At 37.5% G+C, this 288,358-nt stretch overlaps 2 protein-coding genes across 6 annotated transcripts; one reads left to right on the top strand and one right to left on the bottom strand.

Annotated features, from left to right (window-relative positions):
* Positions 1-52,778: 52,778 nt before the first annotated feature.
* Positions 52,779-56,582, top strand: LOC307057532 (importin-7-like; the record flags this gene model as incomplete). The annotated part of the gene is given in 8 exon segments (XM_079710709.1): positions 52,779-53,051; positions 53,055-53,132; positions 53,136-53,240; positions 53,322-53,656; positions 54,069-54,321; positions 54,323-54,569; positions 54,778-54,836; positions 54,840-56,582. Coding segments are annotated over 8 exon segments (3,093 nt in total).
* A 52,817-nt stretch (positions 56,583-109,399) lies between these two features.
* UBE2E3 (ubiquitin conjugating enzyme E2 E3) lies at positions 109,400-210,035 on the bottom strand. 5 transcript variants are annotated; one of them, XR_013811037.1, is made up of 7 exons: positions 209,972-210,035; positions 208,713-208,931; positions 206,884-206,934; positions 127,840-127,972; positions 123,789-123,936; positions 121,889-122,141; positions 121,507-121,559 (listed from the first exon to the last, which is right to left on the bottom strand). XR_013811037.1 is itself a non-coding variant. In XM_079709959.1 (6 exons), exons 2-5 carry the CDS (start codon positions 208,904-208,906, stop codon positions 110,005-110,007), a joined length of 396 nt encoding a protein of 131 aa, XP_079566085.1. In that variant the 5' UTR covers positions 208,907-208,931; positions 209,972-210,035; the 3' UTR covers positions 109,400-109,526; positions 109,987-110,004. The 5 variants fall into 5 exon arrangements, 3 of the variants coding, with proteins under 3 accessions (XP_079566085.1, XP_079566083.1, XP_079566084.1); XM_079709959.1 differs by lacking the exons at positions 121,507-121,559; positions 121,889-122,141; positions 123,789-123,936 and adding exons at positions 109,400-109,526; positions 109,987-110,022; XR_013811036.1 differs by lacking the exons at positions 121,507-121,559; positions 121,889-122,141; positions 123,789-123,936 and adding exons at positions 109,429-109,526; positions 117,493-117,616.
* Between the last annotated feature and the right edge of the window lie 78,323 nt (positions 210,036-288,358).

The following is a 288,358-nucleotide window of genomic DNA, read 5'->3' as shown; positions in this document are numbered from 1 at the left end:
AAACAATACCAAGTCTCCAAAAAATAACTGCTAGTCATATTGAATTATTTTGCCAGATATCTTCCAAAAGTTACTTGGAAGAAATTATAGTGCACTCTATGTACCATGTAATGAATAAAAATAGATTTCCCCAGACCAAACATATTACATTCATGAATTATCTTGTTGGCTATAATACTTTAAGAGATTTCTGAGTTTACTGCTCATGGGTTAGTGGCAAAGGTAAAAATGAGATAAAACAGAAGCTTAGGGCTTCCCTGGTGGCGCAGTTGTTGAGAGTCGGCCTGGCGATACAGGGGACACAGGTTCGTGCCCCGGTCTGGGAAGATCCCACATGCCGCGGAGCGGCTGGGCCCGTGAGCCATGGCCGCTGAGCCTGCGCGTCTGGAGCCTGTGCTCCGCAACGGGAGAGGCCACAACAGTGAGAGGCCCGCGTACCGCACAAAAAAACCCAGAACAAACAAACAAAAAAACCCAGAAGCTTAATTTTCTAGAAAATGTTTCTCAGCAAGCTGTGTAAACTCCTTTAGTTAAGCTAACATGTAATACGCAAAAACAGAGCATTTTTCCCTCCCTGAGGCTAAGACTGTTTTTCTCCTTCTGCTGAGAGCCTTAAACCTTTCACAGGTTCATGCTGCTCTTGCCATGTTCTACTTGGAAGTTCAAACGCACACACACACACACACACACAGAAAAAGAAATCTACCTGGGAAAAGAGACGCTGCGGTAAAGGCACTTTAAGCCGCCTTCCAGTTCTAACACTCCATGGCCACCTTTTTAACCTGTATCAAAACACTGCTCAGCTGACCAGATGGATGCGGCACCGCAAAGGATTTGCTCAACCTAGCGTCCTTTCTCTGACTGCTCTTGCATTGCCAAACCACTCTCTAAATAATAATAATATCAAAAACTTGGTGAATGAACCCTCAAAAAGAAATCGCTAATATCAAAGGAACAAACCACGCCCTAGAATTAGCCACGGATACTGAAAATGGGGAAAGAAAAGCGAAAGCAAAATGGAAGGATTCTTCACTCGTGATTCTGGCAAGATTAGCTGTCCCTTCCAGAATTTCTCTCCTAATCTTTTTATACTTTGAAGGCCCAGAGCTTCCTTCCTAATCCCTTTGTTTATCAGAACAAACAAAGTTAAACCAGTTACCAGACGCTTTGCTAGACGTTTCCTATACCTTATCTCACCTAATCTCTTCAGCAACCTAATGCACATCTTGACACACTCAATGGGCTAAATAATTTTCAGGGCCCAGTGCAAAATGAAAATATGGGGCCCCTGGTTCCAAACGCTGGTAAAACATGTCATTACAGATACTAAAATATAAAACCTTTACCTTTCTTTCGCCGTCTCTCTCTCAGGGCGTTCTTCCCCCTTAAGCTCCCTGGAGCGCAGGAGTAAATGCGCAGCCGCTCGCCAAGCTCCTGCCTTGGCTAGCACGCGTCACGTGGCCCATGCGCACCTGCACGCGGAAGCCCGTAGCTACCAGGTGTGCCCTCTTGCCAGCCTCCCAACCCACACGCCGGGCCTCAGATGGGGGCAGGGGTGTTGGGCCAGGCATCTTACCCTCCTACAAGCCGAACACCCCAACCCAAGTCAGCAGGGATGCACTAGTTACCTGGATACCGAGTGGGTAAAAGGCTTGCCCCACCTCCACCCGTGCACTGCCCTATGGCCCCGCTCTTAGATACCTGGGGCAGGAGAGACTCCTCCCGCGCCTGCGCCCAGGCCCCTGCTGACAGAAGAGGTCCCAGCTGTCACTGATGGATCAGAATGGGAAGGCCAGTCAGGGCCCAGGAAGCCAGGGGCAGGGGAGGCCGGCAAACAAGAAACCATCTCAGAGAGGCAGGGCGGCAGAGGAGAGGCCCCAAGCATTTCTCCGTCGTCATATCCGATTTCACTTACAGATCACCAAAGCAAAGATAACGTTATTAAGAAGTTTAGAATGGTGGCCATAGTAACTTAAACCAAGCATAGGACCCTACCAAACGCGAAGCCCTGTACGACTGCACTGGTCACATGTCCATGAAGCCCAGCACTACTGCCACCGAGAAGACATCCAATAAATATCAGTTCCTTTCTCTCCCTCAACCATTCCCTCACTCTAAGAACCCTGACCGCACCCTCCCACCCACCCAATAGAAGGTTTCTTAGACAAAAATATAGCAGATATATTTCCACCAAGGGAAGAGAAGGACCTTTTTTTCTCTTATGTCTTCCTTTTTTTTTTTTTTTTTTTGCAAATGAGGAAACTGACACAGAGCTTAAGTGACATGCTAAGAGATAATCCACCTGGTATGTGTGTCTGTGAACCTGGGTCTAAAGCCAGGACCCTTGACCTTTCCATTATGTGCAGCTGTCAGGTAGCTACAGTGGAAAATGCATGATAAACACTTCTTAATAAAATATGTTGATATCTGACAATGTTACAACCTTATTTTACCATTGACTTAGGGGAAAAAAATAACCAAAACACCTTGGCTCTTTTAGCAGATGTTTGGGAAATGTCCTTTTGTGTGTTATGGATTTGATGTGAATGTGGTGCTTACTTAGAATAAGAGTCTCCTCAAAGCTGGTCATCATTAACTTGTTAGTTACCCATGTATGGTAAAATGTATAAATGTGATTTATGTTTTAGAAGGAAGACATACTTAATTGTAAGCTTATTCTTGTAATAGTCTTGAAATGCATTGTAAACCTAATCCTGTAATAGTCTTGAAATGTATGAGCATGTCATTATATAAGCAGTGTATTTTAGATAACTTTTTGTTTTATTCTTTTTTTTTTTTTTTTTTGCGGTACATGGACCTCTCACTGTTGTGGCCTCTCCCGTTGCAGAGCACAGGCTCCGGATGCGCAGGCTCAGCGGCCATGGCTCACGGGCCCAGCCGCTCCGCGGCATGTGGGATCTTCCCGGACCGGGGCACGAACCCCTGTTCCCTGCATCAGCAGGCGGACTCTCAACCACTGCGCCACCAGGGAAGCCCCTGTTTTATTCTTTAAATGAATTAATATTTATCAAAACATTAAAAAATCACATTATAGATAATTTCGACTCTGAGGAAAAGAAAATAGATTACCCATAATCTCTCCAGTCTCACACAACCACACTATTAATTTTGGTGTATTTTCCTTCAAGTATTGTTATATAAGAAACAATATGCAAACATACTATAGTGTTTGTTTAAATAAAAGGCAAATCTAAAACCAAAGACAAGAAAAGTCTCTACACATGATTTATTATTTTGTCTAAAGACAGAAACATGGACTAGATACTTTTTAAAGATCCTTTCTGTATTGGAACTGAAATCATAACTCTTTAATTTGTAAAATACTAAAAAGAAAACTAAAAATCTTCCAATGCTGACCCAAGAAGTAAAATTTTCCCCCCATTTCATCTGTCTAATTCCCTCCCCTAGACTTAATTACTCTTATAGTTTGGTGTATATCTTGCTTAAAATTTCCCAAATCTACATTGGCATATATAGAAATACATGAATATACACATGAATTATTATAAAATCGGAAGCATACTGTACATACAGGTCTGTAACTTTATTTGTATACTCAATAGTTTATAACCTACAGCTGGTACTAAAATGTTAAATTGCAGTGTTGACCAGCTTATGTTTATTACTGTCTATCTAAATAAGTAAAGCCTAAAGGGTAAGATGTGTTCAGGTCAGAAAATTAACATTTCTCAATATCTTGTGATAACCTATAATGGAAAAGAATCTGAAAAAGAATAGATATAGATATATGTACAACTGAATGACTTTGCTCTACACCTGAAACATTGTAAACAAACTATACTTCAACAAATAAATAAATAAAAGCTGTTGTTATATCAAATAGTAAAAAAAAAAAAAAAAGGAAAAGAAAGAAAATAACATTTCTCACACTGACATATCTAGAAGTCTTTTAAACATGAAGATACTCTTATTGGCCCATCATCAGCGGGGCATCCTTCCAAGGCAAAAGTACTTTTGCCCACCTTCTGTTCTTCGTTTATAACTTCCTGGTGGGACAGGCAGTCCCTGTGTTAGTTAAATACTTAAGTGAAATCTTCTTAACTAAACTACAAGATATTAAAGAAAGAACAAATCTAATGTATCTTGCTTTTCCTGTAGTTCTTAGAATAGCGTCTTGTATAAAATATGCCCTTAATGTTTGTTGCTTAAACAAGGGCATGAATGACTGAGCCATTGTTTCACTAACAAAAGTATTAGATTTGCACTAATCAATCCAGGCCCTCATGTAGTCTTTCTTGGTGACTAATATGTCAGATGACAGATCAGATTCAGTATGTGAGCAGTGCCAGAACAACTGATGGGTCCATATAATGGCTAAACCCAAAGCTTTGTTTTCTATCCTGATAATTAGCAGGGAAATTTCGTTAAGCATTGTAGCCTTTTAAAATATCCCCTCACATTTATTTAACCATTTTAAACCTATTTGAATAGATCAGGACAGTGATAAATGTCTAAAAACTTGACCCTTTTTAGTCTCTAGGAATAAGAATTTTTCAAGTAAATACTTTTGTAAGATTCTAAACTTCTATCAAATTACACACATCGGGCTTCCCTGGTGGCGCAGTGGTTGAGAGTCTGCCTGCCGATGCAGGGGACACGGGTTCGTGCCCCGGTCCGGGAGGATCCCACATGCCGCGGAGCGGCTAGGCCCGTGAGCCATGGCGGCTGAGCCTGCGTGTCTGGAGACTGTGCTCCGCAACGGGAGAGGCCACAACAGTGAGAGGCCCGTGTACCACAAAAAAAAAAAAAAAAAAAAAAAATTACACACATATGCCTTAATTTATTAATAGCTACATGCATGCATATGTGTGTCCATTTCCATTTCTCTGTTCTTATACACACTTAACCTTGTAAATAGTATTTTCTCTTGTTTTGATTCCCCATTTCTTTTAGACTGATTATGCAAAATTTCAAATGTACACAAAAAGAGAATAGTATAATAAACTCATCCCCAAACTTCAACAAATTATTTAGCAAATGTTTACAATCCTAAAAGTGACATAATTTGTTTCTAGAGCATTGTACAACAGTTCTTGTCAGGCTCCTTTTCAAACACTAGACAAGGGTCTATGCAAAGATAAACAGGACACCTGTTGCCTCAAAACAAACGATTCTCAGGAAGTGAAAACCAGAACCACATGTGCACCCTTAACTGCAGCTTTCCATGCAGGACAGGCCTTATACATAAGCATCTTGTTTGCAAAACTAAAGCAGAGGAATGCAGAGTTAAAAGCAGAAAATGTTGCACAACATGTCCAGAGTTCTACCGTGTGCCCAGAAATTGCTGGACCCTGTAGAATGCACAGGGTAAGTATGAGGCACAATCCTTGCCATCAAGGAACACACAGATATGTAGGGGATGATAAGCTACATAATTACCAGAAAAAAATGTATACATTTAATTGGATAAGCCAGAAATAAATCATTACAGTGGTGTTGAATCATTTATTTATATCCTACATACTTTTTTCCCAATCCAAGTAATAATTTCCTTTGTTTCCAAGCTACTAAGAGACATATTAATGATCATAAACTTGCAGGTTGGTGGAAAATTCCAACTTTCCTACCTTTATCAACAAAAGCACATGAAGCTTAAAAAAAAAAAAAATCTCACCTAGTACATATGTTACCAATGATCTTGTTATTTCTGTTGTAGCCCATGAGCTGTCTTGGCAAATCAGTGTGTGAAAGAGCGTGTAACTTCTTTTCAGTTGATTTAGAGGCAGCAAAGTTTTCTAGAAACTATCCTTAAGCTTATCCTCTTAGCATCACAATTCACTCTGACCTGCCTCTGTTAAAAGGTAGGTCAACTGCTGGAGAGAAGGGGGATAAAGAAAAATGAAGTGGAATCATGAACTGTACTCCTCATCCACATTTCAAAGTGTGGCGCAAGGACCTGGAGCATAGGCTTTCCCTGAAAACTTGTTAGAAATGCAGAATCAAAGGCCTCACCCAGCTCTACTGAAGCAGAATTTGTATTTTACTAAGATCTTCAACTGCTTCCTTTGCCTATTAAAGTTTGAGACACACTGTCTTAAGCTTTCTTCCATCTCTACACAGACCCTACACAATTGTATTATTTTGCCACATCTCTGACAACATGGTCTCTTTTGATTAGAGAATCAGATTTCACTTAACGATTTTTTAATGATATATATGTTCATTGATACATTTGACTTAGTAATCTTTTGTATATACATCTTGGGTTTAAAGACTAGTCATATTAGCTGCTCTCCTTTAAAATTAAAGTTAGTTTATTTGGAGGTCTTAACTAAAGAGTTGAAGTTGGAGTTAGAACATTTGATTTCTGGAAATCAAATTAGAAATCTCAGCTAGAAAAGAAAGTCATTTCACATTTTCATGATAATCATCCAATTCATCCATGTCTCTATGTCTCAGCAAGAAAGAGTAAAGAAAGAATAAATATTAAAACAAAAGATTAGATAGAATAAATGGAAATACTGCCATTAGCGTACTCCAACCCAGGGAGTATGTGCTTAAAAACACTTAAGCACACAATTTCATAGCATCTTCCATAGCCATTTGTACAGAGGAAATATGGATTTAATCTTTCAAAACTTTTGTGTTTTGAATACCTGAAAAATAATTTTAATCGAAGAAATATGAGAAGGCTAAAGTGCTTTTCATTTTATTACAGTGGCCCCTCTGCATTTTAGTGGACTATACTATGGCTTTTAAAATTATTTAAAATGTTAATAATTTTTGGTTAACTATTTGTTTTTACATACATTTTGAATTTAGCAATGATGAATATACATATGGTCTCTTGTATCTGGGTTTGAATACATGTCATGAATGTCTTTATGAATCCAGAAAATATTCAACAAATCTGCCCAAATTTACCACTTTTATTAAAAGGACACATCTGAACTCAAAAAACTAAGTTCCTTCTGAAAACTGCAATTTGATGGGGTAGAAAGGAAATGACCTGATGAACCAGAGGAGAGTTGGGCTTTGGTCGTGGGTAGAGGGACAGATCCAGATATTGGACATGGTGAGTTCTAGGGTGGGGCATAGAGATAAAGAAAGTGAGACAACTCTTCCTCCTCTTCCTTCTTTCCTCTTCCTCCTCCTCCTCTCCCTCCACCAACACCATCATCTCCTACACTTTTTTTTTCACAGATCGAAGAACTGTCCTCACCAGCTACAGAAGGTCAAGAAATATCTTCAGAAAACTGTTCGCATAATTTGCCACAGACAGCCCATTAGGGGCTGTCACTAAAGACAGAAACATCTGGTAGTCTCGATTTTAAATTAATCATATTCATGTTTTTAACACAGAACATAAAATCACAGGTATGATCTTAGTAGTTAAGGACCTCCCCTGAAGTTTTTACTAGGATACATGTCTGTCCAATATGTTGAAACTGTAAACATAAGAGTGATTTGGCATCAGGCTTGCCAAGACCTAAGTTGCCTGAGAAAGGGAAGATGCTGGAATAAGGCAGACCTAGGGCTAAGAAATGAACTTAACTTCATTGGGGTTCAAGAGGATGTGGGCAGAAGTCTAAATTAGGCCCTCCAAAAAGGACACAGAGAGGCCAGTTCATCCCTGGCCCATTTTCAGCCTCTATAAGCAATGGAATCCAAACCTGTGTGGGCAGCATCAGGAGTCGTAATCAGGGAAAATCCTTGAGGCCAGCCAGGTAGTAACATTCTTCTGAAATGTCTCTCTTCCTTTAATAAATGATTGTATTTTGGAAATTGGAACATAGATATCTGAAGCTTCGATAATAGCTTCCGATCACTTTTCCTCCTAAAAATACTTGGCACCATTCCTCCTTTTGCTTTTCTTATGCCAAAACTCTCCAATTTTAGTTTAAGTTATCTTCTCAAATCTGAGATTATCTTGACAGACTCATGCTATGTTTCCTCTTCTTGTCAGACCCATGTGTTTTTCATCATAAGCAATGGTATAAAAAAATTTTGTTCTTCAACATTCTTTGTGAAGTTAATGTTTCACTTCCCTTATTCTTCTTTCTATTCCAAACTCTTGACTTTCAAATACAGGAAGAGTTTTGTTTTGTTTTGTTTCAATTCTAGCTGTTAATCCAAACCATTCATTTTCTACATTAGAATTAAAATTTACAAGAAATACATTCTAGATATTTCTCTCATTGATATATTTTTCTTCTTGGTGTATTAGCAGAAGTGTGTCGAAATTGGTGGGTTATGAGAATCTTAATACACATTGAGATTTGCCATGGAAACTACACCACAGCAAGTAGCCTCCCAACATCACCATGATTTTTCCTCTAAGGCTGATGCCAAAGATCACTATTGTTCCACAGAACGTGGGAAGGTTCTGCTTCAAAGGTCAGAATTTTGAAAGATGAGCCTTATACTTTACTAGATGAGCCTTATCTAACTCCAGGAGCAGTTTCTTGAACTTTTTCCCTGTGATATAACATGTGTATTCACTCACCACAATTTTAACCGTAATATTTGTTTTTCTACACCTCCTCAAGCTATTTTATTTTGTTTCTGTTTTACGTGTCTTAACATTTCATCTAGAAGCTCTTCATCCTCCTAAACAAATTGGAACAAAACCAGAAACTCCTCAAGAGTTTTTCAAAGTTTTGTTTTGTTTTCCTCTACCATGTAACAGTAACATTTTTTACATACTTCTATTGTGTTATATTTTTAAGCTTTCCATATATCATTAAACTTCCCATCTCTCCCAAAAGATTATATTCTCCTCAGAAGATATCATTGATTTTTAACTAACACCACAACCGCCATCACCACCACTGAGCCTAACACATCTGTGACATCAAATAGGGATCCAGTAAGTCTTTGTTGAATTACCAAATGAACGAAAACCATTCCTTTTGTGGCTCTAATTCTTTTAGCTCCATATGGATTATAATGCAGTGTAGTAGAACGCTACTGAAAATTCTTGAGTAATAGGAGATCTCTTTGAACTCTGAATGTCTACCTCTTAGGTCCAAAATCTACTAATCTTCTGAGCATTAGAAATTAGCTCTGATGTGCACCATCCGATGAGCCCAAACCGCTTCATTAACCACAATAGCACCCTCACATTCTCACCAGCAATGTAACAAAATATTTCATTCACCTCTTCCTGCCATTATCTCTATCTCCTATTGCTTCTTGCTTTGGGGATATAAGATTTTTAGGGACCCTGTTTTAAAGACTTACTTGGCTACTTCACAATCCCTTGATCCTTCCTATTAGAAATTTTCCATTTCTTATTTAAGAATAAATTAGTTTCCAAAGAATAAGTATATTTATGCTTTATATTTATGTTTTTATCCTTTCATAATCAGAGTGAAACAGAAAGTAAAATTTTAATCCCTGTGTAATATTTTGGTAATTTTACCTTTGTTTTCAAATATCTTTAAAAAGTCTTTCTATAGTTGCATAATAACAACAGGGGAAAAAAGATTAACAGATTCTTAAATGGAAACAGAGAACTAGAGAGTAAACTGTTGCAGTAAAATTGGAAATCAAACTCCAAGGAACTCATAATTCAATAAATGCTAAATATCAGCATCATACTGTTCATTGAAAGCTACTTGTTATTCTATAAATCTTTACATAAATCATTCATCTTTGAACCTTAAGGACCTCAATGGTTCATAGTGTCTTCCATATAATAAGTTTAGCTAAACTATACACAGTAACCAACGAGGTACCAAGGAGAGTTAAAACAGAAATAGAGAACATTTATTCTTTAAAAATTGCAGTTTAACAAAGCTGCAATATATTGCAAATGTAACGTAACTATTTGAGCATATATATTAATAATACTGGATACAAAATTAAATTAGCTTCTTTATTGAAAAACTTCCTGGAGCCCTTAAAATATTTAGGGGCACCAAAAAAGATGGATATAGTGAGCAGAATTACCCAAATTTAGTTGACCACAAATTTCTTTTCCTACCCCTTCAGAAGAATACTTATTAATATATTTCAAGAAAGCAGTGCTCCGTTTAAAAAAAAAAAAAACTTTCAGAAAGTGAGAACTAATATGGCAGCTAAAACAAGACATGATTAATCAAGAAAAGCTTCAATGACAGGAGTCCTGAATTGAGTTTTGAAGGAGGGTGACATGTTTGGAGAAGATGGGAAAAGGCATAACAAGGCAAGACTAACAAATGTTTTTTAACTCTCATTTAGAAGAAATGTAAAGAACTGAATACACATTAGCTTAACTGTAGTGGTATCAATAAACTAAAGATGACAAAAAAAGGAGCATTTAGGTAAAATTTACTAGAATAGACGAAGAACAGTTCCAACTTTTAAAACAATGGTTTCATGGAGATTGTGCTTGTAGGTATATTTATATTGATATGATTATGGGTATACCTTCAAACTATAAAAATAAATGCAGTTTGTTACCTACACTGAGTAATATGAATCTAACAACATATCCTGCTAGTCCAAAAGTGGGCTCCCTTGTCCATTTGAGAACCTGAAGGTCATCTTCCAAATTGAGTTCCCATTTGGATGAGATGATCAAGCAGCCATTTCTCTCTTAGAAGTTCAGCATGTTTTCAACTACTGCCTCCAATTGTACCTTTCAGTCATTGGTTTGCTGATGCTCCTTGATATTCATAAATATGCTCTTTTAATAAATATTAAAAAAAAAGAGATGAGATACATTTGAGCTTTTGTACTTTTTTACTGAAAGAAGGAAATAGGAGGTATATGGGAGATGGAGATTGGAAGAACCTAGGGAAAATAAGAGAAAAATGGTAAATAATAGGATGTCCTGATGTCATTCTGCTAAACAGTTCTAAGGATGGGTTTAGTAACACATAAAGAAGAAAAATTAGATTCAGAGCTAAAGATGCTATTTTCCAGTAAAACTCTGAGATGATAGGCTCTGGCACCTAAAGAGAAGTTTGAAGCTAATATGGAAATAGGAACATCTCCACCTCAGGACCAGAAGAGGGTTGTAACTTCTGGTGGGGTCTGCAGAGCAGTGGCCAAGCAGTGGTAGCCACCTTTGAGGCCAGTTGAGTGGCAGGGAAGATGCTTTCTCCAAGAAGGCATCAACTACAGTGGTTGTGGTGTGACAGCTCCCTCAAAAGTCTTGTTGGCAGCATGGTGAAAAACATGAGTGATTTTTTTTTTCTCTTGCATGTGAGACATCACTGGAGATTTGCAGAAATAGCTGGTGCTGAAGTCCAATAGTCATATATATAAATAACCATAATCATTTGGCATTAATGTTAATGAGACTACATGAACTGATAGGTTGGTCAGACCTAGTGATATTTATGTAATGTAGAGATATAGTGTTTCTATATGGTGCTTGAAGACATACTTCTAGGTCAAGAATTGCAAACAGTAATGTCTATGGGGGGTGGGGGGTACAATACATATAAATACATGTAGAGCACCAGGTATAACACAGTAGATACAGTTTGTACCCCAACCCAGCATCACTCTTGCCATGAGGTAATACAGTTTAAAACACTATCTAGGCGTAACCAAAAGGCAGTAAGAAGCTCTACTATTTTCCCTTTGCTCTCAGTGCTTCTCTTGATCCTCACTTATTGCCCATTGTCTTACAAATAAAACCCTATCTCATTGCCATGTCACTTGAGGGTCCATTGTAATTTAGATTATCACTCTGTCTTCATCTCTTATTGTCCCTCATTGATACTCTAGAATCCAGCTGAAAATTCATGATGTAGGAATAAATAATAAGTATATTTCTTTTCCAAAACACAGCTGAAAGCAAGGCTGTGACAAATATTAAAATTGCATAAATTTTCATCAAGAATTTGATTCCATATTTCTCCATGAAATGGGCATAGACTATAGAACAAGAATATAACCTAATTAATGCTACAAGGAAAAGTAAGAATGGTTCTAATTTATTGATATTTGCAGTGTGCCACCATTTGGCTAAGCGACTTCTGTATACCAAACCTCCTTCTTCTAACTGCTCACAAGGCTGCAAAATCTTCCAGGTACTAAAATGGCTCTGCATTCCTCTTTAGTCCCCAGAGCTGGAGAGGCTGACTCATCCATAGACTAGGTTTGTGAATACACCCAATAATGTCTTTACCATTTCAGCGTCATTCAGATCCAGTGCACAAAACGTCTCTCTGTAGGCTCTCTCCATTCTCCAAATAGATGGATACTGAGGGCAGTCACCATCCCCAAATGGCCAATTTCAGTGCAGGGTTTAGTGAGATCACACTGCTACACATCTACAGAGATAAGGGCTGTCAATTTTTCTCTAGTTTGCCTAAATTAATAATGTTAATAATTTCTATCCCATGTGCCTCTGACTACTCTCTAATTGTCACTGAAATACAATCCATGAACTGTAAAGAAAAAGACATAGCTTTGAACACATCTGTCTTCATGAGTGATACTCACCACTACAGTTAAATGGACTAGTAGCCTCCACACTTTCTCTCATCAAGATGCTGTAAATAAACTACTCCACTGAAATCTAGCAAATTTATTGGGTCTAGATCACCAAGACTCACATATTTCCACAGTAGAAATAGCTTTTCTGGTTCCCAGACTAAGACAAGTTCAAAGCAGGATTTTGAAACATCATTTTTGATCACTCTGATTTCTCTCATAATAATACAGACTGAAATATAGTATTTTCCTTAAAAAACACTTGTTCTTAAAATTACTTTGAGTCCATGTTTATGCTCCAAGAAAACCAACACTGACAAAAGCATAGCTATTTACCACCTGAGCCAGAAAACTAAAATGATGTTAAATGTAACTTCTTTAGTTTATTTACAAAGTAGCCTTCAACAAGAAACCGTTGGGACAACAACTTGGTCAGACTCGACGTCTGTCTGTCTGTCTGGTGCTGATGAAATTCAGCTCTAGTGCCCTCCTAGTTCTCTGGTGCAGATGTGCCTCTTGATAAAGCAATCTTCCTTCTCTGTAACTGCCTTGGCAGACATGCCGGCTCCACATGGATAGTGCATGGATGAGGTTTCAGATTCTTGAGTCTTTAGAAGCACTAGAGTCTACAGGATCTGGAAAGGTTATACCACAGTAACCCCTCTGATATGGACTAGTTGATTCACCTCCCATTTAAAAGGTCATTTCAAATCCTTCATATTTTTATGTTCCATATCCAACATCCATTTTCCAAGCCAAGTGCACTAAATCTAAGAACTTCAAAGAATCACAGACTCCAGAAGGACTTTGAAAATTCATTGAATACAACTTCTTGCTTACAAGCAATGTTACACTTAAGCCGTCACAGAAAACTATCCTGGTTTTAAAGCCATCACAGATTTTCCCAGTCTGCCTAAATATCCTATTACAAACCCCTAGCAGACTTCCTTCACAAAAAAATCCTTCCTCACACACTATCTAAATCCTTCACAGACTAGTTTAAGTGTGTTGTTTTCTACTCCAATCCTTTGCTAACTCACCATCTTTCCTACCAACTTCCATTGCTTATTTCAGTTGATGGCAATATTCTCTTAATTATCAGTGGTTTCAGTTATAGATATCTGTCTTTTAGGACTTCCAAGCCATCACTTGACTGCTCACTGATCAAATCTTCCTCCACAAACTTTCATGAATCCATTTGTTTTCTCTGCATTCCCAGAGTCTCCAACTGAGTTCACTGTGCTGCCTAGTAAGTAGGGTATAGTGGAAAGAATGCTGAATAGAATTCTGGAAACTTATCTCCAGCATCTGCCCAAAATAGATTAATGATTAACAGCTTTGGATAAGTCACTGCATCTTCCTGAACATCAAATTCCTCCTCAGTAAATTGAAAGAATTAAAATAAAGTTCTCAGACTAGTTTACCCTTTATTTTTCTATAAGTTTATGATTTTTTAAAACTTGTTAATTGGTTCCCGGTTTTTATATTCCACTCACCCTGTACACTGTCATTAAATTAAAATTCTCAAGTTGCCATGACCTCTTTATGAGGAAACTGAGGCTTTGAGGGAGTAACTTACACTTCCAAGGTCACACGCTTCATAATTGATAGAACCAGCTGGAAAGTTGGGAAGGATTGAGAGGGGAAGCCCAAATCTTTGGCCCCTTAATTATGCTTGTGTGGGGCAGCTACAAGTAGCCTAGCTAAAACTAAAATAACTGAAGTTAAATTTGAGCTGCTGCCCACTGAATGAGAGAAAGAATTTATAACTTAAGTACTACCAAGCTGTCTGCTGAAAAATTTTACAAAACTCAGTATTCTTTAGATAAATAACATAAACCAGAGTCTCTACATTATATCACTCACAATGATGATAAAATGTAAAATTATTTGACATACAAAGAAACAGGGAAATATGAACCATTCTCAAGAGAAAAGACATTCATTTGAGACCAACCCTGAGGTGACACAGAAGTTGAAATTAGCAAATAAGGATTTTTAATCAGCCATTAAAGTTATTCTTAAGGACATAAAAGAAAATATGTGTTCAATGAATAAAAAGATATAAAATCTCACCAGAGAAATAGACGCTAAAAAAGAATCAAATGGAAATTCTAGACCTGAAAATGCAATACTTGAAATTTTAAAAATTTATTGGATGAACTTAAGAGCAGAACTTAAATGACAGAAAAGTCAGTGAACTTGAAGATAGATCAATATAAATAATCCAATCTGAACAACAGAGAGAAAATGATTGAAAAAAATAGAGTCTCAGGGATTTGAGGGATATTTTCAAAAGTTATAAATTGGTGTCACTGGGGTCCCAGGAAGACAGAAGAGAGAATACAACAGAAAAAAATATTAGAAGAAATAATGGCCAAATTTTCCCCAAATTTAGTTTAAATAGGGTCATAAATGTATAGATTCAAGCTCAGCAAACCACAAACAGAATAAATATCTTCCAAAATCCACATACACATAGATCCATCATAATAAACTACTAAAAACAGGATAGAAAGAGACAAATGTTGACAGAAGTCAAATAAAAATGATTATTTCATATAGGGGCACAACAATTCAAATGACTGCTGATATCTCCTCAGAAATGATGGGGGCTAGAACACTGAGAAACATCCTTAATGGGGTGAAAGGAAAAAAAAACCTGTCAACCCAAAATTCTATATGTTGTGAAAATATCTTTCAAGAATGGAGGCAAAATATATACTGGTAGACATGTGCCAGTAAATTTAGAATTATTTGCTGTTTTACTCCTGCTTCTTTTACTTCCTCAGAAAATTTGTTTCCTAAGCTGCCTCAAAAACGCAAGATTGGGCTTCCCTGGTGGCTCAGTGGTTGAGAGTCTGCCTGCCGATGCAGGGGATACGGGTTTGTGCCCCTGTCCGGGAAGATCCCACATGCCGCAGAGCTGCTAGGCCCGTGAGCCATGGCCGCTGAGCCTGGGCGTCCAGAGCCTGTGCTCCGCAATGGGAGAGGCCACAACAGTGAGACTCCCACGTACCAAAAAAAAAAAAAAACCGCACGATTTACCATTCATATAAAGCATCTTCCACCTTCCACTCAGTACAGCAAGGTTTACCTTCTGATTTACCCATTATATCAACATGTTTTTAAACTTCATAGGGATTAGGGATTTACCCTCTGTGTCTTTATATCTCCTATGGTTATGTCACTGTGTTTACAAATGTGAGACATGCCATTAGAGCTTCAGCTGTGTTCTAATTTCCCATCAACAAGAAAACTGATAATACTTCCCTTATAGGATAAGGCAAGTAAGGGCTTGGGTTACTTCAATATTTTGAGAGCCTTACACAAAAAGATATCAGAATGTTGTTTATAGTAATGTTAAAAAATCAAACTGGCACTCAGATGTAAACATAGAGGTTTAAATTTATATAAAGTGTTTTGAATTCCGTGGACAAAATAATCATGTAAATACAGCATATTAAGATCGTATGATATCCTAGAGAACTTTAATATGATGATAAAATTAATAAATATGAACATTTGCTATACCCATTTTTTCTTTCTCTTTTCTAAATCTACCAAAATAAAATCTTATTTTGAGAAATTTAACAGAGAAATTTTTCTATTTGTTTTCTCTTTGCATGATTATTAATCCTTAATGAAAGTAGAATACTAAGTGCTGCTTGTTGGGTTTTTTTTTTTTGTGGTATGCAGGCCTCTCACTGTTGTGGCCTCTCCCGTTGCGGAGCACAGGCTCCGGACGCGCAGGCTCAGCGGCCATGGCTCGCGGGCCCAGCCGCTCTGCGGCATGTGGGATCTTCCCGGACCGGGGCACGAACCCGTGTCCCCTGAATTGGCAGGCAGACTCTCAACCACTGCCCCTAAGTGCTGTTTATGCTTGGAGTATTCGCTAAGATTCCTGAAGACTGTTTTCCTTCCTTAAACACCTGGTTGTGAAACCAGAAATGCTAAATGACTTCCAAGAAGAAAAGTAAGCAGAAAAATTTTCACAGTGATTCTTGTTTCAGAGATTCTCCATTAGCATTTCTGGTGGGAGTACTGACTGCAGAACTGAGGTAAGCCACATTGAGAATTCTATTGTTAACTGAGAGGGTCTCAGCCAAACAATGTTTGGGAGCTTTGACTTTGTGGCTTGGTTTTATACGTTAACCTTCTCATGTTACATACACTAGTTTTAACCCTGATACGAACTCTTTAAAATTGAAGAGTAATTTTAAATAAGTATTTTCCCACCACACAAAGTATTCTGTAAGAATTCTGTAATCACAAACCACATACTAAAAGTGATGTGTTCGCAAATCTTCCCTCAGATTGGTCATTTTCATTCTCATAAGTCTCACCACCCTGAGTCATTCAAGAAATAAACAACCCACTACTCATTTGAGAACATCAAATTATTTTTCCTTGTTTTAGAAGTTTTAAATCCATCCTTTGTTTTTGAAATTCACATTATATATTATAAAGTAGTTCAATACTACCACTAGAATTGGGACAATGTAAGCGAATACATTAACACTTATAAAACTTCTTGCTACTGTGAACTGCCCCCCCACCTTGTTTTCTCCCCTACCTACCATTTATTTTATGTTTTCCAGTTGTCAGCTACCACAGTATGTATTTTGTATACATTCTCTTATTTCATTCTCACAAAAATTCTTAGAGGATGTTATTTTTTCCCACTTAAAGTCGAAAAAACTAAAACTTATAGAACTTAAGTACCCTAAGTTGTGTAGTTAATAAGGGGCAGACATAAGGTCTAAAACATGTGGAGTTGAGTCCATTATCAACTGCTTCCCTATTGTATATCTTTTAATAGAGTGAGGTAATATATAATATTCAATCAAATTATATATATGTTATAAAATGATATAACTATATGTTTATATAATTATAATATTATAATGTACTTATATATGTATATACTATAATGCTGTATATTTATATATAAATCATATATAGTGTAAATTATATAAATTTATATTTATTAGAAAATTATACAAATATATTCAAATATTACATACATTATATATCTAATAAATATGTAACTATAGTATCTGAGTTCGAAACAATTTGTATATTTGTAATAATCTGAAAATAGAAAGTCTTGAGAATCAAAATGTTCTGTGGTATAGTTATAACTGAACATTATGAGCCAGTATATTTTAGTCATATTTTACACTTTGAAAACATCCTTGTACCAGATCTACGTAGCACCTCAAATTATGATTGCTTCTCCCCACAAGTCAGTCTGACTAATAATGGCTTTGTTAATTATGCCACTCTAGAAGAATTACAACTAATTATTTTAGCAATAGTAGATGTATCAATAATTTTTGTGAAAGCAACTTGTATTGATTACAATGAAAAATTAGAATAAAATTTTATTTATAAAATTAGTTTGTTTTACTGAACATAATGTTAAGCCATGGTTTGATAACATGGAACTACAATAAACTGCTAGAAAATGTATTGCTACTTCTTGATGTTGACAGTGGTCTAACTGTATGCACCCAAACAGTATACAGCAAAATAATACGTGTCTGTTATGATTAGTAGCTTTCTGTCCTATGTTGCTTGTTAAGTATTTTAATTGTAACCCTAGTTGCAAAAATACATGAAGCTTGAACTTTCCTGTGCTTGTGTGGTAAAGATAAAGCTTTAATAAATAGTCCTAACGGTCATATTTTAGGCATTTGGTTCAGAAGTAGCAACATATATTTTCTTCGCCGTTCCTTTGCCTCATCTTCAATATACATAAATTTAATTGAATATTTTGGCTGGATAAACTTGTTTCTGCCAGATAAAAGTACACAGTCTAAAGAAACAGAGTATTAAAGTAAAGGAGACTGAAGGAACCAACTTTTTAAATTCAAGAACAAAATTTCAAAGGACTAAGATCAGCTTGAAAAAATTATTTGATTTTTAATAGGCATGTACCAACTTGGACATGAACATATAGGGGTTTGATAAGGAGGCCTCCATGTTCTATGATAGACAACAAAGATTTAAAATGTAGATTTGACAATCTGAAATTTTATTGGATAAAGTGATACTTAGATTTTTTTTTAAGCTAAGAACTTAACTTGCCAGAAATTAGCTCCTTTTTCTTATCTTTACCATTCCTTAAAAGTGTGGTATTTTTTTAAATAGATCTTTATTGGAGTATAATTGCTTCACAATACTGTGTTAGTTTCTGTTGCACAACAAAGCGAATCAGCCATATGCATACACTGTCCGCATATCCCCTCCCTCCCATCCTCCCTATCCCACCCCTCTAGGTCATCGCAAAGCACTGAGCCGATCTCCCTGTGCTATGCTGCTGCTTCCCACCAGCCAACTATTTTACATTCAGTAGTGTATACATGTCAATGCTACTCTCACTTCGTCCCAGCTTCAACCTCCCACCCCGTGCCCTCAAGTCCATTCTCTATGTCTACCTCTTTATTCCTGCCCTGCAACTAGGTTCATCAGTACCATTTTTTTTTTTAAGATTCCATATATAAGCATTAGCATACAGTATTTGTTTTTCTCTTTCTGACTTACTTCACTCTGAATGACAATCTCTAGGTCATCCATGTCACTACAAATAACTCAATTTTGTTTCTTTTTATGGCTGAGTAATATTCCATTATATATATGTGCCACATCTTCTTTATCCATTCATCTGTCGATGGACATTTTGGTTGGTTCCAGGTCCTAGCCAGGGAACAGTGCTGCAATAAGCATTGTGGTGCATGTCTCTTTTTGAATTATGGTTTTCTCAGGGTATATGCCCAGTAGTGGGATTGCTGGGTCATATGGTAGTTCTATTCCTAGTTTTTGAAGGAACCTCCATACTGTTTTCCATAGTGGTTGTATCAATTTATATTCCCACCAACAGTGTAGGAGGGTTCCCTTTTCCACATCCTTCCCAGCATTTATTGTTTCTAGCTTTTTTGACGATGGCCATTCTGACCAGCGTGAGGTGATATCTCATTGTAGTTTTGATTTGCATTTCTCTATTAGTGAGGTTGAGCATCTTTTCATGTGTCTCTTGGCCATCTGTATTTCTTCCTTGGTGAAATGTCTATTTAGGCCTTCCGCCCATTTTTTAACTGGATTGTTTGTTTTTTTGATATTGAACTCCATGAGCTGTTTGTATATTTTGGAGATTAATCCTTTGTCTGTTGTTTCATTTGCAAATATTTTCTCCCATTCTGAGGGTTGTCTTTTCATCTTGTTTATGGTTTCCTTTGCTGTGCAAAAGCTTTTAAGTTTAATTAAGTCCCATTTGTTTATTTTTGTTTTTATTTCTGTTACTCTAGGAGGTGGGTCAAAAAAGATCTTGCTGGGCTTCCCTGGTGGTGCAGTGGTTGAGAGTCTGTCTGACGATGCAGGGGATGTGGGTTCGTGCCCCAGTCCGGGAGGATCCCACATGCCGCAGAGCAGCTGGGCCCGTGAGCCATGGCCGCTGAGCCTGCGCGTCCAGAGCCTGTGCTCCACGAGGGGAGAGGCCACAGCAGTGAGAGGCCCGCATACTGCAAAAAAAAAAAAAAAGATCTTGCTGTGGTTTATGTCAAAGAGTGTTTTTCCTATGTTTTCCTCTAAAAGTTTTATAGTGTGTGGTCTTACATTTAAGTCTTTAATCCATCTAGAGTTTATTTTTGTGTATGGTGTTAAGGAGTATTCTAATTTCATTCTTTTACATGTAGCTGTCCAGTTTTCCCAGCACCACTTATTGAAGAGACTGTCTTTTCTCCATTGTATGTTCTTGCCTCCTCTGTCATAAGTTAGGTGCCCATATGCACATGGGTTTATCTCTGGACATTCTGTCCTGTACCATTAATCTATATTTCTGTTTTTGTGCCAATACCATACTGTCTTGATTACTGTAGCTTTGTGGTATAGTTTGAAGTCGGGGAACCTGATTCCTCCAACTCCGTTTTTCTTTCTCAAGATTGTTTAAGATATTCAGGGTCTTTTGTGTTTCCATACGAATTGTAAGATTTTTTGTTCTAATTCTGTGAAGAATGCTATTGGTAGTTTGATAGGGATTGCACTGAATCTGTAGATTGCTTTGGGTAGTATAGTTGTTTTCACAATATTGATTCTTCCAATCCAAGAACATGTTATATTTCTCCATCTGTTTATGGCAACTTTGATTTCTTTCATCAGTGTTTTAGAGTTTTCTGAGTACAAGTCTTTTGCCTCCTTAGGCAGGTTTATTCCTAGGTATTTTATTCTTTTTGTTGCAATGGTAAATGGGAGTGTTTCCTTAATTTCTCTTTCAGATTTTTCATCATTAGTGTACAGGAATGCAAGACATTTCTGTGCATTAATTTTGTATCCTGCAACCTTACCAAATTCATTGATTAGCTCTAGTAGTTTTCTGTGGCATCTTTAGGATTCTCTATGTATAGTATCATGTCATCTGCAAACAGTGACAGTTTTACTTCTTCTTTTCCAAATTGTATTCCTTTTATTTCTTTTTCTTCTCTGATTACCGAGGCTAGGACTTCCAAAACTATGTTGAATAATAGCAGTGAGAGTGGACATCCTTGTCTTGTTCCTGATCCTAGTGGAAATGCTTTCAGTTTTTCACCATTGAGTATGATGTTGTTGTAGTTTTTGGTATATGGCCTTTATTACGTTGAGGTAGGTTCCCTCTATGCCCATTTTCTGGAGAGTTTTTATCATAAATGGGTGTTGAATTTTGTCAAAAGCTCTTTCTGCATCTATTGAGATGATCATATTGTTTTTATTCCTTAATTTGTTAATAGTATGGTATTTTTAGCAACGATTTCAAATAGAAATATTGTTTTCTGCATCGCTTTTTGGCAAAGCAGGCTATTTCACCAAGCATAAGCAGAGAGTGATACAGTCCAAGTAGAAAGGAAGTAAAACTAATGAGCTCTAGTATAAAAGTGTGAAGCCAAGTTAGAAGTGGGTGAGAAAAATGTACACAAAAAAATACAAGGGCAAGCATGAAAAGATATGCAGTCATTAGCTTACTAATAGGTGTGAATATAACTTAAAATGCTTGTGGGGAAAAAAGTGAAAAACAGGGTGTAAAATTAATTAAGTCTATGTTTACAACTGTGATTCCTAAAAGAACTCTCACCAACCAGACTAAGTAAGGGTCCTGGGGCCTTAAAGATACTGTCTACCCAGAAACAAAGTAATTTCCATAGTGGTACAGAATAACAGTAACCCTTAAAAGGTTATACAATACATGTCTATACTGAGTTACTTGTTAAGGGCAGTTTAAAGTATCCACCTAGGCAATTTTGGTATCTTAGAACTCTACTGTTTATTTGACTTACAGTTGAACCACAAAGAATAACACAAAGAGTAACACTACACACTTTACTCCCGAGAGATAGAAATTATGTCTAAGTGGGAAGACAAAATTTATAATCTGGAAGCAGTGTGGGGCACAGAATTTAAGATGATAGATAAATATTTGAAATTTTTGAGGATTTTATTTCTTTAGTATGGATTTACCTTGTAATCTTTTAAGTAAGCCACAATTAGATATATTTCCATATATATTTTAGGTGCTTGCCTTTGAAGTTCTTTTGTGCTATGCTAATTGAAACATTTCTGATGTATTTTATTGGGAAAATAATGATCATGGGATTTGGAATTAGAAAAAGTATGTTTATTTCTAGCTGAACTTGAACAAATTGTTTATCTGAGTCTTAGTTTTCTGGAGCTAATAATACCTCCAAAGTGTTGAATAAGTCAGTCAAATGATAATCACTATCAGAAAAGAAAAAAGAGTAGCTACTAAGACAGATGCTTTGCTCATTGTAATTATTTAATCCTCATAATTCTCAAGGAAAGGATTCTTTATTTCACTTTTCAGTTGAAAAATGAAGGCATAAAGAGGTAACTAACTAGCCTCAGCTGACGTACGTAGCAAGTGTGGGAGCCTCGGGTTAAATCCAAGCCTGTCTTATCGCAAAGACCATGCTCTTTTCACTATTCCGCCCTACCTACTTAAGGGATATGACTGTATTTTGTAAACTGAAAATTTTATTAAATGTTATTATTGAAAGCAAGGATTAATAATTAGAATGATTGATTATCTAATATAGTTGATTAACCCTTTGTCTCATATTCTGAGTATGGGGTGATACACTAGGAATTTCTTATTTCCACTTTCTATTCTGGTTGACATGTAGATGAAAGCTCAGGAAGAGATCTGTGACAGTTATTTCCTTTTCTTTCTGGTCCCACAGCTAGACAACAATTCCAGGCCTCCAGTGCAGTTAGAGTGGGCCATGTATTTAAGTTCCAGATGATGAACTGTAGGCAGATTAATATACAGAGCTTGCAGGGCTAGCCCATATACCCTTCCAATTTTCTTTCTTCCCTCATCAGCTGTCCAATGCCAAGGATCGAGGGAGGGACTCAAATCCCTTGGGCATAGTGGAGCCACTAGACAAAGGGAATCATGTCCTTAAGTAACTACACGAACTAGAGCTCCCGCTCCCACCCAGACCCTGCCAATCCACAGGGGACTGTAACTTGAGCAGTAAACGTTTTGCTGTGTTAAGCCACTGAGATTTCAGAGTAAGTCATAACAGCAGTTAGTCTACCCTGACTCATACAAAATTGTACCTAAGAAATGGTTTGTAAAATCAGACCTGTGGCCCCTTTAGCTCAGACACCTGTCACAATCAATTGCACAGGGGTACATTACATAAGAATAACATAATAATAATAATGGCATAATAACCATCCTATAAAGTGCTTCCTATGTGCTAAGGACTGGGTTAAATTCAAGTCACCAACTTCAGCTTGACACGTATTACTTTATTAAATCTTCACTCTTTGAGGTAGGTGCTATTTATTATTTTCATTTACAAAAAGGAGTTTCTAACTCAAGTAACTTGCCCAGACAATTCATTCTGACTCCCAAGCTTATGCCTACGTCCATTGTACAGGAGGGTTTTGTTGTCCTGAACTCCTTGAAGAATCTAACCAGAATCTATCATTATAAGTTTATCTAAACATTTTGACAACATGTATAGTTTCCATTTGGACCACCTCAGCCTCAAATATTTACTAACTTTTTATATGTTTTCACGCTGCCTGCTTGGAGCTATAAGTGACCCCTCATTCTCTGCAATTCATTGGCTTTCTTGATGCAAAACATCCAAAGTAATAGCTAATAATATAGGTTTTAAAATTCTGTTTTTAAAACAGCTTTATTATAATACTTTGGTTGGTTTCAAAGGGCATTTCTGATAATTTCCATGATTTGGCCATGAAAGAATATCAAGCTGACACTGACAAAAAAAATCATCTACAAGATATCCATTAGTTCATAAAGTTCTAATTATTTTCCATAAAGACTGTCTTACACTTGTCTGTATCAAAGTTACTGTCTATTTTCTGCTCACTTGCAGAGCCTGCAGTCTCTTCTTCTCTCTGAGATTTCACTGGCCAGAAAAGGCTGTTTCATAAGGAAATTTGACATCTCACTCTGGCTTCTTTACTCCAATACTAATTAAAACAGTCAATAAAACAATGTCACCACTAACCCACAATGGACACTAGTGTAAAGCTTTATGTGGTAAATAATTGTTTATCCCTAATTGTTCCCTTCTTTTCTAAAGCCAATCCCAGCCACTTGTAAACCCCTTCTCCAACATACGTGGAGGCTTTTTGTGCCAGCATAAAACCAGAGGAGTGTGGGGAGAGAATGAGACTTAGAGAATATTTTGAGACTGCCACTGAAATGGGTAATGAGAAAGCTGCAGTATTGTAAAAGATGTTTCATCTGATTTAGGGCTCTCTATATATTGGTTTGTTCATAATGAGAAACATTGTACGTTATTAACAAAATTCATACTTGCTCTTATGCAATTACCTAATTTGGGGGGCTATTATCTTTTTTTAAGCTTATAATCCTTTATGGTCAGTCAAAAAATTGTTGATTATCTTAGACTCTTCTATCTTAATTTTACCACTCCATACATTTATCCTTTCTAGTTCTTCAATATGAATATTGGAAATATAAATGAAATCTGATAAAAAGTAAAAACTGGATTGCCAAATTGATTAAACTAGAGACTTCTAAATAAGTTCCCCAAATTAAAATTTTGCTTCTAAGAAAGCCATTCTCTAGTGATAATTGTTAAGCAGTTTTCACCTAGATGGTCTCCAAGGAGCACAGCTTCCATTTTCCCCTGATTGCAGTGGAGGCTGGTAGGAAAATCTCATTGTTTTTCTTCCCCAGTAATCCATCTATGCCCTGTGCTTTCCCTCCATAGGCTTCTCTGTCCATAGAGAAGAGCAAAATTGTCACACAAAAACCACAGAGTTATTTTTAGTCTTTTTTGTTAATTTTCTGAAGATCTTCTATGAAGCAGTTCTAAAATGTCATAGAACATAAATGTTCTCTCTGCTTTATGCATCTGTCATTTCCCTCAACTCATCCTCCACAGAGAAAGCAGGATAACCTATCTAAAGTGTAAGCTGAAGGTTAAAAAATCTCAAATGATTCCCCCTTCCACTTCAGAGTAAAGCCCAAGCGTCTTCATATAGCCACCATGCTCTTTCAAGATCTAGCCCTTGCCTAACTATCCAGTCTCCCAGCCTCACTGATTATGCACCGACAACACAGAACTAGCACACCAGGCACTTTGTCACTTCCAGGGCTTGGTTTATATGTCTTCTACCCTCCACCATGCGTAACTCCTCATAGCCATACAATTCAATGTCACCTTCCCCGGGAATCCTTCCCTGAAACTGTACTCTCCTACCTGATCAGGAGAGGTTACATGTTCTTTCTCCTGGATGTTATAATAATGGGGGCCTAACACCATCACTGCTTTTGCCATGTGGCATTTTAAGTTATCTGTGTATATATATTTGTCTTCACCATTACACTGGGATCTGGAGGACAGAGACTTTATCAATTCTTTTAATCTTAAATCCCAGTGTCTTAGCAGATGGTCTAGCACATAGTAGACACTCAGTGAATATTTCCTGGATGGGAACAATTAAACATATGTATTGAAAGTAAGCTCAGCTGAACCATCCAAGTTTAGGGTCTGATTCAACTTTGCCAACGTGCATGTGCATGGATGCTCTTTGCCTCAACTCTAGTCTCATAGCTGTCCTTTTACCTGAGCATCTCTTTTAATCTGTGTGTTTTTTTTAATTATTTTTTTTGCACCTTTACTCATTGTCTGTTTTCTATTTTTCCTTTTCTCTTTCTAAGTTCTCCAATCATATTATATGGTTAGTTAATAATGAGTAAAGTGGTTGGCAAAAATTACACAACTTATGTTTAAAAAAATTGTCCTTAAATAACTGTAAATGCTATGATGTTTTAATAAACTATGATTTAACTAACTTAAGATTATTTCAGTGTATGTATATTTACACCTATTTTGATCATCTGCAGATTGAAAATCACTATCAATCTATAACTTAGCTTTACTGACTATTGGGTTCAGATTATGTTAGTCCATGGAGGGGGGATTCAAATTTCTGATTCTTAAAGCTGAGAGTTTTGTCAAGTTCCTGCCCTCAACTTTAAATTTTCATAACTTTTTTTTCCTTCCAATTTTGCTACAATTAAGGTATAAAGACAAATATACCTAAGAGTAGAACATTTTGATTGTCTATAATGCAGCTGAGTAAAAGGTACCTGATTTGGAGACAGAATTAAAGATAAAGATGGCTGTTCTTATGATAATTTTTAGCATCTAAGAGTAAAACTCTACAACATATCCAAAAGTGCAAAATAAAGGCTATGCATATATCACACTGCAAGGCAAACAAAACACACAAATCAAGAAGAAGGAAAAAAACTGTATTGTACATATATATGTATGTGTATATAATATATAAAGAAAGAGAAGTTGACAATAGTGACTTAAAGAATAATGGCTTCGAATTACATTTCAATGTTGGTATGCTATCAATATACAAAAATTATCATACTAAGTGAAGTAAGTCAGACAGAGAAAGACAAATATCATATGATATCACAGACATAGAAAACAAACTTACAGTTACCAAAGGGGAAAGGTTGGCGGGAAGGGATAAATTAGGAATTTGGGAGTAACATATACCCACTACTACATATAAAACAAATAAACAACAATGACTTACTCTATAGCACAGGGAACCATAATCATATACTCAATATTTTATAGTAAACTATATGGGAAAAGAATCTGAAAAATAATATATATATATATATATATATATGAATCACTTAAACTAACACGATTGTAATCAACTACACTTCAATAAAAAAAATTTTTTAATTAAAGTAAGACATGATCAATACCAAATTATATTTCTATAGTATAACTTAAATAATATAATGTATGGAAAATAAACAGAACTATATCAAAATGTTAACAATATTTGAGTGGAAGAAATATAAATTTTTTTCTTCTTTCTGCTTTTCTGTATTTTCCAGTTTTCCAAACTAAAGATCTATTCAAATAGAAAAAAATAACTTCTGTTCAAAAAAAGATAGAAATAAGGACACAATCTTTGCCTTTCTATAGCTCACACTTCAAGTTATACTCTCTAATAATTTGAAGCTTTTAAAGTATTTTCACATTTAACATGTCATTTGAGCCTCACAAGAAAACAGATTCCTACAAATGAGAAAAATTAGGCTCGGAAATTAAAGAACCTTCTCAAGACTGCTCAGCTATTAAGTGGCAGAGACACTTTTTAAACATGGTGTTTAAAAAGTTATGTTTTAAATACCAAATATTTTTATGAAAGGGGATATCATAGACTCGTGAAGGTGTAGGAGGAAGAGGGAAAGCCACAGATAGAGGGAACAGGAGGGATTACTGGGACATAAGCCAAGAACCAACATTTAAAGAGTGTGGACCACATGCCCCACTGACTTCTAAGCACTTTGCACAAAAAAATGGCCTTTAATCTTCTATGAAGTACTTAATTTCTCCATCTCCATTTTACAGATAGGGAAATTGAAGTACAGAGAAGCTAAGTAAGTTGATCAAAGTCACAGAGAGGTAAGTGGCAGAGCCAGAATTTGAAGCCACACATTGTGACCCATTAGCCCAGACTCTGAAGCCTACTCCACGCTACTCCCAGTCTGAGTCATAGAAGTCACCAACCAACAGACCTCCCTCAAGTTCCAGGTTTTCTTGACAGACCTGAATAATCAGAAATGCATCAATTTTCACTTATTTCAGCAAACTTGTAGCAGGGAAGAACCTTTGTATTCTATTAAAAGGTAATCACTAAAGGGATGTTGCCTTTAAGCTTAAATTATACATAATGCCCATCTCTGGGAACCCTGCCTCCCAGGTAATGAGCATTAAGGTAAAATACCTTTGTTTAGCTCACAGGAAATATCCTGACTAGGTCCACCTGTGTGGAAGAGGAAGGAAGAAATTAACACATCCCCTCTGGAGGCTGACTGGAACTAGGAAATGTTTGACTTTACTCCTTCCCCTTTTCGTAGAAAAGATACCTGAATTCTAACTTGGGCAAGATGGTTCTTTCGGACAAAAGTCCACCATCTTCTTGGTCTGCAGACTTTCCAAATAAAGTCATCATTCCTTGCCCCAACAGCTGGTCTCTTGATTTATTGGCCTGTCGTGTGATGAGCTTGGACTCAGTAACAAAGTAACATCTTGAAAAACTCACCATTTTCTTAGAATGTTGGTTTTAGTTTCTTTTTAATAGGTGGAAGTAAATCAAATGATTAAATAGCAAAGTTTAGCAGTGATTTAACAACCTAACTATTATTTTTAAAATCACTACTTTATTGGAGGAAAAAAAAATGTTTTTATTGCATGAAAATACAAATTATCTGGATATATTAATCATGAGCTAGGTTCAATAGCAGATTAAACAATAACTGAGTAAACAATTACTTAATCTTGAGGCCACAAGATAGGAACAACTTCAACCCTTCCCAGTTATCTATAAATCTACATCCTGATTTTGGTTTTCCTCCTGCTCAGAGCTGTGGGTATAACCATTTAAATGGGGGAGGGGAGAAATATGTATATAACAAATATATATTGACAGAAAGAGAGAGGATTTTAGGAGTCTTGTCTCTCACACTAAACCCAGAGATGGAGCAGTTTTACCTTGGACTTTACTAGACTTTGTTGAAAATAAATAGATTTTCTGACTTATGATACCCACTGAGTCAAAATTCTTTTTAATCTTTGAAAACTATAAAACTAGATTTGAATGTACCACTTAATCATTCCAGATAATATGCCCGTTGCCTACTGGCTCTAGACCAAGTGAATTTAAACTATTATCTCTTGCAATCACATTTGAACTTGGAATACTCAATAATAACAAGCACAAGAACTGTGAAACTAGACTCTAGGGCAAATAGAGTCTCAAGTTTATTTCCTTTCAGCTTTCTACATGGAATTTAGTGAATCAGTTATTAAATATTAGTGCCACTCATTGAGTTGGATAATCTACCAGCTTTACTGTTCTACTCTTACCTATTCACTTCCTTTGTCTGGAATGATTTTCAGAGATAGAGACACAAGATAAATTGCCTGGCTAGATTTTAAACATTTTACCTTTAGGCATTTTCTTTGCTGTTCCTTTTTTTTTTTTTTTTTTAATCCTTGCAAATTTAGACACCATTGAAAACTGTTATTTGCCTCATAATGGCCTCTTCAGTGTGTTTCACAGTCTTTTGTGGAGAATAATGACATAATGATAGTGTTCTCAGACCCATATTTTCTACTTGATAAGCTAGCAATTATATGATTAAAGCATTTTTTAGAAACTCACATTAAGTATATGATACTCTAGAAACCAGTCCATCATGTAATTACACAGTCAGGAGACAAATAATTTACATAACTAAAAACCATCTGAAACAGTATTCATGATCAGTATGTGATTTTTTTTAATGGATAAATATTTAAGAAATATTAAATAATTCTATAAATAATATACTTTTACTTAGGATTATAAATTCTGAATTTTATCAATTGTGTTTAAACTTTTATTTTTTGCCTCTACTGAAAGAACACTATGCTGAACTTTGCTGAAAACATGTGCTGGATATGTTAGGACCAACAAAGAAAAACCTTATGACCTTTCTCCAAAAAACATATAAATACAGAGAACAGAGAAAGGCAGGCGATGCCTAGGTATTTAAGCTCTATGACGAACACCAATTTGCCCAGGATTTTTCTTAGATATCTCTGAAAGGCAAATCTAACCAGATCTTTGTGATATTCTTTAAATGTCAGGTCATTACACCAACATCTTGATGAGTTGGAGGAGATAAAAATATATTCATACACATTATTTTCTTTAGAAAACAAGAAGGACATTTAACAGGATGCCCACAAGCTTCAAACAGCATGTACTGTAAGGACCCATCCTCAAAACATAAACATAAAAACATCTCTTTTCACTTTTTTGCTCAACTTCTGGAAGAACTGGTTACCTTGCTTTTTCCCTAGTTCACTGAGAAAAACTACAAACAGCTAGAGAAGTATATCCTGAGAATCAACTTCTCAAAGGGATAATTTTATACATACAATTACATGGGTGAGTACTGCCTAAAAAGAATGCTTAAGTTATTAAGTAAAAATAATCAAGGTGTAAAACCATGCATGTTACTCTAAGACACTCGCTTGTTTTTTAAGAAAGACAAATAATATATATTTATATTGGGTTACAGCTATTACAAAATATCTCTGTAAATAAACACAAGAAATCTATAGCAGGGTTACTTTGTTTATGGTTGTGGTAGAGAAGGATGTATGCGAATTAGACATGTGGGCAGGGAAGCAAGGAAGACTTTTCATATATATTTGTACACTTTCTGTTTTTTTGAGTCATTTGAATGTATTATCTACTCAATAATTATGTCAAGTTATAAAAAGAAAGGAGTCTTGATCCCTGTGTGGAGCAGATAAGGGAGTGTGAGCTAGACCAAGTGTATTCTTAGCCGTGAAGCCAAGTGACCTTTAAGAGAAAAAGGGCACAAAAATTAGATGCCTCTTGTTACTGGTTTATTCCACCACCGTTACCACGCACAATGACACTGGCTTCTAATTTAAAAGAAGTTGAAAAACACACCTTATTTTATGTTATAATGATAGCAACATGGCAGAATCAAACCACCACAGGGCATTTGGGTATCTGTGCCATTATCAGCACAATTATAAACACTCTTGACAGTTCCTGAAGGAGATAATGAGGAAACTAGCTGTGGCCAAAAACCAATTGCCACCATCCTATATAAAGCTTAACCTTGACCCTCGGTAATATAATTGGGATACCCATTCTCAAAAGCCCTGCCATTTAAAGCACTATGAGGGGCTGAGAATAAAAACAAAGACAGCTAATGAAGTACACAAATACCATCACAACATTGCTGATCTGACCTGCTTCTCTGCAGTTATCTGGTTCTTCCAGACCTACACTTCCTGAGCCATTCACTTTGTGACCGGGATACCATTGACCCTGGTATTAGGAAAGAAGATAAAAGAACTGTTAATTCATCAGTCCTTGTGTAAAGGATTAAAATGATGGAGATACCACTTGGCATAAAGCTTCACAGAATCATCACTTGCAGAACCTTGGGGGCCCATCATGACTCTGGGAAGTAGGTAGGGCAGTGGTCATTAGCTATACATTCCTGTCACTTGGTGAGTGAGGAGCCTGCTTCAAGGCTAGTAGGTGGCAGGACCAGGACTCTATCCAAGGTCTTTCTGAGTTCATGTTCACTGCTATTACATACCCTGTGTCTTCTCAGTGTCTGGGTTTTCTCCTTCCCCAAAGAGCAAAGTTTTACACAATTGTGGAAAGTGAGATGTATAAATACTTAATAAAGTTTACTGCTATGCTGAGGGAGAAATCCAGCAACATGCTGTTTTCTAGGTCTCTGCTGAAATTCTCTATAAAGGTCCAAACCTTTAAAAAGGAACTGCTGTATTTTGCAAAATGAAGCGAACACTGATTGCAACATTTGAGCTTTCCACTCAGAACTTCAGAACACTGTGTTCTGTAATTTTGACTTTAGATAACCAAATGTAACTATGGATACAGCCCCTGGCTGACCTTATTGGTTTATATCTAGGAATGCTTTAATGAAAAAATCGTGAGTTGTTTCTTTATCCTACTTCTGCCCACCCATATGATTCCCATCTTCCTAGCCACAGTGGGAGGCAATGTGGTAGCATGTCGATATAACCCACTACAGAAAAGAGTCAAAACTTGATGGGGAATCTAAATCATACTCTACTTTGGGCTATTCAAATAAGAAAAAAAAAAATCTTGAAGAGACATTTTCTGTTTTTATTCCCACTGTGCTCTGGTAAATGCTGGTAGAATTTCAATGCACACTAGCTCTCAGGCCTTCAAAGTAAAAACAGTGGCAGTCTGGAGGTCAGGCAGGCTACCGTGTTGTCACTCATTTCCTGTGCTAATTTTACACTGAAGAAAGTTTTAATGGTTTGGTGTAAACAGAGCAAGATTGAAAAGAAAGCTTTTAGAAAATAGATCTTCAGAAAATAAAAAAAGGCAAAAATTTTTGCATTAAAAACTCCATCATTTGTGCCTTAATATTATAACCTATCATAAAAATGCCACTTTAATTGTTTTAACATCTCTTTAAGTGTTTTGTACTTATTGTTATTCCCAGCAGCTAACAATAAGAAAATAGCAGCATTAAGCTCAGTTTGAGACCATTTTTACTAGAAATCAGGATACTAATGAGCTGTGAAGAAAATGTTGTTAATCATACTTCTTTTGCAGTCTTATAAAATATTACTAACACATATATAAAGTATACATGAAGTAAATATAGATGCGTGTATATAGCTCAACAGGTATATTTCTTTAATCAGAAAAAGAAAACCAAAGCTTTAGATTCTCTCTTTTCCATACAACAAACCACATTTAATGAATTTCACTTAAAATTCACAGTAGAGATTAAACAAAAGAGAACACATGGTGACAAAATATTTCAGCATACGTTGAATAGTGCTCAGACCCTGTCTATGGAGATATGTACCCCAGAAGATTATCCTGTGATGTTGGGGTAATTGAGAGGCCCTCTGATAACAAAGCCCATGTAGCTGGTCTTGGGGACAGAAGCTCTGGAGTCTAGCCCTGGTCTAGCCATCCACTGTACGTTTGAGAGCTCTACCTCCCACCTTCCTATCTTTAAAATGGAGATCTTAATTCCTGCCTTATGGGATATTTGAGAGACTTAAATTCAGCATGTAAACAAAAGTACCTAATAAACTGTAAAATGATATACAAATGGAAGGTATCATGTTATCATAACTAACACCTGAACCTGGTCATAAACAGCATTAAAATTCCAGTGTACAGATTCAACCAATCCCTCGAATTTTTTGAGCAGAAAGAGGAAAATAGGTTATCATTTTAATTTATTTATGTTTTGAAAATATAATACAGATGATACTTATATTGGAGGGAAAGCAGAAAATCTGCACTTATTCTTAAAGATAAGTGTTCATCTACCCCTACTTATTTGGCAAAACACAGAATGTTCATCTCCTACTTGATAGACAAAACACAAAGATTTAATAACGTTATTTTAAATAAGGCAGTAGAAGAGCTGGGTTCTAGAATCCTACAAACTTCTCAGATCCACCTACTAATTCTGCGACCTCGGGTCAGTTACTTAATGTATTTCAGCTTCTTCACTTACAAAAGCAAGATAGTGGAAGTACCAATGCCTCAGAAGTCTTGTGGATAGAAATGAGTTATCACAGGTTTAGAGCTTAGCACACTGTCTGACACATAGTAAGAACTCAATACGTGTTTGTTGTTACAGTATGATTATATATTTCCTCACATGGGCATTTCAGACATGTGAAATCTAAGTGATCCTTGCTTTCAAATGCAGCTGATTAACTTGATAACCAAAATCATCTCACCAAAAAAAAAACTCTAATACACTTTAACAGCATAAAGGACATATTTTCTAGTCTTAAACAATCACAACAAACGTAGTAAAGGTTTATTCCAAATTCTTGTTGTGTGGCTTCATTTCTTCATTCATTCATTAAAAAAGAAAGAAAGAAAAAAGTATTTATGGAAACCCTATCATATACCAGGCACTGTATTTGGTGGTGGGATACAAGGTCAAGCAAAAAAGGGCTACAATTTCTGCCTTCATGTTTTAAGGAAGATAACTATTAATCAAAATTATTACACACAAGGAATGTAAAATTGCAATGTAAAAAGTGCAAAAAAGGAGGAAAAGCCAGTGCTTATGGGAGTATGATATTAAAAAGAAATGAACAAATTGTGTTGGTGAGGGAAAGCTTCCCTGAGGAAGTGATAATTGAGTTGATATCAGAAGACCGAGTGGAGTTAACAGGATAAAAAGCATGAGCTACTGTGTCCTAGTACAAGGATCTATGTGTGGGTGGTAGGGAACTTGGCCCCTTTGAGGGCCTGAAGGAAGGCAAATGAGATGGGAGCTCAGAGAAGGAGAAGCAGGGAGTGAATGAGGTGAGGCTGGAGAGTCAGCCAAGCTCTGTATGCCATGATAAGAGTTTTTCTTATTCTAAGAACAAAGGAAAACCATTGAAGAATTTTAAGCCTGGGTATGCCGTTGGTTTTGAGGAGAGGAAGGGGTTGATATGATCCAATGTGAATTCCATGTGTAAAGAAGAGTTTAGAGGGGGTCAGAGTACTTGTGGAGGAAACTAGTTAGGAGACTGTTGCCAGGGTTCCAGAAAGATAAGGTGGAAGCATAGATTAGGGCAGTTGAGCTAGAAATGTTTGCAAGTGATAGAGGAAGAGCTTGGTTTTCCATAAAACATACATTCTTTTCTTTCACTGCCCAGGCACATTTTTCATGTAAAAATGTTTTTCTTTTGGAATGTTCTAGAGAATCCAAGTAACGGTTAATGGTAAGTAAAGTGTTTCCACACACGTTTGAATTCAATGAGGGATCAAAATGCCAATTTCTAAATAATCAGTATTGTCTTCCTCTAGGTGAAAGCCTTTGTCTAGTTTTACTATAAAACATGCAACACCAAAAATGAACCAAAGGAAATAATTTCCATTGAAGCACATTTTTATTATGAAAATGTCATAAGTAAACAATCATTTATTAAGAATTAGGTCAAAGAGCAGCAACACTTTCCAATTCAAGTTGCAAAAAGGCAAACACATCCAAGAAAGGAAGAAAGTCATAGGCAACAGATCCGATAGTAATTCTAAAATAACCAATGGCATTATCTTTGGAATCTGCCAGAAGAATAGCTGCTACCTTAGGAAGAGTACTTCTCATATTTTGGCCACTAAGCAACCATGCTTTGTATGTAAAAGTGATATGTACAATAGCCAAGGCACCTTCCTAGTACCTCACAGCAACTGAATGAATGCAGAAACACACGCACATACGACCACTTACAAACACACTGAAATGTATTAGGCTCGCACATCTTGAAGGATTAAGCAGGAAAACAAAAAGGACAGCACGACACACATCTTCATTTTGCAAAAAAGACATGCAGAGACATCCATTACAATTTTCTCTAAGATAAATTGTATCCCTCAACTAAAAGGAAAAAAAAAATGAAATCATTGGCAGCCTAGTTCTCCCTGAGTAGAAGTGAGACATTAATTTAGATCACTGTGCACATTGAAAAGCTATTGCACTGCAGGGATTTCCAATTACATAATGCAGAATCAGAACTCTGTTTGGGTGTCACTTGGCTGCCAGCATCCATGGGTGAGCTGTATAACACTCCTCTGTCATGTAGCTCATGTGAGAAAAGAATTCTGCTGTTCCAAGAAATGGCACTCATCTTGGAGACCTTCCCAGTTACACAAAAGAGCATAATTTCCACATTATCCCCAGGCATACTGTCTAGGACGATAAGTCTATGATAGCTTTATGTGTAAATTATATACATAGTTCTACTAATGAAAGGCATGCAGACTGCTTTTTGGTGATGGCAGTGCAGAAAAACAAAATCAATTTGCTTTTCAATTTTAAAATGACACCCGAGCTATCTATAATAATCAAAAGGGACTGTGAGGGTTAGATGGCAGATAACGTAATTGCACTATATTATCTAACAGGTCAGAACTAGTTTTGTCAAGCAATGCCTAGAGTGCAGACTTACCAATCACCTCATAACTGGCTTGTTTCAGGACTTTGGTTTTAAGTCCTTGATTCTCTTAATAACATACTTATCTCAGTTTTTCATCAGGGACTGCACTCTTGATTCTGGTTTAATTTTTTTCTACCTATGAAAGCACACTTACAGAAGAGAGACGAGAAGTAAAGGAAGGATGAATATTTTCACGTTTATTGTCTATTTGGTGACAAAATTCCATATGTAGTGCATAGTGTGCACCAGATACAGGTGATAAAGTGGAGAACAAGACAGTGTTCTTTCCTTGTAGAAGCTCACAACTCTCTTACTAAGATGTCCAAAACATGAAAACTTTTGTATACTAGTTATCAATATTATTTTGGAAATTTCTTTTATTTCATTAAATTCAATCATTTTTATACCATAGTTATCAATATTATTTTGAAATTTTCTTTTATTTCATTAAATTCAATCATTTTTATACCAAATAAAGAACAGAGACTAGAAAATTGGGGTAGGCATAATAATACCTAATATTTGTTGCATTTACTATATATACAAATTTTGCACATATCAAAACCTAATGACAGCCTAGGCATTAAATTATGAAAATCTTCATTTTAAAAATGAAAAAAACTGAGGTTTACACAAGTTATACCACAAGATCACAAATCTAATGTGTAGCTTGAATTTAAACAATGTAATCCGATTCCATGGTGTTGTCTCTTATTCATTTCTCTGCACCGCTCCAGTTTAACATTTACTATAACCTGAATATTTGGGCATCTCAATTTTTGTTTGTTTAATTTTATTGCTTGACTTGGAAACTTTTTTCATCCATTCCCCTTTTATATTATCTTGACGATCTCGGTGGGAAAAGTTAACCAAGTCTTTTTCTGGGTTATTCCATCATAGTTGAATACATAATCATGTTGCTCTCTCAAACTATTCACCTATTGCTTTCATGCTAAAATTTATTTACTGAGCATCTGTAATATGCCAAGCACTGTGTTAGGTGCTTTATGAGTAGAGATGTGATCCTTGCCATATACAGAGATGCAAATCAGAATTAAGTAATAAATAAAGGTCTAATAGTAGATATGGTAGGAAGGATGCAGGGTGTTAAAAAAGTGACTGCCAGCAGGGGACACAGGTGAGGCTTCCTATATGAGGTAGTGTTTGAACAGTTACCTGAAACTTGAGGAGTACCTGGACTACATTTTTTTTTTTCCCATCTTGACCTCACCTCCCAGAATTTAGTTTTGAATTTGCATTCCCACTGGCCTCCAACTATTACCTAATTTCCAACTGCAACAAGTCACCATATGACTGTCTACACTGTCACCAACTGCAAGTTTTTGAAGGTCTCTCTTCCTTTGATATCCCTGCTTCTACACTAATCTGGTTTTCTCCCTCCATTCATGACTACCTGCATTTACTCCGCTTTTTCTTCTGCCCTTTCTCTACACTTACTCAGAAACTGTCCTCAGGTCCATTCTTCTCTGGTTTCTTCAAGTTTCTCTTAAACTCTCTCTCTTTTTTATTTTTTATTTTTATTTATTTATTTTAATTTTTATTGGAGTATAGTTGCTTTACAATGTTGTGTTAGTTTCTGCTGTACAGCAAAGTGAATAAGATATATAAAATATATATATATATATATATATATATATATATATATATATATATATATGCCCGCTTTCATGGATTTCCTTCCCATTTAGGTCACCACAGAGCACTGAGTAGAGTTCCCTGTGCTATACAGTAGGTTCTCATTAGTTACCTGTTTTATACATAGTAGTGTATATGTGTCAATCCCAGTCTCCCAGTTCTTCCCACCCCCCCTCTTGGTATCCATAAGTTTGTTTTCTACATGTGTATCTCTATTTCTGCTTTGCAAATAAGTTCATCTGTACCATTTTTCTAGATTCCACATATAAGCAATATTTTTCTCTTTCTGACTTACTTCACTCTGTATGACATCTCCCCCTTTTTTAAACTCATGATTTAAACTATTTTCTCACCTTTTTTTTATGTTGACTTTCTATCAAGTAGCATAGATGATATTCATATGTATTTGTACATAAAACATACAATGTATATTACATATACTATATATAATGACAAAAATAAAATTATAAATGTAATTAAAATGCTTAAAATTATATATTTATTTTTTTAAAATTTCTCTAGTAAGTTATATGAGTAAATTTTGTATTATGTGTGGAATTAATGTATGCTAAAATGGAAAACAGAAGTAAATAGACCTATGCTTGGAAAAAACAAGAAAAAGGAAATTGTAAAGAATAAATGTGTTCATATCCAAAATGCCTGATCTCTAGACCTTCCTTTTGACTTATCAAGGGACAGAGACATTAGTATTCTTTGACTGGATTTGGGGTGGGGGGGACAGTGGCACTTTTCCCGCAATTACTGAAATTGAGGGAAATGTTACCGTCTCCTCAGATAATATACATCTTCTAGAAACTCACATGGCTTTCCAACAGCCCAGCAACTCAAAGGTATCAGAAAACAATGAATGAAATCCTAGACTGAATAGGATAGAGAAAAAAACAAAAAGAAAGATGATAACACAAGTATTTTATGAAGTTAGTTGAAAAAAGACTTTGAAGCTGGGAATGAATAAATGTATCTGTATTAGATCATATCTACTGAATTTACTATGAAAAAGGTATTAATATGATTTAACCTGAGTTAAGGAACTTCCCTGGTGGTCCAGTGTTTAAGACTCCATGCTTCCACTGCAGGGGGCACGGGTTTGTTCCCTGATAGGGGGAACTAAGATCCCGTGTGCCGCATGGCCAAACAAACAAAAAAACATGAGTTAGGATTGCATATGCTTCCTAAATTTGCCATCCTTATAAATTAAAGGAGAACACTGAGAATTATGGATAACCGTTCATTAAAAGCTCGTGGAACATATTCTACTTATAAAGAAAATCTACTTTTCTTTCCTTGCCGCCTTCCTTTCTTCCTAATGAGTTAGAGATTGATGAGGGTGTGGTAGAGGCCCAGCTTGATGTACTGTGGTGTTAGAGCCCAAAGGGGGTTAGGAGGTTGACTCTGTGAAGGGAGAGACAGTGACAGCCAGCCTGGAGTACAGTTCAAGCCTGAGCAAGAAAAGGAAGGTATTTGCTTAGGGGGCAGCTAGGCATGGAGTTGGGAGTTTTTACATATGGAAGCAATCACATTAGCACATATACCTAGAATAATGAGAGCCAGGTTTCTCACTATTCATAGGATTGCCATATAAAAATGGAGAACACTAGAATAAACTTCACAGTGTTGGATTAGAACTGGAACATTAGTGTAAACTCAAGGTTTTCAATATTCATCAATAGATATAAAAATACAAACAGGTGTAAACATATGTGTGTGTATATTCCCTAGCACTGTCCACTGGGAGAAACTGGGAGTACTGACACTCCAGTAGCAATAAACACATCTAACTCAGATGTTGGTTTCTAAATACCATCCTCCATAAAAGGAAGCAGAGATGCTTGGAGAAAAAATTAATTCCAGGACTGGGGCAGAGAAAATACAAGATAAGCCTTCTTGTGCCAGGAAGTAAGAAAGTGCTAAGTGAATATAAGGGACATGCTAAAAATACAGAGAAACCAGCATGAACAAGTTCCCATTGGCCAAATCTGGGCTAAAATGAGTATTAAAGTAAGTAATGATATTAGCAAATTATAACTCATTTAATAAAATGGGAATCCAGGAATCCATACTGATAAAAATAAATAAATGAATAAATAAATCGGGAGAAGAGAAAGTTTTTCTTACAGTGGACTACAACTAGTAAATGCAGCATGAATAATGGAATTAGGAAATCACATTAGTCAACCATCATTGTAGTAATCCAGTCAAGAAACATCGATTGATTCTAAAACTAGGGAGAGAAAAAGTTTGGTAAGGAATGAGATATTTACACAATTTCAAGTTATCGCTACACAGATAGTGATTAAATTACAAAGGGAAAATGAGTAACTTTACATGGGAGAAACCTGACAAACACAACGTTAACCAAGTGATCAGAGTTACATCACCAGTAATGAGATAAAGTGAAGTAGTAGGACATACAATATAATATGGTACAAAAAGCGTAGCTTCTCTTCTGTGATGTGATGCCAAAAATTGCATAATCTCAATCTGATATTGAGGAAATATCAAACATACTCAAATTGAGGAACAGTCTACAAAATAGCTGACCAGTGTCTAGGTCACAAAGATCAAGGAAACACTAAGGAACGGTTCCAGATGGAAAGTTTCAGGAGTCATGGCATCTAAATGCATCACATGATCCTAGATTGGATCCTTTTATTTTAAAGGACTTTTTCGAGACAACTGGTGAAACTTGGATAGGCTCTGTGGATTAAACAGTAGCAATGTATCAGTGTTAATTTCCTGACTTTGATGTTTATACTGTGGTAATGTAGGAGAACATCCTTGTTTATAGGAATTACACACTAAAATATTTGCAGGTGCTGAGGCAACATGGTGTCACCTTACTCCCAAGAAAGAAAAGTTATTTGTATTGGGCTTGTAATTTTTCCCTAAGTTTGACATTATTTTAAAATAAACAAACGTAGACACACACACACAAATATGTGTATATATGTGTATAAATACACACAAAAAAATATTTGACATTCAGTTTTCAACCAGTCTTTTTTCCCTCTCACAAACTTTTTCATACACACGTGAAAAATGTGTAACTTTCTTCCTTGTGCATAAACTTGTGAACAAACACACGCACCAAATTTTCTCTCTTTAGTGGTAAATATTTGGTATTCATTGCTGTCATTTGCTAAGGACATTTTCCATTCTGAAGAGAAGTTCTATCCACAAAAGAAGGCTAGACGAATAATGTTAATGTAGAAGTATATGGATATTCTAATTCCTTTATTTGGCTTATGTTTTTCTATAAAGCATAAACAGGCATTTCTTCTGCTTGAGCAAGAAAGGATGGCTACTGAAAACTGAAAGTAAACTCTGAAGTTTGGGGAAAGTAGGAATTTTTCCAAGAACAAAATTGCTAATCAACACTGGAGGTCATACCTAATGATCAGATAGAAAGAGAGCCCAAAGAGTGTTTAAAGTCATGGGTAGAGCAAAATACTGTAGAGAAGAGCTCTCTGCATGGACTTTTATGGTTCATTGTCTGGAATAAGAACCTTCTGAATGATACTAATGTTTGAAATGAAAGGACCCATATTCATATTCTTGCAATTTTCTCTTAAACTGACTCCACTCTGGTTGAGGTCCCAACCATTATACCAAAACTGCTATTTCCAAGACCACCAAGGACCTCCAAATTGATGTATGCACTGGTGAATGTTCAATTTTATCTCATTTATTCTGTTAGCAGAATTTTACGAAGGTGATCACTCCTTCCTCCTTTCCTCATTTTGCTTTCATGTCCACATTAATTTTCTTCCTAACTCACTGGGTATGCTCCCTGTGACAGCTTACTACTGGGATACTCCAGAGCTCAGACCTTAGACACTTCCTCTTCTCTACCCATAATTGTGTCTTTTAGTGACTCATTCAGTCTCACAGCTCTCAATAACATCTATTCAGCTGGCCCCTCCCTTGATCTCAAATTCAGATTAAAAATTACCAACTTGATACCTAGTAAACACCCAAGTAGAGATATCTCCATGTTAAATGTCCAGAATCCTGAACTTCCCCTACAAAAGCAGCTCTTCTGTCTTCCTATTTTTGTTAATGACAAATCCACTTTTCTAGTTGATCAGAACAAAAGATCTCAGAGTCATTCTTCACTTTGCTCTTTCCCTCATACCGATATCCAATCTGGTCCAAATCTTGTCAACTCCACCTTCAAAATGCATCCAGAATTTCACTACTTCTCACTACCTTCACTGTCACTTTCCTGGCTCAAGCCACCTGCTTCCAGCTAGGATTACTAAAATTGCCTCTTAATTGGCCTGCTTTAACCTTCGCCTCTACAGTCTATTTTTAACACAGAAGCCAACATGATCCTTTAAAATTTGTCAGATCATATCACTAAGCTGGTGAAAGTTTTCCAAGGGACTCATTTCAGAGTAAAAGCCAAAGTATTTACAGTGCTCTATAAAGTCCTATGCAATCTGTTATTCTGTACCTTTTTTTTTTTTTTTTTACTTAACCTTAGGGTACTTTCCTCCTGCTCACTCCACTCTACCCTCTCTGACCTCCTAGCTGCATCTAGAATACTCCTGGTATACTCCCACCACAGAGCACATGCTGTTCTCTCTAACTAGAAAGCTCTTGCCCCAAAAACCTACATAGATCTCACGCTTTCCTCTTTCATGTCTTAGCCCAGGTCATCTTTTCAGCAAGGCCTTCTCTGGTTACCCTATTTACAATCTCAGCTCTTCCCACCCCAAACCACTCCTAGAGCTCTAATTCCTCTTTCCTTCTGTAGTTTTCTTCAAAGTGCATAACACTGTCTAACGAACTATATAATTTATTAATTTTGTTTTATTTAATGTTTAACTTCCTGCTAGAATATAAACTCCACAAGCACATATTTTCATCTTTTAGTTTACTACTAAATTTCTAGCACTAAATTAGTGCCTGGAGCATGGTATCCACTTCATAAATATTTATGAATGAATGAAACCTAATGGGAAAGCAATAAACTAAAGTAGGTCAACCAGCAGCCAGAATTTGATGGACAAGGTGGTAGGGAAGAGGAGAGAGAAAGTGGAAATCATACCCTTCTGTTGTATAGATACCAATCACAATTTGGCAGTGAGATCAGCCTGCCCTGCTATAGCTGGTCAAAAACTCCCTTGGACAACAAGGTATCCCAGTGTGAATAAAGATTAAACACTAGTTGCCTCTGATCTAGTCAGTGTAATCCGGTATTTACTGAAAGGAGGACAGGGCCAAGAACTTAGATCATAAACTTTGACAAACCAGTGTCTACATAGAATTTCAGATATTAAAAGAATACCATAGTTTTAATAGTTTTAGAGGGTTAATCTCTGAATTTACATTCCAACAGACAGGTACCCACACAGCAGCAAACAAACAAAAAATCAGCACAAAGGCTGATGTCAGTTTAATAACTGTGCTTTTAGAAATTTTAAATATCACTGGAAGTGGATCAGTCATCCAACAGCTAATATTAGCTAATTAAGATTTGGCAAATCACAGACTCTTGACAATTTTTATACAGGAGAACACTATTCTTAATGTGAGAGCCTCTTGGGGAAATGAGAACTGTGCTTTTGAACATACAGGATACAATCTGATCCCTCAGAAATATCCCTGGTCCTTAATAGTCCCTGTATATTCCTGAATATTCCTTGTGGATATTTAAAAAACATTTCAAGAACTCCAAGTTGTCTGGCAGTAGTACTGCACAATTAAAAGCTGTTAACTACACTATAGCCAATGGACCATACAGTTGATACAAATATAGATACAGAAATAATAAAGATTAGGATTCACCTAGCATAGGTAAATATGACATGGGTAGAGTTTGTATTGTATGTCCCAGAACACTTTTTGCTTCTTCCTTCCACTCTCTCATTTTTTCTCCCCTCAACATCCTTCGCATGTGACCAGTATTTAGATATTCACTCTACCCATTGATTTTTTATCCTCAGGAAATGACCTCATATATTAAAGTCTAAAAAGTCTAATTTTTCTTGAAAGTAATAGGTCTTAGACCAAAGAGATTACCCTCTAATTGTGGAATTCAGCAATCAATAAAAAGGAGCAATGGTAGTTTTTCTAGCATCAGGAAAGCATATCAATATGATATCTACTCAATCATTTTCTTCATTCAATCAACAAAGCATTGACTACCTGCTTTGTGATAGGCAGTATTAAGTGCTGAGTATATAGCAGTGAACAAAAAGATATGTTTCAGAGCCTCCAAAGTTTACAATCTAGTAAAGAGAAACAGATATAAATTATGTAAATTCATAGCTATATAATTACAGAATATAACTGTAAGATGGTCAAGTTTCATGAAGACAAGAGGCAGGGTACTATGACAGCAAACAACAGAGTACTTAAATGGGAAAGTTTGTGAAAGCTTGTCTGCAGAGGTACTACTTAGGTCAAGACCTGAAGGATGAGAGAGCACAGTCATACCACAAAACTAGAAGAAGAACATTCTATGTGGTGGCAAAGCTTTAAGGCAGGAAAGAGTTTGGAAGTTTCTAGAAAGGATAAGAACCAGTGTAAATGGAGCATAGTTAAGGAGGGTGGGAACAGTTCGAGATAATGTTGGTCAAATTTTTTGTATCTTATAGGACATTGTAAGGAGTTTGGACTTTTATGTGCAAGGAGTAAGTATTTTAAAGGATTTTTAAGAAGCTTAATTTGACTTGGTTTATAGTTTTAAAAGCTCAGAAACACTGCTATGTGATGAATGGTTATGGTGGACTGGAGGAGGAAGTAAAGAAGGAAATGGAGAGATCAATTAGAAGACTATTATGATAATCCCAGTGAAAGATACTGTGCCCTCAACTAGGGTGGTGGAAGAGATGGTGAAAAATAACTGGGTTGAAGGCATGCTTTGGAGGTATAATCTATGACCCACTGAAGGATCAGGTATGGTTATGAAGGAGAAGAAGAAATCAAATATGATTTCCAAGTTCCAAGTTTGAGCAACTATGTGGTGGTGGTATCAGATATTGAGCTGGTTTAAAAAGCAGCAGGGGTGTGGGGGGAGAGTTTTCAGAGGGCAAGTTAGAGTTCTGCTCTAGATATGTTAAGTTTAAGACAACTGTGAGTCACTCAAGTGGAGAGAGATGTCAAGAAACTAGCTAGAGAAGACTTCTACTTCCAACCAAAATAAAGTTGGAATCACTAAAATAAACTAACAAAATGTATAAAAGAATTGTTTTCAAGACACTTGATATATGGCAACAAAGGAGAGTGACCCCCTGAGGTACAGGGAACAAATGAGGTGACCCTTAAGATGATCTTATTTAAATTCCTGAGAGAGTTCCCACAAGGTGGCACAGGGAACAGAAACCTGGTAAAAGCCCCAAGTTGAGGAGATGGAGCTGAGAATGTAGGGGGATCAAGAAGGCTTGAGTTCACAGGACAAGAAAACTGGAGAGGAGAGAGCTGCATTGAGAAAAAAAAAAAAAGCCTGGAATTCTGCAGAGAACCTCACTCAAGTATTTAGTAGAGCACTGGTCATGATAATGATTTGAGTAAACTACCTGAGGGACTGAGAAAGAATCATCTGAAAGGATGAGCGGCAAAAGAACTTGGAGCTTACATGGGCTGGAATAATCCCATTCACCCTAGGAAGACTGGAAAATCTCATGAGTTATGGGGCATTGAGTGGATTTTCAGAATTATCTAGCTTCAATAATGGTAATTCCCCTGGACTAAACACTGCTCTGATTCCACCAAATGAATCTTCAAAGAAGACCTGAAAGGATCAAGTTGTTTCCAAGTAATTTAACTGCACCCCAGAATAAAGTCCAAAAATATTTACAGGGAAAAAAAATATCCAGCACAAATAAGGTAAACTTCACAATGCCTGGCATCAAATCAAAAATTACCAGGAATGCAAAGTAGCAGGAAAATGTGACCCATTTTAAAGAAAAAAAATGGAACAAAATAAATCAACTGAAACTGACCCAGGAATGACACAGATGTTAGAATTAGGAGTCAATAATATTACAACAGTTATTATATAATTGTTTTCCATATTTTTAAAAACTCAAGGAGAAACATGGAAGATACAAAAAATATAAAATAAAAATTTTAGAGATGAAAACTACAATGTCTGAGATGAAAAGTACACTGAATTGTATGAACAGCAGATTAGTCATTGCAGAAGAAAATACTTAATGGACTCAAAGACATGGCAACAGAAATTATCAAAATGAAACAATGAGAAAAAGAATTTAAAAATAAATAGAGCTTCACTGAGCTCATTCTAAAATGCCTATGGAAATACAAAGAACTAGAATACCCAAAATAACTTTAAAAAAAGAAGAGTAACACTATTTGTTTTTAAGATGGATATAAGCTACATTAATGAAAGCAGTGTGGTATTGGCATGGAAATACACAAATAGATCAACAGAACAGAACAGATTACAGAAATAGACCTACACACATACAGACAACTAGTTTTTTGACAAGGGTGAAAGGCAATTCAATTGAGAAAAGATAGTCTTTCAAAAACTGGTGCTGAAACAATTGAATATCCATATGCAGGAACTGGATACCATATGTAGTAAAATGAGCTTTGATCCATAATTTGTACCACATAAAAATTCATTCAAAATGAACCCTACACCTAAATGTAGAACACAGAATTATAAACATTCTGGAAGAAAATATAAAATTGCTGTAACCCTGGTTTAGGCAAATATTTTTTTAGATATAACTCCAAAACCATAATACAGAATATAGATCAGTCAGTTGTAGTTTATCCAAATTAAAGATGTCTGCTCTTCATTTCTCCAAAAAAGATACACAGATTGCCAACAAACACATAAAAGGTTGCTCAACATCACTACTCATTAGAGAAATACAAATCAAAACTACAATGAAGTATCACCTCACACCTGTCAGAATGGCCATCATCAAAAAATCTACAAACAATAAATGCTGGAGAGGGTGTGGAGAAAAGGGAACCCTGTTGCACTGTTGGTGGGAATGTAAATTGATACAGCCACTATGGAGGACAGTATGGGGGTCCTTAAAAACGAAAAATAGAATTACCGAGAGGGGAACCAAGATGGCGGAGTAGAAAGACTTGATCTCACTCCCTCTTGTGAGAACACCTGAATCACAACTAGCTGCTAGACGATCATTGACAAGAAGACACTGGAACTCACCAAAAAAGATACCCCACATCCAAAGACAAAGGAGAAGCCACAATGAGACAGTAGGAGGGGCGCAATCACAGCAAAATCAAATCCCATAACAGCTGGGTGGGTGACTCACAGACTGGAGAACACTTATACCACAGAAGTCCACCAACTGGAGTGAAGGTTCTGAGCCCCATGTCAGGCTTCCCAACCTGGGGGTCCGGCAACAGGAGGAGGAATTCCTAGAGAAACAGACTTTGAAGGCTAGTGGGATTTGATTGCAAGACTTCGACAGGATTGGGGGAAACAGAGACCCCACTCTTGAAGGGCACACAAAAAGTAGTGTGCACATCGGGACGCAGTGGAAGGAGCAGTGAACCCAGGAAAGACTGAACCAGACCTACCTGCTAGTGTTGGAGGGTCTCCTGCAGAGGTGGGGGTTGGCTGTGGGTCACTGTGGGGACAAGAACACTGGCAGAGGAAGTTCTGGGAAGTACTCCTTGGCATCAGCCCTCCCAGAGTCTGCCATTAGCCCCACCAAAGAGCCCAGGTAGGCTCCATTGTTGGGTTGCCCCAGGCCAAACATCCAACAGGGAGGGAACACAGCCCCACTCATCAGCAGTCAAGCGGATTAAAGTTTTACTGAGCTCTGCCCACCAGAGCAACACCCAGCTCTACCCACCACCAGTCCCTCCGACCAGGAAACCTGCACAAGCCTCTTAGATAGACTCATCCACCAGAGGGCAGACATGAGAAGAAGAACTACAATCCTGCAGCCTGTGGAACAAAAACCACATTCACAGAAAGATAGACAAGTTGAAAAGGCAGAGGGCTATGTACCAGATGAAGGAACAAGATAAAACACCAGAAAAACAACTAAATGAAGTGGAGATACGTAACATTCCAGAAAAGGAATTCAGAATAATGATAGTGAAGATGATCCAGGATCTCAGAAAAAGAATGGAGGCAAAGATCGAGAACATGCAAGAAATGTTTAACAAAGACCTAGAAGAATTAAAGATCAAACAAACAGAGATGAACAATAAAATAACTGAAATGAACACTACACTAGAAGAAATCAATAGCAGAGTAACTGAGGAAGAAGAATGGATAAGTAACCTGGAAGACAGAATGGTGGAATTCACTGCTGTGGAACAGAATAAAGAAAAAAGAATGAAAAGAAATGAGCACAGCCTAAGAGACCTCTGGGACAACATTAAATGTAACAACATTCACATTATAGGGGTCCGAGGAGGAGAAGACAGAGAGAAAGGAACAGAGAAAATATTTGAAGAGATTATAGTCTAAAACATCCCTAACATGGGAAAGGAAATAGCCACCCAAGTCCAGAAAACGCAGTGAGTCCCATACAGGATAAACCCAAGGAGAAACATGCTGAGACACATAGTAATCAAATTGGCAAAAATTAAAGACAAAGAAAAATTATTGAAAGCAGCAAGGGAAAAATGACAAATAACATACAAGGGAACTCCCATAAGGTTAACATCTGATTTCTCAGCAGAAACTCTAAAAGCCAGAAGGGAGTGGCATGATAAAGTGATGAAAGGGAAGAACCTACAACCAAGATTACTCTATCCAGCAAGGATCTCATTCAGATTCGATGGAGAAATCAAAAGCTTTACAGACAAGCAAAAGCTAAGAGAATTCAGCACCACCAAACCATCTCTATAACAAATGCTAAAGCAACTTCTCTAAGTAGGATACACAAGAGAAGAAAAGGACCTGCAAAAACAAACCCATAACAATTAAGAAAATGGTCATAAGAACAAAGATATCGATAATTACCTTAAATGTGAATGGATTAAATGCTCCAACCAAAAGACACAGGCTGCTTGAATGGATACAAAAAGAAGACCCATATATATGCTGTCTGGAAGAGACCAACTTCAGACCTAGGGACACATACAGACTGAAAGTGAGGGGATGGAAAAGATATTCCATGCAAATGGAAATCAAAAGAAAGCTGGAATAGCAATACTCATATCAGATAAAACAGACTTTAAAATAAAGAATGTTAAAAGAGACAAGGCAGGACACTACATAATGATCAAGGGATCAATCAAAGAAGAAGATATAACAATTATAAATATATATGCACCCAACACAGGAGGACCTCAATACATAAGGCAACTGCTAACAGCTATAAAAGAGGAAATCGACAGTAACACAATAATAGTGGGGGACTTTAACACCTCACTTACACCAAGGGACAGATCATCCAAAATGAAAATAAATAAGGAAACAGAAGCTTTAAATGACACAATAGACCAGATAGATTTAATTGATATTTACAGGACATTCCATCCAAAAAGAGAAGACTACACTTTCTTCTCAAGTGCGCACGGAACATTCTCCAGGATAGATCACATTTTGGGTCACAAATCAAGCCTCAGTAAATTTAAGAAACCTGAAATAATATCAAGCATCTTTTCTGACCACAACGCTATGAGATTAGAAATGAATTACAGGGGAAAAAACATAAAAATCACAAACACATGGAGGCTAAACACTACATTACTAAACAACTAAGAGATCACTGAAGAAATCAAAGAGGAAATCAAAAATTACCTAGAGACAAATGACAATGAAAACACGACAATCCAAAACCTATGGGATGTAGCAAAAGCAGTTCTAAGAGGGAAGTTTATAGCTATACAAGCCTACCTCAAAAAACAAGAAAAATCTCAAATAAATAATCTAACCTTACACCTAAAGGAACCAGAGAAAGAAGAACAAACGAAATCCAAAGTTAGCAGAAGGAAAGAAATCATAAAGATCAGAGCAGAAATAAATGAAATAGAAACAAAGAAAACAATAGCAAAGATCAATAAAACTAAAAGCTGGTTCTTTGAGAAGATAAACAAAATTGACAAACCATTAGCCAGACTCATCAAGAAAAAGAGGGAGAGGACTCAAATCAATAATACTAGAAATGAAAAAGGAGATGTTACAAGAGACACTGCAGAAATACAAATCATCCTAAGACACTACTACAAGCAACTCTATGCCAATAAAATGGACAACGTGGAAGAAATGGACAGATTCTTAGAAAGTGTAACCTTCCAAGACTGAACCAGGAAGAAATAGAAAATATGAATGGACCAATCAGAAGTAATAAAATTGAAACTGTGATTAAAAATCTTCCAAAAAACAGAAGTCCAGGACCAGATGGCTTCACAGGTGAATTCTATCAAACATTTATAGAAGAGCTAACACCCATCCTTCTCAAACTCTTCCAAAAAACTGCAGAGGAAGGAACACTCCCAGACTCATTCCAGGAGGCCACCATCACCCTGATACCAAAACCAGACAAAGATACTGCAAAAAAAGAAAATTACAGACCAGTATCACTGATGAATATAGATGCAAAAATCCTCAACAAAATACTAGTAAACAGAATCCAACAACACATTAAAAGGATCAAACACCATGATCAAGTGGGATTTATCCCAGGGATGCAAGGATTCATCAATATACGCAAATCAATCAATGTGATACACCATATTAACAAATTGAAGAATAAAAATCATATGATCATCTCAGTAGATGCAGAAAAAGCTTTTGACAAAAGTCAACACCCATATATGATAAAAACTCTCCAGAAAGTGGGCATAGAGGGAACCTACCTCAACATAATAAAAACCACATATGACAAACCCACAGCAAACATCATTCTCAATGGTGAAAAACTCAAAGCACTACCTCTAAGATCAGGAACAAGAAAAGGATGTCCACTCTCACCACTATTATTCAACATAGTTTTGGAAGTCCTATCCTCGGCAATCAGAGAAGAAAAAGAAATAAAAGGAATACAAATTGGAAAAGAAGAGGTAAAACTGTCACTGTTTGCAGATGACATGATACTATACATAGAGAATCCTAAAGATGCCACAGAAAACTACTAGAGCTAATCAATGAATTTGGTAAGGTTGCAGGATATAAAATTAATGCACAGAAATCTCTTGCATTCCTATACACTAATGATGAAAAATCTGAAAGAGAAGTTAAGGAAACACTCCCATTTACCATTGCAAGAGAAAGAATAAAATACCTAGGAATAAACCTACCTAGGGAGACCAAAGACCTGTATGCAGAAAACTATAAGACACTGATGAAAGAAATTAAAGACGATACCAACAGATGGAGAGATATACCACACTCTTGGATTGGAAGAATCAATATTGTGAAAATGACAATACGACCCAAAGCAATCTACAGATTCAACGCAATCCCTTCCAAGTTACCAATGGCATTTTTTACAGAACTAGAACAAAAAATCTTAAAATTTGTATGGAGACACAAAAGACCCCGAATAGCCAAAGCTGTCTTGAGGGAAAGAAATGGAGCTGGAGGAATCAGACTCCCTGACTTCAGACTATACTACAAAACTACAGTAATCAAGACAATATGATACTGGCACAAAAACAGAAACATAGATCAATGGAACAAGATAGAAAGCCCAGAGGTATACCCACGCACCTATGGTCAACTAATCTATGACAAAGGAGGCAAGGATATACAATGGAGAAAAGACAGTCTCTTCAATAAGTGGTGCTGGGAAAACTGGACAGCTACATGTAAAAGAATGAAATTAGAACACTCCCTAACACCATACACAAAAAATAGACTCAAAATGGATTAGAGACCTAAATGTAAGACCGGACACTATAAAACTCTTAGAGGAAAACATAGGAAGAACACTCTTTGACATAAAACACAGCAAGATCTTTTTTGATCCACATCCTAGAGGATGTGGAAATAAAAACAAAAATAAACAAATGGAACCTAATGAAACTTCAAAGCTTTTGCACAGCAAAGGAAACCATAAACAAGATGAAAAGACAACCCTCAGAATGGGAGAAAATATTTGCAAACGAATCAACGGACAAAGGATTAATCTCCAAAATATATAAACAGCTCATGCAGCTCAATATTGAAAAAACAAACAACCCAATCCAAAAACGGGCAGAAGACCTAAATAGACATTTCTCCGAAGAAGACATACAGATGGCCAAGAAGCACATGAAAAGCTGTTCAACATGATTAATTATTAGAGAAATGCAAATCAAAACTACAATGAGGTACCACCTCACACCAGTTAGAACGGGCATTATCAGAAAATCTACAAACAACAAATGCTGGAGAGGGTGTGGAAAAAAGGGAACCCTCTTGCACTGTTGGTGGGAATGTAAATTGATACAGCCACTACGGAGAACAGTATGGAGGTTCCTTAAAAAACTAAAAATAAAATTACCATATGATCTAGCAATCCCACTACTGGGCATATATCCAGAGAAAACCATAATTCACAAAGACACATGCACCCCAATGTTCATTGCAGCACTATTTACAACAGCCAGGTCATGGAAGCAACCTAAATGCCCATCGACAGATGAATGGGTAAAGAAGATGTGGTACATATATGGAATGGAATATTACTCAGCCATGAAAAGGAATGAAATTGTGTCATTTGTAGAGACATGGATGGATCTAGAGACTGTCATACAGAGTGACATAAGTCAGAAAAAGAAAAACAAATATCGTATATTAACGCATATATGTGGAACCTAGAAAAATGGTACAGATGAACTGGTTTGCAGGGCAGAAACTGAGACACAGATGTAGAGAACAAACGTATGGAAACCAAGGGGGGAAAGCCACAGGGGGGCGGGGGTGGTGGTGGTGTGATGAATTGGGAGATTGGGATTGACTTGTATACACTGATGTGTATAAAACTGATGACTAATAAGAGCCTGCTGTATAAAAAAGAAAAAAAAAAGAAAAAAAAAAGATTTCCCCCTGAAAACCAACAGGGAGATCGTTCAGTATATAAAAGAATTTAAAGGGAAAAACGTCACCCCAGGGGTGCTGCCTCCTCCTCATATTGTCAGAAGGACCAGATATATGCACTTGGAGCAGAAATACCAATTATTTTCTTACATGCTGTGGACTTGGATAAGAAAAATGTCTCTTCCCCATAATCTCACCATTTACTTTGGCTCCACCTATGTAGCCCTTACAAGAGAATTTGCTAATTTTGTTCTGCAAGACCAGAGAGCCATTGATTTACTTGGGTGGTCTAAGGATACCTACTCTCCTGATGAACATTTCTGGGTGACACTTAAGAGGATTCCAGCAGGTCTTGTCTGTAGGAGCGACAGCTCAGGGCCACATGGGCTGCGGACTGCCCAAGTGGACTACATCTCCCAAAGGGCTCCACGGGCGCACCGACAGGAAGTGGCTGGAGCATCTCCCGCCTCCATGCTGAGGAGAAGAGGTTCTATCCGTGGTCTTGGCACTTCTCTTTCCTTTCGCGGTGGTTGCTGCTACGGAGCACGGCGAGTCCATGTGTGCAGTGAGGGGCGCTATTCCTGGGCCAGTAGCACCCGAGCCCCGGGTTTGACTGCGTCCGCCCTGTGATGGACCCCAACACCATTATCGAAGCCCTGCGGGGCACCATGGACCCAGCCCTGCGTGAGGCCATGGAGCGCCAGCTCAATGAAGCACACAAGTCTCTGAATTTTGTTTCAACACTGCTTCAGATTACTATGTCAGAACAACTGGATTTACCTGTGAGACAGGCAGGTGTTATCTATTTGAAAAATATGATAACACAGTATTGGCCTGATCGGGAAATGGCACCAGGGGATATATCCCCTTATACTATTCCAGAAGAAGATAAACATTGTATTTGAGTAAATATTGTAGAAGTCATTATCCACTCTCCTGAGCTCATCAGGGTACAAAGTACTACATGCATTCATCATATCATCTAACATGATTATCCAAGTTGCTGGACTACCATTGTGGACAAAATTGGCTTTTACCTTCAGTCTGATAACAGTGCATGTTGGCTAGGAATTCTTTGCCTCTATCAGCTTGTGAAAAATTATGACTACCCATCTTCCTGCTAAGGAATGTTCCAGCTGTTGCTCCAGCCTCTGTCAGAGTGCCAGTTGTAGTTCTGGTATAAGAAACCAGAGGAACGGAGTCCATTGGTAGCAGCAATGCAATATTTCCTGCCAGTTCTAAAGGACCGTTTTATCCAGCTTCTTTCTGATCAGTTTGATCAATCTGTCCTCATCCAGAAACAAATTTTCAAGATCTTCTATGCTCCTGTTCAGTATACACTACCACTGGAGCTGATAAACCAACAGAACCTGACAGAATGGATAGAAATTTTAACGACTGTTGTGAACAGGGATGTACCTAATGAAACACTTCAAGTTGAAGAAGATGATAGACCTGAGTTACCATGGTGGAAATGTAAGAAGTGGGCTTCACATATCTTAGCAAGGCTTTTTTTTTTTTTTTTTTTTTTTTAAGCCTTGCGCTCCCTGAAGGTTTTCCGGCAAAGCATTTTTTTTTTTTTTTAAACAGAGAACAGGAGTATTTATTTATTTATTTATTTTAACATTTATTTATTTATTTATTTATATTTGGCTGTGTTGGGTCTTCGTTTCTGTGGGAGGGCTTTCTCTAGTTGTGGCAAGCGGGGGCCACTCTTCATCGTGGTGCGCGGGCCTCTCACTATCGCGGCCTCTCTTGTTGCGGAGCACAGGCTCCAGACGCGCAGGCTCAGTAGTTGTGGCTCACGGGCCTAGTTGCTCCGCGGCATGTGGGATCTTCCCAGACCAGGGCTCGAACCCGTGTCCCCTGCATTGGCAGGCAGATTCTCAACCACTGCACCACCAGGGAAGCCCAGCAAGGCTTTTTGAAAGATATGGAAGCCCTGGCAATGTTTCTAAGGAGTATAATGAATTTGCTGAAGTATTTCTGAAGACATTTGCTGTTGATGTCCAACAAGTTTTATTGAAGGTGTTATATCAGTACAAGGAGAAGCAATATATGGCTCCTCGAGTTTTACAACAGACATTAAATTATATTAATCAAGGAGTTTCTCATGCTCTCACCTGGAAGAATCTGAAGCCTCATATACAAGGCATTATCCAAGATGTTATTTTTTCCATTGATGTGCTATACAGATGCTGATGAGGAACTTTGGCAAGAAGACCCCTGTGAATATATACGCATGAAGTTTGATGTGTTTGAGGATTTGACCTCTACTACCACTGCTGCCCAGACACTTTTGTTTACAGCTTATAGTAAGAGGAAAGAGGTACTACAAAAGACTGTGGGATTTTGCTACCAGATTCTTACAGAACTAAATGCTGATCCTCGAAAAAAAGATGGAGCCCTGGGCCTCCCTGGTGGCGCAGTGGTTGAGAGTCCGCCTGCCGATGCAGGGGATACGGGTTCGTGCCCCGGTCTGGGAGGATCCCATATGCCGCGGAGCGGCTGGGCCCGTGAGCCATGGCTGCTGAGCCTGCGCATCCGGAGCCTGTGCTCCGCAACGGGAGAGGCCACAACAGTGAGAGGCCCGCGTACCACAAAAAAAAAAAAAAAAAAAAGATGGAGCCCTGCATATGATTGGCTCTTCAGCTGAAATACTTCTGAAGAAAAAGTTCTACAAAGATTAGATGGAATATATGTTGCAGAATCATGTATTCCCTCTCTTCAGCAGTGAACTAGGCTACATGAGAGCGAGGGCTTGCTGGGTCCTTCACTATTTTTGTGAAGTGAAATTCAAAAGTGACCAGAACCTGCAAACAGCCCTAGAGCTGACACGAAGATGTCTGATTGATGATACGGAAATGCATTTTAAAGTGGAAGCTGCCGTTGCACTTCAAGTGCTGATCAGCCATCAAGAGAGCGCTAAAGAATACATCACACCATTCATCCGACCTGTCATGCAGGCTCTTCTTCATATTATAAGAGAAACAGAAAATGATGATCTTACCAGTGTAATTCAGAGAATGATCTGCGAGTACAGTGAAGAAGTTACTCCTATTGCAGTAGAAATGATACAACATTTGGCAATGACATTTAATCAAGTAATCCAGACTGGGCCAGATGAAGAAGGAAGTGATGACAAAGCAGCTACTGCTATGGGAATCCTGAATACCATCGACACACTTCTTAGTGTAGTTGAAGATCATAAAGAAATAACCCAGCAGCTTGAAGGAATCTGCTTACAGGTCATTGGAACTGTTTTACAACAGCATGTCTTAGAATTCTATGAGGAGATCTTCTCTTTAGCACAGAGTTTGACATGTCAACAAGTGTCTCCACAGATGTGGCAGCTACTACCTCTGGTATTTGAGGTTTTTCAGCAAGATGGCTTTGATTACTTTACAGATATGATGGCTCTGCTTCATAATTACCTAACAGTTGATACAGACACACTTCTGTCTGATACCAAGTACCTTGAAATGATATACAGTATGTGCAAAAAGCTTCTTACAGGAGTTGCAGGAGAAGATGCAGAATGTCATGCAGCAAAATTGTTAGAGGTGATCATTCTGCAGTGCAAAGGGCGTGGCACTGACCAGTGTATTCCCTTATTCGTGGAAGCAGCTTTAGAGAGACTGACAAGAGAGGTGAAGACAAGTGAACTTCGAACAATATGTCTGCAAGTTGCCATTGCAGCTTTGTATTATAATCCACACCTACTTCTCAACACCTTAGAAAATCTTCACTTCCCTAATAATATTGAACCAGTTACAAATCATTTTATTACACAGTGGCTTAATGATGTTGATTGTTTCTTGGGGCTTCACGACAGAAAGATGTGTGTTCTGGGCCTATGTGCTCTTATTGATATGGAACAAATACCACAAGTTTTAAATCAGGTTTCTGGACAGATTTTACTAGCTTTTATTCTTTTATTTAATGGATTAAAAAGAGCATATGCCTGCCATGCAGAACACGAGAATGACAGTGATGATGATGATGAATCGGAGGAACTGGGGAGTGATGAAGATGATATTGATGAAGATGGACAAGAATATTTGGAGATCCTGGCTAAGCAAGCGGGCGAAGATGGAGATGATGAAGACTGGGAAGAAGATGATGCTGAAGAAACTGCCCTGGAAGGCTATTCCACGATCATTGATGATGAAGATAACCCTGTTGATGAGTATCAGATATTTAAAGCTATATTTCAAACTATACAAACACGTAATCCCGTGTGGTATCAGGCTCTGATTCATGGTCTTAATGAAGAACAGAGAAAACAGTTACAGGATATAGCAACTCTAGCTGATCAAAGAAGAGCAGCCCATGAATCCAAAATGATTGAGAAGCATGGAGGATACAAATTCAGTGCTCCAGTTGTGCCAAGTTCTTTCAATTTTGGAGGCCCAGCACCAGGGATGAATTGAGTTACCACTTTCCTACAGTGTGATTGTAGTGAAGAGCTTGTGTTCCTCCTAGTAGCAGTTCCAGAACTGGTTCATGTTTTTCACTCTAAACTAACTGATCAATAGATGGACAAAAAAAACCCAGGAGGTGGGACCTGATCATGCAACTTGGCACTGAAAATGAATCCAGAAGGATTTTGGCAGGGGAGGGAGGTAACTTGGGGGGCAGGGAGTATTTTCTTTATTTTTCGAAAAAAGTAAGATTCTGACTAAAAGTTCAAGTGACACTGTGGAAATCTGCAACAAGAGAGGATGTCATGAAGGCAGCTTTTCTTTTTCCTAGGAAAAAATAGGCATGGGCTACAGGACTATTTAAAATGTCTCATTTACAGTATAAGCTCAGAGGTAGATGTAATTTTTACACCTATGAGTATCTGTCCGATTTCTGTCTCTTCCTCACCATTGGGTATCTATTCTTTATATGTAAATAAGATAAGGTAATCGATAGCTTTATTCAATCTTTGTCATTTTCATCATCAAAGCTTGTCCCTATGTAGATTATTGGACATTTATTGTAGCACTACATAACTGATTTAAAAAAATCTGTAAATGAATTAACACTTTCATATTGAAACAAGCCTGCTAGCCTATGTATAAAATAGCAAAATGTTTCCTGTTTATAAAAAGATGGGATGTAATGGAGTGGGGGGCAGGGGTAATTTCAACTTATTAATTTAAAAATGAACTAGCAATTTTGTACCTGGTACTTTGTGGTGTACTGGTGTACTCACCCCTGATAGTGACTTGAATTCAGTATGTTAAAAGGGGTTAGTGATATTTCCTTGCTGCTAAAAATGGAAACTCCCTCTGTGTCCTGTTTTTTCTTAAAGCTCTCAGTGTACAAGTGGATATTTGGATAGAAGACCTTACTGTAACAAATAGGAAAGATGATATTTGAAGCATGTAAATTGGATATAAAATTCTACTCTTAAAGAATTGATAAAAGAGTATGGCTAAACATCTATATATGCAATCTATTAGAAGAACTTAATTCTGCAAAAAGAACTACCATACAACCCAGCAATCCCACTACTGGCCATATACCCTGAGAAACCCATAATTCAAAAAGAGTCATGTACCACAATGTTCGTTGCAGCTCTATTTACAATAGCCAGGACATGGAAGCAACCTAAGTGTCCATCGACAGATGAATGGATAAAGAAGATGTGGCACATATAGACAATGGAATATTACTCAGCCATAAAAAATGAAACTGAGTTATTTGTAGTGAGGTGGATGGACCTAGAGTCTGTCATACAGAGTGAAGTTAAGTCAGAAAGAGAAAACCAAATACCGTATGCTAACACATATGTATGGAATCTAGAAAAAAATGGTTCTGAAGAACCTAGGGGCAGGACAGGAATAAAGATGCAGACGTAGAGAATGGACTTGAGGACGTGGGGAGGGGGAAGGGTAAGCTGAGATGAAGTGAGACAGTGGCATGGACATATATACACTACCAAATGTAAAATAGATAGCTAGTGGGAGGCAGCTGCATAGCACAGGGAGATCAGCACGGTGCTTTGTGACCACCTAGAGGGCTGGGATAGGGAGGGTGGGAGGGAGATGCAAGAGGTAGGAGATACGGGGATATACGTATATGTATAGCTGATTCACTTTGTTATAAAGCAGAAACTAAAACACCATTGTAAAGCAATTATACTTCAATAAAGATGTTAAAAAAAAAAAAAGAGAGAGAGAGAAAATGTCTGCTCTTTGAAAGGCCCTGAGGTGAGAATGAAGACAAGCCATAGACTGGGAGAAAATATTTGCAAATCATATACCTTGCTAAAGAAACTGTATCTAGAAAAAAAATGTATATTTAGATATAAATATATCCTAGAAAAAGAATATATTTATTCTCAAAACTCAATAATAAAACAAACAACCCAATTAAAAAATGGGCCAAAGATGTGAACAGATACTTCACCAAAAATAATATACATATAGCAAATAAGCACTGAAAAGACACTCAACATCATGTATTGCTAGGGATATAATAGTACACAGCTATTAAAATTAAAATACTGACCATACCAAGTGTTGATGAGGATGAGGAATAACTAAAGCACTCATACACTGGTGGTGGGAATAACAACAGTACAACCACATTAGAAAACAGGTTGGCAGCTTCCTAGAAATTTAAACATATGCCTACCATATGATCCAGCCATTCCATTCCTAGGTATTTACCCAAGATAAATTAAAACACACGTCCATACAAAGGCTTATTCAAATGTTCATAGCAGCCTTATTTGTCATAGCCAAAAATTGGAAGGAACTCAAATGCTCATCAGTAAGTGAATGGATAAATGCATTGTGATATATTCATACGATACCACTATTCAGCAAGAAAAAGGAATAAACTATTGATAAACACGACAACATGGATGAATCACAGAATAATTAGGATGAGTGAAAAAGGCCAGACAAAAAAAAGATGAAAAAAAATTTTGCAAATGGCTATTTAAATTAACCTTGTCTATCTTTATGTTGTCATATTAAAGCTATAGCCCTGAAACCCTTTAAATACTATAGGAAGATTCCGTACATTATATTAAATCATTCCATTTATATAAAATTCTACAATATGTAAACCAATGCCTAGTAACAGAAAGCAGATTTTCGGTTGCCTGGGGACCAGTTAGGGGGTGGAAGAAATTCGAGGAATTAGAAAAGGCATGAGGAAACTTTTGGGATGATCACTACGTTCACCATTTTGTTTGTGGTGATCATTTCTTGGGCAAATATGTATGTCAAAACTTACCAAATGGGGCTTCCCTGGTGGCGCAGTGGTTGAGAGTCCGCCTGCCGATGCAGGGGACACGGGTTCGTGCCCTGGACCGGGAAGATCCCACATGCCGCTGAGCGGCTGGGCCCGTGAGCCATGGCCACTGAGCCTGTGCATCCGGAGCCTGTGCTCCGCAACGGGAGAGGCCACATCAGTGAGAGGCCCACGTACCTCAAAAAAACAAAAACAAAACAAAACAAGACTTACCAAACGCTTCATTTTAAATATGTGCAGTTTACTGTATGTCAAGTTATTCCTCAATTAAGCTGTTAGAAAAAGGAGGAGAAGTAGGAGAAGGCGAAGGGAAGAAAGAGAAAATAGATAACTGAGCTTAGAGAAGTGGCGTTTGCTAGAGAGAGAAGTTTTGGAAGTCATCAGCGTGTAAATGGTACTTCAGACCCTGGGAATGAATGAAATCACTTAGGGAGAGATTAGTCAGAAAAGAGAAGGGGACCTAGGATGCTGCCATAAGAAACACCAAAATTTAGAAGTTTAGGATGAAGAGGATCATGACACATTCTTTGGTTTTCTTAAATTGTTTAAATCCAACCCACATCAAGTTTAAAGCATCTGATCATCATTTTATTCACTATAGGCTGAACCAATAGGAATGCAGACCCATTTAAGATAACTTAACAATTATTGTGTCTTTTTTCCTTGTTCCTATTCATTAGTCCATAGCACTTAACATGATTATTATTGATCTTAATTGACAGAAGTCATCTTTTGTTTTTTCCTTAATGCTATTATTTTTAAGGTTTTATTCAAAATTATTATAGTAAAAATATTTCTTATATTTCTATGAAATATGCCAGCATATTTTAAAGATATATCGCATTCTCACTTATTTAATGTTCAACTAACAACATTATATTTGGCACGTGTCATCAACAGCATACAGAACATAAAGGTATTCACAGAAATGAAAATGCGAACATGGTCATTTTTTTTTTATAAATTTATTTGTTTTTATCCTTGGCAGTGTCGGGTCTCCATTTCTGTGCGTGGGCTTTCTCTAGTTGCGGCGAGCGGGGGCTACTCTTCCTTGAGGTGCGCAGGCTTCTCATTGCGGTGGCTTCTCTTGTTGCAGAGCACAGGCTCTAGGCACACGGGCTTCAGTAGTTGTGGCTCGTGGGCTCTAGAACACAGGCTCAGTAGTTGTGGTGCATGGGCTTAGCCGGTCCGTGGCATGTGGGATCTTCCCAGGGCAGGGATCGAACCTGTGTCCCCAGCACCAGCAGGCAGACTCTTAACCACTGCACCACCAGGGAAGCCCAACATTGTCATTTTAATAGATATTTATGAGATATGTGTCAGTGTATCCTAAATTAAGTTGATTAGAGTTTTAAAATACGTAAATTTTGTGTTTAAGCCTAATGTAAATTATTTCAAGTGACCAAATTAACTTTGTCCGTTGGTTTATTTCTATTTTGTTATTTTAAAGCTAAAGCCCTGAAACGTTCTAAATACTCCAGGAGCTTTTTAAATTCTCATATTTATATCAGAAATGGAGTTTTAGTTTCAAAAACCAAAAAATCCAATGCATCTCTTCCCTCAGTCTTCTCTCCATCTCAAACTATTCACTCTGCTTCTTCCCGCCCGTTACCAAATATTTCCATCAGTGTTGTTTATGCTCGCTGGCTCCACTTCCCATCCTTCTCAGCCAATCAGTCTTCTCAAAATGCTCTCTCAAAGTCCACCATGAAATCACGGTCCCCGGCATCCCTGAGCACTCTTCTAGTTTCCTGTTACTTGAGCTCACTGCAACATTTGACACTACAGATGGCTCCGTTCTTTTCACAACTCCCGTTTTGTTTGTTTGTTTGTTTGTTTGTTGCTTCTGGGGTCCTACCTCCTCTTACTTTGCTGGCTTATCCTTTTCAGTTCCTGACTTTTTTGTTCTCAGCTTAAATTTTGAATTTGCATGTTTCTATTTTCTACCCTTTTCATTCTCTTCCCTCTTCTTGGACAATCCTAGCCCCATCCATCCATGTTTTTCCCTTCAGCCTCCTAAATTATTTGCATTTTCATTTGTTCTCCCTCTTGGAGCCAGAACACCCTTGCCCACTTTAGTTTCTCGGCTAGCTCACACTGGACCTGAAAGACTCAGGTCAAGAAAATATGTAATTCTTAATGGCTTAGAAGCCATATCTGCTCAACAATAAGTAAGTCTGTTAGCAGAAAATAAACCTTACCATAACTATGTTGCAATACTGTGTAAAGTGACAACTAGACAATCAGCTCCAATTCGCAACAGAATTACTTGAGGGATAGTTTTCGGACAAACAAACAAACAAAAATGAATATAAACTTGTGGTTGTCAGTTACTGAGCAGTATATAAAAGCTGTAGGAAAAGGCACTCGAAAGTAAAATCTAAGAAAGGGTATGAACTTCCCACTTGGCCCAAAGCCAGGGCTCATTCTACATGAATTTCATCAACATCCTGTTTAGTTGATAGTAAACAAAAGTAAATTAAAGTATAATTTGCAACCAGAGGATAGAGCATTGTGCTGAAGCCTAGAGAATCTCTGTTCCTAGTGTTTGTGACTTCTCACTGTTCTAGATAAAGCAACTTAAGTGCTACACTTACAGTATAAACCTCTTTGGACCAAACCCAAGATATATCTACAGTGAGGTCCATTTTAGTGTTTAGGGAACCCAGAGGATTTGGAAAGCCTTTATTCTTGTAGGTGCCACTAATGGAAGAATTTGTCTTATTGTCACAAAAGCAAATTTCTCTTCATTTCTAAATCAAATTATTCACTGAAGGAATTCTTCAGCAAAATCACAGTTTATGAGGAATAGAGTATATATAATTTGTATCCATGTGTTCTATAATCATAGAAAATTAACCTGTATAATCAACTATCTTTTCATTTCTTAGAAATACTTTCTTTGCGTTTTCTAAATAAAATCTGTGTTTGTAGCTGTTATTATCTGAAGTTTAATATGGACCTCAATCTTTTAATGTCCATCAAAATATTCCATGTGTGCATTTGGTAAAGAAAAAAGGGGCAGGTGTGTGTGTGTGTGTGTGTGTGTGTGTGTGTGTGTGTGGAGAGAGAGAATATAAAAGAGAATGGGATTAAGAGATGATACAGAAATTAAACATTTATTCAAATTAATTTGTACATAAGATAAATGATGTGTGGGTCATAAAATATTAGAAGTTTTACTACACATAAGTTTTTAGTTATGAATTTTTAAATGCTTATTTTAATGATGACTACATTCACTTGTAAAATCATTTGCATATCGCTCAGTAACACGCCTGTTTTTCTTATTTTTTTACTTTTGTGATCATTTTTATACCTGCATCACATGAAAACAGTTAGTGAGCTGTCCACATGAAATTATTTTTAAAACTATTTCTCTCTCAATAGTTCCTCCTACTTATAAAGTAGCAGATAACATCAGTGCATATGTACAGTTAAAAGAAAGACATTCTGTTTATTATTCTTTGATGAAGCTTTACTAGAAATGGGTTATATTCATGTAGTTTGAAGATGAGAACAGAAAATTATAAATCTTGGAGAGACTGCAAGTATGGAGCTGGCACGTCAACGACATTTCTAAAGAACATTATCTTAAACAGCTGTCCATTAATAAGTTTCTGAGCATACTGCTTGGCAGACACATTTATAACACAGGGAAGAGCCCACGAAGGCTTTTATTTCAATTACTGTGACGATTCTCCAGGGTGACTCTCGGTGTCCAGGATGAAAGGCCATTGTAGTTAGTCAATACATTTTCTACTACTGATTTTCTCCACTAGTAAGATTGAAGTACATTATTTAATTGTTTTAGGTTTCAAGATCTTAAAAAGGGTAAAGATGTCAGACTTTACAATTAAGCAAAACCCTAAGGTACTGGGGAGGGGTGGGTCCTCTCTGTAGAAACCTGTCTTGTCAAGAATTACTGAGCTGATGACTAATTATCTACACTGACTTGTACCAGAAGGCAACTGACCGTTGCACGCTAATACTGAAAGTAAGCTTCTCAGCTAATCAACAGATGGAAACTTCCCACAGGATTCTCAGAGCAAGGGCTTTCAGCATGTTTTGATTATTCAAGAAGTCTATTCATTAATTTTGAAAAGAACACTGCAACACCCCCCCACCCCCAATTTTTTTTCGGAAGAGTTAACTTAAAGCAACAGGAAGTAAAATGTTGATCCTGAGATCACAGGAAGAGCTGTATCTGACCTACTGCTCTTTAACATGCTGTTGATTTTCTTCAAAAAGGATAGTAAGAAGGATATTTGCCTTTCCTTATTTATGTATTTCTTTTACACTCTGCCAGTTCACATGATCCAAAGACTTCTGTCCTAAACAAGTGATTGCCAAGGCCCAGCATTATAGGGAAAGAAAACAATTAATTGCTCGTGTGTTAGAAACTCCGAATTCTCACACTGCATTAGCCTACCACTCCCCGACTTCTCCTCTGTACAGTAGGTGCATTTTTTGAGAAAAGGAAAGAGTTTGGTTTTGTAAATATGTTGATGGGGAGGAAACTACTCAAAGAAAAGCTAAAGCTCAGAAAAATACTCTTTAAGATTTCTTTTTCCCAACCTCAGGGTTTAAACATCTTTTTCTCCTCTCAAAAAATAATTTTTGAATAAATTTTAAAATGTCCAAAATGGTTTATATATTGGTCTAGTTTTTTATTGTACTAGGATAACTTTTAATGTTCTTCCTAAGTTATACCATTGATATTCATCTTTCAAACAGTAGTAAACTAGTGCCAGATAAAAATTGTCACTCGCCATCTGCCTCTACAAGGATTAGGTCACTAGTCACTGCAGTTGCTGACCTTCAACACACCCTGACAGGAATTCAGGGCAGAGAGCAGGAATGAGGCACTCTGTGTTCTGGGAAAACCTGGCAGAGCAGGCCTTCAGATAGTTAGATATTTTCAGGAGAAGATTTTATGAGCGCAAATTCTTGCATCTTCTCATATCTAGAAAAGCACTAAAATCATTAATGGAAACATCCGCTCCTCTTGACGAGCAGCCACCTTCTTGTGACTAGCAGTGACCTTCTGCCAAAATGTGTGCTTAATTGAAAGTATTCCCCCGCACCAAAGTCATATATATACTGACCACCCCCTTTACCTCTTCAGAGCAGTTGCTCAGAGCTCTCTGAGAGGCTGTCCCCAGGCTATCATCCTCATTTTGTCCCAAATGAAACTTAACTCCCAACTCTCATGTTGTGTAATTATTTTCAGTGGACACTAGAAACCCTGTAAAGATAGAAGTAGTAACACACATATTGTAGCAAAACCATTTGTATCTTCTAAAATCAATCACTATGAAAAAAATAATAAAATAAAATACCACTATAAAATCTTTACCTTGCCTTCAGGGAGTGTAAGTTTAGAATTAGTATTCTTAAATTATTCTATTTAAAGTGAAGACAAGATGGGTGCCTGAATATTGCCATCCAATGTCAATCGATGAATGTGGTACATAATCCCACCCTTAGAGCTGGTAGAAAATACTGATACTGACCAGGGCTCTTGGCCTCCCCCAATCAATAGAAATTGACTAAAGGCCAGACAAGAAATTCAGGCAAGGCTTTACTGGGAGCCCTGCTGCAGCAGTGGGGAGAGAGAACCAACAACAGGTTCCCTTGCTAGCTCACTCCCTGGTGGGTAGGGGTGGCACAAGCTTGTTCCTTATATGGGATGAGAGTAGGGGTGAATCCAGGGGTCGGACTGGAGGGGCGGCTTAGGTGTTTTGCCCACCCCTTAGGTGGTGTTCTGTGCAGGGGGCATGTGCAGTACCCCGCTTTTGCTCCCGAAACCCTGTTTTTGCTCCAGGTTCTTCAGAAGGGGCAGTTGGGGTTTTTTGTTCTTTTTGTGTCTTTTGGTCCAGAATTTGCCCCAACTGCACGTGCATGCAGTTATTTTTAGTCCCATACAGTTTCTTTGTATTTTGTTGCTTGAGGAAATGTTTGTCCAAGTGCAAGCATTGCGGCACTGCAGCAAAGGGTCCCAAGTCCCAGGCCTGCCTCAATACAACCAGAATAATGAATATAAAAATTCAAGTGACTGAAAGCCATGATGAAGAGGACATATCCTTAGCCTAAAATATGGGTTTTCTGGACATTAATTGTATTGTTAATGATTCAGACCATATATTTTGCCTCTGCCTTCTTGCATTTCTAAGACAATGCTGCTTTATTTTCAGAATGTTTACCATTCCTAACTCTACTGTTTCCCAAAATTTCTGTCAGCAGGTTCCATAGAGTTCTTCTTACGTATATGAAGCATATCACCATTAAATCACTGTTGTCACCCTCTCAGGTACACTGCCCTGGCTCAGGAGTGTTAGGGCCCTAATGAACCACAAAAGCCTAATCAAGCAGGAATTAATTTCATACTGTTTCCTCAGAACCCTTCCAAAAGTGATTGGTAACAGCCTTAAGAGCATCAGGAACCTATTGCATGAAAAACAAGAGCAAAGTACATTGTATAAAACAAGTATCTTTTTCAGGGAATGTAAAACGATTCCAAGTGGTGGGCAGAGACAAGACATGAGTATACTGCTGGAACCTCTACCAGATCATCAACACTGAATTCTGAAGGAAGACAGCTGTCTGGGGCAAATCAGCCACCATGAGTCACAGCCTGAAATTAAGTCAGGGTGAGGGTAGGATGGAGGAAAATTTGACTGAAGTTGCTGCAAGCGTGTCTAGCAGAAGCAAGTGCAGCTGGATCTCACACTAGCAATCATTTTATTTCCCTTTTAGTCAACTTTTAGCCCTCTGGCTCCCCTTTTCACATCCTGATCAACAATCATCCTGCACACACTTCCCTAGATAATCAACACTTACAACCTGTTGACAGAAAAAAAAGCACAACATGAGAGTTGTGGGTTAAGTTTTATTTGAGGGCAAAATGAGGACTATAGCCCGGGAGACAGCGTCTCAGGTAGGTCTGAGGAGCCTCTCTGAAGAGGTGAGGGAGGAGGTTAGTGTTACATATATGTGATCTTGGTGAAGGAAGATACATTCAATCAAGGACACATTTTGGCAGAAGGTCACTGCTAGTCACAAGGAGGTTACCGCTAGCCATGAGGAGCGGATGTCTCCATTAATGATTTTAGTACTTTTCTAGTTATGAACATTGAGGTGCATGTATCTTTTTGAATTAACAAAAACGTAAAACAAAACTGTACAACATGCACTGTTCTAAACACTTCATAAATGATCTCATTTAACAACCCAGTGTGGTAGAAATCATTATTTTACAGATGAGGAAACTAAGGCAGATGGCTAGTAAGTAATTTGCCTAAAATCACATAACCAGTTAGCAGTGGTTTAGGAATTTAAATGTAGCAGTTGGGTTCCAGAGTCTATACAGCAGTTTGTCAGCCATTTGAGTTTGCTATTCTATAAAATATGCCCATAACCTGAATAGGTATTAAGAGAATAAAATATGTGTATGTAAAAGCTACACAAATGCAAAATATTCCTGTTAGTTTATCATGTCTCTTGAGCCCAGAGAGAATTCTGGATATTAGAACCAGCAGCGAGAAAGAGCACAGTTACACACTGGAAAAAAACACATCTCTAGTTGAGAAAAAATGAAATTCTGGTGTAATCTCAGGTCCAATGTCCTCTGGGATAATAGTTGCCAGAGCCAGAACTAGACACTTCAGATTTGCACAAATATAACACAAATTACTGGAAAAGATATGTTGCTAAAAGGCCCAAAACATATCAACACAAAACACAATTTTCTATGTTGGAAGGTCTTTTAAATATGCCCAAATGCTGACTCTCAACTATAATTATAATAAAATAATTTATATCAGTAAAAATGTGTAGACTGTATCACAATCAAAGTTAAAAGGAACTCATTTTCAACACCACTGTCCAATCTATTCTCAAAGCCTCTGGTTTCGTTTCTTAATTGATATGTCTTAATTGATAAAGCTTACATTCCATGAGGGCAGAAAAGGGGGCAGTGGGAGCAGCCTGGAAAAAGCACAAAAGGCCTGAAGGTCAATGGAGACGAATCCTTGAAGAACGAGAACTGCAAGTCTCTCTCATCTATGTTGCCTTTTCGTGAAAAAGAAGGTTTAAGGAGCCCTGAATAATCTAATATTTACAACACAGGAGAAAACTATTTCCAACATTGAAACTTGGAGCATTTTTAGATGATTATTAAACAGCCATGTACTCTGTATTTGCCAAAAGGAGACTAAGAAAAGTCTTAGTCATGATATTGATTCTGCCCCAAGTTTAAAACTCCTGAGGGGAAATTTTTTTAAATAAAGAGGATGTCTGCTGCACAACAGGACTATATCTTTTTGGAATCACTAAGCTAATAAAGTTTTCTTTGCATTTTGGGCTTAAAGATAGACTTTTAGAATGAAACAAAAAGAAAGTCTTCTAAAAACCAAGGAATCAGTAAAACTTCAGTTATGTTTTCTAGGCATCATTTGGCTTTTAAAATCCTGATAAGCTTCCCTCAAAAAATAAAGCATTTCCTCTTGTCTAGACAACATAGCCTGCTTCCTTTTCAGATACGGCACTTGGGACCCCGGGCCCTGCCTCTTTTCACTCACACCATCTATGATTCCACATAAACCAGGGCTGTGTGGCCCTTCCATACCCCAAATAGAAAACCCTGCAAGGTGGTGCTTCCTATCATTCTTGGGCCACTGCCTTCAGCAAATTCTCTCTTGAAAAGCATTTGTTCCTGTTTTTTTGTGTTTTTTGTTTTTTTTCACTTACCTTGTGAGGTCTCATCCCCATGACATCTGACAGCGGCTTTGGGTGTAGGCAAACTCAAAAAGAGAAAGCAGCAAGCAGTGGTTAGGGAGGTGAGTTTCTGTGAGTCAGACAGGTTGAGTAATCTAATACAGAACATGTTAAGTTCAGGTCAGCCTTGAATACTAAATCTGAGAAGTCAGTGGTAGTGGTAGTGTGACAGCAGGCAGCTAAATGTTTCCACTATATCCACAGATGGAGTAGTGAAACGCTTCGACTGCTGAATTTTCTTTAACTACAGAATTCTGCCTTTTAAAAATATTGCTTCCAACTTACAAAGACTCTTATAAGACTGCATTTTTGGGAAAGGAGAGCCTTCTTCCTTTAAGGTATATTATTCAGGAACCTCTATACGCATCCCAGTGCATTGCTGTTGTACCTTGTAAGTAAGTATCCAGCTTGTATTTCTTTTCATTCCTCACAATACTAGCACAATGTGTTCCTAGCCATTGAAGGTATGTATGCATATATCATTTGCTTGTCTGTTCACCCATTCATCCATTTATTCATTCATCTAATTTATTAGACATATATTGAGCTTCTCTTCTTTACACCTTGAGGATATAACCACAAATAAGACATAGTCCCTGTCCTCAATGAATTCATAAATCTAGTTGGGAAAAGAAAACTGAGTAAATAACTGTGAATACCATGTGAGAGAGAGGATAATAGGAATTTGTACAGAATACATTGGGCCCCAAACAGGGAAATGAGCGCTCTAACTGGGATGGAAGAACTGATCAAAGGAGATTTTTTAATGGTTGTGAAGAGTATTACATGGGTATTTTCCATGCAAGGAAATGCATTCCCAGCCAGGGGTCTAGCTTATGCAAAGATCTAGAGACACAAAATAGTACAGCAGCTGGTTCTAATATATTGACGGAGGATAGGGGACCCTGCGAAGGGATGAGATAGATATTAACAAGATGATTTTTAACGGCAGGAGGCATTTCTCTCACAGAACAAAAATAAATGGCAAGCATATCCATGTAATACTTAGGAAATCTTAGTTAGGTGGGTCACTTTAAAGAAAAATGTTAACGAAATGTATTGAGGAGCTCTCAATAATAGAGCCCAGGCCAGAAAAAAATACAGATGCTAATGGATTTTCACAGCGGTGAATGTTCTAAGTGCTACCACATGAAGCAGAAATAGTTTCTTCAAAAGGGATTAGTATTTCATAACCTATTCCCATTTTATTTTCATTTATCATAAAGATGTAGATCTAAGAGAAAATTACAGCATCTATAACAGTGTCTGGCACATAGTAAGCACTCAATAAATATGTGTTGATAGAAGTCCCACATAAGGCTGCATTTGGCAAACAAAGAAATGCTTCGGGTACTGACCCTGACCCTTCAACCTGTAACTGCTACTGCTTTTTTGATAACTCGAGTTGCATTCACTAGGTCTCTTTTTAGTCCCTACTCCTAACTAAGCTTTCCTCTATCCCACACAGAGCTGGAGATACTTGAATATGTTGTCACAAGGGGTGTCGGGGCAGATTTGAAGGATGTCGTCATCAAGCTATTGGCCTTGCACCTGCAAACCGAAGGAGCAGAGTTGCAGTTGCCACCATCAGTTGCAATTCAAAACGCACAAATCAAAAAGGGAAAAGCAAGAGCTCCGGGAACCACCACAGTAAAGAAGCAGAGACCGACTTCCTCTGTGTTCTCTCTACTCTCTGCTATTTGGGTGCACACGGTGAGTAGGTGGGGTGGTGATGACAGTGACGGGAGTGCAGCAGAGAGAAGGAAGTAGTTAATGAACAAGTCTGCTTAACAGAGGGAGTCGAAGGTAGTGGTACAGAATCTCAGGGCCAGACCCAGATACCATTTACAGAAATGCCTCTCTAGACTCACTCCTCCACGTAGCTCACCACTTCTGGGTGCTGCCTGTCACTCCTGCTTCCTTCCGGACCTTTTTAGCATCCCTTTCCTGATACTCCCTTCACTTTCTGTTCTGCAACTACCCCACTTACTCTCTTTTCAGCAAAATGGATCAAAGCCTCAGAAACTATGAGCTGGATAGGTCTTTAGAGACCATCACACTCAAGCCCCTCATTTCACATTTGAAGAAACATTAGACAGGAAAAGTCTAGCTTCTCATCCAAAACCCTGTCTCTGGTGTGTAGCAGAGATGAACTCTGTCTTCTGACAATCTCCCCTTCACGCCACCCCACACCAAGTCCAAGGCTATTCTACCATATCAGGTTGTCACTGCCCCAATCAACTGGTTAGCGGATGATTATAGCAGCACATGATAAACATGGACTCTCTTCTGTCTCATTAACCCCTTTCAGTAGATCACCAATTGGGATTGAATCCTTTTTCTCCCATGCTCCGTTCTTTTGTTCCATCTTCATCCTCTCAAACACATACTTTTAAGCCCCAGCCTCACCTGTCCTGCCCTTCCATGAATTCATCTATCTCAATTACACTACGGTGTTCTGCCCTTCTGAACTCATGGCACCTCTGATCTGAACTCTTTATTTTGCAAGCATGTTTATACTTTCTTGATGAAGCTCTTGAACTTCTACTTGACAAGTATCTGTATCTTTTCTTCTTACCTAGAAGATAATCTTCTTGAGCGTAGAAACCACATTTATTTCTGTATTTACCCATCAACTAGTATTGTGCTGTGCACAGGAATGAAATGTAAGAAGTATCTGCACAATAAATAGACCCTGGGAACAGAATGGATGCTTTAATAAAAAGAAGGTTGTAATGGAAGATAAATATTTCTTGGCATGAGGCCCTTGAATACCCTGCAAATCTTGCTGTATAGTGAGCTTCCATATACCAACAAGAAAAGTGGGCCAGGCAAAGGCCTGAAGATTCTTTGGTCCTAACTTGTGTTTAAGAATTAGATGAAGAGGGAGGAGAAAGACTTGTCATTCCGTTTATTCAAATTAGAAGAATATGCCTAACTTGCTGATCTTGAAAGTTCTATCCAGGTCTTAAATTCTAAGTGCTACAATCCATGCTGATAGATGGAATTTGGAACACAGATTTACAGTGTTCTTCAACGTGTTTTCCTGGAATCACACTGAAAATCTAGCAATTAGCTTCACCCTTCAGTCCTTTCCTTGACGAACTTCTGCCTTATTCCTGAGAAAATATGGGAGGATATGATCTCATCTATGGGTTTTTGATTTGTTTGTTTGCTTTATGTCAAGACTGAAGGTCCAAATGCAAATTTATTCCCAGAAATTAATTTGGAACTCTGAATGTTATTCCCTTATTAACAATATAATACATGAAAAGTAGAGCCTAAAACACAATTAGTTCTATAGTTGAGATACAGCATAGGTAAAATAAATTTCACAAGTCAGACTGAGGACATATCTACTGACTTTTCAGTTTTATATACAGAAATTTGCATATAAAGTTCTAGAATACTGAATTACAAATAAACACTTGGAACAAAATCGGTTCATACATTAGGGACTGTTCCAGCTACTTTTTATCTAGCACACTCAGTGTCTTGAACTTATTCAATTTTCTAAATTGAATATGGTATACATCAGAGTATCTCTACAGCCTTTCCTTGGCTGTTCCCATAAGAAGCGACAGAGCTTAGCACCTAATCAATTTTCATTTCTTTGCAAAATCTGCTTATTTCCTTAGGAAGAAATCAACAACCAGATGGCACTTAATACGTGTTACTGCTCAGGACAAACTTCACTTCTATACATGAAAATTTTAAACCTTAAAGTGTCCCCTATAATTTAAGCTTTAGTTATTTATATTCATTTTGAATTCAAGCAAAACTCTCTCACTTAGTTCAGTTCTATTTAAACTAAATTATTTCAACGGAGGAAAAAAAACAGCATTTTTAATAGTTTAATATCTTGCTCTTACCTAGAATTGTAGCTTATCTAAAAGAAAAAAAAAAGGGCTGGTATATACCTTACATACCTCTCTATATAAAAGTACAAAAATAAACATTTTATTTTAATTCAACAAACTACTATGCATCAGTTATATGTAGGAACATGTACCACTCTAAAGGCAATCAGTTGAGTTTGAAATAAACCTTCTCTGCTCTCAGTGAAGTTCCATCACTTGCTAGGGTATCTCTGATATCTTTATCCACATTACTCAGATGGAATCTTAGCAAAAACTGGACTCAACTCTTTAGTGCAAAATTTCTAAGAAGCATTATAGTAGCGGCATGGCATAGAAAAAAGAGCTCAGTGTTTGGAGTGAGACAGCTATGGATTTGAACGCTGGCTCTGCCTCCTAGTAGCTGTGTGATTCGGAGCAAGTTAATTAACCTCTCTAAGCTACAATGTCTTCATCTGTAAAATAATGCGTACATCCGGGACCCACGTTCAGCCAGCTCACAGAGGTATTGCCACACTGGTTAATAAAGAGTTGAAGCACCTCCACACATTGATAAATAGCTGCTGCCTCAATCGCACCAATCCCCACCACCCACTCTACTCCAGGATCCCCTGGACCTCCCCAAATTTAGGAACCAAGGGGTCAATACCTCGCCAAGCAGGGAGGCTTCTGGGATTCTACTCTACTCCCAGGGCTATCATTCTGATTGGTCAGTGCCCTTGTTCTACTGTCTGTTAAACATAAAATAATAAACTTAAAATATCTCACACAGGGCTTCCGTGGTGGCACAGTGGTTGAGAGTCCGCCTGCCGATGCAGGGGACACGGGTTCGTGCCCCGGTCCGGGAAGATCCCACATGCCAAGGAGCGGCTGGGCCCGTGAGCCATGGCCGCTGAGTCTGCGCGTCCGGAGCCTGTGCTCCACAACGGGAGAGGCCACAGCAGTGAGAGGCCCGCGTACAGAAAAAAAAAAAAAAGTGTCACACAGATATTCTTAGGATTTAGTGAGATAGCAATGCCTAGCATTTAGCAGGAATGTGTGTTCTATATTGTAAACTGTCCTCTCTATGCTCAGTCTCACAGGGCTGAATGTGTCTGCTGTGGCTTATCAAGAAAATCTCTCGCTTCATAAGATCATAGAAGATTTTCCCCCCAGATTATTTCCTCCTTTCTTTGATGGCTGGCAATTCTGACTACATGTCTTTAGCATAAACATATTTAGCAATCTTAAAATGCAGGGAAAATGAAAGATTTCTAAACTACATCAAAATGAGTTAGCAGACTGATTTTGAATTACAAAATGACTTGATTTTTTACTTTCATACCAATTCATTAAATTAATGAAAGCCGGTACGTTGTTTCTATGTTTCGTATAGTTTGTTTGACATTGTATAATCATAAACGCACACAAAATTAAGGAGAGAAAAAAGGGTTGTAATTTCATTTAACTATGTAGTATGAATCCAAATTGTAATTTGTTTCAGGCAAAGAATGATTCAATTCCCAAAAGAAATCGGAAAATAAATTTCCTTTCTCCAACTTTATGATTAAAGAAAATGGCTAATTCAGAAAAACCAAAATCCAAGAACCATATAAATCTTTGACTTTGAAAGACCAACTGTATAAGAAAGTAAATAGATGCATTGCAAAGAGGTTTGTTTCTTTCCCTGATTTGCTGCTCATACCTTTTAGTTGGGAACAACAATATGAGTATACATCCCTATGTATTTCTACCCAAACCGCTGACCTGCGTGCATGGATTTGAAGCATTTCCGCTCCCCTCTATTCCTGTTGGCCTGCTATGGCATAATTAGCATAGAGTATTAGGGCAGAGAGCGGGTAGCTTGCCAATCAATTTAGTATTGAAACAGTGGGTGTTGCCACTTCTAGCCATTTCTGACAGTACTGTTAGGAATTAAATCATGGCATTAGCTGACCACTATTTGGCTGTGGAAACCTAGTAGGTCATCAGTTTATGCCCTCCTCTCCAGACAAGTGGCAGGTGGAGCCATGCTAGTCCCTGCTAATGCCACGAGCTGGAGGCTGTGGCCAGTAGATGGGAGTTTACAGGGTTTTGTTTTTTTTTAATTCATCGGGCCATATGCTGCCAGGCTCTCATGCAAATAGACAAAATGACAAATAATAAAAAAGGACCAACTGTTTTAGCGGTTGGCTGTTTTGTGTCACCATTGCTATCGATGTGAGGCTGGTTAATGAAAGAGGAGTCTTGGACTCCCAGTGACATCAACCTAAAGGGACGGATACTTCAAAATCCAAGCTTCATTCAAACCATGTTAAACCTCTGCCCTAGGGTGACTCAGCGCCTGTGTCTATTTGGCTGAAAGCGGGGGAGCCTGGCCTTCCAGCTGGCCTAGAGGTTGGGCAAGCTTCTCTAATGCTCCCTGCAGCTGAGGCCCATTGTCCACTGATGTGAGAACAGAGAAAAGGTTAAGTTTCATTTAGGTTGGGTTAAGTTGGGGCTCATGGGTTTATCAGATTCAGGCACACTTAGAATAAGCAGCTTTAGAAAGAAAAAGAGATTAGTCAAGGTAATTTTCTGTTTTAAAATTACAAGAAAAGTAGCGTTTGTAGGCTATATGGAAATCCCTAACTTTTTAATATCAAAGACTGCAATAAAAATCTCTCCAAGAAGATCTTAAACTCTTCCTCTGAAATACTTGCATCTAAAATTGAAATGTTGCTAAACTTCTGTATAATTTCTGCTATTTCTATATTCATAATTATTACCAAGTTTCCAGTCTGTACAAATGGAGAATTTCACACCCTGGAGAGCATTCACACATTTATTTCCCATTTTAAGGCAGTAAACTCCTAACTAAAAAGCGAAGTAGACTGACTCTGAATTCATATCTATAAGTATATTTTAAATGATTCCATTTTAGAAATGTTGTGCTTAACGTTCATTTTCACCTCTATCGGGTCACTTTGAAGCCATAATTTGCACCTTCTTAAAGACTATTCAAAACGAGTTGTACTCAGTTAATACGCAATGTGTTGCAGTTCAAGAATTGTCAAAATAAAAGTATCGTGGGAATATATACACATGCATGTGTGATACTGAAAGAAGTTTATGGTGAGAGCCTCTTGCTCAACTCTTGCTACACAGCAAGGATATTTTGAAGAGTGTTTTGCCCACCGGGACCAAGGCACAACAAATGTCTTGCAGGCAAGCAAAGGCAAATGATTTTCCTTCCTGTTTTCCTTACCATGTTACCATAACCTGTGTTCCTTAGTGTGTCACTGGGTTTACTTTTACCTCCTGGATAATTTGTAATCTAAAGTATTCTTATGAAACACACATGAGCTTAATTTTACTGTCAGGAATAGTTCCTAGATCCATAGAAGGTTGCAAACGTTTGCCTCCAACAAACTGTCATTAATACGCTCTACCAAAATGTGACAGCTTTTCAATGAAGAAAAATTTTTAGTTTATAGATAAAAGTAACATCATTAAAAAAAACTATTCCATATTGTCTATAAACAATAAGGACAATGAAAGATAATGCCTCCTTTAACTGTTCAAAAGAGAGTCATTACAGAGTCCTATAACAGGGAATAACAGACACTACTGTCACTGATATTCACAATCCTGCATTACAAATCAATTTGAATTCTTTTTTTCTAATTTGAAAGGGTTTACTTCATGGGGAGTCAAGGTCCAAGGTGTAATATCTTACAAAGAAAGGTTTACCTTTCCAATGAATTTAAAGCTGAGAAAATAGCTCCCCGATTGACCTTAACTTGAATGTATGTTGAAGCAAGGAGTAATTCAGCCAGTTCATAAGGGATAAATGACAAGATTTTCAAACATTTTCATGTTAAGGGAAACTACATAAGTGAGGAAGAACTGGTAATGTTCTAATATCTTGGTAGGAAATTTCAAGATGTATTACTTTTCACAGTGAATTCTGAAATTTACAATTCACATTTAATGGTGATAAAAATTCTTCTCTCACATGGAAATGTATGCCCCTTATGGACAAATTTATTTTGCAAAGTAAAATAATTGCAAAAATGTACCTAGAGTTACTATACACTCAAGTATGACAACTAATCATAAATTTTAGGAACCAAGTGGCTAATCAAATTTAGTTTTAAAAAACCAAGCACATAAACAACTTACTGATGAAAATCCCACTCTTGATTAGCTAAAGTAATAAGGCCATAAATAAATAAAATACAGATGGTTCTCATGTATAGAAAGCAAAACATTTAACCATATCCTCTAGTGATTCTTTTACATAAAGAGCAGATTCAACCACAACTTTATCCCACTGAACTCCGAGTGAAATTATTTTAAAGAATAAGGAGGCTGCACTCTGGAAACAGCTGAATTCATGAACTCATTTATTCATCCATTCAACACATATTTTTGCCAGGCACTCACTTTTCTAGGCACTGGGCCTCTATCAGTGATCAAGATAATCTCTAACCTCATGGAGAGGCAAATCCTAAATAAGAAAGTAAACAAATAAACAAGATAAATAGAGACTGTGGTAAGAGCTACAAAGAAAATGAAGAGGTAATATAATCAAGAAAAACTGAGAAGAGCTACTTCAAGTAGCTGAAGACAATTCTTTTCCTGGTGTGAAAAGTATAATATCATTTACTTATGTCATACTCAAAGACACACACATCAAAGAGTCAAATCTTTGCAGAGCTAAAAAGGGCCTTAGATATCATTCAACATTATTTCCTCATTTTATACCATAACACTAAAGTTCAGGTGGGTTAAGTGGCTTACTCAATGTCCTATAGCTTTAGCTGAACAATTCGCTTTCACTGTTAAAGAGTGAAGGGAAAAGCCCTGTTGGTGAGACGTACATCTAAATGGCATCACTAAATCTGGTTATCAATCTAGTTACAATGGGAAGAAACTATATAAATAATGATCTTCATCTAATTAGACTGTTTTATAACTGTTATGCAGTACACAGACCTGAATATTTGATATCAAGTTTTCACTTTTATTCCTTCATAACAATTTTTCTTCCCAGAATGATCTAAGGAGACTGTATTCCTTGGATACTAGATACATAGGCAGATGCATAGAAAACAATAGCAACAAAACGTTTTCCTGAACTTTGTAAGAAAGAGCATCACAATATTAAAAATCTATGAGTAGATCAGATCTTAAATCTTATTTGATAATAGTAGTAGTAGTAATAATAGAGGGATAATGCCATCAAACACCAATAAAGCATTTTATCATTAGTTCCATAATCTAATTTGATCCTCAAATAAGAATGTCATAAGTTGAATGGATATTATTATAATTCTTCTAGAGGTGATAAAGTGAGATTCAGAGAGGATAAGTGACTTGCCCAAGGTCAAATAGCCAGCAAGTATCAACAAGAACTGAAACATAAGCTTCTCGACCCAAACTTTGTGTGCTTGCACTAGAATACCTATCCCCTCACAAACATGCATTACAAAATCATTGGGTACTTAACACAATGCCAAGATCCAAGGCAGAAAAAAAGACATGGTCTTTGCCATTCAGCAGCTCACAGTGTAAATGTACACACACACACACACACACACACACTGAAATGGATCAACTTGCTTGAAGAATGAAAGAAGCAATGGCCCTCAGCAGCCAGTGACTCACTCACAAATATTTTTTTCCTAAAATGCCCCATTAGTATATTCTCAGGCGTGAAGGTATTAATAGTTCCCAAGCTAGCTATCTGCTAGCTTTTCTTCTTGCTTTCAAAGGGCCATATGAAAGAATATACCAAAGAAACACATGTGAGCAATTTTAACAGACTAATTTGCTTCCTTCATTAACCTAAATGCAGTATATTTAAACTATAATGGACAAACAGAGGCAGCATGAGCTAGAGAAGCGCCCCAGGCATCAAAATGTTTTCATTAACTAGGAAATTTGTCCCACCAGGCTAAAGAAATCCACTATAGAAAGATCGATTATTCCATCATCTTGTGGCCAATATGGCTATTATGCAAGTCCAGCTTAGTACAACATCTCTAACTGCAGATGAACTAGCCGTTGGGATTGCCAATTGCTCGCTCAGAGACTTGCACGTAAAGCTCTAAAATGGCCCATTACATTAGGTGGTTCGGAGGCATTTCATGATCCTGACTTCTAGAACAAGCATAGATAATTAATAAGGCTGACAGAGCCCATTATTTTTACACTCAAGTGCATCACATTAAATTAACAGACAGAGGCCACATGATGTGTGACATTTTTTCCACAGATAATCATTTATGTGGTGCCACTTGCGCTACCACATTTTTCTCTTTCCTGGGCTGAACTCCAATAGCCAGTCACCACGTGGCAATTCTATCAGCACCCAGTTTTCTTTTTTGTTTTGTTTTGATTTTTCTTCACTGGGAAAGCTATTTTGAGTCCTTCTCACTGGTGGGACTCTGACGTAGTGGGAAAAAAATTTGAGATAAAATAAAATATTAGCATGAACAGAGACAAAATATAAAACTGACACTGAGTCAAAGGATGCCTGATATAGATAGGAAAAAAATACGGCTTTACTGTGTCTGTTAGGAAATAATTTTTGACTATACCCTCCTATTTTCAGAAATGGTATTTGCTGATCCTAATGAATTTTCTCATAAAATGCGGCTATCCTTTGAGGAGCTAAAGAAAATAGTCTCACCTGCTCTGTACTTTCCAATGATATAATGTGATACTTTATAGATTCTAATTTTCATACATAAAAAAATCAAACTGAGAATGTCTATTTTCAGTAATGATGGAAACAGTGCACTTGTATATATAATGTGGCTCTCAATACAGAAATAAATATTGAAAACGATTGCTAAAATCAAGTAATTCATAAGCATTAAATCTGACTGCAGAACAATGAAACCTATTTGGGACAAACACACTGAAACACAGATATTCAAAAGTTTGCTTCCATCACAGTGTCTTTGAAAGGAATTGTAAAGCTTTGCTGCTGCCATGTGGAACTAAAGCGAGAATTTAATACAAATGTGTAAAAGTGTTCTTATTTCACAGTTGCATGGTCTTTTTTGCCTTTATTCTCTCCTTCCTTTCATCCATCCTTCCTTCCATCTTTCTTTTGACCTAAGGTAGTTTACTAGAAATTGACCACCTGACTAATTTATAACATATAGCTCCAGACGACTTTCATAAGTAAAATATCAAATCTACCCTTAAATGCTGAAGATTTGCCACCAGCAAAATATTCATCTGTGTGTACATAACTCATATTTGTAATGCAACGTCTTCAACCATGAAACTAAAGTTATGAGAAGTATTTCCCTTGAAACACTGTACATTTACAAATGCTCAGTACACGTACTATTTCATTTGATGAGGGGATATCTCTGTGGCTCTGCAGAAAAGGTTCATCCCAAAACAAGTTTGTCTAAATTATTTTTAAAAATTATCACTTTGAAAATATCATTTCAAATGATTAGATCAATTAATCTCAGTCTGCAACAAAAATTTCACCAATGGACCCCATCTCCAGCTAGAAAACTTTCTTCCATACCCCTGCATCATCACTCTCACATCTCCAGCTTCCCATACTTACTGATAAAGAAAAAAAATCCTGGACTTATCCAACAACTTGTCTTGAGACACTCTTTTCAGAGGAAAGAATAACTTCTAACAATTGTGCTGATACACTGGAAACATCAGCATTGAAAATGTTCACGTGGTGTTCTCTGAGCTTTGTAAGGTAAACTTTGTCCGGGACACAGCTCTGGGCTCTGTGTCTCACTGATTAAGTCTGTCATTTACTGGAAAGCTGCAGGCTTCTCCCTGTCAGCTCAGGTTTATGTGCAGATAAGTCATGTGTGTAAAGCACACTGGATGCCACAGTAACAGATGCCCATAAAATGTGAGATATGGATGTTGTTTTTTTGGGGTTATTTTTTAATCTTTCTTTTGGATGGATGTCATTTTTAAAGCCTCTCAGAAATGAAGTCATTTGCAGAAGCAGTCTTAAGGGCCTAATAAGCCAATGTAAATTTTTTACGATTGTCACAGGATTAATTGGGTTACACAGAATTGCCCCCACCCCAAATGCTTTCAAACTGGAGAATGGAAGCATCCCCGCGTAGAGGACAGACCTCACAAGAGGACAGAAACCACTTGACAGAGTGTGATTCAAAAAGACGCACTTGAGAAGGTCACCAGTCCCTCAATAATATCCTCATTGACTTTTGCCACAATGGTATCTTTCTTTCTTTGTGTGTTCGAGACTGCAACAGCTGAGCGGAGGGAAACAGAAAGCATGATTAAGGCACCACAGAAATTCATTTTCTCACAATCTTGGTAGGACCTTGCTTGATTATAAAGACACAACTCTATGTAGATAAAGATGTAAAGAGCCTTTTTCTCCGAAATAACATTCTCCATTAATTTTGAAGCAAGATTACTGATCCAGTTTACCGGATAACTCCTTTTTTCCCATATCTAAGGTCTAATAAATTATAGATGTTTTAGAAAAATTGGTGTATATAAAATGCTATAGCTTGATTTATATCTATTATTGGATTTCACTACAATTTTAGGATTCAAAAAATATCAGCCCTAAAAATTCATTTAAAAATCACCTTTGAGGACTTCCCTGGTTGCGCAGTGGTTAAGAATCCACCTGCCAATGCAGGGGACACGGGTTTGAGCCCTGTCTGGGAAGATCCCACATGCCGCGGAGCAACAAAGCCCGTGCGCCACAACTACTGAGCCTGCGCTCTAGAGCCCGCAAGTCACAGCTACTGAGCTCTCGTGCCCCAACTACTGAAACCCACGTGCCTAGAGCCCGTGCTCCGCAACAAGAGAAGCCACAGCAATGAGAAGCCCACGCACAGCAACAACGACACAACACAGCCAAAAATAAAAATAAATAAGTAAACTTAAATAAAAATCACCTTTGAAAACATTAATGGTTGCCTCGACATGCTCTGGATAAGGAAGCCCCACCCTCAGGCACTGCATTACCATTGGCAACGTCTCCCTACTTCTAGAGTCTAGAATCTAAATCGTTCTGCCTCCTCTCAGCCTTGAATCTCATATTATCATACTTTGTCAATCACTACTCCTCCCTGTGAATCATTAACCAATTACTGGGTCATTTCCCATCATTTCTTAAAGTATTATTTCCAACTAGCTTCCAAAACTTTACCTCTTGAGTCATGTTTTAGATTTATAGCTAATCCTCTCTGCTGTAGACTGAATGCAATCCCCACCCTACCCCCACAAAACTTCATATGCTGAAACCTAATCACCGACGTGATGATATTAGAACGTGGGGCCTTTGGGAGGTGATTAGGTCATAGGAGCAGACCTAATCATGTATGGGATTAGTGCCCTTAACAAAAAGACCCCAAAGAGTCCCCTTGTCCCTTCTGCTATGTGAAGACACAGTGTGAAGACACGGTCTATGAACCAGGAAGCGGGCCCACAACAGACACCAAATCTGCTGGGCACCTTGATCTTGGACTTCTCAGCCTTCAGAACTGTGTGAAAGGAATTTCTGTTGTTGATAAGCCACCTAGTCCATGATATTCTGTTACAGCAGCCCAAACCGATCAAGAAAGCACTATAACCTTCCTAAATGTGTCTTCCTTCCTCTTTTAATAAAACTTGGTGACTTCTACTTATTTCAGCTTCTCTATAAAGCATTCTATAATCTTTCTGGCTTTTCAAACTTCAAGTCACTTAGGCATCTTGTTAAAAATGCAGATTCTGACTCAATAGTTCTGAATAAAGCGAGAGATTATGCATTTCTAACAAGCTCCTAGGTGATGTTGCTGCTGCCAGCCCTCAGGTACACTTTAAGTAACAAGGTTCTAGCTGACAGCTGTATCTACTTCCTCTAAATTCATATAGGGCAGGGCAGGCACCATGCATGATTTATTCATCTTTATATCTCCAGTGAATCACAGAGTACTTGGCACGTCACAACATTCAATAAATATTTGTTGAGTAAATGATTGACTGAATGAATATATTCAATGTAACATATATCCAGTATAACATTCAATCTGGCAATTAGAAATTCTGCTTAAAATAGAGTATTTTTTATGTGCTTTTTCTTTGACTGAAATTTAGTTTTGCACGGGCATCATATTGTAGTCCTTTGCACATTTAAAGAGCTATATATGCCCTTTGGGTCCACAGAAAATAGACACTCAATATAAATATTGATTAAGCTGTCAATTGCTAAAAGGATTGATTGAATAAGTAACTGTCAAAAGCCAACTATCTGCACATGAGCTACCTAGAATGCAAGGGTCATTTGACAAGCTGACCACACTAATAAATGGAAAGCTTCACGTTCATCAAAAGGCTGAGTCAGGGGGCAGAAATGTTAAAATGAGCAGCCAGTCAAAAAAGGTCCTTTGTAGACACAGACACACTCTAATGAGAAAAGTGCTTCAGTTAGTTAAAATGCCAAGCCAGTGGTTGATATGCTTGGGAATAAAACCAAGCATTATTACTCGGGTAGGCAGATGGTGCTCTTTTTTTTTTTTTTTCTTAATTCAAAGCTTCACTTTTGTAAATAACAATGGAAATTGAACAACTGGCGCATACCAAGCTTTGCAGGCTGTGTTAAGGGTGTTCAGCAATGAATTTCCTCAGCAATTTCTGCCTTTGGAGTATTAAATGTATACTGACCTGCAGTATAATTTATTCAGTATTTCCCATCTGTGTGTTATCTTCTCAATCTGGACGCAGCCGCCCAGGTGTAGGGACCTTATCTGTGCATATATATGGCGGGCACACAGTAATACTTGTTGAATAAATAAAATATTTAGACGAACTTGGATAGCACACAATTCTGGTTCCAGATATGGATCTGGTATTAAGCAGAGAAGAATAAGAAAGGTTCAGGAAGTGGAATTTGAGGCATGTAACTTGAGCTGATTCCCAGACTGGAGAGAGAATTCATGTTCATTGGATATGAATTTCTTTTTCTTTTTCTTAGTTATATTCCCAGAAGATGAACTAGCTTAGAATTCTGCCAGTGACTAGTTCTTTAAAAATATCATGTCATGTACAAAGGATTAATCTCCAAAATTTATAAACAGCTCATGCAGCTCAATAGCAAAAAAACAAACAACCCAATCCAAAAATGGGCAGAAGACTTAAATAGGCATTTCTCCAAAGAAGATATACAGACTGCCAACAAACACATGAAAGAATGCTCAACATCATTAATCATTAGAGAAATGCAAATCAAAACTACAATGAGATATCATCTCACACCAGTCAGAATGGCCAGCATCAAGAAATCTAGAAACAATAAATGCTGGAGAGGGTGTGGAGAAAAGGGAACACTCTTGCACTGCTGGTGGGAATGTGAATTGGTACAGCCACTATGGAGAACAGTGTGGAGGTTCCTTAAAAAACTAAAAATAGAACTACCATATGACCCAGCAATCCCACTACTAGGCATATACCCTGAGAAAACCATAATTCAAAAAGAGACATGTACCAAAATGTTCATTGCAGCTCTATTCACAATAGCCCGGAGCTGGAAACAACCTAAGTGTCCATCATCGGATGAATGGATAAAGAAGATGTGGCACATATATACAATGGAATATTACTCAGCCATAAAAAGAAACGAAACTGAGCTATTTGTAATGAGGTGGATAGACCTAGAGTCTGTCATACAGAGTGAAGTAAGTCAGAAAGAGAAAGACAAATACCGTATGCTAACACATATATATGGAATTAAAAAAAAAAAAAAATGTCATGAAGAACCTAGGGGTAAAACGGGAATAAAGACACAGACCTACTTGAGAATGGACTTGAGGATATGGGGAAGGGGAAGGGTAAGCTGTGACAAAGGGAAAGAGAGGCATGGACATATATACACTACCAAACGTAAGGTAGATAGATAGTGGGAAGCAGCCGCAGAGCACAGGGAGATCAGCTCGGTGCTTTGTGACCGCCTGGAGGGGTGGGATGGGGAGGGTGGGAGGGAGGGAGATGCATGAGGGAGGGGATGTGGGAACAGATGTATATGTATGACTGATTCACTTTGTTATAAAGCAGAAACTAAAAAAAAAAAAAAAAAATCATGTCATGTAAATAGATGAAAACTGCAGTGCCCTGAAACTTTCAGAACCACTTCACCAAATATTGACTCTGCCATGAGATTACAAATAAACAGATACAAATAATTTATCAGTAGGGGCAATGTGCTGTTATCTTCTGATTATATTTGTATAATATATGTATTTGTATAATAATATGTATATATATGGCTCAGATTACTATATGGTTCAAAATATAATGCTTAGAACTCATGTTTTGATCTATTAACTACCTATTCTGTAATTACTTAGACAATTATGCTTTGATTCTGCTTAAAAAGCATTCTGCAAAAACATAGGGGCTTCTCATACGTATAGTACTTAAAATAGAATGGAAATAGCAATCTGTAACTTGAAATTATACATAACGTTTAGCATCATTTAAAATTAGAGCACCAGAAGCAGATTTCCATGGCATTTTCATTATGCAGAGAGGTAAACAACAAATAAATAAGTCATACATGAATATGAAATTAACAGGACGATAATTGCTTTATTCCTAGAGTGTGTGTGATATTAAATCCTCAAATAAACACTTAGTTAACCTCATTCTCACATATGGCTATTGCTTTTATCAGAAGCAGCATACCTGGAACACTCAAACTAAGAGAGCTTCCGCAAGTCCACAGAAATCACTGCCACCCCCTGGAAATTTCATAGCGGTTTCTTTGCAAGCTCTAGTATTGGAGGGATATTAGAGAATCCATGGAAGTGAGAGGAGTAAAAGTCAGTAAAAAATGCATTTCACATATTATTATTTTGCATGTGACATCATACTTCACTCCTCTGCTAGTTCTTTAAAAAGCCTCATCCGGATCATCAGCCCAGCCATTGCAGGGAAGTACTACCACCCCACTGAGACCAAGTCCAAGCTCTCCCTCTCTTGCACAGACCTCTGCTGATTTGTTTTACAACATTTATGCAGGAAACTGTTAAACCTTATATCTGCTGAATTTTTCCTTCTCTGCAGAAATTCTTTTTTTGTATTTTTCTTTTGACTCTTAATAGCAGCTAAAGTGTATCTTGTGCTCTGGGCCCAGCTTTGCCCTAAGTTTAACCCAAAGTAATGGTTTCTCCATCTTACTCAGAGCCTGAAACTTACTCATTTATAAAGAGGCTTCTGACACTACTGGAGTTTTCCAGTAAGCAAGGGTTAAAGGGTCAGTAATAATGTTACCTCTGCCCTTTGAGTATGAAACTGTTAATGTTCAAAGTTATTTGATATAACCTGATAAAAACCTCATCATTTTCCACAAGGCACTCCAATGTAAGGTTCAGAAGGGATGTATAGCCCATGTACTATGACACTATCTTTCCTAGCAAGAAATACCAACCACTTCGTTGGAAACCAAAGACTGAAAAATAAAATAAAAGGAAAAACATGAGACAATTATGAGATCCAAAGAAAAGAAAATCTTGTTATCCCAAATAAGCATGTTTAAAAATTATTAAGTTCTATTGTTCCAGTGATGAAATTAGTATGTCTTTGTTGATCTAAACTTAAATTTGACACAATGGGTAAATTTAAGCCTGAGGCTTTTATGCCATTATCAGAGCCTCTGTCAGTGAGTGCTTTAACCTAATTATATTTGATGCAGCAAATCAACAAAACCACTGCTGGTTATGACCTCTGCCAAGAGCACTAGCGAGCTAGACAAATGGAGCTTAAGATGCTATTAGTTGTTCTGTTGCAAAGTTCCAGATACAAGCCGACAGGAGGCTGTTGCTCGACTGGGGCATGCATCCACCAGATGGCATTCTGCACTGGCTTGTGGCAAAGCTCACAGGGATACTGGCACATTTTCTCTGTCAAAATGAAGGTTTTCCAATTACAAGGAGATAATGCGAGGAGATGCAAACTTAATCTCTTGAACAAAAGGTTGCAAGCTGTGTAATAGCCATTTCAGGGGAGTGATTTCACTATTGTTCAATTGATTTAAACATTGCAGATCACAAAATAGGCCATCTTTCCTAATAAAACCAAGGAATCGGCTGCAGTTGATTTGATTTCCTGGAACAATGTTGTAATGGTTTCATCATCTGAGCAAGGCTTCTTTTGAATTAATGCTCTACCATTGAATTGAACCCTGCGATTATTTTTTTTTTCCTAATGTGTGAACAGGTACAAAAAAGCCTTTTTTCCCTTTAGTGAGACACAAAATGCCTTAAATGAAGCCTTCAGGTGTGATGTTATAACAGACCCCTGTTGTAAACCAGACCATAGAATTTCATTAGGAAGACTAGACATGTTAAATGGTAAGAAGGCACCATTATCATCAAAACCTGTGAGACACTTTAGCAAAAATGTTTGCTTCTTCATTTTCTAACCCAGTGAGCACTGGCAAAAATTGTATGTAGAGCTATCAATAGCTATGGAAATAAGGTGACATGCCTCAACACTTGTCCAAAAATACCTGACCCATCAAAGCAAGTCAGTAGGTACTTTGTTGTAAGGTTACTTCTCAGGAAGGGGTGAGTTTGCCACTTGACATGAACACACTGTGACAAAACAGGAAAGTCATTGTATATCCACTTCTGCAAATCCAACAGGGATGAGAGTTTGTGTGTGCGACTTCCAGCAGAATGTTTCACAGGATAACCATAACCACACTCCTGTACCGAATACTTTATACAGAATTTCAGCAGAGAGTAAATGTCAATGATCACACAATTCTAAAATAAGCAAATATCCTTCAATATTTATGTTGGATTCCCGTGTGTGTGGGGTGTGTGTGTGTGTGTGTGTGTGTGTGTGTGTGTGTGTGTGTTTGATTTAAGGAGAATCAACCAATCCCAAAAATTTTAAGCACAGATTCAGGATATTAAAAAGGACAGGGTAGACTTCCAAACATTAATTAAGCAAACACACACAGAAAGTACTTTCACATCAAATTCCAAAATCATTTAAAACACCTATTTTACTCATTTAGATGAAGATCAATGTTGCAAGGTTGTATAAAACACCGAATTGCAGTCAATAGGGTAAAACCACAGTAAGCAGATGCCTTTTTTCGTTTCCATAGGAAGGAGCTGGGAAAGTGTCGTGCTTTTTTTTTTAACTGAAAATTCAGTCAGCTAAATAAAGCACGATTATAAAGTCTTAGTCTCCACTGTAACATTGTAAGATCTGTAAATCAGTCAGAAATAAATGCAAGTACTTCAAATCAGAAAACTTAGATTCCTACTGAAGAGCTAAAATTTTCAAGCCATGAGCGTTTTTCAAAAGTCTCAACATCAACATGAAGTGGTCTATAACAGCTGTTGTAAAGCTCGACATCAATTTTATGTTGGCTCAACTGCTAAACAGCGATCACAACGACATCCCTTAGGAGGCATTTAAGGGCCCAAGTGGATAGCAATTTAAAAAGTGAGCAGGAAAAAAAAAAAAAACTGAGCAGGAAATCAAAACTAATTCTTAGTCTGTTTACGAAAATACTTCTCCCTATGTTCTTGTACCACCACCTAGTGGTTACGTAGCTCTCAATCTGTCCATTAATAGAAACCAAATAGAAGCTGGTGTGATCTTAACAAATGGAGAGGAGAAGAAAGGAAGGAGACAGGAGGAGGGAGGAAAAAAAGAAGGAAAACAGGAGGAAAAGAAAAACAGAAAAGAGAATATAAAAAGAAAAAAGGAAAGAGGAGAAGAGAGTAAAACCAAGCAAAAGCAAGTACACACACCATTTCCAGGTCTTAAGATCTAATTCCTCATAAAAGCTATAGAATGCTATCAATTGAAATTAAAATATGATTTAAAACCATTTTGTTTTGTGCATTTATCAAGTACATGAAAATTCTGTAGCTGAGATGACAGCGGCCTGTTTAAAAAAAAAAAGATTTGTGAATTTCTAGAGATTTATCCTACACTACAGAACCTACAGATATATTCCCCTGTGTTTCTGAAGTGCTATAAGTACAAAATTACACAGGTATTTGTAAGCTTCACTGTTGATCAGTTTACGTAAATTATGGCACATCCATAAAGTAAAGCATGAAACAGAGCTTTATGTTGCTGTGGAACAATCTCTAAGATAGTTGGTTCAGTTGGGGGAAAGCAAGATGTAGAACAATGTGTCTTACAAACTACCACTTGTACGAAAATATGTTTTTTTAAAATATATATACAGTCTCTCTGGAAGAATAGACAAGAAGCTGGAAAAATTACATTCACAGAGGGGCCCGGGTGAGTTGGGAGCCAAGGTGGGAAGGACACTGTAGTTTTGTAGTTTAAACCATGTGGATGTATTCCCTATTTAAAACTAAATACATTTTAAACTTAAGGAATGGTACATGATTAAAAGAAACTAAGTATTAATGTGGCTTTTTTTTTAAATCAATAAAACCACCTCTGAAACTTTCCGTTTGAAGAAAAATTTGTCACATTGAATGTGAATATAAATTTAATCTAAATTTAGTGTAACTGTGACAAAACTGAAGTTTCCATTTTTCTCTATAAAAAGAAATACAGTGGTCCAAAGGAGAGAAATTATTTGTAAAAGGCATAAAATTAAAGTAATGAAGTACTAAAACCATTTTATGCTCACAGTTTGACACTCTCTAGAGACCTGGGTTGAGGAATATTCTTTCCCAAGAGTTAGGATGTTTTGGGCCCTCTACTCTGGGCTGAACTGCTTGGACAGTGAGAAAAGGACGTTGGAAGCAGCACTAGTTGCTCACCAGATATCTAAAAGTAGAAAAGTCAAGAACTACTAGCAGTAAAAAGAAGTAGGGAAGGTATATATAGTCTTTAGTAGAGAAGGAATGTGATCTGGACCATTTGGACTCAAATCAACCGTGACAAAGAACTGTGCTTTTAGACCTTAGCCATTGTCTTCCAAATGCGGCCACACCCACAGGCACAGAAAGAGGTGGATAAAACTGGCAGAACAAGGTCTATTACAAATTTTTGTGTTAAAATGTTCATTTGTTAAATACAAACGTTTAACATATGCCATTGTTTCTGTAATCCTGATTTAGTAGTGCTTTATTTAGTATTATTCTAGGGGCCTCACAAAATGAAAATATCTGACAAGAAGACCCTGAGTACTCAGGAAAGCTCGAAGATAGGTTTAGAAAGGAAAAAGAAAACTCAACAGGTTTTGGATCATGAGACCTGGGGAAACTGAGACTGGAGAGGGCTATAAGAGCGCTAAAGGAATAAGGCCAGCGTGGGTGAGGCACAGACAAGGCAGTGCTTCTACTTTCTACCTAAGAAAACCACCCTAACAAAAAAGAAATGCATTGGAATCCTTGACTTTTGTTTCATGACCTGATAAAAACATTCTACCCTTGATATGCCTCTTTTCTTTTTTGTTGATATTCATATTATTCACTCTATTTCAAAGGTCAACATAAGCTATGCCACTGAGATGGTTAATTGTATGTGTCAACTTGACCAGGCCATGGGGTGCCCAGATATTTGGTTCAACATTATTCTGGGTGTGTCTGGGAGGGTGTTTCTGGATGAGATAAACATTTGAATCTGTAGACCTGAGACAGGCTGGGACCTGGGACCCTTTGCTGCAGAGCTGCAGTGCTGCACCTGGACACACCTCTCCTCCAGCAACAAAATAAAAAGAAATAATAAGGGACTAAAAATAACTGTAGGCACGTGCAGTTGCGGCAAATTCTGGACAACAAGGTACAAAAAGACCAAAAAACCCAACTGCCACTTCTGAAGAGCTGGGAGCAAAAGAAGTGTTGGGAGAAAAGCAGGGTACTGCACATGCCTCCTGCATAAAACACCACCAAAGGGGTGGGAAAAACACCTAAGCCTCCCCTCTGGCCCAACTCCTGGACACACCCCTACCCTCACCCTTGGGGAGCAAGCAAGGGAAACTGTTACTTGTTTTCACTACCCCCTGCTGCAGCAGGGGCCCCAATAAAACCTTGCCTGAATTCCCTGTCTGGCCTCTTATCAATTTCTAATGATTAAGGAAGGCCAAGAACCCTGGTCAGTATCAGACTGAGTAGAAGATTGCCCTCCCCAGTGTGGGTGATGCTTATCCAATCATTTAAAGGCCTAATAGAATAAAAGGCTGAATAAGAAAGAATTCTCTATCGCTGACTGTCTTCAGCTGGGATATCAGTCTCTCTTGCCTTCTGGCTCGAACTCAGACTAGAAGTGACACCATCAGCTTTTCTGGTTCTCAGACCTTCAGATCAGACTTGAATTACACCTGGCTCTGGGCTTCTCAGTCTCTGTAGTCACGTGAGCTAATTCCTTATAACAAAGAAATACCTACCTACAAATATATATACATACATACATACACACATATGCCCTATTAGTTCGCTTTCTAAGCAATCAAAACCCTAATATAGCCACTTTACCAGGTGCTAAGTTCTGTAAAAAGTTCTTAAATAAGTAAACATGTAAAATACTTAGTCTTTAAACTACGAATAGATCATTGTTGGGAACTTGGTGTGAAATCAATACTACTACATACTGTTGAGGGTAAAAATATTCCTTAATTAACATATTCTGTGAACCTAATATTAGAAATATTAAAATATACTGTTTAATATTTTAGAATATTCAATAATCGGAAGTGACTAGGTTCTCTTTGGGCAAAGGTATGGGGAAGAAGATATGTCCAAAGAGCAAAGCAGCAAATAGATACTCCCATGACGAGGCTGGTCCAACCTCATAGCTTTTGTATAAAATTAGATCAGTGCTCACTAGCATAAGCACTGACCCTTGAAAGCAATATAACAAATTTATTTCTGCATTAAATTTATATCATTCCTTCTTATTGCAAAGTAATATTCCATCATATGGATATATCACAGCTTGTTTAAATGTTCACTTGTTGCAGGGCATCTAGGTTGCTTCTAATTTGGGGCTATTACCAATAAAGTTACTATGATTATCTTTGTATAGGTTTTTATAATTCTTTATTTCTCTGAGATAATGTCTAGGAGTTCAATTACTGGGTCATATAGAAGTTGCATGTTTAGTTTTCTTTTTTTTTTTTTTTTTTAAACAAAATACCAGACTGCTTTCCAGAATGGTTGTACCATTTTACATTCTCACCAGCAATGTATGAATAATTCAGTTTCTCTGAATCCTTGCCATCATTTGATATTACTACTGATTTTATTTTAGCTATTCTATTAGGCGTGTAGTGATATCTTCATTGTGGTCTTAATTTGCATTTCCCAAATAGCTAGACTGTTGAATATCTTTTCATGTGCTTATTTGCCATCACTGTATCCTCTTCAGTGAAATGCTTCTTCACATCTTATGTCTATTTATATATTGGATTTTAAAAAATGTTTTCAAAGTTTTTTTACATATTCTACGTATCAGTCCTTTGTCAGATATGTTTGCAAAAACTTTCTCCCAGCTTTTTTCTCTGTTGCTTTTTTTAATTCTCTTAACAGGGTCTTTCCTAGAGCTAAAGTTTTATTTTTGAATATTGATAAACTCTGCCTTTAGGGATTGTGATTTTGCTGTTGAGTTTAAGAACACTTTGCCTAGCCCTAGACCCTGGAGATTTTCTGGTTTTTTTCCTAAAAGTTTTAGTGTTTTATGGTTTACATTTAAGTTCAAGTAATTTTTGTATAAGGTATATAAAGTATTTTGTATAAAAACTTAATCCAAAGTTCCTTGTCTTTTTTTTCTTTTTTTCCCCATTGATGTTCAATTACTCCAGCACCATGTTTTTTAACAACATTATCTTTCCTCCATTAAATATCTTTTGCACCTTTGTCCGCAATTAGTCAGGCATATTTATGTGAATCTATTTCTAGGTTCTCTATCCCTCTGCCACTACCACACAGTCTTGATTGCTGTGGCTATTTAATAAGTCTTGAAATTAGGTAGATAAATTCCTCCCACTTAGTTTTTTTTCAAAATGGTTTTAGCTATTTTAGTTCTTTTGCTTCCCATATATGTTTTAGAATAATCTTTTCTATATCCACAAATAATCTTGCTGGTATTTTGACAGGAATTGAGTTAAATATGTATAACAGTTTGAAGAGAATGGTCCTTTACTATGTTGAATTTGTCAATCCATTAACATTGTATGCCTCTACATTTATATAGATGTTTGATTTCTTTCATCAGTGTTGTATAGTTTTCAGCAACAAGTCCTGCACTTGATATGTTAGATTTACGTCTAAGTGTTTCTCTTCTTTTGAATGATTTTAAATGGTATTTTATTTTCAATTTCAGTGCTCATTGTTAGTGTACAGAAATGTTATTAATTTTATCTTATATCTTATGTCTAGCTTATATGTTTATCTTATATCTTTTGACCTTATGTTTATCTTATATCTTTTGACTTTACTGAACTCACTAATTAGTTCTAGAGGTTTTTTGTAGATTCCTTGGGATTTTCTACAAAAACAGCCATGTCATCTGCAAATATGTACTATTTCATTACTTCCTTTCTAATCTGTATTACGTTTATTTCCTTTTATTGCCTTAATGCATGAGCTAGAACTTCTAGCATTATGTTGAATAAGGGAGGTGAGTGTGAATATCCTTGTTTTTTTCTGTCTTATAGGGAAAGTATTCAGTCTTTCACCATTAAATATAATATTAAGTGTAGTCATTTTATAGATTATCCTTATCAAGTCAAGGAAGTTCCCCTCTATTTCTATTTTTCTGAGAGTTTTTATGACTGTTTACTAAATTTTGACCAGTGTTTTTTCTGTATCAATTGATATGATCATGTGATTTTTTTTCTTTAGTCTATCAATATAGTGGACTACATGGATTAACTTTTAGATATTGAAACAGCCTTGTATACCTAGAATGAAACCCACTTGGTAATGATGAATTCCTTTTAGATATTGATGAATTCATGGAGCACTGATTGAAAATTAAGTGTATCTAATTGTCAACTGGACACCTGAACTTCCACCCCCCACCCTGTATGACCTTCCACCACTCTCATGTAATAGGTACTTCCAGGACAACAGACAGCTAAAGAAAGGGTGAGGCATCTATGGAAAAAGGGGGTATTAAAAGAAAGCCTGAATGCCGACAGTAATATTCCAGTCTCCCCACCCCACCTCCCAAACCAGACCATGCTCCAGTCCACACGCAGATTCTGGCGAACAAGATATACTCCCAGGCTGAAAACTGGAAGATTCCTTTGGTTACTAAACTAAACCAAAGAGGAAAATCCTACCTAAACCACCATTTATGTGTTTTTACCATGGAAAATCCTTTTTATCCTATAGTGAAACCCACACACTCAGTGAACACAGCCATGCACATAGAACTTCCAATCAGCTTTTTAGTGACTGACTCTTAAATATAAACAATCAAGAATCACCTGGCATTTAAGGAAATCTGCTGATGTGAAAGAGAGAAACCAAATGAAATAAGCAGAAAAATAAAAATTTGGAAGAATCACGAACAATGCAGTAAGCTGAAGAAAAGTTAAAAGAGAGACAGAAGATATTGCATTCATGAAGAAAGAGAGCAAGAGACCAGAAAAAGGAATATTCAGAGAACAAGAACGAGCTCTTAAAAACCAAAAACATAATAGAATAAAAGATTCAAAAACAGGTTGGAAGGTAATGTTGAGGATATAGCTTAGAAAATTAAACAAAACAAAATCAGAGAAAGCATGAAAGCAGGAGAGGAAAAATAAGAAAATAATAGAATCAGATGAGGAGTTCTAATATCCATTAATAAGAGTTCCAGAAAACTATTTCAGATAAAATAAACAGGGAAGATATTATTAAATAATAACCAGTATATGATTAGGACTGGAATAGAAGACAGAAGTTTCAAAGTGCTGACTTTGAGGAAAACATTTAAACTGATATGTTAGCTATGTGTGAAACTATATTAAGACAAGTTTTAGAGATGTAGTAGTATGGAAATGAGTTAACCATAGGAACATAGAAAACTAAGTAAACAAAATAAAATTAGGCAATGAGGGGTTGTATAAGAAAGGAAATTTAATTATAAAATAATATATTGCTTTGCTGTGGAAGACATTTATGTTATTATAATAATGCAACACTAAACATATATTTAACACAAATGTGATATGGTTTGGGGGGAATGGAATGAGGGAAATTGGGAGAAAGTATGGGAGGGGGTAGTGTAAAACTCCATCTTCCATGGTAGAGTGTGGTATCAACAGATAATGTCTCAAATTTGAAAGCCAAGACTGTATTAATGCGTTTTTGGAAACAGAGCTGTATAAATGTGTATAAACTCTGTTTTTGGAAACAGAGAGTTTAAAACCAGAAGAAAAAAAAAGTTATAAGAGTTAAAATTGAAAGCCTGCAGGAAATGGGAATCAGAAGTTGGGGAGGGCTGGAAGAGAGGCCTGGGAATCTCCTCATAAGCTTTGTATTATTGTTCTACTTTAACTATAGGTATATTTTATTTTGATTAAAAACTAATTTGAAAATACAGTTGACCCTTGAACAACACAGGTTGGAACTGCTCGGGTCCACTTATATGCCGAATTTTTTTCAAAAAATGCTCCAATAGCTCATGATCCATTGTTGGTTGAATCCATGAATGTTGAACCATGGATATGGAGGGCTAACTACTGGACTTGAGCATCTGTGGATTTTGGTATCCATGACAGTCTTGGAACCAATCCCTCAGGGATACCAAGGGACAACTGTATAAGTAACAGTGATCACAATGCACTCTGAAAAAAATTGAAGCAATATAGAGTGGTCCGACCAAGAAAGTAAATTTCTCCTCCTTTCCCACTGCCCAAGGTGATGTATCCTCTCTAGTTGTAAAGTGTGTATACTTCAGGGCATGTTTTTCTGCACATGCAAATGTGCACCTAGGTAAAAGAAATGGCTTGGGGGTAAGTAGTTTTTATGCTTAATTTTGTGTCAACTTGGTTAGGCCATGGTACCCAGATAATTGGTTAAACAGTATTATAGATGTTTCAGTGGAGAAATTTTTTGGATGGGATTAATATTAAATCATTAGACTTTGAGTAAAGCAGATAATGCTCCATAAGGTGGGTGGGCCACATCTAATCAGCTGAAGACATTAAGAGAAAACAGACTGAAAGCCCCAAGGGAAGAAGAAATTTTGCCTCTGAGCCCGTCTTTGAACACAAATTGCAATTCTTCCCAGGGTCTCCAGCCTGCCAGCCTACTTTGCAAATTTTGCCTTTGCTTCCATAGTCATTTGGACCTGTTCCTTAAAATAAGTCTCGCTTTTGATCAATCTTTCTAATTGTGTGTGTATATGCACATGTCCTATTGGTTCTGTTTCTCTGGAGAATCTGACTAGTATAGGAGTGTTTTTAAGGATATATTGAGAACAGACTTGAAAGCTGAGAGGAATGAGTCTGAACTAAATAATACAGGATATGAGCTAAAGAAATCCTCAGACAGAAAATGGAAAAGCAGAGATAAACTGATTAGGTGTTTTGTGTGATTGCAGGACAGAGAAATGCACAAAGAGGATCATTAATATGAAGCATATTTGTAATTTTAATAGTAATTTAAGAGATGACATGCTGGTGGTTATGTTCACATTAACACAGCTGCAATTCTTCTTTCAGTCAAGACATAAGCGGAAGAAAACTTTGGAAGAGAAGCTGAAATAGTAGAAAGTAGTAAGGAGTCAAACTAACTTACTCTCAAATCCCTGAAGACAGAGCTGTTTTCAAATCCTATTCTGTCTTGAATTTTCTGTATTGGACAGGTTATTTCATTTCTCAAATATTGTGCTCCCACATGTATAAAAATGGGGATAATTATACTTTTCTCACAAAGTTATGGAGATAATTAAATAGGAGAAGGTATGTGAATGTAAGACCCACATTATGTTGGGCAAGACGTCATTAACGAGTAATGAATATTAGTTGCTTCCAGGGAGCACTGTAAAGCACCCCAGGTCTTAAGTGACTTTTCCTGGCAGGGGGAGTTTTATTCCTCTCTCATCACCACAGGGGAGAGAGGGGAGAAAAGCAGGGAGGGGAGGGGAGGGGAGGGGAGGGGAGGGGGAGGATCCTGATCACCAGGAAATAAACCAACTGCCATTTACAAAGCGAATGTAGGTGGAGTGTCCAAGTTAATGAGACAGAGAGCTTGAGCTACAGGGGCAAGCTAAGAGGACCTGGAGAGAATCCTTTTTGTTCTAGTCCTCGTTTGTCATTGTACGTTCAGTGAAGTTAATTTTTTCTTAGGACTTTCACAGCTGGCACCAGAATGTCTCTTAGGGAAAGAACTGCCTTTGTTCAGGAAGATGTCATGTTTGTGTGCTTTCCTTTCCCCCTTAGTGCAGAGCATAGTGGAAAGCAAGATGTCAGAGGACCAGGAAGCCGCTCAGCATGGGATGAAGAAAGGGATTTCTCATTTGTCTTTTCCCCTGTAAATAAAAGGAGCAAAGATGGGTAAAGGTCAGAGAGAAGAAGGGAGGAGAGCCAGCAAGATGGAAAGAAACTGGGAAGAGGTGAGAGGAATCAATGAAACCTTCGGTGGTAGAGGGGCCGAGGAAGGACTATCTGATGTGACTGGGCTTTTTAAGGTATTTGCTTTGCAGTGATGCAAATTTGTATCTCCACTGTCTCCCCATTGGACTTTTGTGTGAGGTGATTGCTAAGAGGGGCTTTCATCTGTATGTTGGTACTTTTGCTCTCAGGAGCATATATCTTGAAGACCTCAGGGCAGAGATTTTGCATGTACCCCATCATCCTCAAGGAAACTGGTTTCAGTGAATTCACTTTTTCAACCTTATTTTTCACTCCTTTTCAAAGCAAGTATTCTCGTACACCTATTTCTCAGCAAACCATCTACCAAACGTACTTTTTTCATTATCATCAGAGGTATTTCCACACTCTTCTCCTACCTTCTGCTCCCTATTTAATTCCTATCAAAGTTCAGCTCAATAGCCCTTCTTTCAGGAAGTCTTCCTGATTAGTCCATCCCAGATCCAGTCTCCTCTCCACCACTGCCCCCAACATTAATGGCCCCCAACATTAGGATATATGTATGTGTCATTAATTTGATGATTAATTCCTATCTTTTCATATTTATATACCTTAGTCTCTAGACCAGTTCAGAGAAGGGGCCAGTAAACTCAGTAAAAGTAACCAGGAACATCAGAGTGTGTCATTGTTTAATGTTGTAGAGACAGATGACAAGGAAGTTGTCTGAGTCTCTCAAATTTTCAGCTATATGTTTTAAGCAGAATCATTCATGATAACAAAATCTGGTTAATTATCATTTCTTTGAGATTTTATACTAATTCTGTGTCACAATGCTTTGGCTGATACTCCCAAATTAACCTTCATCATAATCACAAGCTACAAAACATGTCATTTGGGGAGGGTAGGACTTGGGCTCCACCAGTGAGCAGAACGGATCTAGTATGCTTATTTATCAAACGCTTGAGGTACCTCTCAAAAAGTACCTCCCTTTTAGCCCTAAGTGTAGTTTTCTGGGCACAACATATTTTTGGCTGAGGTTCTTCAATCAATATCTCTCACACTTAACAACATGGATGCGTGCATCCATCAAATTATTTTATTGATCGCTCTATCAATATAAAAATAATGGCATTTTGGAGCCAAAAAGCTGTGCACAGAAACACTTTGCTTTGCTTTTTCTTGGTCACTTTTGGTTTCATATGATACTGTTAAAAAAAAATCAGTGATGATGATATGCTGTGCTCCCTATGGGACACAGTTCTGCTTCCAGTTTCACTGAGCATTGTTTTGGGGTACCCCTGCACAGCAGTTTACTAGTGCATTACTTGGGAGAAAAATATTCTTGGCCAACTCCAACAAAAATTGCAGACTACAACTACAGAAATTCAAAAAGGACGCTATGAAAATCAAACACCAGTGTTTTGTAGCATATGAAATACCACTCTTAACAAAGCACATATACTTTTAACCAGCAAGAGGAGAGGCAGCTTTTTAGAAAGGTATTGCTATCATCTGTGTATCTTGACTGTAGCAATATCACAGGTAAGTAAAAATGATGACTTCCTTTGTGCCCTTATGAAACCGAGCAGGACCCTGTGGGGCTCCTAGGCATGGAAGCCTTTCAAACATTTGGTAATCAGGGAAGGGAGGGGATGCAGAGACAAGTGAGGAGCAGTCAAGAAACAATAGTGCAGCCTTGGGGCAGGGTCCTGGTTCTGCCTCTGAGGGATACACATAACAATATCTTTGAGCTCTCCTTCAGAACTAAAACCCCCAACAAATGGAAGATGTTAGCATTCTTCATTCCAGAGAAGATCACAGTTTGATAACATCCAGAAGCTAATCAGGAGACCACCTGAGGTCAGATTAAAGGACTGCAGGCCCTGCACACACCTTGATCCTTATCAACAACCCCGCCCTTGAACCATTGCTGTAAAACTCCTCACCAAATCCTCCTGGGTTGGGACACACAGTTTTTCAGGGCACAAGCCTGCTGTGTCCCCCTATGCCTGGCAAATCAATAAAGCAGTTCTTTTCTATTTCACCCAAAACTCAGTCTCTCACAGATGTAGAGAACAAACATATGGACACCAAGGGGGAAAAGCGGTGGCGGGTGGTGGTGGTGGTGTGATGAACTGGGAGATTGGGATTGACATATATACACTAATATGTAATATGTATAAAATAGATAACTAATAAGAACCTGCTGTATAAAATAAATAAATTAAAGAAAAACCAACTCTGTCTGATATTCGATTCAGCACTGGTACACAGAGGCTGAGTTTTCAGCATCACCTATAGAAGGCAAATGACCAATAGATGGTTGTAGAAAAAACATTTCTAAGGACTCTGTTCTTGCCTGTTCCCCTGGGAGGAATCCCTCTGCTGTCAACAACACAATTGTAACAGTGGTCTGTCTACACACATCTTGACAAGCTGTTTCAAACAGCATACCTGAAAGTCATATTGGACGTTTATTAAAATGCAGATTCTTGGATCATTTTGCAATAATTTCTGTGAATACATTTGGAGTGGGGCCCAAGCACTCGTATATTAGCTTCAGCCCAAATGAGGAGTTGTGGAACCACACTTTAAGAAACACTGCTTTGGATCTTGGACAACATGGGGCCTATGTTCTCAATAGTGAGAAATGGAAATAGTGTTGATGGGTCTCCCGCCAATATTGCTTAGGACCTGAGCCAATCTGGGCTCTGAGGTCGTTAATTGTGTCTGCAACAGCATGCTGCACCAGGGAAGGATGGGCTCTAATTATGAAGATTTCCAGTAAGGGAAGTTTGCTATAACAAGGTCATAGAACTGGCAGTTGATTTGGTACAGAACGTTTGATGCTCAGTTTCAAGGCTCCCGTGCAAACTTATAATTATCAAAACAGCAAAACACTTCAGTGCTGCATTTTTGGTGGTTCAATTGTGTGGATAATTTTCTCTTTAATTAAATAAATAGCATTTGATGTAAATTGAGAAAGCCTGGGCAGGTTGTTGCAGACATTGAGTCCTCACAATAATGATTAATTTGGGGGGCATTTCAATACATAGGATCATTTTTAGAATTGGGGCACAGTGCTAGCAGCATAAGAAGCATCCTAAGATAGTGTGCCTTATGGTCTATTCTCCTTGGTGTAACGAAAGGTCATTGGCTTTGTAGCTGCAGCGTCCTGAGTTTGAATCTTGTTTCTGCCACTTTAGCTTTGCAACCTTGGGCAAGTACTTAGTCTCAATAAAATCTCCTATATTGAGGCTTTTAAAAAAAGTAATCAAAGAAATCCCATATGGAGATGACAAGGCATAGCTGTAGTGAGTTCTCACCCTCTCTTACTCTTACTCCCTTCTTTAGTAATACATTTCCTTTCTTGATTGACAGCATGACTATGTAGCAAGTCATCCAAACTAGAAGGGTCAGGGTCATTTTAAAAAATTCACCCACTTCTTCAGGTTTCTTATCCAATTAGTCAGCAAGTCAATCAGCTCTGCCCCTAGAAACCTCACCCACACCATCCACTCTATCAGGCCTTTATACTTGATGCCTCCTTTATCTAGACTGTTCTTCCCTTTCTATTCCTCTATAGGAGAGAGGGTGATGTCTCTTTCTTTTAGAATGTCACAAAGCCTTTGATCATTCAGTGCTGCACAGGCTTCTTGCGGGTAACAAGGCAGCTGAATGACACACAGTGCTGTCAAAACCACAACACTGCACACCTGCATTGCGCCCTATGGCTCAGCTCCTTCTTCAGCTGGATCCAGGCTCTAGCAGTTAGAGTGACCTTTTAACACAAGCTCTGGGTGGAGTCCTGAAGATGGACATGATCCTTAAAGCATATAGTCAATACCTATCCCTGCCCTCTCTTGAGGCTCCTAAGGCCTATGCAAAACAATGCCCACTGCCAGCTTACCCCCTGGGGCTTACCCTTGAGGAAAGAGAAAGGGAATCACCCATTTCACAGGTATCTTAGGTCAGATGAAGTGAAGGCACTGTAAAATAAGTGATTCTCAGAAATCAATATATCTGCGATAAATGATGGGCCTAGATATTAAAGAGTACAATTATACAAAATAGAAAGTGATGACGAAAGGAACAAGAATTTCATTGCCTTATTCTTGTTGCTGCCAATTCCTAGGGCCAAGTTCTAAAGGTCTGAATGCCAATTATTGAGAGCACAATTATATACCTGGTGGTGGCACACTTAGAACTGGCAGGAAAAGAAAAGCAGCACGCACGGGCCCCAGGGACTGGTCCATTGTACCTAGTCAGGAAATCTGTCCTCAGCTGGGTTAAACACATTTAGGACCTGACAATGGTTAAGAGATTTATTCAGACATTTGCCAAATACAAGACAGCTTCATGAAGTTACTACAAGGAAGTGTTCTGGGATTTGGGCAGAGGCATGGATCCTTTTGCAACACGATGACAAGGAAGACTTCCACAACACAAGTTGCCTACTGCTTTATTTATTGTTCCGTCTTCTTTAAGTTCATCTATGGTCAGAAATGCTGACGCTAAGTAAAGAAATAAGCCCCCTATGAGAGGCTGGAGTAGGTGCAGTTAATCATGCAATTAGAGCTAGAAAAAGAACTAGTCAGATTGTCTAGGAAATAGGGTTCCTTTTCTGAAAATAAAGGTTATGAGGAGCTGTTTGCTATTGTGCATTCAAAAAACACAGTAACTGACGTTGATGGAGCACCTAACTGTGCCAGGCTCGTGTAGAGTTACACTACACTCCTGATGAAACCGAGCAGGACCCTGTGGGATTCCTGGGCATGAAAGCCTTTCTGTACCCTGTTCCTTGTTTGTAGGAAACAGACTCTAGCCTTCGTGACCTTCCCTGAGTCCCAAAGGGCAGATTCAAACAGTTGCTAATCAGGGAAGGGAGGGGATGCAGAGACAAGGGAGGAGCAGCCAAGAAACAATAGTGCAGCCTTGGGGCAGGGTCCTGGTTCCCCCTCAAGGGAGACACATAACAATATCTTTGAGCTCTTTATGAACCCGAAACCCCCAACAAATGGAGTTAGCATTCTTCATTCCAGAGAAGACCACCTGAGGCCAGATTAAAGGAACCAGAGAAGCTCATCGAGAGATTTCCTGAGACCAGATGAAAGGAGTGCAGGCCCTGCACATACCCTAATCCTATCAGCAACCCCACCATTGAACCATTGCTATAAAACTCCTTACCAAATTCCCCTGGGTTGGGACACACAGTTTTCAAGGGAAGGAGCTCGCTGTGTCCCCCTTTGCCTGGCAAAGCAATAAAGCTGTTCTTTTCTACTTCACCAAAAACTCTGTCTCTGAGATTCGATTCGGCACTGGTGCACAGAGGCCGAGTTTTCAGCAGCACTGACAACCTGTATCTCATTATAGCAACCCTAAAAAATACGTACTACTGCTATGTACATCTTATAGATGAAAAATTTAAACCACAGAGAGGTTAAGTAATTTACCCAAGGTTAAACAGCTAACATGGGGTAAAGAGGCCATGTGGTTAACGGCCACACTATATGCACCATCTTACTGTGTGATACTGAGAGATTTAACTCATCAAATTTTGTCTGCTTCTTATAAACTGGAAAAACAAACCCTTGTTAAAAGCTTTAAGGTAATGATCAAATCATACTTCCTCTCTACTGAGCATAAAACTGTAACTGAGTAGGACACTATGGGGCCTTCCAGGGACAGACCTCTCCCCAGTATCCTCTGCTTTAGCTTCTCTCTGAAGTACCTAGATAATAGTATCTGATACACATTTCCTGAGTTGTTTTACAGATGCTAAAACCCACACCATGTAGCCCTCCAGACTACTGGAGCCTAAGGATTGATAATATTAATCTCTGTGACACGGCCCTGTTACCTCACTATCAACTGATCAGAGAATTGCCCAGAAGCCGATCACATACCCTGGGATGTCCCTCTGTCACCCTGTCTTTAAAAATGCTTTGTTGAAACCCTTCAGGGAGTTCGGGGTTTTTGAGCACTAGCTGTCCTGGACTCCTTGCTTGGCACCCTGCAGTAAATGCTACACTCTGCTTCACCACAACCCCGTGTCAGTATATTGGTTTTACTGCACGCAGGCGAGTGGACCAAAGTTTGGTTCCGTAACAAAACTAAAGATTTAATTAATCCAGATTATAGGTAATTAATTTAATTAATTTAATTAATTTAATTAATACAAGATTATACTGTAAAAACATATACCATAAGAATAGAGGAAAGGGAGGTACTATCTTGATGAAAACCAGGGTGGGGAGAAGCCAAAATTTTCCTATTAAAAACAGAAATTGAAATGGGACAGATAGCCCAAGGTCTTTTTATTTTAAACTCATAAAACTTGTAAAACATTTTATATCTACAACCCCCTCCCCCAAATAGCAATAATGCTAAATGTAGAAATAAACTTGATGCAAAACATTTGTTTCTATGTATTTCCTTCATGTCCCATTTTAAGATAGGAATGTACATTTTCCTAGTCAAAGCCCCCTTTGCCCTCTCTCACAGGAAACTGTGCCAGGGAGTGGAGGAAGTGCTTGGTGGGGCAAAGAGCATCTGGAACGTAGGTAGGTAGGACCCAGCCTGGTTGATGAGCACACATCTCCCTGCCAGAGCTAGGAGAGAATACTCAGGCTGGGTTGGGCTGAGAATGGTAAGAGACAACTCAAAACAATTTCAGAAGCATTAGGAAGAGTGTGCCTGGCTAGCTAGCTCCTTTGATGATGCGCTCCAGTGGAGGGGTTGTGGGCAGGGGGTGGGACGGTGGTGCACTTTTACCAGGAGAAGGAACACGATGGAAGCTTCAAGTCCCTAACCCAGAAGTAGAAAACTAACCTCTCAACTATGCTTTGCTCACAAGAATTTACTAAGGGCACAAAAGTATGTCCATCTTCAGGTTAGACTTTGATTATAGAAAAATGACAACTGTGTTTCCAAGGAGCCTACTTGTAGTCTAGGATGAGACAAACAAGATTTTCCCCAGTCTCTTGTTACAAAGGGGCTGCTGCCTTCATCAGGAGCGGAAGCAGAAAAGTATGGCTTCAGGATACGGAGAAGCCTCTCAAGCCTTGATGGCTCTCATCTCCATGGAAGATGCAGCCTTTATGTAAAGTGACAGCTCCAAGCACAGGGGTGGAGGCTGTGGAGCAGAGGCAGCAGCAGCCACGGCCCCTGGGTTCCCAGGCCTGTACTATGAAGTCAGTGAGAGAAAGTCAAAGCAGCCACGTTTTAACAGAAGGAAGACGGCAGCTGGGAGACTTCCAAGCAATCACCTCTCCTTCATTTGAACTAGAGAGAAATGTGAGGGACCAAAGTACAAAATAACTATTAACACACATTCTGATCGGTCCCCGAGGCTGATGACCTAGGGAAATAATACCTGTTACTTGTGAGTATAGAAAAATCTTTCGTAGCAGATAACTGCTAATAAAAAGTAGTTTCAGCTGCTACCACTATGCTGGGCCCGGGGCTTGCAATGAAGCGTAAGGCATGGTCCTTGTGCACATGCGCTCAGAAGCCCAGGTGAGGACGATGTATAGTCAAATAGACACACAAATAAGAAAATACCTTAGTTACAGACTAAAGCGATTTCTGCTAAGAAAAAAGCCTGCTTATGGAGAGCATATAACAAAGGAAAGTGGCCTGTGTTGGTGGGATATTGAAGTTTTCCCATTTGAAAATCTTTTATAGTGATAGAACAGTTGGTAATGTAACTGAACTACTAACACTGAAAGCTACCTAAGAAATCCATCCACTATAGTAGATGACATAGAGGTTTCTGTAAATATGGAAGGAAAAGAAATGCGCTCTTGATAGATTTATTGAGATTAGCACTGCTAAGTAGACCAGACTCTAACAAGCAACATTTGACAAATCTTATTATTGTCGTTTCATTGAGTCCATGTTCTTATGTTGTTATGAAACCAAGGTTTCTTAGTTATTTCCAATTGTAATACCCAGCTGTGGCATGGGGTACTTTATTATTTAACAGTTCTCACAAATCTCCAATGAGGTAAGCTAATGTTCTTAAATGCATGCCCGCTGAGAGAAATTTTACAAATCACAGCACTCTACAGCTCAAAGAGGATAGCTACATATTAATAAAAGTAAAACTGATTTAAAAATGAAAGAAAACTCTATATTTAACGTATTTTAAAAATATATTTAAAAATAATATTTAGCATAGTTAATCTTTGAGACAAATTTTGATAACCCTTAATTATTAAATACTGCTATATGAAGGTCGAGGAACTGTAACCATATTTTCTCATAATAAAGATAACACACTCAAAGATACTGAAGAAAGGAACTGATTAAAATGGAAAGGGAACTGCTAGTTGCAAACAATAATCTGTTCTGTATTTTAAGCTGTTTCAGTAATAATTAAGACTGAAATTTCTTTCAAGTTAACTTAAAATACTTTTATACTTAGCCCCATCTTTATCCTTCAGCTTAACCAGAATATAATAAGCATCATTCTAAGGAGACAAGAACTGGAAATTTTTTCCAGTACTTTGCGGATGTTTTTTCATTTTCAATGTGCTGAATTCTTAAATTCCCCAAACAAAAAACAAACCAAGAAAAACCCCTAAGAATTTCCAAGTTCTTAAAATATTTCTATCAAAGTTTTTAAGAGACTTTGCCAGGAAAAGTCTGCTATATTTAAAACAGTGTCAGGGCTTCCTGGTGGCGCAGTGGTTGAGAGTCCACCTGCTAATGCAGGGGACACGGGTTCGTGCCCCAGTCCGGGAAGATCCCACATACCGCGGAGCGGCTGGGCCCGTGAGCCATGGCCGCTGAGCCTGCGCGTCCGGAGCCTGTGCTCTGCAACGGGAGAGGCCACAACAGTGACAGCCCCGCGTACCGCAAAACAAACAAACAAACAAACAAACAGTATCATTCCTAATTCCTGCTGAGCATCCATAAGCAGGTTGTGGATTTCAACCAATTCAACCCACCAAGGCCAGGAAACCGATCAAAATGATTTTGAAGTCCCATGCCTACTGAATTTTATTCTTTATCCTCCTGAGAAATTAGTATGCAAGACATAATACAAAATCTTCATGCTCCTGTGTGTGACTAAGTTTGCAAAGACAAGAAATACAACATCACGAGAGCCTGAATGAGATATCTCCTAGATGATAACGTTTTGGCAAATATGAGGACGCTGGGCTCACCTTTGCAGCGTGTCAGGAAGCGCCCACGACTTAGAACTTCGGCGTATGTTGGGGTATCGGGTGCTCTGCCGGGGTTGCAGACGCGGCTTGGAGATATGCTGTCTAAAGCATTGCTACTCAGTCCCAGGCATCAGCAAATGGAAAGGCAAACTCGCGGCCCTCACCAACTGAATCAGAATCTCTGACGTAGGGCCCAGGACTTTGCTTTAACAAGCTCTCCAGGTGATTCTCAGTCTCACTGAAGTGCAATAACAAGAACTTCTGGACCCCTGCGTGCTGGGTGTAGAACTTGCTAGAGACAACAGGTGAAGGAGATGAAGCTCCTCCACACGAGCAGCAGGGGCCTCACTTAGGAGCTTGCAATGCAGACTCTCCTGCCCACTACAATCAGAGCCTGCATTTTAGTTAATTGATTTCCTCTGTGCGCCTGGAGGGTACTCCCTTGGGCAATCAGCCCCTGCCCCCTTCTGCCTGTCTTCTTAAGTAGTAGCTAGAATGCTCTAGGCTTCTTTTCCCTCTTTCCCTTATCAAAATCCCCATTTACCCAATAATTTGCTTCAGCCAGGTGTCAGGGGTGAAGAGTGATTTTTCTGAGCTAATGAGCCTTAGTGTAGAGTTCCTGATAAAACTAATAAAACTCAATGTGTTACCGATTCCTGTAATATCAGCATTAAAAAGGAAAGATTTCTGGAGATGCCTATATTTTAAGCCCAAGAATGAATCTAATGGTGGGATTCTAAGCACAGTGAGAAACTGGTAGAGAAAATACAGGTTCTGTGGGAGCTGGAGTATTTGATACGCTACAAATCAGGCATGAGAGAGGCTGAGCTGGTCCTGGTCTTCCCCCTGGATTCCTTACCTTCTATTTAACAGGAACTGATTGAACAAAGAATTCACCTCCAAATGGGAGCCTATCAACTCCATTCAGCTATCCTCTAGGTTTGTTACAACTATCGAATAACTCTAGCCAACTGAGTGTCCAGTATTCAAGGCGTTTTAGTGGCTCCAGGAGCCCAAGAATTAACTCAAACTGAGGGCATGCCTGGGGTGGGAGTGACTTTGAAGGCCCCATCGGCACCAGTACTTTGCAGCACCCTGAAAAGTCCTGGAATCGCACACTCTTGCGTTCTCCACCCACCCACCCCAGCGCCAAATCTGTGATCACAGGATGGGGATGGTGGCAGGGAAACATGGGTTTTAAAAAGTTTTCTAGGCAATTCTGATACACATGCCTGACTTCTCCAATGGATAATCACCGATCAGTTGTATAAGTTTTATTATTGCCCATGAAGCTTTTATACACAATTCAAGGGTGGCTACACTGTTATTACTGAAATGAGACATATCATAAAAGTACAAGTTTTCTTTCACATATGTGAAATGTTATTTTATACCTCAATTTGATCCATGCGTGATTTGAGAAATACAAGTTCTCAACCAAAACGTAGGTCCCAAGCATGCAAAATCAATAGCTATTATAATTCTTAATTTTGAAAATCTCTTGAACTTTACTGGTGACTTTTAACCTTGCACCGTTTCAAAGGAAAACACAAATTGAAGACAGCTACATAAGGTTTGAAAATACGTACTTCCACCAGTTTAACCTTGGTTTCTGTGATTAAACTAAAACAACTGAAGTAAATAAACCAAAACAAATCTTTTGAATTTCAGTTGTTTACAAGGTACCTCATTGACAGGAAACAAGCCTTTCTAAAGTGGAGATTGTGGCAAATTTTTACAAGACAATAAAAACCGTTTTCCCCCTTTTATTATAAAAACAATGTTACCACATATAGAGGGGAAGATTAAATTCACCCATAATCTCACCACCCTAATGTGTTCTCTTTTAATCTCTATCCACAAACGTGATTTCTACACAGTTGTAACTTGTGTATTTACACAATTTTGATAAAATCACTATTTAAATCCTCACATACAGGACAGTATGTATACTCCTCTTTACGAAAATTATACAGTGTAAAACCTACAAAATGCAATATGTCCATCAATCCCAAAACACCCAAGAGCTTCAACCTTCCAGACCAAATTACAACTGCGTTTCTTTCCTTCTGCACTTGAGCATATGAACTATGACAAGGCTAACATCGGTCTGAGTTCACCACCTGTAAAATAGCATAGGTAAAACATTGCTATAAATTTTAAAAGTTATCTACATTGTTTAGCACATTTTCTTTGTGCAATCTTTATAAAACCTTAAAATTACATCTTAAACATCTCCATACTAATTGAATCAATAATCTTCAATCATTCTTATTATTCCACTTTTCTTGAGCTTGTTTTTTAGGCAAAGTGGTTAATACACATGAGAAATAAAGGGCATCTGCATCCAAGTACACTTTCCATGCCAAAGGAGCAAGCAGCACTATTTAGGTAGAGTAGGTTCTGTGATGGCAGAAATACCAGCCTGGGTTTATCAGATGTCATCTGTGTGATCTTGAGCCAATCATTTTGTCCCCTTGCACTTCAGGTACTTTACTGTAAAATGTAAAATGAATACTTGCGGTCTATCTCTTTGGGGATATTATTGCAAAAACTAGAATATAAGTAAAGCATTTTAAAATCCTCAGATGAAAGGTACAACATTTTTTAAAGATTTCATTTTTATTAGGATTGATTGACAAATATAACTTATTATTCACCTGTATACTAAAAGTTCTCTGTATCATTCTGGTTAAAAAGTTATAGATGAGTTCCCATTTTCAATATTTCAAGAACAGGTCTGGAGAGCGCGCTGAACTGGTTTCATTTGGTGACACACTGACATCTAGTGGAGATTTATGGTGTGCTATGGAATACCATACACCCCACAATAACTCCACAGTTCTGGTGGGGGCAGAGAGAAGCAAAAGCACCTTTTGGTCTTTATGCGAAGCATCAAGAAAATATACAAATGAATTAAAAAACAAAGGTACACTTCCTGTATATTTAAGTTTTCCCTTGTTCAATTAAAAATACTGGCCAATTCTCAAGATATTTAATCAGAAGCTGTGGGATGATGTGCGGTGGGTAGCAACAAGCTCCTCAGCACTGTAGTTTGGGAGATCCCAGAAAACCTCCAATTCAGAGTTTAAAGGAACAACGTAACTATGTGCTCAGCTGCTCTTGTTTTCCTACAACCATGGCGAGCAAGGCTGGGGGGAGGGGGGCGATGGGGGAGAAGACAAGGCAGGGGAAGGCAGGGAAGGGAAGGAAAATGTGTGGGAAGTAAGTTTTCTAGGTTTTTCATTACATCCCGTGAGTTAAATTTTGTACCTCTTTGTGGCTAGAATTTTATTAAGTCCAGAGGGAGAGTTTCTTTAAGCAAATATATGCGTAACCTTTTTGGCATATCACGAAACATTTATCTAAACCTGCTCACTTAGTACACTGCATTTACTTTGGAATAAAAATATAAAATAAAATGTTTCTACGATTACACTTGGCTTTCACAAATGTCTAGCACCATCATTAAAGTGTGGCTCTGTGTTTCCTCTTCATCCCTTCCAAAGACTACAAGAAGCATAGCTGAGTGGCCTTGGGAGGAAATCTGACACTCACATTTTTAACACGTGACTATTTAAATTAAGATCAACAAATACCCACTGGAAGATTGTCACAGTCACATCAGATCTGCTTCAGTACCAATTTAATTTAATTTTTGTCTCCCCACTTCCCCACCCCCTTTAGTGAAAGTGGGACGGTCTGAGTGCAGCTGGTCTACTGGATCCACACACGCCTGCTTCCTTGTTTTCTACCGAGCTTCAACCACTGGATGAGACTTCTTGACACCACTGTTTAATGGCTTCGTTATTCCAGTGAACAGGAAAGTTTGAAGAGGATGAATTCTGGAAGCTGGAATAAAGAATTTGTTTTATACTGCTGTGTGCTTAGCCTCTGGTTCTGGCAGACCCTTCCACCACACCTCTTCTGGAGGAAAAAAAAAAAAAAAAAGAAAAAGAAAGAAGAAAAAAAAGAAAGAAAGTGAAAACATCTTACTGTTGGTCTGGAGGAAACATGGGATTAAAAGAAACCTCAAGGATTAGGAAAGTATGGTTTTTCTCTAGAGAAGAACGTGCATGAGTTTGTTCCCACCACACCCAGAATGAGTCTAAATTCTTTAATTCCTTCAGTCTTTCATTTTTGTCTGGGAATCAGAAGAATCATCTAGAAATGATTAGACCAGACCAGCTCTCAAGTGTAAAATCTAGAAGAATCTTACAGCATCTACATTGCTTAATTATAATCAAACACTCTGAAATAAATATGTATCCATTATTGGTCTGTTAAATTAAAAAAAAAGAAATATACTCACTTATGTCCTTCTTGGCAATTAAGAGTAAACTCCAATCTTCAGAGCCCAGAGACAAAAACAAACAAACAAAAAACAACAAAAAAAGATGCGACACAACCTATTAGCACAAGCAAAAACAATGTTCTAATAGTGAAGCTTCATGCTGTACTCAAAAATGTAATTATCCATACAATTTGCAATTGTATTGTTTTACTGCTTAAAAAAAGTCTCTCCAGACACTTTACACTGCTCAGTGTTTTACTACTAAACAAAATTCTCCCATCATTTTCCCAACATTTCTGCAGTGCTGTTCATTGTTTTTTGTTCAGTTATATAATTGAGGAAAGTCAGGCCCAGAGAAGTTCAAAAAAAAAATCCACTTACAGAATAAGACAGTACATAAGAAATTTGAAAGCTTAGTTACTCTATCACAGGCTGGTGTTTAATTAAACTATTTTGACCCTAGAGTTCAGAATCTGAAGACCCAGGAGTTAGAACTGAAATAACTATTATTGCAGTGTTTTACTCACGAAGTAACTATTGTGGATACATCAATGACCTTTAATTACTCTAAGTGATAATACAACTAAAATTTAAAAGTTGTGATCTCTCTATTCATTTCTTTCAAGACAAAGTGTCAAAATATGTCAGGCGACAACTCTTGGTAATTAGTTTTCATATATGTGTAATACATATTTTATTTGAAGGTAACGTTTTATTTTGGAAATGATGATTTTAAAGATTCCTGGGGGCTTCCCTGGTGGCGCGGTGGTTGAGAGTCCGCCTGCCGATGCAGGGGACGCGGGTTCATGCCCCGGTCTGGGAGGATCCCACGTGCCGCGGAGCGGCTGGGCCCGTGAGCCATGGCCGCTGGGCCTGCGCGTCCGGAGCCTGTGCTCCGCAACGGGAGAGGCCACAACAGTGAGAGGCCCGCATACAGCAAAAAAAAAAAAAAAGATTCCTGGGCAGGACCTGGACTTAAGAGCTAAGGTTACTATCCCTACTGTGTTAAATAAGCAGATTGCAGTGATTTTCAGAGAAGCCGTGAGTCCTTTGGGTGTAAATGTGTCCTCCTAAGTCACTCTTCTAGTTCCGTTGTCCCAGGTATGCCACTACACAGTAGACAGGAACTGAGTCTTCCAGACATGTTCCAGACAACTTCCAGACAAGTTGTAGATGCTAAAGAAGCGGTGACTCTGAAGTTCAGTCCATGGGTGTGTTATATGAAATGAATCTAGAGAAGTGGTCAGAGTACCTGTGCACAGTATATTCATTGTCAGAAAAAGAATTTACAGTAACATTACATAATCTATACGAATACAGAATGCCCCAGTCTTTGTGATCTTGGCTTCTCTGGAAATGTAGAAAAAAACAGAAACAGGGTTGACTTACAGAATCCGAGGAAACTTTCTATTGATCTCTTTATCCTTCCAGAATTAGGAGAGCAGGCAATACAGTATCTTTAACCCCAGCTCAAAGGAGTAAACCTTTTCCCAAAGCTTAAATGGGATGGACGTTTTCTCCACATCACAGTGCCCTCTCCTAAATCAACCATCAACATCCTCCATCAACAAACAGAACCCACAACCAAGTGCAGAAGGACGGTGCTTTTGCTGTTGCTCTTCAGATGTCCCCACTGGAGTGTTCTCATGTTGTGGGCTTTTGGCATCCTAACACCCAGTCTTCCCCTAATGATAACCACAGAATTACATAAATCCTGCTTTGAAAGTACACAGAGAGAAAATACATTTCCAGCAAATCACCAGGAAAGCTCTAACAAGCTGCAAATAAGAAAGAATACAAAATGATTTCTAATTTAAGTAACAAAATACAGGGCTTTAGAGATGCTCTTCATTGCAATCTTCCAGCCAGGCCTTAAATAAGGAAATGCTGTCTTAGCAAGGTGCCTGAGGAGAGGTATTAACCAGGGGAATCAAATGAAACTGAGGAGACACAATCAACATGAGACCTAAAAACGTCTGCTCCATTAGACTCACTTCAACAACATTTGCAAACCCTCCCCTTTGATGTTAACTCTTGTTAGCCTAACAGTTAACTTTAAACCTGGAAAGTTTTGTGCCCATGTTTAAATGTGGCCGAATACTCGTTAATCTTTCTAGAAACATATCACTATAATGAAAATAAAAACAAGTGGTGCCATACGCCAAACTGATACACAGTGCTCATCCCCTGATTATGTACTTGCCTACACTTGGAATGTCATTTTATGAAGGCGCTTACATATAGTTAGTAAGTAAGCTAAAACACTTCCAAATATTCAAATCCAGCAAAAAAAAAAAAAAAGTACAAAGTTGCCCACTCATCACTGAATTATTCTGGATTGAACAGAAGGCTAAATTTCAGCACTGCCAAATGCTATTAGGCACAGAAGCAATGCACCATCTGTCTTGAAGTAACAAGTATATCAATTCAGATATAAAATACTGGTATGCCAAGCAAAGTATCTTAAGCAATCTATTTTCTGATGCTTGAAACTTAACACAGCCAGCAACAAGGTTATATGCATCAATACTTTGAACTGCTAGTAGTAAAAGAAATTATAAAAGTGTCAGAGCATCAAAGAGTTGTAGTCCTATGAGCAAGAAGGCCTTGAAGAAGAGTCAGAAGATTAAGGAAGTTTTCTCAATGAGTCACTACTGCTATTTCTCTGAGAAAATATTTTTAAGCGATAGATAGAACGGCTGCCATTGGCCAGAATGAATCTGGTATTTCACTAAAAACCAATGCATCTGAACCTACTACTGAAATAGATGCTGCTTCATCATATGGGGGCGTACTGATGTCATGACAGAAAGCTGGGCTTCTAAGGAGTTTGGACTTTACTCTGAAAACAGTGGGCAGCCACTGAAGTCTGTGAGCAAGGAGTGTGCTTACTCTGGGAAGATCAATGTGATGTCAGCATGAAGAAGAGATTGGAGTCCTCTGTATGGACAAGAGGGTGACTTAAAAGACTCCTGCAGATAAGGGCCTGAATTAGACCTAGGACTGAAAAATCTGAGAACAGAATCCAAACATGCTGTCCTTCAGAAATAAAGTGAAAAGCCAGCAAGTATCAGCCTGTGTAAGTGTGAGATAGTCTAAAGAATATTATTATGATTAATTCAGGTTAAGAAAGAAGAGTCATACCCTATTTAAGTTCAGATAATTAGTTGGGTATAAATGTGCAATAATCACACAGCAAAAGTACTGTTCAGCAAGACTCAATCAGGATAAAAGCTAAGTATTTCTTAATTCCTGACTCTCTAGGCAAAATTAAGTGGTTGAGCCAATTGTGATTCGGGTCTGTCACTGACCAGGTTTTCAGAGAAAATAAGCTAAGAAGTGCCCCGTTTCTTATGTATGAACCTTGGAAGCAGGAAGTCAGGACAGGAGCAGGGAAAGGGAAACACAATAGAAGGTATGAGTCCTGGTCCTTAGCTCACTGCCCCATGGGTTCTCTGGAAATGAAACTTGTCCTTCAAATTCCCTACTTCCTGAGTAAGGTAAGGGGATAGAAGGTCTGGAACTGGAAGTGTCTTACCATGGAACCAGGGGTAAAGTCAGGGTAACAGGAGTTGGCATCTCTGTGTCCTTCTCTCACTACTATATTACAAAGTAGACCTGGGGTAAACACTGCTCTGTTTTCTAGAATCATCTGAATGGGCAAGAAAGGATTCTTGATAAGCCATTTTCCTGAAAGCTCTGTGCTTACCTAGGACATCTCTTTTCCTGACTAGACTTTGATGAGCTCTTTGGGGAATGTAAGTTTCTCCCGCTTCCAGCATGTAAAGCAGCATTAGTGATAAATACTTAAATTTGTTGATTTAAAATTTTAAATCTAGTTAAGTTTGATGTCAAGGTAGATTCTTCAATGAAAAGGAAAATCACTTTAAGGAAAGAAAATATTAAGGTGCTCAAGATTCAAGTCAGCTAATAATTGCTAACCATACTTGATGAAGAACAGCCATTCCAGACACTAGGGGAATTTTAATTACTTGTTCATTATTAACATGTAACTATAAAATCAAAGGCCCATCTAGCTAAACAATTCACTTAACCATTCATTTATTCTCTCGACAATAAATGACCACTCTCCTGGGCACAGAGGAGTCACACAGACACATGAGGTCTGGTCCCCCCATCCTCCCTTTCAGCCAATAACCACTTCCTACTTTGTGGGAGTAGAAGCCACAAGAAAGCTTCCCACTACCACAACTACCCTCCAGCCTGGACCTATCCCCTTGCCCTCTGCTTGTTCTCCTATTAACTATGGATGGAATGAGATGTTGCATTCCCAGCAAAGGACAATCACTTCACTTGTGTGCTACATCCCATCTTCTCCTGCCTAACTAGTAGAGCTCAAGAGTTTCGTGAAGGTCAGTACTGCTTTAAGTGGGGGATACTGTGCTTCCTAAGAGCTCCTAGTCTATTCAGGAAGAGAAAGAAATGTCCAAGGGAAGTGCAGGGGGCTTTGGAAACACCCCCAGTAAAGTACAAATGATTTTCTCGAGGACATTGCTTCTCTGCCCTACTCATCCGTTTCTCCCTCTCTGTTCATCTTTCCCATCAACATACATTGTAATTCTCCCCCATCTTAAAAAAAGAAAACGACTCTCCATTTCTCTATTGCAAAACTGTCAGAAGTCTACAGTTTCTATTACCTTTGGCACCTACTCCAACAGAGCTTTTGATCTCGCCACTCCAACAAAACGACGCTTGCCATCAGTCAGTTGCTAAATAAAATGGCCATTTCGGTCCACATCTGCATCTTAGGTGGCTCATCAGTCGCATGTGAAGCTGTAGATCATTCCCACCTCCGTGAGACTTTTCACCTCCTTTTCAGGTCCCCACTCTCTCCAAGGCTTCTCCTTTTTACTTCCTGATTGCTCCTTCCTAGGTTCCTTTGCTGATTCCTCGTGTCTGTCCTCAGCTTCTTAATGTTGGAGTGCCCAGACTTCTTTCTTCTCTAGCAGCACTCATTTCCTTGATGATCTCATCCAGTCCCATAGCTGTAAATATCACCTATCCACTCATGAATCCGAAATGTTGTGCCTGGCCCAGAACTAACTCCTGAATTCCAGATCCGGATGTCCGCTGCTCTGACGCCTCCATCTGGATGCTTAACAGGCACTTCCAACTTAACCTGTCAAAAGTGAAGCTCTTCATCTTTCTCCAGTCCTGCTGCATGCCCCCACCTGCCGCCCCCAGGTTCCTCACTTTAATTAACTACAACTCCAGCCTCCTAGTTTGCTCAGGTGCCAAACTTTGACTCCTTTTTCACACCACATAGTTAGATCTATGAGCAAATCTTATTGGCTACCTTGAACCAGAATCTGATCGTTTCTTACCATCTACACTAATGCCATCCGGGTTGGAGTCATCAGTATCTCTAGCCTGGCTCCCTCTCCCCCTCCCCCACAAGTCTTTTTCCTAACGGTAATCAGAAATGCTCAAACAGGTCATAAACCTATCATTCTTTGGCTAAAAAACCCTCCAGTGGCTTCCATCTTACTTAGAGTACTACCCAAACTCCTCACAAGGCACTCCACACACTACGTGGCCCTACGTGACCTGTTCAGCTGTCATCTTCTTGACTTTGCCTCTTGCTGTTCTAGTTGCTGCTTTCTCTGCCCCACCTTCTCTGGGCCCTTGCTGGTTTCGGCAAACACTGAGCATGCTCCTGCCCCCAGGTCTTTTCATTTGCTATTTCCTTTGCCTGCAATTCTCTTCACCCGCGTGGCTTATCCCTCACCATCTTCAGCTCTTGACTCATCTTTTTGGTGAGGTCTTCTCTGATTACCCTTTCACAACTGCACTGCAACCTCCCCTTTCTCCCTCTCAGCACACTCCCTACTTCTCTTACCCGTTTTGTTTTTGACATAGCACTTACTGTCATATATATACACTTTCCCCCCTTTTTAAACTTTGTCGCCTTGAACTGGAAAGTAAACGCCCTAAGGATAGGGATTTTTGTGTGCTTTGTTCACTGCTAGTCCTAAGTATCTAAACCAATGTTAGTGAAATGAATTGGATCCCTGATTTCTAGGGGTTCGTGATCAAGGGAGGTGACATACAAATAAAATGTGTCATTAAAAAAATTACAGAAGAAAAAACTGTCCCACATGAATACTTAAAATGACCTTTACCATTTGGGAATTGTGTGGCCAGGGAAAGAGTTCAGCAGAGGGCTAACGTGCTCCTAAAAAATGATAAAGGAATCAGGCAAGGGGTGCCAGCAATATCTCTGCAATACAGCTTTACTCCCTCACCTTGTGTTCCTTATTATTCCTCTTCTTCATCACTAGGGAGATGAAGGCATGACATGCTCATATAAAGACTTGTCATAAAGCACTCCGGTCTCAGTCCTAGAGAATCTTTAACGTTCCTTACGCACTTGCCCCAAGTATCAGAACTTCTCTTGGTGACCAACAATGCTCAGTAACCTGTTCTCCATGGGTTTATCTCTCTCCCCTCTCGGTGTGAGATGGGCCTGGAGCAGTAAGCAGCCAACATACCTGAATTTGCTTAGCCAACTTACGAAATACTCATGTTACAATGAGAAGGTGGAATTACACTTCTGGAATTAGGGAGCTTTTACCCTGTCACCTTTCAATTACACCTACTGGCTCAGGAATAACATGGGGCAATAAAGAAAAAAAGTGGCTTGTCTGGTTCTTTGTCCTATTCTATTTCCCTTTCTCACAGAAGATAGAAGTGGGAAAGAAAAACAAAATGAAGAGATTTGGATAATATTTCAATGACTAACTTTCAACACTCCAGGACTGCCCCCCGCCCTTGTACTACTATACAGTACAGTATACTTGTTCCTTTTCCCTAAAATATTTCTCTTAAAAGAAATTTTTTCAAAAGCTACCACTTTTCATTTTTCCTATTAGATACCCCTAAAAGAATACTGTAAGAAGATACATATATTCCATTATCTTTTTCCTTTTTACAACTAAAAAGGAATAGGAGAAATATATCAATTAAGACAGTAATGATAATGGGAAATGATGTACATTTTGTAGGACAGAAAGCATTTTGGTATATTTAAGGACTTTTAAAATTACAAGATTAATTCATTTCCATTTTAAACAAGTAGGCATTAAGTAGGTTATGAAAATAACCCATTGCTACTTCTCACATTTCAGGTTTACAGGAATATCACCTACCATGTATAAAGCACTGAATCAGTATGATGGGGGATTAAAGAAGACAGGACTTATATGCTTTACATTGTCCGTGGATAACCTTATGGAGAAGATTACACCCATGATATTCATTCATTCAGCAAATGTATATCATGTTATATATTGGGCTAAGATACAGAGACAAGGACTATAGATATTATCCTCCAAAAGCTCACTATCCAGAGTATGTATAAAGTGTTAAACTGAATATAATAAAGTATCAAAATGCATGCTAGAGATATTGGATATTCAGAGTAGTCTGAAAGACAGTAATTATTTTCAAAGCATCAAATAGTATTAAGAATGTTTAACATCGTATAGATTAGATAAAACTTACCTAATTATTATACTAATATTTTCATAGCTAAATCAGCAGGGACATCTGTTTGATTTCTCATTCAGTAGAAAATGGATACACATTAGCAAAGATGTGTTCTCCTCTGCTAACAAGAGGGAAAAATCTATTTGGACAGGAAAAAAACTATTTAAGAATGTATTCATGATCTGCATGCATCACAGTGCCTGAAAAGACATTCAATTAGCAAACTCTTAAAATTTGTAGAATAAACTCACCATGGAGGTCAGTTAAGGTGGTACATAGTATAACTACCCTCCCCCCTCCACCCCCCTCCACCCAAAAGAAAAAAAGAAAGAAAAAAGAATTCTTGCCCAGAAGGGCACCTGACTTGTTTGATCACACTTGGAAATATGTATACATGCTTGAATTGCTTCTATTATTTCCGATGTTTGTACAGACGGTGTCTCAGAGAAACAGAGAGACTGACAGACTGAAGGTACATGATAGTAAAATGGAAAGGTTTCATCAAAAGAGCTGGACTTGAGATAAACTTTAGGAATTGGAAGATTTGGGGGAAAAACTGCTTTTAATGTTCTATGTTAAAAAGACCTGCATAATTGGCTTTAGCCTCACTGGATTTCAGCAAGGTAACCTACAGATACAAAAGATTTAAAGTCAATTTATAGTTCTCTAAATGCACTCACTGGTAGTATCTAGGTTGATTCTGTCTGACAAGGCTTTAACACCACTTATCCACACCAGTCCTAGAAATTCACTTCATAACTATCATTCCACTGTGTAGAAACATCCCATTACGCACTGGAGCGGTTCACTTAAATCACTTAAGAACTTTATCAAAAAAAGGTTAACAAACTAGTTACAAAAAATTGTTATTTCAAATAATGCCTATCTACTAAAATGTAATTATGAATTATTTTTTATTATTTCGGTATTACTTGAAAAAACTTAATTGAAACATGAAACAAGGGATTTATTTACATATTCTATTCATCTAAAGTAAGAAACACTAACTGAAATATAAGTGGATAATTCTTGTAGAATCATTAGCTCAACCCCTTCAAATCATTTGCAATGGTTTTATGAAAATTATTAATGCTTCAAATCCTGCCATGATTCTGCCCAAAGACCACAATATGTCAGCTGAAGACGTGCAAATGTACTGCATTAACATGACCAGGACACAGGTTACTATGTGATGCCACAGGACTGAAACTGACTTGAGTTTTACAATGCAGTCATTCTTGTATTGCTGTAAGAACACACATGGGCAAGCAGAGGACTGACTCCAGGTACACAGCACCTCCACGTCCTTATTAGAAAGAGTTAACATACACACGGGCCAAATCAAACCTACGAATTTTATCCCTGTGACATGTTAGGATATCCTAGTTTAGGAAAAAAAAAAAAAAAAGCCAATGTCTAGATAACTAATGTATCTTCTTATTTTGAAAAAGGTCATCATTAAATGATTGATAAATTTATCAATATATATCTTCTGATGTGGTCATGTGATGCACGGTTAAATAAATTTAAAATAACATCATTTATCTCATTTTCCAAATTAAAAAAGGGAAGCCAGTGATATTAAAAGTATTCTTATGACAAATGTCTGAGACAGAAGATAAATAAACATACCTGTATTCATTGGAATCAATTAATAAAGGCTTATTTTGTAAGGTTCCATTTGAGACTAAAATAGAAGATTAAAATAAGGATTGACTAAAATGCAAAATTGTACTTTATCTTATAGATTACCTTTCAGAAGTTTTCTAATTTATGTATACCCGCTTTTACATATAAACATATATATATTAAATACTAACTGTAATGCTATAAACAAAAACTCTTAGCCTAGTGGTAAAGAATGGGGGCTGTACCTCCGCATCATACTGGCTGTGTAATCTGCATCAAGTTGTTTAACCTGTCCGTGAATCAGTTCTGTCAACTAAGGATCATCAGAGTGTCTCTCTCCTGAAGCTTTCTGAGGGATATTAAACAAGATGAGGCACCTCAGTAACTAAGTGGAGCCTGGCATGTAGTGGTTTGTGCACTGCATGGCCCCTCTGAGGGCACATGATCATAATTAGAACACTCCAGGCTCAACGGGGTACACGGTGCTATGGTCATTCTTGAATACTTACATTACATTTGGACTTGTAAAATTTGCTCTTAATGAATAAGAAAAAGTCTAGGTTTAAAATATCACAATTTACATCTAGAACAAAGTTCCATGGGGGAAAAAAAAAAAACCTATTTGTAGTACACATGGATGGACATCTATGTAACTGGGAAGTGGATCAAAAATAGAAAAGATTTTTAAAAATTCAGAATTTTAAGAGAACCTAATAGTAGGAACCGAAATGATGACTTATTACTCAGTCCATCTGAAACTGTGGCCTGATCCCAGCAAGAGAAAGTGGAACAAGCATAACAGATTTTGTAAGGTTAGAATGACTGAGTTTGAGGACTAAGGACTAATAGAGAACAGGGAAATAATGAAATTAACTTCTTTTGAGTTTTACATAAGAGATGAAAGTGTCTTATTTAAGGCCACAAAGGTAGTTTGTGGAAGAGCCACAAATATTTTTATGTCACCAGTTCTCTCCACTCTGTCCCAGGTGAGTATGGGACACAGCCTACAAGTAAGCAGTTTGGTGGTAGTAATTAGGCTGATAGCAAATGAAGGAAGTCAAAGGATAGCATCTCCAAACATCCTGATACTCACTATGACGAATGCTTTTCTAGGACTAAGAGAGAAGTTTATTAACCTAGGATGCAGAATGTACAATATTGAAAGTGGGTAAAAACTACTTTCTACAGCTCACCTACATAGAAATCCTTATAGCTTACATAAAAGATGCCCATTCTCATCTCATTAACTTGAACTCCAGTACAGATTATTAGTTACTGCTTAAAATAGTGAAGGCTCAGAGGTTTTCATAAGCCTAAGCCTGTTTGGTGTACCTTTGTAACGTGGAGAGATTCTTTTTGGTTTTTTTTGGCGGGGGCGGAGAGGCGGGTGTGCATTAAGTGAAAGATAGATATAGAAGTGTAATTTTATTTTTACCCTGATTTAAGACTTCTACTGACAAATACTCAAGTAGGAGTCCATTATTCTTTGTGAGGGTATATACAACTAGAAATGTTTTACTTTATTATCTTGGAGCAATGTATTTTTATGCTAATAATTCCAGCCTATAAATTTTAGGGTGTTATTTTATTTCCATATTTAGGACTGGAGAAGACATTTGCCCATATTCCACAACCTTGGTTACATGACCAGAGAATTACCTCAATAACTATTCCAGTCATAGAAAAAACCATTTATATACTGTTGACCAATCTGAATATTGAAAAATAAACTAACTCCTATAAGAAATCTAATATTTAATAATTATAACTAGAAAGAAGGAATTCATATAACCTATTAAACCCTTAAAATTCCCTATTCTTTCAACTGAGAAATAATGCCACAACTGCACAGTAACCCAGAGTTCTAGTCTACCTTCAGGGCAGACAAGGGTTTCTATGTTCATCTCTGCCTCTGCCTGCTGGACTAGTGCATAATAAGAATGGTAACGCACACCAAAAACACCATGAAAATTCAAGAACAGGATTAGAAGTCAAAAATGCATGAAAGACACAGAAGGGCTACCAGATTAAAGTTATTTGACAATGCTGCCCAATGGTGAACAGAAGTCATCATTCTGGAAACAAAATCTTGTAAGCCAGGATTTCACGTTATTTTTAGCTCAAATATCATATTATCAAAGTAGAGCTTTATGTTTTTTTGAGACCAATGGTTAAAAAACGCAGTTTTGTATATTTAAACTCATGTATTCTCTCATTAGGACTTAAAGGAAAAAAACTCTACACATTTATAAGATTTCAAATGTTTTCAATTTAATAAATGATTTATTTATACTAGTCCTCTGTAGTTAATCTTCATATTCACATTTTTATTTCATCAACAATCATCTCAGACACACCTTCTAACAAGACTGACTTAAAATATTACGACAGGAAACTATGCCTTCAGGAGCATGTTTATTGTGTTTGAGATGATACATCAGGTGCTCTCTGAGCTACAAAGGGTAAAAGGAAATCCTCTCGTTACAAACTGACAAAGGTAAAAGGTAAAACATTTTTCACAACAGCATGAACCACATACTCAGAAATAGATCTGGGTTTAATACAAATGACATAATTCCTAGTCATCTACGGCTACTATTATAACTTCATACAGATAATGAATTAGGCTAAAATGCACTATAATATTTGGTAGACTTCAGGACCAGTATCCTTAGTACATCACAAAATACACTTTGATATCCCAAAGAAGCAAGACTTGCAAGTAGGCGTTTTAAACGTAACTAATCTACAGCTACAAAGTTCTACTCTTGATAGCATTTACCTTTTTGGGGAGTCTCCCAGTCTCCAAAGGATAAAAGCAGAGAGTAGAATCAGTATAACATATACACAGAAGTCCGTATTGTAAAGGCTATAAAGATTTGCAGCACAGTGAGAAGATGCCTTCTGCTCCTTCACACTGCATACAAATTATGTGAATTATGTTGCATATCGCTTGGTCCACTGTCTGGCTATCCTGTCATGTTCTGCTCTGTTGGTCAAATACTGAGTGGCTATGCTTCCAACCAGAGGATCCGCTGGAAAAGTGGAAAGAACATTAAAAGATATTATATGGTGTCTTAAAGGTTCAGTTCTAATAGTCTACTGAACTGAAATGCTGATTTTTCAGCAGCATCTTGATATATAATGGCTAATTTCTCAAAAGAAAAATGTTTGAAGTAACATAATCATCTTTATATTTTAATATTCAAATTAGAAAAGCCTCTTTAAAAATAAATATTGAGTTGATAAATCTGATTTTTAAAAATGTGTATGCCTTTAACATACAAAAACTATTTTTCACTATTAGCATTTTATTGAACAATAAAAGTGTGCTAGCTAGATGACTGTATTTGTTTTTCTACGGATATTTAAAAATTAATTTTTCCAAACTCTGATCCTATGATGCAATGCTATTCAGAATGAAATATTTCCTTCATTCTGTACAATAACACGACTTAAATCATTACCCTTACTTCCATTTGAAAGCTTACTTGCCATTTTGTTTTAAATAGTACTGAGTGAGAAATTGAATCTGAGATGTAAATTTTATTTTGAATTTATTTTTCAAAAAAGGTGTACTATGTACTATGTACAACATTTGAAGTACACCAAACGACAGCCAGTAAAACGTAAAGCTCTCTTCCCTCCTGACTCCAACTACTCAGAAGTTTCTCTTCCTGGCAAATAATTTATACCTGTTCACAGCATTTCTACCCAGAGACATTATACACATTTATAACCATTTAGAATATTGTTACACACGTGTGTTTTTTTTCAGTGCCTTGCTTTTTTTACTTAATATATCTTAGAGAGTTTTCTCTATCCATTCACATAGAGCTACCTCATTAAGCTACATCCTCTATTAATGGATATGTAGGTTATTTACAATCTTTTGCTTTAATAAAAGATGCCATAATGAATATCCTTCTATATATCATTCTATCTATCTATCTATCTATCTATCTGTATTTTGAGTATATGTATAACTGCTAGGCCTAATATAACAGTAATAACCTTTGGTGATTGATTAAATATTTAGAAAAAATAAGCCAACTTCTTTAAAAAATGACCACTTAGTAAGAGAGCATATGCGAAATCCCAGGTCTAAACATTATTTTTGCAAGTCAGCTACCCACATTAAAGATCATGTGTGGCAGTTAGGCATTTCTTACAGATTACACACTAATGACTTTATCTCTGACTTCTTAAAATCATAATCTAGTCTAACTCTCTCATCGGCTATCATTTTAATATCGACTATTACCACATCTAATACAACCAACCATAATCCGAAAAGGAAGGGAGAACAAGAAGCCCTTCAATACTGAGAGGCTGCGTTAAAGCACATGGCAGCATGGAAGGAGCAAGAGAAGGAGGCAGTGGTGTAAGAAACATTACTTCACTCCCGTCAAAAGTGGTTTGTACACCTCCATTAATTTAGAAAACAGAGAGTCACCAATGACAGGGAGAAAATAATTATAGGGTAGTATGCCATTAACAAATTAAAGGAAGTTATTGTGAAACTTTTGGTCTATTCTAATTGAAATGGCATTGATAATTTCCTCAAAAAGTGTTTTATGCTGATCTTTGTACCAACAGCATTTACTTCTCAACTTCACTTTAAACTGAAAAAAATGCAGTTTTTGTAGCCTCAATGTATGTGTTAATAAAAATCTGCTTACCAGGGTTGCAGTCTGTCAAAAGAGAACAAATTGACAGCAAAACCTTTGAAATAGTCAAAGCAGGACTCCAGTTGTCTTTAAGGATGTCCAGGCAGATGACTCCCTGACTATTGATGTTGCAGTGATAGATTCTGGTGCGGAAAGTAACCTAAGGGCAGTGACATTAAAGACAGAAAGAAAATAAAAAGCTTTATTACCAACTACAACTCTCACTAGCAAAAATGAAGTGGAACATATCACAGATCATAGCAAATAGCATATAATTTCACTGAAGAGCTAACAAACACTAGGTTTAAGTAAGAGCAAAATTAAATGGTTTTATTTAATTCAGTTCAAACAAATTGTTTTTACCCAGTATAGCAGGAACTATATTGCTTTTAAACCAAATGAGTCGCTGAATTGCTTAAACAAATGATACGGTAATTCTATGAATGTATGTGTGGGCATGCACACATACACCACTATTTAAAGACAGGAAGTGAGGGAGAACAGAAACGTTTTGGTGCCAAAGGTAAGAGAAACTAGTGAAGAGTTTTTTTAAACATAAAACTAAAGTTACATTAGTTTCTTAGTAGAAAAAGGTCACCAACTTAGCTAATCTCTTGCCATGTGTCAGAAAATACTGGAGAAGGTTGGTGAAATCATCAGCCTTTCTATTTCTCAGACTTTCATTTCCACAAATGGCTCACTGTCTTGTTAGACTAAGACAGTAAAACGAAACAAGTAAGGTCTTAAGCTACTGAATAAAGGAAACTATTATATCCTTGAGATATGTGAAAAAAGAGAATCAATCATAGAAACAAACACTCACCAGTTTCAAACAATCACAAACACAAATTGGGTGGTTAATTCTTAATTTGGAGTTGCAAAGAAAAAAGACAGTTCCTGATCCCTTGGAACTAGCAATGTACTGTGATCTCCCAAGTGGAGTCTGGGAAGAAAATGTTTAAAGCACTCAAAAGTGTATTTCTGATAAGGACGCATAATTAAAAACAAGAAAGAAACCACTGGCGTAGTGGTGAAGGAGGAGAAAGAGACCACAGTAGTACTCATTTTATCCACAGTTTTGCTTTCCATGGCTTCAGTTTTGGACCCCTGAGGTCAACTGGGGTCCAAAAATATTAAATGGAAAATTCCAGAAATAAACAATTCATACGTTTTAAATTTTGCACTGTTTTGAGTAGCATGATGAAATCTTGCACTGTCCTGCTCTACCCTGCCTGGGTGTCCAGCATAATCCTGCCCAGTCAGTCTACTAAGTAGCATCTTGGCTATCAGTTCAACTGCTGCGCTATCGCAGTGCTTGTGTTCAAGTCACCCTACTTTATTTGATAATGGCCCCAAAGTTCAAGAGCAGTGATGCTGGCAACTGAGATCTGCCAAAGAGAAGCTGTAAAATTCTTGCTTAAGTGAAAAGGTGGAAGTTTTTGACTTAATAAGGGCAGGAAAAAAAATTCTACACTGAGGTTGCTAAGATCTATGGTAAGAATGAGTCTTCTATCCATGAAATTGTAAAAGGATAAAAACACTTGTGCTAGTTTTGCTGTTGTACATCAAGCTGAAAAAGCTACAGGCATAAGTGCTTAGTTACAGTGGAAGAGGCATTAAGTTTGTACAAGATATTTTGAGAGAGAGAGAGGCCACAATCACATAACTTTTATTACAGTATATTGTTATAACTGCTCTAACTTTATATTATTAATTATTATTAATTTCTTACTGTGCCTAATTTATAAATTAAACTTTATCATAGGCATTTATGCATCGGGAAAAATAGCATCATATAGGGTTCAGTACTATCCGTGGTTTTAAGAATCCATTGAGGGTCTTGGAACATACCCCCTGAGGAGAAGGAGGGACTACCGTATATAACTCTAGAACTGTTCTAACACAGTACATACTAGTTACACAGAGCTCTTAAAGTGTGGTTATAAGAATTAAGATGGGCTAAAAGTGTAAAATACATACCAGATTTCAAAGACAATATCAAACAGAATGTAAAATATGGCGTTAATGATGCTTCTATTGATTACATGTTGAAACGACGATATTTTTGGATACACTGGATTAAGTAAAATATTATTAAAATTAATTTCACTGTCTCTATAAAAAATTACACATGTAGCTTGCATTATATTTCTATTAGACAGCCCTGCTCCAGAATATGGGAATAATGTATGTTCATATCGTTGACAGCTGACTACTCAATAGGTATGCATGGCTTACAAACACAATTAATACTCTGATTCCTTTCAGCTTTTAACAATCAATGAACAGAAGAGAATTAAATTTCTATTATTCTTCAAGAAGTTCAATACCTTATCTGAACTTCAAAAATAAGCAGAACTGTAGAGAAATAATTATTCCTAAACCAAGATAACAGCAGAAGTCTTATTTCTTTTTCACTTGTCCAACTATAGATCTGAGGAGTGCTTCATAATACTACATAAGATATCTTAGGGAAGAGGAAGGAATCAACATTAAAGGGTTACAAAATAAAAGTATTGAGACTTTAGCAAAAAAATTAACATGTTAAATTAATAAATAGCGATCATATTAACCAACATAATTATGACAAATCATATATAGAACTATGCTAGTCAATCTCTATTTTCCATTGAAAGATTCTAAGAAAAATGTCTCTTCCTTTAACAAAGTTTCCCTCATGTATAAATTTCATAAAAACTAAATATTGCAAACTTTTTTCTAATTTTGCTACCATGTTAAAACCAATTTCCAATATGAAAAATGATGAAAGTAGAAATAAGCCTCACTATAAATACAGTCATGTGCTATTTTGCTAAGGTTTTTTTTGCTATAATACAGAAAACTTAAGCACTGAAGGCAAACTGAATAGTTAATGATATATTGGCATTTAACGTGTCATTCTGAATGTGAATACAATCTGCAGTATTATTAACATGAGGGTTTTGTCCCTTTCTTTGATTGATCTAGCAAGAGATACTAGACATACCCGAGAACATTAAATAAGACAATCATTTAAAGATCTTAGGTTCTGGTGGGACCACACAGTAAAGCACTCAAAAACTGACAGCTGTAGTTGACAGCCAATACCTCTAGGTGATAGGGAAACTTGGTATCTGCAATTTGAGGTAAATACCACTAGGTGGAACTGTTGTTACCTTGTTAGATAAGGGAGAAATGATCTGCCGCCTTAAAAAAAAAATCCTTTATTTTTACACACACACACGTAACAACACACATGCACGTGAGGCAGGCATTAAATCGCAACATATATTTTAAATAGTGAAGGGAACATAAGGAACTACGTTGACAGTTAAGGGCTTGATAACACTTCTCCCTGACATGTCAGAAGTCTTTCTAACGACAGCATAATTATGCTCAGGCTTAATACTGATAGTAAAAACTGCTGGCTTGACCATTTTATTGGGAGAAGTCAGAGGAGGAAGCTATTCAAGTAACTGTTATGTTTAAGACTTGAAAAATAATTGCCAGTGATCACAAGACACAACTCAACCCTTCTCGCTGTTATCCACCTAATTCACATTCAGAGACAACAGGAGGCCTAAGTCACCCAGCCGCCCTCACTCCCATCAATGCATCATACTTACAGAGGGCACAAAATAAGTTTATTAAATAGTACTAGCTCTCTCTTCTTTGCTATAGATTTCTAGTCTTTGCTCATCTATAAAGATAGGGTATTTAACACAAGATTCAAGTTACTTAACTCTTCTTTCCGGAAGCTGTCAGACAAGTTTACTTTTTATCCCAACAGGTTTCTTAAGCAAGGTTCATAAGATACTTTTTCTCATATCATAAACCTAAAATTTATGTGCTTACTGATGTGCAAAGTGGCATACTTTTATTTACAATTAACAAACTCTCCGCTGATTACAAAGTTATTTGTAAAAGACAAATCAATTACTTCTAGTTTTAAAATCCTTGGTTACATGAGAGTTTCTGTATAATCCATGAAAAACAATTAAATAAAAATAACTGCATCCATCCCCTAGAATAAACTGACTGTGGAAAAGGATAAGTATTAAAGAATGCAATTCTAGGTTCTTACCTTTGGTGGCTTAAATGGATAATCAGATGAAAATGTGATATCCAGAAAAAACACACCACCTTCATATACAGAACCTGGTGGACCAAGTATAGTCGATCTCCATTCATAAATGTTATCTCCTTTAGGCCCAGCACTATTTAAAAGAAATTAAAAATCAATGTGTATATCTGTGATCAATGAATTTAACATCTTAAACCAATTAAGTATCAAAGGTAAATTAGCAGCCTAGAACAATAAGAGATAAGTATAAAAGAAATAAGTCTCAACCAACTTGTGCATGCATGTGTGTATAAACATATTTGGAAATATTTCTAACTTATAGAAAAATCACAAAAACAAAGAACACCTGTATAACTTTATCCAGAATCCCATTTTGCTCATTTGCTTTATCAACTCCCTCTCTCTCCCTCTCCATCGCCTCCTCCTAAAAAAAAAAAAACACCACGCATACACAACACCACAACACACACACACAAAGTGCTTTTCTTCTGAATCATTTGAGAGTAAGTTGAATGTATCATGGCCCTTTCCCCATAAATATTTCAGTGTGCATTTTCTAATACAACTGCAATATAGCTACAATTTCAGTAAAAGTAAAATCCATACAATACCTACAATCTGCAAAATAATGTTGTCAACTGAACCAATTACGCCTTAGAAAAAAATCTTAATTTTCCTCCAGATACAAGATCCCAGTCTTGGGATCAACCATCTATATATCCTGTGCCTTTAGTCTCCTTTAATATAGAGCCTTTTAGCCTTCCTTTGCCTTCTATAATATTAATATTTTTGAAGAATACAGTTTTTCTTTTAATAGAATGCTCATCATTTGGAACTCGTCTGATGTTTCCTTATGATTAGATGCAGGTAGTTCAGTCCTGGCTAGAAGAGAACGTAAGTGATGCTGTGTTCTTCTCAGGGTGTCACATCCAGAGGCACACTGGTGATGTTAATTTTCACTATCCAGATCAAGTGCTGTCCAATTTTCCTACTGCAACCAATAAGCAACCTTTGCAAATACCCCACTCTTCATCAGAATTTCTCCCCTAGATTTAACATCGACTTGTGATTCTTGGCTAAAGTAAACCTTACTATGATAGTGATAAAATCATAATTTTCCAATGTCAGCATTTCCTCCACATTTACCAGCTGGCCCCTGAGCCCTCTCTTCTCCTGATTCTATGAATATGTATGTGTATTATTGGTGAGGTCTCATGGATTCCTATCTTTTTTCCTAATGATTTAGAATTCTTACTGAATTTAATTATTTTGATACTCAAATCACCCCAGATCTGGCCACTGGGAACACCTTCAAAATGACCCTGTATCCTTGTGATAGGCCACCATCATTTTTTGGAACACTTCCTTACTTTCTGGCCTAACGACATGTTCCAGGCTCCCATCCTTGCAATCTGCCATTTCTTCAAGGAGCCCTGGTTCCTTTTAGTGGGAATGTTGTTCAAGGTCTGGGTGCTAGGTGCTACTAAACCCCAAGTACATTACATTGTGTTCAACACCATCATTTCATTTATAAACTACAATGAGAGATAATTCAAATAAAGTCTAAACTCACAGTTATTTGTTAGTAAGACACATCCAATACCCCTTAAACCCTTTTCAAATTTACCTTACGGACTTCCATTTTTCTCTAACCTTTACACTTTAGACTAACTTGACTTTCTGCACTAAGTTATGTATAAAGCTTTTCTTCTTTTAAAATGACCATCAGTTTATAAATGATCTGCATGTTTGATTTAAAATAAGTGCAAACCAGCATTGATAAAGCAACCACACTAACTACAATAGGACATTCAGGTATACGTTAAATGATTTAACTATTGCTTATTCATTCTGTAAAACATACACTGCAGACTGTAAACATCAAGTAGGCGATGCTATCAATAATCACTCTGACAACAGTTCATACAGAAAGGGTGGAGAAAACTTGACGGTACAATCAAAATGTTTACAGGATGTTTCAAAAACCTATCTTTAAGGCAGATATATATGAACTATAAAATCTTACTTTTATGGCCTATTTAGGGAAAATACACTTTTGAAAAATACTATCTTCTCTAAGTTTTAAGCATACACAGCAACTGGAACTAATTACAGTAATGGCTCATTGTTCTATCATCTGAGAATCAGGTATATTCCTCAAGGGAATTTTCACTGTAACTAAAGGCATACAAAATGAAGTACCAATTTTGTTTAAAAAAAGGAGAAGCTTAAACTGATTCAATGGCATTTCCTTTTCTAAGTTAATTTTTCCCTTGATGACTCAAAGTAATCGTTATAAAACTATAGTATGAGACTTTTATAGTACAGCTGCTATACTAAAATGTTTTAAACTACACATGTCACACACTGATGATAATAATGATGATGATGATGATGATGATAACAACAGCAGCTAAGGTTTACTCCATAATAAGCCAAGCATCTGTCAAAGCACCATAGTGCATATCTCATTTAATTCTCCTTACAAATCTATGAAGTAGGTACTATTATTATATTCCTATTTTTAGATGAGGAAACTAAAGTTCAGAGAGTTAAATAACTTTCCGTAGGTCCCACAGCTACAAAATACTCAAGAGAATTTGGACAAAGTCTGAATAAATCTCTATTGACTTCAATAGTTTTGCTATATTTGTATTTCCTCTTATAATTTCAGTGCTACTATGTGTAATTTAATCTCCAGTCAAATTCTGCAAATACTTACTTGGGTAGGAACCTAAGGAGAGCAATTCTCCAAAGAAACCAAATTTCCTCGGTGATATTCTTTGGTTCTTGGCAGAAGAACTATGTTATGCTTCAGATGGCTGGGGATTACTATATTTTAATGAATCACAGAATTTCAGCATGAAAAGGATCTGGTTGAAGCCAAACCCCTCCTTTTACACTTGAAGAAACCAATTCACAGAAAGTAGGCGATCCATTTTAACTCTGCTCTGCCAGTTGGTAGAAGAGCTGGAATTCCCACACCAAGTTCTTGGTTCTTAAATTTGCTGTCTTCTCAGTTATGCTATTCTGCTACAAGACACTAAGGATATGGTTATTGCAGCAGGATATGAAATGTGACTTTCCCTACTGTTTTGGAGTAGACCTAGTAGGGTTGAAGCTTATGGCTGTGTTCTAAGGAACCTAGCCTAAGGTGAGTTAGGGCTAAAAATCCAGCTCTTGTTGGCTGCCTTGTCTGGAATAAGAGCCCCCATTTTCCTTCTCACAAAGGTGCCACCTGCTAATCAAGATGGGGGGCTGGGGGCGGTAAGGAGGGTGTGTGTGGGTGTGCTGGAGGCACAACTGACTCCACCCTAATTCAAACATAACATTTTATAGTAATTGACCTGCCACTGAGGCTTCACAGCTGAGTAGAAAATGGGTGCTAAATGCTGACAATCTCAAGATAGGTGCTAGCCACACCTTTTCACTAGTTCTCAATCTTCTCTCTTTCTCTTTTCCAAAAGGACAACACTCCAGCAATTCTACACTCCATCCTGGATCATCGATTTTTCCCTCTCTGGTGAATCATGCCCACAAGGATGCAACAGCGCCACTTCCCCAATCTTTATTTAAAAACTAATCACGATTCCACTACCCCTTCCAGCTCTCATTTCAATTACCTCTAACAGGCTCTTAACTCCCCCCACCACTCCACTGAAACAGCTCTCATCCAAGGTCACCAGTGACCTCATCACTAGACTCGACGCTCATTTCTCAATCTTCATCTTATATGACTGGCCCAGCAACATTTGACACAGTTGGTCACTTCTTCCTCCTTGATATACTTTCTCTGCTTTGTTGCTAGAATAACATACTGACTGGTTTTCCTCCTAACTTTCTTGGCCTCTCCCTCTCAATCACTATTGCTGTTCCTTATCTCCCTAACCTCTAAATATTGCCAATCCTCCAGAGCTCAGTCCTTAAACCTCTTCTCCTTTCTAACTACATCTACTCTTTTGTTGATCTCCTGCAGTTTTATGGCTTCCAATAGCATCAGTAAGCTCTGAAACTACAAACCTGTATCTCTAGCCTACACTTCTAAACTCCAGAGCTATACATCTAAATGCCTACTAAACACTCTTTATTTTGAAATCTAATATTTTGTATCCAGTAATTTTGAAAAGTTTAACATGCCCCAAACTGAATCCCAGATATTCCAATTCCTCTTACAAGCTTCCCTAATTCAGCTAATGGCAACTCTTTATTATTTTAGTTCCTCAGGGCAAACACCTAGACCTCACCCTTGACAACACTCTTTCTATCCCACTTCCTGTAAATTCCACTGGTTTTCTCTTCAAAACATACCTCAAATTCTACTACTTCTCCCTACTCCTACCACCTCAACCATAATTGAAAACACCAGCATTCTCTGCCTGGTTAATTACAATAGCCTCCTTGCTTCCACCTGAGGCCCTAAGCCCCACCACGGTAGTCTATTCTCAATGACAATCAGGCAGAGCGATAAGTAAATCAGATCATGGGACTCTGGTCAAAACCCTCCAACGGCTTACCTCCTTATTCTTTGTTAAAGTCAACGTCTTCTGACCTATAAGGCACATCACCACTACCATCCTTCTTATCTGCTCCTCCTTTCCTCGCTCAACTGGCTATAGCAACCTGTTTCTCCAACTAAAATGTACATTTCCACCTCAGGGTCTCCACACCAGTGTCTCTGCCTGGAATGCTCTTCCTCAAGATACCCACATGGTTTGTGCCACCACCTTCTACAGGTCTTTCTTGGCTCAAAAGCCACCTTCTCAGTGAGGCCTTTCTTGGCCACTCTATCTAAAATGTCACATACAGTCTCCACACATTTCACTCGCCTTTCTATTTTTTCTCCATAGCATCTATCACTCTCTAACATATATTTTATCTATTTATCTTACTTATTATTGTCCGTCTCCCACTAGAAATGGAAGCTCCATGAGGCTGCAAGATGTGGACCAGGCTCTTCAACTTACGGTGAAATGGGCTTTTTATGCCCTGAAAATCAGATGTATTTTAATAACTCAAAGTGACTAAAGAGTTGTGGGATCTGCCCAAGGGGAGAGGAAAGAGAGATCTCATGGAGCAGTGGGCCCCAACCTTTTTGGCACCAGGGACCGTTTGCATGGAAGACAATTTTTCCAAGGACCGGGGGTAGGGGGGATGGTTTCAGGATGATTCAAGTGCATTACATTTATTGTGCACTTTACGTCTATTATTATTACATCAGTTCCACCTCAGTTCATCAGGCATTAGATCCCGGGGGTTGGGGACCCCTGTCACAGAGCATGTTTAATGGCAGAGGAAAGGGAAAAGAGGAAAGGGGGAAGCAGAAAGGGAACTTTTTCTTAAATGGGTATCCCCTGCTTTTAAAAAACTCCCTTTATGCCACTTTGCTCTTACGAAAGACTTACATTAGTACCTGTTTTCACCAACCAAAAGAGATCCAAAGAAGATTTTCGCTTTTAAAAAAACAGGTGAAAAGCAAAAACAGCGTTCAGTCTGTTCTGCAGTGAACATTTTAGAGGCAGGGAGAGCGGCACCACCAAGCTCCTTCCCTGGGAACTACACTCAGCATCTCAGCATCAAGCCTCCGGAGCTTTGAACTGTGTCTGTGAGCATCTGTGCTTTATCTCGATTTATTTTGTGCTGCCATTAGCAAGATGTGTCCTAAGGTAACTGCTTCTTCGCTTCACATCATTTAGACTTACGAAAGGTTTTATAGGAACATTCTACTTTCAGATAGTGGGGTAAACATGTATTAATTTCATAAGAAAGGGTTCATTTACCTAGTAATTTACTTCGCTGATACAGCAGAAGTAAAATCATTCCAGTTTTGAGTCAAATTAGGAAAAATCAGAGACAAAGTTAACAGGGGCTTTGTTTACTGCAACCTCAATATTTTGCTAATGCCAAAAAGAAAGATCAATTGTTAAATTCCAGAATTGAGGACGTCAATTTTTGTTTAAATACCACTAAGAAAAAGAGTAGTATTTTATTTTCCTGTTTTTCCCCTGCAAACATTACCTTCCTCCCTTTAAATACCATGTTTCCCATAAGCTATTATATCTTCTGCACAAAACAAACAAAAGTAAAAAGCAGAAAGTTTAGATAGAGTGACAAACTTGCACCTGGGAATTTTCTGTTACTAGCTGCTCTTATTGTTAATGAGTAACAATATTTTAAACATTAGCAGCAAGAGGACTGATCTTAGCAAAATCCATTTTCTCATCACTTGAATATTCGTTCAGCAATTACTGTTACTGCAAGGGTCATAAACACTAGCCTTTTACAGCACTGGTGTGATTCCCCACAAGAACTCTCAAATGCTTAATTTAATAACAGATTCCATTTTACAAATATACTTTTCTTAACACAATGCTTTTTTATACAATTTTTAAATCTCATACTAAGCCAAATGCAAAGATTTACACTAAAATCTGTATGGTTTTTATCCCTATGGCAATCTTAAGAAGAGCTGAATTAAATTCAAGGAGAAAAGAATATAACATATGTCTGACTTAAGACGGACATAACTATGAAAAGTGGTGTACTGGTGACTGTCCCGTCCTAAACCATTAAATTGTTAAAATAAATATACCTGTGTGTGTAGTGTGCATTAAAAAAAAAGTACTAATACAAAGTTCTTACTTAAGCGTGGGTTTAATTTTACGGCTACAGAAATGAAAGAGCTTGAGCTAAGATGCCATGTTGGTATAACTTCAATAGACCTTATCCACCATGACTAAATTTTAAAATACTATATATTAATATAAAATCTGTTAAAATACAAATAAAATCAAAGAAGAACTAAATAAATGGAGACTACTATATGTTCATGGGTAAGAAAACTCAACACTGTCAAGATGTCAGTTCTTCCCATCTACAGATTCAATGCAAACTCATCAAAATCCCAGCCAATTATTTTGTGGATATCAACAAACTGATTAGAAAGTTTACATGGAGAGAAAAAGATCCAGAATAGCCAACTCAATATTGAAGGAGAACAAAGTCAGAGGACTGCCAGTATCCAACTTCAAGACTTAACTATACAGCAACAGTAATCAAGACAGTGTGGTATTGGCAAAAGAATAGACGAATAGATCAATGGGACAAAACAGAGAGGCCAGAAATAGACCCACATAAATAAAGTCAAGTGATCTTTGACAAAGGAGCAAAGGCAATACAATGGAGCAAAGACAGTCTTTTCAAAAAATGGTGCTACAACAACTGGACACCCATATGTTAAAAAAATGAAATTTAGACACAGACTTTACACCCTTCACAAACATAAGCTGAAAATGGATCACAGGCCTAATATAAAATGTAAAACTACAAAACTCCTAGAAGATAATATAGGAGAAAACTTAGTTGCCCTTGGGTATGGTGACGCCTTTCAGATACAGTACCAAAGACACAATACAGGAAAGAAATAACAGATAAGCTGGACTTCACTAAAAATATTCTGCTCTGCAAAAGACAACATCAACAGAATGAGAAGACAAGTCACAGGCTGGGAGAAAATATCTGCAAATGACACATCTGATTAGGACTGTTATCCAAGATACACAAAGAACCCTTAGAACTCAAAGAAAAAATGAACGACCTAATTAAAAAATGGACAAAAGACATGAACAAAGATACCGCACCAAAGAAGATACACAGATGGCAAAAGAACATATTAAAAGATGGCCAACATCACATTTTGTGGACTGAGTGTTTGTGAGTTGTCTCCCATCCACCCTCAAAGTTCATGTTGAAATTCCAACGCCCGACGTGGTGGTATGTGTGTGTGTGTGTGGGGGGGGTGGCTATAGGAGGGAATTAGGTCCTGAGAATACAGCCCTCAGGAATGGCAGTGAGTGCCCTTATAAAAGAGACCCCCAGAGTTCCCTTGCTCCTCCTGCTATGGAAGGACACAGTGAGAAGACAGCCATTCACGAGCCATGAAGCAGATCTTCATCAGGCACGAAATCTGGAACTTCCCAGCTTCCAGAACTGTGAGAAATAAATTTCTGGTGTTTGTAAGTCACCCAGTCTATAGTATTCTGTTAGAGCAGTCCAAATGGACTAAAACATCATTAGGGAACTCCAAATTAAAACAACAAGATATCACTACACACCTATATGAATGGCCAAAATCCAAAACACTGACAACACCAAATACTGGTGAGGATGTGGAGCAACAAAACTCTCATTCATTGTTGGTGGGAATGCAAAATGGCAGAGCCACTCTGGAAGATAGTTTGACGGTTTCTTACAAAACTAAACATACTCCTACCATACAATCCAGCAACTGTGCACCTAGGTACTTAATGAATTGAAAACGTATGTCTATATAAACACCTAAGCATGAATGTTTATAGTAGTTTGGACTACTGAACGTTTATATAGTTTGGACCATCCATAATGGCCCAAACTTCGAAGCAAACAAGATCTCCTTCAGTAAGCAAATGGATAAATAAAGTGGTACATTCAGATGGTGGAACATTATTCAGCCCTCAAAATAAATAAGCTGCCAAGGCATTAAAAGACATGGAGGAAACATAAATGCATATTACTAGAAGCCAATCTGAATCATACATACTGTATGATTCCAACTATATGACATTCTTGGAAGTCCAAACTATAGATTGTAGAAAGATGAATGGTGGCTAGGGTTTAATGGGGAGGATGGGATGAACAGGCAGAACATACAGGATCTCTAGGACAGTGTAACTATTCTGTATGATGCTACCATGGTGGATACATGTCATTATACATTCATCCAAACCCACAGGACGTAGAACACCAAGTGTGAACCCTAATGTAAACTAAAGTCACCGAGTGATAACAGCATGTCAAATGCAGGCTCATCAATGGTAGCAGATGTACTGGTGTAGTGTGAGATGTTGGGAGAGAGGAGGCTGTGCATGTGGGACAGCAGGTACATGGGTACTCTGTACTTCCTGCTCAATTTTGCTGTGAAGCTAAAACTGCTCTAAAAATAACGTTTATTAATATAAAAAAATACAAATGAAGTTTAGAACAAGTAAATGTTTCCATATTAAAGCAAAAAGTACTGTTTCTTTAAGTGCTGGTTTATACAAAGAGTTTGAAACACAATAATGTGTTTTAAAATCAGGTAATTTGGAACTCTGGATCACATTTTAACCACAGTAATATAAATGGTGGTTTCAATGCTGGCTCACAAGTCAATTTAAACCATTTCCCCCATTACTTTAAGTGAGGTGCCATGTATGTGAAGATCCAGACTTTTCTTTTACTAATGGAGACATCAAGAGTACCTACCCTCCCCTCCAAATCGCTAATGCAAACGCCCACCACCCTTTCTCCTCCTAAGGCCTCCTACTGTCTCTTGGCTGAAGCCTACAGAGTTCTACCTTCCCTGTGACACAGGAAGGTGGAGTGGGGGAGAAGGTATGTGTGAACTAGACTAAACAACTTTTGTACTGGGAAAATGTGTCCCAACAAGAACAGCAGCTGCAGCAACAGCAGCAACCATGTGCACTGACTGAGCATTTGTATGTTGCCAGGAGTCACTACATTAAATGCTGTATATCTCATTTAATCCTCACAGTAATACTCTGAGATAGATACTGTAACAATCCCAGCTTCCCAGATGAGAAAACCAAGGCTCACAGCAGTTAAATAGCTTCCCCTAAATTCTCATGGCTAATAGGTAGGCAGACACAGTCAGCCTATCTAGAGAGAATACAATCTTAACCGTATCTTTATTATTTCTTTCCAAACTTCAATTGTTTTATAAGTGAACAGGTTTATTCCTGACTGCTTTGGGAAAAGTTTTATTTCTCTAGGTTGAAAGTAATTAGGAGATCACCATTTATTAGGGAAATATAAGACAATGGCAGAGGGGAAATGGCTTAGGAAACAATACAGGCAAATAATTCCACTAACTACAAAATAGACCTAGAAATCTGCTAGCAGTTCACAATTATCTTCCCATTCCCCACCCCCAGAATGACCTCTTTCTGGTAAACTTAAGGCCTTAGGAAGTCTGTGGTACACATTGCTTTTTTTTTTTTTTTTTTTTTTTTTGCGGTACGCGGGCCTCGCACTGTTGCGGCCTCTCCGGTCGCGGAGCACAGGCTCCGGACGCGCAGGCCCAGCGGCCATGGCCCACGGGCCCAGCCGCTCCGCGGCACGCGGGATCCTCCGGGAGTAGGGCACGAACCCGCGTCCCCTGCGTCGGCAAGCGGACTCTCAACCACTGCGCCACCAGGGAAGCCCCACATTGCTTATTAAGCCATACTGTGCCTTGTTGAGCATATGGATTCACTTTGAACCTGAAATATGTATTTGAGCCTTTGTAAAATTTTGCATACTTTCCACAAGACGAGTCAATGGAGAAAACAGAAACAAATTCATTCATTTATTCATTAAAGATATGAGTGTCTACTATTTTGTGCTGAGCACCTGTGCAGGAAACTAAAGATATAAAGGCCACTGCCTTCAGGGAGATTACTGCCTACCTGAGTAGATAGTCATTAGTCAAATTCTAGCACACACACAAATGCAGCAGAAAATGTGCTACAGAGGAGAGGTATATGTACTTTGCTGAGTGACAGGAAGATGTGACCTAGTCAGGAAGTTCAGGGAAGATTCACAGAGTTAACCAATGTTTGAGATGATATTTGAAACTCTAAGTGGGAGTTAACTAGGAGAAGGTAAAAGGGAAGAGCTGGGGAAGACTGGACAGCATATGTAAATGCCCTGAGGTAGTAAGGAGCAAGGTGAACGGCAGCGCCTGCAAGTTAAGTCTAGTGTGGTAGAGACTCAAAGAGAACTGGGGGGTGGGGTGCGGTAAGAGATGAACTTAAGAAGGAATTAGTAACAAATATCCGTGCAGGACCCTGTTAGGCTATATTAAAGATTTTGTCTTTATCCTAAAAGCAACAGGGAGACATCAAAATATCTTAAGCAGGGAAGGGGGTCACACTAATATTTACATTTTGAAAACATTCCTTATATTGCTGTGTGGAAAATGGTCTGGAAGAGGACCAGAGAGGCTATGTCAGTGGACTACTGTGATAATTCAGGTAAAGATTATGGCAGACTGGACTAAGGTAATATCAGAGATAAAGGGAAGAGGATGGATTTGAGAGGGATTTAGGAAGTAAAAAATCAACCAAACGTATGTTTTTGGAATATGGGAGGTGAGGGAGAAGGAGATATCAAGAATAGTTCATAGTTTTCTGGACTGTACAACTGAGATGGATACAGATACCTTTTACTAAGATACAGACAATGAACAAGGAGCTGGTTTTGGACACACTAGGATTAAGCTGCCTTTGAGATACACAAGAAATAAATATGTCAGTGATGTGTGTGTGTGGTGGGGGGAGTTGGGCTGCAAATATAAATTTGGGAGACCTTGGTACACAGGTGGTAACTAAAGTCCTGCATATGGGATGAGCCAGACTGTGGAAAGAATACAGAGTGAGATGAGGAGTTGACACCTGGGATGAGAGAACCACACATAAGTCATGATAATATATGGCAGACCTGTGACAGGTGTGTAGTAGAGGGACAAAAAAAAAATGGGAGCAAAGCAGAGGAGAGATTAATTACATGAAGAGATATGGGGGAAAGCTGGGTTTGAAAAGGATGTTATAGACTAAGGAAGACTTCATCTGGTAAGGACGTGGGGATCATACCAGCTCACTGTGAGGAAAATAAAAAAGTAATTTGGAAAGATCTCTAAGACATATGTTAAATGGGGTTGGTGGGGGAACAAAAAAGAAGAAACAGAAAGAAAAAGAAAGGTACAGAACAGTGGATATGAAAAGCTATCTGCATGTGTATGCTGGCAATATAAACAGACTCTTTCTGGAAAGATACACAAGAAAATGGTAATAGTGGTTTCCTCTAAGAATAGTTCTCTACAGTAGAAAGAAAACCTACTTTTCACTGTATACTCTCTTCTATTCTATTCTGAATTGTTCACTATGTATTTTAAAAAAGTATTTTTTTTACTTGCTTCTTAATTTAAAAAGTAAGGTGGTGGGGGGGTGGGGGTGGAAAAAAACAACAGAAAACCCAGTGAGTAAAGCACTAAGGTTACAGGAGAAAATCTAAACCATAAAGGTTTTTAAATAGGCAGAGTGCATTTGTATGATATGCTATGCTATCCTCAATCCTAGCACTCTGGCACTAGAGATTTCCTAATTCTGGAATAACAAAGATTTAATAACAGCTTTTTGATATCTTAGGTAACATCCTTTCCCCCATTCTTTGCACATTATAAAGTCTAGAGCTCATCCAAAATTTAAGCCATTTTGCCAATGAATTGTAAATCTGTAACACAAGTCAACCATATTTAACAGGATCATGTCATTTTAATTTACCACCTTCTACTTTAAGACAAAGACTATGACTGGGTAAAATACAACTAACAAGCTGATAAATGTACAAGCTCTAGTCTAGTTTATCATGAAGCTTAAACTAAGCACAAACTCTAAAAGTACCTGTTGGTGTTTTTTAGTTTTTCTATATGTTTTGTTTTGAAGTTTGATTTGAGAGCCAAGTATGAATTGTGTTGTGTGCTGCATCTTTGTTCAAAACTTAATAATCCACACTGAATCCCTGACCCGCAAAAAACTTTCAAAATTAAATAAATCTATTTCCTGTTTATGTTCTGTTTTATGGAAGATCTTTTTCCTTAGCAGATAATGTAACTATAAAGCTTTATAATATAGATAGTACATATAGATATAAAACTGTAAGTGAGATACTCCCAAAACTCAGGGCTAATGATTCATTTTTGTAACATTTACTGAGTAACCACTATATGCTGGGCACTGTTAGGTACTGAAAATAGAGTGATGAACAGAATAGACATGACCTCTGCCCTCCCAGAGATTATACAAATACTAAACAAGCACCACAAAATTATTAACATGAAATAATACTGGATAAATGCAAAGTTACTTACATAAGCGGAATATCTCCCAAAAAGAGTATAGGAAAAAGAGTACTTAACAAACTGATCCTTTGTTTTTTTTTGTCCTAACACATCTAAGGAGTGGGTTATACTCCTGTCAGTTGACACTGGTTCACTCCAGTAATAGGGGAAGAGGGAGGGAAGGAACAGTGTGGAGAAAAACTCCCAGGTGATTTTAATAAGCAACCCTCTTAAGTACTACTAAGTTGCCGCAACTAAAGATCCCGTATGCCACAACTAAGACCCGGCGCAGCCAACTAAATAAATATTAAAAAAAAAAAAGATAACTACTAAGTTCACTGATGGTATTACTACAGCTGAAACCATGGGTTGCAACTTTGGCTTCCAAGTGGAATCACCCACGGAGCTCTAAAAATTACTGATTTCCTAGGCTGTAGCCCTGAGAGATTCTGATTTAATCAGTGTGGGAGTGTGCTGTGTGATCTGAGCTTACAGAGATTTAAAAACTCATCAGGTGATATAAAGTGCAGCCAAGATTCAAAACAACTTGGGGGAGCAGGAGATCTGATATGCGGAATGGGAAATGGCAGAATAGAAACACAAGAAAATATCCTAATTCTCAGATATGACATCATTATCTAGGCTGTGTAACTGTTACTCCTATTGTACAGACAGATGTTAACAGGCTACGATAACTTCTTGCCAAAACTCATTATCATCTTTGGATTACAGTGAATTTATGAAGGTAATGCTACTCTGGTTGGGCTCAGCCAGGGGCATGCCAGCCTCCCTGGACACCTTCCCTATCACCACCTCAAAAAGCTACAATGATAAGCAGCAGAATACAACAACTTGAAAAAAAAAAATTGGTCAAATGAGAAAGTGTCTCAAAAATATTCTTACTCATATAAGGCACAAATAATTTTGCCTATACATTTGTCTCTAAAAAGTAAAATGCTTTATGATAGTTCTAGATCCTTGCTCTTGCTGTTCTCTGCTTTCTTGCCTTTTCTCTCCCTCTCTGATTATAAAGCAGAAGCAGACTTAAAATCATAAATACCGAGTAGAGCAATTAGAGATGGGTAAAATACTGTTTAAAATAGTATATTTGGCATTTAACATGTATCATTAAGTCTAGAACATTAATCAGTAACATCACTAGATATTATTATGACCACCGTACTATAAAATACTTTTAAAACAGACCTGAACAGTTTCAGACCTGCAACTACCATTTGGGGTCTTTAGTAATATCATCTAAAAGAATGTAAGACAGCAAAAGGTTCACTAAGAAGATCAAAAATATATTAATCTATGTGACATAAAACAGTTCTATTGGCATAACACTGGAATATTGAAACCAGGTTAGAAATGTTAAATTACAAAAGCAGTTGCTGCACCGTAAGCTAAAATACTCCTTAGGGTAAGACCTTACAGAAAACACAACCTCCTACTCATGTTAACCCTGCATTCTCTATCACCTTGAAAGATCCTTTTTTTCCCCACTTCCATCTCTTACTATCTGGGTTTGCCCTAAAGTTCATCAGTCTTTAACTACCCTACTTTTTGTTATATATACCACAGATATCATGACACACACTATATATATTTATTGCTTAGAGATAAATTATTTCACATGAACTACATATAGATGGTTTCTAAATCTTTAATTGTAGTATGCATATTTTGCATTTATCACTCTGCTTCTTCAAGCACTACTTACTGAATGTTATACTTATCTGTCCAACTGTCACCTCAAACTCAACAAGGTCAAAATAATCTTCAAAATAAAACCTGGCCCTTCTAAAGACCAAAAATTATAGTACTTGATAGCAAAAGTGTGGGAGGAACAGTCATGCTCACACATTACTGATGGGAGGAGAGAGGAGTATAACTTTTTAAAGGTTAGCTACATGTCTCAAGAGCCAGTTGATCAAGTAATCCCACTTCCAAGAAGCTGTCCTAAGAGAATAAACAGAGATGTGGATAAAGATTTTTGTACAAGGAGTCTCAAAGTAAATTAAAAATGAGACTCAAATGTCCAACAAAATGGTAATAGTTAAATGACATGGTTTTCAATGAACTATAATGTAGTCACTAAAAATCAAGATTCTGAAGATTTACTGACACTGGAAAATGCTCGTACCAGATTAATGTGCAAAAAGGTCACAACACTGTATTAGTAGTAATCAAAGTGTAAAAAATATGTATATATATCATACTTTAAAGAGGATAGATGGAAACATTAACAGTGGTTATGTCTATACTGAAATCATAGTTGATTTTTATTATGTATATTTTTGCTTTTGATTCTTATCAAATATTCTATAATAATTATACTTTTATAATCAGAAAATAAATGTTATTTAAAAACAATAGCACTTTCACTTATTGTTCAAGTTATACAGACTTGAGTTTTAAGCTTCCTTCTTCTCCAGGCCCCATATCCAATCATTCAACAAGCCCTTTTAAGCAATCATTCTTGTAACACAAGAATGGAAGTAACAAACTATTGGGAAGGCTTAGAAATCCTCTGGAATCCTTCGAAAAATTCCTCATGTTTTTGATCATGCCATTTCTCCCACCTCCATGATCATCCCTGTCTCTTTCAATGTACTTTATTGGAATTAATTAATAAATAGAAAGCCCTCCCTAACACTAAAGTGACTTCTCCCTCCTTCTGAACTAATTTAATACACACTGCTGTTTGGTTTTTTAGTTAGGTTACACAGATGGAGGGGCAACCAGAAGAAGAGCACAGCAGCTTGAGGTCAAGGCAGAAAACATGAAACATGTAAACAACCCCTGAAGGCACCAAATAGTAACATGTTACACAACAACAGTCTTGAGTTAACAGGACAAGACTGAGTGATGCTCAGTACATATTCTGTTTCCTGAGACAAGTCAAACATTAATTATCAAACACCTGGAAAACTTAAAATGTTCTTGAAAACTGATGTGTTAGACCAAAGAGACATGACAACTAAATGCAATGTGGTATCCTGGAATGGATCCTGGAACCAAAAAGAGAGTATTAGTGAAAAAAACAATAAAATCTGAATAAAGCCTGCAGTTCAGTTAGTAGTAATTTACCAGTATTAATTTCTTAGTTTTGACAGATATTAGCAGAAGGTTTCACAAATATTTTCTCATTTCCAATTGCTTTCTATTGCCTAAGGCATAGGCACCATTATAGTACTAAGTCAATAGTGCTAAGGTCTGCCCAGATGAGAGATGAAGACTTCTGCTTCACACTCCAATGCTCTTCTAGACTACGTTGCCTCGTGTCCAAGTTTTGGTTGTCATTCAATCCACCAAGTGAAAGCACCAGCCATGGAATGAATATAGTTCTATTTGACAAAACCTTATCACAATTTTATTAAGAATCCTTTTGTTTCACGGCACTCACAGAAAACCCTGACATCCATTTTAGCCATTAGTACATAAAATATATTTCATACTAAGCTTGCATTACTGTTCAGTGCCCCTATGAGGAGAGGTAAAGGGCTTTGTCTCAAGTACTATTAAACACTCTAAAATCTACTTTAAAAAGAAAAAAAAATGCCAGTGAATCTTTGAAGCACTACTCTTCACTGTACTTCTTTAGAGAAAAGGAAATGTGCTGAAGCATCAGAAGAAAACACTAAGAGCCTACTCATGAAAATTCAAGTCTCCCGTTCTTCCAAGGTAAAGACTATTTCATTTACTGCACAGTCCAACTCTTTTGATCAACCTAACAATATAATAGTAAGGAGAATAATTTTATAAAAATCCCAGAAAATGTTTTGCTAAATGACATTTAAACTATGATTATTTTGAATATTACAGTTGCTGAAAAGTGATTTCCTTTGTCATCAGGAAATCACTATTTCCTGGTAAAGACTATTTCATTTCCTGCACAGTCCAACTCTTTTGATCAACCTAACAATATAATAGTAAGGAGAATAATTTTATAAAAATCCCAGAAACTGTTTTGTTAAATGACATTTAAACTATGATTACTTTGAATATTATAGTTGCTGAAAAGTGATTTCCTTTGTCATCAGGCTAAACAGTTTTTCCAGTATTTTAACCTATGATACACCTGAAAGCTCTAGTGATTACTCACCCTCATCCTTTATATTATACTTTACACTAAATAGAGATTACAATTTCTTCTAACCTTAGAAGTTTAGATGTTATAGCATTTTTATACGTCCCAAAGCAGCTAGTATAATGCTTTCCACATAACATTTAATAATATGCTTGTTGAGTAAATGTCAAGCATGATAAAAGGCATCATGGCACAAGATTGATTCTTTATAAAAATATTTTTTGTCCTACGCACCAATTTTTTATGTACATCAGAAATCAGGCACTGTAGACCGTGGTAGGGATAAAAAAAGATAAATAAAATGCCACATAACTAAATTTACAGAATGGTTGCAACACAGTGTAACATGTGCAGAACTATAGACAGTTCAATGTCCCATGGAAGGATGAAGGAGGATGTATCAACTCTGCTTAACTGTGTAGAACAGAAGGCTCTATGCATGCCTGAATATAAGGCAATCCACCATTTTCCCAGTACAAAGAGACAAAACGTTTTTTCCCTCCAATCTAATTACATCAATTTTTAGGAATGCCAAGCAAACAGTCAGCCATTTAAAATATTCACTAGTTTTGAGATATTTAAAATCACCCAATAAAATAAAAAATTAACTTGCAAATAATGCTTTTCTCTACTCATGTTTCATTAAAATTTTATTCAGCTCCTTGACATCAGTGTCTTCACCATCACCAGAATCCTTTTCTAGAGTACACGATCTTCACTTCTAAGTTATCGAGATACAGCACTTTTTGATTCTACAACTGACACCATTATCACAAATTTTATGGTGGCCAAAAGTACGATTTATACAATCTTTAAATGTTTTTTTGTTCAGCCTAAAAGCATATTCATTATACACTCAATGGGACCACTTATTATATTCCTTTTTACATGTTTTAATCAGCTTTGTTGAGTTATAATTTATAATAAAATTCACCATTTTGAAGCGGACAATTGGTTAAGTTGCAACAAGTATATATAGTCCTGTAACATCACCACAATCATCATACAGAACATTTCCACTACCCCAAGAGTTTCCTCATGTCCCTTGCAGTTAATCTTCTCTCCCCACCCTTATCCCCTAAGAACTACTGATCTGCTTTCTGCCATCACAGTTTTTCCTTTTCTAGAATGTCATATCAGTAGAAGTATAGAGTAAGCAGAACTTTGAGACTGGGTTCATTCATTTAGCATAATCCCTTTAGACTCATTCATGTTGTGGCATGTATCAGTAGTTCATTCTACTACACAGATATATCACAATTTTTATTCACTCATCCAGTTTGTAGACACTGGATTATTTTCAGCTTTTGACTATTAGGACTACAACTGCTATAAATATTCAAAGTACATCTCTGTAAAAACATGTTTTCATTTCCCTTAAGTAAATGCCTGTAAGTGAAATTGGTGGGTGTATTCGTTTCCTAGAGCTGCCATAACAAAGAATCACAAACTGAGTGGCTTAAACAACAGAAATGTATTCTCTTCCAGTTCTGGAGGCTAGAAGTATGAAATCAAGGTGTTGGTAGGGCCATGCTCTCTTGAAGCTTCTAGGAAAGAACGTGCTCCATGTCTTTTTCTTAGTTGATGTTAGCGTCTGTAATCCTCAGCAGTCCATCTCTCCCCTCTGTATCCTCTTTGTCTCTCTCCTCTTCTTCGGAGAACACAGGTCATATTGGATTAAGAAATCCCTACTCAAGTAAGACCTTATATTAAGCTGCAATGACCCTATTTCTAGATAAGGTCACATTCTGAGGTACTGAGGGTTAGGACTTAAACGTACCTTTGGCGGGGGTGGGGGGCGCGGGCACAATTCAAACCGAACAATGAGTCATACGGTAAGTGTACGTTTATAACAACAAATTGCCAAACTATTAGTCAAAGTGGATACACCATTTTGCCTTCTCAACAGCAAACGTATGACAGCTCCAACCACTCCACATCCTCCCCAACACTTAGTATGATTTTTTTTTTAATTTTAACCATTCTAGTCTGTGTGTAGTTGTATCTCACTGTGATTTTAAATACATTTCCTTCATGACTAATAATATTAAGCATCACTGGAATTTATACAGTTTTGTAGGTGGCATGTACATTCAATCTTTTGCCCATTCTGAATTGGTTTGTTTTTCTTATAATTAAGATATAAGAGTTCTTTATAGGTTCTGGATACAAGTCTTTTATCAGACACAGTTTTTGCAAATACTTTCTCCCTGTTTGTGGCTTGATTTTTCATTTTCTCAATAGTTTTCTATTTTGATGAAGTCCAATTTACCCATTTTTATTCTTTTATTTCATGCTGTTTGAGGCCTAAGAAATCTTTGCTTAATCCAAGGTCATAAAAACTGTCTCGTATGTTTTGTTCTTGACGTTTTATTACATTAGCCTCTACATTAAGACATTACCCATTTTGAGTTAATTTTTATACATGACGCAAGGCAAAGGTCAAGGCTCACAGTTTTGCACGTGGATATGCAGTTATTCTAGCACCATCGGTTGAAGTCCTTTCCCTACTGAATTGCCTTGGCACATTTGTCAAAAATCAACTGACCATTTTTGTGTTGATCTATTTTGGGGCTCTCAAGTCTGTTCCACTGATCTATATGTCTATCCTTATGCCAATACCACACTATCTTGATTACTATAGCTTTATACAGTATGTCTTGGAATCAAGTAGTCCGAGTCCTCCAACTTTGTTCTTCATTTCCAAAAATTATAATGTCCAAGGTGGTACCAGTTGTATCCAGTACTTCCATCCTGTTCATTTCAATTAAAAATTTGGTATTTCAAGGATTATGTCTCTGCTGTTTAAAAAATGTACTGTATTGATATTACCTACCACACTGGAGACTTACATATATAGATAAGTATAAATACGTACTTTGAGTGGGTGTATGTGGATATATACACACTTACTTAAGTGTGTGTGTGTATATACTTACTTTAATATATACCTCTAGAGTTCAAAATCACATAAAATAAATCTTGAATACAAAGACAGCTGACTACTGAAGGATTAAAAAAATTCGTTATAAGCATATATTGCCCATTATGTGACCCTCCTCTTGTCCCCATACTGCCATTGCCAAGAACCCTGGGAACATATAAAGTAAAACTTGTATTAACAATAATAATTATTTTAAAGTGAACTCATACTCTTTAGGAACACATTTAAAAATCAATAGAATGATGAAAATTCTTGCGCATAAAAAGAAGAAAAACTACTAGTTGTAAGAACTGGTTGTTCTTACAACTAGTAATTGTAGCAGCAAAAAGAATACCCCAGGAAAAGGAATATTTTATGAGTGTGTGTGTAAAACAAATACATACAAATATTTGTATAATGATATTTTATATATATCATTATATATCCATCCTTATATACCTTATATATCTACGTCTGTCTGCCTATCTCCATATATATACTTTCATACATATCCTTGCATCATACAAATCACAGCACAGCAGGTACCTTAGAAATTTTTCACTTGGAGGCTTAAATTTTCATTGCTGAAAATGGTTTTGTCCCTTAAAGAGGATGCACACAAATACTGCAACAAAATAGTTCTTTTGCTATATATACACAAAAATTAAAAGTTATAAATACTAAGCCAGAATTTTGTCATTTACCTACATAGAATTTATTTACCTGGAATTATATAAAATACTAGTATCTTACCTTACCCCTTTCTCTACCTTTCATAAATTACAAGTCTCAAACCAATTCCTCCCTGAAGATATTATTATATATCCTTTAACTTTAGAAAAATTTCCATGACAATGATAAAGTTGTGTTTTCTATTACTAAAACCATTTCACCTGTCCTTTATATTTTGTCCTCCTCAGTACCTGCTTTGAAACTTCAATATAAATAGAAATGAAATACAATTCAAATACATACTAAAATTTGAGTAGGGCATAAAATAATATTACATCATGCTAGCTCCAAGAAATTTCAGATAGTGTTAGATAATCCTAAAATTACATGAAACATTTGCCCATAAATTTCAGTGATTCTGAATCATAGTTGGGAATAAGGAAGCACACTTGAAAATTATATTTTTTCAATCTCATTTCTTTTGCATGTCCAAATTATGGTGATACACTTAAAATTTTCTCTTTTACATTCAGAGACTGTCAATTTTTCTTATTCAGAAAAAAAAAGAAATACCTGGTAAAAAAGACTGAGAGTTAACTATAAAGAAATGCACACAAATGAGAAAGTTCTAAGATGCAAAGAGCATATGCAAAAACAGTGAATGAGTCACTGTAATATTTTTTTAAACTTCATTATCTTATCCATACTATCTATGTTACAGAGGTTCCCTTTGATAGGGGTCATTTGAATAAGTTAGCTAAATGATTTTTCTGTAGTCTATATATATGAAAGAATAATATACACTTTTATCAGCAGAAGCTGACTCTACAGAGAAATAAATGTCACCAATTAAAAATTAATGTTGAATATGTTATTTCATACAATTACTACCAGATGAATAAGTAGGGCTGTGTTCTATTTTTCTTTCCCTTTGAAATAATGAGGTTCACTTTAGCTTTTATAAGATATTACTTCAATATGAAAGTTCATTTTGTCAGAGATGTCTCCCAAGGAAAAGTGAACACAAAATCTGCTCAAAGTAGCACTAGAAGCTTCTGCTTCTTCAGAGAAGAAAAACCTCAGAACAGTGATTATCAGTAGGTTTTGGTTTCCAGGTTTTGCTATTGGAGTCCCTCCCTGATGTAGGTTTCCCATTGCAGAAAATAACTCTTGGATGATAAACACAGGTTATATGGAATTTCCAAAGTGGCATTTGTGAGCCTGGCAAACTCTGAGTTAGACAGAAACAATGGCATTTATAAAATTGTTAGTCTGGAACCATTTCAAATCAGGAAAGGAGCTGATTGGAGTTAAAATGTTCCAAAGTCCTTGTGTTACATGAGAGGCTGTTAAGATATTAACTTAGAACTTCTGTAGGTAGGCATGGTAAAATTTCAAGGGAACCGTAAGAAAACAGAAATAGTGTGTATCTTCTAAAAATAAAGAGGACAAAAATGAAAAAAAAAAGAAACTAATAAACATGTAAAAAACCTAAAATAAATTTAAAAAGGGAGAAAGAAGAAGTGCAAGAAGGTAATAGTGAGACAGGTACAGGAAAAGACAGAAAAATAGGAAGTACTAAGTAGATAGTAGAAACAAGCCCCAGTCCAATAAATATAAATGAATCACTTTTCAAAGACTGTCAAAGTGAATTCTCTCTGTCCCACACACACATACACACAAAGAGTAATAAGGTATTTTTAAAAGACAAAACCCAAAAGCTATAAAGATAAATGTTTCAGGAAATTCCCTGGCTGTCCAGAGGTTGGTACTCGGTGCTTTCACTGCCATGGCCAGGGTTCAATCCCTGGTTGGGGAACTAAGATCCACGAGCCATGTGGGAAAGCCAAAAAAAAAAAAAAAGATAAACATTTCAATTTACTGAGGCATATGATTTCAAACTTGCTTTAGCTAATAAAATAGCCTCAAGATACACTGCTATGGGAGAGATTAAACAAATGCACACATTTTCATGCTTGTTTTCGATAAGTAGGAAAAAAAAAGAAGATACAAAATATTTGAACACACAATTACTGAGCTTTATATAATGGAGACAAACAGAACCCTAAACCTAACAATCAGAGAAGACACATTTTTTTGAAACATACTGAAAATACTTACAAAACCTAACAATGTATTAGGCCAAAAAGCACATCTCAACAAAATTTTAGAACCACAGTATCAGAGGAACCACAAAAACAGTACTTAGAGGTAAATTTACAGTTCACAGGCTTACATTACAGAAGAAAAGTTGATGATTAGTGAGCTAAATACTCAAACTAAAAAAAACTTTTACAAAGGGAACAACAGAATAAGCTACAATAAATAAGAAAGGATTACAAAGGTAAAAGTATAAATTAGTGAAATAGAATACAAACACAAAATAGAGAATCAACAAAGATTAAAAGTGTTTTTTATTTATTTTGGCCAAGACTAATGAAATATACAAGCCTGTGACAAGACTGACTGAAAAAGGGCACAAACAACAGACAAGAAAAAGATCTTAGACAAATGGTCCTACTCCTAGAAAAATATTAATATAACTTACCAAAAGAAACAGACTATGAGAATACCGCTATAATCAATTAAGTGGACTAGTAGATAATCTCTACCTTTTCTTTATGCCAAGCTACTCCAAATATAAAATTACCAGGTCCAAATATTGTTTTACAGAAGAGTTCTATTAAATTTTAAGTAGATTTTAAGTAGAAGATCATTCCAATCTTAAAACTCTTTGAAGAAACAAAAAATTTCTTCTCTGAGACCAATATAACCTTGATATTAAAAACAGGATAATAAAGCAGAATTTTAAAAAAAGAGTTAAAAGCTAATCGCACTAACGAACATAGACGCAAAACTCTTAATAATAAACCACATCCAAAAGTGTTTATATTAAAGAGGATGATATATCATGACCAAATTGGGAATGCAAAGTTAGTTTGACATTAGAAAAATTATACAAATGCAATTTCTCATAAATAATAGACTAGAGAAAAAAACATGACTATTTCTTCCAATAGCAGATAAGCATTTGATGAAAATTTTAATACCCAATGAAGAGTTTCCATAAGAACACCACAAACAACAAAAATGCCGCTTTAGAAAATTAGAAAAAAGGACTTCATTAACTGATAAACAGTAATCTTTCAAACATACACATCAAACATCATTTTTAAAGACAACAATTTGTACCACTCTGTTTAAAATCTCAAGACAGGAAACCCACTTACGACCTAGTGGATATTACAGTAAGATAAAGAACTAAATGGAAAAGGGATTAAAAAAGAAGAAAGAAAACTGTCATTTGGAGATAATAAAATTGTCTACATAGAAAGCACAAAAAATGTTTAAGCAAAGTATTAGATTTGATAAAAGTGTTGAGGCAATGTTGCTAAATACAAGGACAGAAAAAAATGTCAACCTAATTTCTAAATAGAAGAACAGGAACAAATTGAAATTTTTAGATGATGTAATTTATAATACATACCATCAAAATTCTAAATACTTAGGAAAAAATCTAGTAAAAGATGTACAATACTTACATAGAACAAGCTGTAAAACATAACTGTAATCAAAGAAGTCCTAAATTAATCCGGTAATATATATATTCATGGACAAAGAGATTCAACATTTTTAAGAATTTCACTTCTCTAATTTGATAAACAAGTTCAATAAAATTCCAATCAAGACCACAAAAAGAATTTTTCAAGAATTTGATAAGCTGATTCTCAAATTATATGGATCAGTCAAGCAGCTCCTGATGAAGGAGGCATGGATTCTTGCCCTAACAGATATCAAGACCCAATAGAATTTTAGTAATTAAAACAGTACCATGTAGTATCTGTGCAGAGATAGAAAATCTGATCAAAAAACAGAAGAGCCCAGCATGGAACCATGCACAGAATCATGAAATGACAGAAATGGTACTCTAGTCAACAGAGAGACTATTCAATAAATCATACTAGAACAGTTATCCATACGGGGAAAAATGCAACTGGACCATGAACTTACATTATCCAAAGAACCAATTCCAAATAGATTTAAAATAAATATGAAGGACAAGACTTTAAAAATAAAATATTGATAGTACCTTCAAGACCTTAGAGCAGGTGAAGAGTTCTTAACCATGACCTAAAAAAGTTCTAACCATGTAAGAGAATGATACACATGGACTAGGGAAAAAAAATCAAGAAGTCTTCAGAGTGTCAGTATGGATAAGCATATATAACAAAGAGAATTACTGCACTCTGCTGACGGGACTATATAATGGTGCATGACCAATTTAGCATTATCCTGCACGGATGAACACGCACATACCCTGTGAACCTAATTCCACTCCTAGATATACACGTAAAGAATTTATTCACATATACCAGAACACATGTTAAATAATCATCACATTAAAAGTGCTCATGACAAAATAAACATTGAACACTTGATATTCCCTACTATACAGCTACATACCATGGCTCAAATAAATCTTGAAACACAATTTAAGAGAAAAAGAGGTTTCACTTCAAGATGGCAACATTTAAGGCCTGTACCTAAGAGAAAGGCCCCCAAAATATCAGCTCTGAAAGATAATGGGACATATGTCCATGAGACCCACAAGGCTATAATGAAATGAAAAACAGGTCTTAAAGGGCACAAAGAGACTCACCAAGGCTATCCCACAGAGCCCAGCACAGAGCAGCTGACTGAAATACCTTATCTTTGCATAAAAGAGGTCATCTGCTTATCTTGAAAGCTTCTACCTGAGGGCAGGCCTCTAACTTAATACACATCTAGGGGCCTAGAGAAATCTCCCCAAAGAACAGGAAGCCAACGGGTATCATCTTCACTCTCTCCTTCTACTTGACTCCAGGTTGTTGGTATCTCCAATCTCCAAGGAACTTGTGCAGAAGTCTGGTGCCACCCTCACACCCTGGCTCTGATGGCCAGCAGGGCTTGTGATCAACAGATGGTAGCAAACAAACAATTCTTAATTGGCTATCACCCCAGGGCTCAGTGCAGAGAAAGCACACAGAAACACTCATCTCCCAGCCCTCCCCAGAAAGAGGTATATCTGAATACTTTAAAAGATACTACCTGATGGGGCTTCCCTGGTGGCGCAGTGGTTGAGAGTCCGCCTGCTGATGCAGGGGACACGGGTTTGTGCCCCAGTCCAGGAGGATCCCGCATGCCGCAGAGCGGCTGGGCCCGTGAGCCACGGCCGCTGAGCCTGGGGGTCCGGAGCCTGTGCTCCGCAACGGGAGAGGCCACAACAGTGAGAAGCCCACATACAACAACAACAACAACAAAAAGATACTACCTGAGAATTTAGCTTCCAATTTGCCTGAATCTAGGTGCTGATTAAGAGCCTTCCCTTTGGGACACTGACACACCCTGAATTACTGGGAGCAACTAAGAACAAAGTAGGCTGGCTTGTGCTATCTCAAGGTTTCAAAGACAACTAAGAGCTAGGGCAAAGTTAAACAATAAAGTTCATCTGCTACACTAGGTCACTACTCCTTTAAGAGATGGATGAATTATCTAATGCATAGAAACCAACACAGAGTCAAGGAAAATGAAGAATCAAAGGAATATATTCCAAACAAAAGAATAAGATAAAATGTCAGAAAAAGACCTTAATGAAACAGAGATAAGTCATTTACCTGATAAAGAGTTCAAAATAGCTGGCATAAAGATTCTCACTGAGGTCAGAACAATGTATAAAGTGAGAATTTCAACAGAGATAGAAAATATAAGAAAATACCGTGCAGAAATTACAGAGCTGAAGAATACAACAACCGAACTGAAAAATACAATAGAGGGGTTTCAACAACAGACTAAATGAGGAAGAAAAAAGGATGAGTAAACTCAAACAGAAGGCAGTGAAACTTGGGACTTCCCTGGCGGTCCAGTGGTTAAGGCTCTGCATTCCCAATGCAGGGGGCACAGGTTTGATCCCTGGTCGGGGAACTAACATCCCGCATGCTGCACAGCATGGCCAAAAAAAAAAAAAAGGCAGCAAAACTCATCCAATCAGAGCAGCAAAAAGAATATAAAAGAGTGAGGATAGCTTAAGGGACTTATGGAAGATCATCAAGAGGACCAATATTAGCATCACAGGGCTCCTAGAAGGAGAAGTGAGAATCAATGGGACAAAAATCTAAAAATATACAGAAGTCTGTTTCATTTCTATACACTAATAATGAACTATCAGCAGGAGAAAATTTTTTAAAATTCAATTTAAAATTGCATCAAAAATAATAAAATACCTAGAAACAGGATAGAAAACCCAGAGATAAACCCACGCACATATGGTCACCTTATCTTTGATAAAGGAGGAAAGAATATACAATGGAGAAAAGACAGCCTCTTCAATAAGTGATGCTGGGAAAACGGGACAGCTACACGTAAAAGAATGAAATTAGAATACTTCCTAACACCATATACAAAAATTAACTCAAAATGGACTAAAAACCTAAATGTAAGGCCAGACATTATAAAACTCTTAGAGAAAAACATAGGCAGAACACTCTATGATATAAATCACAGCAAGATCCTTTTTGACCTGCCTCCTAGAGAAATGGAAGTAAAAACAAAAATAAACAAACGGGACCTAACGAAACTTTAAAGCTTTTGCACAGCAAAGAAAACCATAAACAAGACGAAAAGACAACCCTCAGAATGGGAGAAAATATTTGCAAACGAAGCAACAGACAAAGGATTAATCTCCAAACATACAAGCAGCTCATGCAGCTCAACATCAGGAAAACAAACAACCCAAACCAAAAATGGGCAGAAGACCTAAACAGACATTTCTCCAAAGAAGATATACAGACTGCCAACAAACACATAAAAAGATGCTCAACATCACTAATCATTAGAGAAATGCAAATCAAAACCACAATGAGATATCACTTCACACAAGTCAGAATGGCCATTATCAAAAAATCTACGAACAATAAATGCTAGAGAGGATGTGGAGAAAAGAGAACCCTCTTGCACTGTTGGTGCGAGAACAGTATGGAGGTTCCTTAAAAATCTAAAAATAGAACCACTATATGACCCAGCAATACCACTACTGGGCGTGTAACTTGAGAAAACCATAATTCAAAAAGAGTCACGTTACCACAATGTTTACTGCAGCACTATTTACAACAGCCAGGACATGGAAGCAACCTAAGTGTCCATCGACAGATGAATGGATAAAAAAGATGTGGCACATATATACATGGAATATTACTCAGCCATAAAAAGAAACAAAACTGAGTTATTTGTAGTGAGGCGGATGGACCTAGAGTCTGTCATACAGAGTGAAGTAAGTCAGAAAGAGGAAAACAAATACCATATGCTAACAGACATATATGGAATCTAAAAAAAAAAAAAAAAAGGCTCTGAAGAACCTAGGGGCAGGACAGGAATAAAGATGCAGACGTAGAGAATGGACTTGAGGACGTGGGGAGGGGGAAGGGTACACTGGGACGAAGTGAAAGAGTGGCATGGACTTATATACACTACCAGATGTAAAGTAGATAGCTAGTGGGAAGCAGTTGCACAGCACAGGGAGATCAGCTCGGTGCTCTGTGACCACCTAGAGGGGTGGGATAGGGAGAGTGGGAGGGAGACACAAGAGGAGGGGATATGGCAATATATGTATACATATAGCTGATTCACTCTGTTATACAGCAGCAACTAACATACCATTGTAAAGCAATTATACTCCAATACAGGTGTTAAAAAAATTTAAAAATAAAAATAATTTATTAAAAAAAAGAATAAAATAAATAGGAATAAATTTAACTGAGGAGGTGAAAGCCCTGTACAATGACACTGATGAACCAACTGAAGAAACAAATAAATAGAAAGGTATTCTGTGCTCATGGATTGGAAAAATTAATATTATTTAACAGTCCATACTGTACAAAGCAATCTAAAGATTCCATGAAATCCCTTTCAAAACGCCAATGACATTTTTCACAGAAATAGAACAATCCTAAAATTTGTATGTAACCAAAAAAGACCCCAAATAGCCAAAACACTCTTGAGAAAGAAGAAGAAAGCTGGAGACGTGACACTTCCTGATTTCAAACTTTATTACTAAACTATAGTCATCAAACCAGTACAGTACTGGCATAAAAACAGACACACAAAATAAATGGAACAGAATAGGGAGCCAGAAATAAACCTATACATATATGGTCATTTAACATGCAACACAGGAGCCATGGGGAAAGGACAGTCTCTACAAAATGGTGATGGGAAAACTGGCAGTCACATGCAAAAGAATCAAATTGGACCACTATCTTACACCAAATACAAAACTCAACTCAAAATGGATAAAAGACTTAAACATAAGACCTCAAACCATAAAAAGCCTAGAAGAAAACACAGGCGGTAAGCTGCCTGACATGGATCACCAAAAGCAAAAATAAACATGTGGATCTACATCAAAAGTAAAAGTAAACAAGTGGGACTACATCAAACTGAAAAGCAGTTCTGCACAGCAAAAGAAACCATCAACAAAATGAAAAGGCAGGGACTTCCCTGGTGGCGGCAGTGGTTGGGAGTCCGCCTGCCAATGCAGGGGACACGGGTTCAAGCCCTGGTCCAGGAAGGTTCCACATGCCGCGGAGCAGCTAGGCCCGTGCTGGGCCTGCGTTCTGGAGCCTGTGAGCTGCAACTACTGCTGAGACCCATGTGCCTGGAGCCTGTACTCCACAACAAAGACAAGCCACCACAATGAGCTAAAGAAAGCCCACAGGAGGCAACAAAAAAACCCAACACAGCCAAAAATAAATTAATTAATTAAAAAAAGGCAACCTACAGAATGGGAGAAAATATTTGCATATCATATATCTGACAAGAGGTTAATATCCAAAATATATTTTAAAACAAATACAACTCAATAGCAACAAAACAAAACAAAAATGAAAGCGAACAAAACAAAACAAAAACATAACAAAAGAACACACCAGAATCTGACTTTAAAATGGGCAGAGGATCTAAATAAACATCTTTCCAGAGAAGACATACACATGGCCAACAGGGTACACAAAAAGGTGCTCAACATCACCAATCATCAGAGAAATGCAATTCAAAACCACAATGAGCTATCACCTCTTACCTGTTAGAATGGCTACTGTCAAAAAGACAAGAGATAACAATTGTTGGCACGGATGTGAAGAAAAGGGAAGACTTGACACCACTGATGGCAAAGTAAATTGGTGCAGCCACTATGGAAAACAGTATGGAAGATCCTCAAAAATTTAAAAATAGAACTACCATATGATCCAGCATTTCTACTTTTGGGTATGTATCTGAAGGAAATGAAAACACCAACTCAAAAAGATATATGCACCCACACGTTCACTGCAGCATTGTTTACAAGAGCCAAGATATGGAAGCAGCTTAAATATCCACTGATGGATAAATGCATTAAAAAAACATGGCGTATATATAATGGAATATTATTCAGCCATAAAGAGAATGAAATCTTGTCATCTGTGACTACATGGAGGGAACTTGAAAGTATTAAGCTAAGTGAAATCAGTGAGACAGAAAGACACATGCCATATGATCTCACTTACAGGTGGAATTTTTAAAAAAATGATATGGAGAACAGATGGCTGTTGCTGGAGGCAGAGGGATGGAGAGCAGGCTAAATGGGTGAAGGTGGTTAACAGGCTCAAACGTTCAGTTATAAAATAAACAAGTCCTGGGGATGTAATGTACAGTCTGTTGACTACAGTGAATAATACTGTGTTTTCTATTTCAAAGTTGCTGAGACAGTAAATCTTAAAAGTTCTCATCAGAAGAAATAAATTTAAAGTATGTGTGGTTACAGATGTTAACCAGACTTACTGTAGTGACCACTTCCCAATAAATGCATAAATCGAATCACTGTTATACACCTGAAACTAATGTTAAACCTCAATTATACCTCATTAAAATTTTTTTTCAGTTTCAACAAGAGAAAAAGAAGATTGTAGGAGTCCAATTGCATTATGATACCAAGTATACAGTGCTCAAAAATAAGCAAAAGATACACTGTTTAGGAATGTACAGAGAACCTGTATTTTTAAAGTAGTAAGGGAATAATTTTTAAAATCTCATCTGGGTGAGGGGAAACAGAGGAGTGGATATGGATGGACAATATAGGTTCAATGATGTGTAGGTGAGAGGTCATCAGTGTTTATTTTATCACTATGCTTTATAGCATGTTACATCTATTTTTTCTATGCATTATGTAGTGCATAGATAATAATAGTATACTTACAAACAAAATAAAAGAGTATAATTTTTCTGCAGAATCAAATGACTAGGAAAGTAGTTACAGCAATGTTAAGAGTGGGAGATAGCAAACAAAACCTAACTGAACTACATTCAGCTTCAAAACTCCATTTAAAAAGTGATACTAGGAGAGAATTTGGGCTTTTCTGTCACTCTAAAAGCCTTTAAAAGACACAATATGTTACAACTCTCTTGCATCTCTTAATTATATAACACTTTTCCCCCAGACCTTCAAATAATTTTAAAAAAACCCAAAATGTCCAGCCTCCATAATGCTCCAATAACAAAACTTTTAAGAAGTCTACCCATAAATGAATTGTTTAAGTTAAATCTCAGAATTAAATGGCTTTACATCTAGGAATTCCTGCTAAGATTTTTTCATTTAATGGGTTAAATAGTTCTACTTTCAAATTTACTGGGTATTTTAAATCATGGTTAACCATGCCTATCATTTCAAACAAGAGGTTTGGCTGGCCATGATGCAGTTACTAACTTCTTAGCCAGAAAAGCAAAAAGCAGGATATTGTTACTATAAAACTTGCCTACACTTTTTGTTACAGTCCATCTTATATTCTAAGATTTAATCTGTACACGCATGCACATACATATACATACACGTATATTTGCTATATATATATATATATATATTTTTTTTTTTTTTTTTTTTTTTTTGCGGTTCGCGGGCCTCTCACTGCTGTGGCCTCTCCCGTTGTGGAGCACAGGCTCCGGACGCGCAGGCTCAGCGGCCATGGCTCACGGGCACAGCCACTCCGCGGCACGTGGGATCCTCCCGGACCGGGGCACGAACCCGTGCCCCCTGCATCGACAGGCAGATTCTCAACCACTGCGCCACCAGGGAAGCCCTATATTTGCTATAAATTTGAAATTAACATGAGTTATAAAATACATGACCTTTAATTTTAAAAGTTGCAGGTAACATTTTAAAGGAGTACAGATTACCTAAGAAATTTTGAATAAAGTTTCACTAAAAATGCTGACAACATTCATAAATGTAGTTTAAATTAGGAAAGAATAGATAAAATTAAGTTTGGATATGCTGCACAATTCTGGTCCACAAATCTTTTTACTAACAAATAATTAGCTTCATAGAGAGAGATATTTCTGACGGATTAGATAAATCCAAATCAAAACATTTAAAATAGAATTTCCTAGGTAACTGGTTATCAGTTTTATGTTTACAATAACCATAGAAATTATACAAAATGTCACATGGTCAACAGACTCAAACTGGACATGAATTTCAATCAATATCAAATAAATACAAGATTACTGACAATTTATGTACAACGGATCCAATACTGGCATTGCCACAGATTTAATTAAACATAACCATATTGACTGACACAACAGAAGTATAGGCAGCCCAGTCAAGGAAATGTAATCTACTTGAAGTGATGGTCGAACAAATCTCATACCCCAATTTAAATTAATGGCATTGTTGCAACTTGAAGAACACTAATTTATCCAGCTTAATTCCTTTGAAACGCAGCTTTCCCCCCATCTCTTTCTTTTTTTCTCAGCCTCTGGAGGGAGGGCATTTTCCCAGGATTATCAAAAAATGGTTTAAAGATCTAATAACTCCCTGACAGAAAATATACTTGCAAAGAGGAGCCTCTTTCTTACCTTCAGACAAACAAGACATAGAAAGCACGAGAAATAAAAATTCTCTATGAGCCCACAGGTGTCTTTTCAGGGAATTTAACTGAGAGAGTTACCTAGGTTTATTCAATGTCTTCTTAAATTAAAAAAATCAGATTATAAGGAAATGCCCAAACAATCTATAGAATATGTAAGCTATTGATACATTTACATGTTTTTCTGTTCTATGAAAACGTCTAAAGTATTAGGCTCAAATCATTACTTTCAAAATTTATGACTAAATCTCCCAAAGGATTTGAGTTTGCTGTTTCCGTTTTTTCTGCTGTTTTAATTCAAACTGTTTATTCATTATCCCAACACACTTGATCCTAGAGCAAAAGTCTCTTCAGTTCTACCATCACTTTATTAACTATTCTGTTGACCCTCTAAATGAAGTAAAATTGCTTCCTGGTATTATTCAAATGTTAACATTTTTGAACATTAAACATAATTTTTATACATTTTAGATAAAATGTGAGTACAAGCTTACTGTACAACTTTCCTTAAGTCCATTTCCCGCTCTCTCGAAAACTGTTTTCATATAAAGTTTAATTATCTTAGAGTTTTAAAAATAAAAAAGGGCTGTACACTTACATTAGAGTTATTCGTATAGAAGACAAAATGTGAACTTAACATTTTTCTTTTTTTTTTCTCTTTTATTAAGTCTTTACCGCTAACATATGTAGATGTAGATGTGACTCTGGAAGATCATTAATAGCTAATAATATGATCCAAATCCAGAATTAATTTAATATAATGACCCGGTATTTCTATCACTTCTGAGACAAGTTCAATAACACAGCCTGGGGGCTTCCCTGGTGGCGCAGTGGTTGAGAGTCCGCCTGCCGATGCAGGGGACATGGGTTCGTGCCCCGGTCTGGGAGGATCCCACATGCCGCAGAGCGGCTGGGCCCGTGGGCCATGGCCGCTGGGCCTGCGCGTCCGGAGCCTGTGCTCCACAACAGGAGAGTCCGCAGCGGTGAGAGGCCTGCGTACCGCAAATAAATAAATAAATAAATAAAAATAAGAGTCTGTTAGTCACTTAAAACCAAAAAAAAAGTGACAAGTGGTATTTAACAACTATGATTAAAGGTACCTCTTAGATAACTGTTCTAAAAGAATATCTTTAAATGCATATATTATAGGCAATTATACCTGTTTTCACAATAAATACTGAAGGAAACTACTGAAGTTACCTTGGCCAACAACGCTATTCACATTTTAACATCAACTACCGGGAAAAAATAGGTAACATCCTCAGTGACAAAAATCAACACAATGACCCTGTGCAAATTATATTTATTTGTAAATAAAATACTGCTAATAAAATGAAAACATTTACAAAAAAGTAAACTTACTGCACTATCTTATATGCTATTAAGAGCAGGGTTTCTGATTTATGTAGGAGAGTCTTTAGGCTAGTGAATACATTTAGTAATTCAAGCATATTGAGCAAAGTGGTCTGATCTCTGGACAAATGCATAGACCCACGATAAATCCGAAACTGTACCTCAAAACACTCTGACCCTAAAAATTACTTGATTACAATTGGCTGTACTGTCAATGGAATCATGAGAATTATTTTGCTATTTTTCTACTTTTATTAGTGGAACTGATATGAAACAGTATGATAATACACATTAGAAAGACCTACTTTTGAAGTTACTCCATCTGAATTACTATAATTTAAGCAAATTACCCGAATTAAAAAAAGAGACACCTTTATTTAATTTCTATTAAAGACTTCAGGGGAAGACATATTTGTTTTTTAAAGTGTACAGCTTTGTTTATGAGACTGTGACATAAAATTACCTTTATAGAAATAAATTGCTCAGTGACAAACAACAGGTGGTGGGCATACAAGTAGTCACTAAAATTTTTAGCTTTGAGTAATAGGGGAGACCCTTCCTCCCCACAAATACATCAAAAATACATCTACACACAGAACACCTCCTACAGAACACCTACTGAATGCTGGCAGAAGACCTCAGACCTCCCAAAAGGCAAGAAACTCCCCCATACCTGGGTAGGCCAAAAGAAAAAAGAATAAACAGAGACAAAAGGATAGGGACGGGACCTGCACCAGTGGGAGGGAGCTGTGAAGGAGGAAAGGTTTCCACACACTGGGAAGCCCCTTCGCGGGCGAGACTGCGGGTGGCGGAGGGGGGAAGCTTCGGAGCCACTGAGGAGAGCGCAGCCACAGTGGTGCGGAGGGCAAAGCGGAGAGATTCCCACACAGAGGATCGGTGCCAACCAGCACTCACCAGCCCGAGAGGCTTGTCTGCTCACCCACCGGGGCGGGCAGGGGCTGGGAGCTGAGGCTCAGGCTTCGGAGGTCAGACCCCAGGGAGAGGACCGGGGTTGGCTGCAGGAACACAGCCTGAAGGGGGCTAGTGCGCCACAGCTAAGCGAGGAGGGAATCTGGGAAAAACTCTAGAACTGCCTAAGAGGCAAGACACCATTGTTTCAGGGTGCGCGAGGAGAGGGGATTCAGAGCACCGCCTAAATGAGCTCCAGACACGGGCGCGAGCCACGGCTATTAGCTAGGACACCAGAGATGGGCATGAAACGCTAAGGCTGCTACTGCAGCCACCAAGAAGTCTGTGTGCAAGCACAGGTCACTCTCCACACCTCCCATCCCGGGAGCCTGTGCAGCCCGCCACTGCCAGCATCCCGTGACCCAGGGACAACCTCCCTGGGAGAACACACAGTGCACCTCAGGCTGTTGCAACTTCACTCTGGCCTCTGCCTCTGCAGGCTCGCCCGGCATTCCGAACCCCGCCAGAGCCCCCTAAATGAGCTGTTGCTTTAACCCTGTCCTGTCTGGGCAAAGAACAGCAGCCCTCAGGCAACCTACATGCAGATGTGGGGCCAAATCCAAAGCTGAACCCCGGGAGCTGTGCGAACAAAGAAGAGAAAGGGAAATTTCTCCCAGCAGCCTCAGGAGCAGCGGATTAAATCTCCACAATCAACTTCATGTATCCTGCACCTGTGGAATACCTGAATAGACAAAGAATCATCCCAAAATTGAGGCGGTGGACTTTGGGAACAACTGTAGACTTGGGGTTTGCTTTCTGCATCTAATTTGTTTCTGGTTTTATGTTTATCTTAGTTTAGCATTTAGAGTTTATTATCAATGGTAGATTTGTTTACTGATTTGATTGTTGTCTTCCTTTTTTTAATATATAGATATATATTTTTTCCCTTTTTCTCTTTTTGTGAGTGTGTATATGTATGCTTCTTTGTGTGATATTGTCTGTATAGCTTTACTTTTACCATTTATCTTAGGGTTCTGTCCGTCTGTTTTATTGTTTTTTCGTTTTTTGTAGTATAGTCTTTAGCACTTGTTATCATTGGTGGATTTGTTTTTTGGTTTGATTGCTCTGTTCTTTCTTCTTTTCTTCTTTCTTTCTAATTTTCTACCTCTTAATAATTATGTTTTATTTTAATTATTTTATTTTATTTTACCCCTCCCTCCCTTCCTTTTTTCTACCTTTTCCCCAGAGCCGTGTGTCTGAAAGGCTCTTGGTGTTCCAGCTGGGTGTCAAGCCTGTGCCTCTGAGGTGGGAGACCTGAGTTTAGGACACTGGTCCACCAGAGACCCGCCGGCTCCATGAAATATCAAACGGCAAAAGCCCTCCCAGAGATCGAAATCTCAACACTAAGACCCAGCTCCACTCAACGACCAGCAAGCCACAGTGCTGGACACCCTATGCCAAACAACTAGCAAGACAGGAACATAACCCAACCCATTAGCAGACAGGCTGCCTAAAATCATAATAAGGTCACAGACACCCCCAAAAAACCCCATCAGACACGGTCCTGCCCACCAGAAAGACAAGATCCAGCCTCATCCACCAGAACACAGGCACTAGACCCCTCCACCAGGAAGCCTACACAATCCACTGAACCAACCCTACCCACTGGGGGCAGACACCAAAAACAACAGGAACTACGAACCTGCAGCCTGCAAAAAGGGGACCCCAAACACAGTAAGTTAAGCAAAATGAGAAGACAGACGAACACACAGCACATGAAGGAGCAAGGTAAAAACCCACCAGACCTAACAAGTGAAGAGGAAATAGGCATTCTACCTGAAAAAGAATTCAAAGTAATGACAGTAAAGATGATCCAAACTCTTGGAAACAGAATGGAGAAAATACAAGAATCGTTTAACAAGGACCTAGAAGAACTAAAGAGCAAACAAACAATGATGAACAACAAAATAAATGAAATTAATAATTCTCTACAAGGAATCAATAGCAGAATAACTGAGGCAGAAGAACGGGTAAGTGACCTGGAAGATAAAATGGTGGAAATAACTACCACAGAGCAGAATAAAGAAAAAAGAAGGAAAGAATTGAGGAGAGTCTTAGAGACCTCTGGGAGAACATTAAACGCACGAACATTCGAATTATAGGGGTCCCAGAACAAGAAGAGAAAAAGAAAGGGACTGAGAAAATATTTGAAGAGATTATAGATGAAAACATCCCTAATATGGAAAAGGAAATAGTTAATCAAGTCCAGGAAGCACAGAGAGTACCATACAGGATAAATCCAAGGAGAAACATGCCAAGACACATATTAATCAAACTGCCAAAATTAAATACAAAGAAAAAATATTAAAAGCAGCAAGGGAAGAGCAATAAATAACATACAAGGGAATCCCCATAAGGTTAAAAGCTGACCTTTCAGCAGAAACTCTGCAAGCCAGAAAGGAGTGGCAGCACATATTTAAAGTGATGAAAGGGCAAAACCTACAACCAAGACTACTCCACCCAGCAAGGATCTCATTCAGATTTGATGGAGAAATTAAAACCTTTGCAGACAACAAAAGCTAAGAGAATTCAGCACCACCAAACCAGCTTTACAACAAATGCTAAAGGAACTTCTCTAGGCAGGAAACACAATAGAAGGAAAAGACCTATAATAACAAACCCAAAACAATTAAGAAAATGGTAATAGGAACATACATATCGATAATTACCTTAAATGTAAGTGGATAAATGCTGCCACCAAAAGACAGAGACTGGCTAAATAGATATTAAAAACAAGACCCATATATATGCTGTCTACAAGAGACCCACTTCAGACCTAGAGACACACATAGACTGAAAGTGAGGGGATGGAAAAAGATATTCCATGCAAATGGAAATCAAAAGAAAGCTGGAGTAGCAATTCTCATATCAGAACAGACTTTAAAATAAAGACTATTACAAGAGACAAAGAAGGACACTACATAATGATCAAGGGATCAATCCAAGAAGATATAACAATTGTAAATATTTATGCACCCAACATAGGAGCACCTCAATACATGAGGCAAATGCTAACAGCCATAAAAGGGGAAATCAACAGTAACACAATCATAGTAGGGGACTTTAACACCCCACTTTCACCAATGGACAGATCATCCAAAAGGAAATACATAAGGAAACACAAGCTTTAAATGATACATTAAACAAGATGGACTTAACTGATATTTATAGGACATTCCATCCACAAACAACAAAATACACTTTCTTCTCAAGTGCTCATGGAACATTCTCCGGGATAGGTCATATCTCAGGTCACAAATCAAGCCTTGGTAAATTTAAGAAAATTGAAATCGTTATCAAGTATCTTTTTCGACCACAACGCTATGAGACTAGATACAAATGACAGGAAAGAATCTGTAAATAATACAAACACATGGAGGCTAAACAATACACTACTTAATAACCAAGAGATCACTAAAGAAATCACACAGGAAATCAGAAAATACCTAGAAACAAATGACAATGAAAAGATGATGACCCAAAACCTATGGGATGCAGCAAAAGCAGCAGTTGTAACAGGGAAGTTTATAGCCATACAATCCAACCTCAAGAAGCAAGAAACATCTCAAATAAACAACCTAACATTATACCTAAAGCAATTAGGGAAAGTAGAACAAAAAACCCCTAAGTGAGCAGAAGGAAAGAAATCATAAAGATCAGATCAGAAATAAATTAAAAAGAAATGAAGAAAACAATAGCAAAGATCAATAAAAATAAAAGCTGGTTCTTTGAGAAGATAAACAAAATTGATAAACCATTAGCCACTCATCAAGAAAAAAGGGGAGAAGACTCAAATCAATAGAACTAGAAATAAAAAAGGAGAAGTAACAACTGACACTGCAAACATACAAAGCATCTTAAGAGACTACTACAAGCGACTACATGCCTTAAAAAGGACAACCTGGAAGACACGGACAAATTCTTAGAAAAGCACAACCCTCCTGAGACTGAACCAGGAAGAAAGTGAAAATATAAACAGCCAATCACAAGCACTGAAATTGAGACTGTGATTAAAAATCTTCCAACAAACAAAAGCCCAGGACCAGATGGCTTCACAGGTGAATTCTATCGAACATTTAGAGAAGGGGTAACACCTATCCTTCCCAAACTCTTCCAAATTAAAGCAGAGGGAGGAACACTCCCAAATTCATGCTGGAGGCCACCATCACCCTGATACCAAAACCAGACAACAATGTCACAAAGAAAGAAAACTACAGGCCAATATCGCTGATGAACATAGATGCAAACATCCTCAACAAAGTACTAGCAAACAGAATCCAACAGCACATTAAAAGGATCATACACCATGATCAAGTGGGGTTTATCCAAGGAATGCAAGGATTCTTCAATATACACAAATCAATCAATGTGATACACCATATTAACAAACTGAAGGAGAGAAACCATATGATTCCAATAGATGCAGAAAAAGCTTTCGACAAAATTCAGCACCCATTTATGATAAAAACCCTCCAGAAAGTAGGCGTAGAAGGAACTTACCTCAACATAATAAAGGCCATATATGACAAACCCACAGCCAACATCATTCTCAATGGTGAAAAACTGAAACCATTTCCACTAAGATCAGGAACAAGACAAGGCTTGCCCGCTCTCACCACTATTAATCAACATAGTTTTGGAAGTTTTAGTCACAGCAATCAGAGAAGTAAAAGGAATCCAAACTGGAAAAGAAGTAAAGCTGTCACTGTTTGCAGATGACATGATACTATACATAGAGAATCCTAAAGACGACACCAGAAACTACTTAAGCTAATCAATGAATTTGGTAAAGTAGCAGCATACAAAATTAATGCACAGAAATCTCTTGCATACCTATACATTAATGATGAAAAATCTGAAAGTGAAATTAAGAAAACACTCCCATTTACCACTGCAACAAAAAGAATAAAATATCTAGGAATAAACCTACCTAAGGAGACAAAAGACCTGTATGCAGAAAACTATAAGACACTGATGAAAGAAATTAAAGATGACACGAACAGATGGAGAGATATACCATGTTCTTGGATAGGACGAATCAACATTGTGAAAATGACTCTACTACCCAAAGCAATCTACAGATTCAATGCAATCTCTATCAAACTAACAATGGCATTTTTCACAGAACTAGAACAAAAAATTTCACAATTTGTATGGAGACACAAAAGACCCTGAATAGCCAGTCTTAAGGGAAAAAAATGGAGCTGGAGGAATCAGACTCCCTGACTTCAGACTATACTACAAAGCTACAGTAATCAAGACAGCATGGTACTGGCACAAAAAGAGAAATATATATCAATGGAACATGGTAGAAAGCCCAGAGAAAACCCACTCACATACGGTCACCTTATTTTTGATACAGGAGGCAAGAATATACAATGGAGAAAAGACAGCCTCTTCAATAAGTGGTGCTGGGAAAACTGGACAGCTACATGTAAAAGAATGAAATTAGAACACTTCCTAACACCATACACAAAAATTAACTCAAAATGGACTAAAGACCGAAATGTAAGGCAGACACTATAAAACTCTTGGAGAAAAACATAGGCAGAACACTCCACGACATAAATCACAGCAAGATCCTTTTTGACACACCTCCTAGAGAAATGGAAATAAAAACAAAAATAAACAAATGGGACCTAATGAAACTTCAACAGTTTTGCACAGCAAAGGAAACCATAAACAAGATGAAAAGACAGCCCTCAGAATGGGAGAAAATGTTTGCAAATGAAGCAATGGACAAGGGATTAATCTCCAAAATATACAAGCAGCTCATGCAGCTCAGTATCAAAAAAACAAACAACCCAATCCAAAAATGGGCAGAAGACCTAAATAGACATTTCTCCATAGAAGATATACAGACTGCCAACAAACACATGAAAGGATGCTCAACATCACTAATCATTAGAGAAATGCAAATCAAAACTGCAAAGAGGTATCAACTCACATCTGTCAGAATGGCCATCATCAAAAAATCTACAAACAATAAATGCTGGAGAAGGTGTGGAGAAAAGGGAACCCTGTTGCACTGTTGGTGGGAATGTAAATTGATACAGCCACTATGGAGAACAGTATGGAGGTTCCTTAAAAAACTAAAAATAGAACTACCATACGACCCAGCAATCCCACCACTGGGCATATACCCTGAGAAAACCATAAGTCAGAAAGAGTTATCTACCACAATGTTCACTGCAGCTCTATTTACAATAGCTAGAACATGGAAGCAACCTAAGTGTCCATCGACAGGTGAATGGATAAAGAAGATGTGGTACATATATACAAGGAATATTAGCCATAAAAAGAAACAAAACTGAGTTATTTCTAGTGAGGTGGATGGACCTAGAGTCTGTCATACAGAGTGAAGTTAGTCAGAAAGAGAAAAACAAATACCGTATGCTAAAACATATAAATGGAATCTAATAAACAAAAAAAAAAGGTTCTGAAGAACCTTGGGGCAGGACAGGAATAAAGACGCAGACGTAGAGAACGGACTTGAGGACACGGGGCAGGGGAAGGGTAAGCTGGGAGGAAGTGAGAGAGTGGCATGGGCATATATACACTACCAAATGTAAAATAGCCAGTAGGAAGCAGCCGCATAGCACAGGGAGATCAGCTCAATGCTTTGTGACCACCTAAAGAGGTGGGATAGGGAGGGTGGGAGGGAGACCCAAGAAGAAGGGGATATGGGGATATATGTATACATATAGCTGATTCACTTTGTTTTAAAGCAGAAACTAACACACCATTGTAAAGCAATTATACTCCAATAAAGATGTTTAAAAAACATTTTTAGCTTTGCTGTATGTTTAAACATTTTCATTAACAAAATGTTGGAAAAAAAATTGGAAAAAACACTGACTCATATCTACACAGCAGCACATCACAGTTACATCTTTACTATATTTTATATACAAGGATATTGTGTGCGTACATATGTGTGCATATATATAGGTATAATGTGAAGGTTGAAAATAAATTGAGGAAAAATATTAAAGTATAATTTATAGTTCCACAATTCTATTTTATTGGAGCTTTACCTAATCTTGTTATTGCTTGTTATTGCTTGTTCATTTCATGGTGACTGAAACTCAGTTCCCCAAATACCTCATTAAGTGTTCCCTCCTTTTTGAAAAATTTTCTGGATTATTTTTCATGCAGTCATTCATGCTGAATGACTGCAAGATGGCAGGATAGTAGGATGGAGTCTCACTTTTCCCTGATCAAGTCTTAACATAATCCATAATGCACTTTAAGAGTCAATCTTATATACACTGTCAACCATTTTCTAAGAAAAAGTCAGTCAAAAGACTATTCTTGGGGGAAGAAAGATTAAGATATTAATAAATATTAAAAAAAATAATCCTTTGGTGACTCATTGCTCAAGTCCCCATATCAACTTTTGGCTCATAATGGAGGACTGAACGTACATGTTTCTCTCTTCCCCTTCCTGACCTCTTACAACAATAGTAAAAGGGTGGGGAGTGACTAATTACATCGATGATAAAAAGGAATGCTGGGAGAGGTTACAAATATGAAAACTATAAAGCACGGGGTTTTCAATTGCTCTATCACTCATGACAGTAAGGGGCAGGGAGGAATAAAATGGGTCTGCTTAAACTAAGGATGGTAACAATAGTAATGATGATGACAGCTAACATTTACTGAGCAGTAAGTTAAGTGGTGGGCACTATTTTATGTATGTTCTATGTATTAGTTAATTTAATTCTCTCACCAAAATCATGATTGTATTATTATTTTCCTCATTGTAAAAAAGAAACTGAGGCACAAAAAACTTAACAGAACTAAAGTCACACATCTAGTAACTGATCTTACCAAGACAGACAAGAGTTCATACTCTTAACCCCTTTGCTATACTGGATGCCCCTGACTTACACCCAGAATTACCCAGAGGTTGTCAGAGTGCAGTTGCTTAGCTACTGCTGAGTCAGGTAGCATAAAGGATGCCGCACATTGGCCACACTGGCCAAAGTCCTCTGTCATCTTTCTGATGCCACACAGCATTTCGTGATTCCTTGAATAGCAGATTTCTTATCATCAAATGAAAGGGCAAGGCATTACATTACATTTACTTATTTGTTACAAATATCATGGATAATGGAGATTTTTGTGGTTATATTGTTTGAGAAATCAAAAGATAAAGATAGAGTTTATTTACTGTAAACATAAATTTAAGGAATTAAGATGAAAAGTCTCTGAATCCAACTTTAGCAATTTAATAACAACCCAACTCATTCTTTCACTGTTCAGTAGGCAGTTGATACTCATTTATTCATGGATTTTATATTTGAATTCACCTACTCCTCAAAATACATTTATAAACCCCAAATTAATACTAGCAGTGCTTCTGCAGTCATTCGAGGCATGTGCACACAGTGGCAAAAAATTTTAGTTTCAGCTAAGGTAGAACAAGACAAAACTTGCTTCGGGACTTCCCTGGTGGCGCAGTGGTTAAGAATCCGCCATGCCAATGCAAACCCTGGTCCGGGAAGATCCAACGTGCTGCGGAGCAACTAAGCTTGTGCGCCACAACTAGTGAAGCCCGCAAGCCTAGAGCCCACGCTCTGCAACAAGAGCCACCACAAAGAGAAACCCGCGCACCGCAACAAAGAGTAGCCCCCGCTCGCCTCAACTAGAGAAAGCCCGTGCGCAGCAACGAAGACCCAACACAGCCGTAAATAAATAAATAAATAATAAAAACTCTGCCTTCTTGTTTCAGCTCTCATACTGTAAACAAGTCCTCTTTTCATGGTCTATTTAGTACCACATTTTCCCCATTTTTTGTGCTTTTTGTGTGTGACTTGCTGTTTGGAATGGCCCCCCAAGCATAGTGCTGAAGTGCTGTCTAGTGTCTGTCCCGAAATGCAAGAAGGCTCTGATGTGCCCTAAGAAAACATATGTGTTACATAAGCTCTCTCCAGGCCTGAGTTATATATAGTGCTGTTGGCCACTGGTTCAATGTTAATAAATTAACAGTATATATTAGATAAGGTATCTTTAAACAAAAACATAAAGCTATGCCTTCATCTGTTGACGAAAAGGTAACCAGAGGCTCGCAGGAAACTAATCCTGTATTTCCTTTAGAGACAATGGTTCAATATTCACTAATTCAGTGTTTGTGGCAACACTAAAGAACATAACCACTGCAGATAATGAGAACTGACTGAATTTTTTTCCTACCACCTAAGTCTTCTTGAAATGGATCGAGCTAGCAAAATTAATCTTATTTTCAAGACAATCTTAATGAAAAGGTTAAATTTCATAACCATCAGATCATTATTAAATATTCATTAAAAAAGCACTCCATAATTCCTAGATTTATAGTATATTTACCATAACAAACATTAATCAGAGGACATCACACATTCCCACTTAAATTCTAATATTATTAATGACACCTTACTGTGTTTTACAACTGTACATGTTTTACAATTTCCAAAATGACACACACATTATTTTATTTTTACAAAAGTTGTGAGTGAGACAGGGCAGCTTTTTCCCTTAACAAAACAACTGATCAAAAGAGAAAAACTAGTGGTTTCATATATAAGGAAGACCTAGGTCATGGATTCTCAGGACTGTTACTCTGAACCTGCAGGTATACTTAGAAATCATTTAAGTTAAAAAAACAAACTCCAAAAACATTTTCCAACCTACATATGATCCTTGAAAAAGATGAAGTACAAACTAACAGAAACAGATAGTCTACAAGAATATTAATAAATCCATCACTTCAAAACACTCCTAAATTTAAAACAAAACAAACAAAAAACCACTACTAAATTACTTTACTTGGGTCCATGACCACAGCTGTTAATAGATACAGCACATCTAAAAAGAAAAACTGTTAACTAGGGGGTGGTAGGGGTTTGCAATTATGTGAATAATTAATTTTTAAAACCTGAATAAGGACAGAAAAATTAATTTAAATGAATACATAATTTCAAGAGGGAGAACCATACTCCATTGGGATTAATATTTTGTTTGCCAGTAAATACCACAATCTCAACTAATCTCATGTTTCTTAATTCCAACTGTATTATTATATATGCAAGTCTACAAAGAGTGGTATATTGCTGTAGCAATGATCTACTCCATTATTTCTGTACCTGTTAAACCATCTTTCCTGAAATAATTACTGCTTTTTATGCACAGTAGTCTATAAAATTATTGACAAAGTATACAATAACCCTTTCATTAGTTTCAAATGCTTATACATTAAAATACTGAAACATTTCCAAATAAAACATTATGAAACAGGAAGGATAAAATTCTCCCTTTCTTTTCCATCTTTTATCAATCTCTGAATCTAAAAATTTAATTAGAATTGTAATCTACCCAGTCAGCTACAGCCACATCACTGGATTTTATACTCACATCAAGGAGCTCCTGGATATGTTAAGGTGAATTTAAAGTTTTCTACTTCCTATGACTACCTAATATTTTTTTCTTGCGCATCACATATGTAACCCATTTCTAACTGTTCACCTTCTTTCTCTTAGCTTTATATGAAAACTAGTTTCAACATTTCTCTGAATCTACTGTAAGGCTTTTATTTGATCTTAGATACCAGAAACAAACAGAATTCAGTAACGTTTGCTCAGCAGATGGAAAGGTGGTAGCGGCAGTGTTGAAAGATTTATGAAATAAGGAGTAAGAGGACAATAATCTGGTTTTAGTACATGAGTACTTATATGATCATAATCTCATCAACAATTAAGTGTTGAACTGTGCTTCCCCCCAACCCCTGGCAAAAGATATGTTGAAGTCCTAACCTACAGTACTTCAAAATGTGACCATATTTAGAAACAGTCATTGCACAAGTAATTAGTTAAGATGAAGTCATATTGGAGAAAGGTGGACCCTTAATCCAATATGGCTTCTATCATGTTAAGAAAAGAGATACAGAGACACTCAAGGAGAAGCTGGCCATGTGATAATGGAAGCAGAAACTGGAATGATGCATCTACAAAGCCAAGGAATGCCAAGGACTGCCTGAAAACACTAGAGACTAGATGAAACAAGGAAAGAGTCTCTCCTACAGGTTTCAGAGGGGAGCATGGTCCTGCCTACATCTTGTGTTCAAGAATTTCTAGTCTCCACAACTGTTAGATAATAAATTTGTGTTTAAAGCCACCCACAGTTTGTGGTACTTTGTTACAGCAGCCCAAAGAAACTAATATATCAACCTTTTGAAAAAAACTAACAGTAAATAGACTTAAAAAAAATCACTGTACATTGTGCCCTCCAATGAAAATAAATTTTGATATAATTACAAATGAAGTCCCCCACTCCTGAAAGTTCTGTAGTTACTATTATTCCTTCAAAATGTGAAATGAAAATAAAATCCATGTTGTGCTCTCCAAAGTAACAAACTGAAACAAGAAGCTAAAAAGGCCACTGTGGGACTTCCCTGGTGGCACAGTGGATAAGAATCTGCCTGCCAATGCAGGGGACACGGGTTCAATCCCTGGCCCGGAAAGATCCCACATGCTGCGGAGCAACTAAGCCCATGTGCCACAACTACTGAAGCCCGAGTGCCTAGAGCTCGTGTTCTGCAACAAGAGAGGCCACCGAAATGAGAAGCCCACACACTGCAACAAAAAGTAGCCCCCGCTCGCCATAACTAGAGAAAGCCTGCATGCAGCAACGAAGACGCAACGCAGCCAAAAATAAATAAAATTAAATCTTTAAAAAAATAAAAATAAAAACAAAATTAAAAGGCCACTGCACAGTGCATTTTGAAAGTTTGAAAGTATATACTGTAGGGAGGAAAAAGATTAATGCAAAGTTAATATGTTTCTGAGTGACATTTATGGGCAGCAAATTTTGAGCACTATCTGAACATGCTCCAATGATTTAATGCCTGTCAACTAAGAATTTCATGAACCCACATTCTCATAAATTTTAGAGCTGGAAAGAAACTTCAGAGTTTTAGTATTTTCAACTTCCTCATTTTACAATGAAAAATCTGAGTCCAGAGAACATAGATCTCTCCTGCTTTTAGCCCAGATAATCACTTATCAGGAAAATGATTCTCCCCTACACAAAAAGCATAAGCTTTTCTAGATCCTCCAGATACTGGGGAAAAAAAAATTATATATGTTATACTACTACCCTACGTCCATTTATTGATATTACTGTTGTATCAAATCAAAGATGAAGAATCCTAGCAGAAGGAAAAACCAGAATGAAAAAGCCCTAATCCTGCAATTAAAATCATTTCCTTCTTCAAGCTCTTCAGAACCTGCTTATTAAAAGGTCTAATAAAAGAACAAACATAAGAAATTGAAACAAAATACAGAGCTGTCAGCAAGTAAGAAGGGCACACAGTTTTTAACTACCTACGCTCTCCTGGGTCCTCCGGCACAAAAGCTAATAATGAATAGATCATCTACACTGAAATATGTATATGTGTATATAGGTATACACACACGCGCACACACACACACCACCCCAATAGATATATAGTACAAAAACTGTGTCTTCCTATAGGTCAAATATATGTATACGTAAAAATATTAACCTCATGTGTAAACATGGGTGCTTGTGTGCTTATGTATGCATGTACATTACCAGTATATAGTCCTCCAAGAGGGACAGAATCTTTAAATATAAACACTGTTCTTTAGGTTTTACTGGAATAAAGTACTACTGTAATATAACCTTTTTTATTAGTTATTTAAGAATATTCATTTTAGAAGAGATAGACACCCAAGTACCAAAAGCAAAGCAAATGAAAGTCCAACAGGCATAAATGAAACCAAAGCAAAGCCACTTTGGCAGTCTCATTATAAACAAAATTAACTAGGGTGATCTTTGAGGTAAAGAGAAAGCAGAAAGTAAAGATACTGTTGAAAGGAAATGGAGAAAAAAAGTAAACCAAGCTCGCAAGTTGGAAGATGATGACTGACAACAGGAGGGATGGGATTTCTGTAACCAAGAAAATCTGCCGTCAGTAGGACTCAGTCCCTCAGGTCAATAGCTCTCTTTAGAAAGGCAGCCTAAATCCCCTATTCTCTGGCTATCAAAGCCCTCTTTTTAGTTGGGAGTTGAAAGATAAGGCAGGCTGAAGAAGCATTCTGGATCTAAGTATTATTTAAACAAGAGATTTTTTTAAAAACCTTTTATTTACCACTTTTCAAATAAGCAACATATGAAAGGAATACTTCTACACAAATTAGATCAAGGAAGAAACCAGAGCTGTGACAGATTAATCAAATTTAGAATCAGTCACATTTACCAAAATGGTAGTATACATACAAACTATCTCCCCTTGGAGAAAACTGCCCAAGCTGCAGCATTCATGGTCTCGTCTTAGAAGAAAAACTGTTGGCTTAGTACAAGAGAGACTCATACTTGGTTCCCCACCCTATGCCCCGAACTCATCCTCCAGGGTCCCAACCTCAGATGTACCCAACTCTAAACTTTCATTTCTGAGCTCGCCTCACTGGCCCTGCCCTTGTCCTAGTGGCCCCTCTTAGGCCTCAGACTTTACCTGCACACTTTCGTAATCTCTGGAGAGTCCTGGCCACTGTCCTGCTTTAATCTGAGCTCCCAGTCCTATGCTTCTTCCAGATTTCCCAAACCCTTTGGCCCTCCTTCAGGCTTTACACTCTTTTCCCCTGTCCCAGGGAGTGTTCCATCCTCAGCTCCAGGCTTTCCTATGATCCAGGTTTCATCTCTGGTCCAATTCTGTCCTCTACCCTTGAGCTCTCTTTTAAATCAGACCCAGGTGCTCCTCACACCCTCTCTCGCCATCTTCTTGTTAACTAGGGTGATACAGTCCTCAGATGGGATCCAAACTGCTAGTCCCAAACACACCTATTCTCTGAACTGTTCTGGCATTTCCAGGCCTCTAACACAAAGAAATTTCTTTCTCTCTGGGTCCCTGGTTCTTCCAACCTTTTATAAATCTCTCTAAATTATTAAATAAGCATTTCAAGTGTCAAGCGCTTTCCATTTAAAAAAGAAAACAATTTTAATTAAAAAAAAAACTCTTTACTTCATTCTCCTCTGCAGCTACTGGCCTCAGTCCCCCTCCTCTCCTCCTTAACCACACTTCTTAAAAGAGTTGACTCATCAGGCATCGCCATTCCTCCCTTCCCACTCACTTTTCACACCACTCCAATTTGTCTTCACTTCCACTCTTCTACAAAAACAATTTTGTTAACGTCACCTCCAAGAGGCCAAATCCACAAAATATTTTTAAACCTTCAACTTACTTGACTTTTATGCACTCTTGAAATACTATCTTCCTTAGGTTCCCTTGACATACTTATATTCTTCTTGTTTTCTTCCTACCTCTCAGGCCAGTCCTTTTCAGTCTTATGTGCTGATGTAGTCTCCTCTAATCAATCATTTAAAGATGGCATTCCTCAGAACCTTTCCCCCCTTTTTAATCTTCTCAGTTTACATTCACCTAAGTGAACCTACCCATACCAATTGCAATCTATATACCTAAAATTCTCAAATAATTATTTCCAGCCCAGACTGCTTCTCTGAACTAGACTAGCAGCATTCATTCCCGTTGAATGTCCCTCATATAACTCAAACTCAGTATGTTCAGAAATAAACTTGGAATAGTCCCAACTCAGCCCACCATAGCCACTGAAAACAAAAACCATTGAAAACGAAAACAAAATCTCCTTCCCCACTTTGGTCTTTATACAAAATTTCCCATCCCAGAATATGACACCACATCCACTTGACTGCTTACGTCTGGAACATAGGAGTCTTCTCTAACATCCCATCTTCTTTACCATCCACAGCTTTTCAATCACTAGATTCTGTCCATCCTTCTGGCCTATCTCTTACATGTATCCTCTTCTTTCCACTCCCACTACTACCACCATCATCTCCCTCCTGGACTACGAGAAGTTAACTGATCTCTCAGCATCCTCTCTTCCTCTCCCTTCTGCAACAGACTGTATTTTCCAAAAATGACCACATCAATTCTGTGGTCCAAATGCTTTTTCCAGAACCTTGGCATTCCCCATTAAGAGGTATGGTTTCTTCCTTTTTTCTTGAATTTGGGTGGGATTTTGAGACCACCTTGATGAGCAGAATGCAGCAGAAGTAATGCTGTATGACTTCCAAGGCTAGGTCAGAAAAGGCAATGTAGCTTCTATCTAGTTCCCTCTCTCTCTGTCTTTCTCTCTCTGGGAATGTTTGCCCTTGAAACTCAGCCATTATGTTTTAAGGAAACCCAGGCCACATGGAGAAGCCACACTCCAACGCCCTCCCCCCGTCGCTTACTCTGCAGGCAGTTAGCTGCTATGTTATACGGAAATTTAAGCAGCCTATGGAGAGGCCTATGTGGTGAAGAACTAAGGCCTCCTGCCAACAGCTATATGAGTGAGCCATCTTGGAAATGGATCCTCCAATCTAATCAAGCCTGCAGATAACTTCAGCCTGCTGATACCCTGACTGCAACTTCATGGAAGATCTTTAACCAGAATCACTCAGCTAATCCTCTCCAAATTCTTGACTCACAGAAAGTATAATAATGTTTGCTATTTTAACCACTGAGTTGTGGGGTAATTTATTAAGCAGCAATAGATAGCTAACAAAATCCCTATGGCATCTATCATAACAGTTAGTATTTTTCCTTTGTTGCACTTAATATATTTGCAATTAAAAAAAATTAATATATATGTCTTCCTGACTAAAAAGGAAGAAGCATATGGACAAAGGCTGACTTGTTCACTACTATATTCTCAACACCAAGTAATGTCTAATACATAGTAGGGATGCCAGAAACATTCAATATGAGAAATGTTAATGTTTATCAATATCTCTAAATTCATGACTACAAATGTGTTATTAGATGATAATAATAAAACTTTAGTCTAAAGTATGACATCATCAAATGGCTTAACACCTTAATTCAAAACATAGATGGTAATTACATATGTATGTATATAAAATGACAGATATAGGGGTGTGTATGTGTGTTTATCAAATTGTTAGTGTTCATGGAATATACTGCATTTTTTTACTAGTCAGATCTTCCAAACTGGCTTCAGGCATAACAAAGAGATTACTTCATTGTTAAATGTTAAACCTCTGTGCGTTTACCTGACATTGTGTAGTTGTGTAGATACACGACTTAAAATCAATTATACACACATAAACATGAATCCATGAGAGTGCACGCACTTGTGCGTGTGTATGTATACAGACACACACACCTCCCCCCAACTCAACCATGTCTGTTTGTTTTTAAAAAGCTAGTAAAGTACCTAATTATACAGCAAACTACCTAGGAAATAATGTTAATCATCAGACAACACTGATTCACATGATAACTATAACTGACAAATATCTTGGCTCTCTATCAACTCAGTAAGACAAAATAAAATATTTGCCTGACATGTTTGAAAATTCCTAGCATACCCTATATATGTAATAGATTTGTTAAAAACCAATCTAACTGGTGTTGTTAATCTAATCAGGATTGGCACACAACAAAGGAATACACATACTGTTAAAAATTATCATCCTTGGCAAGGGACAAAACAAATCTGTAGCTAGTGACCAATCACACTGCTTTCTCTCAAAAGAAGACAATAATTAATTTTCCCCCTCCCACCTAATAACTGAGTCCTCCACCTCACAGTGGAACACAAGAGATCTGCCCTTACACATAAACTGAAAGCTTAATTCTGAAAACACTAAAGTGACAGGAAAACATGGTGTATTCTATGCAGTCCATTTTGCCTAATAAGCCTCATTCAGGGAATTTAAGAACAAATAAATACAAACCATTGTTCATAATGTGAAATTAAATAATTGGAAAAAATGTTACAGTCAATCTTTACCATTTGTTCTTCCTAAAAGCAGCTAAAAGGAAGATACACGGCTCATTCGCTTCAAAAGCTAAAATAAAACAATAAATAATGTTATGATCCAATTTTTATAACACTACTTGCCAGAGGATCTCAGTGATTAAACTGTTATAGCTCACACAAAGCTGGCATTAAGATGAAAGCTGAAGAATGGAAGAACATTACCTGGCAACTAATATAATTAGAAATGATGATTCTATATCATGGCTCCTTTGCAGCTACTGAGTTATCTTTCTAAAAGAAAATTTTGCTTGAGGAGCACTAGAAAGAACAATGGACTGGAGCCTGGCGATCTGGACTTTTGTTCTGGCTCTGATCAAAAATGAGTCAAGACCTCATGGCCAAGTCACCAAATCACTCTTTGATTTTACTAACAACATTAGGGGCTAACAGTAAATAAGTCCACAAAGGCCCTGTGTTTTATGATGTGCAGTTGAAGTAATAAGTCTTCAGTAGTAAGTTTTAACTCAGGGCACTCACTAATAAAGAAATCAGTAGGTTCATTTTTGCAGAGGCACCCAAGGCACACATAAAAATCTGAGACAGATTTGAATATTGCCAATAAGCACATCCATGTAAGAGTAAAATGCAAAAATAAGAGAATATAACAAAAACTACAAGCAGGAGGTACACATATTCAATACTCTATAACATCGTACTTCTTTTCATCAGAAAGGGTTTCTTTTCCCCTAAACAGGTTTTAAGAGTCACAGGCTGTTTTAGCTATTCTTAACTCCCAATAGAAAGCACTATTTATCCAAACGTAGAAAAAGGAAAAGTATAACATGATATTGAGAAAAATTCTACTAGCTACTGTTTTCCTTTTATATCTAACTGTGAGAATCAAGTTCACATGTAACTTCTGAATCCATTCTTGGGAACCACGAAACAATTATCAAAATCTAACTAAAACGCCAATCCTAAAAGAATTTTTACACCATAGTGAGGAAAATTTTCAATCTGATAGGAATATTAAAAACCTGCATAGTCCCTGCACACGATCTCCCTTTTAGTAGTAACAGCAGTAACCTACTATAACTGAGGAGCACACAAAAAGATTTAGGGCAGGTAGGCACGCCTGGAAATATATGAACATCCCTTTGACTTCTTCTACAACCAATAATATCAACCACTACTCTTATTTTAAAAAGAAATCAGCTAAAAGCAACCACCTCAAAAAATAACCCTTCAATATTATAAAGGATAGGACAAACAAGAAACAGTACAATAACATGTTAGTAACCAGCTCTAAGACACCGGAAATTGACCCTACTACTGATTTCTTTGAAAATAAGAACTACATAGGACTTCCCTGGTGGCGCAGTGGTTAAGAATCCGCCTGCCAATGCAGGGGACACGGGTTCGATCCCTCGTCCAGGAAGATCCCACATGCCGTGGAGCAACTAAGCCCGTGCACCACAACTACTGAGCCTGCGCTCTAGAGCCCGCAAGCCACAACTACTGAGCCCACATGCCACAACTACTGAGGCCCGCGCACCTAGAGCCCGAGCTCTGCAACAAGAGAAGCCACCGCAATGAGAAGCCTGCACACCACAATGAAGAGTAGCCCCTGCTCACCGCAACTAGAGAAAGCCCGCACACAGCAACGAAGACCCAATGCAGCCAAAACTAAATAAATAAATAAATTTATTTTTAAAAAGGAAAGAAGAACTACAGAGAAACACAATAATACAAAAGAATACAGTCCACCACAAATATATATCCTCTAATTGTTGTACCAGTACCATACCAGAAGTAATACTTCAGTAGACTTTCATCTTACTCTGTTTCTAGTTGGTAAAACATTACCATGATCCAGAAAGGGTAAAAAAAATGGATGTAACTAGAATCCCATTACAACCACATATCTGGCTAGATTAGGACAGAATAGAAATAGTATTTATGATATCAAAATACAAATACATTAAGAGGACAATTGATGAAGAATAAAAAATGTATTAAAGAAACTGGAAAAGTTAGTTTATTAAAAAATCATAAATTGTAATTTTATGATAAAAAAGCATTTATAAAGTAGCTAAGTGCCAATGTCCTTATTAATACCACCCTGCAAATCTAGATCTCAACATATCCTTAAAAGTGTTTCTTACATTTCCTAAATAAATGAGGGCTAGCACATACTTTAGAGTACAGGAGTCCAAAGACATGTTCACAATCAACACTTCAGTAGAACAGAAATACTGAAAGGAAGAAATTTATATTTGTTCATGACTTCAGGCAGGTGTATATATACTACAATAGACTAAAGCCATATGATAACTTAATAACTCACAGTGTCTCTGAAGATAAATGGTAGAAAAGATAATTTATTTTTTAGTCACTTATTTTGTAATGTGCCCAATCTGTCAACATTAAAAATAGTACACGCCTAAGAAAAATAACACATTAGCGTTAGTTACTGAGGAAAATAAGGATTAGATAGGACATTCTTTCAAAAGGAGCAGGCAGGTGACAAAATGTCAAGAGTTGGCTAAAAGGGAATTCCCTGGTGGTCCAGTGCTTAGGATTCTGCGCTTTCATTGTTGATGGTGTGGGTTCAATCACTGGTCGGGGAACTAAGATCCCACAAGGCGCTTGGAAGCCGCGTGGTGTGGCAAAAAAAAAAAAAAAAAAAAAGAGTTGGCTAAAAGAAATAACTACTTCCTTCACCTTATACAAACAGTATAAAATACGCTGTTTTAGAACAACTGTCTATAGCACTGCCATAGTATTTTTAGCACTGCCATAGTGTTTAATGCATCAAGACCCAGTGTTATTCTATTCAACTAATTTTATATTTCCATTGGAAAATAAAACAAATTATAGCCTGATCTGATGAGGAACAAGTATTGTTAGACTGAATGACTCTGTCAAAGTATATGGTCATAATGTATCAAATTATTATTTCGAATTTACCTTCCAAGAGATTAATCTATCACCTCTCAGTAACTGTTTAATGTTTGCTTGTAAGAAGCTGACCTGCCTTAGCCATGCCCAGTGCTCCTGATCTGCTTTAAGTATGCCCTTTTTCCAACCCAAAGCCACTGAGGAATTCCCTTCCCACTCCCCTATCCTCAGCACAGGAGCCAGGCCCAAGCTATCGCTCAGCTAGAACCCAGAGCTGACCCCAGCACTCCCCTCAATGGCTTAGAACCGGGATACTTTTCCTTACACAATCAGGGCTGCAGTATACATCCCTGGACCTCAACTGGAACTAAGAACACATTTTCCACCAGTACTCAGCTTGTAGGCATACAAACAAAATGTCTATGGCCACTTTAACAACAACTTAACAAGATCAGTGCAGTACAGAAGTTAAGAGCATGAACGCTCGAGCCAGTATGCCTGAGTTCAAATCTTGGTTCCACCTTTTACGAACTGTGTGATCCTAGGCAATTATTTTCTCTCTCTGTGCCTCAGTTTTCTCTTCTTAAGTGAGAATAACATCCATAAAGCTGCTGTGAGACTTGGAATAATGCCCAGCAATAGTGATTGTTCAAGAAATATCAGAATTATTTACTTGCAAAGCATTCAGCCAAGTCTCATGTAGAAAAACAAAACCCTCGTACAAAATAACTGCCTGACTGGTACAGCAATCATACTTGTCTATACTGTAGAGACCCATGATGTCACAACTGGTGATTTTATCATTAAGGCCAAAGCTTAAATGATTAGATCTTGACACCTGTCAAGCCCTACTTTAAAAAGCCAGGCTATAGACTATTCAAAATACTATATTTGTTTGGTTTTATTTTCAGTGTATGCTTGGGGAACAAACACAAATTGACCTGTCTATTCCTGAAGAAGCTTGGATAAAGATTTAAGACTCCATTCACTATGGTAGCCACTAGCCACATATGGTTATTAAAATTTAAAATAAGTAAAATTAGGGAGGGACAAATTGGGAATCTGGGTTTAACAGATACACACTACCTTGCATAAAAAAAGATAAACAAGGCCCTACTGTATAGCACAGGGAACTATATTCAATATCTTGTAATAACCTATAATGGAAAAGAATCTGAAAAAAATGGGTATATATAACTGAATCACTTTGCTGTACACCTGGAACATTGTAAATCAACTATACTTCAATAAAAAATAAAATAAGATTAAATTACAAATTCAGTTCCTCATTTGTACTAGCCACCTTTTAAGTGCTCAGTTCCCAAATGTGGCAGATCAAACATTACAACCACTGCAGAAAGTTCTTTGGACAATGCTATTGTAATCAGAGCCCTGCAGCAGCACCACTGCCGTAAAGGCCTCATCGCACTGTCTTGCCTCCCAGGGAGTGGTGACACAAAGAACATATCGAGGCAGTGCCCCTCCAGAGGAGGTAAAGCTGGAGACCAGAGCTGACCCAATGGAAGGTCCAGTGGACTAATTAATTCCAGCTCCAATTTTCATCTCCTCATTAGAGAACAATGTTGTAGAGCTATTTACCCAACTATTTCCAAGCATAAAGGAAAAAGAGAGATGATCAATTTTTACTAAGTATATACAGTTTTACTTCGCAGTTCTACTTCCTCTCCTTTCCCCCAGTTCAGTCTATTCTAAAATAAAAGTACTAATGAGGTTTGTTTACCAATGAAGAGTAACAGCTGGGATTGACTAAGTAGCTGTGTGGGAAACAAGTTGGTCATGTTTCTCCCCATGCTATCCTGTCAAGATGAGGAAAAAGGACAAATTGAAACAAGCTAGCTGATTCAATTTGAGCAAGAACTCTGAAAACCCGAAGCATCCAATCTTTTCTGTTTCCCATCTTATTCAAAGGTGTGGTAGGCAAATTATAATTCCACAGTTCTGAAATCACCACAAACTGCTAGAAAAGATAGAACTATAAACCCTCTTGCCAAATCTGGGTCAAAGGAGTTGTAACGACTTTAAAGGACTGGGCGATGAAAGAGATCTGAGACTACCTGGCTCAAAATATTACCTGTTCAGAGATGTCTCAAGCTAAATTAGTTCATTGTTTCCTAACATTTCCAATGCAGTATCCTGCATATCTTTTAAAGTAATTTTATTCTTCAATTTTGAAAATGTTGAAGTACTTTTAGTAGTATCTTACCTCAAACATTATTCTTTCAAAAATCAATCTTCTCTGAAGTATTAGAGGGTCTCCAAAAGGTTTCCAACTAATATTTATTATTGGCAAAACACAATTGCTTTGAGGTTGGGTTGCCTCATGATGAAAAGACCCAGAGAGCGTTGCCAAATTTAGCAAATAAAAATACAGGGTGGTCTCTCAGAATTATTTTTCACAACTGCATATGAATCTACAATTGTCTCAAAATAAGAAGTTTATTTGAAGAAAAACCCAGGACACCCAGTTAAAACTGAATTTCATATGAACAAGAAATATTGTATAAGTATATCCCATGTGTATTTGGGACATACTTATACTAACAAGTTATTTGTTGTGTAACTGAAATTCAGATTTAATTAGGTGTCCTGTATTTTATCCGGCCACCCTAGACTCAAAAGGATTAAAGGCAAAGAGTGGAAGTCGACAAAATCGGAAATCACCATCAATATAGAGAAAGTAAATATAGACAATGGGTTGAGAGGTGTGTCTTTAAAACATGCAAAGACATGCCTGAGAGCAAACCCTAAGGCTCTGAATCTAATGCCAGTGCAAGAGAATCCTGTCAGAAGAGTTTTTTCTACATTAGTTGTACTCAATTCTAGATCCCACTCTTAATTTTAACCTGTTGACACAACTCCCAAATAGTGCCACAGACTTGTGCCTCTCTACCCCATCCAGTTCTGGCTTGCTCTGAGTCAGGGACTCTAGAAATGTCTCTGATTCTGTTCCTACAGAAGCGCTAGGCTTGGAACCTCTTCCTTCCAACTATAGCAGCCCATCCACTGGTGTTTAGATTAGTAGCTCCTGGTTTAGTTGTAACTATACATACATGCCGAAACCTTGGCTACAGGGTCTTCTAAAAAACTGCCAGAAGCAGTTCAAGACAACTGGCTGAGGTTTAACCAAGGAACAAACTTGTTTTGGTAAAGTCATTTAAAAAATAACCCAACCCTTTGTAAACATCTTTGCCATTCCACAACTCAAACAAATGTAATTTCCTATTCAAAAAGTAAGCCACAGATATCCAAAAGATTAAACTATAAAAATAGATCTGTTAAATTCAGTAGAGAAAAATATACATTTATATAAACACAACAAATTCTTCAATAATTTCCGATAACAGGAAGATATGAACCAGAGGAATTAAAGACAAGTACTCGACAGTACCAAGCAGGTAATGTAAATTACTTAAATAAGCCAGCACGCTTGAAAGAGTGAGGACTATGGTGAAATAAAGAATACCTGCGGGGCTTCCCTGGTGGCGCAGTGGTTGGGAGTCTGCCTGCCAATGCAGGGTACGCGTGTTTGTGCCCCGATCCGGGAGGATCCCACATGCCGCGGAGCGGCTGGGCCCGTGAGCCGTGGCCGCGGGGCCTGTGCGTCCGGAGCCTGTGCTCCACAGCGGGAGAGGCCGCAGCAGTGAGAGGCCTGCGTACCGCAAAAAAAAAAAAAAAAGAATACCTGCCACCCCAAAAGAAATGCACATTGGATTTGCTACTCAGCCCCACTCACCTGACTTGTGGTAAGCCACTTCACATTTGCAGCCCTTCTCATAACCTATACGCCTACCCCAATATCAGGGATAGGCATGAACCATAAGTGCGTAACATTTCACCCTTACTCCACTCACCCCATTGTGATTGATTCAATGATGAACCCAATTAGAGTTATGGAGATGCAACTGGACTTCTGACAGAAATATATTGGGGCCAGTAATCTCACACTATTTCATACTGCATCTGAACCTAAAGGATGTAGCTGGGAGGCACTCGCAGTTAGTTATTCTATAACCACAACAACAAAGCCTGTACAATATTGGAGTCAACTAAAAGGAAACAGACCTGGCAGATGGAGAGGTAAGTCAAGACATTGAGGACATGCCTAAGGCCAACTCTACCCTGAACTTTCCAGTTATGTGAGACAACTTAACTTATTCAGTTGTGCCATTATTCAGTTAATGCCAACAAATTAATGCTTTTCTCAAACCAGTTTGGTTTGAATTTTCTACTACTGCAACCAAGTGAGTCTCGATACAGGCATTCAAAATCAGTTTTTTAAAACAGTTCACACAAACACACAATGCTACGTTTGGCTTACAGGCTGCCGGTACGCAAGTATATGCAAATATAAACTCTTGGGTTTTATGTAAATTTTTTTCAAAATATTTTCTTTGTAAGATATAGTATACCTTAAGATTTAATATACCAGTACTAGCCTTCAAAACTACATTTGGCAAAAGGCCAAGAAGCAACAGCAGCCTTGATCATCACTACATAATATATATTACTTTCTTACAAGTATAGCAGACTATAACGCCCAGGCCTCTTTAAAAAGAAACAAGCCCTAAGCATGTGCACACAACACAAGCATAAACTGACAAGTATTCACAGAGTACTGTGCTAAAATGATCATCCTCATCTCTTCACCGCCACCCCACATACACATTCTCACACACACAAATACACACAGCCGTGCACTAAGGCACGTGCACCCCCACACACACACACACTCACACACTCACACCTGATGCCGTCAGAATATCTAAGGCATTGTGATGAACAGCATGGCTTTTTGGATCAGACAGACTTGAGCTTGAAGCTTGCTTCCACAATTAATTAGCATGTTCTTAGACTAGTTACATAATCTCTCAAAGATTTACTCTTCTCATTTCTAAAAAGATGATTATAATATCTCCCTGAGAGAACTCAGAAAAAAGATAATACATGTACATTACCTAGCAAAGTAACTAGCATAGTCAATAAGTAATAGCTATTACATCAAATGGGCATGCATACCTGCAATTAAGTGACACTTATCATAATTCAACACATAAGAAAAAATGGTATAAAAATATAAAAGATTAGAAGCCTTGGAAAACATAGTCTGGTTCTACCGTGTACTATAAGCAAATTTTGTTTCATGAAGTTTTTAATATTCAAATTAAGTGTTCAAAAACAGCAAAATGACTATGGCATTAGGGTAGTAAATAAAAACCACAATCCAAAAAAACAGAGAACTAACTATCTTATTTAAAGTTTACATCAAATAAGGTCCAACTGTAATTAGATTAAGTCAACTTTACATCTTGAGATAATATTATCCCTCCAGGAATTAAGTTCTTAGAAAATAAGACACAAATAATTTGAATTAAAGTAGTACTTCTAAAAATGCCCAGAGTGAGAACACCATATTTGCTCATTAGAGACTGTCTAAAACATGAGTGCTAATGGCAAGATTATCTGTAACAAGGTAAAAGAGTTACAAATACATAAGCTTACATTTGCTTAAAAGGTGTTAATATAAAAAATTAAACTCATAACAAATGACATTTCAGCTTAGAAAACCAATAATAATACATTTAAGTCCAATGTAACCTCCTTACTAAATAAACTCCTCCATCTAGGAATCCTAATTAAGCCAAATATACTTCCTGTCACAAAAGTGATGTTCAAGACATACTCTCCATTCACAAAAAGAAAAGATTCTTTCTCAAGTGAAAGGGATGCACATACTACCGTAAGACAGCAATAATGAAGAATCATGGGCAGAGAAATATATTTCAAAACAGAATCCCTTGGAAAACAGCTTGCATTTCTACACTGGGTGCTGAGCTTTCTTTTAGACCTTTCACATCTAATTACCTCCAGCCATGAAGGGTTATTAATCTTACTTTTACAAACTGGGGTGTGTCCCAGTTCTTAAAATCTATGCACAATAAAAAGTGGTAAGAGGGAGTAAAAGACAAGTTAACCCATGACAGACAAAAAGACATGGCAAACATTCCAAATCCATGCTGTCCAATACAGCAGCCACTAGCTACCTATGGCTATTAAGCACTTACAAAGTGGCTAGGTCTGAAATGAAATATGTTGTAAATGTAAACTACAGACCAAATTTCAAAGATACTGTATATATTGTTTACATGTCGAAATAATAATTTTGGATATCTGCATTAATAAAAACTTCAAAATTAATTTCACATTTAAAAATATTTTTAATAATGTTACTAGAAAATTGAAAATTACATATGTGACTTGCATTATATTTTTATTGGACGGCACTGTTCTAAGTCATAGCATCTAAATCTATGAGTTTAGAGGACTTCCTTCATTTGTGATCATTCCTAAGTTTGTCTTTAACAACAAAAAAGAGATAAGCATCTGCCAATTTACACAATCTACATTTCCTGTCCCACATCCGTACTTTTCACACAACCTCTTAGGACTTGTTAACACCAGTGAACACTACAAATACAGAATAAATGTACTAATATATAATATAGATTACATACTTGAACATTATGCTGTTACTAATGTACTAGTGCTTTTGTCATGCAGCCAACAACTGATACACATTTTCATCAAAACAGAAATCCATTAAAACATCCATTTCAAGAGGTGGTTAGTAGGCCAATCATAAAGTCAACCTAATTCCCAGAATTTTATTTGCCAGCTAGGCGTGGAAGGCCACACGTAGTTCCTACTAATAACAACTGGGCTTCTGTGATAATGTAATTACTGCCTGTTGCTTGTGATACTCAAGTCTTTGAATCCCCAATGTGCAACAGCTAGAAAAGTACAACTTCCTTGTAAACTTCCATTATTAAAACACAAAGACATATATAAACGTCATTTTTTAGTCACTGAGTATTTAAAAGTGAGAATAGCACTACAAGAGGTTTAAAAAGGTAAAATTATAAAATCTCCTCATTCATATTTGAAAATAATATATTAATTGATTTGAACAATGAACTGCAACCAGATCATTTCCCCCTAGGAGCATCCATGTGTCAATTAGTTACCTAAGTCTCTAACCACTACAACTCACTTTAGAGGCTCATCTGTTACACCTCTAAATCCTAATTCCTCTTTTCAATACTCTGCAGAGATTTCCTATTGCCCTTCCATGTCAGGATCCTTATCTTCAATTTTGAGTTTCATTAGGCTAATCTCTATTTTTTTCTCTACTTTTCCGCCTATTCCTTCCATTGTGCTTGAACAAACCTACTGATCTAGTGTTCCATTAACCCACCCCTTCTCCAAATCTTCTCTTCTGTTATATTTCCACTCTTGTTCCCCCACACATTCATAAGGGGGAAAGTCAAGGCAAAACATAATTTTATTTTTCTTTTCACCAGCTATTTAAGAAGCTCTTTTAATTCTACTTTCAACATGCAAGTTCTCAACTTTCTAAAGGGTATAAAGTTATTTCTCTCCCAAGTATCTTTCCTGAATAAATGACAAATTTTAATTTGTCTCTTCATACTAATTTACAGTAAATGTAATAATCCATTTATAAAATTAGTGCTTGGAAGGAAATTTGTGGTCCCCAAACCTCCTGAAATGTTACACATTAAGTATTTGACTTTTTACAGTATATTTCAGATTTTCATCCATATGGAGATTATACTGTAAAAGTTGTGATTAACAATTTTTATTTTTAATTAATTTATTTATTTTTGGCTATATTGGGTCTTCTTTGCTACGCACGGGCTTTCTCTAGTTGCGGTGAGCGGGAGCTACTCTTTGTTGTGGTGCACGGACTTCTCATTGTGGTGGCTTCTCTTGTTGCGGAGCACGGGCTCTAGGCGTGCAGGCTTCAGCAGCTGTAGCACGCAGGCTCAGCAGTTGTGGCACGTGGGCTCTAGAGCACCGGCTCAGTAGTTGTGGTGCACGGGCTTAGCTGCTCTGCGGCATGTGGGATCTTCCCGGACCAGCGCTCAAACCCATGTCCCCTGCACTGGCAGGTGGATTCCTAACCTCTGCGCCGCCAGGGAAGGCCAATTAACAATTTTTAAAATCACTATTCATTTACCTCAACTTGATTTAATAAGTACTCTTAATTCCATGTTTTGGAAAGTTACTTTAACAGATTTTTTTAAAGTGTTTGTTTAATATACTCTCTGTCAATCTGAACCTGTATTCAACAAAACTTAAAAAAATACATATGTATCTTCCACTTGCTAGAAACTGGGCTAAATGCTGATAATGAAAAATGCAAAAGATGGCTGCTGAACACAAGACTTTAACTCTTACCGGAGAAATAAATCAGTTACCATGCTGTATAATATCTTCGTATTCTGTCCCACTCATCACTGCTACTTGTGGACTAGAATTATTTTTTTGTACAATCATTGGTTCTAATACCTCGTTTTTTCAAAATGTTCTCCCATAAACATGCCTGTTTATTTTTCCATATAACTGCTATTTACCATTCCATGTAACATATACAAGGTATGTAATATCTAACTCACTAAAATAAACAGATGAAATAGGATTATTATCCGCATTTCTGAGAGAAGAGTTAAATAACTTGCTCAAAAGCTCACAGTTAATTTGTGGAGCTGGGACTTGAACTTGTATTTGTCTAACTCCAGAGCCCTTTATCTGGGTCAGCTGGACTTCCTGGATGTACAAAAGGACAGTTTTTGCTCAGCTGTTTGTTTTGCAGGCGGGGCGGGGGGAGGGGTGCGGAATCTGTCTCTGCTTTCCCAATAGTTGGGAATTTTATAGTCACAGTCATTACCAAACTATAATGGTGGCACCTTTGGTCTCCCCCCACCCCTAAATTTAAAAGAACTGTTCGCAAGTATTTTCAACAAATAGAATATTGGCTTTTTGTTAAAGAGAAGCATATTTTATTATTTTAAGGAAAAATTCTCTTCTACTTCACTGTTTAAGATTTGAGAGTCAGTTAAAATATACCAAATGGTGCTCAGCCTCAGGAGTGATTAGGAAAATGCAAATCCAAACCACAATGAGATGCCACTTCACACCCACCAGAATGGCTATAATGAACAAACAAACAAACAAACAACAGAAAATAAGTATGGCAAGCACGTGGAGAAATTCGAACCCTCATACATTATTGGTGAGACAGTAAAGTAGCACAGACTTTGTGAAAAACAGTTTGGCAAGTATATGACCACAATTCCACTCCTAGGAATGTACCCTAAAGAACTCAAAACAGGTATTCAAACAAATGCCTGTACACACAAGTTCACAGCAGCACTATTCACAACAGCCCAAAGGTGGAAACAATCAAAATGTCCATAACTTATGAGTGGATAAAATGTACCAAATGCTTTTATTTCATATTGTGTTTCTTTTTTAAAAAAAAATTGAAGTACAGTTGATATACAATAATATATAAATTACAGATGTACAATATAGTGACTGGTAATTTTTAAAGGTTATACTCCATGTATAGTTATTATAAAATATTAGCTATATTCCCTGTGTTGAACAATATATCCTTGTAGCTTATTTTATACATAACACTTTGTACATCTTAATCCCCTACCCCTATGCTGGCCCTCCCCCCATAACCACTAATTTGTTCTCTGTATCTGTAAGTCTGTTTCTTTTCCTTTTTTTTAGTTATATCATATTATGTATTTCTTGAAACGCTCAATAACTTTTCTTCTTTAGCCTACTGTTGCGATATATCAGAGGACTGGGAACTGCCATTCTTCAGTCTTGCAACAAACTTCCTTTGTTTGAAGAGTATTCTATTTGTTTTTACAAGTTTAGTGCTCTTTGTTCATCAATGAAATTAGACCATTGTCATTTTGGCAGTACTAGTATCATGCTAGGGGACTTAGGTCATATTTGCCTCAAAACATGTTTAAGGTAGTTTGTCATCTTTTCCTATGCTCTAGAATAAAAGATAACATGGGAAAGAGCTACCACTTGGAAGTTTAAAACATCTTAATTGTAAATCTATAGAGAAAAGTATTTAATAAAAGTATTAAGCATAAATTTTTAGAAGTTATTTTACAAATAATCTAATCCATGTTTTCAAATGAATCATCCTCTGTCGATTATCGTTAAGAGACTGCTGTTGAAGTTTGGTTTAAATTTTCTTTTTTTAAAAAAAATAAAAACATCTAGTAAGATTTAGGGATGTCTCTGGTGCTTTTAGCTAATGCCATCTTCCTCCAAAGTTGCATCTTATTAAGTTCTGATTTACTTTTATTTTCAGCTGTTTGCACTAAAATTTCATGCCCTCATTAAGTCATTAGCTACACACACATACATATAAATATACACACGGCCCTAATGTTTCGCACACTCCTCCCACTTTTACCAATCTTTTGCATTATGACACAGGCGATCAAAGTATAGAGAGTGCTTATGTTAAGAAACAGCTAGCCATTAAAAACCAAGTAAGAAACACGATCTTAACTGTTCTCTAGCTTCATAGAGAATAAATGGTATTTCATTATTTCCCCCGTCCCTTCCCAACTCTCCTCATCCCAACAATGACCCTAAACCTCAGAGCACTATTTCTCAAAAAACTGATTACAGCGCAGCTAGTACGTGAATCCTAAGACATGCTTCTCAAAATGCATATTCTCAGGCCACTGCTGGACTACGAAATTAGAATCTCTGCTTTGGACAATGCTTGATTACAAGAATATTTTGATTCACCAAGCATAACCAGAACACTGCCCACATACAGCATTAGGGTAAGGTAGCCCTACAACTTATCATACTAACTGGGATATTTCTGAAAGTGAAAGGAAATGCTATTAACAATTACACCAAGACAAAAGATATAAACCAGGATGTATGGTCAAAGTAGGGTTCCTGTGGTATGCCACACCTTTGAGAATTTGGCTAGTTTCAGAACTACTTTCAACTTAGGAGTTCATTAACATTATCCTAAAATGTAGTGCAAGAGTATTATACTAAGAGGTGAAAATATAAAGAAGCATTCCACACCCAGTTCTGGTGCCCAGTTCAGCTGGAAAGAAAGGGCATGTGATAAGAGGCGGTAAGTAGCAGAGAATAAATATGTAAGTCTCTCAAAAGAGAGATATGCAGGAAAGGCTTCACAAGATGTAGGATTTGAAATGGGCCTTAAAGGAGCACTATTGTTTGGTGGATGAAAGCCATTCTATGCAGTGAGAGAAGGTAAACGGAGATGCAGAGCCTAGAAACCCATGTTATGCCCAGGGGGTGGGAAACAGACCACTTCTGCCAGAGCATAGCTTTTATACATAACAGAAATTAAAAATAAAGATAAGTTAAGAACCAAATGCAGAACATTTTGATGGACACCCACTAAAATTCCTGAGGGAATTCCATAATCAAAAAAAAGCTGTGACACAATGTGGCATGAGTGCCCAGGGGAAATGAGAAGGGATAAAAGATACAAGAGTGAAAAAAAAGAGTAATACCCCACATAAGAGGAAATACTAAATACTTAAAGAAGAGTAATTAGGAGAAAGAAGAGACATTTCAGGGACATCAAAAAGAAGTTGAAAGTAAAGACATATAAGAAGGCAGGCAGTTAAAACAAAAAAGAAATAAAAATAAGTCATATGAAGAAAACACTGACAGCCAGATTACCAAATGACGTTTTCAAATAAAATAGAAGAGGAGAAGCCAGATTACAAAAAGATGAAAGAAATACAAGACAGAAAAGTGGAGATGTGGCTATATATATGGCTCAGTAAACTAAAAGATAAATGGGCAGCCAGATAGTGGATAAGAAGAGAAAAGATGACAATTAAATGGGCTTAAAAAAAGGAAAACTCTCAGAAACAGGATAAGGTTAATAATTGGAAAGAGACTGGAGATAAATGAAAAGGAAAGGTTCAGTTTCAGGCAATGGGCTAGCAGAAAAATCCTGTTAAGAGCACAGATTTTCCTGTAAATAAAATCAAATTCACTCACAATAAAAAGATCAAAGGAATATACAAAGATACATATTGGCCAGAGAGTGTGTATATATACACGTTAAGGTCATACAAAAAGCTTAAATTTAATGAAAGATTTCAGAGTTTAGGGGAGGTGTAAAAAGTAAAATGCTAGAGGAAGAAAATATTTTTTGCATAAAAGACAATTTCATATGCAGTAAAATCATACACATTTGGTCATGATAGATTTTACATAAGAAGTCTATTACAAATTATACATTACTTAAAGCAATGTTATACAAAAATATTTTTATTACAGCATTATGATTTGCTATCATTATAATGTGGAATCTAGATCAGTAATTTGCAACTGGAAATGATAACCCTTCCTCCCCCCTAGACATCTGGAAATGGGAGAAGGAGTTGGTTTCTGGTGGCCACAATACTGGGAGAGGCCCTACTAGCACTATGTCAGCAAAGTCCAAGGATGCTCAGTGTCTTCTAAGGCAAAGAACAACCCAGTCCAAAATGCCAAAGTGGACACTGATAAGAAACACTGTAAACAGACAAAGAAGGTCGCTTTTCTTGTGTATTCTCCTTGTATATTTAGATAAAAATGAACAACAAAGTTCATTTTTAAATTTAATTCTTGTGATAATTTGATTCTGATAAAGGTCTTTGCATTCCACCTTAATCTATTTTAATTCAGAACTTAAGAACAGACATATAGTTCTAATAAAGGAATTTTGGTTATTCTAATGCTAAGACATTGATTATCCCTTGACAAATGAAGAGGTGGCCAGGAAAATATGTTATGTTTAAAGCAATAGTTTCAGTAAGTATTCAGTTTTTAAAATAACACCTAGGGCATTGGTTAAGTTGAATGACGTGCATTTGCATTATTTTACCACCAAATATGTCCATGCAACTTTTATACATCCAAAGTTTCCTAAGGCAAAGCAATTTAAGTTGAAGTTTCTTTAAAATTAAGAAGGTCTGTAAGGACTATAGCAGCATATACTGAAGTACTGCAATGGAATGAAACACAACAAATACAAGTTCACAATGAGTCTGAAAAGGATAATAGGAAACCAACTCATTATTCTGAAAAGGAAGAAAAAAATAAATCTGATAAACAAGGGGAAGAATTAACCACTTACTCTATATATGCCTTCACTATGTAACTCACCAGATTGGTAACCAAATGGAAGATGTGGGTAAATTTCTCTTAAGAGATGTATTCCAATAGCTACCAGCATCACAAAAAGACAATCAGATGTGTTTCCTGATAGAAAAGCTCACTAAAACCTATAAAGCAGTTTTGTAAAAAGAAAAAAAGTGTGGGGGGCTATCAACCCTGAATATGAACCTAACTTGACCTAACTCCCAATTTTACAGGAAACACTGAACACAAAGAAAGATATTATACTATGACTAAGAATGCAGTAAGCAAATCCACACTTAGAAACTCAGCCCTATTTCATTAAATAAATTGCAAAAATGAAAAAGAGAAAGACAAAAACAAAAAAGAGAGAACTTATAGATTGGAAGATACATAACAAACATCGACCAATCACAGTGTCTCTACTTTATTTGGATACTGATTCAAATTAGTTGTGAAGAAGGAAGGTAGACATACCTGAGACATTTGTAAATTTGAACAATGACTGATTCAGGAATTTTGATATTTTTAGATGTGTTAATGACATTGTGGTTAAATTAAAAGAAGTCCTTACCTTTTGAAAATGCACACTGAAATAGCTGTTCTTTAAAAATGCAGATGAAATGATGTCTGAAATTTGCTTCAATGTAATATGGGAGGGTGAAATGCTTTGGTGTTATAGATGAAACAAAATTGGTCAAAGGTTGGTAACTACTGAAACTGGGTGAAGGCTACAGGGGTATTTATCACACTAGTCTGTTTACTTCTGTATATGTTTCAAGTTCTCCATAATAAGTTAATTTAAAAAAAATTAAGAAACCTCAGCAGGAGGGAAAAGCGATCATTTGCAACGTGTTTATTTTTGGGCTTATAAAATAACAAAATGAATACTTGGCATAGTCCTCTAATGGATATGGGGATATTAAGCATCTGGGAGGACATAACAGAAATGTCTTTAAAAATTTTAAACAGACACTGATGTAAATAAAATAAAGAAAATCTAAAGGTGCACTAGTTAAAACGGTCACTGAATTCCACACAGGTCACATGCATCTAAGTTTGTGTTTAAACCCTTCAAATGCCAGATTTCCCCTCTTTATGATAGCAGGTAGATTTACTACAAGTATTTACAAATCCAAAAATATTACCAATACCCTTAGAAACAAGTGTGAAACAAAAATAAAACCATAAAGCCAAGGCTTTATGATGCCCTCTATATTTTGTTGTTGCTACTGTTTAAATTGAGAAGACTACAGAAAGCAGTAGGAAGCCATAAAAAATGTGTAGCCACAATCTTCTGAGATCGATTCTCTTGAGGACCCTAAATAAATGGATTCTTGACCTACTAAAATTTAATGTAAAAAAATGATCCATTTGTAAAGAACCTATAAGATTGTAAATGGCAAAACAAACTACAAATAACCACCCTCAGAAATGGAATGAATGGTGTTTATGAAAAGCGAGTCCCATGGATATAAAGGGAGAATCATCATGATGATTTATAAGTAAAGGAAAATAAAATAAAAAGGTAACAAAATTCATGTTTCCCTAGGCCTTTCACTCAGACCAAAACATGTGGAGCTATACTCCCAAAAGCAATTTCAGACTAGAGATGTCTTTATTTTTCCCCAGACAAGCTAGAAGTTAAACAGAATGACAAAGTACATTTACTCTGGGACAGTGAAGCAGCAAAGAAACTTCAGAATGGCAAAACTGGTCCAAATCCCTCCAAAACAGACAGACTAAACCTTGGACAATGAATGAACAAGGCAATATTGCAACTCCTTTCAAAGTTTTATCTGTTGCAAATAACCATAAAATTAAAACAATTATTATTTACAACAAGGACCAAACAGGAGGCTGGGATTTTAAAAATTTAATAACTCTAGAAATTTGACCCTCTTGCTATTACTTAAGGTTAATCACATCTTACTAACCATCACATCCAAAACAGGTGCTAAAAACAAGCTTACGCTATTTCCTTTTATACCCTTATAAAACTGATAAAATGTCAACAGAAAGAAAAAGCTGAAAGCTTTAGAATTTAATTTTAATACAGTATTTGGACAAGATGCAAGACAGATTTGATTCATAAAACTCATTTAGTTTTATCAATCTGAAATGAACTATATCAACCCAGCAGGTCACACTGAAAACATTAGGTCTGTTTTGCTAAGTGAAACAGTTCCTCTTCCAGAGAGACTCCTAGGAAAAAAGCAAATCTCCATACTATTATCTGGAAATATTTTTGTATAAATTCACAAGTTTAGGAAAAATAGTGTTTAAATAAACTATGAAACGATATAAAACAAGACAAAATTAAGAGGGATCTAATATAAAGCCAAATTTCTATAAAAAGTCAGATCTAGTACCAGTATTAAAAAATAACAAGTGAACATGTTGCTGAGAAATCAGCATTAAAATACTCCTAAAATCCTGTGATTAGGACTTTTCTCCATAAAGCTAGAAATTCTTATCCATAGATTTTTTTCCAACTTCAAAGCAATTCATAAACATAGACCGCTTCACAATACCCCAGACAAAAAAGTAGAGGCAGATTTAAAGTCTCATTGCTTTGCCCAAAGAAAAGCCTTACACAAGGAACTACAAGCTAGAGAACAAAGATTTGCCTTTTCCATTAGGATCATATTCAATCCCTGACCTTCTTCCTTACAAGGCAAGAGAATAGCCAAGAAAGCTGGCAACTTGGGGAATGCTCCTTGAAAAGAAAATGCTTCTGAATGATTTAAAAAGAAGAAGAAGAAGAAAAAAAAAAAAAACCCAAGGCGAGCCTAGCACCCCCAAGCCAAAGAAGGCAACTCTTCTTTCTCCAACTCACCATCTGGACCTCACTTGCCAGGTTCTAAAACCATACAGTATTTTGGATCCTTCAAGAGACTATAAGCAAACAAATGGGATGTACTCATACTAAAGCATGCACCTACAAACCCTTAAACAACTCTGAATGCTTTTACCAGATTTCTCAAGCAGCAGTATACAAAAGCAAAAGTGCTTACCTTCACGTAAAAAGTAAGCCTAAAGGGCTTCCCTGGTGGCGCAGTGGTTAAGAAATCTGCCTGCCAATGCAGGGGACACGGGTTCAAGCTCTGGTCCGGAAAGATCCCACATGCCGCGGATCCCACATCCCACTTGTTGCGGAGCAACTAAACCTGTGCCCCAGAACTATAAAGCCCGCGCTCTAGAGCCCATGAGCCACAACTACTGAGCCCACGCGCCGCATCTACTGAAGCCTGCACACTCTAGAGCCCGTGTTCTGAACAAGAGAAGCCTGCGCACCACAATGAAGAGCAGCCCCCGCTCCCCTCAACTAGAGAAAGCCTGCGAGTAGCAATGAAGACCCAACACAGCCAAAAATAATAAATAAATAAAATTTAAAAAAAAAGTAAGCCTAAATTTTTGCCCTGGAGCTGTTATGTATATGCACTACATGTGTGACAACTCTCAGATTAGCTTTTGAAATCTTAACAAGAATGATACTTGAAAGGATTGTTTTGGGAATTAAATAAAATAGCATATTAATAGGCACTATACTATGGAATCCAGTAGTGTCAGGCTGGGTGCTCACCTATTCATGAAGTATATATCCTTTGAATATAGGGAGAGAAATCGATTTCTCACTGAATATCCATATGCTCCCCGACATTTTCCAGCCACCTTGCAGTTGGTCGAGGCCATGTGATTAATTCATGCCTTACTTCCAGACCAAAGCACTTAACAGTTAGCCAGCACATGACCCTCTAGCTATCTTGCCTGGACACATGTTCCAAATGGCAGGGCTACAAGATGTAAGCTGCACAGATCTGAGCCGACACGTGGAAGAGCTAAACAGGAGAGTCCCTGGACCCACAGAGGACTTCATACAAGTGAGACAAACGTTTATATGTTCATGTTATAAGCTTTCTAGGTTTGTTTGTTAACGCAACACAGCTTAGCAAAATTCAGCGTCTCCTTTTACAGCCTAACTGCACTCAAATGCTAGACAAAATGCATACATAAAAATGGCAAGTCCTGAGCTTAGGTATTAAAGGATATCTTCCTTTCTGTGTAATTTTGTATATCCAGAATGAATAGAATGCTTAAAAGAGAATTCTGATAGCAAAGTAGAAAAGTAATCCAATGTACACAGAACAACTTAAAAAGAAACTGATACTTATAGTTTCACCTTAAGGAGAAAAAATTCCAAAATCAAGAGTCTAAACTTTTTTCTAGTTAGGCACGCAAATTATACAAAAAAAAAAAAGCAACAGTACAAAAATAACAACTGAGAAACTAAAAACAGCTATCAGGAAACAGGTAAAAGAAAGAAAAGCTGAACAAGACTTTAAACACCCTTTCACCATGAGTAAAATAGCTGAAGTCACTTGCCATTGTAACAGAAGTATTATAGAGCCACAATTGCTTGCCCGCAATTCTGGAATATCCCAAAAGCTCTAAAAATCAAAGATTAAAAAAAAAGTAAGTTTGGAGAAAAATAATTTGGCAGCAACACCAAACATGAACTAACCAAAAACTATCTGTAGTGTCTATTTATCCCCTTAATATGAACATTCATACAATTTGACTGTAGAAATATGAATGTGTTTGATTATGGAGTGCTTCTCCAGATCCCACTGGCAGTGTTACATAAAACACAACAAATATATCACATTCCCTTTCTAAAATCTTAAAATTTCCAAATTCTGAAACATTACTGGCCCCAAGAGTTTGAAATAAAGGACTGTGGACTTGTAACAATAATAGAAGTAAATAATCTCTGTATGGTCTTAATGATAAAAATAAAAATCAAATGAAGAGCATGGCTTTCTAACCTGTTCAATCAACGTACTGAATCCAACTGAATTTTGATGACTTTCCAATGGTATTTCTACTTGATGATACTACAATATTCCCAGTAGCACACAGATACAACCAGCCTAAAGCTAAATCATGAGAGGGTATAATTAACTAGAAGGAGACTAGTTAATTAAACATACTGCTGTAAGCATTTCTGGCCTCAATAGACCATAATTTAGCAGGTACTCAAGGTAGCCATTCCTGTAGGTTCACATAAAAAACAGCCATGTATCAGATAACATAAGATAAACTACAGCACAAGAGTAGTGGGAGATGGGGACACCAGCTCTGAGGAAGGTGTAGGAGAATGTATTCAGTAGGCATCACTAGTAAGATAGGAAAATGGTAAAAAGCAAACTGTGTAAAAATTAAAGAGGCAAGGTACTAGAATAAACATCTACAGCAGGATTTCTCAACCTCAGCACTACTGACATTTTATAGCCCAGATAAATCTTTGTTGGAGGGAGCTGACTTAGGCATTACAAGGTATTTAGCAGCATCCCTAACCTCTACTCACTAAATTATCAGTAGCAGCCCCTCTTCCCCCAGTTGTGAAAAGTCTCTAGGCATTGCCAATTGCCCCCTAGGCCAGGGTGGGGTGAGGGAATAAGAAGGCAAAAACTGCCTCCAGTTGAGAACTGAGGCAAGAGAAATATTAAACGTTTAAAGATGTTTATTCTTCTAGATTCTAAAATGCCAAATATACTTCCCTGTTAAAAGCAGTATGAGAAGGGAAAAAAAACATTTTCTATTTCTCTAGATCTACAGGTGGTTTTATGCTATGTTTTTAATCTTAATTTTGTAGGAAAGACCAGAATGGCAGATCAAGTTCTCCGTTATCAATCGGAGCGCCCGGCACTCTCGGGAACAATGACTTGCTGACTTTCTTATAACTAAACATACCCATCTGCTGTTACAGCAACTTATTCAAGGAGAGAATAAGGTACCAGTTGGTTATGTATAGAAGGGAACAAAACAATTTGAGTCTTGCACGCAGCAGCAAAGTAACCATGCAACTTTTTAAATGCACAGTTTTCACATACTTTCTAATTACATTATCTGCACTGAACTTAACAGATCCCTAATGAAAATGTGACCTTTAGATGGGGAAGAATATTATTTTCAATCACATCATTCTTTTGGAAAAAATTTTTAGTCACAACAGAACTGAGTCCTTCTGCTACACTGGCATATATGAGGGAAATAATTAGCTTTACTGTGAATCAATTTCCTTTTATAATAAAAATGGTAACCAAATACCTCTGAATAATCACATTAAAAATTACAATTATGAAAAAGTAAAGAATATATGGGATATTTAATAGATTTTCTCCAATCCAAACTCATTGTTTTGCCTGTAATTTCTATTCCCGTCAATCTGACAGACTTCAACTTATTTACTAACTTAATAAATCTTCACATGAAAAGCACTGTGTGAAGCAAGACAGAAAAATGTTCAAGACAATCCTCCTTTCAAAGGAACACTAACTCTTGCAGAAGGTAGACAAACAAGTAAATAATTATACTGTATAGTATTAACATACTGGATTCATGTATTGATATTACAGCTGTGCTGAACCAACTATTAGCTTATGCTGATGCCAAAATGTAATTAATTTATAATAAAATAAGAACTATTCCTTGGTAGATGACCACAGTAGAGTGAGAAGGAAAACACCTTCAGTCAGAGTAGTTCTATACTTAACTGTTTCACAAATCGAGCGTCCAACTGAGATTTAATTTTTATAAAAAGGCAATTGCAGGATTTTTTTTCAAGAGTTGAAAACAAAAGGACTAGATGATTAATGACACAATTTTGTTTTATAAAATAGGGTACCTTCACATAGCACACACTGGCTAATATAAACTGGCTAATATTGTTGGCCAATAACAATCAAATGTATAAGTAAAAAAGAAAAAGCAATCTATCCATATGTGTGGGAGGGTTTAAAACCAAGTATTGTATAAGCAACCAACAAAGCTATGTAGATATCACATGTTATTTTGATCATGACCTGCCTTCATACACCAATTAGAGAAAGCTTCCAAAATCTCTCCAGAGAAGGAGAGAATGCTATGTTTAGGTAACGAGTAAACTGTATCAATTCAGGATCTAAATTTTACAAAAACATTGATATAATCTCATTCTCAATACAGTAAAACTACAAATTCCTACAATGGAACATTTAAAAGAGAAAACATAACTATCACCATTATTTAAAAATTTTTTATTATAATTTATTGGACAGTCAGAGCATTCTCTACTGAATTAAGTATCATTAACCTTATGCATATTCCTTTAAAGAGGATATACTATTTGTTCAGCTTTACCCAATGTTCTTAGGTTTATTTTCTTTTTTACTCAAGTTCCAAGGAACTGCTTTTACTAACATCAGAAAAACAGCTGCTTGACATAGTCTCAATAAATAGGTGCGAAGCTGGTTAAGATGAAATTACTCCTACAGTTGGATGCTGATGCACTAGAGAAAACGCCAGCAAGAGTGAAGGCATACTGCTATAAACTAGCTCTTTAACCATGCTACGGCCACTTTATTGACCAAGTTTATATCGTTAAAAAAATTTTAAACATATTAATTCATCTAATCCTCACAACAAACTTATAAAGAGGGATATCATTTTAATCTTCATTATACAGATAAGAAACTGAAAGACAGAAATATTCCATACCTTATCTAAGTTAAAATAGCTATTAAGTGCCAGAGCAGGGATCTGAACCCAGACAGTCCAGTTCCAGTACCACTGCTTTTCAAACCTTAATATACATACCATTCACCTGGAAATCTAGTTGAAATTCAGATCCTGATTCAGTACTTCTGCAGTGGGGGAGGCAAGATTCTACATTTCTAAAATCTCATCTGAGATGCAGATGATGGTGGTCTGAAGACCACCCTTTGAGCAGCGAAGTTCTATCTTCCCTAGAAATGGTGCAAAGTGGTGGTAACCCTCAAAGGGAGATAGAGCTCATCCAGTTAGACAATTAGGCTTACAAATAAATCAGGGCTTGCCAACTTCTGGTTTAGAACTTAACTGCTTCTCTTAATTTTTTTTTTTTAGAAAGAAGGAAATGAGCAAAATTTGCAAGCACTTAGTACCTACTTTCAGGTTTCGCATATTAATACTATAACTTGATACCGTCACACCTCCCTCCCAATAAGGTCTTTCCTACATTCAAAAACTATTTACAAATGTCCCTGAATACCTACTTTAACACAGATTCAATCTGAACATATTAAAGAATATTTTTGGAGAGTATTTTTCTACTTTCTCAGATACAGAAAGAATTAGAGGCTAAGTTCAAAATCCAGCACCTTTCTAAACTTCCACCACTTGTCAAGTCCTGAGAGGACAAGGACACTCTTTGGATGGAACATAAATGTCTTAATAGCACATACAATTTCCCTTCATTCTCACTGGTGTATCACCTGTTTATACTCTAATCTGGAATACAGTAAAGAGTATGAATTGAAGGCACTAAATGTCATATCCCTATGTTTAGAATGCTTTGGCCTAAAGCACTCCAATACCTAAAAATTGAAATGTCATCAAATCATTGGAAATAACATTTTATCAAACTTTTATACTATTGGGAAAAGAAATGTCAATACTATCAAAATGTATTCAAACATGTTTAAAGCCACACACTTAATTCAGTAATTAAGTCTATCCTATGATCACCCTGGGTGTATACATATTTGACACAGCTGTATAGTAACTAAAGAATATTTTATTAATTAAACATAGGAAGGAATTTAAGAAAAATCTTAATCAAGTCTGAGTAATTTTGGTTTTGTTGAGTTTTCTTGTATTCCATTCAACTTTTTCCTGAATGTACACAGACATACTTTACATTTCTTCCCTGAGGAAGAATTAAATGTGTCACGTACTTTGATAAGCTTATAAAAATCATATTCAAAACCAAAATGGAATTCTGATTAACTACACATTAAAGTCAAAAGAATTAGGTTTCAAAGATTTCAGGCAATATGAATTCACATACTCTAGAATTTATTAATATGGAGTCCCACTTTTAATTAAGACAAAAATTAACAAATTTAAACTGTACGATCATCATAAAGCTAAAATTCTCACCAACGCACCTGTGAATTATAAGAACACCACAAGTATGACACAAAGGTAAAAATACAATACAAATTTTAAATTAGCTGTCAAAATCCTAAAAGGCCTCCACTAAACACTCACTATTCCAAATTCCTGCTCAAGAACAAGGGCTAGATGTTCTTCCGCCCAAAAGAATCTGAAGACTTATAGAAAAACACACAAAACTATTTGGGTATTTTACTTATCCAGCATATGAAGGAAGGCTGTCTCCAAACTAATAAAAAAAACTTCTCCAGTCTCCTACTAAGACTCATATTTTCTGTTTTTTTTTCTTTAATCACTCACACAGTCACAAAGAAACTCATACATAACAAGAAGCAGAGAACTGAAAGATGTAATTTGCAATAGTTGACAGTGATCACAAGTTGTGACAAGGGAAAGCACAGACGATGTATCCCAAGTTACTGCACACGGGCAAGCCCAAAGGTTCACTATTTCACTAGCCTAATCACTAAATGTGAAGCATTATTTCATGGACTGAAAGGAAATCTGGTAGATAAAGAGAAAAATAATAATAAGTTAAACTTTCTATCTCCAAGAAAGACTCTACTTCCTCTAAAATAATCGTCAGTGACCTTGTGGAAACATTCCTGGGCTAAACATGTAGAGCACATTTCTTCGGCAACTGCAACACTAAGCTACTGCTCTGAGGGCGTCTCACACATCTCTACTGGGTTCGTTAGATTTACACAAGAACACTAGTTTGTGCCATTTGCAGAAAATCAACAAAAACCTTTAAAAAATGTTAGACCTTAACATGCAATTTTAAAACATTTAAGACCTTTGAACGGATAGATCTTTACGTCTTTTACAATGAGAAATACCAGAATACACTCTGCAAGTTAAGTGATTCTTCCAGAGAGCAAATTTAACTTGACCTCCCTAAATGGCTACAGATTTGACACACCATTTAGAAGCCTGAAAGGAAATACTTTGATTTATTTATTCTCTAAAGCAGTGCTGTTCAACAGAAATATAATGCGAGCCACATATGTAATTTTAAATTGTCTAATAACCGTATTAAAATGGTAAAAAAAGAAATTAATTTGAAAACATTTTATGTAACCCAACATATCAAAAATATTAATATTTCAACATGCAATAAATATTTATCAGAAAATCAGTAAGATATTTTACAAAAGTTCTTTTCTTCATACTAAGTTTTCAAAATCTGATGTGTATTCTACACTTACAGAACATCTCATTTTTGGACTACAACTGAAATGGTCAATAAACACAAGTGGTTAGTGGCTACATTACCGGACAGTGCAGCTCGTAAGCACTACTTTGAGATCTGACATTCCACTATGTTTAAAATTAGTATACATTCATGTTTCCTTTTTGAACTGAAATGTCTGATTACAAGTATGAGCAAATAAGGATCAGATCACCTTATTGGAGGAGCCAGTTAACACACATGATAAGAAGCAGTTGGATTATATCCTATTATATGTCAAGTAGACTTCAGAAATAGGTCTGATCATCACAAGTGAACACAACTTGTAGCAAAAATATAGGTAAGACAAGAAAACATTTTCATATCAAACCACACTTCCTTATTTCTAGCAGCCACTCTTGTTCTTGAGCAGGTATCTCCATGCAAATTATCTAAAGACTGGTTTTCTAAGTTTGATGAATTTTGGAAGCCATAAAGTCACTATTGAAAAAGTGAGCACTAAGTAAGAGGAATTTAAAAAAAATTTTCAGGGAAAAAATTATCAACCAGTTACTTTTAATACACCTATACCAACCAACAATCTTAAATTATTCTACATGAGTTTCACTGAAATGACTTCTTCCCACAAATTCCAACTCATTCACTGCTTTTCATACACATATTTCAAGTACTAAAATTACTAAGAATTTTCCAAATTAGGCCATTTAATTAAAATGTAAATAATTCCAGCAATGCATTCTCTAGAAAACAGCAACTAAAACCATTAGCTTAGCACGTAAAATTTGTCCTTAAGGCAAGTTACTGAATAAATCAAACAGAAACAACTATACTCTTGTTTACCGCATTTACATTTTGTAACACCACATTCAGCAATTTCTAAATTTGGAAGGTCAGTTCAGATTGCACACAAGCAGTAACTTTAATGCTTAGCAAAATTTTAGAAGTTTCTGCAATATACTTCTGAATAAACACAGTATAGAACTATTACAGCAGAACAAAAATCAGCACTATTCATACTAATCCCAGCAAGAAGCACAAAATCATATTCGTAAGTCCAAAGTGTATGATACACGCTAAAAAGGTTTTTATCCTCCCAAATTAATTTAATTCACCCAAGACAATTTTTGTTTAATCCACTTGCAAAGCTGAAAAGAAACAAATGTAGCCTCTTCTGCAGCACACATATTCAAGGACAATACATAAATCTCTTGATATTTTTCCACAATTTGAAATTAAAACAAAATTTGTTTCTTACCTGCAGTTAGGAGGAGGATCAAGGGTTATTTCAGCTAGCTCCTTCTGAATTCTGTTAGTGAAATGAGAACAGACAAAAAGGATTTGAGAGAGTCTACAGAATAACCGGGGAATTACACTGCCCTCTACCACCATGCAGTTAAATGCAAGGCTGGCTTCGCCTTCAGTAATGCTAACATGGCTGCTTCCTCTTTGTTCTCAGAGGCATAACCCAAATCCCTTAACAGAAACTTTGCAGCTTTTTTTCTCACTTGCTACTATAAATAAGTAAGACATTTACACCTGATTTGAGAACTAGCCCCCCACTAGTACTCAGTAAAGGATATAAAATGTATTTTAAAACACTTTTTACCAAAGAAATTCTCTTTTCAAGCTTATATGCAAATGAGACAAGAAGGGAGGAGGGAAAGCACTAGAATATTTGACAATGACTTCAAGTCACTTTTACCAAGGTAAGAGTTAACAAGCTACTGCAAGAGTACATTAATAATTTTGACAATATTTTATCTGTAAAAAAAAAAAAAGCTCGAAATTTACAAATATTTTTACCAGTGAAAAACTTCCAAAGGATTCTGGCATTCTTATTTAACTGAATCTGTTTTCCCTGACCTTAAGTACAGCACTTAAATTTAATAAATTTGGGAGAAGAGATAATGACATCCCTGAGGTAAGAGGGAAAAACGCAGTCCTTATTTTATTCAAATTTAAAATGCTTTCAAAACTTAAGATGTGTCTAATATGTTCATCAACAAGATTACAACAAATTGAGAATTTTAAATTATCTCAAAGACTGCTGTTATTTCATAAATATTCTCGTTATTAATACTTGATTATTGATGTAATAGAGGTGAAAATCCATAGAATATCACTACAGAATGCCAACATTTGATCAGCTTTTATATTTTCTTTTTCTTTTGGTTGTGATCAACAAAAATCAATAAAATGTCGATACTGGTTAATGCTATAGAAGCATTTGATGTATAATTACTAGAAATCATGGGTATTCCACTACTACTACCACTGCTGTAGTCCCATTGACAGTCTTTTTTTCACCATTACAGATAACACAAATCAACAAGAAACAAATGATCTTTCACTTATATCCAACAAAATATGTTTCTCCTGCTGTTGAGTATTAACGTGACAAGCATATCCACAAGTTTTAGAGTGAACAGGAAAAATGACAAAGTTGTCACTCACCAAGTGCCACCTAAAATGTAAATGGCTACTTTTCAGTTTTATTTGCCCTCACAAGGACACAGAGCTATATAGCTTAAGCCATAGCTTAATTACAAAAAGTAATACCTGGGATACATGACTTAAAGTAAGGTTTGTAAAACTGAAAGCAGATTTGGAGCACAATTTTAAAATCTGCTTTCAAATATAGCCAAGGCCTTGAATTTACAAATTTTCTAGCAAACATGACCATTTCTGATCATTAAGTTTCATGAAGACACTGCTGATCTAAGTGTCAATTTCAAGGAAGCCGAATATGACTCATAAAAAGGAAACATCCTCAATGTACCAGCTAATTTGGGTTCACCAAATTTTCCTTGCCAACTCCTTAAACAATCTGTCAGATGTTAGTCCAATCTCTGCTCAAGGACACTCACTGAAGTCACCAAAGTATAGAACGAGTTTGCTTAAAAGTCTAATTCTAGGGAGGTGGATTATATGCCACCTAAAGAATGACAACTCATTCAAGTCCAAATAAAACTGAGCGCAAAGGAAATGTTTTCGAACTATTGCTACTGATATAAAACCAACAAAAGCGTCCAGCCATTTGGAAGACAACCTGACAACGTGCTTAATCCTTTTTTTACACATTACCTTTTAGCACTAGTGGATAACTTAGCAGTGGTTTTGCTAGAGAGTTTGGTGTTTTTCTTCTGCTGGGTGGCAGAAGGTTTTCTTTCTTCTTGTTCTTCAGGCTCTGGAGCGGCTGGGTCTCGCTGGTCCGCATCTGAACTACCACTGCTGGTGCTGGGGCTCTCATCATCGGACCTTTGCCGATCACTGGACATCTTGGTAAAGTTATTTCTTGGAAAACTTTTAAAGAGAAAAGGGGGAAAAAAAGGAAATGTAAGTCTAAGAAATAAGCCAACAGCATTTTCTTCTCTTAATCTTCACCTAAAATCATATTTTAATGAAAACGCTTCAAAAGTGTTCACACATCTCATCGTACAGGAAGGTTACAGGGGAGGTGATGTGTCTCACAACGGCAGCGTTCAGGGCTTTACCGAACTCAAGTTAGAAAACCCACTCACATTTTTTTCCATCCCTTGGACAATCTATCAATTGTCTACTTTCTCAGAAGGCATGAAACAGATTTGCCAGGGAACTTAGGCAACGAGCATTAATAACATATGACACACTGTAAATAACAGATCTCGCTGAAAAATGTTAAAAAGTCACTAAAAACGTCTAAATATTTACACAGTGACATTGGTCAAAGCTACCAAATTCCCTTTCCGAGAGGAAAACATACCCTATTAATAGCCCATATGCTTATTTAAGGTGGCGATTCCTCCTCTGAGCCCGTAAACCTTTAAATACAACACTTAACGAATTTTAAAAAATCAACTAACAAGCTGCTCTGGCCGTTTTCACCGCCAGCAGAGAAGATTCATCCGGCCAAGACCGAGCTGCCACCCTGGGAAAAGCAGAATTCAAACTGCACCTTCTGCAAAGCTCCCCGTGCCATCAAGGTTCCTCGCTCAATTTTTACATCACGGACCGACATTTTGTCCAAAATAACGAAAAAAAAAATTTCAGAGGAAAAACAAACAAACAAACAAAGCCCCAAGAAGTGCAACAAATTTCCGCGCCCGCCGAGGCGAGCCGCGGCCGGCGACGGCGGCCACGCAGCTCCGCGGCCCTTTGTGGGGAGGGCCGCGCGGGGGCCGCGGGCAGCGCTCACCGCGCCGGGCGCCAAGTGATGCGAGCAGCCCGGCCGGCCCCGCCGCGGCTCGCGGACACCGGCGGCGCGGGCTCCCGGCGCGAACAAAGCTGCCCGCCCCCGCCCCCTCCCCCACCGCTGCCGCCGCCCCAGCCGCCCCCCACGCGGCCCCCCGGCCCCGCCGCCTTACCTCGGCCGCCCGCCCGGCCCGCTCGCGCGCCGCTACGATGTGGGGGAGGGAGAGAGAAAAAAACCCTTCCTTAAGGAAATGGAGGCAGCTGGGGGGGGGGAAAGGGGGGGGAGGGAAAAAAAGAAGCCGAGGAGGCTCTGGCCGGGGAGTGTGGAACATTGAAAGTCGGAGGGGGTTGTGCAGTGCCGGGCTCCGGCCGGAGGGTGGCGCCGCCCAGCGCCTTCGGAAAAAAGGGGGGGGGGTGGGAGCTCGGCTGGGCGAGGGCGCGAGCTCCCGGCGAGGCGTAGGGGACGCGGGAGACCCCCGCGCACCGTGGCCTCCCGCCGCTACCGCCCGGCTCGGCTCCTCCCGGCCGCGCAGTCAGCAAGTTCCAAGGCGAGCGCGGGGGGAGGGGAGGGCGCGGCGGCGGCGCGCGTGCTCGCTCGCTGCTTGCCTGGCGGAGGGGCGCGCGCCGCCGGCGCCCGGCGGGCGCGAGCTGTTCCTGCGCGCTCCCGCGCGCTCTCTCCGCGCCTCCCTTCACCCGGGGGGCGCACGCGTCCGCCCGCGCGTGGCCAGGACAAAGAGCGCGGCGGGGACCCGGCGGGCTGGCCCCTGACGCCCTTGGCCGCGGAGCCGGTACCGGAGAAGGCGGGGGCGCGGGCGCCGTCTCGCGGGGCCGCTGTGCCGCGGGGTGGCTTCCGGCCTGAGCCCGCCTCCGGAGCGAGGCTGCCCATTGGACTACCCGCCCCGCAGGCTGGGGCCAGGGTCATCCCCGGGGCTGGCCGCATCTCCTCTCCCTACACACGGGCCAGCGTGGTCCACGGGGCCCCCACGCCTGGGCAAGGGCCCGGGGCGCGTGGCCGGGAGTCTCCTGCTGCCCTGGAAGACTGGAGACTAATGGGTGTCGTTGACGAAGCCAGGCACGCAGGCGGAGGAAAGCTGCCTCTTGCCCCTCGTGTGAGCTAAAGGGGCAAGATGAGGTCTTGGGCACTGAAGGAGGAAAAATGGATTTCGAGACTAGGTGACCAGCCTCTGCTTCTCCTTGGCCCTCAGCCTTCCAAAGGGGAAGGTCCTTCGGATGCGTTGAAAACTTAAAAATTCAGAACAATTATTGAAATGTCCCACTCAAGATTTTTTAAAGTGAAGAGGGTCTTTTAAGGAGGGTTCATACCTGATGCTTTGCTGGATGCCCTTCTGACGTGCCTGCTAGACGCCAGTTCTGGAAAGAGAAGCCCTAAGTGATACTGGGTCAGAATGTCTACACAGAAAAGCTTCAGATGGGGTTAAGGGAAGGTTAGTTTTCTTCTGTCATTCTCGCTTGCAATCTCCAGGTGGACTCTGCAGTTTTTGCCCCGGGCACAAAGTGGCCAGAAGTACAAAAACTTCCTGTTTGCAGCCCAGACCTTCTCCTGCTACTGAGAACTTGCTCCAGTGATGGAGCCCCTAAGGAATTTGGGGATTCTTCTTCCACAAGTGTCAGGGGCAGGGGTGCTGGGAGAATGTGGAGTTCACAGAGGGAGTGACAATAGCAGAGTCATAACATCTGAACTAGAATGAAAGGAAAAAAGAAAAAAAGGCTGAGTGAGCCAATATATTATTTTTCCTCCAAATAGAAAAGTTTTGGTAAATTGGTGCTTACAATTCTGACGAGTAAGTTACATTTCTGTGATTTTCCAAAGACAACAGTCATTCAGCGAACCTTTCGGAGGGCTATGCCCTAGGTGCTGGACACACAAAATGCACTCATTCAATTACTGTGTGACTCAAGCCAGGTCTCTATTCTGTGCTAGAAGCAACCAGTCCAGAAGGGGAACAGGTCATTAAAGTGCACCAGGTCGATTAGGAGGAAGGACACTCTAGTCAGAAGGAATAGGAAGTCTCAGATGTGGAAGACAGAGCATGGTGTGTGTGTTGACAAGAAGTTTCACTGGGCTGGATCAAAGTGTACCTGTGGAAAGAGCTTGTTAGTGAAAATACAGGCAGAAGTTTCCCCCAACTTTTACACTGTGCTGCTACAGCAAAAGCCAACCAATTTGGAGTTTGGATTTTGCTCTATTTGGAATGGGAAGTTGTGAAAGGAAAGCTATATATAAAAAAGTGGGATAGTTTAGGAAATTTAATATCACAGAAGTAGACTGAAGGCCCAATGGCAATTTGCTGATAGGATTAGGGTGGGGCTAGGAGATTGGTAGATAAAGATATTTAGTTGTGTTTGGTAGCATTTTCCATGATAAAAGAAACAACAGTGGACTGAAAAGCAAGGGAACTGGATTCTAATCTTATTCTATCAAATTCATGTGACCTCAGGAAAATTACTCTTTCTTTTTAAAATAAATTGTATTTATTTATGTATATTATGTATGTATGTATGTATTGGCTGCGTTGGGTCTTCCTTGCTGTGCGCAGGCTTTTTCTAGTTGTGGCAAGGGGGGGCTACTGGGGCTACTCTTCATTGTGGTGCGCAGGCTTCTCATTGCAGTGGCTTCTCTTGTTGCGGAGCACGCCCTCTAGGCGCGCAGGCTTCAGTAGTCGTGGCGCGCAGACTTAGTTGCTCCGAAGCATGTGGGATCTTCCCGGACCAGGGCTCGAACCCGTGTGTCCTGCATTGGCAGGTGGATTCTTAACCACTGCACCATCAGGGAAACCCAGGCAAGTTACTCTTTCTAGTTCAGTCTTTCTCGTATGTAGCAGAAGTGTAAATCCTTGCTCAAAAATTTCATGATTCTTCAATGAGTTTGAAGTCATGGAGTTCTACTCAATATTCACGCAACAGATTACTTAGGAACTACCAAATGCTAAGAAATTGGAGTGAAATATGGGTGCTGCTCTTATTGAGCTCAGTAGGTAGTGGAACAGCCAGAAATGTAGACTACAGGATGAGAAGTGCTGCCTTCAAGGAGTGGACAGAATGAGTGGAGTGTTATTAATTATGAATTAAAAATTAGTAATGGAATTATTAATTCAGCGTGGGGTTATGCACCATGGGGTGTGGGTCAAAAGAAGTGGCAATGAAAAAAAAAAGAGAAGAAGTTGCAATGAACCGGGCCTGGAGGGATCAATAAGTGATAATATAGATAATGCTCTGGGCGAAGTACCTGGGACATAATAGGTGTTCAATAAATAGTACTTACCAAATTGTTAAAGTCACCATAAAGAAAATGAATGGCTCCATAAGGTGAGGGACATTAGTGGCCTGCCCTCACAGTATTAGGTACTCAGCTACCATTATTCACTTGACTAAAGGGGTTTGTTCAAGAAATTCTTTCCAGCTTACAGCTCTCCTCCAAGGTCATCTGACATCACTATCTTGACCAGAAGCAACTTGTAAGTTATGAATTGTTATCTAACTTGAAGTTCTTCCTCACAGGACACCTGTTTTGTAATTGTTTTATCTTTCTCTTTTTTTTTTTGCCGTGTCTACCCTTGGAAACAGGGATCATGTCTTATAGGCATTCCTGAGCACATACATATTTCATCTAGTGCAAATTATTCTATAAAGTATGTAATAAAAATTTCTTCCCATATGACCCCTCAAAATAGTACCACAAAGTAGACATCAGCTACCACAAGAAGATTGTTCCCTCTTGGTTTCCTCTTTTTCTCTTCTTGGTATGGGGTCCTGCCAGCTTCTCACTCACAACTCTGAAAAAGGCAGAAGTAAGAGGAAAGAGAAAAAAATTCAATTGCAGCAGATATTGCCACAAAGACCTCTTCTCTCTTTCCCCCCAAATGCTGTGACCAAAAGGAACTGGTCATTACAAGGGCAGACAAGGCAGGACCCAGAATCCTTTAGACTTACCTGGTTTGGGAGTTGCTTTCTCCCATGCCTTTCAGTGGGTCTCAGTGTTATATAGGTACATGAGTATGTGTGTGTGTAACCAAGAATTCTACAGGAATATACGTTTGACTTGCTTAATAAGTTTCTGAATTGAGTGATTATATAAGCTACGGTAGGGCCACGGATCTTTTAAAATCACCCACCATGGCCAACAACATACCTTACACATAATGGATATAGAATACTTACTAATTTGTTTTGTTGATTTCAGAGTGCTTTCATTTGTTTCCTTCCACACAATAACCTTTCTCAACATCCCTTCCTTTTACCCTTCTTTTTTTCAGGCTGTTTCAGATGCTATCCAGTTACTTGTATCCTTTTGTCCTCTGGCTATAAAACTCTCTCTTACTATCCATTCAAAAAAAAAAAAAGAGTTTGGTTTATTAGGAAGTCATTTCCTGGCCCAGGCTTAGTCTAAGAAGCCATGGTTGCCATTGTTAGTCTCAATGTCTCTGGACCCCCAGAGTCCAATGCACTGATTGACATCTAGTGTTCCTCCATTGTGTCATGTGTACAAAACCTGCTGTGTGCCAGACCCTGGGCTGGGGTGTGGAAATGGAAAGGTGCATTAAGCCTCTGTTTGACTTCAGGGACTTCAAGGCACAAAACTCAGTGATCATTTCCCGCTTTTCTCCTTTGAGATAACTCTGAGGGAGAGTATATACCGAAAAGGGCTTGTGTCTTTATTCCATAAAGAGCCTGTACACATGAAATGAAAACATAAGCGCCTTAATAAGACAAAAGTCATGAACAGATATATTTTTTTTGGGCCACACCGTGCAGCTTGTGGGATCCTAGTTCCGGCTTGCAGGATCTTAGTTCCCTGACCAGGGATGGAACCTGGGCCCCCTGCAGTATAAGTGGAGAGTCCTAACCACTGGACCACCAAGGAATTCCCTGAACAGATACATTTTAAAAAAAATACATTTATTTAAACTTATTTTAACAAAACAAAACCCTCAACCTTGCTAGGTATCAAAAAAAGGAAAAATAAAATGGGATACATATCAAAATAACAAAAACAGTTTTTAGTGATTATAATCATTGCTGGCAAATTAGTAAAAAAATTTCCCTTTGTCCATTTCCAGTGGCAATGAAAGTTGGTACTAGCTGTTTGAAAAGCAGTTTGTAAGTCTGTGTCAGGAATCTTAAATGTGTTCATAGCCTTTAACCAAATTTCTCCATTTCAAGAAATGTATCTTAAGAAAGTATTCTAAATGTGGAAAAAATAGCATTGAAAAATTGGAAGTGTCCAACTATAGGAAAATGATTACACAAACTGATTCACCCACACAATAAAATTTGCAGTTATTAAAGTAATACATATGAGGAATATGCAAAAATGGATTATGATAAAATGTTAGTGAGGGCAGGATTTGTCCATTTTGTGAAACCAGAGCTTGACTCAATGCCTAGGAAGGTATCTGGCACAAAGTAAGTGCTCAATAAATATCTGTCAAATGAATATGTACTATATCTGTACAGCTAGCAAGACAAAAATATCTGAAAGGAATATACTCTAAAAGGTTAACTAGGGACTTCCCTGGCGGTCCAGTGGTTGGGACTTCACCTTCCAATGCAGGGGCTGCGGGTTAGATCCCTGGTCAGGGAGCTAGGATCCCACATGCCTCGAGGCTAAGAAACCAAAAAAGTAAAACAGAAGCAATTATGTAACAAATTCAATAAAGACTATAAAAATGGTTCACATCAAAAAAAAACTTTAAAGAAAAATAATAAAATAAAATAAAAGGTTAACTACGCTTATACTTTAGAGCAACTATGAATAACCTTTCTAATTCTTTCTATATTCAGCATTTTTTTTAATAAGCAGGCTACTATTATAATGAGGAAAAATGGTGTCAATAAATACAGAGGTGTACATTTTGTGAAAATAAATACTGTTTTAACTTTTTTAAATTTTTATTTTTATAAATTAAAAGAAATGTAAATACACGTAGACTTTCAGAATTTGTCAAAGTTTTAAGGTCGATATAAGAAAAAATAAAGGCCATTTTTAAAATCCTTAAAAAGCTTTGTGAAGGGGCTCTTCATTAAATAAAACAGTAAGCTCTGGCTCAAGGACAGATAGATCACTGAAACAGAAGAAGTAAGTAAGAATTAGGTGATTTAATATATAACAAATGAGACTTCATCTAAAACATAGAAAAATGAAGGATTATTCAATTAATGATATTGAGGTAACTAGTTCCCAATATGGAAAACATAACTTAGAACCATACCTTATATATATATATATACATCAACATAAATTACAGATGAATTCAAGAGTTAAGTTTTTAAAAAATTGCTCCTTGGGAAAGTTAGAATAATTTGATTACTTATTATAGATAGAGATGAGTTATGATAAGCTATGCTAAAAACCAACAGAAAAAGAAAAATCACAGAAGAAAATATGTATTTGACCAGGTACAAAAATTGAATCCTCAGTATGCTTCCTGACGCACATACACATGCAGTCACCAAGCTGAAACATCAAAATAGAGCAGTTTGTACTATGAAAAAAGATTAATATACATCACATATAATTCTAAGTAGACTTATAAAAATATCAAATCATCATAGACAGTTAAAGGACAGATTAGAAATTGGAGGTTATTGAACTACATGTTGTCTTAAAAATCTAAGATATATATATATATGTGTGTGTGTTTATATATACACACACACACATATATATATATTCCACAAAATTTACAAATCTAAAAGCTGTATGATGCCAAATACTTGTGAGAATATTATGAGAAGGGCACTTTCCTGTATTGCTGGTGGCATTGTAAATTGATATAACCTTTTTTTGGAAAGCAATTTGGCAATGTGTTTCAGGAGTCATAAAAATGTTCATACCCTTTAACCTAGTAATTCTACTTCTGGGAATCTATCCTAAGGAAATAATCCAAAATATTAAAAAATGCCATATGCTTGACAATGTTTATCCCAGTGTAATTTATACTATATAAAAATGGAAACCACTCAAACTGTCCCACATAAAGGCTATGCTTTAGTAAATTATGGTCCATTCACTCAATGGACTGTACGTGAATATAAAATAGTGAGTATTTTAACTATCATTTGTACTAACAATTCCTTCTCATGGTAAATCCTTTTCTGTGAGATCAGCTCATGTCCTACTTACTTAATAAAACTAACAAAGATGTCATGCATCATCTTTTTAACTGTTGTTTTTACTTAACATTACGTCACTTAAATTTTTCCAAGATGCTTTACAGTATGTCATGTGTAAAATCAGGTTAAGTGTATACTTTCTGCTTCAGAAAACAAACTTGTATGCGTAATTATGATTGCCTGGAAAATGTATACAAGAGATTTGGAAGAAATATGCAAACAATCATTTTGGGTTAAGGGCCAGTTTACTTGTGATTCTGGCCATCTTTTCCATATTGCACAAGTGGTTATCTAATTGAAAGAGATTCAGTAAGAAACAATATGTTTCAATTTGGGGCTGCAAAGAAAGTAGTTTAATTTGCAATGATAAACAAGTTTCCATTTTACTTAAATGTCTTTATATCAAAGAAGTAAAACAATATTTTTTAAAATGGGGATATTAATTAAATTATGTTGAGTTATATTTTAGTTTTTTTCAGGTCCATATTCTACAGGCTTGTCATTTATAAAAGATCTCAAAGATGTGCCTAGTAAAATGTCAGAATGCATATGATTTTAACTTCTCTGAATTATAACATGCCAAAATAGCTCAGATAAAGTAAATATCACAGAGTGATGTGAGTGGGTTAAAAAAAAGTGATAGTTTTCAGTAAGACTATATACTCAGTGTGTGGTGAGGGTAAGGAGAAACTTGGACTCACATTAAGGAATGACTCCTTAGTAGCAGTACTTATAATCCAAGAAGAGGATATTGAAGTGCTAGACCTTTAACCAAGGAAACAGTCTCAGAGATACCAAATCACTTTCCTCAAGTCTGCATTCTGCCCCCATTTCACTATGCTGTCATATCCACCAGGGCATATAGACCACTTTTCCAAGTCACTAGCTCCTGTAGAAATGTCAAAAGGATATCATCAGAAAGTTCTTAAAAGTGTAACAGTCTTTTCTCACCCATGTTCATAAGCATGAGAAAGAGCTCCGATATGCTGTTATAAATTTGGTAATCTAGTAATAATCACTCATAATATCCTATATATATTGTATAATGCTTATCATGGTTTGTAAACAAATATTTTGTGTTTATTTCTTTGATATTTTTATCCCCCTCCCAGAATGAGGGCAGGGACCATATCAGTGTTTTGTGCCTAATACAGTGCCTGGCATATAATATTTAGTAAATAATACCTGAATGAATGAGTGGATGGCCAAGTTACCCTCACACTCAAAATCAGTTGAAGAGACTGTTATAGAATAACAGCAACAACAAGAAGAAAGATCTTTTCCCACTGTCTGACATATTTATGGACATGAAAAGTAGCACAGGCTAAGCATATGGGAGTCCAAAATTATTTAGAGAAATTAAAGGCCAATAGGTTCATACATTCAAATAAATTAAGGGTGTTTGGTATGTGACCCTAAGCTCTGAAATACGTGTCAGGAGAACAATGACCAAACTTCTTATAGAACCATAGTCAGAAAATGAATATTGGCTTATGTTCTTTTCTAAAAATACAGTAGGGCAGCAAAACCTTTTCTAATCTGCTTTATACAGTGTCTACATAGAAGAGGTGGAGTTACGTGTTCTATAAAGCTAAATGCTGGCGACTAAGATTAAAATTAATCAACCTCAATCAATCTCAGACTCATTGGCAGAGGCATTCAAAAGGACCAATGGAAAAATAAAACTGTTATATATTTGGTCCAACTTTCTCTAGCTCTTAATCAGAACATCATGGTCATTGACCCAGAAACCTGGCATCTTGGGTTCTAGTTCCCATTACATTGTTCAGCCTTCTAGATGCCAGGTTCCTCATCAGCAAAATAAGTCTGGAGGTTGTTTCTGATTCTGGAATCTATGATTTATGCTATTGTATAACTAAGTGCTGTTGAGCAAACTGAATTAACTAGTATGGCTGGTAATGCTTTTTTAAATTCTAGCATTGCTTAATGGCAAGATTATGCCAGCAATGACTTTTTTTTTAACATCTTTATTGGAGTATAATTGCTTTACAATGGTGTGTTAGTTTCTGCTTTATAACAAAGTGAATCAGTTATACATATACATATATCCTCATATCCCCTCCCTCTTGCGTCTCCCTCCCTCCCACCCTCCCTATCCCACTCCTCTAGGTGGTCACAGAGCACCAGCTGATCTCCCTGTGCTAGGAGGCTGCTTCCCACTAGCTATCTGTTTTACGTTTGGTAGTGTATATATGTCCATGCCACTCTCTCACTTTGTCCCAGCTTACCCTTCCCCCTCCCTGTGTCCTCAAGTCCATTCTCTAGTAGGTCCTGCCCCTAAGTTCTTAAAGACCATTTTTTTTTTAGATTCCATATATATATGTTAGCATACGGTATTTGTTTTTCTCTTTCTGACTTACTTCACTCTGTATGACAGACTCTACGTCCATCCACCTCACTACAAATAACTCAGTTTCGTTTCTTTTTATGGCTGAGTAATATTCCATTGCATATATGTGCCACATCTTCTTTATCCATTCATCTGTCGATGGACACTTAGGTTGCTTCCGTGTCCTGGCTATTGTAAATAGAGCTGCAATGAACATTGTGGTACATGACTCTTTTTGAATTATGGTTTTCTCAGCGTATATGCCCAGTAGTGGGATTGTTGGGTTGTACTGGCCAGCAATGATTTAAGGCCATATGTAACCACACAAGTTGATTATCCATTAAAATTCAGTTTGGCTTGAAAAAATTTGAATGTCCTTCTTACATAAAGGCTACGGTAACCAGCTATCCCTCCCCACCCCACCCTCAGTTATTTTGGCTATATGAATATACATGCCTCCAAACCAGCTGTCAATTTAAGTGGAAAATATATATACCAGTAATTCTAGTTGTTTGAAATTTTCCAAAAAAAAAAAATGTCATTTATAATAAGGTTGTTTACATCAGGTGAAATTTCTACTTCTTGGTTAGATTAATTCTAAATTTAAGTTTTTTCCTTGTCCCTGGAAAAATTTCTTAGAAAAAAAAAGTCCATAACTTACCTATGGCCATGTTTGCCACCCACACAAAAACCCCCACTTGAACTTAGGAAATATAATTATTTGCATATCTGAGCCTTTATTTACTCATTTAACAAACATAACAAATGCCTTTTCAAGGACAAAGCACAGTGCTAGAAGATGTGTGTCAAACAAGATGTGATACCGTCTCTTCTCTAAAGGGTTTATAATCTAGCAGGATGGTTAAAGAGGGAGGACTTCAAGATCCAAGAACAGGAGTTTCCTGCCTAAAAAACAATAGCAGAATTTCACTCACCTCCTCTTCTTATAATAAGCAGCCCCTTAGAATTGTGCTTTTACTACCTTCAAATACATTAGAGGAGAAGCCAGAGGATGTAAAAGAGGGATTTTATATGCTTATTCAACAAACAAACACTGAGTACCTACTGAACAACTGGGAAAACTATAGTTTTGAATGTAGATGACATGTCTTTCAAAACACACACACACACACACACACACACACACACACACACACACACAGCAGGCTCTGAAGAAGTAAGCACTGGTTGAGTAGATGGAAAACAAGTTCTATCTTAGGATAATTATATGGTTTAAAAAGCAGCAGTTGAATTATTTTTGCATCGTAGCAAGTTATCCAGTTTTTTCTTTTCTTTTCTTTTCTTTTTTAAGGCGAACAGAGTTCAGAGTTCAGCCTTCCAGCTAGGATACTTCAGATATTGGTCTCTTTCACTCACTCCCTGCCATCACAACTGTATCCCCTGTGCCTAGCATGTGTTGGAGCTCAAGAAATATTTGTTGGATAATAGCAAACACTTCTGTAACACTTAATTGTCTTTTATGCTATATTTTATATGCACTGACTCATTTAATTCTCTCAATAGCCCCCATAAGGCAGGTACTGTTATTATATATTAATGTTACAGATGAGAAACCCAAGGCACAGAGAGATAAAGCAACTTGCCCAAGGTCACGTGACAAGTAAATGGTGGACTCTGGCTGGGAAGTCTACGCTCTTGACTGCTATGCTATGCCACTTCTAGATAAGTGGCATTCCGAGTGAGGGGATAGGAGGGAAGAGAAGGAAGTAGCATCATTGGCCCCATAGCCAGAAGGGAAATAATTGGGACCCTTGGGACAGGCTGGAGATGTTGACAGCAAGCAAAGAATGAGGAAGTTTTAGGCATCCCATCAGGGTTACTTTTGGACTGTCTTTGGTTGCTGGGGTTGACAGAGAGACTGTTCAATGAGAAAGAGACATGTAAGGAAGCTCTTATAAAAATCAGAAATGATCTGTGGTCCGTTTGGGCAATTTTTCTTCTGCTAATCTCTCTCTAGTTCATTCTTTTTTATGCCCTTCTCTTCCTTTGTCCCTTTTCTTTACTATCCCTTTTAGCCTGTTATAATCTCGACCTAAATTTTAAATTATTGTATTTATTAAATCAAATGTATATCATCCCACTTTCCTCTGCACTTCCATCAAAACAAACCAACAAAAGTTATTTCGAAATTGTTCCTTATTCATGCTGTACATGCAGGTCAGTGATTCTTAATAGAAAAAAATGTCTCCCAAAGTGGACTAACCCTTAAAGAGTGAGAGATTATGAAACTAAATCTTGGTACTCTATCACTTCAATATTAGTAGAAGAGATGGCCAATCTTAAATACAAAGCAGTTCATGCTGAAATTTAACATTTTCTTTCAAATTTTAAAAATATCTCCATGTTTAGACTGAAGAACATTTTAACATTGATTAGACTCTTCACTTTACGATAGGATCAAGAGTTTATTTGTGCCTAATGTCAGCTAAGGGATAGTTTATAGAATGCCGAAATTTCTGGGTTTCTGAAAAGAACACTAAAAGATTAAGAAATTTTATTTGTTCATTTAACTATGTGAGAATATAAAAATAATAGTGAGTCATTTACAGGAGTTGTCTAGAGAAAATTCTCAGGATAACTAGGCAATTTGTGCCTAGCCTGGTACAGTATACGGATTAATGACTTAATCTGAGTAAATTTAGTCTAATCAGTAAAAAAGTACAAATGTTTATACATATATGAGTGTATGTGTATGTGTGCACAGACAGTCAATTTGCTACAAGAACAAGCACTTGTTTGTTAAAGAATGAAAATAAGGATCAACATTGCAGCATTCACAACCACATAACTGGATAAACCACATGATGTAGGTGCTGCAAATAAGGAATAAGTAAAAACTAGTATCGGGCTGACATCAGGAGCATAGGCATAGGCTCTAAATTGCAGAAGCTAAGTAGCTACAATGTGGTTTAGTGTGGGATGTGGAATGTAAAATCCTAACAAAAGGGATCCCATTTTAAAGAGATTGATCTGGGACGAGTGAAGGTGATATGATATTTATCTCTGTATAGCTTCTTAAAACTGATTTAGTATGGTGGCTTATGGAAGTTAACAGATGTTTATTTGAATGAATATTCATTCACTGACATCAAGTCCCAGTAGATGACACTTACCTCTTAAGAGGTCATATTTTCCTCTTACGGAGTGTTTGCTATTGCGGTTGCCAGTTGTCTATTTAGAAGACATAACACTAAGGAGCTATGTAAAGTGGAGTATTCATGTATAATGATGTAGAGTCTGAACCAAAGGTAAATATGCTAATTACAAACAGCAATAATGCCAGATATAAACATCATAGTGACTTACCTTATCCTTCTTGACAGCATCACGATAGCTTCTCATCAACCAGTCACGAATTTTCTTTTGAATTATCTTATTAGTACACCGCTGGAGCTGTAAAAACATTTATTTAAGAAAGAACATTACAGAGAAGTGAGGTGACTTTAAATCACCATAGAAACCAAATAAAAACTTTACTGTGAAAAAGCTAAAAAAATTATAAAATTCTATATGAATAGAAATTATTATTATTGGGGGCCTAGCTGTATCTCTACCATTTGCTATACAAAATCTTGCTTTCTTCTATGTGTATTTTTAGAGAAAACAGCAACATCAAAAGTACGGATAGACTTACAATTGTTTTGTTTCATAGATTCATGCATGGGGCCCAGTTTATCGTACCTAAAGTTACTTTGGCTCTGCAAATGATTATTTTTGGCAGAAGTTGTATTAGTGTGTCAAATTGTCTTTTAAGAAACTTGGCCAGGATTACTGCTCAAGATGGTAAGTTCTAAATTTTAAAGCTTATTACTACACACTCCCACTCCCCTCCCCCAAGACAGTAGTACTATTGAATTTTCTGGTGCTATGATCCAAACACAAATTTGTTACAGAATTCCAGAAACAAATAAGATAATTTTAGGAGCAGAGTTAACAAATGAGATAATGATCTGGTTATATTTCTTGGTCCATGAAATACCTAGAGTATTTAGCAACACAACTATGTCTTCATTTGCTGTGGTGTTAGGAACAGATATGACATATACATGGAAATCTGTAGCTAATTCAAAAGTATCACTGTTAAGCCATTAGAATCAGCGTTCTTTCTCAAACTCACAGATGTGTTTTCTATTATCTAACCCTTTGTATTCATGGTTCACAACTTGGGCTCCATATTAGAATCACCTGGTGATGACTGGGGAGTGGTTAAAACTCCTGGTGCATGGGCTACACTGCCAAGTAATTAAACCATAAACTCTGGGGGTGAGACCCAGACATTAGTACTTTTCTAACCCCACCCCCACCCCCGCCCGAGTGATTCCAATGTATGGTCAAGGTGGAGAACTACTTAGTGGTAGAGATGCTGAGACTCAGCGAGGTGGAGAAATAATAAGAAAAGAACGTCTACTTGCTAAATTAAAAAGTAAATGTCAATGATTGTTCAAACTGCTGTAGACCAATGATAACGTAGAAAGAGATTATTAGGCTATCTTTTTTTCTGATTTCTTTGAAAATCATAACTTCAGTTCCACCTATTATATGAGAGGGTAAATTTCCAGATTATACAAGTGTTCATACCTATTTATTTTATTTTATTTATTTATTTTAAAAATTTATTTATTTGATTTATTTTTATTTTTGGCTGCATTGGGTCTTTGTTGCTGTGCACGGGCTTTCTCTTGTTGTGGTAAGCGGGGGCTACTCTTTGTTGCGGTGCACTGGCTCCTCATTGCAGTGGCTTCTCTTGTGGAGCACGGGCTCTAGGTGCACGGGCTTCAATAGATGTGGCACACAGGCTCAGTAGTTGTGGCACACAGGCTTAGTTGCTCCGTGGCATGTGAGATCTTCCTGGACCAGGGCTCGAACCTGTGTCCCTTGCATTGGCAGCCGGATTCTTAACCACTGCACCACCAGGGAAGCTCTATACCTATTTATTAAGATTGAAATACGCCAGTGATATAAGTTGCCCCTCATTTCAATATATAATAATTTTTAATTTGTGGAGTTCTTTTTCAGAGAAGTAAATTTGAATACTTAGCAAAAATATATTATTAATTCAAAACTATGCAGAATAAATAATTTTCAAATGGTAGATGGAGGTAGCAGAGATGTCCTTGGGAGGGAAGTAGATTTTAGCCAGTCTCAGTTTAGGGAAAAAATCATAAATCTATATTTTGTGCTGTTACTCCTCGAAATTTATTCATTTTCATAAAGTTTGCTTTCCTGAGGTATCTTATCAGCATTATCCAGTAAGAAAGATGAATTACAGTAGAGGCAGAAAAATTCCCCCTAACTTTAATGTAAGTTGAAAGCAGTGATTTATTTGCTTAAATATAATTAATATAGAAGGTAGTATGTACTGTGATTAGACTCAAACAAAGCATGGTTCAAAACCTAGCTCTGCCCCTCCTAGCCAGGTTTCCTGGAACATATTATTTACCTAGTCCAGGACTCACTTTTTTCATCTACAAAAGGGGCATATTTATATCTTCTGTGCAAGGTTGTTAGTTGTGGGAGATTAAGTGAGGAAATGTTGACGCAGCCCTTAGTATAATGGCTGACACATAGTAAGCTCTAAATAAACAGCAGTTATTTTTTAATTATTCAAGCACATTTTTTGAAACTCTTCTTCCCCCAGGGTAATATGTGCTGTTTTTTATAACTGTCCACCATAGACTCGGCATTCATGAGAGTTACAGGAAATTTTTGCATATTCTTAAATTTAGGCATGGAGTGGTAAGCCATGTGTGAGTTGCTGCACAGGTGCATTCAAGGCCATGTGAGTCAAGTGCATAACACACCACGCTCATTCACCAAGTGAGGTACCCTGTTCTGTGACCAGATGGGAAACAAGCAATATGTGTCACAGCAAAGTTGAAATCACCCCCCGTCACGGACCATCTCAGGTACTAGTGAAAAGTGGGAATCAAGAATGTTAAATCATCATATTCTAAGGGTCTCTATATATTACATTTCATTGATTCTAACGTGCACATTTTAACATCTCCAAAATCAAAATGTACCAGCTAATCGATGAGGTCTTAAATCACTCTCAGCCAGGCGGCACTTCTGATGTAGCTGGCACTGCCTGTGACAGCATGAACTTGGCCATAGCTCTTCATATTGTTGTGATGCAAGATAAAAACCCAAGGCCAAGTAAATTTAAGAAAATTCTTTAAATAACTATAAAATAAAAAGTCTAAGTGATAAAAAAGTGTCATAGTTTAATTGGAAGTCATTTTTCTTCCTTAATGGCACAGGAAATGACAATGCATCTTAGAATCTAATCTTTAATTCGATGTAATAGTTTGCAATGGTTTTTGCAAAGCAATTTGACAATATGATTGAAAAACCTTTACAATGCATATATCCACCAATTTCAATGCTCATAACTCATCCTAAGGAAATAACCAAAATTAAACCACATTAATGCTTCTGTCTCAGTTGCTGTTTAGGCTAAATTTGTTAATGTGGTAGACAGAATAATTTGCCCTCCCCCACAAAATAAAAATGTCCATATCTTTATCTCTGGAACCTGTGCAAATGTAAGGTTGGGGGGGAGCAAAGGGAAATTAAGGCTGCAGATGAAGTAAGGCAGCTAATCAGCTGAACTTAAAAGAGGTGGGGCCCCAGGTGGGGCCAATGTAATCGCCAGGATGATTAAAAGTGAAAGAGGGAGGCAGAAGGAAGAGGAGATGTAACGAGGCAAGAGGTCGGAGTAATACGATGCAGTGTGAGACGGAGTCATTCTCCTGTTGGTGACTCTGAAGATGGAGGGAAGAGCTACAAACCAAGGTGTGCTGGAGGCTTCTAGGAGCAAAGCCAAGAAAAAGGCAAGGAGATGCTTTCTCCCCTAGAGCCTCCAGAGGAGAATGTGGCCCTCCCACCACCTTGATGATAGCCCAGTGAGACCGGGGTCAGATTTCTAACCTACACAACAGGAGCAGTATAATAAATTCTTGTTGTTGAAGACACTGTTTGTAGTAATTTGTTACATCAGCAATAAGTAACTAGTCCAGTTTTCAGACAAAAGAAGTTTTATGATTGATTGCTTGCATTAGGTAAATAGTTACTAGACTGGTGACTTTAATAGACCAGTAAAAGTTCCAACACATGTTAGGGCCAATTGACAGCTTTCAATTTTGCTGCCATATTCTAAACTTCTTAAAATTATAACATAAAACCAGCATATTATAACATAGTCTTACAAAGGAATAATAATGTAAATATAACATATAAGAGCAAATATTTAAATAAATTTAATTGGGAAAAAAACTCATTACATTGTCATTATTTTCCTCACTTCATCCAAAAACCAGTAAAAATATCCCATACCAGTGCTATTCCATGATCAAGCATTTGGGAATTACTGTGTGAGATGCATTTTGTTTTTTATTGTTGTTGTTGTTTTAAAATGTTTTTAATTTTATTTTATTTTTTTAACATCTTTATTGGAGTATAATTGCTTTACAATGGTGTGTTAATTTCTGCTGAATAACAAAGTGAATCAGCTATACATATATATATATCCCCATATTTCCTCCCTCTTGTGTCTCCATCCCACCCTCCCTATCCCACCCTTCTAGGTGGTCACAAAGCACCGAGCTGATCTCCCTGTGCTATGCGGCTGCTTCCCACTAGCTATGTATTTTGGTAGTATATATAAGTCCAGGCCACTCTCTCACTTTGTTCCAGCTTAACCTTCCCCCTCCCCAAGTCCTCAAGTCCATTCTCTACATCTGTGTCTTTATTCCTCTCCTGCCCCTAGTTTCTTCATAATCATTTTTCTTTTCTTTAGATTCCATATATATGTGTTAGCATACGGTATTTGTTTTTCTTTTCTGACTTACTTCACTCTGTATGACAGACTCTAGGTCCATCCACCTCACTAGAAATAACTCAATTTCATTTCTTTTTATGGCTGAGTAATATTCCATTGTATATATGTACCACATCTCCTTTATCCATTTATCTGTCGATGGACACTTAGGTTGCTTCCATGTCCTGGCTATTGTAAATAGAGCTGCAACGAACATTGTGGTACATGACTCCTTTTGAATTATGGTTTTCTCAGGGTATATGCCCAGTAGTGGGATAGCTGGGTCGTATGGTAGTTCTATTTTTAGTTTTTTAAGTAACCTCCATACTGTTCTCCATAGTGGCTGTATCAATTGACATTCCCACCAACAGTGCAACAGGGTTCCCTTTTCTCCACACCCTCTCTAGCATTTATTGTTTGTAGATTTTTTGATGATGGCCATTCTGACGGGTGTGAGGTGATAACCTCATTGTAGTTTTGATTTGCAATTCTCTAATGATTAGTGATGTTGAGCATCCTTTCATGAGTTTGTTGGCAATCTGTATATCTTCTTTGGAGATATGTCTATTTAGGTCTTCTGCCCATTTTTGGATTGGGTTGTTTGTTTTTTTGATACTGAACTGCATGAGCTACTTGTAAATTTTAGTCCTTTGCCAGTTGCTTAGTCCTTTGTCAGTTGTCCTTTGTCAGTTGCTTCATTTGCAAACATTTTCTCCCATTCTGAGGGCTGTCTTTTCATCTTGTTTATGGATTCCTTTGCTGTGCAAAAGCTTTTAAGTTTCATTAGGTCCCACTTCTTTATTTTTGTATTTATTTCCATTTCTCTAGGAGGTGGGTCAAAAAGGATCTTGCTGTGATTTATGTCATGGAGTGTTCCGACTATGTTTTCCTCTAAGAGTTTTATACTGTCTGGCCTTACATTTATGTCTTTAATCCATTTTGAGTTTATTTTTGTGTGGAGTTAAGGAGTGTTCTAATTTCATTCTTTTACATGTAGCTATCCAGTTTTCCCAGCACCACATATTGAAGAGGCTGTCTTTTCTCCATTGTATATTCTTGCCTCCTTTATCAAAAATAAGGTGACCAGGGCTTCCCTGGTGGCGCAGTGGTTGAGAGTCCGCCTGCCAATGCAGGGGATACGGGTTCGTGCCCCGGTTTGGGAAGATCCCACATGCCGCGGAATGGCTGGGCCCATGAGCCATGGCTGCTGAGCCTGCACGTCCGGAGCCTGTGCTCCGGAACGGGAGAGGCCACAGCAGTGAGAGGCCCACGTACCGCAAAAAAAAAAAAAAAAAAAATAAGGTGACCATATATGAATGGGTTTATCTCTGAGCTTTGTATCCTATTCCATTGATCTATATTTCTGTTTTTGCCCCAGTACCATACTGTCTTGATTACTGTAGCTTTGTAGTATAGTCTGAAGTCAGGGAGCCTGATTCCTCCAGCTCCATTTTTCTTTCTCAAGATTGTTTTTGCTATTCGGGGTCTTTTGTGTTTCCATACAAATGGTGAAATTGTTTGCCCTAGTTCTGTGAAAAATGCCGGTGGTAGTTTGATAGGGATTGCATTGAACCTGCAGACTGCTTTGGGTAGTATAATCATTTTCACAGTGTTTATTCTTCTAATCCAAGAATATGGTATATCTCTCCATCTGTTTGTGTCATCTTTAATTTCTTTCATCAATGTCTTATAGTTTTCTGCATACAGGTCTTTTGTCTCCTTAGGTAGGTTTACTCCTAGGTATTTTATTCTTTTTGTTGCAATGGTAAATGGGAGTGTTTCCTTAATTTCTCTTTCACATTTTTCATCATCAGTGTATAGGAATGCAAGAGATTTCTGTGCATTAATTTTGTATGCTGCTACTTTACCAAATTCATTGATTAGGTCTAGTGGTTTTCTGGTAGAGTCTTTTTTTTTTTTTTTTTTTTTTTTTTTTTTTTTTTTACAGTTAAATCAAACACATTTTATTTAAATATTCCATTATTATCAAATTATATTGACAAATCCCCTTTCCTCTCAACATATCTCTTTTCTGTATATATTCTTTTTTTTTTTTTTTTTTTTTTTATTTTTATTTTTTGCTTTATCACAAATTTAATCAGTTATATGTATACATATGTTCCCATATCCCCTCCCTTTTGTGTCTCCCTCCCACCCTCCCTATCCCACCCCTCCAGGCGGTCACAAAGCACCGAGCTGATCTCCCCGTGCTATGCGGCTGCTTCCCACTAGCTATCTACCTTACGTTTGGTAGTGTATATATGTCCATGCCGCTCTTTCACTTTGTCACAGCTTACCCTTCCCCCTCCCCATATCCTCAAGTCCATTCTCTAGTAGGTCTGTGTCTTTATTCCTGTCTTACCCCTATGTTCTTCATGACCTTTTTTTTTCTTAAATTCCATATATATGTGTCAGCATACAGTATTTGTCTTTCTCTTTCTGACTTACTTCACTCTGTATGACAGACTCTAGGTCCATCCACCTCATTACAAATAGTTCAATTTCATTTCTTTTTATGGCTGAGTAATATTCCATTGTATGTATGTGCCACATCTTCTTTACCCATTCATCCGATGATGGACACTTAGGTTGTTTCCATCTCCGGGCTATTGTAAATAGGGCTGCTATGAACATTTTGGTACATGTCTCTTTTTGAATTATGGTTTTCTCAGGGTATATGCCCAGTAGTGGGATTGCAGGGTCATATGGTAGTTCTATTTGTAGTTTTTTAAGGAACCTCCATACCGTTCTCCATAGTGGCTGTACCAATTCACATTCCCACCAGCAGTGCAAGAGTGTTCCCTTTTTTCCACACCCTCTCCAGCATTTATTGTTTCTAGATTTTTTGATGATGGCCATTCTGACTGGTGTGAGATGATATCTCATTGTAGTTTTGATTTGCATTTCTCTAATTAGTAAAGATGTTGAGCATCCTTTCATGTGTTTGTTGGCAGTCTGTATATCTTCTGTGGAGAAATGTCTATTTAGGTCTTCTGCCCATTTTTGGATTGGGTTGTTTGTTTTTTTGTTATTGAGCTGCATGAGCTGCTTATAAATTTTGGAGATTAATCCTTTGTCAGTTGCTTCATTTGCAAATATTTTCTCCCATTCTGAGGGTTGTCTTTTGGTCTTGTTTATGGTTTCCTTTGCTGTGCAAAAGCTTTTAAGTTTCATTAGGTCCCATGTGTTTATTTTTGTCTTTATTTCCATTTCTCTAGGAGGTGGGTCAAAAAGGATCTTGCTGTGATTTATGTCATAGAGTGTTCTGCCTATGTTGTCCTCTAAGAGTTTGATAGTGTCTGGCCTTACATTTAGGTCTTTAATCCATTTTGAGCTTATTTTTGTGTATGGTGTTAGGGAGTGATCGAATCTCATACTTTTACATGTCCCTGTCCAGTTTTCCCAACACCACTTATTGAAGAGACTGTCCTTTCTCCACTGTACATTCCTGCCTCCTTTATCAAAGATAAGGTGACCATATGTCCGTGGGTTTATCTCTGGGCTTTCTATCCTGTTCCATTGATCTATCTTTCTGTTTCTGTGCCAGTACCATACTGTCTTGATTACTGCAGCTTTGTAGTATAGTCTGAAGTCAGGGAGCCTGATTCCTCCAGCTCCATTTTTCGTTCTCAAGATTGCTTTGGCTATTCGGGGTCTTTTGTGTTTCCATACAAATTGTGAAATTTTTTGTTCTAGTTCTGTGAAAAATGCCAGTGGTATTTTGATAGGGATTGCATTGAATCTGTAGATTGCTTTGGGTAGTAGAGTCATTTTCACAATGTTGATTCTTCCAATCCAAGAACATGGTACATCTCTCCATCTATTTGTATCATCTTTAATTTCTTTCATCAGTGTCTTATAATTTTCTGCATACAGGTCTTTTGTCTCCTTAGGTAGGTTTATTCCTAGATATTTTATTCTTTTTGTTGCAATGGTAAATGGGAGTGTTTCCTTGATTTCACTTTCAGATTTTTCATCATTAGTATATAGGAATGCCAGAGATTTCTGTGCATTAATTTTGTATCCTGCAACTTTACCAAATTCATTGATTAGCTCTAGTAGTTTTCTGGTAGCATCTTTAGGATTCTCTATGTATAGTATCATGTCATCTGCAAACAGTGACAGCTTTACTTCTTCTTTTCCAATTTGGATTCCTTTTATTTGCTTTTCTTCTCTGATTGCTGTGGCTAAAACTTCCAAAACTATGTTGAATAAGAGTGGTGAGAGTGGGCAACCTTGTCTTGTTCCTGATCTTAGTGGAAATGGTTTCAGTTTTTCACCATTGAGGACGATGCTGGCTGTGGGTTTGTCATATATGGCCTTTATTATGTTGAGGAAAGTTCCCTCTATGCCTACTTTCTGCAGGGTTTTTATCATGAATGGGTGTTGAATTTTGTCGAAAGCTTTCTCTGCATCTATTGAGATGATCATATGGTTTTTCTCCTTCAATTTGTTAATATGGTGTATCACGTTGATTGATTTGCGTATATTGAAGAATCCTTGCATTCCTGGGATAAACCCCACTTGATCATGGTGTATGATCCTTTTAATGTGCTGTTGGATTCTGTTTGCTAGTATTTTGTTGAGGATTTTTGCATCTATGTTCATCAGTGATATTGGCCTGTAGTTTTCTTTCTTTGTGACATCCTTGTCTGGTTTTGGTATCAAGGTGATGGTGGCCTCATAGAATGAGTTTGGGAGTGTTCCTCCCTCTGCTATATTTTGGAAGAGTTTGAGAAGGATAGGCGTTAGCTCTTCTCTAAATGCTTGATAGAATTCGCCTGTGAAGCCATCTGGTCCTGGGTTTTTGTTTGTTGGAAGATTTTTTATCACAGTTTCAATTTCAGTGCTTGTGATTGGTCTGTTCATATGTTCTATTTCTTCCTGATTCAGTCTTGGCAGGTTGTGCATTTCTAAGAATTTGTCCATTTCTTCCAGGTTGTCCATTTTATTGGCATAGAGTTGCTTATAGTAATCTCTCACGATCTTTTGTATTTCTGCAGTGTCAGTTGTTACTTCTCCTTTTTCATTTCTAATTCTATTGATTTGAGTCTTCTCCCTTTTTTTCTTGATGAGTCTGGCTAATGGTTTATCAATTTTGTTTATCTTCTCAAAGAACCAGCTTTTAGTTTTATTGATCTTTGCTATTGTTTCCTTCATTTCTTTTTCATTTATTTCTGATCTGATTTTTATGATTTCTTTCCTTCTGCTAACTTTGGGATGTTTTTGTTCTTCTTTCTCTAATTGCTTTAGGTGCAAGGTTAGGTTGTTTAGTCGAGATATTTCCTGTTTCTTAAGGTGGGATTGTATTGCTATAAACTTCCCTCTTAGAACTGCTTTTGCTGCATCCCATAGGTTTTGGGTCGTCGTGTCTCCATTGTCATTTGTTTCTAGGTATTTTTTTATTTCCTCTTTGATTTCTTCAGTGATCACTTCGTTATTAAGTAATGTATTGTTTAGCCTCCATGTGTTTGTATTTTTTATAGCTCTTTTCCTGTAATTGATATCTAGTCTCATAGCATTGTGGTCGGAAAAGATACTTGATACAATTTCAATTTTCTTAAATTTACCAAGGCTTGATTTGTGACCCAAGATATGATCTATCCTGGAGAATGTTCCATGAGCACTTGAGAAAAATGTGTATTCTGTTGTTTTTGGATGGAATGTCCTATAAATATCAATTAAGTCCATCTTGTTTAATGTATCATTTAAAGCTTGTGTTTCCTTATTTATTTTCATTTTGGATGATCTGTCCATTGGTGAAAGTGGGGTGTTAAAGTCCCCTACTATGATTGTGTTACTGTCGATTTCTCCTTTTATGGCTGTTAGTGTTTGCCTTATGTATTGAGGTGCTCCTATGTTGGGTGCATAAATATTTACAATTGTTATATCTTCTTCTTGGATCGATCCCTTGATCATTATGTAGTGTCCTTCTTTGTCTCTTCTAGTAGTCTTTATTTTAAAGTCTATTTTGTCTGATATGAGAATTGCTACTCCAGCTTTCTTTTGGTTTCCATTTGCATGGAATATCTTTTTCCATCCCCTTACTTTCAGTCTGTATGTGTCTCTAGGTCTGAAGTGGGTCTCTTGTAGACAGCATATATATGGGTCTTGTTTTTGTATCCATTCAGCCAATCTGTGTCTTTTGGTGGGAGCGTTTAGTCCATTTACATTTAAGGTAATTATCGATATGTATGTTCCTATTCCCATTTTCTTAATTGTTTTGGGTTCGTTATTGTAGGTCTTTTCCTTCTGTTGTGTTTCTTGCCTAGAGAAGTTCCTTTAGCATTTGTTGTAAAGCTGGTTTGGTGGTGCTGAACTCTCTCAGCTTTTGCTTGTCTGTAAACGTTTTAATTTCTCCATCAAATCTGAATGAGATCCTTGCTGGGTAGAGTAATCTTGGTTGCAGGTTTCTCTCCTTCATCACTTTAATTATGTCCTGCCACTCCCTTCTGGCTTGTAGAGTTTCTGCTGAGAGATCAGCTGTTATCCTGATGGGGATTCCCTTGTGTGTTATTTGTTGTTTTTGCCTTGCTGCTTTTAATATGATTTCTTTGTGTTTAATTTTTGACAGTTTGATTAATATGTGTCTTGGCGTATTTCTCCTTGGATTTATTCTGTATGGGACTCTCTGTGCTTCTTGGACTTGATTAACTATTTCCTTTCCCATATTAGGGAAGTTTTCAACTATAATCTCTTCAAATATTTTCTCAGTCCCTTTCTTTTTCTCTTCTTCTTCTGGAACCCCTATAATTCGAATGTTGGTGCGTTTAATGTTGTCCCAGAGGTCTCTGATATTGTCCTCTGTTCTTTTCATTCTTTTCTCTTTATTTTGCTCTGCATTAGTTATTTCCACTATTTTATCTTCCACCTCACTTATCCGTTCTTCTGCCTCAGTTATTCTGCTATTGATCCCATCTAGAGTATTTTTCATTTCATTTATTGTGTTTTTAATCGATGCTTGATTCATCTTTAGTTCTACTAGGTCCTTGTTAACTGTTTCTTGCATTTTGTCTATTCTATTTCCAAGATTTTGGATCATCTTTACTATCATTATTCTGAATTCTTTTTCAGATAGACTGCCTATTACCTCTTCATTTGTTAGGTCTGGTGGGTTTTTATCTTGCTCCTTCTCCTGCTGTGTGTTTTTCTGTCTTCTCATTTTGCTTATGTTACTGTGTTTGGGGTCTCCTTTTTGCCGGCTGCAGGTTCGTAGTTCCTGTTGTTTTTGGTGTCTGTCCCCAGTGGCTAAGGTTGGTTTAGTGGGTTGTGTAGGTTTCCTGGTCGAGGGGACTAGTGCCTGTGTTCTGGTGGATGAGGCTGGATCTTGTCTTTCTGGTGGGCAGGTCCACGTCTGGTGGTGTGTTTTGGGGTGTCTGCAGACTTTTTATGATTTTAGGCCACCTCTCTGCTAATGGGTGGCGTTGTGTTCCTGTCTTGCTAGTTGTTTGGCATAGGGTGTCCAGCACTGTAGCTTGCTGGTCGTTGAGTGAAGCTGGGTGCTGGTGTTGAGATGGAGATCTCTGGAAGATTTTCGCCGTTTGATATTATGTGGAGCTGGGAGGTCTCTTGTGGACCAGTGTCCTGAAGTTGGCTCTCCCACCTCAGAGGCACAGTACTGACTCCTGGCTCCTCAATTTGGGATGATTTGTTGTCTATTCATGTATTCCACAGATGCAGGGTACATCAAGTTGATTGTGGAGCTTTAATCCGCTGCTTCTGAGGCTGCTGGGAGAGGTTTCCCTTTCTCTTCTTTGTTCTCACAGCTCCCGGGTCTCAGCTTTGGATTTGGCCCCGCCTCTGCGTGTAGGTCGCCGGAGGGCGTCTGTTCTTCGCTCAGACAGGAAAGGGTTAAAGAAGCAGCCTCTTCGGGAACTCTGGCTCACTCAGGCCGGGCGGGAGGGAGGGGCACGGAGTGCGGGGCGAGCCTGCAGCGGCAGAGGTCGGCGTGACGTTGCACCAGCCCGAGGCGCGCCGTGCGTTCTCCCAGGGAAGCCGCCCCTGGATCCCGGGACCCCGGCAGTGGCGGGCTGCTCAGGCTCCCGGAAGGGCGGTGTGGACAGTGACCTGCGCTCGCACACGGGCTTCTTGGCGGCGGCAGCAGCAGCCCCAGCGTCCCACGCCCGTCACTGGGCTCCGCGCTTTCAGTCGCGACTCGCGCCCGTCTGTGGAGCCCCTTTAAGCAGCGCTCTTAATCCCCTCTCCTCGCGCAGCAGGAAACCAAGAGGGAAGAACAAGTCTCTTGCCTCTTCGGCAGCTCCAGAGTTTTCCCGGACTCCCTCCCGGCTAGCTGTGGCACATTAGCCCCCTTCAGGCTGAGTTCTCGCCGCCAGCCCCAGTCCTCTCCCTGCGCTCTGACCGAAGCCCGAGCCTCAGCTTCCAGCGCCGCCCGCCCCGGCGGGCGAGCAGACAAGCCTCTCGGGCTGGTGAGTGCCGCTCGGCACCGATCCTCTGTGCGGGAATCTCTCCGCTTTGCCCTACCCAGGTATGTGGGGAGTTTCTTGCCTTTTGGGAGGTCTGGGGTCTTCTGCCAGCGTTCAGTAGGTGTTCTGTAGGAGTTGTTCCACGTGTAGCTGTATTTCTGGTGTATCCGTGAGGAGGAAGGTGATCTCCGCGTCTTACTCTTCCGCCATCTTACCCGGAAAGCCTGGTAGAGTCTTTAGGATTCTCTATGTATAGTGTCATAGAGTGCAAACAATGTCTGTTTTATTACTTCTCTTTTCCGATTTGGATTCCTTTTATTTCTTTTTCTTCTCTGATTGGTGTGGCTAAAACTTCTAAAACTATGTTGAATAATAGTGGTGAGAGTGGGCAACCTTGTCTTGTTCCTGATCTTAGAGAAAATGGTTTCAGTTGTTCACCATTGAGAACGATGTTGGCTGTGGGTTTGTCATATATGGCCTTTATTATGTTGAGGTAAGTTCCCTCTGTGCCTACTTTCTGGAGAGTTTTTATCATAAATGGGTGTTGAATTTTGTCAAAAGCTTTTTCTGCATCTATTGAGATGATCATACGGTTTTTTCCTTCAATATGTTAATATGTTGTTTCACATTGATTGATTTGCATACATTGAAGAATCCTTGCATTCCTGGGATAAACCCACTTGATCATGGTGTATGATCCTTTTAATGTGCTGTTGGATTCTGTCTGCTAGTAGTTTGTTGAGGATTTCGCATCTGTGTTCATCAGTGATATTGGCCTGTAGTTTTCTTTCTTTGTGACATCTTTGTCTGTTTTTGGTATCAGGGTGATGGTGGCCATGTAGAATGAGTTTGGGAGTGTTCCTCCCTCTGCTATATTTTGGAAGAGTTTGAGAAGGATAGGTGTTAGCTCTTCTCTAAATGTTTGATAGAATTCACCTGTGAAGCCATCTGGTCCTGGGCTTTTGTTTGTTGGAAGATTTTTAATCACAGTTTCAATTTCAGTGCTTGTGATTGGTCTGTTCATATTTTCTATTTCTTCCTGGTTCAGTCTCAGAAGTTTGTGCATTTCTAAGAATTTGTCCATTTCTTCCACGTTGTCCATTTTATTGGCATATAGTTGTTTGTAATAATCTCTCATGATCCTTTGTATTTCTGCAGTGTCAGTTGTTACTTCTCCTTTTTCATTTCTATTTCTATTGATTTGAGCCTTCTCCCCTTTTCTCTTGATTAGTCTGGCTAATGGTTTATCAGTTTTGTTTATCTTTTCAAAGAACCAGCTTTTAGTTTTATTGATCTTTGCTATTGTTTCCTTCATTTCTTTTTGATTTATTTCTGATCTGATCTTTATGGTTTCTTTCCTTCTGCTAACTTTGGAGTTTTTTGTTCTTCTTTCTCTAATTGCTTTAGGTGTAAGGTTAGGTTGTTTATTTGAGATGTTTCTTGTTTCTTGAGGTAGGACTGTATTGCTATAAACTTCCCTCTTAGAACTGCCTTTGCTGTATCCCAGAGGTTTGCGTCATCGTGTTTTCTTTGTCATTTGTTTCTAGGTATTTGTTGATTTCATCTTTGTTTTCTTCAGTGATCTCTTGGTTGTTAAGTAGTGTATTGTTTAGCCTCCATATGTTTTTTTTTTTTACATGTTTTTTCCTGTAATTGATATCTAGTCTCATAGCATTGTGGTTGGAAAAGATACTTGATACGATTTCAATTTTCTTAAATTTACCAAGGCTTGATTTGTGACGCAGGATATGATCTATCCTAGAGAATGTTCCATGAGCACTTGAGAAGAAAGTGTATTCTGTTGTTTTAGGATGGAATGTCCTATAAATATCAATTAAGTTTATCTTCTTTAATATATCATTTAAAGCTTGTGTTTCGTTATTTATTTTCATTTTGGATGATCTGTCCATTGGTGAAAGTGGGCTGTTAAAGTCCCCTACTATGATTGTGTTACTGTCAATTTCCCCTCTTATGGCTGTTAGCATTTGCCTCATGTATTGAGGTGCTCCTATGTTGGGTGCATAAATATTTACAATTGTTATACCTTCTTCTTGGATTGATTCCCTTGATCATTATGTACTGTCCTTCTTTGTCTCTTGTAATAGTCTTTATTTTAAACTCTATTTTGTCTGATATGAGAACTGCTACTCCAGCTTTCTTTTGATTTCCATTTGCATGGAATATCTTTTTCCATCCCCTCACTTTCAGTCTGTACGTGTTCCTAAGTCTGAAGTGGGTTTCTTGTAGACAGCATATATATGGGTCTTGTTTTTCTATCCATTCAGCCAGTCTATGTCTCTTGGTGGGAGCATTTAATCCATTTACATTTAAGGTAATTATCGATATGTATGTTCCTATTACCACATTCTTAATTGTTTTGGGTTTGATATTGTAGGTCTGTTCCTTGTGTTGTGTTTCTTGCCTAGAGAAGTTCCTTTATCATTTGTTGTAAAGCTGGTTTTGTGGTGCTGAATTCTCTTAGCTTTTGCTTGTCTGTAAAGGTTTTAATTTCTCCATCAAATCTGAATGAGATCCCTGCTGGGTAGAGTAATCTTGGTTGTAGGTTTTTCCCTTTCATCACTTTAAATATGTCCTGCCACTTCCTTCTGGCTTGCAGTTTCTACTGAAAGAACAGCTGTTAACCTTATGGGGACTCCTTTGTATGTTATTTCTTGTTTTTCCCTTGCTGATTTTAATATTTTTTCTTTGTATTTAATTTTTGACAGTTTGATTAATATGTGTCTTGGTGTGTTTCTCCTTGGATTTATCCTGTATGGGACTCTCTGTGCTTCCTGGACTTGATGAACTATTTCCTTTCCCATAATAGGGAAGTTTTCAACTATAATCTCTATTGAACTATAAACACTATTTTCTCAGTCCCTTTCTTTTTCTCTTCTTCTTCTGGGACCCCTATAATTAGAATGTTGGTGCATTTAATGTTGTCCTAGAAGTCTCTGAGACTGTCCCAATTCTTTTCATTCTTTTTTCTTTATTCTGCTCTGCAGTAGTTATTTCCACCATTTTTTTCTTCCAGGTCACTTATCCGTTCTTCTGCCTCAGTTATTCTGCTATTGATTCCTTCTAGGGAATTTTTAATTTCGTTTATTGTGTTGTTCATCATTGTTTGTTTGCTCTTTAGTTCTTCTAGGTCCTTGTTAAATGTTTCTTGTATTTTCTCCATTCTGTTTCCAAGATTTTGGATCATCTTTACTACCATTACTCTGAATTCTTTTTCAGGTAGACTGCGTATTTCCTCATCATTTGTTTGGTTTGGTGGGTGTTTATCTTGCTCCTTCACCTGCTGTGTGTTTCTCTGTCTTCTCATTTTGCTTAATTTAACTGTGTTTGGGGTCTCCTTTTTGCAGGCTGCAGGTTCGTAGTTCCCGTTGTTTGTGGTGTCTGCCCCCAGTGGTTGAGGTTGGTTCAGTGTGTTGTGTAGGCTTACTGGTGGAGGAGACTGGTGCCTGTGTTCTGGTGGATGAGGCTGGATCTTGTTTTTCTGCTGGGCAGGACCACGTCCGGTGGTGTGTTTTGGGGTGTCTGTGACCTTATTATGATTTTAGGCAGCCTCTCTGCTAATGGGTGGCGATGTGCTCCTGTCTTGCTAGTTGTTTGCCATATGCTGTCCCACACTGTAGCTTGCTGGTCATTGAGTGGAGCTGGGTCTTAGTGTTGAGATGGAGATCTGTGGGAGAGCTTTCACCATTTGATATTACGTGGAGCTGGGAGGTCTCTGGTGGACCAATGTCCTGAACTCAGCTCTCCCACCTCAGAGGCACAGGCCTGACACCCGGTCGGAGTACCAAGACACTGTCAGCCACACGGCTCTCTCTGAGCTTCTATTTTGACAGCAACAATGTACTCTGGACGGTGTGGGCCACATTTTTGGCCAATTGGCTGAGGAGAAGTGTGAGGGCGCCCAGTGTCTCTTGAAAATGCAAAACCAGTTGAGCTGCATTTCGTTGATTTTAGTTTGTGGATTTTAGAGTCCATTAAAAAGAAAGATTGGCATAACAACAACGAAAATCCTTAGATTATAAATTCTTAGTTCAGGTTCTCAGAGTTTGGAGTTAGGACATCTTGATTACTTTTACTGTGATTTTTCTTTTTTTTTTTTTTCCAATTCCCTTCCCATCTTTTCTTGCCATATATCCAAAACATGTTATGTTAGTTTCCTATGGCTGCTATAATTACCATAAACTTGGTGTCTTACAACAATAAACATTTATTCTCTTACAGTTCTGGAGGTCAGAAGTCTGAAGTCAGTTTCACTGAGCTGAATTCAAGGTGTTGGCTGGGCTATGCTCCCTCCTGAGGCTTTGGGGCAGGGGAAAACCTGTTTTTTTGCCTTCTCCAGCTTCTAGAGCTGCACTCCTCATCTCATAGCACCTTCTTGCTTCATCAAAGCCAGCAGTAGTGCATCTCCAAATCTCTCTGCTGAGGTCACATGGTTTTCTCTCTTCTATGTCAAGTCTCCCTGTGCCTCCCCCTTCTAAGGATATTTGTGATGACATTTAGACCCACCCAGATACCCAGAATAATCCTCCATTCCCAAGATCCTTAATCACATCTTCAAAGTCTCTTTTGACATATAGTAACATTCACAGGTTCTAGGGATTAAAATTTGGATATATTTGGGGCCATTATTCAGCCTGCCACATACGTTTAGTTTATACAGGTACTGCATAGCTGTTACATTTTTTTTTAACATTAAATAGGAAAATTTTCTTTGTAAGAATCTATTAAATTATCCATTAAGTTGTGACATATTCTAAGATGTCAAGGTCTTAGAAAGCCATGTATATGACTACCAAAGAAAAGGGTCATAACACAATTAAGCAGTTTTGATTAATATTATAACTTATTTCTTATTACAATGTCCTCTACAGAAAGTCCTCTCCGTGGTAGAAAAGTATAAACTGAATATTCCACATTAATTTTGGAACATCCTCTGAAACTCCTGGTGCACAAACACTCAGACTGTTGGTGCAGACAGCCCACTGAGCACCTCTCAACAGATGCTCAGGCACCCGCCTTTTTAGCAGCACATTCCTGAGATCAGCTGGTGCTAAGGCATATAAAAATGTAATTTAAGAGAGCTCTGACCACCTCTTCTCCCCTTCTATTGAATGCTATCAGACAACTGGAGGATCAGTTGTACTGTCAGAAAAAATAACAAGACAAGCTGGCAAACCCAATCCTGGAATTGACAACAGCTGTCCTGTTCTGGCTGTTGCTGCTGAGGTTCAGTAAACAGTATCTGAGTAACTCCCCCCCATGCAATTGGCCAGCTAACCACCAAGGAACTTGGGTACAGGGAGGATTTGTCTCTGTGTCACTTCATAATAAATAAAACAAATATCTTCTTGTATGCCTGGAAAAGGAGAGACACTCTATATCAGTAGTCAGATTCAGTTCCAGGTATTATAGGATTTCACAGGTATCTTGAATAGGACTGTGAGGGTAGATGGAGCAGACAGAACAGATTCATCTCTGGGTTATCAACCCTAGGTTTATCACTTTTATCTGTTTTACTTATTGGGATTCTATGTAAGTTTTTCTGTTGAAAAATAATTCAACTACTTTTTAAAAAGTAAAAAGCAATTCTAAAGGAACACTGTCGTAGTCTGTTCTGGCTGCTATAACAAAAATAACAAAAATCTACTGCTTACTGTTCTGGGGGTTGGGAAATCCAAGGTCAAGGAGCCAGCAGATTTAGTGTTTGGTGAGAGCCAGCCTTCTGGTTCTTAGATGGCTGTCTTCTTGCTGTGTCCTCACATGGGGAAGAACAAGGGAGCTCTCTTGGAGTCTCTTTTGTAAAGGCACTAATCCCATTCATGAGGGCTCCACCCTCATGACCTAATTACCTCCCAAAGGCCCTGCCTCCTAATACCATTACATTAGGAGGCAGGATTTCAACATATGAATTGTAAAATATATATGAAAATAATGGGCAAGGATCTGAATAGACATGTCTTAAAAGAAGATATTCAAATGGCCAACAGGTCATGAAAAGGTGCTCAAAATCATTAATCATCAGGGAAATGCAAATCAAAACCACAATGAGATATCACCTCATACCTGTTAGGATGGCTATTATCAAAAAGACAAAAGCGTTGGTGAGATTGTAGACAAAAGAAAACTCTTGTATGCTGTTGGTAGGAATATAAATTGGTACAGCCATTATGGAAAACAGTATGGAGATTCCTAAAAAAATTAAAAATAGAACCACCATACGATCCAGCAATCCCACTTCTGGGTATATAGCCAAAGAAAATGAAGTCTGGATCTTGAAGAGATATGTGCACTCCCATGATCATTGCAGGATTATTCACAATAGCCAAGATATGGAAACAAGCTAAATGTCCACTGATGGATGAATGAATAAAGAGAATATGAAAAAAAATTATTCACCCACATGCACAGATACACTGGAATATTATCCAACCTTAAAAGGAAGGAAATCCTGCCACTTGTGACAACATGGATGAATTTGGGGGACATCACACTAAGTGAAATAAGCCAGACACAGAAAGACAAATATTGAATGAAATCTGCTACATGTGAAATTTAAAACAGTCAGACCCATAGAAGGAGAGAGTAGAATGGTGGTTACCAGGGCCTGGAAGTAGGGTGATATGGGGAGATCTTGCTTAAAGGATACAAAGTATCAGTTATGCAAGACAAATAAGTGCTGAAGATCTAATGTACAGCATGGTGACTATGTTAACAATACTGTACTGTATACTTGAAATTTGCTAAAAGGGTAGATCTTAAAGCATCCTCACCACAAGAGAAAGAAAGGAAGAAAGAAAGAAAGAAAGAAAGGAAGAAAGAAAGAAAGAAAGAAAGAGAAAGAAAGAAAGAAAGAAAGAAAGAGAAAGAAAGAAAGAGGTAACTATATGAGGTTATGGATATGTTAGTTAGCTTGATCATGGTGATTATTTCATAATGTATGAATATATCAAAATATCAAGTTGTACACTTTAAATATACATAATTTCTACCTGTCAATTATACCTTAATAAAGCTGAAAAAATATGTATGAAAAAGCAAAGGCCTGGAAATAGCCAAGACAATTTTGAAGATGAACCTATTGAAAAGATGTGCTCTACCAAATATAGAGACTTAAAGTTACATTAGGACAATGTGCTGTCAGCATTGGGATAGTCAAATAGGCCATAAATAGAGGAAAGTGTGAATAAGCCAACAGTTCACATCAGTGGGAAGAAGACAAACTTCAATAAATAGATCCAAATCCCATTCAGTACATAGGCCTAGGCCTTAGGGACAACAGCCAAACAGACTCCTGTATTGCATAGTTGCAGTTCCCAACTTTGGTATTTCATATGGGAAAAACTGGATTCCCCCTCATCTTATGCACAAAATTAAGCTGGTAGAGGGATGGAAATTAAAGACCTGAGTATGAAAAGCAAAACTTTAAAACTATTTGAAGAATAGAAACTCAGAGTTAAAATGAAAAAAATTTTAAATCAAAAGACATCATAAAAATTGAACAGGTAACCCACCATCATTTAGAAGGTATTTGTAACACCTCTAATTAAAAAATGATTAATATCTATACTATCTAGAACTCTCTACAATCGACAAGAAAATGATTCAATAGAAAAAAATGGCAAAAGTGATGAGCAGGCAATTCACAAAGGATGAAACACAACTAAATAATAAGTGAAACATCTGCCATTTCTCTAATAATTATGCCCAACGTTACATAGCTGGAAAATGGAACTACGAACTCTGAAGCTTATGCTTGTTTACATGACAAAATATCTTGTATAAGAAGACATTTAACACACCATTAGAAAGTGGTCTGATAGATACAGTCTTCCTATTTTGCCTGTTTCACAGGGTGATTCAGAAGAGAGAATGAGATAACAGATGTGAAAACACTGAAAAGACTTTAAAGTGCTATACAAATCACTTATTACAACCTACATCACAGCAGAAATGAAATTCCTGCTTGGCTCCAGTCTTAAAGGAGCATATCTAGCAGTAAATTCAGAAGTTCCTGGACTCATGGCTGGAAGTTCCAAAGAAAGACACTCTTAAAGGAAGACACTGAAACTCTGTTCTGGTTAGGCTTCTTGCCTTGACTGCTGTTCCTGGGAATAACCTATTTCAAAATGAAATAGTTTACAAAGAGCTAGCTAAGTCTAACACCTAGAAATAATATTAGCATTAGACTAGACATAAAAACACTTTACTCCAATAAAAAAAGTATGGGGAGGGGAGGATACTACCTATATTTCTTATCAGATAATATTTCTAGAATTTTACAAGAGTCATGTGTTGTCATAGTATAATCTAAATTATTTTGTTTGTTTCATAGCTTTATTGTGTAGCTTAAATTTTTCAAAATAACTATATTTTATTATTTTTAAATTTAATTTTATTTATTTTTTTATATAGCAGGATCTTATTAGTTATCTATTTTATACATATTAGTGTATATAGGTCAATCCCAATCTCCCAATTCATCCCACTACCACCAACCCCCTGCCACTTTCCACCCTTGGTGTCCATACATTTGTTCTCTATGTCTGTGTGTCTATTTCTTCCCTGCAAACCGGTTCATCAGTAACATTTTTCTAGGGTCCACACATATGCGCTAATATACGATATTTGTTTCTCTCTTTGTGACTTACTTCACTCTGTATGACAGTCTCTAGATCCATCCACATCCCTACAAATGACCCAATTTCATTCCTTTTTATGATTAATATTCCATTGTATATATGTACCACATCTTCTTTACCCATTTGTCTGTTGATGGGCATTTAGGTTGCTTCCATGACCTGGCTATTTTAATAGTGCTGCAATGAACACTGGGGTGCATGTGTCTTTTTGAATTATGGTTTTCTCTGGGTATATGCCCAGTAGTGGGATTGCTGGGTCATATGGTAATTCTATTTTCAGTTTTTTAAGAAACCTCCATACTGTTCTCCAGAGTGGCTGTATTAATTTCCATTGCCACCAACAGTGCAAGAGGATTCCCTTTTCGCCACACCCTCCCCAGCATTTGTTGTTTGTAGATTTTCTGATGATGCCCATTCTAACTGGTGTGAGATGATACCTCATTGTAGTTTTGATTTGCATCTCTCTAATAATTAGTGATGTTGAGCAGCTTTGCATGTGCTTCTTAGCCATCTGTATGTCTTCTTTGGAGAAATGTCTATTTAGGTCTTCTGCCCATTTTTGGATTGGGTTGTTTTTTTGATATTGAGCTGCATGAGCTGCTTGTAAATTTTGGAGATTAATCCTTTGTCAGTTGCTTCATTTGCAAATATTTTCTCCCATTCTGAGGGTTGTCTTTTTGTCTTGTTTATGGTTTCCTTTGCTGTGCAAAAGCTTTCAAGTTTCATTAGGTCCCATTGTTTATTTTTGTTTTTATTTCCATTTCTCTAGGAGGTGGCTCAAAAAGGATCTTGCTGTGATTCATGTCATAGAGTGTTCCAACTATGTTTTCCTCTAAGAGTTCTATTCTGTCTGGCCTTACATTTAGGTCTTTAATATGTTTTGAGTTTATTTTTGTGTATGGTGTTAGGGAGTGTTCTAACATCATACTTTTACATGTAGCTGTCCAGTTTTCCCAGCACCACATATCAAAGAGACTGTCTTTTCTCCATTGTATATTCTTGCCTCCTTTATCAAAGATAAGGTGACCATATGTGAGTGGGTTTATCTCTGGGCTTTCTATCCTGTTCCATTGATCTATCTTTCTGTTTTTGTGCCAGTACCATACTGTTTTGATTACTGTAGCTTTGAAGTATAGTCTGAAGCCAGGGAGTCTGTTTCCTCCAGCTCTGTTTTTCTTTCTCAAGATTGCTTTGGCTATTCGGGGTCTTCTGCATTTCCATACAAATTGTGAAATTTTTTGTTCTAGTTCTGTGAAAAATGCCAGTGGTAGTGTGATAGGGATTGCATTGATCTGTAGATTGCTTTGGGTAGTAGAGTAATTTTCACAATGTAGATTCTTCCAATCCGAGAACATAGTATATCTCTCCATCTATTTGTATCATCGTTGATTTCTTTCATCAGTGTCTAATAATTTTCTGCATACAGGTCTTTTGTCTTCCTAGGTAGGTTTATTCCTAGGTATTTTATTCTTTTTGTTGCAATGGTAAGTGGGAGTGTTTTCTTAATTTCACTTTCAGATTTTTCATCATTAGTGTATAGTAATACTAGAGATTTCTGTGCATTAATTTTGTATCCTGCTACTTTACCAAATTCATTGATTAGCTCTAGTAGTTTTCTGGTAGCATCTTTAGGATTCTCTATGTATAGTATCATTGTCATCTACAAACAGTGACAGTTCTACTTCTTCTTTTCTGATTTGGATTCCTGTTATTTCTTTTTCCTCTCTGACTGCTGTGGCTAAAACTTCCAAAACTATGCTGAATAATAGTGGTGAGAGTGGGCAACCTTGTCTTGTTCCTGATCTTAAGAGGAAATGGTTTCAGTTTTTCACCATTGAGGACGATATTGGCTGTGGGTTTGTCATATATGGCCTTTATTATGTTAAGGAAAGTTCCCTCTATGCCTACTTTCTGCAGGGGTTTTTTCATAAACGGTGTTGAATTTTGTCAAAAGCTTTCTCTGCATCTATTGAGATGATCATATGGTTTTTCTCCTTCAATTTGTTAATATGGTTTATCACATTGATTGATTTGTGTATATTGAAGAATCTTTGCATTCCTGGGATAAACCCCACTTGATCATGGTGTATGATCCTTCTAATGTGCTGTTGGATTCTGTTTGCTAGTAGTTTGTTGAGGATTATTGCATGTATGTTTATCGGTGATATTGGCCGGTAGTTTTCTTTCTTTGTGACATCTTTGTCTGGTTTTGGTATCAGGATGATAGAACTGCTTTTGCTGCATCCCATAGGTTTTGGATCGTCGTGTTTTCATTGTCATTTGTCTCTAGGTATTTTTTGATTTCCTCTTTGATTTCTTCGGTGATCTTTTGGTTATTTAGTAACATATTGTTTAGCCTCCACGTGTTTGTGTTTTTTACATTTTTTTCTCTGTAATTGATTTCTAATCTCATAGTGTTGTGGTCAGAAAAGATGCTTGATATGATTTCAGTTTTCTTAAATTTACCGAGGCTTAATTTGTGACCCAAGATGTGATCTATCCTGGAGAATGTTCTGTGTGCACTTGAGAAGAAAGTATAATCTGCTCTTTTTGGATGGAATGTCCTATAAATATCAATTAAACCTATCTGGTCTATTGACATTTAAAGCGTGTGTTTCCTTATGAATTTTCTGTCTGGTTGATCTGTCCATTGGTGTAAGTGAGGTGTTAAAGTCCCCCACTATTATTTTGTTATTGTCAATTTCCTCTTTTATAGCTTTTAGCAGTTGCCTTATGTATTGAGGTGCTCCTATGGTGGGTGCATATATATTTATAATTGTTATATCTTCTTCTTGGATTGATCCCCTGATCATTATGTAGTGTCCTTCCTTGTCTCTTGTAACATTCTTTATTTTAAAGTGCACTTTATCTGATATGAGGATTGATACTCCAGCTTTCTTTTGATTTCCATTTGCATGGAATATCTTTTTCCATCCCCTCACTTTCAGTCTGTATGTGTCCCAAGTTTTGAAGTGGGTCTCTTGTAGACAGCATATATATGGGTCTTGTTTCTGTATCCATTCACCGAACCTGTGTCTTTTGGTTGGAGCATTTAATCCATTCATGTTCAAGGTAATTATCAATATGTATGTTCCTATTACCATTTTCTTAATTGTTTTGGGTTTGTTTTTGTAGGTCCTTTTCTTCTCTTGTGCTTCTCACTTAGAGAATTTCCTTTAGCATTTGTTGTAGAGCTGTTTTGGTGGTGCTGAATTCTCCTAGCTTTTGCTTGTCTGTAAAGGTTTTAATTTCTCCATCAAATCTGAGTGAGATCCTTTCTGGGTAGAGTTATCTTGGTTGTAGGTTTTTCTCCTTCATCACTTTAAATATGTCCTACCAGTCCCTTCTGGCTTGCAGAGTTTCTGCTGAGAAATCAGCTGTTAACTTTTTGGGAGTTCTCTTGTATGTTATTTGTTGTTTTTCCCTTGCCGCTTTCAATATTTTTGTTTTGTCTTTAATTTTTGCCAATTTGATTATTATGTGTCTCAGCATGTTTCTCCTTGCATTTATCCTGCCTGGGACTCTCTGCACTTTCTGGACTTGGGTGGCTCTTTCCTTTCCCATGTTAGGGAAGTTTTCTACTATAATCTCTTCAAATATTGTCTCGGGTCCTTTCTCTCTCTCTTCTTCTTCTGGGGCCCTTATAAATGCGAATGTTGTTGCTTTTAATGTTGTCCCAGAGGTCTCTTAGGCTGTCTTCATTCCCTTTCATTCTTTTTTCTTTATTCTGTTCAATGGCAGTGAATTCCACCATTCTGTCTTCCACGTGACTTATCCGTTCTTCTGCCTCAGTTATTCTCCTGTTGATTCCTTCTAGTGTATTTTTCATTTCAGTTATTGTATTGTTCATCTCTCTTTTTTTGTTCTTTAATTCTTCTAGGGGTTTGTTCTTTAATTCTTCTAGGTCTTTGTTAATCATTTCTTGCATCTTCTCGATCTTTGCCTCCATTCTTTTTCCAAGGTCCTGGATCATCTTCACTATCATTATTCTGAAATGTTTTTCTGGAAGTTTTCCTATCTCCACTTCATTTAGTTGTTTTTCTGGGGTTTTATCTTGTCCCTTCATCTGGTACAAAGTCCTCTGCCTTTTCATTTTGTCTATCTTTCTGTGAATGTCGTTTTCCTTCCACAGGCTGCAGGATTGTAGTTGTTCTTGCTTCTGTTGTCTGCCCTCTGGTGGATGAGGCTATCTAAGAGGCTTGTGCAATTTTCCTGATGGGAGGGACTAGTGCTGGGTAGAGCTGGCTGTTGCTCTGGTGGGTAGAGCTCAGTAAAACTTTAATCCACTTGTCTGCTGATGGGTGGGGCTGGGTTCCCTCCCTGTTGGTTGTTTGGCTTGAGGCGACCCAACACTGGAGACTACCTGCCTCTTTGGTGGGGCTAATGGCAGACTCTGGGAGGGCTCACACCAAGGAATACTTCCCAGAACTTCTGCTGCCAGTGTCCTTGACCCCATGGTGAGCCACAGCCACCCCCTGCCTCTGCAGAAGACCGTCCAACACTAGCAGGTAGGTCTGGTTCAGTATCCTATGGGGTCACTTCTCCTACTCCTGGGTCCTGATGCACACACTACTTTGTGTGTGCCCTCCAAGAATTCAGTCTCTGTTTCCCCCAATTCTGTTGAAGTCCTGCAATCAAATCCCGTTAGCCTTCAAAGTCTGATTCTCTAGGAATTCCTCTTCCTGTTGCCGGACCCCCAGGTTGGGAAACCTGACGTGGGGCTCAGAACCTTCACTTCAGTGGGTTGACTTCTGTGTTATAAGTGTTTTCCAGTTTGTGAGTCACCCACCCAGCCATTATGGGATTTGATTTTACTGTGATTGCACCCCTCCTACTGTCTCATTGTGGCTTCTCTTTTGTCTTTTGATGTGGGGTATCTTTTTTGGTGAGTTCCAGTGTCTTCCTGTCAATGATTGTTCAGCAGTTAGTTGTGATTCCGGTGCTCTCGCAGGAGGGAATAAGCACACATCCTTCTACTCCACCATCTTGGACCAATCTCAACTATATTTTAAATTATAAAAGTGCTACACGTTCAGGGCAAAAAATGTCTAAATAGAATAAAGGGGTAAAGGTAAATAAAAAGTTGTCTGCCACATCTTCAGCTCCCTCACAATCAGTCCCAATAATCAAGAAAATTTAATAACTTTTCATATTTAAAATAATGTAATAGTAAAGAAATTATCTCCACATTTATTTGAAATGAGAAATCATCATATTTCTTAGGAATAGTAAGTATCTGAGGTCCCAGGAGCAAATGTGGATCTTGAAAAACCTTAAATTTTGAGTTCCTGTGGCAGAAGGCATGTCTTTGGTTGCCTGACCTTATTTTGTAGTGTTTCCATAATTCTCTTCCTTTTTCCCACATTCTTTCTTCAAACACGGAAAAGAAGCACATCTCTCTTTTATGGTCATATGAGAAAAGGCAACATTAACCAGAAAATATCAAAATATTGACAATTCTATAGCCCAAGATATCCCATACATTTTCAGAAAGTTCTCACAGAACAAGTATTTACTAGTATTGTTACTACTACTACTGATACTATGAGTATTAAGAATAAGAATAATACTTGGAGTTGCTACCATATTTTAGTTGAGCACAGTGTGCCATAGACTGCTGGCATTTTTCTCATTTTTTTCACACTCTACATGTATAAGGCTTATTACCATTCCAAGAGAAGCAAACTGAGGTGAAAGATTTTAAGTAACTAACCTCTGGTCATACAGTAAGGGTCAAAGCCTACATTTGAAACCAGAAGCTCTCAGAACATTCTCTGCTTTTTAAGCATTAAGCTTAACTGCCTCTCAATGTTACAAACTTACCAAATGGAAATTCTGAAAGCACACTACACCCTATTAGTAACAATTTTTATGGTTGTCAATATTATAGTTTAATGAAAATTATCAGAAATATTTTTATAGCCTATACTGATGTAGAAAAGTAATACTTTCAGAATACAATCAATCAATGCAGATGCTTTAAAAAATCTACCTCTTCTTTCAATAATTGATGATTTTAAGACCCTGCACATTTTCTCTTGGGGTCATAATTGAGATCCATGGTTTTAACTAATGCCAATACACTGATGAACCCCAAATCTTTAATCCTAAGGCCAGCTTTTCCTCCCAGTTCCACTGTGTATTCAGTGCATTAGGATTTTTCCAAGAGGATACCTCATAATCATCTAAAAAATAAATATCTAAAGTAAAAATCATTTCCCCCAACAACACTATTATATATAAATCCCCTCACTGTCTCTTAGCACTCTGGTTTCCCCTTTATTCTTTTTACCACGATTGTAATTCAATATTCATTTGCTCATGCATTTTTCTCCATCACTAAAGTGGTAGCTCTATGAGGGCAGGGACAAAGTTTATTTTGTTCACACAATATTCTCAGTGGGTAGAACAGTATGTGATTTATAGTTGGAACCTAAAAAAAAAAAAAAAAAGAAACCCAGCATTTGGTAAATGAATGAGTGAAAGAGCAAATGACACCTGTATCTCCTCCCGGATTTACTGACTTGATAAATAGCAAGACCATCTACATTCACATGGTCCAAGCCAGAAAATGTCAAGTCAGCACAGACTTGCTCTTCATTTCCACTCCAGTGACAGCCCAGGTCCTTTATTTTCTCTTTGTTTCAATATAACTGCAATAGCCTCTTTACTGGGCTCCTTACTGCTGGTTTCATCTTCAAATAATTTTTTACACTCCTGCCAGAGTGGTCTTTCTAAAGCAGTATTTGTCACACTTTGTAACTTTCAAAAATGTTTTTCTCTTTACCTTCCATATAGTTCCATGAAGATCTTATCAAACTTTACTTTCTGCTGTTTATATCACAAAAACAAGAGGTATAGTGATATGCTTTGAAAAAGGGAATCCCCCAGGATTTGGGCATGGCTCTCCATAGGCCCTCCCACTTCAAGAACTAATACTGTTGTTAGCATAAGTTTGCTTAAAATTCCTTAATGGTTCTACATTACCTAGCATTGCTGTTCAAATCTGTGATTTTCATAACGGTGGTGGTTTTGCTCAAGCTGGGGTCCCATTCTCTCACAGATCCCATGACTAAATAAAAATACATATTACATTTGTATTTTCACTTTCATGATGATCTAAGATGATATAAACAAGTGTATTCTGGAAGATCTCAATGACTACCTTATTTAGTGTCCTTGTCTACTTTTATGTTTATGAGAGCATGCCCAAAAAATTGTATAACTTTTTGTGTTGTGGGTGAATTATAAAAGAAAATAATGAAATGTGACAGAGATTGCAAGTTGTCTATCAATAATCTGTCACAGTCTATTGTTCCCTTTTCCTCAGTAATAGAAACACTGCCTTTAATAAAGGCTCTTATTTCCCAGCATCCCTTGCAGCTAGGTGTGGTCATGGGATATAATTAAATGTGGAACATGCAACCTGTGGGGAGTGCCCTTAAACAAAGAAAGCATGACCTTTTCCTTCCCTTTTCTCTATTCTGTTGTGTGGAATGTAGTCTCATGAGTGGAGTTGGAGTACCCCTCTTAGATGATGAGATACTTAGTGCTCATTTAGGGCCATTTAGGGCAAAGCAACAGGATAGTGTATAAGACACTCTGACACTGTGGAGACTTTACCAAGCCTGTATCACCTTCCCAGACTTATATAAGAGAGTAATAAACATCTATCCAGTTTAATTATTTGGGTTAATGCCACTTGTACATGAACTTAATCCTAATAAGTACATGGACTCAATATCCAAAAAATTTTTAAGTGGAGGTCAGACAACATCCAAGTGGGCTGCATAAATTAGCATTCACAGTCGTTCAAATAGGAAAAAATGTTGGATGAACTGAGTCATCACATGATATACAATCTTATCCATATGCTATACCCTGAAGATCTAGCACTACAGCAGCAGGAAGAATCATGATCACTAAGAAAGCAACAATTTATCTCAACAAACAACATCATCGCACAATTGAAACTGATGTTACTAGATTTAAATTTCATTGGTTTTACAATTTTTTGTTTGTATTTTATTTAGAAATAATTGTGGTCAATTAAAATTTATTTTTCCTACAAAAATGGTCCATATATTCATTAATTTTAGAAACACTGACTAGGAGAGCTTACTATAATGTCTAATTCTCAGTCCACAGAATCTGATTAAATGGGTCTCTGGTGGGACATAAGAATCTATCATTTTACTAAGTGTTCTAGGTTATTCTAATGTAGCTAGTGTTCTGGAAACAAATTGGTATATCTGAATTCTTAAATTGGTTCACAAATTCTTTTAAGATCTGACCCTGCCAATCCCTCTAGCTTCTTTTCTGTCTCACTGTCACCACACACCCTTTTCCTTACAGCCATAATAAACAACTTGATGCCTCTGAAGTTGTAAACTCTGTTTCTGCCTTGTGCTTTGACATACATCTATCTAAGATTTCCTCAAGCTTTCCTTTAGTTGACAAAATCCTATTTATCCTTCAAAATCAGTCATGACTTCCTAAAAGAAGCTTCCTCTCATCCTCCTACTATCCCTCCTCTGTGCTAACAGCACCCAGAACCAACTGCTATTTCTGTTCATTTATCACCCTCTATTATCATGATTGGTTTGTCTATCCTATTAGACCTTACATTTCTGGAGCACAGAATTAGCAATATTCCTCTTGCTATCCCCATTGCCTAGTGTAATGCTTGATCATAGTAGGGGCTCAACAGATGCTTTCTAACTGAATTAATGGGAAAGTGAATGAATGAGGTAGTGAAGAAAACATAATACATTCCAAACATATAGAAGTTCTTAACATTTTAAGATAGATGCATCTAAGCACAGTGGTAAGGGTACTATAAATACTAAAGTACTGGAGTTTTGTTTGTTTGTTTATTTATTTTTTTGCATTATCAGGAGTTTCATCAAGAGCTTTGAAATAAATTTACCCACATCACACAGAACACAACAGGGCATTGTAATCTACTAAGATTGATTATAAAAATTTCCACCGAAAATCAGACTATAATGATGTTTCTCCACAGAAGACTGAATTTTATATAGTGAGCAGCCCCATTCCAAATACCCAAAATATGACTGGACAAATTTCAGGACAGAACGAAAACAGATGTACTATATAGCACACAATGTTATGCTGTATTAGTTATTTATTGCCATGTAACAAAAAAAACCCAAAACTCAGTGTGTGGAAACAACAAACATTTATTACCTCACACAGATTCTGTGGCTCAGGAATCTGGGAGTGGCTTATCTGGATGGTTTTGGCTCAAGGTTACTCCTGAGATTACAGTCCAGCTGTCAGCCAGAGCAGTAGTCTCATCTATAGGGAGTACCCACTTCAGAGCTTAATCATGTGGCTCTTGGCCGGCCTTACTTATGGCAGTTGGCTTCCCCAAGGTGAGTCAAGAGAGAGCAAGATTCAAAATAGAACAAGAGAGTGAGCAAGAGTACACAAGAGAGAAGCCACAGTCTTTCTATAACCTCATATCAGAAGGGGTAAAACATTACCTCTGCCATATTGTATTTTTTAGAAATGAGTCACTAAGTCCAGCCCACATTCAAGGGGAGGTAATACACAGTATGAATACTAGGAGGTGGGGATCACTGGGGGCTATCTCATAGGCTGCCAACCAAAAACATACTCTCTGTATTTCAGATATATTTTAAACAGAACAAAATAACAGCATTTTACAGGTTACTTACATAGAAATTTAGTTGATGGAAACAAATAATAAAGAAGAAAGGCCTAGGGAGTTCCCTGGTGGTCCAGTTGGTAAGACTCCACTCTTCCAATTCGGTGGGCCCCAGTTCGATCCCTGGTCGGGGAACTAGATTCCTCATGCATGCCACAACTAAGAGTCTGCATGCCGCAACTAAAGATCCCGCATGCCGCAACAAAGATCCCACATGCTGCAACTAAGACCCGGTGCATCCAAAATAAATATATAAATATTTTTTAAAAAAAGAAGAAAGCCCTTAAAATAATGTTTAAACTCAAATTTTCCCAGTTTTATTGAGATATAATTGACTTAGAATATTAAATTAGTTTCAGATGTACAACATAATGATTTGATATATGTCTACACTGCAAAATGATTACCACAATAAGATTAGTTAACAACTGTCACCTCACATAGTTACATTTTTCCCCCTTATGATGAGAACTTTTAAGATCTACTCTCTTAGCAACTTTCAAATATACGATACCTATTAACTACAGTCATCATATTGTGCATTACATCCCCAAAACTTATTTATCTTATAACTGGAAGTTTATATATATATATATTTTTTCAGTACGTGGGCCTCTCACCGTTGTGGCCCCTCCCGCTGCGGAGCACAGGCTCCGGACGCGCAGGCCCAGCGGCCATGGCCCACGGGCCCAGCCGCTCCGCGGCACGTGGGATCCTCCCGGACCGGGGCACGAACCCGTGTCCCCTGCGTCGGCAGGCGGACTCTCAACCACTGCGCCACCAGGGAGGCTCTGGAAGTTTATATTTTTTGATTACCTTCACCTCATTCCCCCACCCCCACCTCTGGCAACCACCAGTCTCATCTCTGTTTCTCTGAGTTTGGTTTTTTTTAGATTCCATATAGAATCTTGTCTTTCTAAACTCAGGGCTTAAAATAAATTCATGTTATGTAGATGCGGCTTCTGTGATAATATATTGTGGGCACAATCCATCTAATAGTCATTAAAACTGTTACGGTTTATGTCTATTTTGGAATTAGAGTCAGGTTAAGGCATTAGTTCTAAATACAATTCAGGTTCCTTACCATCAAAATATAGCAGCTGAAAACAATCATTTGCTATATATATTGTATACTCTATTTAAATATTACCATTAGCATCATTTTACTTTTCCTCTTAACTGAAGGGGAAATAATATTCTTTTAATTACTAGGTTAACCATATTCTACCTACACACTAACATATGTCTTTAGGCGGTTCAGTATGATTCCTTAAAATAAACTAGCAGTAAAGTAACCATGAAGTATTAACTGTCTTCTGTTTCTGATGTGCTCAAAGAAATAAATATTAGTTTAGTTAGGAACACAAGATTTTGAATTTCATATTGTTAAAAAAAACAGCAAAAAACAAACAAACAAAAAAATCCCTATATCCATGTCTGAATCATAGCAGAAATTTCCAATCCTGTTTAAAAGCAATTTTATGTTATTAGCTTCATTTTCTTCATTCATATTTAATAGCAGAACTAGACCTACAATAGGAAAAACACATATCCATTATTTGTTGTATCCTTTCTTAAATGAGTTTCTAAATTGAACACACTTTAATATATGTGAGTCTCAGTCCTAAATTTTCTAATCCTTTTTGATGGAGGTCTATTTTTGGTTCTCTAAAGCCCCGAGACCCTTGGGAAAGGGGGGCTGTGATGGTCAGAGAGGAGAGGAATGCCGAAGGTGGATACCGAGAGTGAGAACTTGAGCACCTAACCCAGAAGCAAGTTAGCATCACGGCAGCTAGTAGAAATCAACGAGATCAGGTTTTATAGGGGATCAATCAGGGACTCCTATTTCAGGCAATCAAATAGGATTTGGTGAACTCCTTTGGGGGGATTCAAATAAGTAGAGAAAGTACACAGTCTAGTTGGAGAGAGATGACAAATCCATAATCAGATGGCAGTACAAGGTAACATATAATAGACAATGAATAGTATTGCAACTGGGCAACCTGCTATCTTTTTATCCATTTATTTTACTCCATCGTGTTCCCCAAATTATTTTAGGTAGCTTACAAAAATTGCATGAATATGACATTAAAAAATACTCATATAAGGCTTCAAAAGAGAAGGAGCTTTGCATGGGTGGGTTTTAAAAGGAAGAACTGATGTAGATAAGCAGAGAGCAGTAGAAAGCACTATAGTCAGGAAATAGGAAAACAAGAAAGGTGATAGTCCTCTTGTGTGTCTGGGGACAACAGTTTATCTCAAATGAAAAAATTAAAGTTAATAGCTTATATGAGTTTGCTAGGACTGCCATAACAGAGTATCACAAGCTGAGTGCCTTAAACAACAGAAATGCCTCACATGGAGTACAGAAGTCTGAGACCAAGTTGTTGGCACAGTCATGCTCCCTCTGAAGGTACAAGCAAAGCATCTGTTCTAGGGCTGTCTTCTAGCTTCTGGTATTTCCTTGGCTTGTGGCAGCATTAACTCCAATCTATACATGGCACTCTCCCTCTGTGCATATGTCTGTGTCCAAATTTCCCCTTTTTATAAGGATACTAGTTATATGGATTAGCAGTCCACCATACCCCAGAATGACCTTTTGTTCACTATTACATCTATTTCCAAATAAGGTCACTATTTCCCCTGTTTCCAAATAAGGTCACATTTTGAGATCCTAGGGGTAGAGACTGCAACATACAAATTTTGGGGGGGACACAATTCAACCCAAATCAAAGTCCAAGGAGTCTACTGAGTCTGTAGGCAGTGGTGAGCTTCTAAGTGATTTTTTTTTCTGTTTTTTTTTGTGTCAGGAAACTGATGTGTTCCGACAGATCTTTTAGAAAGATGTATCTAGTTGTAGTGGGCAATAGTAGTTCTATAACCTGGAGGCAGAGGCTAACTTTAGGCTGTTCAAGGGCTACAATCTAGTACATAGCCTACAAGGGGCAGCATGATCTGGCCACCCTACCTTGCCAGCCTCAGGGTAGACCTCCTCTCTTTGTCCTCCATCCAAATGGCTTTGCCCCAGTATTCTGAATGCCTCAGGTCCTTTTCTCCTCAGTTTCTTTGAACATACTGTTCTTTTTGCCTAGATTGCTTCTCCCTGCTTCCTGTAGTTAATGCCACCACTTCAGAGCTCAAGGCAAATGGCACCTCCTCAAGAAATCTTCACTTGAGCCCTCCAGACTAGATCTGCCTCTCTAGTTACTTTCTGTTAACAATTCTTAGTTCTTCTTTGAAGCAACTGTAGTTACATGATTAATTGTATAATTAATTGTATAATTGTCTGTCCACCCAACTACACTATATATTCCACAAGGGTAGAAACAACATCTGTCCTAATATCATTGCTACAGTGGAATGCCTTGTACAGACTAGGTGTTCCATAAATATTTGTTGCATAAAAGAGGTAATAAAAACCTGTCATAGGGTGGGCGCTATGGGAATGGAAAAGAAAGGACTATAAACAGGTTCAGGAGAGTTTATGATTTGGTAACTGGATATGGTAGGAAAAGAAGGAGAAAGTCAAAGCTAGCTCAAAGGTTTCAAGTGTGAGAGAAGGATGGTACCACTGGTAGAAATGAAGCTAATGGAAGCTAGGTTTGGAGTCCCATTTTTAATGTAAGAAGGATGATGATAGACTTAAGTAGAAACATCTACCAATCAAAGAAAGGAAGGTAAACAGATATTTGAGGTTGACATATGGGTCTCACGCTGATTCCAAGAAACTCTAATAATCACTGTTGAGGGATGAGAGGTTATATCTCATTTGATCTGCATTTCTAATACTGTATCTTCACAGCCATTTTTCTAACATATATAAGTATTTTTTATTATTAAAATATTTTTGTTTGATTCAGATAATTTGGACAATAAAGAAAAATATAAAGAAGATCTGGTAAGCTAGGTACACATGTAGAAACTGACTTACTTACAATAAAAATATATAAGTTGGTATAATACCTCAGGATAGTCATTTGAAAATGTGACATAAAACACTTAAAAATAGCAATATTCCTCATATCATTTCTACGTTTAGGAATTTACTCAAAATAATCAAATATTATTTGTAATATTAATTATTAAATATTTATATAATATTTGTATAGAAGGATGCAATCTCTTTACCTAGATATGACTGCTACATGGTTGAATTTCCCTTCAGTAATTTAAAAATACTGAGTCTTATTATATAAACAATTTAAAAAATTCAGATCATATATACATGTAATGCATCAAACTCTACCTTTTTGCACCCTATCTTTGATTATAACTATGTATTAGGTTATGTCCTAACAATTTAATAATTAGGTTATTCCCATTTTTTTCTTTTATAAATATGCTATTACAAACATCACTTTATATAAATCTACTTTATCCAAAGGAGGTGATCAGATGTGAGCACAAAGTAGAATTGCTGTGCCTTTAAAAACTCTTGATACATTATCAAATGATCTTCCAAATGGTTGAACCAACTTACATTCTCACTACCAGGATATGTCATTTTATAGTGACGCCAAATTCTGGCCAAATTTAAAGCTACCTCTGATTAGATCTAGGTGCCTCACTGGGTCCATTCAATGTCAAACAGCCATTTTTCTGGGCTTCAAGAAACGAGAGAAGGAAAGGAGGTCACCACTACACATCGGTCATTAGTGCCATGAATTTTAGGATAAATGGACTTAAACCAATGTAATAAGTGTTTCAGTCTATTTACACCGAGTTAATTTGAATAGCATATAAATTGCATATATAAACATAGAACTAACATCTATCTTGGAAATGTCTTATTACCCTCCACTTTTATATTTTAGAGAATCATCAGTTTTTGACTGAGGCATTATAGCATTATATATGCAATAGGTGAATATCAGCATTTTTAAAAAATAGATCTTTATTGGAGTATAATTGCTTCACAATACTGTGTTAGTTTCTGTGTGCACCAAAGTGAATCAGCCATATGCATACCTACATCCCCTTATCCCCTCCCTCTTGAGCCTCCCTCCCATCCTCCCTATCCCACCCCTCGAGGTCATTGCAAAGCACCAAGCTGATCTCCCTGTGCTATGGTGCTGCTTCCCACTAGCTAACTATTTTACATTCGGAAGTGTATATATGTCGATGCTACAACCACTATGGAAAACAGTATGGCGGTTCCTTAAGAAACTAAAAACAGAACTACCATATGACCCAGCAATCCCACTACTGGGCATATACCCTGAGAAAACCATAATTCAAAAAGAGACATGTACCACAATGTTCATTGCAGCACTATTTACAATAGCCAGGACATGGAACCAACCTAAATGTCCACTGACAGATGAATATCAGCATCTTAATTGCACAGTAGCCCCTCGGTATCTGTGGGGGATTGGTTCCAGGACTCCCTCATCCCCAAGGATACCAAAATCCGAGGATGCTCAAGTCCCTTATATAAAATGGTGTAGTATTTGCATATAACCCACACACATCCTCCTGTATACTTTTTAAATTAATTAATTAATTAATTAATTGGCTGCGTTGGGTCTTCGTTGCTGCACGCGGGCTTTCTCTAGTTGTGGTGAGCGGGGGCTACTCTTCATGTGGTGAGCGGGCTTCTCATTATGGTGGCTTCTCTTGTTTCAGAGCACAGGCTCTAGGTGCGTGGGCTCAGTAGTTGTGGTGTACGGGCTCAGTTGCTCTAGCATGTGGGATCTTCCCAGACCACGGCTCGAACCCATGTCCCCTGCATTGGCAGGTGGATTCTTAACCAGTGTCACCAGGGAAGTCCCCTCCTGTACGCTTTAAATCATCTCTAGATTACTTATAATAGCTAATACAATGTAAATGCTATGTAAATAGTTGTAAATACAATGTAAATGCTATGTAAATAGTTGCCGGCATAGGGCAAATTTAAGTTTTGCTGTTTCGAATTGTTTGATTTTTTTTTTCTGAATATTTTTAATCCATGGTTGGTTGAATCCTCAGATGTGAAACCCAGGCATACGAAGAGCTAGCTGTATATGTTGGTCTTTTCCTGATTCCCCTCTGCTCTCTGGTGTATTTAGAGGTGGAGTCACCAGTATTAACAGTTACCAAAAGGAAACTATTCTGAGGACATTTTTCTTCCCCAATGGGGATTCAAACTAAATAAGCCATGCTCAAATGTATTATGCAAGGGTTATTCTCCAATGAACTCTTACATATTACATCATGGGTGTTTTTAAACTGGGAGCATAACTTATTACATTGCATTTGCTGCACTAGAAACTATGAAAAGCCTCTTTGCAGAGACAGATGAGAATCCTATTTTCCAGAGAAGAGATAAGTAATGTTGGGCAATTTGGAGAAAAGCTCTCTACTGCTCTTGTAAAAATTCTGTTCTGAAATAGAGAAAAAAACGAAAAGCCAAACAAAAATAGACAAAGACAGAATGGAAACTGAATATCACTCTAGAAAAGCAGCACAACCAGGAAGAGCAAAATGTAATTACCTCAAAATGGCAGGTAACTCTGAAATTCAATTTTTTTTTTTTTTTTTTACGGTACGCGGGCCTCTCACTGTTGTGGCCTTTCCTGTTGCGGAGCACAGGCTCCAGACGCGCAGGCTCAGCGGCCATGGCTCACGGGCCCAGCCGCTCCGCGGTATGTGGGATCTTCCCGGACCGGGGCACAAACCCGTGTCCCCTGCATCGGCAGGCGGACTCTCAACCACTGGGCCACCAGCGAAGCCCCCAATTTTTTTAAGTTGAAAATTCCTTTATATTTGATTGCCTCAACTAAGATAGTTTTACAGTTTTTAATTATGCCCTTTCTCTCTCCACAAACACTACAAAAATTAATTTTACATTCACAAAAAGCTTTTATGTGAACATCAATGAGGAGCATTTTTTTCTGCATGGATGAAGAAATTTGGCTTAGAAATTTGATTAGTTATACATGTTTGGAAACAGCTTATACATAATACAACGGCTTCCACTTAAACATGAGGTTGTGATTATATACATCTTTGCAGATGTGAAATTTAAATATAACATTTACTAAGTGACACAATACATTTATTTAAAAACTCATAGCACAGTGCCTGTACTTTGCTATTTTAAGACTTTTTGGTAAATGTTAAGAATTCATCAGTAGAGCCAATTCTATCCAATTTTTGATAGAGTATTTAGATGAGTCTGGTAAGTGCTACCCAACCAATATTGATTTTCCCCCTCCACCCTTACTAACAAATTCTCACTTTGCTCAAGGCAACAAAGTGCATCACTAAAAATACTGACCTGATGCTGCCTGGCATCCAGGTAGGTAACATGACACACTCTGGCCAAAGGTAAGCAGAAGTCTGCTGTGTATGTGCTCTCCTAAAACGGATAACTACTCCTTCACTCTTCCATCTTATTCTTTTCTGAAACTTAGATGTGAAATGGAGGGGTATAAGAACCATCTTTCAATCACAAGGCAACAAACGTGATGAGGATGGCTAGGATGGTGGAAGACAAAGATGTAAGGAGCCTGGGTCCCTGATGATGTCACTGTGTATCCCTATGTCCACACCCTAGACTTCTCATATCTAGTCTGTTTTATCATGACATGAAAAAACTCTTCTGTTTAAGCCACTGTGGTAGAGTTGTCTATTATTTGCAGCTATGCATATTCCAAACCTCATACAGTGACCAATAATTTTACAAACTCTTTTCACTTTCTACTTAGAAAAGGAGGGGGTGGGGAGAGAAACATTTTATTTAGAATAGTGAAATACTTCCATACAGTTTGTAAATAGCTACTGCCCCAAGGCTTCCAAGTGCCAGACCCTTGTCCCAGTGGTCTTGAATAATCAAGACCTACTGAACTTCCCAAGATCCAGCATGAACCCCAGGTCAATGTCAGGCACAGCAAAGGGCCTCCAGAACCCTGCACCCTAGAGGCCCTGCATCCTTCCAAATAGGTCTTTCTCATGCCTTAAGGCTGTTAAATATTATGAATGTCATCTCAGATGAATTCCTCCCTCTTTCAGTTCTAACTAGATATCCATGAACTTATTTTTTTTATGGCAGATAATATGGATAATAAGAGTCTTTTGTTCAGTTTTGGATCTATCAATTTTCTATCTGATTTTCTGTATCCAAGGTTATTCAATCTTATGCTCCAGGGACCTGTACCTTGGTCAGGCCTCATGTCTCCTGTCTTACTAATCCTTGCTGCTTTAGCTAAGGGACGGAAAAGAACTTGGATTGAACTGGAAAACACCATGAGTCATCTGTGTTTAATACACTCACCATCATAAAGCAGGTATTTCTTACTCTCTCCAAATACTCAGTTTTATAAAGTCTCAGTTCTTTCTATGATCACTTTAAGCCAAAGAACATGTATTTGGCTTCCTTCCTTTCTCCTTACAGATGTCACAAGAAGGCATTCTTGAAGCCTACATTTACTTTTCCCCCTCTTACTCTTTTTAAATTTTACATCTCTTTGTAGGGGGAAAAAACCCTATTTTTACTTCTCCACCTCTATTTCATTTCTACTCTCTATTTTCCTCTCCCAAATCTTTTCCTAATTAGATGCAATGAGAGGGGATCACCACTGTCTTACATTAGAGCTGAAATTCTCACAGTCATTGAAAATATATACAGAAGGGAATTTTATAGTTGGACAGGGTAAGGAAGAGATTAGTGAATTCAGTGAGCTGCTCTGTTAGGTAACAATTTTTAAAGTGATTTCAAATTATACTATAATATATATGGGTTAAAGGATAGATTTTTTTAAAGGGTAAAATCGTAACTCATACAAATATAAAATGAAGATATGTCAAAGATTTTATTTAACTCACTAATTAATGAGGGAACAAGTAGATGCTATAAGCAGTTCAAATGACAACTCACAGTCAGATGAGGAATGCTGAAATGAATACATAAATGGATAAAACTGGCCAAAAGAAGCCACTGTCCACAGGGCAATAATCAAGCATTCCCCCAGACACAGTTTGCATTCCTATGGACAGGAATTATTTGCATTACTATCCATTTTCTACAAGTTAATTTCTATATCTACAAAGTTGTAAAATAGCTCAGTCAAAGACAAACAAAGGTGGTCACTAGCTGTATAAACTAGCAAGGACATCCCATAATTTCCAAGTCTTTCACAGTTTTTCCTTTACATGGAACCTAGTGCAGTATAACCAAAAGGTGGTGCTCCTTCCTGACTCCCATCCTGGAAACTGGCTTATTAGTCTTTCCTAGGAGATAAAAATGGGGGTGAGGGAGACTGGGGAGAGAGGACAGTTTCAAAGGTCAAAACTTGGAAACTGAGTAAGAGTGAGGCAAACTGTCCTTTCTCACTTGACTTGCGGTGGTGTTAAGAGCTTGGGCCCTAGAACCGCAGCATATCGCTCAAATCCCATTTTTATCACTTAGTACACAGAGTTGCCTGTTAGGCAATTTACTTAATCCTTTGAAGCCCCAGTTTCTTTATCTAGATAATGGCATTATTAGTAGTACCTAGTTGGTTAAGTTTCTTGATGGGGATCAAGTGAGATGACCTAAGTAACAGGCTTAACATAACTGGCATGGCAAAGTGCCCAATAAATATTAGCTGTCATCGTTAATAGTTTTTTCAACATTATCCTCTTTTTTTTTTGCAGTACATGGGCCTCTCACTGTTGTGGCCTCTCCCGTTGCAGAGCACAGGCTCCGGACGTGCAGGCTCAGCGGCCATGGCTCACGGGCCCAGCCGCTCCGTGGCATGTGGGATCTTCCCGGACCAGGGCACGAACCCGTGTCCCCTGCATCGGCAGGTGGACTCTCAACCACTGCGCCACCAGGGAAGCCCCTCAACATTATACTTTTAAGTGAAACTAATATGTCCAAGCTAAACAAGCTCAGATATATAATAACATCAAATTAATTTTTTAAACAGCTTTCTTTAGATATAATTGGTATATAATAAAGTGGATATACTTGAAGTATACAGTTGAAGTTTGGCATCTGTGTACAGTAGTCGTCCCTTATCTGTGGGAGGATATGTTCCAAGACCCCTAGTGGATGCCTGAAACTAGATAGTACCAAACCCTATTTACACTATGTTCTTTCCTATACATATGTACCTATGATAAAGTTTAATTTATAAATTAGGCACAGTAAGAGATTAATAATAACTACTATTAATAATAAAATAGAACAATTACAACAATATACTGTAATAAAAGTTATGTGAATGTGGTCTCTTTCTCAAAATATCTTATTGATATCTTATCATCTTATTATTGATATCTTATTATCTAATTTAATGCCTTTTCCATCTTAACTAAGCACTTATCACACACCTTTGCAGTTTGAAGTGCAACAGTAAAGCTAGCGTGAATTTCTTTTTCCTTTTGCACTATTTTATGGATAGAAGATTGGTAGATCTTGGCAACCTCAGATATGACTTTTTCTGTTCCTTATAAAGTCAAGCACTGTCACCTTTTTACTTAAAGAAAGCACTATGGCTGGTTTCTCTTTGGCATACTGGAATTGCCAGCATCATTACTCTTGGCGCTGGGGCCATTTTAAAGTAAAGTAAGGGTTATTTGAATGCAAGCACTGAGGTAGGCAACAGGTTATCAGGTAACTGAGATGCCTACTAAGTGACTAACAGGTAGGATATGCAGGACAAAGGGATGATTCACCTTCTAGGCAGGATGGAGTGGGACAGCATGAGATTTCATCATGCTACTCAGAACAGCACGCAATTTAAAATTTATAAATTGCTGATTTCTAGAATTTTCTATTTAATACTTTCAGACTCCAGTGACCTCAGGTAACTGAAACTACAAAAAGCAAAACTGCAGATAAGGAGGAACTTCTGTATTGTGAAACCAACACCGTAATGAACATAGCCATCACCTCCCGCAGCCTCCTTACTCTACAGTTTCTCCCTCCCAACCCCCCATTTCCCATCCTCATTCCCAGACAACTACTGATCTACTTTTTGACACTATAGATTAGTTTACATTTTCTAGAATGTTTATAAATAAAATGTAGTATGCTTTTTTGTCTGGCTTCTTTTACTCAGCTTAATTATTTTGAGATTTAGTCATGCTGATGTTTGTATTAATAGCCCATTCTATTTAATTCCCAAGTAGCATTGCCTTGTATATATATACCACAGTTTATTCACCCATCCAGCTGTTGATGGAATTTGGATTGTTTCTCATTTTTGGCTGTGACAAATAAAGCTGTCATAAACATTCATGTACCAGTATTTATATGGAGGAATGCATTAATTGGATAAATACCAAAGAGTGGACTGGCTAAATCATATATGTAGGTATATGTTTAACTTTTTAAAAAACTGCCAAGCTATTTTCCAAATTGGTTGTATAATTTTTCATTCTCACCAGCAATGTATGAACACTCCTGTTGTTCTATATCACTGTTAACACTTGGTATGATCAGTCTGTAATTTCAGCTATTCTAATAATTGTGGGGTAGCATCTCATTGTGGTTTTAACTTATATTTTCCTAATGACTAACAATATTGAGCATCTTTTCATGTGCTTACTGTCATGTACTTCTGAACTAATATAAGGTGCTTTGCTAAAACTATTGTGGGCTTTGGTTAGTGGGGTAGTAGATTCATGTGTAATATATTTCACCTAGATGAAACCCATAACAGATAAAATGGAAAAGCCATAGACAGAGTCCAAAACACGTAAACATCTTCAAGGCTCATAAACAGACAGAAATGTGAACGAGTAAGTGAGACTGAAGCTGAAGGCCTTCCAGATGATGGGCCTGGAAACAGAAGTGGGGGATGGATGGCTCCTGTTGGTAATGAACATTTTAACTTCTCCCCAGGAGATGGGGGATTTTGCCTGTTTCATAGTTTGAAGCCAGTGGCTGGAGTGGGGCCTCTCTGGCTCACCTTTTTGAAAGGAAGCTGAAAAAGAAAAGCTCTATTTTCCTGCTTTTCTCCTTGTTGCTGACCTGCTGTCTGAGGCTTACAGGAAGCTATAAGCTAAGGAAGCAAGAGGACTTGTGACTAGGAACTGAGTCAAGCTGCTTCTGGTGCCAAGGCCTAAATTCATTATAAACCCATAGGTCATAATAGTGTAGGAATCCCAAAACACATTAGAAGACTCAACCCTGGACCTGAGGTCTGAAGGAGTGGGAGAGAAGGTAAAAGTAAGATGGGTACAGGAGAGAGACTGAGAACAAACCAAAACAACAAATCAAAACAAAATCTACCCCTCAAAATAAAAATCATGAAAAAAGTAATGATAAAACAGATAACAAAATCAAGAATCAGAAAATAAATCCACCCCGTATGAAATCAATTGCATGGTGCAATATGACAAACCCCTTAAAATAAGTTTGTTCTTTCAAGGAAAGAAAGGAATTCATTACAAGGAACAAGATGTCATGACATAAAATAGGCATAGAAATGAACATGTGGATATGAAAAAGAATTAGTTAGAAACACTGGAAAAGAAAAACTATATTTGCAATACAAAATATGGAAGATGGATAAACTCTAGCCAGGTATGGTAAACTGCAAAGATTGGCCAAATGTGTTTTGTAGTTCCTACTATCAAAAGGTGGAGTCCATTTCTCCATCCCTTGAATCTGGGCTAGGCAACATGACTTGTTTTAGCCAATGGATCACTAGCAAAAGTGACTCAAGTATAGAGGTTTGAAAAAGTACTTGAGTATGGGAGTCTTTCATACCCTTGCTTCTGGGAACACTAAAGCCACCATGAAAGAAGCCTGTGTTGCTACCTCCTGGGTAGTGAGAGAGCGTGTGGAGCAAGGGGTTCAGCCATCTCAGCTGTCCGACAGCCCCGTGAAGTCCAGACCCTAGATGACCTGCCAGATGAATGGAGTTAACATGAAGGAGTCCAGGCAAGAAAACACCTAGCCAACCTACAAAATCATGAAAAATAAGAGATTGTTCTTATTTCAAACCACTAGTTTTGATGTGATTTGTTAGGCAGCAATAGATAACTGATACACTGGTGTCGTTAAAGAGAGGATTTCGGAATGAGAAGATAGTCTGAGAAATTCACCTAAAACACAGCATAGGGAGACAAAAGAGGTTAAAATATGAAAAGCCTATTAAGAGATATAGAGGATAGACATGAAAATTCTAATGTCCTTCTAACAAGAGTTCTCGCAGAAGAGAATGGAGGGACTGGCAGAGAGGTAACGCTTGAAGCAATGATACCTTGAAACTTTCCAGAACTGAAGAAAGTCATGAGTCTCTAGCTCTAAAACTATTAAGGTATATTTTATGGGTTTAATAATATAATTCACATACCAATTAAAGTTTACCACTCTTAGAAGATGTTTGCATATTGACTTGAAGAAAATGTGAATTCTGCTCAAGTTAAACCGAAAAGGGCTAGTTTCTCATTTTGAAATCCAAGTTTCTTAAAGTTTGACAGGTGGCCAGGATGGTGGTGGAGAAGGCCTCCTTGTAGCAAGTGTCAGCATATTGAACATGCTTTGTTTTTGTTGGTCAAGGCCCCCTTTCTTTTAGGAATTAACCCTCCCACAAGCCACATGGCTTTGATTGTCTCTACATCATGAATCCTCAACCCCAGCTCCAGTACTGCAGGGAACAATATATTCCAAAGAGTGTGTTCTCTCCTAGGAATTTTCCACTTCAGATAAATTCATTAGAAACAAGCCATATATTCTCGTATTGCACACACACAGCATATTATTTCTTCCATTTCTAAGGATTTGGGAAAAGAAAGGCGAGGCATACACATGTGCTCAGTCTACCATTTTGATCTAATCTTTCGTATGGATTCTTTTTCTGCTTAAATTATCCATTTTTCAAAACAGCAGCAGATAAAAAGCAGCAAATTTAACGTCAGGAAAAAGTCTGCTAGAGATAGACTTATTAACAGGATGGAAGACTGACAGACTAGATTCTGATAGTAAGGAAGAAAACCAAAAAACTTTAAAAAGGAGACACTACTAGTCAAAACACACATCACTGGGATGCTAATGTAGGGATACATACATATATATATACACACACACACACACGTACTTCAGCAGACTCCAAGGGCATAGTATAAGTTGAGTATAGAGTGATAATTGCGTGGGTCAGAAAGGCACTTTAAAATACGTTTTTGTAGTCTCTGTTTAACAAGGCAGGAAAGTGGCAAATGTGCCTATACGTTTGTAAAAAGATTTCTATCAAAACAAAACTTTTATTGTTTAAAGGAATAAACACTCGTGTCAAATTTATTGTATAAGGACTTGAGATTTTATTCCATTAGCTAAACTCTGATGGTTTATAAATGTATCAACATTTTTGTTTTTTTTCACTTTGTTATGCTTAAACGCTCTATAGTGCCATGCTGATAAAAATATAACATTTTCTTTCTTTGATATGGTATGTAATGTTTTAAATTTTATCCAAGGGAAATATCTCTTCTTTGTGTAATTCAGAGTAGTTCTATTTTTCAAAAGGGAACTCTGTGTCCTCTAAGGTTGTTTGTATTTAATGTATTGACTACTGGTTGTTCTGAGTCACAGAAAGATCAGGACCTAATTATTTTTGCCACTAGAAGATTGTGAATACAGCTTTTCCCAGATATTCTCTTTCAGGTGTGTTTTCAGTTATGTTTAAAAGTGTGGTGTGTAAGGACTGATTTATCATATTAGGAAATAAAAAGATGAAATGAAAGCCCAGGCTTCCCAAGTTAGTTACCTACCCAGATTAACTAATTTAGTTGTCATTTGGTACTACCCTTCTTTTAAAATAGGAATGAATCTTCTGTACAAAACTCTGACGGCTGTCATCCAGTCTCTGCTTGAATGCTTGTGGCTACAAGGGTTCATAACTTTACAAGGTATCCCACTTTACCTTTAGACAGTTCACACTGTTAAAACACTGTGTTGCTTATCCTGAAGAAAATATGCCTCCCTGTACCTTATATAACTGAATTCAAAATGAGTTCTTTTTGTATTTCTATACATGGGTCCTTAAACTATCTGAAGACAATGATCATAGTTCCTTTTCTGTTTTCCTTTGTCTAAAATAAATTTCCCTAATTTCTTATATAGCCCTCTTTCAAAAAAAATAAATGAAAACCAAGCTTTCTTCTTTACTCCCTCTGTTCATCCCTCCTTCTCTTCCATCCTTTCTTCCTGTCATTTTTCCTAATTCAGTCCAAAAGCCATGAAATGGAGCAAAGCAAAGCAGGGGTACATGTGGTGGGGGGAGGAGTGATGTCACAGTACAGGGTATTGGAGCCTGACTGAGGTGAGGACAGTAGGCTTGACTGGAGATGCAAGGTCAAATGACCATCAGGTGTCCCTCCATCTCTTGGCTTCCAAGCAGTGGCAACATGACCATCTTAGCTCCAGACTTACTCAAACAAAAGTCTGGGGCTTGACTCTCTCAATCCCATCCCTGAATCAGTATCTGTGACTGTCTGGGAATACAATGATTGGCTGAGCTTAGGTCACATGCCTACCCCTTTGTTGAGCTTGGGTTCGAGTTAATTTTACCCAGTCATTGGGCAGAAGATAAGAAAGCAATAATTGGAAAGTCTGTGTCTTGTTGTTAGGAGGAGAAATGGGTCCTGGATGAGCCAAAACAACCGATGTCCACACTAGCATAGCTGTTCATATTTTGAGTAATGATATCTACATTTTAAAAATAAACATATATTTTCTACAGTGGGATCATTATATGGAAACTCTATTTTGTGACTTGATTTCATTTAATTTAAAACCAATAATAAAAATCTTTCCCCATGTCAATGAATATTCTTTAGAAAATCATTTTGACAGCTACAAAATACAAATTTTATTTAACAGTCCCTTACTCCTGACCAAGTTAAGTTCTTTGCGTGTTTTTCTTTGCTGGACAACACTGTGAAGACTCTTTGCACACAATTCTTTGTGTACTTATCCAGGTATTTTCTCAGGATAAATCTATAAAGGTAGGGTCATCAAGTCAAAGAATATGCTAATTTTAAGATGTTCAACCATCTGTAAGTACCATTCTTCATTTGGCATTTGAGAAACACTCAACAATGTCTGTTGACTATTATCTTGCCTACCTACTCCAGTTTGTCAATGCCTTTCTATATCAGTGTCAGAAAGGAACATAAAACTCCCAGTGTGTGTGCAGATATTATTGGGACAAATACTTCCTTTTTTTTTTGCGGTACACGGGCCTCTCATTGTTGTGGCCTCTCCCGTTGCGGAGCACAGGCTCCGGACGCGCAGGCTCAGTGGCCATGACTCACGGGCCCAGCCGCTCCGCGGCATGTGGGATCTTCCCGGACCAGGGCACGAACCCGTGTCCCCTGCATCGGCAGGTGGACTCTCAACCACTGCGCCACCAGGAAGCCCCCAAATACTTCATTTTAAAAAGTATATATTTTCCACTGCTTATGATTCTATTAATTTGTGCATTTAGCAATACTGGTATTCACACCAATAGAATCAATAGACTACAACAAATTATGGCATGTTACTTCTGAGATTTGGTTATAAAAGACATCATGGGATATTCTCTCTCTCTCTCCACACACTCACACACACACGTTACTGTATCACTTACTCTGGGGTAAGTCAGCTGCCATGTTGTGAGGACAGTGAGGTAGCCTATGAAGAAGCCCACAAGGGGAGGAACTGGGGTTTCCAGCCAATGATCAGCAAGGTACTGAGGCTGCCAAAAACCACATGAGTGGTTTGAGGTGGACTCTCCTCCAGTTGAATCTTCAGATGATGGCAGCTTAGGCTGATAGTTTGACTGAAATCTCACGAGAGATTCTGAGCCAGAAGCACCCAGTTAAGCTGCTCCCTGATTTCTGACCCACAGAAACTATGAGATAATAAATGTTTGTTCTTTTAACTGCTAAGTTTTAGGGATAATTTGTTACACAGCAATAAAAGTCAATATAACTAATACTTTAAAGAGATTGAAATTTTAATAAAATCCTTTCCACAAAGAAAATTCCTGGCCCAGATGGCTTCAGTGGTGAGTTCTGTCAAACATTTAATTAAGAAATAATATTAAACTTATACAAAGTCTTTCAGAAAATAGAGGAGAAAAAGACAATTCTCATTTTGTAAGGCCAGCATTATGCTATTACCAAAACCAGATAAAAATGCTGCAAGAAAAAAATTATGAACTAGTATTTCTCATAACCATAGTTGTAGGAAATCTTAATAAAATCTTAGCACATCAAATTAAGTAATATATTTTAAAACCATAACACATCATGACCACATAGCGTTGACATAAATGCAAGTTTCTTTTAACTTTCATAAATCAATGTAATTCAGATTACATTGCAATAGTTTATTAAAGTAGGAAAACCCTCACAATCATTGCAAGAAACGCAGAAATAGTATTTGGCAAAATTAGCACCTATTCATGATAAAAACTCACACCGAACTAGAGAAGGATGGAAACATCACCCATCTGATAGAATGCCCTTTATGAAAAGCCTACTGCTCAGTGTTGAAATTTTAAGTTTCCCCTACTTCTGAATAACATTGTACTAGATAGAGATTCTAGCCAATGCATTAAGAAAAAAAGAGACAAGATTTTAAGGGAAACACAAAACTATTTTCAGATAATATGGTCGTGTACAGAAAATTCTAAAAAAATCTCCAAACATAAAATACTTAGAAATAAATTTAACAAAATGTATAGAACCTCTACTCTGAAAACTACAAAATATTGCTGAGAGCAACTAAATTAAACTTAAATAAATAAAAAGATATACCATGTTCCTGGATGGGCAGACTCAATATCTTTAAGACATAAATTCTTCCCAAATTGATCTGCATATTCAATGAAATCTTAATAAAAACAACTGCAAGATTTTTGAGAAACTGACAAGCTGATTCTAAAACTTATATGGAAGATTTGGGCAAATCTCTAAAATGGCTAAAATAATCTTAAAAGTTGAAGGGCTTACATTACTTAAGTTCAAAACTTGTATAAAGGTTTAGTAATCAAAACAGTGTGGTATTGGTCAAATATAGACAAATAGATCAATGGCATAGAATAAAGAGCCCCCAAATAGACCTATGTACATATGGTCAAATGCTTTAGTACAAAATTACTAAAGTAGTTTTATGGAGAAGGAAGGTTTTTCAACAAATGGTGTAGGAACATTTGGATAGCCACATGGGAAAAAAATGAACATACCACCCTACTTATTCCACACTACATGTCAAAATTAATTCAAGAGGGCTTATAGACTTAAAGGCTAATTTATAAAGCTTCTAGACAAATTCATTGTAAAATAGCTTTGCAACCTTGAGCAAAATGAAAATTTCTTAGCAATGAAACAGAAAGCACTAATCATAAAAGAAAAATGTTGTTGACTGAACTTCATCAAAACCAAAACTTGTTTTTCCAAAGACACCACCAAGAAATGAATAGTCAATTCATGAACTGGGAGAAAATATTCACGACATGTATCTGACAAAGAACTGACTGCTCAGCATCATGAAGCACAGGAAAGCAAATTAAAACCACGAGATACCTCTTATTAGGAGGGTTAAAATTTAAAACAAAAACAAAAACAAAAAAACAACTTGTAACACCAAATACTGTCAAGAATATGAAGCTTTCAAAATTCTCATAATGGTAGTGGAAATAAATATGGTAAACCACTTTGGGAAATAGTATGGCAGTTTCTTACAGAGTTAACGTTTAAAATCATATATTTACATAGCATTGTACTTCCTAATGTTTATCCAAGAGAAATGAAAATATGTATCAACAGAAAGTCTAGTAAAAGAATGTTTATAGCAGCTCTATTCATAATAGTAAAAACTGGAAACCACCCAGCTGTTTGTCCATCGACTGGAGAATAGATAAACAAACCAGCATATTCATACAATGGAATACTATTCAGCAAAAAAAGGATCAAATTAGTGGCATACTCTGCAGTATGGCTGCATCTCAAAAAATATTATGCTAAGTGAAAGAGGCCAGAGTCCAAAAAGTACATATTGCATGATTTCACTTATATGAAGTTCTCAATCGTGCAAAATTAATTTTTTTGTGATAGGAATCAGAACAGAGTTATTTTCTAGGTGGGAGGGACTGACTGCAGAAAGGGGTACAGGGAACTTCCCGAAGAGAGAAATACCCTATGCCTTGAGAGATGGGTGGGTTACTTCGGTGCCTGCATTTGTTAAAAGTGAAAGATACCTTAAAATCTGTGCATTTCTATGTGCCTTAATCATATATCAATAACTTTTAAAACAGCATAGAACATTTTAATTGTTGTTCTCCATTAGAGACTCCCCTTCCTCAATCCATTAATTAGCACACGTTGGGCAGGGCAATTCAGTTGCCATTGAATCACTCTATCTGAATCTTATGCAGTCAGTGTTTGCCCATTGTCTCCAAGGATATCATGAGTTACTTGATCATGTTAAATAAAGTTATGTTATATTTGTGATACTCTATAATACATAAAAAGGTCCAGTAATTCTAAGCACTGATGAGATTAGACACAGAAGTCAGTTTTAAGTTTCATAATTAACTATTCATTTTTTGACCTTATTTTCTCTTTGCTTCTTATATCTTGTTCTATATTTATATAACTTATTGTGATGTTTAACTCCTTTAATACATCATAGAGTCTATTTCCTAGCAACTTGGATTCTGTCCCCAAATGTGAAATATACAGAACGTTAAAAAGGAAGAATAACAGAATAGGAGTAACAAAATCCTTCTAAACTTAAAGGTGGTGGTGGGGTGGCTGGGAGGAGAAATATTGGAGCTGGGCATTGAACAAGAGGGAGAATGAGAGGAGTAAGGGAGTCACAGAATGAGAAACTTAGGGGCTGTGCAAGGAGCTGTCCAAGGTGTAAATCAAACAGATGTCAGGCAGCCACCTTTTTCAGAATGGTCCAAAAAATGGTAGAAGACACCATGAGAAAGAAGTCTTACTTTATTAACAGTAAGTCCATTACAAGCCTCTTCAGTGAGAGAGGCAATTATAGTAGAATATTATTATCCAAAAATGAAAAATGTATTCTGTAGAGGCCCAGACTTAACTAAAGCTATATTATTAGAAGTATTCCAGTCTGTAATGCTGTACAGATTTCTTTGTTTTAATAGTTCATGAGTTAGTGAGAAGCTTTTGGTCCCATCAATATCTGTCAATATTCAGTACAAGGGCATTTGTGTACTATATTATATAATATTATTAAGGATTAAATATGTCATGTTATTTTAGAATCTAATTATTTTAGATAGTTATTACTGCAGTGTATAAGGATTATTTATAACAGTGATGATGATGATGACAACAGCTAATACTCCTTGAGTCCTTAATATATACCAAGTAGTAGTCAAATATTTTCCATGGATTTATCTAAATAATTCTTCACAACAACATTAGGACACAGTACTGTTATTATTTCTATTTTACAGATAAGGCAAGTGAAATTACAAGTGCATATAACACACATTCAATGTTACTTAGCTAGCAATGACTAAGTCCAAAGCTTTCCTCTTAACCAAAATGGATTCAAAGATGCCGATTTGCAAGTAACTGAATGCTTATATAGATGCTCTTTTCTTTTTAAAGTATTCTACTCATAACATGTTGCTAGTTTCAAAGTCCCTTTTTCTTCGGATTATTTATTGTTTATTTGTGACAGCATCTTCAAAGAACAGGGACAGAAATCTTATTTCTGTGTTCTTCCATGTAAAAATAGAGCTTTTACCCAGCATGAAAGTATTAATACAATCTTTTCCCAGAAAGATGGATTATCAGTGAAAGTAAACAACAACATTCTCTGGCAATAAAAATAATGAGACAGACAGGACAAAAGTAATGACATCCTCTAGCATAATCTTGGCAGAAAATATCTAAATCACCTTGAAGAAGATAAATTGTTACAAAACACCATCCTTGTTTAATGTGGATTGACGGGGATGACAGGATCCTTCAAGAGGATGGCAGCCCATAGGCCCATGTGCTTTCAAGGGATCAAAGGGACTGATACCGCCCGCCAGCCCCATCTAAGCAGAAAACAACTAGATTCTCTCTAGGCGGATATTTACTTTAAGATATTATTTCTGGGAAAAGATAGCTTATTTGGGAAGGATGACAGCATCTTTCCTACACATCCTGTCATCTGTTAGAGTAGGACTGGGGTGGGGGGAGAATCTACCAAACCTGTCCTTGGGATCCAAATTAGTCATAAATCTTTAGCAAGCTAGGGAAATTGAATTGTGACACGCTGTTTTAAAGATAGAACATGCGGAGCATTTAGTTTACAGATTGTTATTGATTTCCCTTCTATCGATAGAAAACTTTAAAAAAAGTTTTACATAGACTCAGTTTATCATCCTCCAAAGTGGATTTTAATTATGATCTAAAAAATGTCATGAAGAACATAGGGGTAAGACAGGAATAAAGACACAGACCTACTAGAGAATGGACTTGAGGATATGGGGAGGGGGAAGGGTAAGCTGTGACAAAGTGAAAGAGAGGCATGGACATATATACACTACCAAACGTAAGGTAGATAGCTAGTGGGAAGCAGCCGCATAGCACAGGGAGATCAGCTCGGTGCTTTGTGACCGCCTGGAGGGGTGGGATAGGGAGGGTGGGAGGGAGACGCAAAAGGGAGGGGATATGGGAACATATGTATATGTATAACTGATTAAATTTGTTATAAAGCAAAAAATAAAAAGTAAAATAAAAAAAAATTATGATCTAGAAAGCAAAATAGTGATAATAAAACAATAAAAGTTCCAGAAAAAGAAGCCATGAAAGAATGTTTTTATATTCTTGGGAATAGAGAAGATTTTTCTAAACATGATATGAAATCCTGAATCCCTATGAAAAAGACTGATTTGATTATATGAAATTACAAAACACTATTAAAAAGTTGAAGACAGGATAAACTAGTGAAATTAACATTTACAATCAATATTACATTGGTTATTGTTCTGAACATAATAATTCTTATAAATGATTAAGAAAAAAATGACATCTGAAATGGCAAAGTGTATGAACAGGCACTTTAAAGAGAATGAAATTCAAATGGTTATTGAATATTTGAAAAGATGTTCAACCTCTCTACCAGTCAAAGGAATGAAAATCCCAACAGCAAGGAGATCTCATTTCTTACTTATTAGACTCCATTCAAAAGTAGGACAGTGTTAGGGCTTCCCTGGTGGCACAGTGGTTGAGAGTCAGCCTGCCGATTCAGGGGACACAGGTTCGTGCCCCGGTCCAGGAAGATCCCACATGCCACGGAGCGGCTGGGCCCGTGAGCCATGGCCACTGAGCCTGTGCGTCCGGAGCCTGTGCTCCGCAATGGGAGAGGCCACAACAGTGAGAGGCCCGCGTACCGCAAAAAACAAACAAACAAAAAAGTAGGACAGTGTTCACTGATGTTGAGGTGTCAGAAAATGTGCTGTCTTCTGTGTCATCTGTGGACTGTCAAATTGTACACAGGAGAAAAATAGAATTTTGTTATTTTCTCTGAAAATCTAAGATGTGTGTATTCTTTGATTTAACAATTCCACTTGGAATTTATCCCACAATAACACCTTTAGAATAACACAAATATTTATATGTATTGATGTTCACTAGAGTGCTGTTTATAAAATTTACTGTTCCTACATTCTGAGCTTTATAGAAAAATTGCAAGAATAACCAAAGAATACAACTTTTACCCGGAATTCTCAAATATTAACATTTTATCATATTTCTTCTCCTTCTTTTCCTCTCATACTCTCTCCACACACATTCACACACAACTTCTTTTTTTCTGCACTGGGAGTAAATTGCAGACAAAGCACTCCTTTACCCCTCAGTGCTTCATAGTGTATTTCCTAATAATCCAGAACATTTTCATACAATCTCAGTACATTTATCAAAGTTAAGAAATTAATATTGATACAATACTATAATCTTATCTAGAGAACTGAATAAGTTCTCTAGGTAAGATTCAGATTTCTTCAATTGTCCCAGTAATGCTCTTTTTTTTTTTTTTTTTTTGTGGTATGCAGGCCTCTCACTGTCGTGGCCTCTCCCGTTGTGGAGCACAGGCTCCGGACGCGCAGGCTCAGCGGCCATGGCTCACGGGCCCAGCCGCTCCGTGGCATGTGGGATCTTCCCGGAACGGGGCACGAACCCGTGTCCCCTGCATCGGCAGGCGGATTCTCAACCACTGCGCCACCAGGGAAGCCCCCAGTAATGCTCTATATAGCAAGAAAATCCATGAGTTTTATTCATTGGCTTATCTCTTTAGTGTCATTTAATCTGGAACAGTTACTGTGCCTTTCTTCGTATGTCATGACTTTGACATTTCTGAAAGAGTACAGGCCAGGTAGTTTGTAGAGTTTTTCTCATTTTGGATTAATCTGATGTTTTCTCATGATTAGGTTCATGTCCTGCACTTTTGGCAATAATACCACAGAAGCGTTGCTGTGTTTTCCTTCGTGAACCACACTGAGAGGCACATGCTGCAGTTTTGTCTACTTACTGGTATTAACTTTGATCACTTGGCTAAGGTGTTTGCCAGGTTATTTTAGTGTAAAGATACTACATTTCTCTTTGTAATTAATAAGTATCTTGTGGGTATACTTTGAGACCAAAAGAAAAAAAAATTGGTTATTCCTCAAACTTTCACCCACTAGTTTTAGTGTCCAATGTTGATTCGTACATGAGTCAATTATTAATATGATGGTTGCCAAATGGTGATTTTCTGATTCTATCATTTCTTCTATATTTTTTGCTTTGTACTCTAAGGAAGAGGTTTCTCTTTTTCTCTATGTATTTAGTTTTTCTTTATATCCATGTGGACTAATAGATTCTAATTTTAGATAATAAAATTATCTTTATTAACATGTAATATTAACAATATTATATTAATTATTAAGATATAATCTTTATTATTTTGGTGCTCGAATTGGACCAGATTGGCAAATAGGACCACTTCAAGCAAGCTTCTGTGTTCTTCTGATATATCCCGATCATTTTTAGAACACTTTCCTACTTTCTGGCACAACATGATAGTCTAGACTCACTGTTTTTGTGCAAGCCCTGGAATCAGCCATTTTCCCAAGGATCCCTGGTTCCATTTAGTGGAGAAAGGTATTTTGAAACCAGGATCTGGGCAGTAGGTGTGTAGAGCACTGCCCTTTCTTTCTTTGTTTTTATTGTTTTGTTTTTTTGAGCACCAGTTTAAATAGTAAACAAATGAGAAACAATTTAACATTTATCAGAAGAATGAGCTAAAGTATATCCATGGAATGGAATATTATACAGCCATTAAAAATCATTAAGACTCTTGGGCTTCCCTAGTGGTGCAGTGGTTGGGAGTCCGCCTGCCGGTGCAGGGGATACGGGTTCGTGCCCTGGTCCGGGAGGATCCCACGTGCCGTGGAGCGGCTGGGCCCGTGAGCCATGGCCGCTGAGCCTGCACGTCCGGAGCCTGTGCTCTGCAACGGGAGAGGCCACAACAGTGAGAGGCCCGCGTACCGCAAAAAAAATAAATAAATAAAATAATCATTAAGACTCTTTATTGAACTGATATGGAAGAGGGTCTAATATATATTACATTTGCGAAAAGCAAGTTAGTGAACAGTAAGTATAGTTTATTTTAAATATACATAAGTAGTGTGCATTCAAATAGAATATTTTAAAAATCTGGAAGATTATATACCAAACCACAGCATTTAAAAAAAACTTCTGGCAGTGGGATATGAAAGGTAAAACTTTCATTTATTCATAGGCTCCTATAAGTTTTTTTTTGCATGAAGCATTTATGAATTTTTATTTAGACATATAAATCTGAAACGAATACAAAATAAAACAACAAAAAAACTGAGTATTAATGGCCTGCAAGAGAATAAAAGTAATCTATGGGAAGTTTAGGGAAACTTGACCTCATTGTACATTAGTATTGAATAAAATTGCTAGGATTACTACTGACTAGTCAATGTGTTTGTAATAATTGCCTCAATCAGTTAGTCAACTTTCTCCAAGTGTCACTCAGTATCGTCATTAGTTAAGTGTTTTCATCTGTAAATACAATTTCACTTTCCCAGGGCACAAACTTGTTAACATATCCCCAAATCAAGACTAGTAGATGCCTCTGAGGCATGCTTTACACTCTCTCAGCCCACTCTGAATTTCAGCTGAAGCTACAAGGGCAGTTCTGTGCCAGTTCAGACTCACCTTGCACGGACACTGACCAGCACGAAGTCCCTAGATCACATGCAGCATAACCCCCCACTTAGCCAGGGGCGTCTCAACTCTGTAAGACATTACTTGCCCTTCTTACAAGCAAGGCCAGGAAGTGAGGAAGATATAAAACTCCTTCTGGAAATCCTTCAACAGTTGTGGATAGGAACTTGAGGATCAATGCTCTTAAATAGGGGTAGACAAATATGTTCTGAAGAGGGCCAGATGGTAATTATTTCAGGTTTTGTAGGCTGTATGGTCTCTGCAGCAACTACTCAACTCTGTCCTTATTGCCCCAACACAGCCACAAGCAATAAGTAAACAAATCAGCGTGGCTATGTTCCAACAAAACTTTATTTACAAGTCACTGTCCAGATTTGGCCCATGGGCCACAGTGGGTCTACCCATGCTCTAACTGTCTGCCTTCAGGTGGACAGTCCTGGGAGTCCCCTTATACAGGCTTCTGAGGAAGTCCCAGTGACATTGGGACTGTTGCCCACAGCAGTGACGTGAATAATATCCCTTTACGTTGGCCTTTTCCTCCTTTTCTCTTCACTCTACCTGCTTCCTCCCTCCTGCTTCCTATGGTAGCTTCTAAAATCAACCACATACACCCAAGTCAGAATCTCACATCCTAAAGGAAGACACAGAGTTCCCACATTACATTGTTTTGCGAATGAACTGAGAAAAAAGTGGAGAAGACAGCATCTGCCTGATGACTATGGAGTCATAAAAAGACTGAAATAAATTTGGAGATTATGCTACAGACAATAACTCACACTCCAAAGAGGACATAGCTAAAGTGTAAAATGAGTAGGAAGGGAGATAGCATCATGCTCTATTTTTTATTGTCAAAATTACTTAAATGATATCCCATGCATAGTGTAGAACTTGGAGGCTCTCGGACATTTCAGACTGAAAAATAAATGATACAGAGCTAACTTTACGGAAAATGCACACTAGACAAAATTTATCTTTAGTACCTGTATATTCCCAATTAGGTCCTACTTCGGTCCTCTCTCATACGCCTTTCCAGCATCTCTCATGCTGCTTTCTCATCACCTGAACTCCCTGGCATCAGAAATTCATTCATTCAGAAAATAGTTGCTATATGCCAGGCACTGTTCCTGGCACTGGAGGCACAAGAGTGAACAAAACAGACAAAGCCCCTGCCCTCTAGGAACTACTGTTTAAGTAGCAGGAGAATGACTCAAATAAATATGCAATTAGTCTGGAGGTGGTCAGGGCTATGAGGTAGAAATAAAGGTGGGAAAGTGGGATGGAGGGTTAGATGCTATTTTGTTTAGTATGCTCAGGGACGCCTTTTTGATAAGGTGTTATTTGAGCAGACAGTTGAATTAAAATGTAAAGTTCACTGGGGTATGACCTTTTTGAAGCAGAGAAGCAGATGCAAGTGTCCTGAGGTGGCAGCAGGTAGGAGGCCAGTGTGGATGGTAGTGACTGAGGGCCAGAGAGTGAGAGGTGAGACCTGAGAAGAAGGGAGAAAATGTGTGTGAGGGGGCAACCAGGAGGGCGGGAGGAGGGGGAGATAATAAACATTAATTTTCCTTCAAGAAAGCCGATGAGTTGAGACATTTTATTTTAAAATGACCCCATCAGCTCCTGTATGTGGAGAATACACTGGCAAGAGGCCAGTTGGAGGGGATTTCAATAGAAGCCCACTGCAACAATCAGATAAGAGAGGTGATGGTTTAGGATATAGGATAAACGTGGAGGTAAAGTAGTTAGATTCTGGGTATAATCTGAAGGCAGAGTTGACAAGATTTGCCAACTGAATATAGCTCATGAGAAAGAACTGAGGAGACATGGACAATCTTGAGGTCTTTGCCTGAACAGTGAGAAGGCAATTATCATTTACTGACGTAGAAAAGACAGTAAAGAGGTCTTGGGGAAAATTCAAATGGTGTGTTTTGTCATGTTAGATGTGATATCCCTGTTCAGTATCGAAGAGGAGATGTAAAATATATGAGCCTGGAGTTCACAGGAGAGATTGGGACTGGAGATAAAAATATAGTTGCTCCTTTGTAGATTGTTTTTAAAGTCATGGGACTGGATGTGACCACCTAGAGTGTGCCTGTAGTTGGAGTGATGAAGAGAAGTGTCTCAGGACCGACCCTAGGCACTCTAATGCTCGGTTGGGGAGAAGATGCAGTAATGTGCATTGACACTACGTTTTACGTGTGTGTGTGTGTGTGTGTGTGTGTGTGTGTGTGTGTGTGTGTGATAAGCTAGCAGTTGGGTATGTTCATACTTTCCCTTTTTTGAAGTTAACTTGAAAGCTTGAAAGCTTGAAGTTAACTCTGAAAGAAATATACCTGGAGTAAAATAATCTCATCATCTTAAGTAAAGAAATTAAAGTTTTAAATTTTAGTAATGAGATAAAAAATACCAGAAATTATTCTTTAAATAGAGACTGCACAAATGAAAATGCAGGTTATGACCACTGGCAAAGCTATCAGTTTAGACATAAAATACAAATATTTCTTTTCTTCTAAAATAAACAAAACAAAACAGCTAAAGATTAAAATTAGAAGTAACTAACTCCCCGTGACTTTCAACTTTGAAGTAGCAAATTTAAGTGGAATAGGCTCTTTTGATTTTCAAAATTCTTTTGGAATTACTAGGGAACTCTTAAGTGTGATAGGAATAATTGGAAAGATTCTTAGAACTAGGGGAATTTCTGGGGAAAATTTTAGTTTTACTTAAAAAAAAAGGTATGTATTTTTTCTTTCCTCAATGGGACACTTTGCTTATGAAGAACTTTGTCACTGCTGCATCTGTAAGTATTAAGCACCAACTATGTGTAAAATTTCATGACTTTTCATATATATCTATCGATATTTCTCAAGCATTTGATTGTGTATCATTTCAATTTCCCAGTTTCTATTTTACTGGTATCATATTCTTTAAAATATTTAAATCCCATGTCATTTTAATCTGTTATTTAAAAAGATAATAAATGAATAGGACAATCATTATTAAGAGGCTGTATGAGTGTACATTTCACTATTTATCCAGTTCTTTTAGGATAAACACATAGAAGGAGGAATGTATCTGTCAGCAGAGTATAGGTTATACTGCAGTAACAAACAACCCCAGCATTTTTAGTGGTCATAACCACAAAAGTTTCTCACTCATGGTATATGCTCATTGTAAGCGGGCTGTGGCTCTCCTTCATATTTCCATATGTCTAGGAACCAGGCTGAAGGAGCTACCTTTATGTTGCTGTTCTTTTTTTTTTTTTTTTTGCGGTATGCGGGCCTCTCACTGTTGTGGCCTCTCCCGTTGCGGAGCACAGGCTCCGGACGCGCAGGCCCAGCGGCCATGGCTCACGGGCCCAGCCGCTCCGCAGCATATGGGATCCTCCCAGACCGGGGCACGAACCCGTATCCCCTGCATCGGCAGGCGGACTCTCAACCACTGCGCCACCAGGGAGGCCCTATGTTGCTGTTCTTGAGGCAGAGAAAAGTGACACAGCAAAGCATAAGCTGGCTCTTAACAGCTTCCACACTAAAGCCACACATTCACTTCTAAGTTTCATGAACAACTTCTAAGTGCAACAGGAAAGGAATGTATAATCCTCCCACAGGGAGGACCCTGAAATGAGGAACACTGCAGGGAGAGGAATCAATATTTGGTGAACAGAAGTATAGTTTATGACAAAGGATAAAGAGTTGAAGTTGGAAAAGTCTTTGTCTTTCTACTTCTCCAATATAATGACTATAAACTACTATATCTTTTCTTTTTTTGATTCATTATCTGGTACTTTTCTCCACTGACTCACAGTGCCCAGTGAAATATTTCCCAGCAACCAAGGACCCCAATCAGCCTTTCAAAGGTATCTTAGGGTTCATCCAAATGGGAATAAGAGCAAATTCTAGGACATGGGCTGTTGACATTCTTATCATAGGATAGTTCTCATCTAATCCTTCCGTATAACAGTTTTTTAAGTTTGTTTTTTGTTTTTTCCAATTGAGGCTCTTGCTATTTAGGTCTATCCTCCTCTAACATCATTTATTCTAGACCTATATTACCTAACCTCTGGCTCTATCTCTTCTTTGAATCCTTCTGATGGAATTTTTAAAGAAACCATAAATTTCCTCATAGTTGTAATACAGTGAAAAGAATACGCTGTTTAAAATTGATGGAGATCTGTGTCCATTGATGTCCTCATGCTGTCACTCTCTAGCTTCTTCACTTGAGGCAAGTGATTTATACTCTAAGAACCTGTTTTCTTATCTGTACAATTGGAATAGTTACACCTACCTTACAGGCTCTTGTGAGGATCAAATTAGATAGCATATGTGAGGTGCTTTATGAATTCTAAAGGAGGAAAATGTTGATTGATGTTATGGTTGCTTTCACTTCAGATGAGTTCAGAATCTGCAATTCGGACATGTTATTAATTCTGGAATGAGGGAAATAAAGAGGTTTTATGGGACCCTAAAATATTGTTTTTCGTCACATTTTCTGGTGACTAAAATATCCTATTTTGGAAAGAGACTAGATGATTAAATAAATGGAAAGAAAGAATCTTCTAACCTACAGGTCTGCCATCACTGTACTATGTACACAAAAGACTGATTATAACAAAATGAATTTCTACTTGTCAAGGTTCCAATTCCTTTTTGTCTACCACTTGTCAAGTTTCCCGAGTGACTTTGGTGGAAGCAGCCTTTATGTTAGGAAACTTGTCTCTGGTTAGCATTGCTGTAACTGATTAGCTCCTGAGGTAGCTAATTCACAATGATACAGCTTATTTCTACATGTCAGGATTTCTGATAAGACTAATGTGCTATGCCTTAATACATATAAAATACCAAGCCCTAAAGATATCAAGTCTGAATACATTGGGAATTTAATAATTTTCATGTACCTCTTCAAATTTTCCACCATATGGAATAATAATTCTAAGGTAAAGGCATGCTAGCAATAATAGTAATAAAACTTCACTGAATAACAGCTTACATTTACAAAGACCTTTCTCATCCCATTTGGTGCTGCTAAAGCTTTATCCATAAGAAATCTGTATGAATTGGGAAAAGTATTTCCCCAGATTTTTCTGCTTAAACCAAAGAGGAAAACATCCGGTCAAACTCATTTATCACAACTGTTTGTCTACAGTATGAAGGTTTCCTTGGCCATATTCTTGGCTAATTTGTACTTGCCTGTAACTCAAAGATCATAAAAAAAATATTAAAGTAGGAAAACAGTTTTCAAATTTCTCAGTGAAAAGACAGATACATTTCTAAATTAGGAACTCTAAAATGATACACGGCATACAATGGGTAAGAGACTTCTGTGTTTTTTTTTTCTTTTTTAAAAACATTGTTGAGGGTTGGAGATTTGTAAAAATGGCACTGAAAATGAAATTCCTCAAAGAAAGAGGATACAAGGTAGCATTAGTAAAAAATCAGTATGACTGTATAAGGAGCTTTCTGATTAACATCTTTTGTTTAAAAAGACATGCAAAAAGATGAAGAAGAGACTCAAAAATAAGGGCTAATTCAAAAGGGCATCACAAATATCTAGAAATAATATTAGAAAGATTAAGATCTGGAATAAACGGAAGGTTTGAAAAAAGTTACTGGAAACAACCCACACCGTGTTTAGAGCAGGCAGAAGAATAAGAAAGGGTTAGACTCAATGTTAGAGGAAAATGATTTCAGGTTTATAGAGGTCACAAACAATATCCAAAACCTGTTTTGCTTCCACATTTGCTACCAAATGGCAAGGTTTTCAAATAAAAATGGAAAACCAACAAATTATAGAAGGAATCAAAGACCAAGATATGTGAGAAGGTTATATGAAACTTCTGATAACTTCAAATGAGTTTTAATCTCCAGAAGCAAATAAAGTGTCATTTCAGGATGGCAAAGAAACTTTCATCAGTTACCTAAGATTTTCTATTAGCAAAATACCAAAAAAATCATAGAGTCCTGCAAAGGTTTCTGGAAACTTGAAAGATAATAACATCCCCATTTCAGAGAGTAAAAACCTATTCATTGTGAGATGGTAGAACAAATTATTAAATAAATGATTAATATTTAGAAAAGAGCATAAGATTTTACATGGATTCTTTAGGATAAAACATTCCAAAATATTTTATTATATTTTATCAGAGTTGCTAGACTGGTAGGGATGGAATGTTAGGACTGGTATACAATAATTTTAGAAAAAAGAATTACGTCTCATGATATCCTTATGGATAAGCTGGTTATATAGGTGAATAATAGTCCAGATATATTCACAGCTTATTTAACATCTGTAGCTAAAACACTGATGACTGTATTATTTTAAATATTGGCTCTCTTTGTTTATCATGAATAGAGTGCATGTGAGTTTAGGGCATATTGAAGGTGTTCCTTTCTTCCTGTTACAGCCTGGATCTCAATGGCAGCCATGTTGGTAGTGATGGAGTCTGTTTCCCTCCTCAGAGTAAGCATGAATCCCATTGAAAGCTACAATAGGACATAAGGGGAGAAATTAGGCTGTGTTCTAGTCCTAACTGTGACTTTTGGTAGCTGTGTGGCCTTGCAAGTATACTTGTCTCTAAAATAAAGATACAACAGTTGCTATAAGTAAATCTTTCAGGTGGTTGTGAGGTTTAAAAGGCTTTATGAAGTATACCTAGGCATCAAAATACAAGACAAGGGTGTCGTCACTATCTCTGTTTCAATCTGGAATGAGGGCAAATATGGAAGACCAGAGGGTTCCCTTCCTAAAGCGATCCTGACCAATACTCTCATCAATGGAAATAGAAGACATTAGAAATAAAAAGCTTGGCAATGGTAGCCTCAAGATTCAAAACTTTACTCCCCAACTCTGCTAAATTATATTTCCAGGCAAAAAATATCAGACCAAAACAAGATGAAATTTAGCAGGAATAAAGGGCTGCTGCTTAGGTTGGAAATGCTAATATACAAGGACAAAATAGTAGGAAAAAGCAATCAGGTAGTAGTTTATATGAAACAATCTGCAATGTTTGGTTGACTACGTGGTTCATAAGAATGCTATGAAAAGCTTAGTTCTCTTCAGTCTCAGACAGACCACATTGGTTGAATGCCTGGAATGTAAGAGATACATGAAAAAGTTACTTTGCTCAATTCAGCACCCCTTTCCCCTTAATTCAAGGCAGGCATCCATGGTCTGTTACGTGACCAGTAGATCTGGCAGTGTCAGGAAACTATGATCTACAGGAAGAGTGGAAGAAACTAAGACAGGTTAACCTTAGGAATCAGACTAGTGAAAAACCTTAATAGCTATCTTCAAATATCTAAAGGTCTGTCAAGTGTTGTTACAGCATTTATTTTCACTCTGTGTCATTCCAGAGAGCACAGCAGGAATCAGTGGATGAAAGCAAAAAGGAGGCAGATGGTTGGCTCACAGAAACAACTTTATAATAACACCTCTATCTGTACAACAATAAGAAGGGCTGCTTGGTGAAAAAATAAGATCCCTATTGTTGAAGGTTTCAGCCAAGGCTGGCTGCAATCTATTAAGGAATCTATACAGCACGTTTCTGCTTTGGGCTGGTCCCTAAGGTCCTTACCAACTCTCAGGTTCTATGATTTTATTAGAAAATTTTCTTTATTTCCAAGACTATTATATGTCCAAATATTTATTTTTACTTATTACATAGATATAAATAGACAGTTTGCAGTAGAAGGTATATTGTTTTTCTGCCCACAGGAAATCTTGCAGAAGCTAGTCAGCCCTTAAAAACTGCTGATTTACCATCTTAGAGGTTTCTTTATTCCACAGAAATAATTTATTGTGCACAATTATGATATATAATATCTCCAGCTTATTAAGCATGAAAAAGCCATGTTTCTGTAGTATTATGGTTGAGTTTTCTACCTTAGAAATCCTTAATGTTCATAGTTAAGGTTACTATGGTAACCATAACTCAGTTCTTTGTGACTATAAATTACTTTTTATTCCTATACATTAACTTTGATTCTTTATGTCCATGTGATACCTAGCTATTCAAAGTGACAAACTCTAGTCTCTCCATAAAGATAAGTTAAATGGGTTAAAGATCTTTCCCCCTAATGATTATAAAAAGAACTGTTTGAAGTAGATAGCTATTATGAGCAAGAATAGAAAAATTAGTATGTTGTGTGATAAGGGAGGGAAAGCAGAGGGTCATGGTAGATTATAGCATGGATTGTAGTGAAAAATAAAGTGACCATAAATCAGTAAAATTGTATTGTAGGTAAAATGTATAAACTGTGCAGCTCTACAGGTGATTGGGGATGAAAAATACTTTAGCTGTATACAACTACTTCCCCCTTCTATGCCCATGGTAACATCAATGATTAATTATGGCACTTTAAAAAATTAATCTCAAACAAGTCTTCAGATCCTTTACAGCACAATATTGTAAGAAGTGACTATTAAGTGACCTCAGTTCTTCTCAATTCTCATTTCTGAATACAGAAAGAGAAGGCAATCCTCTCCATAAATTTTGCATAGATCAGATTCTACTCTTCCTGGGATAGATCTAGGCAGTTGGTTGGGGGATCTACTAAAGGAACAATGATTCTGATATCATTAGTGGTTCCATAGTGACCATGTTTTATTGACAAGACTGGGACTTAGACTCAAAAGGAATCCTAGATGTGGCACTTGGGCAAAGAACCTAACTTCTCTGAGTCCTAATTTCTTGGTATGTAAAATGTACATAATAATATCTATCAGTGTTGTTCAGAAGAAAGCACTTTGGACATTTTATGACGGATGCTCTATGCTGGGCTAAGAGGTGAAGGGAAACATACATTTGTCAAGTCAGATCAACTAAATCAATACTGGTGATTAATGAGGTCTGGACTGTTGCAGCCACATTATCTTCATATTCAAGTGAATATGAAGTTTACACGCCACAGTTTACACTGACAACCCAAAAGAACTTGGATTAAATTTAACTAGTAACCAAGTTTGGGTTATTATACTTTGTTTTATTTCCCTAGCTAGACTGAAATTTCCCTGAGGTCAGAGATAATATTTAGTTTGACTTCATGTCTGCAAAAGAGCCTTGTATTTATAAGATTTGAAAATTTTTTGTTAAGATAAATTAAAAAGTTAGTGGTAAGACACAGGAAGGATAATTTCAACCTAATATACCTTAAACTATAGATAAAAATAGAGATTAATGCTACTGGTTAGAGAATACCATGACACAGGCTTAAATGACAGGATGATGAATGTAGCTTAGTTGCAAAATAATAAAACACCACTATAGAAGACTGTAGGAAACTGAAAGAAG

The sequence above is a fragment of the Hyperoodon ampullatus genome (assembly GCF_949752795.1).
Source record: "Hyperoodon ampullatus genome assembly, chromosome: 8".
Taxonomy (NCBI): domain Eukaryota; kingdom Metazoa; phylum Chordata; class Mammalia; order Artiodactyla; family Ziphiidae; genus Hyperoodon; species Hyperoodon ampullatus.
Note: the sequence above shows the minus strand (reverse complement) of the source record. Positions and strands in the feature narration are given on the sequence as shown.

Excerpts from the sequence above, each read along its gene's own strand:
- UBE2E3 (XM_079709957.1), bottom strand. The coding sequence starts at position 208,906 with ATGTCCAGTGATCGGCAAAGGTCCGATGATGAGAGCCCCAGCACCAGC. Across the intron at positions 206,935-208,712 it reads TTATCCACTAGTGCTAAAAG|AATTCAGAAGGAGCTAGCTG; the intron begins GTAATGTGTAAA and ends TTTCACTAACAG. Across the intron at positions 127,973-206,883 it reads GATCCTCCTCCTAACTGCAG|TGCTGGGCCTAAAGGAGATA; the intron begins GTAAGAAACAAA and ends TCTTTTAAATAG.